Genomic DNA, 286,850 nt, shown 5'->3' with positions numbered 1-286,850 from the left:
TTTTTGGGAAAAAAATTTTTTTAAAAATTTTTTGGGGGTTTGAAAATTTTAAAAAAAAGGTTCCCCCCTTTTTAAAAAAAAAAAAAAAAAAAAAATGAGTTGAACCGGAATCCTATTGTAAGGCTGTACGTAGCAGAGTGCTAGAAAAATAATGGCAGAAAATCGAGGGAGATTTTACAAATCGAGAACGGGGACCTCATTTTCGAGAAAATTGGACACGAAAATTGCTATAGTATACTTGGAGCTATATTGCTATAGTATACTCAGAGATGGAAAGTTAGAAAAAGAGAACACGAAGTGGAAAGGTTTCGAACGGCAAAATATTGGAAATCTTCACTTCCTGTGCTCCATGTCCGTAGACGGTTCTACAAATAAAAATTACTTCAATCCCCGACAGAGTAGGTTATTCTGCATGAGAAAATATCAGAAAATCCGATTTCAAACTCTAACGAATACACGCACGTGTCTGACTAGTTTTTGAGTTAAACACTTCGTCGCGAATCCAATTTTACAAGTATAATAAAGTCTCCGAGGGAATTTTCATCTCGTTTTTCGAACCACAGAATCTCCTCCCCTCTCTCTCTTTCTCAGCTCAGTTCATATGACAATTTTTGAAGACATATAAACGATATAAACATCTATGTTCCAACAGTCCGTTTTTCCTCACTTTCTAAAATTTCTCGCGAGAAATTCGACCTTCGAGAGACTCTTACGTACCAACGAGTACGACGGAGAAAAGGTATTGATCCGGCGCGAGTTGGGTCGCCTCGCCCAATTTCTGATCTATAAATCAGATTACTACACGTCGTGCACGCACCACGAAATTTGGCAACTGCTCGGGGGACCATTCGCTATTAACCGAGGCCGAAATTAACCGCGAACCGACTCGGCGATCTTTCGTGAACTCTCGCGAGACTCGAGGAGACTCTGGAAAAGCTGAATTCGTCATCGTTCTTCTCCCCTCATCGTACAAACATTATTCATGTTCAACGAGAGTTTCAATTCAGATCTCTGAAGAGTAGGAAAAAAAATATACGACCATCTCGTCGTGAGATTCTCAAGTACCGTACGAGCACGCAATTCAAACGCTTCAGTTTATCAGTAACTGTCGAACGAAATTTCTTTTTTAGCATTCTACGAGTAAAATTTCAGAATTTAGAAGCAAGGCCTCGTTTGTACGAGCGAACAACGTTTGTCGAGACGGAATTTTAATTAGCGTCGGACGGAACGAGCCCCGATCGATCGAATCCATTTATATAACTATGAAAACTACGTGGAGCATTGTTGATCTGTTGGAAGTGTGACGTAACGTAGGAAAAGTAAACTTTCCAGGAAATTGTACTCGAGCGATGAACGATTAATGAAACGAACATTTGCCTGTGAAATCTCTTCGATTTTCATCTCGAGTATCAAGAACACTTCAGATCGCGTATGTACATCGCTCGTTGAAATATTGGAAATTGTGAAACAGTTTCCTTGAAACTTCGCGTTCTCGTCGTACAGTTTCAATTTCTTATCCGAGAAAACGGTGCACTTGCGGACCTCAAAAAAATTAATGACCACTTCTCCAAGAACGGTTTATCTTCCAATGAAAGATCCGTATAAATACGGGATTCTACTCCGACAGAGAAAACTATCTCCGGGCAATTTCAGATGCTGCAAAATCTCTTGTAACAACTGTCGTTCGAGAATAATTTGTCGAAGGTTGTGAAGAGAATTGGCCGGATTCCGGAATTTTATAAACTCCGTGGTTCGAGTTAAGTCGACCGAGCTAGTCGCGCGCGACCAACCCGATCGATATCCTTCTGCGAGAGAGCACTTCTAAATCCCTCCTATCCCCCCGGAGTGTCTTCCCCAACAGTCGTCGTTAACGCTCGACTATCGACAGCTAGAATCGTGTCACCACGCCGAGAGTCGTAATTAAATAGTCGTTAAGCTCATCGAATTATTCGTTCCAACGGCCGAGTAAATTACTACCTTTGAAGTCGCGCGATACCCGTGACACTCAAAGAGCCTCGTGGAACACGACGATCCCGGTTGATTGATAACGCCATACAATGGAAGTCTCTGTGTGTCGATCGCGAGAAACCATCGTGCCATTAACAGCGAATAACGAAATGTCATGGAAGCCACGACGTACAGTGGAACTTTTGTCCGACTATGCGCGATTTCATCGTCGATTTGAACGTCGCTGAGAGTGGGGAGAAAAAAGAAGAAAAAAGAAAGGATTCGCGAAGAATTCCACAGGCTCGATCGGCTCTATTCACCGGCGGTGTTTTTCTATCGATAATGCTCGATTCTCGCGTAGGTATTTATCAAATATATAGCGTTGAATAAACCGTGATCGACGGCTGAAAGAGGTCGGGGCTTTCGAGAATTTCATTAGATCGACAGCCCGACCGGAAGGACTCGTGGGACGCGTGCCGTTATTGACGGTTCGGCCTCTAGTGTCGCGCCGAGAGCAATGCGATCGATTTCTCGTGATCGGGCGAGATTCGATTGTACGATTTCGAGGTGGAAGTTTGCACGAGAAGTTTGTACCGGAAGCGACGTCAATTATTTACCACGCTGTGAAAGATTGGCTATAAATCAAGGGCTATTTGCTGCAAATGCTAAATTCGGGCAAACACTTTGCTGAGAGTTGATACTTCATCGGCGGGATGTTTGAAATGAGAGTGCTGCGTGTAAGAAACATGTATGTATTAAATAATTGTAAGAGTCTGTTATTTTAACACTGTAACGATCGAACCCATCAATATGACAATGGTTTCGTTACGGATAAAATTAATATTCCTGTGTGACTGAATAAATCTATTTTAATCGTCATTTAGATTAGAATGATTTATACAGTTGTTTCGGTGTTGATAGATATTTTCGTTTCTTTATTTATACTAATATTTTTGTTAACCAAATGTGACGCCCGTCGTAAAAGTGCTAAAACTCAGAATTATCAATATAAAAAAATCTACATGATTATTAGTACTTCTTGAAGTAAAACCATTTGTTAATGTAACAATTCAACATAGTGATTTGGTCAGCTTCGAAAGAATATGTGCCCCTTGGTGGACAAGTGAATCAAGTTCTTTTTTTTACTATCGCAAAAATTCGACTTCGGTGAAATACTTTGTAATAAATTAAGAACGGAATATAGCTTCATTGTAAGGAAATGAAATATCATAAATTAATGACAAACAACTTTATTTCCTTACGTAATAAAGCTGTCACGTGTCATAATTTAATTTTACTTACGATGCAAAAATTGACTCTTATATTTTATTAACGCAGGATAATATAGATAAGTGAAATTGGCAAATAAAACGATGAAACTATAATTAGTATTTGTATCATTGTTTCTACAGTAAATTCATTTTTTTCAATTTGGAACTTACAATTATGAAGGAGCTCAAATACATGTACATCAACCTGACGGAATCCTTCGAAACAAAAACAAGTCAAGTATTCTTCAAATCCCATATCTGAACTTACAACTCTCTGCATGGTGTGTACATTGATAACAAAGCATTTTATCAAGCTCGTTAAACTAATAACGAATGCGAGTTGTGAGTATCCACTCACGCGAACCTCTTAAAACAGTTTCTTCAAATATCTCTAGCGATCTAACAACTCGTATTACTATCCAAACATCATTCGCACGCATGATGAACTTAATTAGAATTCCATCGTGATGAAGTGTCAACCAAGTGTGGTATTCAATCTCGACGATGTTCCATACATCTGATCACGCTCGAACAAATTTAAAGTAAGAAATTATTAAAGAAAATAAATATACTGATACGTTCATTTTTCAAAGCAACTCGATATCACGTAATTAGACTGTCGATAGGATATTTATTGATAATTGATTTATCCTTTTCTTCGTAATTAAAAAAAAAAAAAAAAAAAGAGGAAAAAACATGCGAGTTAATGAATAGAATGATTTAACGTTAGTATGTAAATTTTTTTTTCAAACATTTTCATCATACGACTAAACAAATTAAATTTTATATCTCTTGTAAGAGTTATGTACATTTCTTTTTAACTCTTGGAACAGGCTGACGTATTTTTCACAGTGAACTTTGTCCCTGTACGCTCACTGCACTGTCATCATCTATGAATATTCTGATTTGATTACTCCGTGGCGCAAAAATAAACTGAATAATGTGACAGGGGGGAAAAAAGCTTTCAAGTTTTTTCCGACAGACTCATCGCAAAGCGTTCGTTACTGTGTAATTTTAACACTGTGAAATTTTAAATAATTAGGAATGCTTGTGTAGGAGCTGACAAAAGCCATCTCTAGCTTCCAACGAAGCTAATCATTTGAATGATTATTTCTGACGTTACATGTATCGTTTTATTTGAAGTCACGCTTCGTAAATAAATTGCCGATAGGTGACAATACATACAAAAAAGGGTTAAAATTCGAATATCTAGTCCCAAGGTATAATGCGTCAAAAAAAAAGAAGGCAGGTGAAGACTGCCCTACATACAACGCTTCGTCCATTTTTAGCAAATATCCTGACCTAGCCAGCCAATGTGCGCAACGCAATTACATATACGTTGCGATTGTAATTTTCGAACGATCGAGAGTTTCGTCAGGTTTCTCCGTCGGGAATCTCTCAGCGAATCGATCATACCGCGCCTTGTTAATTTCAACAAAGATTCGCACACGTAACGCGAGATTGTGCAACGAGATAGGTGTTCAAGGACAGCGAAACGAATTCATCGATCACGCGGTGCGTCATTAGGGCACGCGCGCGTTTCCGGCTCGCGAGATCGACAGCGGGGTAGAGATCGATTCGTCGATACAAGGGCGTGGCCAAAACGCTGGATACGTTCATTAACGTCGTTAACCGCGAATTCGGTTCGCGTTATTATCGCGTCCGGCCCTTACGCGTGTTGCAGAAGAACCGATCGATAACTGGGCGCGAACTAAACCGAGGAGTTCGTTAAGTTTGACGATAGAAAAAATTTGGAAAAATTTGACGAACCTCTCGGCCCGTTCTTTTCGCTCGTTGGAAATTAAAATAAACGAGATACTCACGAACCTTCGCGATGTCGTGGAAAAGCGTCGTTGGATCGTTCGAAAGGATACTCACCTGTAACAGAAGAAAAAAAATCGGTTACTAATCTGTTTCTAACAAGCGAGGAGGATAATAATGAACTTTTTTTATAATACAAAAGATTCCATTTTATCTATAAATTGCGTTTAAGCATACAATTTTCATAAACAAATATTCAAAATTTTTTGACATTTACTTGGAAAAACATATGAGAAATAGGGTTTTTTTTTTTAAATTATTTAAACCTTAATAATAATAATTATTATTATTTAAACCCTAAAAATGCTAATTTCATCAATTTACACGATACCTTCAATAATTTCTGAGATATTTGACAAATATATTTCGTACCCCCAACTTTGAGGGTAGTTTTCACCCCTTCAACATCGACGATTGCCGATAAAAAAAAATTCGAGTCAAACATTTTTCAGAAAACTATTTGATTCATGCCAAATTTCATCAAAATCGGTGATTCACACTTCGGTATGTTCCCTAATAAATGTATGTACAAGAGTTAGATTGAAGAACTCGAACGAGCAATGAGATGTTCAAGCATTGTAAACGAGATCTGATTAACTGTCATTACGCCGAGTTGTAGTTCAACGCGTTGTTCGTTCTTATTTTTAAGTAAAAAAGAAAAAAATTAAAAGTAAATTATCACGTGCTCAATGGTACAGAATTAGCGATATTAAGATGAATATTTTAAATGACTGCATCTTTAAGAAAATATTGTTTTATAGAAAGCGAATATATTACACACAGCGTGGGATGTGAAACTGAATGTGTCAATTTAAAATTATCAATCCATTTGACCCTCGTATGGCAATCAACGTATTAAATAACCCTCGATAATCAGTGGCAACGTTTCATAGATAAAAAAGAAATATTTTATCAAAGGCAGGTATTAAAAAACGCAACAGTGAAAATCACGAACCAAACGCCGCAAATCATAAATCGTGCTTGATAAAGGAAACGTCAATCACCGTTCGATATCGAACAAACGGAATCTGAATAACTCGATTACCCCAGATTTTAAAATCACCGTTCGACCGTTCGTTTTTAAACGTTTCTCAACGGCGAACACCACGCGGTCGCGAGAAATACTTTTAATCGATCGTGTTCCGACTCATTGGCGCTTTTATCAGATTTCATACGAGAAATAACTCTAGCCTGGCGATCTTCTAATTATTTCGAGAGGAAATTCGACAGGTAATCTGGGTCAGCCGGCAATTTTGCTTTATCGCGTTCGCGCGGAAAACAGCGGGCAGGAGGAGGGCCGACTCGCACGAAATATCGTGCATCACGTCTCGCTCGACTTAGCCGCGAAGACGTTCTATAATCAATTATGCATCGAACGCGCATCGACGCGAGGCACGATATCGATCTCGAGCCTCGACAAAGGTGACAAGGATTATTCGTTGTCACGAATGATGTATATACGTTATGTGCATCGAGCTATGGGTTTCTTCACCGTGGAAATTAACCGTTGAAAAGTGCCATCGAAGGTCGAGCGTTTTCGTGTTCTTCCTCCGTATTACCCGCCCACGGCGATGATATTGTCGTGTCGTATAATTAATTCAATTAACTAACTGTGTAATGGACTTGTTCACTGTAACTTTCGAATGTACGTGGCACCAATACAACGCGGTCGCGAGATATGCGAGTATCGAATCAACGCGGTTGAGCCTATTTTTCGAAGGACAAAAAAACTCGCTCGATCTCCTTTTCTCTCGTGATAAATTAATTTCTACGTAATATGAGAAGAAATGAAGCAGTTGTTAATCTACAATTAATTATACGAAATATTTAAATGTATTTTGATCCACGATGAAGAGCGTAATTGAACCGAGAACGATGAAAAATCGCCGATAATTTAGATTGTTACAACTTTGTGAAGGAAAATTATACGTAACAACCCACTTGGTCTCGTTTTGAAGCGCAAGGTATTTGCTTTCAGCCTTGAGTTCGTTTTTTCCAAAAATGATTTTACATCATATAGAGAACGGAAAATCAATCTCGAAAATTGTCAAAATTTAAATCTCTAAAAACAGGGGAATAAATTTTTTTCTTCATCATCTCGAAGACTGAAATCTCTTGTATCTACTGTACGATTTCTTTTTCATCATTTCATTGAACACTGGAACATTAGAGATGTTACGATTTTTCGAGAAATTTTTGTATTCAACGTTCAATCAAAATGGTGAAAAACAATTATGCAATGAGTCTTAGAGAACCGTGGCAAAGCCTTCAATTTTCAAAATGATGATGGATCCGGTCGTGAAAAAAAGCATCCTCACTTTCCCACTCGTTACACGATGTAAAAAAAAAAATCATCTTTGAAAAAAGAACGAATAGCGCTATAAAAGTAAAAGTTCTGCTATACGATGACTAAGATATTCTTTTTTACAAACTTGTAGCAATTTAAATTATCGACCATATTTCATCGTTTATTAGATCTTCACCTTTGGCCTACACACTAGTAATGTGCCGTGACAAAAAGAATTCACTCGGAAATAATCTTCACAATCCGAAGTTTAAGTTGCTTCAACAAATCACGGTTCGATCCTGGGAACGTGTCTTAACATTGTAATTTACAACCTGTAAAGTGCTATGTCACTTCCACCTAATATATTATACGTACAGATGAAATTTATCTCGCGATAGATAAGTACAAAAAAAAAAAAAAAAGAAAAAAAAAAAAGAAAGAATGACCCATTTCCGTCGTACAAGTCAAAAGACTCTTTTCATCGGCTGAAATAATCGACGATCCCCCTCCTCCCCGAGGTATCGATCGACAGAGGCTCTCTTGCACGATAATTTATCAACAAGTGAACAAACTCTGATTCCTACCTATTTCAAGCGCTACAAGTTACTTCGCAATCTCCTTCATTTCACGCCGCGATGGAGGGCGAAATTTCACAATTTACTTGGAACGACGTTTGTTTAACAACGTTTGTTGTCTATCGTCGAACTTGCCGAGAAACAGTACAAGAGAACTTGTTAACAATTGTTACACGGTGGCTTGGTAATTTGTAAAACTCGTAATAAGTGTGCAATGACCTCGCCAGTGGCGTTTCAATTGCGCAAGAGAGTCGCGACAAGTGTCAAAGTACACGTGGCTGCTGCCCCGTTGGAAAAAATCTTTTGACAAATCGAAACAGAGCCGAATTGTTTATATGTAACACATTATACACCGATTTATACGCACTTTCGAAAGTATTTATTTATTACACACGCAGTGCGTGCAGATTGGATTTATTATTATATATAAAGAGGTGAAGATTATAGCGAGAGAGAGAGAGAGAGAGAGAGAGAGAGAGAAGAAATAAGAGCTGTTTCTAGGGTGGTCGTTAACACCGATCGAATTCTTCCGGGAAGAAACAAAACAGGGCTAACGACGTACGCCTATTAACGTTGACACTTTTAGTCTCCCAGAAACGTATACTATACTTTATATTACAGGGAGCGCGACGGTGATGCCCAAAGCCCCATTCCTGATCCATCCACTACTTACAGTAATTATTACCAACGGGATATTGAAAAACCAATTTGAAACGAGAGATGCTACTTACACATATTTCACAAGTCAGTCCTAAGCTCTATATTTAAAAAGAAGAAAAAAAGAAAAATGGAAAAAAAAAAAGAGTAGCCGTAAATATGATCAGTATATTAATAACAGAATAATATTTTGGCCTGTGCTAGAGTACGTAAGAATTTCTATTCAGTTAACGATTATTGTACATACATATACAAGTATATAAAGTTACAAGATATTTACATGATTATTTTATTGATACAAAATTTTTGTAGCGGTAAATGTCAATTGTACAGTCACTAAAAAAAAAAAAAAAAAAAAAGAGAGAGAGAGAAAAGAAAAAAAAAAACAAGAAGAAGGAATATTAACAAATTGCATCGCAGCGTAATTTGTCATTGTAATTTGACGACGATCCATTGAGAATCCACTTTTTGAAAGAAAAGAAGAAGAAAAAAAAGAGAAAAAAAAAAAATAAGAAAAGAAATGGCTGCTCCTTGTAAGAGATAGTGTGATTCGTTGTAAATATACATACGTAAAAAGTGAAACAGATCAAGAAACGACGTTTAAACTAACTGCGTTAGCGTTAATCAAGTAATTACAGAAGAATTGCCCGAAACGATTGTTGCGTACAGTCAGTCTAATATAAGTAGCATATCAAACATTGGAGAAATGTCCGACGGACAGTTAACGCGACCGAATCTTTCGTCGAAGCGTGAAAAGAAGTTCTAGTTTCGTTGGGAACGTGGTTAAATCTGACGGAGATGAGATTCGGCCTCGAGGGGTTAAAGGAACATATTGCCGAGGATTATATTGTCCCTCGCTGAAATAATCGCGAAATATTGATGTGCCGTGTGTGTCGTGTATTTATATTGCCGCAGAACACTGGATGCGCGGGGATATGTCTCGCGTGGAGCTGATCATTCTCCCGTGTGTGAAGTAGCATAATAGAGAATCGGATATTTTATTATGAAGAAAAATGTATAAATCTCTATGTGTGTAATCTTGTGATGCTTTGTATGGTATTGTACATATTAGCGTAAGAGAATTGTGTGCTCTGTGTGATCGGACGTATTCCAAAAAAAAAAAAAAAAAAAAAAAACAACAAAGATGTTCGGTGTAACCGAAAACTATTGTTCGTTTGTCGTTTCGCATGTACATGCATGCTGCGCGAGTTGCACGTTGAACGTGAGAATTCGAGAAACGATGTTAACGCGAGAACCTCGAGCGGCCCGAACATCGCGGTAGACTTTCGGGGTATAATCGGATGAAATCGTACACGATTGTCATAATTGAGCCTTTTTTATCTAATTGACGAACAAACGATTGAAGAAATTCATCGGGGATTGTTTCTTTGTTTCTTTCCGCCAATGTCTCGCGACGGACGCGGCCGAATTCGAAAAAAATCCGAGAGATCGTCCGCCTCCCCAGGCGTCGTGTGTCCAACGAAATCCAACGCTCTGTTAAAAGGAAACAACACTTGGAACACGTTCTTCGGCGAATCGGAGTCGCGCACAACGTTCTTTACTGTCGATCGAGTGATTTCAAATCAATACAAATAACGACGAAACAGTCGGAATAAATTCGAGCATCGGTCGAACTAATTTAAGGTACCTCTTTGCGACACACCTTCCTCTCCCTTCTTAGCTTAAGTAGAGATTAGCGATTTGTAAATTTCCTTCGGACCGACGTGGTCGGTCGAAGGGATCGTTTAACTGTCGGAGCGAGACTGTTCCACGCGGTTCGAGAGGGTGATTTTCGAAGGGACGGAGTCGGTCGATCAACCCGCTCGAACTTGGACGGTTGAGAAGAAGAAGAAGAGGAACAGGAGGAATAAAAAAAAAAAAGAGAGAGAGAAAAAGAAGAAGGAAAATACTGGAAAGAACAAAAAAGGAGAAGAAAAAGAAGAAGAAGTCATTCACGGTGGTTCGCATTTCCCCCTCTTTCTTGTAGATATACACACGAACACAACACACGTTAGCAGAATTTCTTGTATAATCGGTCCTTTCCCCTCCTTCTCCTTCTCCTCCTCTCCCCTCTCCTCCCCGCCGGGCCCCCTCCCAACCCCCTCCCCCCTATAAATATGAACATAATACAGTCTCCACGTATACATAGATACCTTACATAAAGACTCTATTAACACGAAATTATACATATATAAATATACGGAGAGAAGAAGCATTATTAATATTATTAACATTATTATTAATATTATTATTTGCGCCTGTACATACATTCACGCGAAAATATATTAACAGATTATTATGACATTACAACAAAGCAGCAAACTGCGAGTCTTCAATTCACCGTTGATCCCCTCGTATCGATCATAACACCCAGTGTTACTACCCATCCACGAGAGAAACCACTCGGCGATCCATCCGTCAAAATTCGGTTCTAGTTTGTCAAAATTTCCCCCGACATCAGCCCCGGGAATTAACGAATTAACCCCGCTAAAATCACACGTGCCCTACGCCGGAGCAATTAACATTACGCGCGCGCGTTTATCACTCGCTCGTTGGTCAATTCCCTCTACCGCCAATTGTATCTGCTATTAATATCGTTATTTCCGCCCGGGCGCGAAGCTAATTCGTGACTAGCCTTTGATCAACACTACCGGCGCTCGATAGTTGCACGAACCGCTGTGTGTAGTTGCCAGCCAACGCGGCGAAACAATTAAAATAAACTCGGTGGCGAGAAAGAGCGGGGCAATTGAGGCGGCGTGCGTCCTTCCCACAATTCGAAACGGCTCGCAAGGCCTTCGTCCTCCACCTCCACCCCTCCTCACACCCGCGGCAGTGTAGTTAACCAGCGAAATTTCGCATAGTCACTCGACTTCCTGTTAACCGAGAGAAGAGCCGAAGAAGTCGACTTCGATGGAAGAGGAGGTCGCGTCCCGAAACGCGCGCGACCAGCTCTTTCTTCGTCTCGTCGAAGGTCAGATGGATGGCGAAGTCGATGAGGTTCGCGAAAAAGGGGCAGGGAGGAGGGGGGAGAGAGAGAGAGAGAGAGAGAGAGAAAGTCGCGGAGAAGAGCGGGAAGAGCAGGAAGAGCGGATAGAAAGAGAACGGGGGCGATCAGGCGTAGGAAGGTTATCGACACGGACCGCAGTTGGCGAAAGGGATCGAGAGAGAGAGAGAGAGAGAGAGAGAGAGGGAGATAGAGAGAGAATATACGACGGTGGAGCAAAGCGGAAGGGAGAAAGATGAGGGGTGAACGCGTTGGGGTAAGAGACAGAGAGGAAGAGAGTAGTTGCGCGATAACGTGGCGTGGGCGGGTGTCGCTGACAAAATGGACCAATCGGCTGGCTGGGTTGCCTTGTAACCGATCCCGCGGGTTAACCAGGAACCAGGAACATCGACCAAGACTCTCCAAAAAGCCGATATGCCCAGAGCGCACGCCTAACCGTTCTCGTCGTCGACTCCACCCTGCCTGCTGATGCTTCCACATGCGACCACTTCCTCTTTCCCTCTCTCCCTATACATATATATATATACATATATATATATACATATATATATATATATATATATATCTTTCTCTCACCCTTCCACTCTTTCCACTCTCGATGTATCTACTTTATACGTCGCCTTTCCTCTCACGATCATATCGTGCATTCTATCTTTGTCTCTCTCTCTTTCACTCCGTGTTTCGCATTCAGTTCGTTCGTTCGCTCGGTATACACATACGCACACGAAGTCGTGGCTCTCTCTGTGTTCTCTCTCTTTCTCTCTCTCTCACACCGGTTGGCGAAAGTTCCCGGACAGCTGGGTGGATTCCTCGATGGAAGATGGAGTCGTTAGAGGCTCTCCGCGGGAATGGAGAGATATTCTCCCGCGCGGTTGGCGCGTTTCGTCGGCGAGTTGTTAAATTGCTTCGATGAAGTTGCCGTAATTGAAACTGGTCATTGAGCGAAATGCGTTTAGAGAGCCGCGCTACGAGAGAGAGCTAATCGCCGCGTAACGCCTGATCACCGATGCACGATAATCGATGGAACGGCCGATGTCGATACAACGCTCGTAAATGGTTACAGATTGAATTAAAATATCGAGGAACGGCGATATGCGATATACTGTATATCCGCGGTTTAATTTGTTTTCGAGTTTACATCGCGGACGCTGTTGCGTCGATTCGATCAAAGATGAATTACACGCGCGTGCACGTAGGTATAGATGTCGATGCGGATGAAAATGGAGCACGTGCACTCTTGGCCAAAGATACGGGGAAACGTTTACGAACGCACCGAGAAATCGAATTAAAACGTCGAGTGTACCCGTTCGTCGAGATAATTCCCTCCTTTGACGTCTCCGTATAAATTTCGTTGCATTAATTCGATCGATGATGAGTTGCACGTATCATGTCCGCAAATGGAGAACCTATATTCTCTAAATCGAATCAAGATATCGAAAAACGATACGTTTCCATTCGCGGGATTTAATTCGCTTTCGGCATTTATACAAATTGCCCATTATCTAGCATTCGTACAAATTGCCCATATCATGACCAAAAAAAAAAAGAAAAAAAGAAAAAGGAAATAAGAATGGAAAATAACGACACCTATAACGTACGCCACGTATGAATGCTCGATCAAATCGAATAAAAATGTCGAAGCGCAATATGCAATTTGTAAAGTAATTTAAATAGATATTCATACGAACGTTTGACGGATTGATTCGGCCGGAGATAAATTACCCGTATCATGACGGAGAGAGATAGAATTCATATGCCAACAAACAGCTCGCGACGAACGTTCACTTCTCGAACGGTGGAAACGTAGCTGAGCGTTAAATGATGACGAGTTATTAATTTCTGGTTTCGGCTTGTTCTTTTAAAAACATCCGTCCTGGCCTTCTTGATAACCATCGTCTGCAATTCAACGAGCGGAAGGCGGGCAAACCGTTGTGCAACAAACACGCGCAGCCTGAACAATACCTCGTTTCAACGTCGCCACCACGTATCGGATATAACGCGAAAGAAAGAATTCCGTGGCGGGGAAATGAAAGGATGAATGTCGCGATTATCGATACGCATCGGTTCGTTTCGTGTGCCGTTTTCAAGGTACGTGGCCAATATGCCGTGAAAAGGGCCGTTCTCGTCCCGTCCCGGTTCGGTCTCGCAGTCGATCTTTGTCGCACGCTCGATGCCACGGTCGTCTTGCCAGTCGTGTTTTGACAGTTGCTGCTCTGACACCTCTGGCACATTCATTAGAAAGTGGTTCTCAATCCCAGGTAATCGCGGACGACTCGATTTTCGATATATATGTGTATATATATTTGATCGTTGCCATTTAACCGTTTCGGCTTCTTCAATCTCATTTGGAACACTCTGGAAAACACTGGCGGAGGACATTGCACAGTGCGGAAATTATCGATTTGATAGAGTTAGTAGTTATTTGCGAAAATTTATATTTTTGGAAGATCAACGTGATTCGGAAATTAATCCTCCAAATGTTATATCGAGCATTTTGAATGTTTTTATATTTTTATGTTTCATTGTGTATTTTTATTTTTCACGTGTATTTTTCACCTTTAAATTCACAGGTACAATCGAATCGCTAGTAAATATATACGGTAAGTATATACAGGCAAAAACATTTCAACCCTACGTGCACGTGATGAAAAATTAAAAGTCCAATTCGAGGTTTTCTGGACTAGAGTACTAACAAAACGTTAAGTTTACTAACACCTAAAGATCCTCTTTATCGAAAAGTCCGTGCCTCGGTCCGTGCCTTCCTTCATCAGTTATTCAGTTAGACAAAAGCCAGAAAGAATAATCTATTAAGAACGAAAGGCGTTCTAGTTGAGAGACTCTGATAGACATCCAGCTGTCCGGATTTAGATGTTAGGATAATACGCGGTGCGATCGGGGCCTTACAACAAAATAATGTAGTCCACTTTGAATGGGGGAGATCCGGAATGAGCGCGGGCGAGAGGGGAAAACGGACAGATCGAGCGTCGACGGGAGGAGGAAGAAAGAGATAGACGAGGCGGTTGGCGATCGAAGAATGAGGGACGAGGCAAGATCGGTGAAGAGAGAGTATCGACAGAGAGTAACTATTTCTCTAGTGGTTATTTGTAGACAGATTCGACATCGTGACAATGCCGCGAAAATCATAATGGGGGACCACTGGGTCCCCGCTATGGGAGGCCTTAGCGAGATTACGATGCCCACCAGGTATTTGTTGTAGGTCTTAGGCAGACGCTGGGGTGCCAGCGAAGAGGTGTGAAAGTGATGGTAAATCTTCGCAGGATCTTTTTAAAATCGCTGCTCGCCATTGTTGCGGTAAGAAGTTTTTCAGGCTTTACGGATCTTTCTCTCACTCTCCCCGGTCCCTGGTCACCCTTCTCCTTTCCCCTGCTGGCTCGCTCGTGCACACGTTCTATATTTTCGATCTGTTCTTCCGGCCGCCTGTCAGCGAGATCACGGGCTCTTGGCTGCTTAAGGGTGCGACTAGAACTCGAATGGGAGAGACTGGAGAAAAAGCCAAGAGAAATCGGCACTCAGCTGGAGAAATTGCAAAGAGGAATAAACGGCGCAACAGTGACGCGGAACAATCCACTGTGCGACAAATCGCATTTTATCATTTCTCCTAAATGTTCGTCCGCAAGATGTAAAAAACAGTCTTTTCACGTGTTGTAGTAAAACGTACGTTAAACGCTCGTATGCTAATTGATCAGGGATAAATATCACAGATACAAAACGTAGGTGGATATGTGCATATATTAATTTTATTTAATTTTGTCAATTTTGTTATTTAAATTTTGTTAAATTTTTTTTTAATTAAATTTTGTTAATTTTGCATTAACTTTGGGATACGTTACAGAAGTAAAATTCATCACGCATAATGATGATGTGCACATGATTCTACAAAATGAACGTACCTTCTGTTTCCTTAACCACTTGCGCTGGCAACTGATTGCGGACCATAACGAGTGGCCAAATCGTATACAATAATTGGTCGCTTTCTTTTTGAACTGGTCGGTATGATATCACTGGATAGAAATGATTGAGAAGTAACAAATTTATTATTTGCTTTACCTGGGTTATACTTAAATATACTTAAATATATTTAAATATATATTATTAAATATTAAATATATAATATACTTAAATATACTTAAAACTGAGAAAATATTGCAATTTTGGGACAAAACGTTAAACAAAACACCCGTAAGAGGAACGACACCTAACTGGAGGTATGATTCCATTATGCAGAGCTTTGTTCCCACCCTAGAATGTCTATAATCGAAAAGTTTTTTTCTTTTCCGATATTTTTACACAAGTCTTCTCAGCCATCTGATCTGACGATGGACGAGTATATTACCCATGGACGCTTGAAGCGTCTCGCATGACCTGCTGCAACCAGTAATAAAATGCCCCATTGCGAATTACGAATTCGAAAATCGACGTGTCGGCTTTCATCTGAGGGAGGGGGAGGGGGGAGGGGGGAGGCTCGTATCCGAGTTCACACGGGGTTAATGAGAGGTTAGATATAACTTGCCATTTTGGACTATAATGCGACACCGGCGTCCGTTTAATTTAAGTATATCCCGTGCATAGGATTTCAATGGGGGTGTGTCACGCGTCACCCCTGGTCTCTTTCGGCCAGGCCTCTCGTCAACTTCATGGGAAAAACAAAATATTTAGCTAACTGGAATAACTGGGTGAAAACATTTTCGTTTCTCGATGTATCATTCTCGCCGAGAGAAACATCGTTGATACACACCTATCGAGTGGAAAGACGATGAATTTTAATCGACAAGTTTTTCGGTACGATAAACGATTCGACAAGTCCAAACGATACTTCAAAATATTATATTACGTGTATTTTTGTGTCAATATCAATGTCGAGTGATTCCTTCATAGACTCGTAGATACGATTGTGTACCAACATCTACCGAATAAACTCTGAGTTACGATTGAGTTATAACGTTCAGTCCTTTTAGAAATGAAATGGTTAATTTTTACATAGTCTACGAGACTTCCCTAATCACTGAACTGGTAACCGAAAGTACAGAAATGTGCACTTCATTTTGCTAAATACGACTTAGGTACATATGTATGTCTATACAATACAGATACATTCGAGGCAAGAAGAAAGCTCTTAGTACATCTGCGTCTGAGCTGTCACGTATCTGGACTCACTCAGTATATATGGATATGTCAGGCGTCACTGCCCTTGCGAGATACTAAGCTGCTTACCACTATGGGGTTTATGCTGTATTATGTTCGATGGAGTATCTCCTAACTCTGTAGAACTATACTTATATGGGAATCCGTGTCTAGCTTACTCTACCTTATCTCGCCCTCAACTGCGCGCATATACTCAATATATCAAGTGAACAAAATGCAATTCTGCAACTTTCGAACGATAAAAACGATAATTCTCTCCAACGTGAAAAGTAATTCTACAAAATGCCTCCAATTGTAGGAAGCAAGAAAGTTTCGCCGTCTGAAAAATTCACGAACGATGATACATTAATTAGACTTTCATTGTAGCTGCAATTTGCGCACAAAACAACCCCTCTCGTCGGTTTTCTCCTTTTTCTCGCCACGATCTCCCTCTTCCCCTCCCCCTCTCCCCTCTTTAGCAACAGGACCGACAACATTTCGAGGAAGTTTCTGACGAGGGTATTACGCAAAACTGTATCGGCTTTTCCGTGTTTTGATTTCCCTCGAAAAGCAATGGAACGAGAATGGAGGGTAAGAGGAGGGCAGATACTTAGCCGAGGACTAACAGCAGGCTACGGATTAAAGGGGGTGAAATGTTATTATTGCAAGGGGTACGTCTGCGGCCGTGAGTACTAAGTAGCCCGGTTAAGTATGTTGTTTAAGCCAACATTGTAAGTAACCATCCCCCGGAGAAATTGCCGTGACGGCATCGCACCCAAGTTGAAACTCCTCGCCCGCGTGAAATACTTTAGCAGTCGAAGTGCCTTGTCCAGATGGCTCTTCCAACACCCCTCACGCCCCTTTCCGTTTTTAAGGAAGCGTCGCGGAGAACCGAGACACTCGCGTCATGATACATGATGGCAAGAAGGGCAACATGCACCCAAGTATCGGAAAACTCCCGACACGTCGGGTTTTTCAAAACCGATGCACGCCGCGAAACCGACTTACGTCAACGTCCGTGACACAATTTTTATTTCCAGCTCTCGTAAAACTGGGCGAACCAGGTTGCGCCAAGTTGTCGTGTAACGTCAGAAATTATCGCACCGTTATAATCGTATGAATTATAAATTAAATTATAAAGATAGATGGAATCTTTTTACTCGTCAAACTATTATTTCACCACTGCAAATTGTAAGATCCATCAGTCAAATCCTTCCTACGTTTCCACGAAACTCTATTTCACGGGAATTATTATTTGCAATATTAACATTTATAATGGTTCCGAAGCTTGGTAATGGTTCTTCAACAAGTTCCCTTCCTCTCTCTCTCTCTTCCTAGATCTCTCCAGGAACGCATACGAGTTTATATCGACTAATATTCATCCAATTTCAAGATACATACGTGCATCAGAGACTTTTCTTCCTCCTTTCGTTCGACAGAATGCTCATCCTTCTCAACGATACCGAACAGATGCTGGACGATGAGTTTCTCCATTGACTCTCCAGGGGCGGGGGGAATAATCTTACACTTTCAATTACGGAAACGCGCAAACATCGGCGCGAAACGTTCACTTGGTTCCACGCGAGCAAGAAGAAAGTCGTTTCGTCGCCGTGTCGCAGCAGTTAAACCGCGTTGAACGAATAATCCTACTGGCAAATTGCAGCTTCTAAGGCGAGAAGATTTTGCGCCGGCAGGAAAATGACAAATGCACTTCTCTCGGACCGAGATTAAAATACGCTATTGCCGCTATTAGAAAAGGGTAGCGAGAGTTTTGAACCTTTGCTTCAAGATAGAACGGTAACAGACGTATAATTTCCTGGAAGCTTTGAATTGAACGACTCTCTCTCCGCTCCGCGAGGCCGAGCGAGACCAGTGTAACCAGCTTTCAAAGCTTTGAGAATGAGGAAGCTCATTAACGAGAGCTTTCTGTTCCTTCGTCCTCCCTCTACCAACCCCTCTCTCTCTCTCTCTCTCTCTCTCTCTCTTTCTCTGGGTCGTGGGTTACTTCGATGTATTCCTTCCATCTCAGCATCTCCGATATCCTTAACGGAGCTGCTGAGACCAGTTTGCGTTTCCTTGCCCGCCGAACCGAGCCGAATTCCTTATTTACATAAATACGAGAGCTTTAATGGCCGTGAATTGCGGTAAATTTACCTAACTCGGTGCAAACCTCGACGTGAAATAAGTGTTCGACGCTTTCGCAATCGGACAAGATTCGTGGAACAGTTTTTGAATCGTGTTTAATTGCTTCAAACTGATTGCTTTGCTGACTGAAGGTGACTCTTACTTAAATTTTGGATTTAGTCGAAATGTTTCTAGGGAAATTCAATTCTACGCATCAAGGAACAGTTGCTTCGATCGTTTTGTCAAATTCGCTCGAATTGTTTAAGACACCTACTTTGACGACTCGTGTTTGTAAACTTTGATACAATCATCGATACTGTGACGATAGGTAGGATGTCAATCGGCATCGGTTGAAGTGTTAATGCTCGTTTAAAACGAAACGAAAGAAAAGAAATCATACGGTTTGAACGATGGAACAGAAAAAAAATATATATATATATACAACCGGGCTTAACTCTCTTCGATTAACCTGCAACCCCGTTCATTTAATAAGCTCGATCAAACATATCTGTCACGTTAATGGTGCACGCATCGGGTACCATCGATTTCTTCGAATTCCGCGTCGATCTCGCGGCAATAAAAGCAATCAAGGCTCACAAAGGCTCGAACAGAACCGGCACGTACCATGATTACTGTCGCTTTTAATGACACTTTCTTCGGTGATTTGTAATAGTAGTATACGGGCGCGTCGAACGTAATTATTCCTCCTCGTTACGATCGAATGAATTCAATTAAACGGTGAGCGTTTCTCTTTCCCTCTCTCTTTCTCTCTGTGCACGTATTTCTGCTATCACTGCTCGCGCAACGTTCGTTAACGACACGTATGTATGTACGTTTCCACGAAACAATTACCGCGCAACGTCATTAATTTCATTCGAAGTGAAAATATCCTGCTTCCTTGCTCGCCCGGGAGATTGAATCGGAATTTTGTTCTTTCTTTTTTCTTTTTCTTTTCCACCCTCGTCTCGGTTCGTGGCGAAGAGCGAAAGATAAAGAGACGTCGGGCGAGACGTTGCTTTAGAAAACCGTTCGATCCCCAATCCAAACGAAATCGCAGGAAAGAAACGTGACGAGCGAAGGATTCCTAATTCGACGTACGTGACTTGTGCTTCTGCGTCGACAGCTTTTTAACCCTTTGCTCCTCGCCACCCTCTCCTTCCCCTCCCAACCCTCCCTCCCTCCCCCACCCCCCAACCCTCCCTTTTCCATCGCGCGCGATGTTGGAAAAAGTTTAAGTATCCACGGGGTTGACTTAAATACAGACAGCGAGATGTGGTTAATGCAACCGCGAAATAAAGGGCGTGGTTTTAACGCGCAGCCGAGGATTGGCTGTTGAACTTGGCTACCCGGTCGATACTGGCCGACTATATCTGCTCGACCTGTATACTTGATACTTATCCGGCAAGCGTGTATGTACATCTGATCTCTCACCGTTGCCGGAGAGGTGTTGGTATCCCCAGGCAAGGATCGACACGGCAAGACTCGGCGGTAGAAGGTAGAAGGTAGACCGGCAAACTGCGAATCCTCGTTTCGTCGACTCTCTGTCTCCTGCGACTGTTTCGAAACAAACAGGCACTTATTCCTGCTGAATTGTTGTTGGCCATTTTCAGCGAAGACGTTTCTCAGTGGGAGGAGGACTCGATGGGGGAGACTTTGCTGAACCGAAACGATGAAATTTTTCAGTGCGAATGTGCATTTAGATGACGGTAGCGTCGATCGTAAAGTCGGGGACTCACTCTGACAATCTGACGCTGATATATGGTTCTTTTAATTTTTAGAAAATTCAAACTCGCTCGAGAAGACGACGATAATTGTAAAATTTCCAAAAACTTGAGTTCCCAATATCGGCCACTTTTCGATTTGTACTGTTGGAGGTGTGTTTGTACTCTTCTTTGAGAGCAACGCAACAGAGGAAATGGCAAATTTGACGAGACAAATTTGAAACGGATTGAATAACGGAGTAAAATAATATATGCTCTTAATGTCTTCGCTTCTCCCTGTCTTTCGATTAATGGAGTTGATCGTAAGTAAAGTCGCTACTCCGCGATCGTAATTAATTTCTATTGGTATAAGCAACTGGACGTCCCGTGAAAGTGATCGAGTATTCTTTTATTACACGGCTATTATTGTATCGCACGGTCGTTTATTAATCTTGCTCGCGAGCGTTCGCTGTGTTAACGACGATTAGTCCTCGAACTATTATATCCCTCGGTGCGAGCAAGCGCGTTCCATCGCGTCGACACAGAGAGAAAGAAAGACGTTTCGTATCATCGGATGAAGCAATCTCGGTTCGCGTTATACTAATATAGAGCATGAAAAAAGAAAAAAAAGTGATCTACGGAAGGCTGAATGAGCCTGAGCCGTGTGATCAATCTTGATTTCTTAATGCGACATTAATAGGCGGTGATTAAAATCTTCTTAATGATACCGCGTCTCTCGTCATACGGATCGCAGATTAAATCACGCGATTACCGTCAATTTTCAACAGCGAACAAGAATTCGTCTTTCAATAAGGCTGTTGGACCGGCGGATTATTTCGTCAAAGGGAAAGCGCACGATGGCACGATCAAAATTGGTCGGTGATAATTGAACAATATTTTTCTACACGCGCGGACTTTTCGAATAGAATTCGAAATTCACGTTTTTTAATCGTGTTCCTTCTTTTTCATAACATTCGCGATTACTTTCGAACGTTTCCTTCGTAATTGAAAAGAAATTACAATAGTTGGAAAACTAAGGAATCTTTAAGATGCGTACGATATATAAATTACAACTTTTCAAGTTCCTTTTTCATTCCAATTTTTACTCCAGTCAGAATCAAAATTAAAATACCCTCTCACTGTTGAATTGACCAAAGAATTGGATGAATGTTTATTATTCTATATACCAGAAATAATATCACGATATCCACACTGTACAAATCATAATTTTTCAAGGTTTCGTTTTTTACTCCGTTCGCATTGAAGCGTGCAGACTCATTGTCAGTTTTTGCTTCAGTATCCTTAATTAAATTGAAAATATCGACTCGCTGTCGAGTAATTAATTCGTGTTTGTCTTCGATCAATCTACCGGCATTAAAAAAAAAAAAAAAAAAGAAGAAGAAGTCATCTCGGTGACGTTCAACGATTCTGTCCCTACGGCAAGTTGACAAACGACCGACCGGAAAACTTATATCGCCGCACAAAAGCGAGTAGGTTAGTATAATAACGCGATATCCATAATAAACGCGACCGGTATCCTCTCATTGAGGGCAACAATGCCTCTGATAGATGAGTTAATCGGTAAGTTCCTCCCCGGTGGGGGCGAGGGGCCCAACTCGGCGTTTCATGTTTCATTGTGAGGCATCGTTGGTCGAGGACGTCGACGACGTCGCCGTCGACGATGTTTCTACAGCGTGGAACAGCGTGGAAAACACGCAGCACGTCCACAGAGAATGTATGTACGTTAGACGAGAAAAACAGCAAACCCGACGTGATTCTAATCAGTGACAGATAGTAATTTTCAATCCTGATTTATGAATTGCAGAGAACGTCAGCCGGACGATTTAAAAGAAATGAAGGAAAAAAAAATAAATAACAATTCCTATTTAGACAAATAATTTCGATTCTTTGCCTTGATCGATAAAACCAATTATATACATTATATTTTGTAAATTGAGCGACCTAAGAGAGGAAAATTCCAAGCTCTCGGAGTACAATATTAAAGAAATTTGAAATTAAGTGAAAAATAAAGCAGAGCAGTTTCGAGACTCCAAAGATAAAAAAAAAAAAAAAAAAAACAGTTGGTAATTTCGACTTTTCGTCCTGGTACGTCGAATACTCTGGGCAAAACCAGGGGGTTGTCGTAAATATTTCCAGAGTAAAATATACACTCTTCATTTTGTGAACTGTACGTTGCATTGTACGAGCACGAGGAAGCCTGCAGAACATTGCCTCGAAGGATTCAGGACTCCTATTATCCGGATCAGTATTTGCCAGCGGTTGCCAAAGCAACATCCGATCGAATATTTCTTCCCAGTCGGTTCCCAACGACCAAAGGGAGGAACGGTTGGGAACTACTGATCGCCAGAGAGAGTAATTCATCAGAGAGGATGCTGGGACTGGCGGTCCTCCGCCTCCCTCTTCTTCTTCGAGGTTTTCTATCGTTTCTCGCTTTCCGTCCTTGTTTCACCCGTCCGAGTATCCCCTGTTGTATTCTAACTTCGACGAACGGCCAACGAGGTCAAGCCGCAGTCTGCGGTTAATTTGTCGCCTCTTTCGTTCTTCTCCTGGCGTTAAATCGTCGTTGGTCACCTCGTTTCTAAAAACGTTTATAAAAACGAAATCGTCGCCGAAAACGGACGGAAGATCTCGCCGATTGATAACGAGAGAACTTGAAACCACTATCTCGTGCAAACACCGACGAAATTCAAGTGAAATTCGAAGATGTTCGGGTGCTTGGTCTTGTGAAAAATGATCGATTCGTGTCTATCAACGAGAATTGTCAAACGTTCGCTCTCATCGACGTAACAGCACGCATAGCAGCACGACTGGTCTGCAGCCTAACCGACAAGAGGGGAGGCAGACTATATTAAGGATTGATTGACAAACAGGCTGACCTACATTCGCGAACGAACCAGCGAGAACCAGCGTACGCGTTCGCAAGAGCAAGTCCTTAAAAGACACATTTCGTGCGGATAATTATATGGCAACCGTTGCAGGGGAAGCAGAAGCGGGGCACGTGTCTGGCTAATTTCTGGATTCCAGGCTCGCAAGGAGGAGAGGAACTGTTCACGGGAAATGGCTGCCTCCTTGTTTTTGTCAAATTACTTTGTCGCGTGAACACGGGAGACAGGCATGGAGGCTTGTTGAAACGATGATTAAACGACGAACGATGTTCGCGCGATTGCTTTCCACCTATGATACCGCGCGCCAACTAAAGCAGTACACCGGCTTTTAAAATCGTCCAACGAGCAAATGGTTCCTCTAATGGATTCTGAGAACCGCCAGGCGGCGGTTGCTTTTCCTCCTTCTTCTTTTTTCCCCTCGCTTTTCTCCTCTTTTTTTTTTCCTTCTTCTCGCTAGGTCGAACCAATGCGAATAAATCACAACTTCGATGATCCTGTCAGCTACCCAATTTCCCTGCGTACGTGCAAGCCCGTACACTTGAGAAATAAAGTTTCCCGATAAGTCGGCGTAAGCAGTGCCGTAATCAATTATAACGAACCGGTGAAACGAATCCGAACGAGTCGAGCGAAAGGATCCACGATTGCGGAAGTTGCGCAGGCAGCAGGTCCTTCTCAGCTCGGAGGCCTCGCCGTCCCTTTCCATTCGCGGAGCCAGAGCAAATTGCCTCATTCCGCAGGAAGAAATGAAACGGAACGTTTTGTCCTGGCAGGCGTCTCTAGTCGATATTAACTCGAGCCACGGACGATCTGGCGCGTCCTGATGATTTCATCAGGCCCGTCTCCGCTGGATCATCATACTTTGTAACCGCGCGGCAAAAAGCAACTGCTCGGGCCAGGACACGCCAGGAAATATATGCCCGTAATACGGCGTGGATTCAACGCGTCCGTGCGCGCAACGGGTGACGTATGATGATAGTGTAGCCCAGGAGAATCAAGATGGCCGTAATAATATCATTATCCCAGTGGTCTCCATCGGTCGTTCGGGGCCTCGAGTAAGACATTTACCGTAACGACCGGCCATTCGTTATCGAGTCCCCGGCTCGCCTAACCTCTGCAGGAACCGCGACACCGACAGAGAATTCTCCGACCGAGAGAAGGTCGTGGATACCATCTACCCTGTTGATGCCTCTCTCGATCTCTTTCGATGGTCGCTCGGTCGAACATTTGCTCGAGCTTCCTTTGATTCAGACACTGTGAATCAGTCGAGTAAACGATCGACCAACTGCCGGGCTATGTACATACACGCGTGTAGACTGTTTAGTCTACAAGTTTCACAACTACTTTTAGTCTTTAACAAGCCCAATTTACCGATTACCAAGGGAACCTGCAGGTTTCAACGGCGATGCCTGTAAACTGAAACTTTTATTCGATCATCGTCTCGCGGTGATGCTGCAAGACGTCTTCCGCTCTCGGGATGAAACTATTAAAACCGTAGAGAAACACGGTCTGTGCCACGAACCGATAACTCGAATTGATCGCTTCGACTCGAGTAATCAGTCAAGCAAGGCTGCGTCAACAGGCTTAACCGACCGCTACACAGGCCTGGCTATACTTCATCCGTTTCCACACATGCTCCAGCGTCAGTTTTTCTGAAGACCCATAAAGCTTCTATCACCATCATCATTATCGCCATTACTGTGCATCCGCTAACAGTCGGCTGGATTCGAGAGCCACGCGTTGGCACGCAAGTAGTCGGGAGAGGAGTTGTTCCTTCTTTTCTCTTTTTCTTCTTCTTCTTCTTCTTCTTCTACTCCCTTCTTCCTCTCAGAGTCGTAAAGAGAAACGCGGATTACCTACGTCGATAGCGTTCGAAGCGTCATAAACGAGCGACATTTGTTTAGCGAATTTCACGCTGCAGGCTGCATTCATCTCTGGCAGGCTTGGCCACACGATCATCTCGTCAGGTCGTTTCATTGTCGGCTTAGAGGTTAGGTTTAATATGGCCGAACCGGCGGTGTACGGCTTCATTAAGGCTTTCCACGGTACACCGTTGGTGGCGCTAGTGATGTATATTAGCGATATCTCATAAGCGGGAACGGGAATTAAAAAAGAAAAAGAAAAAAAGAAAAAGCAAGGGATACGAATAAGAGGAAGAAGGGCAAAAAGGCTGGTAATGACGTCAGCGTCAGGGCAGCTGCCTCGGTTATTAATTAAGAATACGGACAGACGAACGGACCAAGTGATCGTACCAGCCTGAAATTTGCCCAGGGGATCCCCGGGAAATTAATCGTGCACGATGGATTCTGAACTTAGGAGACCGGCCGGCAGGAGACACGGATACCTCTAGGCTACGACTACGCGTGCTAGCAACATCGAACTTAATTACTGTCGAATGCACGGGCTGAAACCCACGGAAGCTCACACGGAGAAGAAACGGACGAAGAAACAGGAAAACGCAGTTTCACAGCTGCTAATTAATACGAAATGGCGGAGATTCCATTCAAAGAATCGTCATTGATAAACTCGACGCGGCGGTAGGATTTCAAGATTCGAACGGTCGAGAATTTTACGTTTTCGACGTAAGCTTCGCAATTGGGAAATTCATAATTTCGAGTTGCTGTTCGAGTTTAATTTCTCTCAGGCGGGTGAAAATTTTAACGAGCCGCGCGAGACCGCGTGCTCGAAGCGAGCGCGCGTTGAAAAAAAAAAAAAAAAAAAAAAGAAGAAGAAGAAAAAGAACGATTCAAAGTTTATTCCGGCAATGCTAGATAATTAACGACACCGCAATATCATTGGACGCGACGGCTGGGGAAACCGCGGGGGAAACAAGGGAAATCAACGAGTCACAATGAACGTAATCATGGGAACGTTGAAGTTTATTTCTGCCGGATAATTCATAGGATAAATTAGAATTCTAGCCTGATGAAGCGGCAAAGAGCGGGCGGTCGGTGTGCTGGCAGACGCGCCACGGCATCCTTTTAGCGGCAATCCCGCCTCCGGTGGCGGCGGTGGCTAGAAGTTGAGCGTGGCTCAAACTGGAAAGCACCGTTGCTTCTCCAAGAATTATAATAACGAATGCTTAAATCAGCTTAGCCGCACTAACTTCGCTTTTGCGACTACCTCCCATGTAAATATGGAAGTAGCTCTCTACAAAGTGGAAGAGTGGGAGCCCCGTCGGCCGATTGGGTAGACTCGGGTAAGCTGGTAGGGAGTAGTAGTACCACGGCGTCGCCGGTGAATGAGGCGGCGAGCAAAAGAGGTGGTGAAGGTGGAGGGCGGCAGAAATGCGACGCGTGGAAGTCAGAGGGATTCATGAATCCCAGATGCGCTGGATTAGACCGTCTTTGCCGTATTTCTGTTTTCGAGCAAGACGGCAACCGGGCGGCTGCCAGATTATTGCGAAAGTACCGCCGTCGGCGAGGCTGCAGCCGTGCTTGGATTAGGAATTAAATAGCCATTAAGTACCCCCTAACGGACCCTACACACTGGTTGCAGCGTGTACGCGAGTTTTCTCTCAGCGGAACCGAGTCCGATTGTACAAGTGCACCTGGCAAAATTGATCGTCAAGGGTTGATCTCGACGCGATCGATTATCGTAACATATTTGTTTCATTTAATTCGAGAGTAGGATGATAGGGGATGCTGTCTGGACGGAGGAACGAAATGTTTGTAGAACGCCGTTCGGAAGATCGAAACGCTGATCGATCCCGCGAGTTGAAAAATAGAAGATGCGTTGTTCTTTAAATTCACTTTGGCATTTGCATCCTCCCTCGTGGAGATTTCTGAGAAATTCACAAAAAAGAAGAATAAAAAAAAATGGAATCTCCTGGCTATCCAGGAGCTCGTGTTTTTATTCCCAGTGGACGCATTCGCCACAGCCATAGGCTAATTCGTTTTGAACCGTGAACGCTGGAAATTTTGGGACCATTCCGTTTCTCTGTTTTCATCTTCAGCGAGTAACACATTTCACGCGTACACATTCGTATACATTCGTCGGCGGTTCGTTTCTTTTTCTTTGTGCTTTTTCTTCTTTTCTTTTAACAAAAGGAGAATAATATGTCTGGCGATAGTGAGTGCTGCGATGAATTTTTTAATACGATAGAAGCAAAATCTTGGCCTATCGATATTTCGCTGTACAGTTATCGGATTCCGTTTGAGCACCTCTGATACGACGGGTTCAGCTATAGAGAGCTCTAAACCGAATCCAATCCTGATTGACGTGAGGGAAAAGAAAAGGGGAAACTATCGCGAGGATTATCTTTGGCGCCACTAACACCACCTACGGACGCCCACCAGATCTAGACAAAGTCTTCTCATATTATATTCTAACAAGGAATGGTGAGACGGTGGTCCGTGGAACCTCCTCGGTCATCATCATCATCCATCGAGTAAAACAAAAGGTCAGCTGTCAAAATGGATCTATAGAGGTATCGCTGGATCTCTTTCTCTCTCTCTCTCTCTCTCTCTCTCTCTCTCTCTCTCTCTCTCTCTCTCATTGTATGGATACACTGATCCGCATTAAAATAGTTCGTCCAGAACGATGTTGCGCCTACGCTTATCGAAGTACGACACGTATAATCTGTAAAGAGCCCCTAATAATGGATCGGTTCATCGTATGGCTGCGTTAGTTAACTACGAACGATCTGATCTATCGTTATCTCGCAAAACCACACCAGCCTCTTCCACTTCAATTTTTACAGCTTGTCTCCACCAAAATCTAGTCAGATTCGCTGATTTGATACACGAAAAAGATTATCCAAGACGCAATACGAATCGAATTCTTCTACGTGGGAAAGTGTATTTGTTCGAAGAGGTCTGTGTTCGACTTTGTCGCAGACAAGGACGCAATGATGGAGAGGATCAAAGTGGAAGAACCACAGAAGAAGGAAATGCACATAAGAGACGCGCAGGTTACGTTGAAGTGGATTGTTTGTTGGCAAACACGGCCGACTCTTCGCTGAAGATCTCCTACGTGTGTTGGTCAAAATGTGGTTGATACGTGCACGGAGAACGCGTACGATACGATAACCAATGACGATGACTGCGACCGAGACGAAGCAGGGCCTAGGAGATGATGACGACGACGATGATGATGATGATGATGATGATGATGATGATGATGATGGCGACGGCGACGAAGGTAGTGGCTCGTGAAGTAAAAGAAAAAAAAAAGGAAAGAAAAGGAGGCACCACGCCAGGGATGAAATTACCAAGTCGCAAGTCACTCCTGTAACACGTTAACCCGAGACTCCGTCCAGGCTCTGGTATTATAAGTAAGACGTCCTGGGAGAAGGTGGGCTCCAGATATCCGATCGCTGGAATGTACGTAAGCTGGTGCTGTTTCTTCTGCTCATTTCCAGTTCTCGTGTTACCTGAGTTACCTGCTGCCCGTGGTATCTTGCATTATCAAGAACAAGACGCGATTGATCGATGCAAAACGCATTAACTCCACGAGCCTTTCGAAGTCTCTTCGTTTCTTCCTTTCTTTCTCTTTTCTTTTTCTTTTTCTTTCTTTTTTTGTTTTTTGTTTTTTTTTTTTTTTTGCTTTTATNTTTTTTTTTTTTTTTTTTTTTGCTTTTATAATGGGAAGCACCCTCGTCAGACAGGATTATAATTAAAGCTAAATATACGCCTATATTTCGTCGCGTTTTATCTAGAGATTTATAGAATACATCAACCGCATGTTGAGCTACACGGTAGGCTGTGAAACACGTGACTAAATAAATGTCGCCATAAACGGAACAACTACGGCGATGTACCGGATTTGCAAACATCGTTAAATCGTTCGCGGCGAACGGTCGACTGATGATCGGAAAAGCCCGGGGCTTTTTTTTCCACGCCGACCAATATTTGAGCTGAATCGTCGATTAAACACCTCTCTTAAATAGTTCCGGACGGAAATCCCGCAATACCTGCATTCATAAACGTCACAAGCAGGCCGTGACCGCACTTGCTGGATCGTCGCTGGAGTTGTTCTTTCGCGGTGTCGAAAGACAAATAGGGGACCATAGGGTGTACAGGGACTGAAAAGAGAGCGAGAGACTCGAAAGAGACGAAAGATGACACAATGGTAACAGAAGGCCACAGAGAGATCGAGAGAGAGAGACAGAGAGAGAGAGAGAAAGAGAAGAGGACAGGACTGGGAGAGGCACGGTTAGTTAGGGCTCGTGTTTGCCGAGCGAGTTACCCTAACCCAACTCAGGCGGTTGGCGGAATTAAACGTTCGACGGAGGCTCGTTAACGTCATGAATATGTACCCTCCTACTCTGGCACTCGCTACTCCAACGTGGTCCACTCTCACCACGCTCTGACTACGCTTCATTCCAACAGCAGACCCTGGCCAGCGCTGTTTGCTGGTTAATATTCATCGGTTACTGCCATACACCCAGTCAGATCCTGGGATGATTTTCGATGGGCTCTGATTACAATCGATTTGATCGCTAGTCGGCCAAGATCCTAACATGAACCAGAGGAATAATCGTACGAGATTGGGGAAAACGCCAGGGACGTCTTCTATTCTTCTTCCAAGGGGTGATTGAGAGACACTGTCTCTACCGCCACGTCGAGGCCGCCCCCATCCACCCCCAAAAGAGGGACTTTCAATACACGTTTACGTATACGACGACGAAAGCGGCACACGATTGTTTTCGACAAAAGGAACAAGCCAATTCCTCCGTGAATGAAAAGTAAATGGGGTTAACCAAGCTCGATGGTTGAGCGGCCTATTATTTCGAGGGTGGATACACACAATGAAGAACACGAATCTTTCGCGCATCTTCGCGGAAGGAAACGTAAAGAGGAGCTTTGTATGGATAACTCGTATGGCTCGTAGATTTGATATTCGGGTAGAGAGGCGAGTGGCGTGGGCAAGGATTCGAAGGAAGGAACGGAAAGGGAGAAAGAAATCCCGTGCGATGGGGAATGCCGAAGCGGCCGAGAAACAAATTTATAACCACTTAAACACAGCTGTGTAATTTTGTATGCTTTTCATTCCTGCTAATTAACCGAGAGTTGAACGAATGAAACGCGGGACAGGATTCTTAAGCCCGCGGTTGCCCGCGCGTATCCAACGTGACAAGTTGCGCCTTGTGCTTTTAAGCAGGAAGACGTCTCTTGAAAAGCGTGACGAGTCAACAATGAACAACTTATAAGTCGATCCGTTCGCAATGTCGCTTAAGCACACGAGTAACAAGTTATCGATTCATGGCGTATCGAGTAAACCTGATATATGCATCTATCGTATTATTTGTGTTCGAAAAGAAAAAAGATCATTGTTTCCGGAACAATGATCTTGAACGAAACGCCCGTCTCATTTCCCATTATAAAAAAAAAAAAAAAAGAAAAAAACAGGAAAAGAAATAATAAGAAGGGAAACAGTGTCACAGTGACAAAGACATAAATTGAATTCTACGTAGATTGAGAATAACGCAGGGAGGAAGAAAAAAAGATATACCGGTTGAAAACTGAATCTCGACATTAACCATAACACAAGCGTTTCCCTTCCACAATTAATTTATCATCGAGTCGACACGTTAGCAGTGCATTCAGGTTGGCAATAGGCTTGCGTTAGTGTGTCGGGCTGCTGCGAGTTATGCGTTGGTCATTTATATAAATAAGAAGCAGAAACGATACCTGACTACCATCCACAGGGTGACTCTACACTTTGCATTATTCCCGAACGGCCACGTTCGGCCAAGAATCAGACACCGGGGGAGGGGGATTACGAATACAGAAGAGAAACGCGAACCCGAGTATTCAGAACACGTTCACGAGCGGTATCGTTAGCGTATTTTTCTTCGAGCAACGAGCATCCTCGTATATACGGTTTTAATGAACGGCTACTGTCCCGTGCAGTCATAATTGATGAAAGAAATTTCCACCGCTGAAACGTCTTCATTCCTAATCCTCGCCCTTACCTCCTTCCACGATACGAATATGAAAAACAGCATTTCATCGTACTTTTCTAACGTCTGATCGAGGGGAACTTGGGTAACTAATAAAATTGCTAATAATTGAATTTTGCGATTCTCTCACAAACGATTGAAAGCTAATTTTTTTCTTTCTTTTTTTTTAAATTTTGATGGCATTGAAACCTGAAAGCGTGAAACTCGAAGAATTTAAACGCCCCATTATCCTCCAGTGTTGCGAAATTGAATTTTCTACAGTTTCGTCGAACCGAATAGAGAGTTCTAGACTGCTAACTAGATGGACAAGAATTGGGAACTTGGCATTTCTCTTTTCTTTTTTCGAAAATTTGTTTTGGAGAAACGTGAGACTTTTTTTTCAGGAAGATCGCCAGAATGGCTGAAAGGCCGTCCGTTGTGCTCACGAAACATATGCGACGAAGAGAAACCGGGGGGGAAAGAAGACGGTAACAGGTCGTCATAACATTAGTCCAAGGCCTGACAAAAGATCCTTAAGCAAATAAACATTCTAACGAACCAGTTACTTAACCACTGTGCTGACCATCGTCCATCGTACAGCAACGGAGGGGAAAGGAAGCAAAGAAAAACAGCGGAGCAAACTGGTCCAGGAACCTGATGCAGGACCGTCTCATTACCGGATGCTGTCGCAAGCTGCGGAAACACTGGATCCATTCGGTGGACGAACCAGTCTCAAGGACGCCAAAATTCTACCATCACCGATCACAATTAACGGCCCCTGATGACCCGAAAACGTTTAACCCAGGGTCCGGTTCAAAAGGACTTTCAGCTTTCTTTTTTCAGTCGCGAATGGAATGAAATATTCATGTTGTTATTACAGCTTCCTCGTACGGGTATATCGAAGTAGAATAGGCTGTTGATCCTATCTGTCGGCTCTACTCTCCTTAAAACGCGTAAATACGTTCATAAGTGGCCATTATATACCGGCTGAGATACAAGAATAACAGATAAATACGTCGGATTAATGGGAAATATATAAAAGGGAAAGTGGCAACATTCGGTGCCGAAATGTTTTTCAAACAACGAAACGCGAAGCGCGAAAGTGCGTGTGCTACGGGAGCGCAATTCGGCGTCGCATTCACGGTTTGCTCGCGTGAAAGCCCTTTGTATCTAAGGGCTAGTTCGACTCTCAATTAACCCATCAGCTACCGAATGGCTCCCGCGTTTAAGTTACCACGAAATCTCCACCGTGGAAAAGAAAAAAAAAAGAAGAGAACGGATACGAGAAGTCGAGGCGAAGTAGTGAAGCGTCGAGGTGGAGGAAATGAAGAGAAGAAAAAGAGAAAGGTGAAATAAGAGAACGAGGAATAGAATGGTAGAGAGAGAGAGAGAGAGAGAGAGAGAGAGAGAGAAAGGGAGAGAGAAAAGAGAAACGATTGAAAGTCTAGTCCGAAACCGCTTAATTAATTCAGATTTATCCGAGGCATGACGGGCCAAAATTTTATTCAATTCTCCCTTTTATGCCAGCTTCCTTTTTCTCTCTGTCCTCTGCGGGGAGAGACAGGAACCTCCGCCAGTTGTGCGAAGCACGTAGCCAACGTGACAACTCCGTGATTATTATTCCCGCAATTAAGAAGCAGAGCCAGAAAAAGGAAAGAAAATACCAGCTCGCGCGCGCGACAACTAATGCCCGTAAACTAAAATGTTGGCCGTGTCACGTCCATCGTCTTACTTTTCCACACCTTTTTTCTTCTCTTTTCTTTTCATCCTCCTTTTCTCTCTACCTCTCTTCCTCCGTTACCGGTAAAAAGAACACGTTTGTTTTATTATCCGGCGTAACCATCATCCTGGAACCAAATCACTGATACACAAAGCGCAGCCGGTTGCGCGGTGAATTTCTCACGATCGCTGGACGTTCACTCGCTGGTGGTGGAAAAATGAAAATACATACAATGGCGTAGAAATGACGGCTCGTGAAATATGTGAGAAGGCAACAAAAATCTTTCGTCGAAGGAAAAAACAGTAGAGTTTCTTACGATCGAGTGTTACCACACCGAACGCAACGCATTCGGGAGGTCCCAGTGCGTTTCACGCGCGACACGCACGAACGATCTTTAAATCCAGCTTTTTTTCGTCGGGCCATCCCGACGTCTCTCTCTCTCTCAATATCTACGTGTGTAATGTATTTAAAATGCTCGTTCAACGTACACACACGCTTTTAGTTTTATTTCCCATTCGCCCGACTGGTTAGAAACGACTGCCAACAGTTTCGTAGATTTACGATTACGAGTTACTCGCGTAGTCATCGACAAGCATCGGTTTCTGACTTGCAGACGCTGGCTGGTGTATATATATATATATATATATATATATATATATATATATATATATATATATATATACGTGGCATCCTCCTCGAATAAAAGTTGAATTACTACCGTTTGACGTGCGAGAGAAGTCGTCTCTCGTGTCAGGTGGCTGGCGTTCTCGTTCCCGTCCGTCCGTTTCTACGAGTCACACCTTGCAGGAAACACTTCAGGCTTAATTGCTCCTTCAGGACCCTCCCCCGGCGGCTCGTGAAACGCAGAATCAGCATCGAAGCTAAGGATATATCCAAACGAGTTCTTGGCATTCCACCTGCACGGAATATGTGTTTCCAGCGAGATAAAACGAACTTCTCAGCATCGTGCGCGCGTTATCACGAGAGATATAAACGGTATGAAACGTGGAAAACAGGAAGGCAAGTTTTTCTGAGAATCTTCTCAAAGATTGTGAAAATATTTTATGATGAACGACGAGTAATTAAAAACTGACAGAGTAGAGAGAGACCTGAAAATTAATAAAAACCGAGAAGTTCCGAATCAATCAGTCTGGACCTCTCTTTCTGTTTCAATAAATACAATTCGGAACTTCCTCCTCCTCGTTGTTGGAAGCCTCCCGTTCCTTTTTAAACTTCCACCTTGATCTTTCCAAAAACACGTTTATAACTCGATGGTAAATAAAAAAAAAAACTGCTCACGATTCATCGTACCAACTCTGTATCCTCCGCTGCTCGAGTTCAACGATAGAGGCGCGCAACATCAGCGAGCATTTACATTATCCACGAAAGAGATCGTAGGTAGCTTCGACGTAGCTAGATCCAGCGAGGCTGACGCACGTGACAAGTCCAGAGAATTAATCCGCGCCCTTCAGGAAGATTACGGATTTCGGGGAAAGTAAGGATTTCCGTGGGGTGGAAGGGCGGTTGCAACGCAGAAACGGCAATCTTCTGAAGTGTTTGCTCTGTGTGTCCAACAACGCTCACCCTCCCATACCCTTGACTCCCTCGCACTTCAACTTTCTCTCACTATCTCTCTCCGTCTCTTTCTCCCTTCTCAGCTTCAATCCTGAAGTTTCCTCAAGTTCTATCATGCGTCACTCTCGCTCGTAGAAGGACACGCGTCGCCCGTCTTCGTTCGTCCTAAACGCTGACGAAAGCTCACGCGTTCGAATCTCACTCGACACGGGCCGTCGTTCATCCTCCCTCCTCCCTCTGCTACTCCTTCCCGTCGAATCGTCGATAGGTGGATTCGTTGGGTGAATTTCGCGAAAATCGCCGAGGGCTAGTGGCCCCGACGAGGCGGCGATGTTTACCGCCTACACGTCGAGTATTGTTGAATCACGGCCAGCCCCGTGAGGAAAGGGGAACAAATAAAGGGTTATTGTATTTACACCGAGGCTCCGAGCGATGGCTCTGACACGTGTGTACCTGATGGCAAACGTTTCCTTCTTATTCACACCGTGGATTCTTTACGATCCTCGAATTTGGTATTTGCGGCGTGATCGAAGGTTCCAATCGTCGATTTCTCAATGATTAGTTCTGATGACCAGTTACGATTGATATTCTCGAGTTGCAAAATTGTATCTTTAATTGCGATGTTAATTCGCTACGGCTGAGTTGTCTCCACTTTCTTCACAAGCGATCTCTAAATATTAATATCTATGTATCCCTTTTCCAAGCCTTTCTCACAAAAGAATGTAAAAAGAAAACGAAAATTGAACTGCATCAGACTGCAAAAGTCATACGTGATTTGATATTTCGAGGATCACCAGACCCTGTCGAATTCTTCTAAACGAAGCCCCATCCCCGTTGTAACAACAACGTCGATAAGGATCTTCAATCAGTACACAATCGCCAAGAACATGGCGAGTGAATCTTCGGCTTGCTATCGTCTGACAGGATAAACGGGAGCGAGGCTCCGCGTATTAGCATTTCACACGGCGTAATGGCGAGGACGACTGGGCGACGTTGTTCCTCACGGGTCGGAGAGGGTTGGTACGTTGGAAGCAGAGCGAGGTAACTGGTGGTGGACAGCCAGAGGTGGTGGGTTACACAGTACCAGGAACGAGCCATCATGCCTTGTGATTACCGGTAACCCTCCCCCTCCTCCACCCCCTCCCCTCCCCCCGGTACGGAGAAGGGTGCTGGGTGCAGAGAACATAGCCTCTCATTAGGACTCGCGTGGCGCGATGCGAAATAAGGGTGTATCGCCAGTCGGGAAAATTGTAAGTGTCGCGAGATCAAAGCCGGCTCTAGTAACGCGATATCGCCCCCGCATGATAGGGCACGACTTACCCCCTCCGCCCCCCTCTCCACCTGCCACCCTCCTTTTATCCTGACACCCAACGTAGACGACCGTGTCAAACGACCAGCTCTTTCGCGAAACCGAGAGAGCACGAACACTTCCTCCGCTTGTAAGCCATTGGCTGGGACACGTAAGGAAATATTCTACTCGTAGAAGGTGTCAACTGCAGCGCACGACGAACGCGTACCAGCCCCATTAAGGGTTGGGAGAGCGTTGCTCCGCTCAAAGAGAAGCTCGCGGTTTGGATGAAATGGTTGTAAGGAATCTTTTCTCGAGTTTTTTTGATCCTCGAGAAGCGGGAAAAGTCGAATTTCTTAACATCTTGCGCTCGAATGACGTGCCACGCGCGCGTCAAGAATCTTTTTGTCCCAAGTTGCAACATTTTCTTTCAGTTTTAAGCATATTTAAGTGTAACCCAGGCGAAACATATGATAAGTTTATTACCTCTTAATAATTTCTGTCCAGTGATATCGTACCGATACGACTTCAAAAGAAAGAGAAAGCGACGAATTATTGTGTACGGTTCGGTCACTCGTTACGGTCCGCGAACCAGTGAACCTCTTTTCCCCATTTGGAAGAAATATTTTCATTTCACGGAGCGCACTGTCGGGAAGTTAGACAACACAAGAAATGTTCTTTCTTTTTTCTTCTCTCTTTTTTTTTTTTTTATCTCGAACGATATCGTTCGCCAACTCGATAACTGGAATTTAATCAAAGATTCCTAAAAGCAAGGTATCAGGGTGGAGTCGTCGGTGTTCTGCAACTACCCATTAAAGTTCGTCGAACTTCGGCCACTCGGTTGGACACCGTCCTTTGAACACCGTGGTCAAAGAAACTACGGTGGAACGGTATCAAGACAAAAATCGATACCGCATTCCCCGTTGGCTATCTACGGGAAGCGCCGTGCAACCTGGCAACGTAAATTAAACTGCTACGGAGCAATCAGGAGGATTAAACGCGAACGGTCGAGGACTCACTTCTCTCTTTCGATCTGTCTCCGATCCTGCGCGCCAGATCAGATCAGATTTTATAAAATTCTCATCCGGTGGGATACGCGCGGTTACGCGGACATCCAATCGCGAGGCAATTACCACGTCGAACTCGTAAACTTCGAGACGAGGCTGAGACAGAAGAGCGATAGGTTCGACTACAGAGACCGGACTAATATCGCCAAAAGGCTATTTATAATTCGCTAGACAGGCTAGCATTTCACGATCGTACGTCACGTTAAACGCGTACGCGCGAGCACGGATTTTCCCCCCCGAAAAGGAGGACAACCGCTATCGGAATGAGAATCGATATGGGAACGTTCCGCGACGTCCTCGTTGGTTAGCCACCCGTATGCGTGTCGCGGCACCGTCGAGAAACCCCGTGCCAGGTAGCCGTTTTGCTTCCTACGGGAGCACAAATCACACGGTTCCGAGCCGGTGGGCCTCTTGTCCGCAATTATAACGCGCGTACAAGTTGTAATAACCGTGCACGAAGCACCGCTTGTAATATATCCAAGCCACCCTGCGAGAGAGGCGACTACACAACCGAAACACACAAACGAACGAACGAGTTGGAGTCGTCGACGAGAGAGTGGGACCTGTTCCTCCGAGGTTCGACCAACCCCGTTTTAGAGGCGACTCCGGCGCGCATAGCACCTATATCATCGAAAGACTGCGGAACTCGAAGGGGGGGAGGTTGAAACCGGCCCAAGGACCGATAGGATCGGGCTGCCGTGCGCCCCGCGACGTTATTTACGATCGATAATTAGCGGTATCTATCGCTGGCGGCGCCAACTTCACGCTGCACTCCGCCCAACCTGAGCCAATGATATAGGTACAATACGCGAGGCGAGAAAAAGAGAGCGCGAGGAGAGAACACCTCTTCTTCTGTGTGTGTCTCTACGTTGCTGCCGCTGGTTTCGCTGTCGTTGCTGTTGGCCGGTTCGAGTTACGATCGACGCCCAAGGACCGCTTCGAGCTCGTGCTCGATCGACCCCAGGGACCGGCATGGAAATTACTCGCGGGATTAATTACTTCTCTCTGCGTCAGCGAATGTAAAAATTCGCGTTCCAACAGGTAAGCGGGGAATGTTTCTTTTTTTATTTTTTTTTTTTTTTTTTTAGATCGGCAGCTGTTATGGCCGATAGGTGAATTTAGTTTCTCTATTTTAATGGTATCTATACCATCTCCTCTGTACACGATCGTAAAGATAGGACTGAATGAATTTTTGTCACTAGACTAGAGGCCGACCCAAGATCTCGGAGTCTCATCTACGAATCAGATCGTAAAATAACATTCCGTGACGAAGATAGCGAATACGACGCAGGTCGTGATCAAAATTACTGTCGTTCCGACCAGAACGAGCAAAACAACCATTCTCATGATGAAATTTTACGGATTTTTAGAAATTCTAATTACACTTTGATAAAATATGCGCATCTCGGCTTGTTCCTCCCCTTGCATTACACACTGCTCGCTCCGATTTTTTCGATACGAGTTTCATAGTATAATTATCGGTTCTTTTGATATTAAACTCCTTCAGCGTGACGAGCCGAACCTTCGCGTTCACATCGTCGTTTCCAGGCGGGCGTTCATGAATTTTTCAGCGACTTTTCAGCGATTTCTCGGGTGAGGTTTTTTTTTTCAGGTATCTCACGATGCAATTTGCCAAGGAACGATCATATTTGTGATAAAATAACAACGAGTTACAGAGAAAAGAGATTCGCGAGAAGAGATGATGTTAGAGATATCGGCCGGGTTAACGGAATTCACTTAGGTGAAATTCAATTAAGAATTGATAATGAGGTGTAAGGTGGATGCATGTGTACAAAAGGTATAGCGTAAGGCTGCCTCGATAAGATTGCCGAACATCTACCAAGCATGGCATTACAACGCGAATTTGAATAATTAACAATATTGCAATGTGTCGAGTCACTTGGCGTAACAGATGGTGATTAGCAAACCGTTGGCATTCGCCCTGTGAGCAGCGCTCGGGCTTGCGCTCGCGCGCGCCAACACCCGCGCGACTACGCCACACGTGTACGAAAACAATCAACACCCGAGCCACCGGCGGGGCCTTCCATTTTTCAGAACACGTTCGTTAATTTGACACCTCTCGCCACACACACAGTTTCCGCGGTCTAAAACGTAGGAAGAGAACGCTCGAGAAAAATTAATTAAGTTAATGGACGCTTGTTGGACTGGTAGGGTGGGGAGGGGAGGGAGGACCTGACAAATTGGTGAAGAAAATGGCCGGAAGGACGTTCGACCGTAAGTGGAAAACGAAAAATAACAAATAACTCTCTATAACGGACGGGCCGCTTGAAAATAATTGCAGAAATTATATTCGAATTAATAACTGCGACGTGACTCGCGGGACGCTTGTTAATTGTTCAGTCGTCGTCGTTCCCGAGAGCAACGAAAAGTCGAAATTAACCGACAATCGGGGAAGATCCATACAAGACACACTGAAGCAGGATTCAGCGGGATTCGATGGAATTTTGGCAAAATGAGGAGACTCGTCGATGACGAATGCGAGGAGCGTTGCCTCTTGAGGGAGGGGGAGGGGGGAGGGGGAGGGGGAGGGACCGGTGACAGACGACAGTGCGGTGTAAACACATTTACGCGGTCAGAAACGGAACGAAGTCAAGAGCGCTCGACGGAAACGGAAGTGCCTGTCATAGCTGGATACATAAACACGCCACGCTATTATATATTCACGCAACGGGTGCCGCGAATAATCTCTTAGTCGCCTTGAATTTCCTACCGGGATGCCTGAACAAATATCGCTTCCTACCTCCGGCAAAGCCGATGTAACCGTGGCGAGGTAAACACACCGGCACGCACACCGTACTACAGATTTTCCTCCCCCGTCTCGAAACCCCGCCGTTTCACCATTGTCTTTAAAACCTAACCCACGCGGGGAGACACAGCGCGGAGCTTCAACGAAAATTATCGTACTGTTGAAACGACGAAATCAATGATATGACGGTTTTCCAAAATTTCGACTTATGCTGTTGTCAGTAACGTTTCGGTTAGCCTGCGGACACGCAGTACGCGGGCACGCACATTATTCAGGGCCGTATCTGTGCCATGTGGTCAGCAGGGCTCTTGGCAATATTTATGCCGGCGTAACTGTCCGCCTACCGGCAAAGGGGTTCCTAAACGCATCAATTTCACGCCGCGGCGCGAAAAGGGCGTGAATATTTGAAACGGATATCCATCTTCGGTTACTTTGTTATTTGGCCGGTGCGATCGCGGAAAGGACCTTCATTTCCTATTATTATTTTTTCCGTCGGGCCTTTCGTGACCCATCGGTATCAGTTTTACCGAGTTTCGGCGTTTTTAATTCCCACCCCTTTGACGCTCGTATCGTAGCCACGTATCGAACGAAACCTAACGTTCACAAGTACATTACTCGAAGAATCTCGATAATTATTTTCTAAATCATTTACTCCGAGTTTCATTATCTTGTCGAAGGATTGATTCTATTCGCTCTGTTTTTCATACACAACTAGGATACCTATTCGTATACCCGCACGCGATTAAAAACCGTGGAAACGCATTGGACGCGAGATCGACGCAGTCTCGCATTCGTAATGAACTCGTACGTACGGCATGGCTGCTCAGGGACACGAATTCGCCTTATGGACGATTTGTTTTCTATTCATGGACAATTTGACGAGGCTGCTGCCGCTGCACCAGCTTTGTTCGCAATTCGGTATAATGTCGCATGTATTTGGATCACGTTCCACGATATGTCAATATAAAGGAGTTACTCGTGGGGTCTCTGCATACCAATTCAGGGGCGGAGCAGCTTGTTATCCTAAATACACGAAATCCTTTGGAGACGCTAGGTCCGCCTTTTGCCGCCCCCCCCCCCCACACCTTCCCCCTTTCCTTAGCTCGCCACCCCTCTACAATTCGAACCCTCCATCCTTTCCTTACGTTCTGGATAATGCTAGACAAATTGACGATTCAATCGAATACTAAAGGATACACTGCGCCAATGCCACCGTCGCCCAAAGGATCAATTTAAGCGTATTACGGAAATTTGACGATCCAGAATATCGTGCGTTACAGCAACGAACGAAAGGGCGAGCTTGAAACTTCAAAGGGATGCCTCGACGTCATTAAGAGTTTCAAGAAACGATGACAATCAAAGGTATGAAGTAAATCGTACGGTAAGAGTCGTAAAGAGTATCAAATTCAACTCGTAAATTATACTCTTTTAAACGATAGCGCGAGTTTCGAACGATCATTCACGACGTCGTTCAATCCCCCAATTGTACGAGATTGACTCATTCGAGTCAACCAAACCGAGGAAGGTAACCCGTGGCTTCTAATTCTGATCAAACTCACCCTCACTCGAGCAAATCGAACTAAACGAAGAACAGAGTAAAGCCGCCAACCTTGCGTTCACGTAATATCATCGACTACCCCTTTTCGAGCAGGCATCCGCCAGGTGAAAGAAAAGGGATTCCGTCGCCGCGGTTCTCGGTCTTCCATCTTTCGAGCGAGCCTCGCGGTACGGAAGCTGAGACGATGAGGGGGTGAAGAGCGGCCTGCGCGACCTATCTAATTTTTAACGCCGATCGTTTCACCTCGGAATATCGACGACTCGAGAGGACAAGGAGGGCTCGACAGTGGATATAAAACAAGCGAGTTGAGAAAAGTAAATCGGGGAGAGCCAGTGAAAAGAGAGATTCCTTTCTTTCCCTTTTTTTTTTCATTTTCCCACCCCCTGTCGTTTTCCCTCTTGCCAACTGCGCGGCGAAGTCGGAGCAAGAGAGGGTTGGAGAGGAGGGAGTGAAGAGGGGTGGAAAGGAGTGAGGGGGTCGGTCGAGGACAGAGATTGGAAGACAGGAAAAAGGAACTCGCGCTTTATTCGACGCCTTTTTTTACATCGATTCCGGCAGCATCTCGTCTCCTTCAGATTCTTGCTCGAGTCGTCACCGAGGGCTCGTCTATAAAATATTTGCTTTGGTAATGAGGCCATGGTTGAGCAACGGACGGGGGAGAGGGTGGGGGGGAGGGTGTTGTACTCCCGTGCACCCCTGTCAGAAAGGACTCGAACGGCAAATAGAAGAGCGCGAAGGGAGGTTTGAGCTCTAGTATCCACCTCCGAATACTCCGCGAATCTCGCCGACAGATCTAACCGATAGTCTTTGCCAAGAAACTTCTTCACGGCTCTTTTCACAAACAAGGCGTATACACCTTCAACACTGACCTTTATCGAATGAGTATTATAATACGAGCCTTTTTATACAAAGAATTCTATGGAACGATCTCTTATTGAATGAAAACTTTGTCTTCTTGGATTTCGTCTTTCGAAAAGGAAAATGTGACCATGGTCGAGCAATTAATCAAACGCGTAGCGTATATAAATGCCGGATTCGATTTAGTTAAGAAAAAAAAAAAAAAAATTTGCAGATATTAACGATTAACATGAAACTTACTGCCTCGCGCATTCCCTGAAGCATACGTTGCCTTTCGATCTCCTCACCACCGTGTACTTAACCACCGGATTATTTTCCCTCGGCGTATCTACACGATCCAATTAAACATTTACATCGACGCGAACCGCAACTTTCATCCCTCTATTTGCATATGGTGGGCCGAAATCAATTACTCCGCGTCTTCGACAACGAATCGAAAGACCTGTAGAACGTCGCACGGCCACAACGTGTTTCGAGTGAAATAACAATCGAGGCAGGGTCCAGAGATCGTGGCAACGCGTTAACGCACAATACCGTAACGAGCTAATCACGATATCAAATTCTTTGCCTGTCAGCGCGGCATTTCGATGCTAAGATATCCGGGCGTAGAGACAGCGGGGGGCATGCTCCGTAGAAAAACGTTGGATGACCGATTATGATGAAGCGATTCTCCCAGTATGGACCAAGAAGACAACGAAAAGAGAAGGATAGAAGCAATCCCGATATACCTCGGAGCGAGCCTCCTTCATAATTGAAACACGCAATCTCGTACTTACGATAATGCATTTTGCCCGCTCTGAGGGCCGGTGCGCTCGCGTTAGCGGTTCGTTTCGTCATTTTTCTAATTAACACGTCTCACGTTTCTCGCTCGAGTTTTTGTCGTGGCACCACGCGTGGACTACGGGGCACCGACTGACTCTCCCGGTGGGAGAGGGGCGGGGGAGGGGAACGAGCACGGGATAATTGAAGCTCTCTTGAATAGGTGCCATTAATGCAGAATGAAACCAATTTCGGACTATCAACATTATCGAACGATCAGCGACAACCGTGGAAATCCACGGAACGATTCCTCGAAGGTTCTAATTATCCCGAGACGTGCACACGCGAACGAACACGGTCGCGTTGCAACGCCTCGCGAATGCGAAACGCGATCGTTATGTACGATTCTTTGGATTTCCATTATAAAAGCGTCACGATGCGAGCTTCGCGATATCGAGAAACGGTTTTAGAAAGAGAATAGGTCGGATCCAAGGCAGGGGGGGTTGGTGAACCAATCCAAGTGGCCAGGTACGTGCAACCAGACCACGGTGCCCCGACTACGTGTCAGATCAATCATACACCGTGCATTCAGGCATCCCGCTGCGATACAGGACAACTAGTCCCGCAATTCGTTCCTCGTTCCTCTGGCTGCTGGCCTGAAAGAGCCGTGAGCCCGGAACCCTCCCTCCTTCGGTACCTGGGGCCCCCAACTGGTATCCACGGTTCGATATGTTACAATAAAACCACTATCCTAGCGCCGACACGTGATGACTCTATCGGACGGAGCGAAGGCAGACCTGGCCTTTTCTGAGAATCACGCGTCTCTCGTTCGCGTCTCTCGGAACAGGATGCACCAGTCATCGTCGAGACGTCGTCGACACGTTACATGCCCCCTACTATGGCCCCTCCATCGATCGGCTGTTCCATCATGGAAATGGTACTAGCAATCGCTCGCAAGTTGCAACGAAAGCAAGAGAAAGAGGTAAAAAGAGGGAGAGAAAAAAGGAAGGGACGAAACACTTCCCCTCCAACTGCGTTACGAGTCCTACGGCACTGGCTGCGGCGGTACCCTCCGGGAAGATCGAGCTGGCGCGAAATGGATCTGGCATTTCGAACGAATTGGACCCCGCTCTTCTTTGAATTTATCGATAGCATCGGGATGATCCCTGCGCCCTCGTGTTTGCTTGCTCGCCTCCACAATGTTAGACGTTATAATTTGAACGAATCGCCGGTTGAGTTTCTCTTCCGTAAAAAAGCATCGCCCGATTGGATCGGATCTAATCGATCGAGGATTGCGCACCACGATATGTATTTCGTGTGTAAGAATTATTTTTATATTCTTCTTCGACGGCAACACGATTCGAGCAAAACGATTCTTTCAAAAAGCTGTATTTCACGAAGGAGAAATTTTACAATTCGATCTCGTATTAAATGAGATTTTGTGATTAAGGCTTTGAGATTAAATATATATCTTTCTACACTCTCTGGAATGTTTGATTAAACGCCAATTAACTATAGTGAGATTAAAGATTCGCAGAATCAATTCAGGAGAAACAAACTCTTTAGAAAAAAAAAAAAAATGAAAACTGTTTGATACACCAAGGTGCCAAACGGATTAGACGCGGAGTATCGAGCAAACAAGAGAACGAAATAAGCAAAATGGCAGAAAGCCGGCGTTATATCGGCACCTAATTCAACGAGCTCGAAACGAAATGCAGTCATCGCGAGAACTTTTTTCCCCTGCGGAAAGTTTCCACGGGTGGAACTCCGTGCTTAAGTGGGCTCCGCGTTCGATCGCATGCAAATTAGATTTGGCGAATTGCACTCGCAAGTGCCGCCCGATTCCGTGGTAGCTTATATTCGAGGGCCGCGGGAAACGGCACTTTCACGTAACTCCGCGGATCCGTGACAGATGAGAGTAAATAAATTTTTTACGTATCAATCGTATTACACTGTTCCATTGTGTAACGTTATTACAAGCTCGTAGTACACTCCTATTAGATACTTATCGCCGCGAACCTCCTACGATTCAGTCGACTGCTATCGACTGGTTCGCTCGGCCGTTTTACACTCCGGCCATTTTTCCCCTCCCCGTTGCCGGTGTTGCACGTGGCCGAGATTACAGGGTTCGCCACCCTTGCCAGATCGACTTTCGTCTGAAGATTATTCAAATTTAGCATGATTCGTATTCAGCCTCGAAGATTTTCGCCTTTTCCCTCCTCGGCACACGTTGCTAAATTACCCAAGAGTTTTTGTTTCGACGTTCGGAACGTTACGTGACTGTCGTGCTTCAGATCTTTCTCTCGTAATTGCTCGCGAAATGATCATTGAATACGTAATTCGATAACATGGATGCTCGACCAGGGTCTCCGATATTTTTTTTTTTTTTCTTTTTCGTTTTTTCTATTTCCACGCATTCTGATGCAACGACGTTACACAATCGGCACACGAGGTCCCATATTACGCGATTATCAACTGGAAACAATGCAAAGATGTTCCATTTTACGATCCGATCACGCCTCCGCCGGAATCTCAGTCGGTTTTACATAACGTCCAGTTATAACGTGCAAAAGAAACATCGGTCGATGCGATGTCCTTTAAACACGTCCATTAAATTGTCCACCGCAAAAACCGCAGGAATAACCGACGATTTCATCAGCCGACGTCGCCGGTCTCGTAACAGCCGCGTTAAACGAAGTACCGTCGTCGTTGTGTTTGCAGAAATCGTTTTCCAAGAACCATGGAAAATCGTCGCTCGTGTATCCCGTGCACACGAACTGATCGAACGAACGTTCCCTCACAAGGGAACACTCGATTTCTCCGGCGAGAATCCTTAATTCCCACCAGCCAGTACCCATTTACTTTGCGGTCGGCATATGCAATTGCATCGGCCATGCAAGTGAGTCTCTGATGCGTCCTGCGGTCAAACATCATCACCGTAGCTCACGCGCCCTGACGCAGGATGCACCTACCCTGCGGGACCTTCTAATATTCGAAATTGCTCGTCCTGGCATGTTTATTTGACGTCGGGGCTGCCGTACTCGACCCGTACTTCCAATTTACCGGCTGACATTTTTCAACTTCCTCCGCCACATCGCCACGTTCCTCTCTCTCTCTCTCTCTCTCTCTCTCTCTTTCTCTTTCTTCCTTTTTTCAATTTTTGTTAGCCGTCCCTGTTTCACCCCTTTTTCTTCCGCAGCTGCGACTCTCTCGTCATTTTTCGTTCGTCCCTTCAGCCGCCGTTAGACTTCACCCGCGGACGACGATTTTTCGTTGGTCAAAGGAACAACTCGAGAAAATCACGGGGGTTAACGGTTTCACACAGGCAAAGAGGTGAGACTGAAGGAACGGTTAGGCTGCTGGGTAAAGGCACGGTAGCGCATCCCGTTCGCGAGGAAACTCACGTGTGCGTGAAGCTTGAAACGTTTAATTCGCCGATTTGTAACGGGAATAACGTGGCGTTTTAACGAGGATGCTTGTTTCTTTCGCGAACTCGAGTATCTAATTTAATTTTGCGTCGGAACGAGTGAGATTAATAGCTGGAACAAGACTCCAAGTTTATATAATTTCAACCAAAAAAAAAAAAAAAAAAAATGATCAAATTAATTTTAAGAATCGTTGTCTATAAATCTTTGATACTTAAATGATCGTCTCTAACTGTGCATTATCTTCGATTTTAAAATATTCCATGTACTGCGAGAAATTTCATGTGGATAATATGTAAAATGCCAGCTCACGAATAGAATTATCTAATAAAATTATGACGAAGAATGGAAGAGAGGGACAAAAGACCGTGAACTTGTAAATTCGCATTGCGCAGCCTGCAACAGCGCGAATCCAGTTTAAACGTCCGCCGGCGGTAAATCGGATAATAAACAGAGGTGCATGGTGCGATGTATCGACGAACATATAATTAACACGAGCCAACGTTCTACACAATCATTCGTATTATCCTGTTGATTATCGTCTTCGGTTTGCATCAACTCTGGTCGAACGGGAACCGCCAAATCGCTCGATACTAGGCCCGATCCGAAGGAAAATTCTAACCCGATAATTCCTGCGACTGATCTTTCCATTAATCGAGTATAAATATCAGAAAAGACTCGCTTCGTGTGAAATATTTTACGTACATTTTATCTATCTATCGTATTGATAAAATTTTCATGTTCTTTACGACACACGAAATTTTTGCTGATGAAAAAATTGCTAATCTATTCAGAACGAGTGACATATTATTACGTTAAAAGTGCTCCATTTTCGTTGACGACGCGTATTAATATGCCAGAGTTCTAAAGATACATTCACCTAACATGGATGGAACGACACGAGATAAACGTTAACGTATTCACGTTGCTATGAATGTGCAATTCAACTCATTCGTATGGAACAAGCGATGTATTGAGCATTTTTTATAGATGACGTACTAAAACGTACTATCTTCACAGAGATGATGCAGGTACTTTGCACCTACGCGTAACTTCAATTTCTTAAATTCTCACGCATTTGAACGAAAAATAGAAATTTTGTTGAGACTGCGAGAAAAAGAAACATAAACACAAAAGAGAGCAGTAATGAAATGTAAGACGCGGGCTTAACATGAAACGAGCACGTTTCCCAGTTTCGCGTTGTAACGAGGATCGAGTCGATTAAACGGAACACAAGCCGAACGACAGCTTGCATAATACATTTTTAATTCCGACGGACGCATTGTTGAGCCACGCTCGATATCGCTGACGGATCTGTGACGAGATATCGTATAGGCACATCTCGGTCATTAAGCCTCGCGCTTTTTACAAGACGAGCAACGATCCCTATCAGTACAAATGAGCGTCATTTGTACCCCGGACCGGCAATAGGATACAAAATTATGGACACGTCTCTACAAGTGTCGTTCTTTTCTATTATTTCCTTTTCCTCTGCCAACGTTATGTTTCATACTCTCGCGTCTTTCTCTGCTTTCCTTTCTCTCTATTCCCTTTTTTGCTTCTCCCAGCCCTCCCTCCCCTCCCCCCTCTCTCGCTCTCTCTCTCTCGTTCGAACGTGTATTCACGCCTTGTATCAACACCTCGTGAGTCCACACGCACAAGAGACAATAAGCGAATGCGCTCGGCCGTACAGAATGGGACATTGTCCACGAAAATAGAAAATATTAATTTCGATTCGGCAACGCGACACGCTTTCTTTCAACGCGGCACAATGCAACGCAATATACCGCGGCAAGCACCGGACAATTAAAACTCCGTTGTGAAAAATATTGGCACTCTTGGCGAGCGAACTGTATCGATTAACGACGAAAACGCGTTTCGTTTCGAAGCCGCGGCTACGCCGAGCATTATCGACGGAATATCAATATTAAATGAAGTTTCTGAAAAATACGATTAAACACCCGTTTTTGAAAAAACGCAAGCATATTTCCCTGCATACCGGTATATATCACTGCTGGTCTAACTTTTTGAAATCGTCAAAAGTGTTACACAAATATATCGTACAAGTTCGAATCGTTTAAAAGTTTGTTTAATTAATTTAAAATGCAACTTAGAGGTTGTGTCACGCAAGATCATCTTTGTCTGACCTTTCTTCTTTGTTTTTTGCATATCGATGAAAAATTCGAACACCCTATATATAAGTACCTGCTCCAATGTACTTTCCATGCACGCGTAATTACATCGACGATATCGATGTAATTACACGTCGAATATAATTTCGAAGTGGAATCAACGTGCAGTACGTTTGATTCCAATATGGCCGATTCGCGGGCATTAATTTCTGAACGCGCGGTTCTGAGGACTACGGAAGCTGTCCGTCACGATCGGTCGTTTCGATACGTTCCGAGAATCCATTTCGTTGAGGTTAAAATATCCCTACGCGAGGCACCGAGGTAGTAGTCCCCGAAATGCGCTTATATTAGCCACGGCTCGGCAATTTGCGCTTATTAATTCGAATTATCGCTGCCAAGTGGGTGTCCGCCACAGGATATTAAAACCTCTGACCTTTGACAGGATGAATCGTGCCGAAGTTCACTCGGCTCCGCTTTCTGACATGGCGTATTTCTTTTAGCAGGGTGGACAACATGCATGCGAGAATTCACTTACCCGTTAAGGACTGGGCTCTCACGATCAACAGGCAGCAGATCGAAGCCCCGACGTCGATAAATTACGATGCTGTAAACTCCACCGAATATTCTCTACACCCGGGCCACGGGTGAAATTAGATGCCATTAAACGATCCGTACGAGAACACTAAAAGCGATTAACGTCATTCAACGAGCCCCTGTGCGCCGTTGTTCCTCTCTGCTTTTTAAAAATATGCCCGTCAACGCGGCCAACGCGATCGCGACGTTCGACGAAAATTGCATTTTCCGCGGAACTTTCAACCACTTCAGTACTCTAAACGTACTCGAGTTTACTCGCGCGATACTTCAACGCGATACAGGCCGGCGGAAAAGCGACCGTTTTCGCTAATTCGCAGTAATTTTAATCGTTGTAAAACAAGAGCACGTCGCCCCGTACCGCCGTTTTGTAATAACTGAAGGATACATAGATGGCGGGGTGGCGGTTAATTTTTTGACATTATCGCGGGAAACGGTTTCCATGAATCGACGCGTACCATTGATACAACAATTAATAACAATACATACTTTTATAAAGATTCAATTAGTACCTTGTAATATTAATAATCGTATGTTCTGCGTATAATTAATATCTACTGTGAAATACAATTAAATTAAAGGTAAAGTATCCTACTCTTACATAACCTCTAACGCGAAATTTATTCTCATCAATCTATCTTATGACAAATTTATATCTTCAGCGAGATCTATGATTGAATGCAAAATAATGTTAATTAATATAATGTTACAAGTGAGTTTCTATTGAACGCGATCAGACGTGTAGCTAGTGCCACCTGGCCAGCGGAGGCGGAAACTTCAGGCAGAAATCGCGTTACCGACATTGCGGGTTCGGCCGGAAACTCATAAAGGTGCACATCCAACGAGCCACGATGATAATAATAATAATGATGACAACAGCGACAGATGTAGGACGCGTTTGAATCCCCGCCCAGGAACGCCCTCGAGGAGACTATTGGCCCGATAACCCTAGCCCGGGAAAAGGCTGCCATGGCCGGCAGTACCCGGCGAACGATCCAATCAGAATTCGTGTCGGCCAAAACAAAAGGCACGCACAGTCCTCGAGAGGGTTGCAAGTTTGAACAAATGAATACCGTGAAACCCCCCGGGGGTGTCGTGACGGTAAGGAGGACCGAGAGGGTAGACGATGGATTCCCGAGTTTTTGATGTATTAAACCGTGGGCTCTACGTGACACCGAATGCTAAGTAGACCTTTGGAATAACCACACGCCGTATTCGAATCGCAAAGAGTGGCCCTCCGCCACTCCAGCTCTTTATTATTACGACCGGCACCGTTATTATTATTATCGTCATCGTCATCATCGACGCGCCCCTCGTTCGTTCCGCAGCCTAGAAACCCGTGCCGAGTTATTATCGTCACGCTCGATAAATTAAACAGCCAACTCGAGTGTAACCCACAGCGTCTATGATCGCCATCACCGATAAGATTTCGATCGACTCTTAAATGTCCCCGGCCTTATCTAGATACCATTTTCAACCATTCCTCAAACCGCGTCGCACCCCATTGTGGATGCATTTGACCCGCTAAATCGTTGGCACCGTTTCAGTCAGTATATTGTATGTTATTGATTTAATTCGACAGACGAAATTATTCAAATTTTAAACAATCAAACAGAGAAGTAAATTGGTTTAAAATAATTGCATAACATATTGTATAACAGATATAGTTTCCCTATTACATGGATACTGTAGGACATTGAAATGTATTCCGTTTTTGCTGCAACTAAAAATCATTATTGTTTGTTTACAGACTCGTGTTCGATTAATGATCACTAGTTTTTTCCTGAAGCCTATAATTTACCTTCCAATTAACTGCTAACGTTGGTCAATTAGAGAGGAAAGGAACCAGAACCATCGGTACCATGGTTACGCACTTAACGCTTTTCGATTTTCCTCTTCGAATATTCCAAAAGTGATCCGTCACGTCCTGTGCTTGAACCTTATCTTCTGCCTACCGTTTCTAGTTCTACCAGCCATTTATGTGGAACATCATAGAGAAAAATATACGTTGTTCACGATTTGTTCTGAACAATGAAATGAACAGACACGTGAGAAATCAGTGAATCCCATCTAACGTAATCTTTATGATTTAGAGCGTACTTAAAAACCAATTTTAGAAACTGTTAAGTTTTAGAAATGTTACGTAATAAATGTTAAGATTTTTCTCCTCTGTGAAAACACAAAACATTTTCGTGATTAATTCAGGTAATTGATGTTATCTAATCTTTTTAAAAAATCGAATTACAGACTCACCTAAACGATGGATAATAATAATACCTGTAACGAGATTGGAAAGGTAATTTCTTCGGTGAGAGTGAAAAAAAAAAATTGTCAATGTTCTCGTTATTTGCCAACGTTGTTGCATTACCCAACGTCCAGCAAACGTGACGAAATAAACGTGCTGGTAAGGACGCAGAGTGTGGAAATCAATTTGATAGACGAGTGTACGCGTGCCGAATTACCTCTACGTGATGTCGGACCGTTTCACCATTTTCGCCATTATATTAACGACGAGACGAACACGCCAGTCTCGACTTCCCAGTCCCGCAATGGTTACACGCGTATCGTAATGTTACCGTGACGAACAATGGTAACATCGCGATCCAGGGCACGTTTCCACCCCGTGGCGAGGCAAATCGTGGAGGCGGCGGTGGCAGTAGCGGCGCCGGTACACTGTACCTCGTTAATTGAAGTCCGGCGGAAGACGACCATTTTCCAAATTTCATACTTTAGGTGCTCGTCTTTCTGCGACGCACGATGATGTCGCGGTAAAAAATGAAATTTTTTTCCCGATTGAATAATTGCCAACGCGAGATTGAAGAATTTTTTCACGAAAATGCTTTCATTTCTCCAATCGACAATTTATTTGAATTACGCCCCGGCGGAGACGCGCGTCGATTTAATCGATAAGTTTAAAAAAGAAAAAAAAATGGAAAAGAGAAAAATGATCGATCGTTCTTTGTAACAATATCCAAGATCAAGAGTCGTTCGACTCGACGGTCGTCTCTCCCCGTTGGTAAATATTGACGCTGATTTCCTTGTGTTTTACACAAACGCGAAACGATCCCAAGGGTGACTTCATTAAAAGTATGGTGGCAACCTGCTAGAGTAGAAATATCGATTAATCTTTTTTTCGCGCTCGATATAATCCTTGACGGAACAAGGCACTAATCCGGGCTCCTGTCATCCGTCCTGTGGTCCTGCTGCTCTATCCGACGGATGAGACGGATTACAGCTCGTACCAAATTAACCTTTGTCTCCTCTTCGCCCCGCTTCACCGCCCCGGCAGAGCTGATATGTCGAGTTTACACGAAAACTCACTCAACCGGTCGTGATAACGCGAAACTAAAACTATCCTTGGTGACACAACAGGTGTCCATAGGGCCCGCGATATGGATCGACAAATCTTCCGGTTTACACGGTACGCTCCGTCGAATCCATTTGCCCGCGATCAGTCCTGTCGTTTCAGCACTTCGAGCCGTGAAAGCGAATCCATGATGATCTTGGACAATTCGAGGAAGACACCACGCTTTCGTCGTAGTCCGTTCTTTTCTCTGATCCGATAGTTAGACGACACGTGGATATAGAAAGATAACAGCGAAAATGATTCTTTCGAAACGTTCGAAACCACCGCGGTTTTAAACCAGGCTCTTACCAGCCAATATACTTAAAATTCCTTGGGATTCTTTCGAAACGTCAGAAACTAAAAGCAACGACGGTTACTACTCGAGCACAAGTAAAAATATTTCAAGAGAGATCTTGGCTTCGATAAAGTCCACACACCGACGACCACGAGGACCTGAAATCCTGAATAGAAAAATGTCCGTCCGTAGTTCATCCTGTACATACAAAATGGCGTTTCTACCCTCGAGGGGTGGTAACGCGTGTATATTCCAACCCTCGGTTCCAGCCCCTTCAGATCCATGGGGTAACAAGCACGTAACGTTATGTAACCGTATACATGCCTAAGATCCTGGAGGGTTGGCAGAAAATCGGGCTTTGTCGCCTGGCCATGTGTCCCTAATGCGACTCCCGTGGGGGGTCATTTCTATTCTATTTCCCTTTCATAGGGTGTGTCGACCGTTCTCTAACCCATCCCGCACCGCCCTTATCGCGTATGGTAAATGCATCACGGAGACCCCACAAGGGTGCTCTCTGCAGATTGACGTAAAATCAATGAACGAAGTCAATGGGTCTCTCGTTCGATTATCCAAAGAGCAAAGGAGGGAGAATGGAGGAGTATTATATGGGGTTGCAACACCTCGTATACCCTGGATAATACGCCTGTTAATTACTTCGTATCACGGATCGAAAGCACCGATAAACGGTATGAAGAACTTTCCCCGATGAATCTCCTCGGTTATCGTAAGAAACTTAGATGTTTCCTTTCGAAATGAGCTCCGAAACTGCAAGAACGACATAGAAATTGGAATTGCTGGACACATCGAGAAACTTGAGGAATTTTATTTCAATCAATACATCTACGTACTCTCTTCACTTTTCATCAAAAGTTCTTTATAGATCGTTTATTAATTCTATCAATTTTCAATCTTTCGGCTAGAAAATTTGTGATTCTACCATAGATTTGCAATCCTACCCGTTGCCCGTTCAAAACAAGTGAAACTAAAACGATCGTTGAGCGAAACAAATTCTTACGTTAGAAAGTCGATCTCGTTGACGAAAGTTGCTAAATGCGAATAAACATATGTTTCGTTCTAATTAAGTGACATTAATTTAAAAAATTACGACAGAGTTACAGAACGTGGCTGCAGAGGCTTTCATTATGGACGTTTCGAACGAATGAAAAAAGAATTTGTGTAGCGGACGGAAATCGACAGGCGAAAGTAAGTCCTACCGTTCAATTAAACGTTCAAATAAGAACAGCCCGTTGTTGAAAAACTTTGCCGGTAGCTGATAATAAACAACGCTCTGCTTCCAGATAAATTCCATTTAAGTGAAATGGACGTAAAAAATAATTACTTAATGGTTGTATTAGAACTGAATTCTTTCTCTTCCAATTCGAATGAACGAGACAAGGAGTGTAATTAAAGTTAGTTAAAGTGGAAATCATTGCGCGAATGTCCATTTGAAATTGTGACTTGTCAGCGGCAAGAAAGGAACTGATCTGAAAGGCTAATCCAGAATCGCGTGTGTGTGAAAGGAACGCTCCGTAAACTAATTTCTACGTGAGTTTATTTATAACTACGGCGTGTGTAATCGACACTCGGCTACCGTGAGACGAATAGAAGTAGTTTCGAAGTGTAGCCGTCCCGATCCGAAAAGTGGAAGAGTCATCGTTGCTAACGAGACGACGACGACGGCCAGCCGAGGTCATTATTGACGTTCTTCCTTCGAGAATGCCTTCGTTCTTAGCGACAGATATTATCGCCATTGTTGAAAGCCCACGATGCAGATCGCCAACGTTATAATACAGCGCGATCATTACCGTTAAATTGCTCGGTCGCGAAAACCTTTTTTTTAAATCGTCGACGCGCGTTACTTGCTATCGCGCGCCGTGAAATAATGAAACTCTGAAAAAATATTGATACTCAGATTCGGAATTTTTATATTTGTTTGCAAAGTTTGAAGAAAATTCCATCCGTGTTCCCCAGTCGATGATGTATCGGGGCGAACGTCCTAAATCGCGCCGAGGACGAGAGTGTCACGATCGTCCCTCTCGGCAATTTATATTTAGATAAAAAATCTATCAAAGTCTTACGAGATCAGGAAAATGCACATTCCGCGACATTTCCTCAATCTCCCGAGAACCGATGGCATCGTTCGATCGGCTAGATCGTGGCAAGGATCCGCCAGAGGATGTTCCGCCGGTCGGCGAGTTTTCCGCGGAAATGAAATAAAAATGAGGACGAAATGCTCTCTTCCGAACAGGTAATTCCCGGTATTTCACTCTCTTTCCCTTCAGCCTTCCTATACAAGCCCCGCCGCGGTCGGCCCCATCGCCTCATCCCTCTATTCCTCCACCGTAGGCAACAACAACGGGTGTCCCCCCATCGACCTACCAGCCATGCCACCCCCTCGATGCTTTTCGCGCTTGCTCGCCCGTCGCTGTCGGATTGCTTTTTGTTTCGTGCTTTGTGCCTCGTCCTTTGTTTCCGCGAGTCGCCGCGAGGAAATGACAAACAAATGAGCGCCGCACTCTATAACGTCTACGCTCGTCGCCATGGTGATGGAACGCGGCCGATCGGCATTTTTTAACTCGAGAGACTCCGTCGTGAAACGCTTCGAACACCATCGGCCAAGATCGAAAAATTCACCTCCTCGAGGAAAAGCGGTCGCTGTTGGAATTTCGAGAGGAATTCTTGCTGTTGCGCGAGTTCACCCGGAAACTGTGAAACTGTTTCATATCTGTTCTTTTGTAAATTTTTTAATTTCGTTACAGAAGCACACGGTTAATGTTCAATTACACTTCGAGATGATCGTTCTGTCGAATTTATTATAAGTCTTGACGAGTCATCCACTTTTGGTCAAGGAGGCGTAAATATTTGAATTGGAATGTTCTCTCCTTCATTTGGAGAACAGCTTCTTGGGAGTGCACATGAATTGAAAATCTGTCCACGTACATACATGTGTACGTAAATATACTCAGGAAACGAAAGGCAAAATTGTCAAACTTGGACGAAGCTTCTTTTTCATTAAAAAAAAATCATCGTGATTAATGTAAAAGTTTCATCTTTCTTGCCTTTACGTTACGACTTCGTATCGAAAACGAAATGGTGAGTAGCCCAAAGCTCCCTGAGCAACGATAATACTTTTACGGTGCAACCGTAAAGGGAACTGCTTCAACGACGAGGGTGGCTCCGTGCATGCCATTCAAAGTCGATGAGTAGGTGAGCCATGAATTTTTCTCTCGGTGGTCTCTGTAACTATCGATTGTGTTTCAAAGTCGACTGTGTCTCCATTATGTTCGCAACCAAGAGAGAAAGAAAACGAGAGAAAGTCGGAGAGCCGGATGTTCGAGGAGAAGCAGAAACTGAATGGAAGAGAAAGGAGAGAGAGAGAGAGAGAGAGAGAGAGAGAGAGAGAGAAAGGAAGAACCCTAAAGTACGGAACGTCCAATTGACTCCGCCATATTGAGTTTGGTTCTATGGGCTCTCGAGTATACAGGGCTCTTGGAATCGAGACACGTTATACGATGGTTCGCCCGTAGAAGGAGCTTCTAGGGTAACTTCGTTATGGGGTTTCTACGTGACCAAAATCCGGCTGGATATGGAACTAGCGTACACGATACACGCTAGAAAAATGTATATTGCCGGAAATATCCAATAATGTACTTCTTAACTTTGCTTCTATTTAAAAGTGAAAAAGGGAAAGAATGAAAAAGGCACGCGCCTGTTATTTTGCAAATGATGGATTGCAAACATTGATGCATTAACAAGAACACAAAGTATGTAGGTAAATACCTATGTACGTTCCATTATAATATAATCTTAATTATAATCATAAAAATATGAATTTATATAAACCGTAGTCCAGTAATAAAATATGCGGATAATGTAGTAGCAATTTTGATAAAATTTTCTCTAAAAAAAAAAAAAAAAAGAGGAAAAAAAACGAGTCGATGAACGCATTTTGCGAGTAAATTTTTTCAAGAACCGCGAAATTTGATCAAGATTACCGTACCTATACCACAACTAGGTATCGCCACGAATTTACCACCGGAAACTTAGGAGAATCCCAAGGGGACCATTGTGACACCCTGTTCGCGATATGTATCAAATTATCCTTATAATAGAAAATGGCGGCAACGTTACACCTACCAGGTGTTGTGCTAGGCGCCAAAGAACGGTCCATGCCATAAGAACACAATGAATTATAATGCGCTCCATGCCGCGCACAATAATGTCCCCACAATACCGTTTCTGGCTACAAAAGGTGTTGCTTTAATGGGAGTCTGGTTACATCGAAACCTTTTAACCAACGTCGTCGCTTTTCCCGCGCGTGTAAACAGTCGCAGCGACGACTGATCCAATCTTCTCTTTCCCAGAAAGTAGATACATTCTTCCCAGTTCGATGAAGAATACGATACCCGATGTCACAGAACGAGATGACGGTTTTCGATATTTCCGTATCGTTTTTTTTTTTTTTTTTTTCTTTTTTTATCAGTCTCGAGTTTTCGAGACATACACCGGCTACTTAAAGTGGAGTAGAATTACACAAGAAAAAATCCAGAACTGGTCGTTTGTGTGATTGTCAATGCACGGAGAAAATTCGAAAAGCAGGCTAGAAGTTGCGCGTTAGTTTGGGCGATACGTTAGTTTCCGTCGGATGAGCGCTGCTGCTGCTGCTATTAACCACGCGCGTGAAACATTAACGACCGCCTCGGTCTCTCTTCACGAATTTAATTACAAAAATTCGTTTCGTCTCTCCGATCAATTAACTTAACGTACCCCGAACCTGTGTGTGCGTGCCTAGTCTACCGTATTACTACCGATAGTGGCGTGCAGTTCATTCGCGCGAGAAAAGAAAGGAACAAATCGGTCCAAGAAAGGTAAAAAGAAAAAAAGAAAAAATGGTGACCGTTGTAGTAATGTTGGTTTGTATGAACTTGCACTTTAAGGAAGCACATTGAAGCACAAATCAAAATGCAGTCGCTACCGGAAGAGTACTCGAGCTGTTGAAGAGCCCTTCGCTATTACTGTGGAGGACTTCGCAGTGCTTGACGAATCACTCACTAATTGCGTTCGTGACATGGCCCAGAACTAACAAATGGTTTCTTCGCTTGGAAAGTGTCGATTATTTTTTCTTTTTTTTTTTCAATCTCTTTCTCTATCTCCTCTCGCTCGTATACCTACACATCCGTGCGTTTCACACGAACGTTACGAGACTTTATGAGAAAGAAAGCGTGTTAGTTGTGCGAAATTTGTTAGACAGATAGTCGATGCTTTGGAATTTGAGTTTGTACGTTAAAAATTACGTTACTTTCCGAATGAAACGTCCGCTAGACTGGATTACTGTTATTCTCTCTATTGTCCTAATGGGGGATAATCATAAGATTCTCCTTGAGAGTCTCATTACGAATCAAGGACCCCTTAATGGCTCCTATGAAACTCATTGGCTATTTAACGGCGAGGACGCGCCGATAAACGCTGAAAGATTGACGAGCTCGAGTGCGAATTTTCTCGTCAATCATTCTCCTTCTCCTTCACGACATTTTCCAACTCGCAAACTCGCAAATTACGCGAGAAGATTATAATTATAAATCCTAGAAGCTGCGTTTTAATTTACCGAATGTTCCATTTTACAAATAAAAATAAAACATAGAAGAATGTTTGGTAAGAAAGGTGAAAAGCAAACAGCATTTGAGGTAATACAGTAGCAAAAATAAAATTGGAAATTTTAAAGTTAGACGAGGCTGAGACACATCAGTCACACTATGCTCACAACTGTATCGTATTTTCATTATCATCAAATTGGACACGTAGTACAGCCACGAATTTTAACAATGGTAGCCTCACCATACTTGCCTACGTACGCCCGACACCCTTTATACGTTCCCCTTGCGGAAACGCGACGTCTCCATGGTTACAACATTGAAACCCCGCTAGGGGATGACAAAATGGAGAGGCGCAATACTCGGCTTGACAAAAGCGAAGTAGAATCCAAGAACTTCTTCGGCTACGTACTTGTATTTGAAAAGTCGAAATCTATACAGAGACAGATACGAAAACTGACAAAGTCTCACGCTAATGCATCCGCGTGATGATTAAAATTCTTTTTAAATATCTATCACATTCGAGAAAGGGGAATATCCTTTATTACAGTTAAAAATCGTCAGATTTCTTTACGAAAGCATTCGATGCATTAAGTCGTAAATAATAATTTAACAACTGAAACTGTTTGTATACCGAAATTTTAGGTAGTTTAAATGTATTTTAGTTGGCTCGATTCACTTACAATTAGCTAAACACAAACTGCTTGTCTTCATAGGCTCCGGTAAACGGGATTTTATTATATAAATATTGCCAATTTATAAAATAGATGGTTCGGCCAAAAATATAGGTAGGTACTCCAACAATTGATAAACAATATGTTATTATATAATTTCTTAAACTATACGAATAAACGTATCTAATATCTATTTCGCTACCGTAACCATTTTCTTTCTAACAGGACTACGATCACATCGTGTGTTTTGCATTAACATCGTTCAATGGTGCCCGCATTAACGCTATCTGTCATCGGAATACCATTCAACCCATGAATACTGACGACAGAACATCGGGTTTGACAAGGTTCAACTTGAAAGAAGAACCTCTGGAGATCGTATCTTTGCCTTTTCCTGAAATAATAGACTATTTTTTTCGTAGTCCAAGCTTGACAGACTTTCAACGATTCCAATACGATAATCGGATTTCGCACGACACGAAGCGAAAAGAGAAACGGCAATTGCAAATAAAGCAAACGAATAATTATTGATTGTATAATTATTAGGCATGATTATTGAACAAAATGTGAAGAAATTTTCAATCTGAGGTCAATACAGGACATTTACGTAGCGCAACAATTTGACATGGTTGTGCTTAGTTTAGACAAAGTTGAAGTTAAATGATGGAGAACTGAAGTAAAGTAAAGTAAAAGGAACTAAAGGTTAGTGGCTGGTCTGTAAACAATAGAGGATCATCGAGCAAAATGGCGACCCAATACACAAGCGTCTAATCCCGGATGAGACGACGGATGTGACGGTGGTAGCGAAGGATGACGGAGACGAAGGTGGAAGCGGGAGGAGACGCAGACGCATCTCTCGGATTACGTCTTAACAAGCTCCACGACGTTCATTTGTCTTATCCGCTCTCGCTAATGCGACAGCAGCTGTTGAAATGATTAATTCACCACGAGGATGTTCCTACGCCTTGTTCAGACCCGTACACGCGGTCGCATTCGCGCTACCACTGCTACACTCCGACTTTCCATTATGGTTCCCGTCTCGATTAATCAACTCCCTTATCGTTACTATAAATACCGTCAAATATTCAATTAAACATCGTTCACAATGACAGTCGTTTGACACGAACATACATATCACACGCACCTATTACATTTAGAATGCAGATAGAGATTATTTATCTGTTATATTACGCGTTATGTAAACAAAACCTTTTCAATCATATGTATTTGAATGTATTTTGATTTAAATAATTGATTATGAAAACGTACATATTTATTAGACTTATCTGTCGCGTTTAAAAGATGAAAATATGATATTATTGGAGCATACAATAATAATTCTAACAAAAATAATTTCCGAGGCTCGATCGATAAATCCATTCTCAATGTATACAACATTTTCTTATTTTTCAAGGTACGTTAGAATATTTAAAGATTTTCGTTCCTTTTACCTTTCAAGTGAATCTGAACGTATTACACGTATTATTACAAGTTGATAATTAAATATATACCTACGTAATTGAATAAAGAAGAACAGAGCAAACGAAAGAATGAATGGCACAAAAAAAAAAATAATGAAAACTTGAATTGTCTTCAGTTTCAAAATGACGAAGAAAGTCAGCAAGTACCTTAAGTACTTACCTACAAATACAAGGAAACCTTATTACAACTGTTTATACTTTGTCAAAACAACATTCGATCGCCAAGATCTGATTGGATTAACTTTCACTTTCCATAATTTATCTGTCGCGAAAGGAAAATGGGGGATCGGTTATTGTTACCGATCGATGACTAATCCGCTCCGCAATCGTTAGTATTCGCTACATAAGGGCGCTAACTGACTCGATTATGGTGCGGGACCGTGGAGAACAAAGGACCACCAGCGTGACAATTGAACTTCATCGTGCTGATATAAAGTTACAGATGCGAAGGGAGAAAATGAGAGGCGAATATTAAGTCGGCGTACAAAATGGCCGTCGCGAAGTGTGAAAAAAAATAGGGATGCGTTAGCTCCTCTCGCTTCTGTAGTAGGTACCACATGCTGATTCACAGAATACGATGCGCGTAGGGGGCGAAGAGCGTGGCGCGCATGCGCCAGCTACGCGATCGAAAGCTCCGCCCGAAGACTGCCTTTGTTTAATCCACGGTACCTACGCCCACGACATGTGGCCAACAAACTATGAATTTGTTTCTCGGCGGGGTCCTAATCTTGGATTGCAATACGCCACAGATTATAAAAACTATGACGTAAGTAAGAATTCAACGACGCAAATATACACCAATGAATTCAAAGTGTATTTTTTATCGCATGTACCGTAATTTAGGTTATGTAATGACGTTTTCAATGTCGTGCAAGGTTATTTTTAACGATGAAGGCTATGTACAGTAACGTAAATTTGCAGTAGACAAAAATGGGAAATTGTTGCAAATTATTAAGTTATACACAAATGAAACATGAGAGTTCGAGAGGTTCAAGTGTAAATTTAGGTATTCTATTATTTCATTTTCAATAAGTATAAAAAAGTATAGAAATTGTAATTAATGTTATAAATTGAAGATATGTAAATATTCTAAAAAAATCATTTTGTAGGTGGTAGCGTGGCCGAGCGGTCTAAGGCGCTGGTTTAAGGCACCAGTCTCTTCGGGGGCGTGGGTTCGAATCCCACCGCTGCCAATTTTTTTATATATTAAAAATTTTTATTTTTAAATTACTAATTAAAAATGAATATTATAAAATTAACATTGCTGAAATAAAAGAAATTAAACAATAATCAAAATAACTAATTCACATATTTCTTAAGCAGGTACATTAAAAACAATTTTAACATTAATAATCAAATTATTAAAATAATTGCATGTTTATATGTAAATAATATAAATCTAATGTAAAAGCATACGAATAAAATAATAGAGATAATAATAAAATCCTGCATTACCATCAACATGAAATTATCTAGTATTGATAAGGAAATAATCTGTAATAGCATTGACATACCGGTAAAATAGGTAATAGAAAAAATATTGATTCAATGATTGAATATAATCATTTAAATCATTTTTGTTTTCTAAATTAATTAGATACTAATTTCTTACACAGCAAGGCATATTCATATACCTCGTTTGTATTTCTTATAAAGATAAATTCTATTAATTACGTATTATGAAAAAGAATGGAATTAATTGAACAAAAACTATTTAAAATCAGGCGTGCATGAAATAATCATCTTAAAAAAGAATTTTGATAAACAAGAATATATTCAATGTTACGTGATAATTTCGTACAGTTGTATGTGCAATGTGTGACAAAGATGCGAACTCACAGTTCTTCGTAAACGTCACGCAAGTGTTTTTCAAGAAATAAAATTTCTAGAAACTCTTTAGTAAAATTCATTTTGACGTTCAACACGAATCCGATAAGAAGGTCCATACTTGTACTTCTCATGATGACCTCTACTCTGATCTACATAAAGATGAAAACTTTCGTCACTAATACATTGTCATCAACTTTGCTAAAAGCGGAGAGTTTTATATATGATTAACGTCGTGAATAATATCGATTTATATCTTTAGATTAAACTTTAAGAATTGTTTGATTAATTTCTTGATCACGATCGTCGATACACTATTTCAAAACGTACATTTGTACGGGTATAAATATGTACATATATATAAAGATTTGAAAATTATAAATTTATTCCAGTGTATAATTAGCATAAAATTATCACGAAGTCGCGAACATTGTTTTTGTAATAATCATGATTACAAATGATAAAATTGTACATGTATCAGTTTTGGAGATAGTTAAATTACATCTTCTTTCTTTTGTGTATGGCTTGTGCTTAATAGTGAAAAGATTTCCTAAATGGGTCTGGAATCCCAAGAAGTTTTTCATGATGCAACAACGAGATAAACCTCCACTTTGTCTCGTAGACAATAATTTAGGAACTCATTCTTATGTAAAAATCAAGGTAAGAGCATAATCTATTATAGTTCAATATCGCACATAACGTGAAAAACATTTCATTTGAAAGCATCCAAAAAATATATAATGGTGAACTCTAGCAACCTACTAGTTTGATGCACACGTTCGATTTCGATCGATAGATACGATTATAATATATTTTTAAGAGATGTCGAAAACACCTGTGTTAATTTCGTTCTTAAATATGGCGTACATTCAATTTATCTCGTGTCAATCTTTTCATTATCGTTATACCTTTTTTTTTTATTTTTTGTTATTAATTTTTCATTATTCACATTAATGACAATTTGAAATTTCTTCCCATCGAGCAAAATACATTTCTAATTTAATAGTATTAGAAAATAATAAAAATGTAGAAAACTATAAAAATCAAAATTTATTTCAAGATTTAAAAAATTTTTATTTTCTTTATAGGGTGTAAAGTTCCACTATGTAGAAGCTGGAAATAAAAATGATCCACTTATATTACTCTTACATGGATTTCCTGATTGTTGGTTGTCTTGGAGAGAACAAATACCATGTCTTGCTCAACATTATAGGTTTAAAATTCATTGTCCTTAATATTTGGTAAAATTGTAAGATTACTTTTTTTCATAACAATCTTATTCTTATTCATCCAGAGTAATAGCAATAGATTTGAAGGGGTTTGGAGACAGTGATAAGCCAGCAGCTAAAAGTTATTATAAAATACAAATTTTGATTGAAGAATTGAAACAATTTATTTTAACTTTCGGAGTAAAACAATGCAGCATAATTGGTCACGATTTAGGAGGACTTTTAGGATGGTATATGGTGGCACTATATGGGGATATGATTCATAAATTTATTGCAATTTCGTGTCCACACCCTAATTTTTATTGGAATAGGACACCTGGAGATTCCATTTTTGATTTAAAGTAGAACTATTACAACATATGTTTTCTAAAATATTTTATTTCTAACATAAATATATTCACGTATATTACTGTTTAGATGGATACATTTCAGTAGATTACCATTTCTACCTGAGATTGATGCTCTTAAAGAAGATTTATCAATCATAAATGATGCATTTCAACATCTTCAACTAAATAATACAAACAGTGAGAAAGATTATGTAGAGGCTTATAAGTATACATTTAGTAGGAAAGGTAAATAACTACAAAAGATTTTCAAGAATGTCTGTTATGTATATACAAAAAATGACAAAATGGTCAATTACAGAGGATTGGACAGGTGCAATCAATTACTATCGAAATCTTCCATTTATAAGACTTAATACAGATACTTGTGATCAAATTTCTACTAAAACTTTACTTATAATTGGAAATATGGATCCAATTGTAACAATAGAGAGTATTGTACAAAGTTCTGAATATATTAAAAACTTTAATGTGAAAATGATCTTAGGAGCACAACATTTTCCACACCAACAAAAACCAGACGTAGTAAACGAAGCAATCAAGCTTTTTATGGGTAAGTCTTTCATTTTACAAACTTTTATAAATATCACATATATTATAAAATGAATAAATTATTTTAGGTACAACAACTCATGTAGAAAAACCATCATCTAAGAATATTATGTCTTCGTGGCTTGGATCTCTTAGTAATACTGTCAAGTATGGTAACCATATGTTTGATGCTGTTCATAAAAAGACTAGTGGAGTAGTTAATGTTCTACCTAACAAAGTATTTTACTTAGGTCAAACTACAAGCTAAATTATATTTATATCTCTATTAAAGTGTAAAACCCACCAAAATCTCAACTTTTGTATTTTTATTTAAACTTTGGTCTGAGTATAACAGAAAATATTTTTCATTGCAGAATAACAAAAGATCAGAACATAGAAAAACTTAAATAATATATTTTAGACTATAAAATACTCAACAAATTAATCTTTTTACCTTAATAATTATATATACAAAGGCTGATTTGTTTTAACATGTTTTGTTTAATATTATTTACATTTTATAAATGAGGTAGTTTTAGGGAAAAAATCACATATTTTGTTCTTGTAATAATATAAATATATAAGTTTTAAGTATAGCATGAAAAGATCTGTAAAGTAACTGTATATAAAATATATTAAGACATTTACATTAGATCAAATATATTCATGATATACTACATAATTACTGTAAATAATGGTTAAAATTATTTTTTACAAAATATTGTATATATTATATATCTGTTGAAATAATTTGGTAGAATGTAAAGAATGAATTAAATTGCCAATTATAAAAATATTATATATTTATTATAATTGAAAATATATATACAATTACAACTTTTAATGTAATTTTTTTATATTAAATATATTAAATTTATTCTTTTAAAAAGCAGAGTCTGCTTCATTGTTTTACTATGTTTTTCTTTTATTAATAACTTCAATTATTTTGTTGCATCTTTTCTGATTTGTTTCCTGTGATAATAATCGGAATTTATAAAATTATTTAAAAGTAGTAATCCAAATTAAAATCATGGTACTTTATACCTACTTCCCGAAATTTTCACTATCTTCAATAGTTTCTGGTAATTCACAGTTCATTGTTTCTGGCAGTAGAAAACATAATAAAGCACCAAATAATGGTCCAAATCCAAATATTAATGGTGGTAACCAAGGTTTAATTTTTCCCTAAATATATATATAATTCAATACATTATGATTATTTATTTAATTAAATAAAAAACGAAAAATTACCATTGTTGCAATATATGGTGCAATTATACTTCCAACCCTTGCACAGACACTTCCTAAACCAACACCAACATTTCTGATTACAGTTGGAAATACTTCACTGCTGTACAAGTATATTGTTGGGAAACTAAGTGACATTCCTACAAGACCTAATGTAGCTAAAAATACTGTGAAATTTGAATTTGATATCACAGTTAGTAATAGTAAACTTGCAGCAGATAAAAGATTCCCACTTATTAAAATTTTTAAACGTGATACACGTGATATTAAAAGCAAAACTACCATAGTTCCAGGTAGTTCAGCAGCAGCTAAAAATAATAGATCAAATTTTAGACATGTATTCTTGTTAAATGAAAATAGGTATTACATAAACTTACCAGATACAGCAACATTCACAAAAATGTTACCATCAATATAGCCCATATATTGTGCTAATCCAAAGAAACAACTGCCACACACAAACCAATTAAAGCATATACAAATAGTTTTTAATCTTAGATTTGGAGTTCTGAACAAGTGTGTAATATTATATTTTTCTTTATTTTGTTTATGACGAAGTCCCACATTACTTTCATATGTTTCAATTGCTGTTTTAACATTTTCTATTGGTATTTTATTTCTACCTGCTGCTTTGATTAAAATTTGCTCTGCTTTTGTCAATTTGCCAACAGCAAGTAACCATCTTGGTGATTCAGGTATAATCCTATAATATATAAATATATGTCTAGAGTCTATTCTAACTTAATGGCAAAGAAATATTTGATATTAATAAAGTTTCTAAATCAAGAATAGTAGTATTCAATAATTAACATTACATACCAATAATATGATAATAAGAAAAGTGATGGTATGGAAACCGCCATTTGAAAACCATCCCATGTGTGCGTTAAATATGAAATTAAAGGATTCATTAAATGACCTAATAAAAATGGCACATGAAAGAGAACTGACATAATTGAACGCCATTCTATTCCTACAATCTCCATAACTATAATTTAACACATAAATTAAATTATACACTTCTATAAATCTATAAATATTATGTTATTTATATAATGTATTAATTACTTACGTAAAACAAAACTAACAAGCATAGTACCACCTGTAGCTATAGCAGAAATAAATTTAAATATTACAAATAGTTCAAACCATGGGACAAATGCACATATAAATCCAGTTAATGATTGTAATCCTAAAGCAATCATTAGAGGCTTTTTCCTACCAATTCTGAAAAAAAGAAAATTTATTTTTAGTAATTATTTTTTTTATTTATACGTATATATTTATTCTTTTTATTGCGTTGTAATAACATTTATCATACCGATCGGCCATTATACTGAACACTAAATTACCAATAAGAACGCCAAACATTATACAAGACTGTACAAAATTTGCTAATTGTTCTCTATCACAGACCAAGTCCCACTAAAAATAATTATATGTAGTATTATGGGAATTCATATATTTGAAATAGGATAATAAATTAGAAATTTAATTTACTTGAGTTATGATACTCTCTTTAAATATGCGCTTATCATATTTAAAACTTGTACACTTCTTCATGGTACCATTCCCTACATCTACATAACATTTTAATATTGTAGATTCATTAGTCGTTGAAATTGGTGCGGCACATGAAAAATTAGTTGGAGGTGCAAGAAATATAATGGAAAGTTGATGCCAAGCAACTGGAAATTTTACAAGAGACAATGCCACAGCAATAACAATATGCCATGGGCCCATCACACCCATAGCATTTTGTATCACATCTAATGGTGCATGTTCTGAAACAAAATATTCTCAATTATTTAAATATAATAATTTTATCTTATATCATCATATCAACATATCTACATATCTTAATAATTAAAATTAAAATGATAATGATTAAATTAAGTTGAAATAGAAATTGAAATTAAAATTAAAATGATAATGATTAAATTAAGTTCAAATGGAAATTGAAATTAAAATTAAAATGATAATGACTAAATTAAATTGAAATAGAAGAAATATCATATATATATAATTTGAATTATAATTGCCGCCAATAATCTCTTTATTATCGATAGATGGAAAATATTAATATTTTTGTATTTAAAATTTATTTTTAATTTAAATCTCTTCATTAATTTTTATTTCAATTAATATTATACAAATATTTATTAAAAAATATTTATACAATAACATTGGAAATATTACATGTAACTTATCAACATTGTCAAATATTCTTTTGATTAAATGATTGTAACATACAACTCTTTAATTGTAACCACAGGCATAGGCAAGGTACATGAATAAATTTTGTATCTTATGAGAGTTTCCATGCTCTGAAATACCGATATAATAGTAAAATAGTTTTTTAGCGGACTTTATGCTTAAACAACGGTAAATTGAGGAACTACAATAAGTAAAACAGTTGAAGTTGATCAAGTGGTGAATGCGCCAGAAATATGATTTTTGAAATCCATTACAGCGTTGAAATTTTTTTATAAACCAGCTTTACCTATAATAATAACAAAACTTTGTTATTTATTTAATATAAATCATTATTTTGTCATTTGAAAATTTAATGAAGAATACAAATATATCCTTATATATCTCGCAAAATTGATTAAATTTACAAACGAAAGACCACTAATTGTTAATTACTTTACAATTTCACAGAACTTTATTAGAGCAAGATAAAACTTTCCATTCGATAACTGCCTGACGTAAAAATATTGTGCGTGAATGTGAAAATATGTATATGATATCATTTAAGAAAATTATTTAACTTCATGATTTCGAAGCGGACGATTTGCAAAAAATAATTTACAATTCCTTTATTCCAAAGAATATTTGTAGAAACATTTTTTCGATAAACCAATCTTTTATAAATTCAAATTTGCGAATAAAGATAATTCATTGAAACTGTAAATTTATACATTTGGAAGAAAAAGACGTCATATCTAATTATGTTATTTTATGTTAAAATATCATATTTATCAATCAATTTTTCAATTTATCAATTTTTTAATAATCAAATATATAATAAATTTTTCATTCCAATTTCCATCGTTGTTTTAAATCGTTATATTCCTTCATTGACAAAATACTGCCATGTTCACTTCAATAAATAATTCTCGAAACAGAAGTGGCAACTTCCATATTTTTTTATTTTATTTCTCAACAGTATTACGGTGCAAAACTTGACTAAATTTGTATGATAGGATGTGACACGAAAATGATAAAAAGATCCTAAAACCCCGAAATTGTAGAACAAAGAAATTGTATGTAGGCTATTCATATATGTACCTCATCTGTGGTGTAACAGTAGTATTTATACGACTCAAATTACTGCAACATAATCTTGAAATCAGAGGAAGGTTCATATGAATTATTATAGGCGAGTGACATATGTTTGTCGAAGTATAATGTTTATTATGTACAGATATTATTTGTGTATAGTTATATGAAGTTATAATTTTTATAAATTATGAAAAAAATACGTGTATAAACATTTAAATTTCTAATGCGCGAACTACGTATGCATCTGAAATAAAATTCAGAGACGTTCGGAAAATGAGTATAAATAGATAGAAGGAAAATAACAGCAAGTTTGATAAACATATTTTTAAATATTTGGAATTCACAAATACTTTTTTTACAATTGCATTGATTCTGATATATTTCGAACTATTATCTAAATTAATTAGATAAATCTTTGCAAAAAAATAATTTATATCATTGAAAAATAAAATTCAGTAATAAATATAATTACATAAATATTCATCAATATTTTTTTCATTTTTATACATTTCGAACAATTTGGAAATATAGAAATCACAGACGAGGTCTATGATCGTAGAAACATAACAAATAAACACTAGATATTGTAGAAATATACATTTCGTTGTGTATATTTCGTATGAAAAATACATAAGTATCAACATTAGGTCATTAGTAATTCATGGATAGATCATAGATCATGTCATGTAACTCCATACATAATGTATTTTACATTATAAATGAAGTAATAAATTTTGGTCTAAAACGCAGTTAAAAATTAAAAATTTAGAAATAATATTGTAAAATTAAAACTTACGTGCTATACTATTTCATGACAAATTTATTTTTTATGCAACAAAGAAAGTTTATCTTTTTAGTTTTTAAATTATATTTCTTAAAATGAAAATTAATTACTATAATTAATTTAGATCAATAAATTGACAAGTTTTATGGATAAAATTTTAATTTAACTAAATTTAATGCATACTTTTTTTCGTGATTCCAAAATACATAGTTTTTTTTATTATAAATGATTACTTATAACTAAACACATATAGGTTTTTATTATAAATTATTACTTACAACTACAAAAGTTAAAAAGAATATGCCCTTTTTAGAAGTAAAATAGAAATAAATTTTTATATTTTATATTATGTATAAAATCTATCAAAAATATGTTTCTCTTACAACGATCTTTTAACGTTTTAAGTTTAACAGATATAACAAATTTCAATTATTTTTTCGTATGTGTGTCTCGGTAACGCCGCAGTATCGTATCACAAAATTGGAAGTATATTTAGATTCAGTCGTGTTTGAAAGACTAGCATGAATAAATGTAGAACCTTGCCAAATATATCAACTTACCTTTCATTGCCCCCTCGAGCATTGTATTTGAAAATTTTTGTCGAATTGTTTCAGTTTATACACTTACTACTGCACGATGCTACGCGTATCTAAGTTTTAAAAGCCTCAACTCTTATTGAAAGGCTGGAACAAACTGAAAGAAGTTTCAATACTATTCTTTATCTGTTTTAGTGATCTAGATCGCAAGCAATGGTACCGACGGCAAGTAAGATAAAAATATCAGATTAACAGATATCTACTTTATCAATATCGTTGATTGTGTATCTCGTGCATATCTTTTAAATCATTGACATGCTTAAATACTGTAATTAATTGTAATGATTGTGACTTAACATCAAACAACAAATATGAATTAATATGAACATGCTTTAAAATAGAATATTGTGACATTTATTTTGTCTAACATAGTAAAAAAATAGTAATAATTCTGATACAAATTATTATAAATATTAATTGTATAAAGCTATAAAGCTATATTTTTTTACATTTGAAATAAATTTATTTTTCAAATGCAAATGAATTAAGTATTTTACTCGAGAATCGTTTTGGTTCGTTATTTTTCTCACTCTCCGGACTTAATTTTCTTTTTTTTGATTCCGAAGTCTCCGGAGTTTTATTATTTTGTGAACCTATATTCTTCTCTTTATATCTTGCCAAGGCAGTTTTTGTTAAATCAGCAGCACTTAACTCAGGAAACTCTTCTTGTAAGCTCTTTTTATTTTTAGCGTACCAACTAATAAACGTTTCTCTTTTTGGACCATCTTTTGCTTCTTTCGTCTTTGACTTTAAAGGTATGGTTGTTGTTACTTTTGGAGGTTTCTCTGGAGTTACTTCTAATCCAGCTAAACCTGTTTTATATTAAAAATAAAAAGTTCAAGTGAATAATATAATTAAAATAAAACAATTCCTTTTTTTTATAACAATAATAATACCCTTCGTCGCTGGAGAATTAACGTTTTTTAGAAAGGGATTACTTCTTTTTAGTGATAATGCTTCACTCATAGATAATGGTTTAATTTCTATATCTGGCTTTTTTGTAATAGATAATGAAAGTGTGGATTCTTCAATATCATTATTCAATTCTTCATCGTCGCTTTTATTTTCGTCGTCTTTACTTTCGATTTCTTTCTCTTTTTCTTCTTCTTTCATGTCAGCAATCGATTCTAATTTATTAGATAAAGCAATTCGATTTATTCTTCGTGCATATTTAATTGCCAACTCTATAACTTTTTCTGAAGCAATTTGTTCACATAATTCTACCGCTCGATACTCCAAATTATTTCGGCAAGCGAGCTAATTAAATAAAACAAATAAATATGTAGAAAGATATACTAATCTTTAAATATAATAAATAACAAATATTAAATTTACCGCAATAAGAGACAATACTGCTTCATTTTCTTCCGATGGATCGGTTCCCAACTTCCATAATTTTAGTTCTTTTTCCGTTTTTTCACTTTCAAGTTCACAAAGCGGTAGAGATAATGATACTTCTGAAATTACTGGTCGTGGAGTAGTTGGAGGATAATGGCTTCCTTTGCACAAAACACAACGAGCGATACTTTGTTGTTCACTTATCCCAATTATGAAATAATGGTCTGCTTTACCCTTAGACTGTTTTAAATTTATTAATACAATGAACTGAATGTAACATACAGAAATATATTTATTCACCTGTTCATTCATATCACTGGCCACTCTCCACAAAGACGATTTTTTATTATATACTCTAATAACATCATCAGCATCCATTATTACAGGAGATCCAAAATCAGTAATTCCTAACCACATTAGTTCTGATGATGGTGACAAAGGAAGACGCAGTGTTCGACTAATTAAATTTAATCCTCGAATTTGAATGAACAATAAATTCATACACTGATCTCCTGATGTTCCTATTCAAATATTTCGAGTTCATCAAACATTTGTTAGAAAATAAAAAATAAAAATGATACAGTAAAAAGAAACAAAGTAAAAAAAATACCTATTCCATTGTGATACGCAAGTACTAAATTATTATTCAGTCCATTCATTGCTACTACAGGACCCGGCAAAGCTATGATTTCACGCTGCGTGCCTCCTACAGTAAATATTCTTAAATGTCTTCTAGAGCTTGCAAGTGCTACAAAATTATTACCAGCTGCAATACAGTGTCCTTCTTCATCTTCAGGAAGATCTAAAGACCATTCCTTATTTCCAGAACCCCAACCTATTTTCAATTTAATTATGATTACTTAAATAAATTAAATAAAAAAGTAATAATTACTAAAAAGTAAAAATATTAACCTTGTAATGCTATTACAACAAGTTTACTTCGTGTGTCACTACTTGATGGACAATTCAATGCAAATGCCTCTGTTGACAAAGCAGCTATTGTATGTCTTAAATAATTATTGATATGCATACTACGATGAACTGTCGCATCATGAAATTCTACTTCAATACTAGATTCATCTCCATCTTCAGAAGTAAAACATCTTACCATACCTATATCATTCCATACCTATATATGAAAATTAACATTTTAATATATATGTATGTATTTGTATATATTTAACAATAACACAGTAAAAAAATTTTACCATAAATCGAGATAATAAATGTAGTGGCGATGAACTAGGTTGAAATGGTGGCTGTAAATGGACTTCAGGTACAAAAGTATTTACATCATGTAATTTTTCAGACTCTACATCAGAATGACTTTTTTGATCATCCTCACATTCTATTGATGCTTTGATTTTGTTTAGAGATATAACAGTCTCACCATCATCATCATCATCTTCTTCTGGAATATCAAGATTACTATTTTTGACATCTTCATTTGTTTCTAAAGTTAATTCATTAGTTGTTACACTATCAGGCACTATCTAAACACAAAAAATCTAATAAAGATTACCCTTCGAAGAACAAAATAATAACAAAAATGTATGTTTTACATATACTTACAACATCAACACATCCTAATTGACCTAAAGTATCACAGAATGCAATTTCATCTGATTTATCAATGTTCCAAGATAATGCTGTGATTTTAGTATTCTGTTGATGTTCAATATAGCCAATTAATTCTGCATTTTGTACATTCCAAACAATTATTTCTCCTTGTACCGAACTAGCAGCTAATAATGTGCCACATTCAGAAAACTTACATATATTAATTTCCTAAAATGGAGATAATATTATAGAATACATGTTATATTAAATAAAATATTGAAATAAAAAAACGCACAGTTTTTATATTAATACATTTTAAACGAAATGATTCCTTCCAAGAAGATCTTTCAACAATAATTACATCCTTTACATTGGGATATGCAAGATATCTTCCATCTTTAGGATGAAATGAAGGCACACCATATGTTTTAGCTGTAAAAAATGAGTTACATCTGGACACAACATTTGTCCAAATGTTTACAACCCGCTTTTCTTTAATATTCCATACTCGTATTGAACCATCTGCGCTTGACGATGCCTGCAAAAATTAAATATTGTAAGTATAAAACTAGAAAATATATTAAGAACTTGATAATGAAACTTGGTGTTTTACCACAAACTCTTCTTTTGGATCCAAAGACAAACCTAATATAGGAGCCTCATGACCTATTAATTCTATGTTATTCGATGTACTAATATCAGTAACTTGAATTCTCATATCACTACAATATAATACATATTAAGTAAACTAATATATCAACTATAATAATATAAATTATTACATTATGTTTTATATACCATCCTCCTGATACTATAATATTACTGTCTTTTGTTGTTGCTAATGCTGAAACAGGTGCTGAAAATCTAGTAACTATTCCTTCTTTTTCAAGATCCGGATAATTAAGAATTTGGACTGTATTATTATCATTGCCAACAAATATTTTTCCATTCTGAAATCATTAAAAGATTATAAAACTATATTTTAAAAACTAATAAGTATTAGAAAAGAATTAAAAATTATATTATAATTAACATTTTCATTTAATATATGTGTATACCTTTGATACAACTGATATAGCTTGTTCTGAGACACAGCTTGCACTCGGATCATCATCCATTAGATTCAACCAATATCGAACATCTCCATCAGATCCACAAGTGATAAGTCCTTTGCTAAAAATATGAATGTTATTTTCTTAATTATATATTTCTTCATAATGTTTTGAATACTTTAAACTTTTTCCTATTTTTCTATATTTTTAAAAAATTCTAAACAAAAGAATTAATTTAAGAATGTAAAGAAATTGCCTTTGAAATAAAAAAATATTTCTATTAAAAATATTAATAAAGAATATTAATTTGTATTTATAACTTTGCTTACTTTTCACCAATAAAATAACAAACATCCGTATGTCCCTCTGGATGCGCATAACGCATGGGTTTTTTTATTAATGGCATTTTCTAATAAACTGACCCACAACTTTACATATAATCGGATAATACATCAAGTAGCTAAAATTTTTCATTAAAAACTCGTGGTTCTTTACACCTGTATTTTGGCGCGCATTCTCTAGCCGTACGTATATTCGATTCGGAATTTAGCAGATTTTCTTGTGTATTATCAAAAAACTTACTCAAATTTTTATTTTTTATTTAGTTTAAAGGTATAATTAAAAAAATTAACTCTGAATATTTTAAATTTAAAAGATCTATATACAATACAAAGCAAAAAAATATTTACAAGTTAATTCAGTTCAATTAGTTAATTCAAGTTTTACAAGTTAATTCAGTCAATTAGTTAATTCAAGTTTAATATAAAAACAATAAAATGAAGCAAAATGGAAAGGAGTCAGAATGGACTGGTTTATGAATCTAGGGAATTTTTCAATGTTAATGCAGCAACCTGATGTTAAAATATTTTTTCTGTAGCTAAATTCCGTACATTTGGTAGCAGACGCAGCCTTTTCTAGGGTGGCCTATGTGCAACGAGGAGTTTGTAAATTTCGTCATTATAAGATATAAATTTCTCTATTAAGATGACCATGATTTCGAAAGCTGCAGTGGGTATTGCTGTTGGCATAGCTGGAATATTTGTTGGATATTGCTTTTATTTTGATCAGAAACGTCGTAGCGATCCAGATTTCAAAAAGAAATTGCGTGAACGTAAGTTAAGCTATAGTATCCTAAATAGCTGATTTTTCTAAACCATGTGATGCATGTTTCATTGATGCTATTTAGGATTGTATAAAAAAGGACTTAGAATATATGTCAGACGTTCTAATGACAACAATGATTCATAAAAGATAATTAATTACTTTTAGAAAATTATATTTTTTGTTTCATTAAACTTCATTCAATTCACTGCTAATGTTCTGAAGTCTAGTTGATTTAGAATTTAGAAATAATATATCAATATATAACTTATTTGATATTATATTAAATATATGAACCTTGTTAATATTATTTCATATTTATAGGTAGAAAAGCAAAGAAACAAGCTCAGAGTGCTACTTCAAAAATCCAAGATTTAAAAGATCATGAAGTTGTACAAAGATTTTTCTTACAAGAGGTAATATTATATTTTCTAGCAAATATAAGTATTTTAATTTTTCGTTTATCACATTATATTTAATATGTCTTAAAGGTCCAACTAGGAGAAGAAATGCTTACATGTGGTGATATAGAAGGAGGAATTGAACATTTAGGAAATGCGGTTGCAGTTTGTGGACAGCCTGCACAATTGTTACAAGTTCTTCAAAAGACACTGCCACCACAAATTTTTCATCTTTTATTACAGCGATTACAACCTATTAGTCAGGTATGTAATTAAATGTAATTTTTAATAGGGGTAATGAAAGGGGAAAATTTGGTTTTTCACTTATTGTTACAGAAACTATCAAGTCAAATTGCAATGGCTGAGGAAGATGTTGAGTAAAATATTATGCAAATTTCGTTGAATATTTCAAAAAATAAAATCGAACTATTAGTAGAAAGTGTATGTTTTTTTCGATGATATAGACATCTGTGTGACTTTAATCTGGTCAAACTTTTTAATTATATGTCTTGTTCTCCTTAACTAGACTTCCATATTCCTTAATTGTATATTGTTAATTAAAACTGTGTTACTTATATGCATTTAAATTATAAATGGAAGAAATTTTTGTATTAATTTCTAAATATAATTTCTATTTAAAAATTTTATCAACTATTTTTAAAGTTATGACTGCTACAATAATGAGTTATAGTGTGCAGACTATGTATATGTTAATTAAAATGGCAGCAGATGCATAAATGGCACAAACTATAGAAAGGTGTCTAGTCACACAAGATTTTCTTTATATATCTCTTTATACAATATAACTATAATAAATTGTTGTTAAATGTTTCACAATTTTAAGAATGAGCAGAATTATAAAAGTAATTAAGGAGCAAATTGATCTTATTTTAAAAACTAATATAATTAGTCTTGTAGATATTTCAAAATAATTTTATGTATTGGTTGTTGTAGCATGTTAAAATATTGCTCCCTTAAAAAGGAATTCATGTGAAATGTGATCTTAAATAACATGTTATTTCCTAGAAGCATTTATATGCTTCTTAATAACTAAAAATACTATGACTATATATATGAATATATTTTATAGAATTTGCATAAACTTAGGCAAATATATATTCTACCTTGTGAATATGAAATTAATATTCATATAATAGATGTATCATTATAAGCATATGTATATGACATTATTTTCAACGGTACTCACTAGCATACTACTCACTTTATAATTATTTTTTGTATAAAGAATGTTCTATTCTTATAAACTAAAGGCAATAAAAAAAAAATCTGTTTATATCTTAGTATCAAGTAAAAACTGTTTTTCTTAAAAAAAAAACTATTATATGGAGATAAATAAATGTTATTAATAAAAAAAGAAGAAATATACACAGTAATACCTTTCCACTAAAAAATTCAAATATATTTTAATGCAATTTCTATTTAATTATTTCAAAAAAGGAGATGTAATGTCATAATTGAAAATTGGAAATATTTTTTATAAAAAAGTTTTCTTTTAATAAAACAAAATACAGTATACAATATTTTATATCCTTTAATGTCCCTCAATATATAACATAGTAACTACAATGTACAATATTTTACAAATATTATTTCTATTTATTTCATTGACTCATTAACCATGAAGCTATCTGATCAGTTACCATTGCTATATAGATAGCTTTCAATCAAAGTATGTACAAATAATTCCCTTCACATCAGAGGAAATAAATGAACATGTACCTTGAATAAAAGTCAAAGGAAGCAAAAAAATATCAAAAAAGATAAGTCTCCATAATAAGACTAAAAAACGAGAGATCATAATGAATAAGTATGATCATCAATTTGAAACGAATCGTCTTATCCGAACACTATTTAATAACGAATTAATTTATTATTATTGATTACCAAATTAAAATATAAACTATAATTTTTTAATATCTTTCATGATATACTGTTTCATAAATATATTCATCACAATATTTATATTAATATAATTAGTTTTCTTGATAATGATTTTTTGTTTTAAAAAAATAGAATTATTTATATATATATATAAAAAGTTCAACTTCATTTAAACATAGTAATAATAAAAATTGTCATAAATAGTACAACATTCTGCATAACTTCAAAATTATAATATGGCAGTGTATAGCTTTTACTTAAACTGTATTCAATATTACAATCAATTCTGCCCAATTCATTCTACATTTATAAAAAAATAAACATAATATAATCTGAGCAATTAAATATAGTTAATAAACGCTATATTATAGAATTTTAAGCCAGATCTTATATTTTTAAAATCACTGAAACATCAGAATTAAAATTTGTAAATTATATATATTCTTCCAATATATCTATTGTGTTCTTAAGATTCTTTTTCATCATCAAGAAAAACTAATTTTTATATTGTTTATTAACGCTATTTTGAATTTAAAATTGTATTTCTTGCTTCTGCCATTACATCTAGAGCATTTTTTTCTATAAGAACTTTTCCAAGATCTTTACCAAGCTGTTCAGCACCCAAAAGACTTAAATTGCTTACTTTGCCAGGTGCAACACTGCAGTATAATTGTGGTTCTCGATATGGACACTTTCTGTCATATAATAAATGAAAATTATATAAATAATAATATATTTATTAATTTTATTTATAAATTTGATATATTCACTTACTTTGGAGGTTCTCCATCATCATCAGGCATATAAAGTTTACTTTCAGAAGTACCTTTGACAAGTTTCTGCCCATCTAAAGACCATACAGCTCCAGTAACAGTAAGAATTTTATTTTTTAAAGTTGAAGAAACAGCAACTGGTGCTGAGCAGCCACCACCTAATGTCTTTAGAAAAGAACGTTCACAAACACATCTTAAAGTTGTTTCTATATCATATAATGGCTCTAAAAGAGACAATATTTTCCAATCTGTTTCTCGACATTCAACTCCTAATGCACCTTGTCCAACAGCATATAATGCTTCTTCTGGTTCCAACAGCTGTCAATATTAAAATACAATATACAATAAAAATACAGAAATATATGTAAGAATTTTGTAAATATTTTAATAATTTTAAGAATTTTGTATAATAAAAATCACCTGACTTATTCTATTCTCCCAATTCAATCTTTTTAAACCAGCAGCTGCCAAAATAATTGCTGCAAAAGGTCCATTTTCGTCATCTAATTTCCTTAATCTAGTATTTAAATTTCCGCGAATATTTTCCACTTTTAAATGTGGCATATTTCTAGCCAATTGAGCTGATCTACGTAATGAACTAGTACCAATCACACTACCTTCTGGCAGAGTAGACAATGTTTTATCTTTGTATTTTTTAGACATAACAACTGCATCACGTGGATCTTCACGTCTACAAAAATATTTTAATTAACGAAAGCTTTATTTCATTTAATGTAACTCAATGTATAAAATACATTTACAATTATGAAAAGGATCAGATATCATAATAACATTTTCTTCTATTAAATATAAATAAAAGAAATATTAAAATTAAATAAAAGTGTCTGATATAAAAAATTTAGTCAAAATGTTTTTATAAGGATTATGTCTATTTCATATATGCAGTATGTTTCTTTAAACAAATGGTAATTTCATATACTATATGGTAATGGTATGGAATAATATGGTAATTTTATTGCTAATTTAAATTTCAGATATACAACATTTTGGAATAGCAGAACACTAGTAGAATATCATAATAGTCTGCAATATTATTAACCTTGTTTTATACTTACTTTAATATTGCACCTAGCGCCATTCCTTCTGGTAATGATGTTGGTAAATCTTTTAATGAATGTACTACAAAGTCAACACGACCACTTTCAAGTGCAAGTTCTAATTCCTCTGTAAATAAAGATTTTTCTCCAATTTTGGGTAAAGATTTATCTAAGATTTTATCTCCTTTAGTTGCCATCGTAACTACAAAATCATCATTCAAAAGTTTATTAAAAAATCTTAATGGAAACAAATTATTTGTATATAAAGATATAATCAAACAATTATATAGATATCTCTTACATAAGTTTGAATATTATGTCTACTACATCTATACATTACATGAGACATTACATTTTGAGATATATGTATGTATACATGTGTGTAATGATTATTAATAATGACAATATAAAAAGATTTAAAAAAATCTAATGTGGCAATGTAGAAAGATATGTGTATATTTATATGTATTAGAATAAACAAATGTATGAACATATTTTAATAAAAAAAATGTTAATATTTGAAATAAAAATTTGTAAATATAATTTCACTTACCTATTTGAAATTCTGTTGTTGGATGATATTCCTTTAAACATTCTATTACATATTTTGTTTGTTTCAAAGCCAACTGAAATAATTATGACATTCAATTTCATTTTTTATAAAATTATATTTTTATTATAATATTACATTATATTAGTAAAAGATGTAGTATAAAATAAATATCAAATACATACTAATATATAAGGCGTAAAAAATACTATGTTAAAAACTGCTGACTAATGTAGAGTCAAAAGGAATAATCACAATATCTTACAAATCATGTATTATGACATTCATATCACGCATGATATGTAATTGTTAAAGTTGAAAAGTATTATTTTACGATAGAATTATAAGAAAAATATTCTTGTATTTTTAAATATAAACACAAACCGCATTTATTTAATTATCATTGTTATTATTATTTTCGAACACTAAAATAAAATTTTTGACGTATTAATTAATGCTATACTTTGTATAGCAAATTCATACTTTCCCTTTTCTTAAAATATACAGATAAGATATACATGTTTATACATTTACCTCGCTTTTCCGAGATCCAACTCGAATTATATCACGTATATCTGTGCTTGTCATTGTGATAATTTAAATACTACACTTTCCATATGTTAATTACAATATAATATTATCAACAATAATTATTATATAACAAGCTTATTTGGAATGTTGCAAATACACATACATTTATGCCCAAGGGTCATAAAGAATTGAATTAGGTCAAAGACACGAATAACTTTCACTCTACTTGCAAGTAATCTTTAACAAGAACATATAGCAATTTCAATTGTTTAAAAGAAAAAATTGCATATTTCGGAATTCTCGTGTCTATTATACAAAAGTTTGAAGATTATTTCACAGTTACTGACACTGCAGCAGAACGTGAATATAATTAAAAATATATATATGGAAGAAACTACATCCTCGTGAATGTCATTCTTCTACTATATGAAGCAACACTGGACAAAATGATTTCACTGGAAGTGGAATCGCACTCACACTGTAGTTACGAGTGTTACGTACGCATGCTATCTATGCAATCGTGAATTGAATTGAATGATATAAGGCATTGACTAAAGGTAGGATAGATGTAATATAATACAGAACTTTATGTCTCACGTTCTAAAATACCGACCTCGAAAGCAATTAGAGAATATTGAAACCTTCATCTATGCTGAAACCTCAGATTTAAAACTACAAAGTATAATAAACTTCATGTTTTCATACGATTAATCATATATTGAAAGCATTAGAACTGATGCTTTCAATTATGTCTATGCTCAAATTCGAGTTAAATTTTGAATGTAGTTCTAGAATTTATAAATCTTTATCGAAGATTGAATAGATTATAGAAAGAAAATTGAAGGTCTAATTTGAAAAACATAATTATAGAGGATCATAAATCAAAACTTTTAATTGATATTTTTTGTAAACGAAAATTCGATCAATTAAAATATTAGTTAAAATATTGTAGCAGTGAGAAAATAGAACTAATTATTATTTTTATCACACTTTTAGTTACAAAAAATATATACACAGATGAGGTATATGTATCTATTCTTGTTGCATACTAGCTCTCCTTGTCTATGGACAAGTGGAATTCTGCCATCTATTGAACAGAATAAAATTTAAATTTACCAAATTGATAGAAATAGCGCGATATTTAAGCGAAAGAAACTTTTCATAAAATTGTATATTTCTTTTTATAAGATTGTATGTTGTACAAATTGTTTACAATAAAAATTACGTTTTTTAATAAATAGCATGTTTTATTTTGTGAATTTTAATTCGCAGTGTTTGAAAAATTTTAGTTTACATTAAAAAACATAAACATATACATATATGTAATTAAAAATATATAGATAAAATTCGAATTAATAATTAGTAACATTTGTCTACATAGCTTTAATAAATATAAAACAAATTTCTCTTTATATACAATATCAATACTATATTGTAGATACATAAGATACCTTTTTTGTAAAAATAGATTTCATAGAAAACAGCTTTATTTTTTTATTATATATATTTCCGCGATAGAAAGATAGTTTTTGTTATCATATTTCATAGTATTCTAATTTTTTAGACATTGACTAGCTTATATAGTGACATAAAAATAACAAAAAAAAACAATTTATCATTAATATTTTTCTAATTTTATACAAATAAAATGGTAAAAACATCTTATGTATTCAATAGAAAAAATATAACAATTACATTATACACACATTATATTTAAATTGCACAAATGTAAATGATAATTAATTAATATTAATAAAATAAAGTGTGTATTTTATGTTAAAATATTTCTGTTTATGTTAATAATTTAATTCGTGCAGTAATCCTTAATCAAAATTAAGACTAGTAATATTATAATATATAGTATATTATTTAATACACAAGCAACATCATTTAAATGCTAATTGAATACTATATTGTCAATTTGCATTTTACTAAATGCATGTGCAAATTTTAAAAAATAAATTATATAGAATTTTACAATGACATTTTATATCTGAATGATAAAAAAGCATTAAATCTTATTTACCAGCAATATTTATTTATTGCAGTAAACATCCACTTGCATTCTTCGGATCTTTGGTAGTTTGATGAATTGAATCTTCTTTAACAGGAGGTAAATTTTGCTCTTTTTCTAGTTTGGCTGGGTTTAATCCAGATAATGTTCTATATACATTCAAGTTCCATAGAGGATGATGTGATTGCATTTGAAAATCAATAGGACTTACTAAACCAAAAGTAGCTTTCGTATCCAATGTTGGAACCTCTCCTGGTATCAGATGATGATAACTTCAAAAATATAAGTATTAAAATTAAATCTTATTCAAAAATGGCATATTTTAATTTGATGTAACACTTACATTAAACCATTTTCACGGTTACATTTATCAAGAGTAAGTTTTACTATAGGTGCTAATCGTTTAAATACGGCATGCTGATCTGGTTTTACTCTAGGTGCTGGTCCATTTATTTTTCCATATTCCTGGCATAACATCTTCGCTTTCTTTAAACATGCTTCACTTTCCTGCAAGGCTTTAATTGCCTCTCCGCATTTATCCATAGCTAATAAATTCTCACCACAATAATTGTAAGCCTAAAAAGTTTAATTTTAAGTTTAAAAGAAATTTTAATCTTTTCATATTAATTTTTTTTCTCAATAATTTGTTTACATATGATTGATAAAATGCTGCTTTAAGCTCCAGATATTTAATCCACTGTGCTGAGATCTCTGGTTTGAATGGGCGTAATGTATTAGCAGCATCCAGAAATAATTTACTTGTTTCATTAGCTAATGCTGATATTAAACTGGCATTATGTTTTAATTCCACCGCTCTAGCTACTGTTACTGCAATATGATGGAAATAAAACTTTAAATATATTTATGAATATTTAAATAATAATTTAAATAATATTCATTGTATAACCTTCTTGTGCTTCTGCTGTACATTGATTCACATATGCATTTATTATTCTTGGATCCAAATCACTTCCTAATGGCGGAGGATTTGCTAATTGTGGTAAAAATTCTGTTTGTACAAAAGTAAATATACCCGCAGCCCGTCTCAACATAGTATGTACATCCTTTGCTTCATTCATAGTTATACTAAATTATAATGCATAATGTTTCTAATAATATTGTTTACTTCACATTTATGATTATTATATGTAATTATTTACACTTACTCATCCTTAGCAGCAATCATTGCAGCATGTTTCATAAACCAAAGTCCTACATTCATGCTTATATTAGCTGCTTCATAAACAGAATCAGCGCTGGAACTATAACAAATATTTTACATAATACAGTGAAACTATGCTTCAGATTAAATAGATATAAAAGAATATATTACTAGGTATTTGATCCCAATAATGTATGTGTCCATTTATATACAATAACATTTCTAAGTTTGCTAGGATTAGGTCTGCCAACATGTTCAGATTGCTCTGCAGCAGAACTTATTTCCCATATAAATCCATATAATAAGCTTAAATAGCTATGAAAAGCTGGTTCTATGGTATCGCTTGAATTATTTGGATTTTTTATTAATTCCAAGAGACGACTTCTTGATAATTTTAGATCGCTGTAACGAACCAATTGTTATGTTAATATTACAAATAATATTAATAAATTTATATTTTGATATTTGAAATGAATTCTTTATAATACAATGATATTTAAAACATTTATCGACCATATTTATACATTTTCACTTACAATAATTGAATACATTTGGTTTACTTTCTCTAAAGATATAGCTAACCTGCATAGTTTTCTTGTAGCATCAGTAGGATCAGTTATTTTTAATTCGAATTTTTGATTTGTCGTAGCTTTTAACACGTTACGATGAAACCAATGCGCCATTCTGCTAACAATTTGAATTAAAGTATTCTCTTTGATAATATTCGAGTATTTAAGGCCAATTTACTCGATTTGACAGATAAAGGAAATCGAAGTGCAGCAGACAGCACAACACAACTACATAAACGTTGTACTCAATGAAAGATATTTCACTTTTTGCGCAAATCTTCGTACACTTCCGCTCTGTGTGTCAGCGTGTAATTAAGAATTGCCCGTCATATTTATTATTTTCTAAAAAGGTAACACTCGAAAAACAATGTAATACATAACAATAGATAATATTATAGGTACATAATAATATGTGCTCTGTGTCATTATTTGTATGATAATTTCATCTTAACAATATTCACACATTTGTTGTTTAACCTATATAATTTTAGTGAAATGTATATATACGAAATAAATTTCAAATTTTTATTTATTGGAATAGTTTTTCTTATTTTTAAGTTAATTATATTTTAACTTTATTGGAAAAATTTTCTACTTTTTTTTTTATTTTATAAAAATATTTTCAAAAATGAAAGATGTCCTTGAGATCTGATAACATTTTATCTACAGGTTGATAAAGTTGAAAGATATAAAAAAATATAACTGTAGAATTTTTTTTTATATAACTTTATCAACATTATTAAATCACGTGACATCTAAGTAAATCTATTACTATTTTTTTTTTTGTTTAGATGGGTGAGCACACAGGTTTAACAAACTGTGAGGCACGAGAACTTTGTAAAAAGCCTGATTCAGCTACAAATGGTTATATAATGCAACAAACAATGTATCGTATTAAAGATCCAAGAAAGTCACTACCTTTTTATACCGAAGTACTTGGTATGCAGTTATTACAGAAACTTGACTTTCCTGAAATGAAATTCTCTTTGTATTTTTTGGGATATGAAGATCCAAAAGATATACCTACTGATAAGAGAGAAAGTATTGAATGGACATTTAGTCGTAAAGCTACTTTAGAACTTACTCAGTATGTTGAAAAAATACATATAGCTTAATTAACATGTTAATTTAAATTTATTAGAATTAATTTTGCCTGTTTACTTGTAGCAACTGGGGTACAGAAACTGATCCTGATCCTAAATATCATAATGGGAATACTGAACCCAGAGGATTTGGTAATATACTATTTAATTATTATATAAATAGAATATAAAGCAAAAATTTATTGTATACATATTGTAGGTCATATTGGAATTACAGTACCTGATGTAGAAAAAGCATGTGAAAGATTTGAGAGATTAAATGTGGAATTTGTAAAAAAACCTAATGATGGTAAGATGAAAGGAATTGCTTTTATCAAAGATCCTGATGGTTATTGGATTGAAATTTTAAATCCAGTAAATATTGCAAATCTAGTACCAAATCAATAAAGTATTTTACATGAAATAATTTTTTTGACTATTCACAAATGTATAAATTTCATCGAACAAAACAATCGGATGTAAAACCAAATCATTTTTATGTATATGTATACGTATATATAATTGTATATATACATGTACATGTTAAAATTGTAATTATTCATATTTATGTATATTTTATAGCACTTGTAAATTATTATATTATATTGTGTTATATGTATAATTTATGTATAATGTAATATCTAATTATTAATTAAATAAAATCAAAATATTTATTTTTAAACAATCAATTTTTTGTAGAATCAATTCGTATAAATTTTTTTCTGCTTTATTATAACTATAAATGTAATTTCATTTTATTTTATTATTGCGTGAAATTTAATGAATGGAAAGATATAGATAGAAAACTACTATTGGTTTATCTATAGCAACGTGTCACATATGCACATACACATAAAGACATTATTTGAGTAGCGAGTGGAGTATCTTCTACTACAGAGTTCCTAGGTATTTTAACTGTATACAACAGAGAAATGTCATATTACCGTATATGACTTTTAATTTTGATTAAATCATGTCTGTATAGCTACTTATATTTGACTTAAGTATTATTTGCAATAGTATTCTGCAACAACCTTTTCTCGTTTATATCATTAATATTTTGTTTGTCTCATAATTTTCAATGATCATCTATTATATCGAGGTTAGGTTTCAAACCGCAACATGATATATTATACATCTAGTATATATTATTAAAAATTATATGATAAAGAAATGAAAATGACATTTTTCCAATTGTGTCTTCGAAACGAAAAGAATATATGATTCAAATATATTATATAATAAGTATCATTCAAATTTTTTTTAGTATGGTAGAAGATAAAAAATATGAAATTGACAGCCGAATTGTGTGTGATGGACATCAAGGTACATTAAAGTATGTTGGCCCTGTTGGTGACACTAAAGGTTTGTGGCTCGGTATAGATTGGGATGATCCAACACGTGGAAAACACAATGGTACATATGAAGGAATAAAATATTTTAAAGCTAGGTAAAACTATATAGAAATGTAAAGTTATACCATAGCTTAATTGTATATGAATAATTATATATTTATTTCATAATAGACATCCAACATCAGGTTCGTTTATACGACCAGGTAAAGCAAAATTTGGAATTTCTTGTCCTGAAGCTATTAAAATTCGGTATGGTCTTATCAATGATGAATTAGCTGGCATTGACAGAGACACATTGACAAGCTTACAAAAAGAAATTAATGCACCCTTTTTGGAAGTTGTTGGTTTTTCCAAAGTAAACAAAAAACAAAGCAAATTTGATCAATTAAAAATAGTGTGGTTGAGAGAACAGTGTGTCAGTACTGCTGGTAATCCTAATGAATTAAAAGAATTATGTCCAAATTTGGAAGAACTAGATATATCTAAAAATTTAATAAATAGTTGGCAAATTATAGCAGACATCTGTTGTCAACTGCATTGTCTTGTTCGGCTTAATGTGAGGTAAATTACCAAAATTTTAATTAAATTTGTTAATAATAAGTAATTATTATTATTGTTGTCTGTTATTTCTATTACTTATTTAGTGAAAATTATTTACCAACTGAAGAAAATATGGAAGTATTAAAAGTTTCATTTTTTATGGTTAAATATTTAACCATAGCAAAAATGAATTATAATTGGTTTGATATTCAACGGTGTATGTGTATGTTTCCATCTCTACAAGAACTTTCAGTTTCTTTTAACATTATTAACATCATACAAAAACCATTAAAAGATGACAATTTAACGAAAATATGTAAATTAACTCTTGAAGGAAATTTGATATCTAATTGGGATGATATTCTTAAATTAGGGTCACTTCCATGGCAAGTTATAACAGATTTAATTTATATATACACAATTAACTATAATTTGTAATGATGTGTATTAGTAAAATATTTATATTTATATATTTGTTTGCAGCTTAGAATACCTTAATTTAAATTCAAATAAAGTAGACAAAATAAGGTTCCCAACCATTGAACCAACAGCAAAAACTACAGCCTTTTCTAATTTACGGCAATTACATATATCTCAAAATAACATATCAGAGGTAAATATTTATATGGCATAGATAAATTCTAAAGTAAAATAATTCTGCAATATAATTTATAGTGGCAATCTGTATCAGAACTAGAAAAGCTTAATAATTTAGAAGATTTGAAATTTAGAGAAAATCCTATTTTAAAAAATGAAAATATAGAGACTGCACGACAATTAGTTATAGCAAGAATCTCAAAATTGAAATCATTAAATGGCACTGAAATTTTATACAATGAAAGACGGGGTGCTGAGTATGATTATTTGAAATTATTTTTACCAAAATGGTTAGAAACAGAAAATGAGACCGAAAAGAGAAATCGATTCATAATTGAACATCCTCGATATCCAGCATTGATTGCAAGTTAGTAATGATGTACATTTACAAAATATGATATATTAAAAATTTTTAATAATTAATCATAATATATTGCGAAAAATTTTTAGAATATGGAATTTCTGATATTCCCTCATCCAAAACGAAAGTGGAAATGGTTTCCAATGTCATAACAGTAGAATTTGTATGTCCGGATCATCCGAATCAACCTAGAGGAATCAAGAGAAAACTTTTAAAAGATATGGAAGTTCAAAAAGTTATTGGACTTGCACAACGACTTTTTAGAACAGGAGGAAAAATACCAAAACTTTCATTTATACAACAAAATGTAATTATAATATTTTATAATATATCAGAGTGTGCTGTAAAATAACAAGTTTGCTTAAACATATTTATATAATAATGAACTTACTGGATTTTGATTGATTCTTTATACCACTTTTATGTAATTTTTTAGCTTTCTAAAGACGAAATACCTCTTGATAAACCACTTCAAGAACTCAGCTATTACTCAATACAAGATGGAGACCAAGTTATTGTAAGGTGGTGATATTAAATGAATTTCATAGATATAATTGTATTTTGTACACTGTTAAAATTTCATCACCATACTTTGTTATTAAACTTTTTTAATTGCATAAGTATATTTTTTGTGCCCCATTTATGATTTGCTGCACTTTGTTAATTTTTATTCTTAATTATGGTCAAGTTTTTAAATATTTCATTAGTTTATAAAAATTGTATATTACTGAAAAAAATACTTTTCATTGCAAAAATCAATACATTTTTTAATACAAATACTATACAAATTATAATATATTTTTATTTTATTTGTTAAAAATGGCACAAAATTTACTATAAATGTAATATTAAATATTTAATTTTGTTGCGCCTTTTGTTCAATTTTACTATATTCTTCTTTTTCAAGCTGTTCTCGTGTCAATAAGGATAATCCCAATTGATTTTCTCTCGTAAATGGCTGAGCCATTTGTCGTAACCAACGTTTACTTATCTAAAAGTTAGAATCGTAATTAATAATTCTTATTTTGAAAGTTTTAAATCTAAAATTTTACCTGCACAGCTTCTTCAGTTGACAAATTACATAAACTATCAGTCAAATGTTCTTGTATCCATTTTGGTAATTTACTTCGTTTATCTATTCTCGAAAATCTCTAAAAGAAACGTTTTGTTAAAGATATGATTACTAAAAATTGGAATTACTTTTTATCACTTTTATTACCTTGTCTGCAAATACCATTATACCATAATCAGTTTTTCCTCTAATTGCTCTTCCAACGCATTGTGCTGCGTGTCTCATTGCATCGAAAGTTAAAAAATCATTTTCTCTAATCTATAAAAAAAAACAATGGATATATTACTAATGATACTAATATAAATATTTATAAATTTACAATTTCGTTTAATGACCTACTTGAAATTGATCACGAAGATATTCTAATCGTGCTTTTAAAATACGTGATTGTGTATACACGTAAGGAATTCCAAACATTAAAACAGCTCTTCCTAAATGGTGATCAAAATCAACTCCTTCTGATACTTTACCACGTGCTACAGAAAGGAGAACAGCACCTCTTCCATTTTCACATGCCCGTATATAATTTATAAGAGCTAAACTCGTTTCAGCAGAATCCTGAGTTTCAATAAATAATAATTTGTGCCTTTGAAGTTGATCTACTACACCTTGGTCATACCTAGAAAAATAAAATATAAATATATGTTAATGCCACTTGATTTCAAGTAACGTTGTCTATGTATGTATAATTTGCTAACAGACAAAGGACAGCTCAGGACTTCTTGTTGATATAAAAAAATTATCATATATTTATCGCAGATTCGTCCTTTTTTTTATACTGACAAAAAGTCCAAATATTCACCGCGTTTCCCCAAGGTCATTATGTCGGGAGCGTTTACTATTGTCACCTTGGTCGCTGAATAGAAAGTCTGTTTGTTTTATAAGGTAAATTTCAACATCGACCTCCCAATCGAGGAATGACTTTCACGGATTATATCAGGGCAATAAAATACGTCCATAGTTTAAATATAATTTAAATAACTAATGCATATAAAATAGACTCGCGGATAGTGAGAAGCGAAGAAGTTAATCATAATTAGTGAGAACGAAGCATACATCATAGTGAATGTAAGTAAGCATAAGTTGTAATCGATATACAACTAAGTCTTTGTGAGAGGCCAATGTCATCATGTCGTTATAGAAGCCAATAGGCTGGTTCTATAAATTAAACTCAGTAATTTAAGTAAAAGTTCATTTCATTTCCCACAACAGTGGGTGGTCTTTGAAAAGAACAGACATATTCAAAAATGCACGAATGACAACAGTCGTGATTGACTTTAATATATATGATGTTATAAGTACAAGATAATTAATACAAACCATGCAGCAACAACAGATTCCATGTATAAGTAAGAGGTAAAAAAACAGACTAAACCATCAGGAACAGTAGCTGCAAATTCAACTAATAGTTGACCATAATTTCTTATAACAGCAACATCTTCTCTTGTTTCATACTTTGATGAAATCGCAACTTGATCGTTACCTTTTGCTACAATCTGATATTATTTTACAATTAAAATTTTAGTACAACTGATATTCTAAACAATATTATACTCACCATGGGTAAAAGACAAGGTCTAGCTAATGTCATAGTAAAAGATGACATTATGACTGGATGAAAATTTAATATTTTCGGATACATGTCTAATGGAGACAATGTTCCTGATGTAATTACTACTGACTGAAATCTATCAAATATAGGTTTCATTGCAATAGACGAATCTAGACAAACGAAGTGAAGAATAGGATTTAGAACATTTGGTGTTTTGTCATCAAATGGCTCCACAATAATTGTAAATCCTTTCGTATATGTAGATACTAATGTAGCAAGATGTGTCACTAATATAATTGGTGAAAAATCAGTTAAATCGGTTATCTCCATAGTACGTAAGAGAGAAGCCAGTCGTTCGGCACAAAACCTTAATGGTTTACGTTCTATTGAAACTTTTGTTTGAACATCTCTCAGGAATGCAGCAGGTGATTCTTGAACTACATGTTGCACACGTAAACGCGTTTTTAAATATTCTACAAATCGTTTCAAAAAACTGACAAAATGTTCTGCGTTCCTAATATTACCAGGAACCACCTCTATAACAAATATTTACATAATTACAGAATTCATTATTATTTTTATTATTTATTATTATTTTAGACATATTTAGAATTAATAATTTACCTTGTAGAATTTCGTCTGGTAAAACAGGATTAGCTAATATTATATCAGTTTCTCTTGCAACATGTGCATCTTTTAATCCTTCTACTAATCTCTCATATTCTTCTTTTAATTTATTTACATCATCCTCTCTCATCCTAAATTAATATATCTACAGTAGCTATTCACATTATTTAATGTAATATTTAGAATATAACTAGAATATAACTTACTCGGCCACTGTTTTTTCAAGAAGTTGTATATTGGCTGAACTTTTTTCTAAACTTCTTCTATTAATCTTTACACTCATTGAATCAATGCATACGTTATCTAAAATTAATTGAGTAATTAAATTCTATTATTTAAATCTTATGTCATACAATTGCATTGTACCTATATTGTGAGCTTCATCAAATACTACCACAGAACTTTTACTTAATTCTTTTGACACAGTTTCTGCAATTTTGGGATCTAATAAATAATGATAACTGTATACTATAATCTGGGCATGTAAAATCTAGAAACATGATAAAAAGGATTAGTACTTATTTTACACTATTTTAATATATAAATTACTTGTTTTCTAAAATGCTTACTGTAAACCTTGCAAGAAAATAAGGACACCAATTGCGGTCTCTTCCATATTCTTTCAAATCATCAATAGAATATATGCCTGGTGGCATAAGTTGTTCTTTACCTTCCATGTCAAATCCTTCATAAAAATTACAAATTGGTGTTGATTCATCATAATTATGTCTCTCACGAATGTATGATGCTGTCAGAGAATGGCAACGTCCATCAACAATTTTGCCTTCACGTTCTTTGCTTACCTAATTTAAATCTATTATTGGTCAACTAATACATGTGCACATTTATTTATTTAATTTATCAAATCAAATTTAAAGTTGATTACCTCTGGGTGAATACACATATTTTTCCGTGAACTAAGAACTAAGCCAACAATTTTAGGCTTACTTTCCGTTTCTTTTTCATAATAGTCTATAAGCTTTTTTAATTCTTCTATGACTTTCTCTATTTCTGGTACAGTTCGAGAACAATAAATTAACTTTGTCACATCTAATGGATTTTCCAACATATATGCTACAATTAATGATAACAGAGTTATGGTTTTGCCAGTGCCTGAGGGCATTTCCAATAAACAGTGCCCCTAAAAATTATAAATAAAATTTAAACATTAATCAATAATGATATGAATAATCACAAAAGTATACGAAATAATTACTTTAGCATCCAGGCCTCGTTTAAGCTCAAGCATATAAGCATATTGTTCTGGATAAATGTAATCATAAGGAAAATATACAAGTAGACCATCAACAGTGATTCTGTAAATGTAAATACATAGTTAAACTTTACATTTTAAGTAACAAAGAATGAAAATGAAAATTGATGTTTACTTCATAATTGTATATATCTATTACATAAATAGGATACACGATAATAACATTTATTTGTTAATATAAAAACCATGAGGTTTCAAACAAAGTATATGTAAGGTTATACACATAATGACATTTTAACTGATTATAGAACACAAATACGCAAATAGAAGTTTACATGCTTCACAATTATGAATCTTGTGTTCATAAAACAATTTTTTTTTTTTAAATGTAACAAGAAGTTATTAGCTTTAAAAACATAAATATAATAGATGCATAGTTTATTTCAATACGTTATATATTTAATTTATACATATTTTTTATTTATACATATAATACATAAAAAAAATTAAAAGGAAAATTTATATAAATTTTTTATATACTAAAAAATAATTAATATTTGAAATAATGATAATCAACTCGTATAAAACAATATTTTGGTAAAAAATTATTTGATAATAAATTGTTTACAAATTTATACAGTAAATTTTTGAGGTATTAATCGATCTTAATGTATCGATAATGTAAATATATTAAAACCGATATATCGAGTTAAACCGGAAGATGTTTGGGATTGAATGTCATTTCCGCGAGGGCGTGCAGAGTTGTTGTGCCGCACGTGCGGACGTTGTGTACAAGTCTTCATTTCTGATATAAATTCAGAATAAAAAGTCGGATATTTAAGTTCTAAAATGGGAAAACCAGGTAATTAATAATCTTTTTCATGTTGCTTTTATATTCTTTATTGTATTTATATCGATATTTTGTGAAATGAAAATTTCTAGTGTCATAACACGATGTTTGTAATTTAGTATGTAAATAATTACTTATTTTATACTCGTGCACTATAAGGTTATTTAATTTATAAATTATATATATAAATTTAGGCGAACGTGATCAATCATTTTTTATGTGAATACGTAGGGCATCAGTCAAATAAATTATAATTTTAATATTTGTACGATAGTACATTGCATTAACCTATACACTTATACGTATCCAAGAAATTTATAAAATTAATTTTGTTATAGGATTTTCACCAGGTGGTGGTGGATTTAGAGGAGGTAGAGGAGGTGGACGTGGTGGAGGAAGAGGAGGATTTGGAAGTGGTCGAGGAGGTGGTAGAGGAGGTGGTGGTGGAAGAGGTGGAGGTATGCAAGGACGTGTAGGTAAAGGAGGAAGAGGAGGAGGACGCGGTGGAGGTGGTTTTAAAGGTGGCAAAACTGTAGTCATAGAACCACATCGTCATGAAGGTGTTTTTATAGCTAGAGGAAAAGAAGATGCATTAGTTACTTTAAATTCAGTGTCAGGTTCAGAAGTATATGGTGAAAAGAGGATAACTGTACAGGTAATATAAGCAAATTAACATAATTTGTCTTTTAATTTTTGAAAAATAAAATGATTAATTATGTGAATATTGCAGGGCGAGGATGGTGAGAAGATTGAATATAGGGTTTGGAATCCATTTAGATCAAAATTAGCTGCAGCCATACTTGGAGGAATAGATCAAATTCATATGCCTCGTGGAAGCAAAGTTTTATATTTAGGTGCTGCATCTGGAACTACAGTGTCACATGTATCAGATATTGTTGGTCCAGTGAGTTTATATCTTTTTTTTTTTTAATATGTATAAATGCATACATTAGAGCCACTTTAGTGTGTTATTGCTAATTTGGTGTCGGAATTATGCTATATAAATTACATTCCCGTTTTTCTAACTAAGTAGGATACATTATGTCTTACTTTAAAAAAACGTGTGTACAAAATTAATAATTTATTATTGTAATTAATCAACAAGTAATAATTAAATCTACAAGTTATTTTTAACATATGATTATAAATTTGTTTTAGGAAGGACTAGTATATGCTGTAGAATTTTCTCATAGATCTGGCAGAGATCTTCTAAATGTTGCACAAAAACGAATAAATATTGTACCTATAATTGAAGATGCAAGACATCCTCTCAAGTATAGGATGCTTGTTGGAATAGTAGATACAATATTTGCTGATGTGGCACAACCTGATCAAGCCAGGATACTAGCTCTGAATGCCCAACTTTACTTAAGGAATGGAGGTCACTTTGTTATTTCTATTAAGGCAAGTATATATATATATATATATATATATATATATATATATATATATATATATATATATATATGTGTGTGTAAAATAATTAATATTTAAAAAAATATTCAAATATTTCTCATAAATTACATGTGCATTTAAGTTTATATAGTGATTATCTTTGATTTAGGCGAGTTGTATAGATTCCACAGCTCAACCTGAAGCAGTATTTGCCTCGGAAGTGAAAAAATTAATTGCTGACAAATTTAAACCACAAGAACAAATCACACTAGAACCATATGAAAGAGATCATGCTGTTGTAGTTGGAATTTATAAACCGCCTCCTAAAAATGCCTCGTCTCCTAAAAATATCTAAGATTCCGTTACATATTTTTAAAATTTATATTTATATTTATATCATAAGACTTATACTTTGATAGAAATAAAAAAATTTTAAAAAAATATTTAGTGTATTTAATTGCATTTAATCTATTTTTATTTTAAGTGTTATACATTATTAAAACATATACTTTGTATGTGTTCTAGTATTGCAGAAACAAATGAAAATTATAATAACATTCTGTACATCTTTATTCAGATAAATTTTTCAAGATTAAATTTTAAAATTTATGTAAAAATTAATTAAGTTAATTTATATTATTATCATACGATTCATTATGTTACACATAAACTAAAAAAATGTTTCGCCCATCGTTGAATATATCCAAAAACAGTAAGATGCATAGACCTTTGATACTGTCATAAATGATTATAACCATAAGTAACGATAGAAAATTATTTTTAGGAAATAATGCTGTCGATGAGAATCGTAAACCATCAAATAGAGTGCTTAAATTTAAGAAATCGTTAATTACAACAAGCCGTAAATTTAATTGTTCTGTGAAAAATCTAGATCGTTTAGTAGGAGGGGCAGATGCTTTCGAAGAAAGGGAAGAGATACCGAAACCAGCGGAAAAAACTGTGGAACAAACTGAAGCAGTAGAAATAGCATCTGTGAAAAAAGAAGATGGAAAATCTATTCTTACAGTTGGACCATGCTGTATTTGCATGTCGCAAGTGTCAGAATTAACCGGGTATAAATATTATTTTCCTTCATTCAATTTTTTAAAAAGACAAATTTTTTTTTGAAAAAGCAATTTTAGTAACTAAAATAATTAAAGTATTTAAAGCATTATTTTGTAACTGCAGAGATAAGAAGGTGGATGAAATGATTGATTATGTGCATCATAATTTACAAGAAGTCGGTAAAGCATTGGCCAGCTTAGGCGAGAATTTTGAGCATGATTCAAAGGTTGAGCCCTGTACGCAAGTAGAATCATCATGAAATTGGGAAAACGAGGGTACAATAAATAAAATCGCTTTATAGAATTGAATGTACAAATAAATAAAAATGAATGAATGAGACTGTCGTTTAAAACTCCCAATTTCGTAAAACAAATAAATTCGTAATTTTTTTATAAAGAAAATGTAGTTCTACTTAAAATATAAGTAGATATAAGTACATATAAGGTAATACATGCGAATTGAATTTATTTTTATAAAAGTTGATGTTCGCTGACATATTTGGTCGAATACAACAATGGATTGGGTTGGTTCAAAACAAGTTGGACATTTGTAAGAACGAGATCGATGCATTACGTAAAGAACTGATAGCACAAGCTTGTGAAATCAACAATCTAAGGAAATTGCTGGCAGAATGCCGGCAAGAACGAGAGGTGAGTTTACCAATAAAAATTTTTTTTTTATTATTATTTTTATATTGTAATATTATTATAGAAATTAGATGTAGCCACTCAGATAGTTGAAACTAGAATAACTGAGGCTTCGGTAGAACCAGAAACTCGACCTGTTATTGAGGAAGCAAGAAAAGAAGAAGTTGTTATGAAACATATAAAAAAGCCAAAAGAACCTGAAGAAAAAGAAAAAAAAAACGAAGGCTCTGAAAGAGTAATAAAAGAAGATACTGAAAGAGTAATAAAAAAAGATACTGAAAGAGTGATAAAAGAAGATACTGAAAGAGTAATGAAAAAAGATAGAGTGATGAAAGAAGATACTGAAAGAGTAATAAAAAAAGATACTGAAAGAGTGATAAAAGAAGACACTGAAAGAATAACAAAAGAGCCCAAAGAGATTGAAATTTGTACAGATGCAGCTATTCAATCAATTTTGAAAGATAAAGATTCACTGAGACGAGAAATCGAAGTAAATAAAAAGATTCGTTACTTTTGTCTTCGAATTTAGATGAAACACACTATTATATTAGAATGTTTTGATATAACTTCTGTTTGATTAAACAGCTTGAAGGTGAGATAGCAAGACTTCGTAAGGAAAATGAACGTATAATAAAAGAACGTGCCGAATATGAGAATGCGATACAACGAGCATTACTACGAGGTGTTTCTTCTTTGAATGTCGAAGCATTGAGAGTTTTGCGTTGTCCGCCAATTCCATGTTGTACTCCCTGTGCACCTTGTCCTGCTTCTGCTACGTATGATTTTAAATTTCGTATCTTATAGTTAAATCAGTATTCAAAACTGAAGGATACAAAGAAAGAAATTAATTTTAATGATGTTAATGAAGGGAAAAAGAAACATTTATTATTGATAGTCTGTATACTATGCGTTTATGATCCTTTCATTTCGAAACAAAAAAAGAAAGAGCATTTATCGATCTATGTCTAAACAAGGTCAATCTTGACTCATTAAAGTTTCACTTTCAGGGAACCGATTGTGCCTTGTAAAAAGGACGGTGCATCGGCTGGTCTCGCTAAAGGTTGCGTCACTCAACGTACTGGCAATAGTGGAAGAAATACTGTTCACGAACAAAGTTATTATACTGTAAAACGACCTTGTGCCAGTCCTTGCTGTTCTGCTGGAAAAAGTCGGAAACCCGCGTCGAACAGTAGTATGCTTTTTCTTCTTCATCAGAGAGACACGGAAAATATTTGTATCTCAAATAACATGTTAATGTCTCAAGTTTGTGGCTCACCGGTTATGAAAAAGATTGAAATACCACCGTGTCCCAGATTTATATAAGATTCATTTCTTCATTATTGAGATATAAATATTAAAGTTAACTATTTCATTGCAATAGTATTAGCCGTGAAGATATGACGTGATAATACGAATAAAAGCTTCATGAAGTGAATTTGATGTCGTTGTATAAAATACGACGCATTTAAAAATCATAAATATTCTTCATATAAAAATAGAAATATACCTCTTCACTATAGAAATTCCGAACTTTTTAATTAAAACACGATCAAACGAATCGTTTAAATTTAAAATTGTAGTGTCTTTCATATTATGATGTGAAAGTAATAAAGAAACGTGGCATTGAAAGTATAAATATAACTTTATATAACATCATCAGAAAAATATTATAAATATTAAATATCCATTCTCATAAATAACATTAAAATATTTCTTTCATTATATAATGTAAAATAGAATTGGAGGACATATCAAAGATACCGTGAAATTCTGTTGGACCTTATACCTTAAACATCATTGATACATAGTATTTTACACATTTCATAGAAGTTTCAACGAATGCGTAATGAAATTATAATATTCACAAACAGTATTTGGAAAAATAAAAACAATCTGTTTCACCAATCATTGAATCTGATCTATTGAGATACCGATTTTTGAAATTTCTCTTTAAACGATACGACAACGGACGATGTCATGGCTAAAATAAAGTAATAACAATTATAAAATATGTAATGCTCTACTCATTTTAAGTACTAACCGTTATTATATTCGAATATAATTTCCCATGATTTAGATATGAACTTTGATTATCTAAAGCAATTAATTTGATTAGCTGAAACTATATGTATAAAACAATGACATAAATATACATTTGTGTCGAAACATTTCGGTATTATGCATTAATCCTTTGCGGACGATCGACGCATATGTGTTTAACGTCATAAATGTAGCATTTATGCGTTCGGTGAAAACAATCAATAGAGCCGAAACACACATATTATGCGTTTTGCGAAACAACAGAGTCGAAATTAAACACATATTAAACAAATATGGTCTGTGTTTATAATATTGATTGTTTAAGAAAAGCAATAAGATGGCAAAATAAATATTTTTTTCATTAGATATTAAATTTATCATTATATAACGCGTACGTTATTTATTAACAAATTAAAGATAAAAAAAGAAAAATCTAGCAAATTTCACCTTCCATTGGAAAAAGAAGTGCTACAAAAACGCCCACAAATTAAATTGGACAGCTGTTATTTACAGTTGTATTATTAAATGTAATTTGGTATTAATAATTTATCTAATAAAAAGTATTAGTAAATATATTTTATAATTCTTTCATAGATATGTCTAAAATTTGGCATCTGGGAACGTTATGAGCGATATCGTGTGCAATTAAACTATAATTTCAGACGACTGTCACTGCAGCGACTCGATTCTGCAGAACGTTCGGCTTCAAACCGTTTCGCCCGCAAAGAATTAATATACAATTTATTAAACAAATTTGATAATCTTTTCTATTGATTCTTTTACATTCGTTTTTCGACGCACATTGTATGGCTGAAAAATTGTGCGTCGAAATTGCTTCCGTTTTCCATAAAAAGAGACTGCACACGTAAGTATCAGTTGTACAGGAAAAGTTTCTAGTAGTAACAAAAAGTAACAAGAAGAAATCATGATGACAGAATCTAAAGAGAGTGTGGAACTTCTCAAAACGTTTCGAGTTGTAAGACGTATGGCTGTTAACGTTTTACAAGCTGGAAACGATAACGGAATCGAAGGAGTTTGTCGTTTGTTTGCCGTAAGCATTTCGCTTTCAAAATATAATAGAGCTTATCAGTATTTCTCGATTGGCATGACGGCGGGCACTTTTCAGTCAGAATGTGTTAGTATAGAATCTAAAATATGTATGTATTGTCACGAGTCACGAGGCCATTGGTTGAAAGTGTCCTGGCAATCGTTGATAGTTCATGCCGATCGAGAAACCCATCTGAGTTTCTTAAGTTCATTTTTATAAACGTAGTTGTCTCTGAATATTATTTGTCCATTTCCTGAATACATCAATAACATTACGATATTTGTAATGTATAACAATAACCAAAACGAATAATTACAGCTTACCACGCTGGTCCAGCAGCGTGGTAATGTTATTAATATATTTTTGAAAGCGTCGATTTTCCCTAACGAAGATAAACGTTGTCATTTTGCGAAACGATCCGTAAGTTCTCTCTCTCTTTTTTTTTTTGATAGTAGAAGCGTTGCAGCAGTTTGTAGAACTCACGCAAAGTTTCGTAAGTTATGTAACTACCATATTGTCTCTGTGTCACTCGATCAGCAGTTTAAGGGCGTCTTGTTCAAAGACGTCTTAGACAACATTATCCAGCCTTGTCGTTCTTTTGCGATAGTCGACAGGACTATTCTGATTGTACAACGATATTCTTAAAATCAAGTATTATATTTCTTTTTTTATGATATCGGCATGTACGAAATGATATATCCTTAAAAAAAAAAAAAGAAAGTAAAAGAAATGTTACAAAGAAACACGCCGTCGAGTTAATAATTTTTTTTCTGTTTTTTGGACGCCTTCTGTAGTGAGGTAGCAATATGACAAAAACGTTTAAACAAGAATCATATCTGGGCCATTTTAAATTGGTTCCTTGTGGCCAATAACGCTTCGACGATCCGACGAAAGAGATTTACTTGTTGTGGACTAAATTGAGGAATTCCTCACGAGTCTTTGGATCATCTCGGAACACACCAAGCATCGTTGACGTAACCGTTTTACTATTTATTTTTTGCACTCCTCTCATCACCATGCACATGTGTCTGTAACATAAGGATACATAATAATGTTTTTATTATTCTGCAAGTATTGCTATGCTGTTGAATAATTAATCAAGCCTCACCATTAGAATCGAGAGCAATTAATTCACTGCGTTAAATAGAGCTTAGGATCTAGCTACGAGATTAGATAACAAGTATACTGTTATCTAATGACCAAGAAATAAAGATTATTATAATTTTAATACATTGTAACGCGTATATTAAACAATGTGCATACAATCAAACAAAAATTACGTATTCGCTGTTTTAAAAGAGATCCTAGTACTAAAGACGATAGTTAATCTCTTGAACAATCCCCTATTTTTATAAGCTCTCAATGTATCATTTAATCATCTTACACATAATTTTTTAATTACAAAATGAAATCCTATTTTTCCCTTTACCGAACCTGTTCTTTTTTTTTTTTTTTTTTTTCATCACGTGAAACTTGGATAATTTATTTGCAGTTAATGACTATATATATACACGTAAATATGTGTGACACAGATTACGATATTTGAATTGTTGAACACAACTTAATATCGAAGACTACTAATGGACTTGTTATTTAGTAGATTACACGATCGTAATTGTTAAATATGTTTACACATAAACGAATTAGATATCTTTATACATACGTTCTGAAGATTGAAGCGTTTTCTATCGAGTGATAGCACCTTGTTAGAACAAGGTCAGATTCTTACGTACGATTAATCCTTGCGAAAACTATTGCTCAAGATCCAAGTGCATTGGAACGAAACCGACGGAAATGCGAGACTATATGATGGAATGATATATCTTCCCGATCTATCTTGTACATTTTCTTTGTATCGTTAAATTATAAGGGTTATTGTAAGAATACTGGATGAATTTTCTTTTTGTTAAAATATACGTACACTCCTTCGACGACCACAGCCACTCCCGCTGGTTGTACCGCTTTCGTCACCGCTATTGCAATTTGTTTGGTAAGACGTTCTTGAACCTGAAGACGTCGACTGAAAATCTCTACGATTCTGTAAGGTGTCAGATAAGAAAACGAGAGTGAGTATATATTTGGAGTATTAGAAAAATGTGAAACACGCCGTGAGAAACGCAAAGAATGAACGTTCCCGCCGCGACCGTGACTCGGATGTCTGAAAATCGTATCCGTTTGAAGGATAATGTTAAGTTCATAACATTTAAAACTGACAAGCGGACGTCAATTGAGTCTAGCAATGGGTGAAAGTGGCCAGCGTGCCAACGATCGGCCCTCGTCGTTCTTTTCTTTCCGCTTTAACATGCTTTCAATCAAGGCCGTAACTACTACTGTTGACTATTACCACCAATGCAATTTGTTATCTCGAAATTGTGAAACAATTCATATCATGCTATTGCTTCACGATCAGGGCTAATCGATTTTTTTATTTCAGCGAGTTGTTCTCTTTTCACAAAAGCTACGTAAATATCTAACAAAACACTCTATGCTCGATAACAAATTTAAATTTTTATTACTCTTATCTATTACTCGATTGATCCATAAAAACATACAGCTGATGTACGAGAGAAATAATCAACGTTCAATAATTTTTATATCAATCGGATCACGTCGTAACCACTTAGCTTCGTGGGAGACAGGTTTTAATCGCGTGGAAAATAAAACTGCGCGAGTCAAGATATGGTTATTAGCAGAAATAAAACGGGTGATGATGACAGTTCAATCAGAGCGATTTAATTTGTCGCCGATGCAAATAATCTACCGTCAATTAATCGCCATTTCCACGGGACGAGATATTACCTGCCTTGATCTGAACGAACAATTCAGCCAGTTTGTTTTACGGGATTTATAGCACCGACCTGACTCATGTCAATTGAATTTTTCGATAAACGTTGCCTTCTAATTAAGAAAATTCCTCGTTACCTAGCTAACTTGCTCAGGCCGAGGACCTTCTTGCAGGGGAGATAGCCGATCGAGACTTTTCCGTAGAACGGTACCAAGTGATGCTCGCACATGGAGAACATTTCGATATTCTTCACTACAACCATCTCGTCGTGATCTTCGTCGAATATCGCGTCGTTTATAACATCTGAAAAATAGAAAGGAATTCATTATGCACACGTTCGTGAATATTGCATGAAAATTGTAAGAGAAAAATCTGATTGGTCTCTTGCAACACTCGAGTTAAATAATTGATTCTAATGTTGTTAATGACTGAATATTAATGGAAATTATAACATGATATAATCACAGGCTCAAAGATTTAAGTTTAATGTATATAAATTTTTAATTATTAAGCCAGAGCAATCATCATTTTGAAAATTTTGAAGAGTAGTTTCGAAATCTGACTTATCGCATCCTTTCATGTATATAAATAAGGAAGCAAGAATCACAGATATATTGTGCTGGAAAAAATGTTGCGCAGATATTTCCAGAGGCAGTTCTCGTTTATCGAGATCGCACGATCGTTGCACAATTTCAGCGACTTCGTGTCCGAGAAAAAAACAACCAACCTTGTACAAAGATGGGAAAATGTTGCTCGTTTAAATTGTTCTACGAGAGCACATCTTGCACGTGGGTTAAGGTCCTCACGATCCTAGCTGTGATTTACTCGATATTGACCTACTTACTACATCGTCCACGCTGATGGTGGTGTGTAGGTATGAATCGGTGGTTGCTAGGTGTCAGTGGGTAGGTAATGGAGGGTGCTCTCCACGGTTTCCACGGCAACCTTAACAAGAAACACCTTCACAATGACCGGCAATGATGAAACGAATTCGCGTCCCGGTTAACCAAGTGTATTTTTCAATGTGTAACAAGATGCCCCTGCCGAGATGTGAATAAATGATCCTTCGACATCACGAAACCTTTTCAGCGCGACGAAAAAATGGTAAAAATAAATTCTAAACGCTTCGACGCGTGGAAATTTATTTCAACGTATGCTTTTACGCGCACACCTACATACATACATCTCGACGATAGACTAGACTCGAGCAATTTCCTCTCTTCTATATGTATTACCTTTGAAGCAGACGCTGAAAGCGTACAGTTTAATTTTTCGACTCGGCGATCTAACACGATCGGCCTTCGATCCGGATTAATTCTATTCGACTGAAAGTAAGAATATGAAGAACAGAAACTCATTAATCTAACAATCGTTATATATCCTTTATTGGTAATCTTTATCCACGGAAATAGTAGGATCGAATAGTGGAAGGGAAGAAAAAGAGAAAGTGCAATCGCGAACATATGGCACGGAAAGCTAGACAACGGGCTATATCGATTTTGACATTACATCCATAGAACAATGAGCTGTCTGTAATAGTTTTGCACAGTATATTAATCTGTAATATGAACTACAACGATAGTTAACGAATGCTCAACTCAATGTTAATCCTATAATAGGATTTTAATGGCCATAAGCTCGACCCGATTTCTGCCACCGATTCTAGAGTTTCTTTAATGTTTCTGTAATGATCTCTCAAGTCTTCATTAAAGAAAAGACGGGGGACTGATGATTTCATTCGAAAACAAATATTACATCTAGATGCATTTCCAGCAGGTATTCGGGGCAGGAAGCTTATCGGTAAGAATGAAAGGCAAAGAGAACTTGTCAGAGGAGAACAATTGCGTAGGGGTAGTGTGGGAGAGTGAGTAGAAAAGAAAGAGAGAGAGAGAGAAAGAGAGAAAGAGAGAGAGTATGGGTCGAGCTTTCGTATGAAAGTGCTCCGGACTCGTTTCAGATTCACTGGGGCGAATAGAACTGCCGTTAACCGGGCTTATTTCGAGGGTAGTTCCACTCTAGCTGGATGGAGGATTAAGTCGAAGTGAATTAAAGTCTCACCGCCACCTGTAGCTACTGTTCCACCTACATCAAAGTCGTACAAGATCCGGCTTTTTATCCAGATCCATTTAATACAAGCAAGGCACGTAAACTGCCACGTGTATTTAATCAGTTAGATGAATTCGATAGATCCTTTGTGATTGAGAAATTGTTTGTTAATAATTAAAATTGGAACATAAATTTTTATAAAATCATTATAAATCGAGCCTGATATTACCTTCGAGGAAATAAACTTCAGAGGTTTAATCAGAGAGATAAATTAAAACATAGCGATAATTCTATTTTATTTAGCTGTCCGTGGAATCACAATTAACAGTAAAACTTCCACTCGGTGGGATATGACAAATGGAAGGAAAAGGTAAAATCCTTTTCGAGTTGCTGTGCGTCCCCGAGCCCCATTTATATCATGAGCTTTACCGCTCTCTTTTTTTTTTTCGAATCGTACTTAAGTCTTTTTCTCTTCTCCCCTGTGACAGATCTCAAGTAACTTGAAGGATGAAAGAAAGAAATGGACGGCACTTTCCTCGAGTGGGCATACTCATCTGTTTTATCTGTTCTATCGACCTTGTCCCTCCAGAGATTCATAATTAATTGCCCTATGTATTATTTTTTGATTAAATAGAGGATTGAATCTTTTTCGATTAACTCTTAACTTTTAATTTCGATCGTGCGATGTGTTTTTTATTCTTAGGTATTTAAGTATAAAGCCTTTAGCCCAATTTATTCCTTTTTATACATTTGTTATAAATAAAAATATAAGACGACTTACCATCGATGGACTGATCGTAACCCTTTGTGAAAAACAGCATGGCTTTCGCAGCACGTTCCGGAGTTTTTAAAAGACCCGGTCGATCGGGATCCTCGCCAAGTGAGCTCAATAGCAGTCTGTAACTTCGTGACATTTCCGGAAGTAGAGCTTCGCGTGTAGGTGGCTTGTGGTCTAGCTCCAAATCGTGATGAAACATGCATTTTTCATGCCCTGGAAAAAAAGGTGAACAAAGATTTTAGAGTATCCTTAGGTCACGGTTTCAAATTCACCGAGCTTTATTAACATTTCAAAATTTAAATTTATCCCACAGTGTTTACATCTAATATCACGAATGTATATAATTCATCATTTTTAGCTAGATCTCGTTACTGACTCTTGATCTCTCGATTCGAACCGAAGCAAAGTACGTGTCGTTGCTATCACTGGCAATAACCCAGAGATAATTATACGACAACATTCATAATTCGCAAAAAGTCAATGATATCTTTCTGTTTCGCGAGAAACTTACGAGTATCTGCTATTTGTAATATCTACCGCGATAAATGTTGTCAGCAAACACCTATCTGCAAATCTTTGACTAATAAAGATTTTCATGACGTGTCTTTCATCTCTCGATTATCCTCCGAACTATGTATGTATGTACGTACAAATGTATGTACAAAAGGATTTTTAGAGACTTCGATAGTGTCGCAAAAAAAAAAGAAAAAAAAACTGTAAAAGGAATTAACGACGTAAGAACGATACGTAACGTCAACTTCAATTACCGAGCTTATTATGAATTTTTTTTCCCTTCCCTCAGGAAGCAAAAAAAGAAAAACAAAAAAAAAAAAACGATTGCGTATTCACGAACGTTAAGCGTTCCCATTCGCAATTAGCATAACGCTGTAATTAACGGTAGCAGATACGGATCAATCGATGGATCGATCGTTTCGACGGAGGTCTCGTGCTGCCATTCGAACGATGTATGCGTATAATATTCCAATCTCGTGATGCATTTCACGATGAAGTTCGCCAGTGACGGCCGCCTCCGTCCTGCACGCGTTTGCCGAACTTGTTGCATAACGATTAACGACGGCGTTACATCGACGAGAAGACGAGATTTCTATCGATAGAAATAATTTATCACTTGTATAACGCTCCATTTGCGAGCAATCTAGAGCGTATTAAAGCGAAACAACTTCCCAGGACTTCTCTCGATGCAGATTTATTCGTGGAAGCATGGAAGGCAGGATTTAACATTGGAACTGGCGTATTCACGGCGAGAAACTAAGTTAAACCATCCTTTTGCTATAATGAACGGTATCGTGTGATTCAGCCGAGTAACGACGTTGCGCCGATATACCGAATCAATCGTTTTCCACAGTTAATATTTTGCATGCATATTGCACGCATTGTTGAAAACTAGCTAGCCAAGTTCGATTTGATATAATTACGTCCGTTATCTCGAATTATATAAATTTTCATTTATTAAAGATCAACATCGACTGTTCGATCAAAATATAATTATGTACATGTTAATGTCTCTGGTTTCTGTTTATGTTCACAAATCTAGTATTTAGTGATTTTAGCGGCAAAATTTCTCACAACTTTAAGACTTTCGTTTAAAGACAGGAATGTAAACAAGTTTTGATAAGGAGATTGTTGCGAAACATAATACATGCACATTGCCTAAGGCATACAACAACTCGGTTATCACGCGAATATTAATAATCATTTCAAGATTTGCATTCGTATAAAAGTCGCATGCGAGAAAAATGCAATGTCGCGTTTATCGATTCACGTTTATCTATCGCAATCGAAAATACTACGTGGTAAGTATGTGTGTCAAAGAAGTTGAGAACTGGATGATACGATCAATTGAAAATTCATGGAATTTTTTCATCTGTTTTCACCCGAAAATGAATTTCCATCAGAAAATTGATAGTCACGTTTCCAGGAATCGTACGTATGTATATTCGTAACATTACAGTTACGTTTCATCATAACTGTACCTTAACAGTACCCAGGATTTTTATCATCTTAAGATCAGTAGATTATGATTGACCCGAAAACGAAAACTATAGCTGGAACTCTCAAAATTTCTTTCACGTGCCGTCGGTTTCATCAATGATATCAACATGATCTCCGGAATAAAATTAAAAGTCAGTCACGTAGCCAGATTCGGGTTAAAAAACAATGAAAAAGTAATGGATAAAAACAGTAGACGTAACAACGAATGTCTCATCGTGATCCTTGGTACGTGACGTTTTTTTTCCTTTTTCTTTGTCTTTTTTTTTTTTTTACAGAAACTACAACAGACTGCGATTTCATAGAATTTGTTACGTTTGTCCAATCGATTAGGCATGGAATTAATGGGGAAAAATACTGCAACCTTAAGGAAATTGAAATAATTCTTCTTCAGACGACTGGAGTGCACAAAGGAGTTAATGACGATCGTTATTAAGGAAAAATTTAATGGATGAAGAGAATTTAAAGAGAACGCTGTTTCACACAATAATAATGTAATCGCGTATTACTTACTTGGTCAACCATAAATCATATAATTTTCAAGGAACATCGATATTACCACACTTAAATCCACAATAATATAAAATTATTTCATTCCATCCATTATGCAAAATGTAATGCAAATGAACATGAATTGCCTTTCAGCTTCACTATTTAATAATAATATTCGATATTGTATCGTATTATTATTACGTCTATTTAGCTCGAAAAAAATGAATTACTTGGTGATCAGGTAGAAATAAATGATACTCGTTTCTGGCATTCCACCAGCTCGTTATCTATTATTAATCTAGGAATCTACCTCGTGATTTGTGATGCGAACGTGGTAAAATGCCTAATCGGAGAATTGTTAATCATTTGTGGAAACAAATACCTGGCGTGGTGGAGGTACGCGGAGTTCTGGGTGTCCCCGGCACATCTAAATTGCACTCCTCGACGCTCTCCGACCAGGAAACAGTCCTCAGTGGTCCAGGCTTTTTTATCATCTTGCGATCCTCCTCGTTGTCGTCCAGGTCCTGGATTTTCGCGCATTGATTGGAAATCCCGTTCATGACTGTTCCTCTCGACTACAGCAGCAATCGCAACACGGCCTCTTCTCTAAATTCGAGGATCGATGAAGAACACAGACGTTCTATCAGAATTGATTCAAAGTGTTTCGTAAAACGAATACGGCACACGGCAAATGGAAAATAAAGAGAGAAACGAAGTGACTGGCGGTAAACGTGCAGAGTTTAAAACAATAATTGTATTACAGTGTTATTTACCAATACGTATGTACAACCGAACAATAGCGGTTTATATTCGTCGAATCGTGATTAAAAAAAAGGAATCTGTAGCATTTTTAATTTTCAAACATTAATAGTTGATATTGTATGCTTCGTCAACTGGCCGCCGTAATAGTTCTTGAAACTAGTTTCGTGGTATTATATGCGTACAAAATTAATAAAATAAACGTGTTAGGTATATATTACAATATATTACAATATATTAAGATATATTAATGTATATAGATAATAAGATATGTTAATATATTACAATATATTAAGATATATTATATAGCTTGATAATTAATAAAGTACGAACAAGCAACATGATACATGACTAGTTAGCGAAGCATTACTGTTTATGAGATATCCTATTATACTAGTAATTCAAGTGTGACGATGAATTAGTATTACAGCTTTCTATGACAGGAAAAATTTAGCCGGCGAGAAAGTACTGATCGATCGTGTCGTTTGACAAGAGGATCCTTTTTTTTTTTTTTACGAATTATAGAGTCACGTTGATGGTCATTGCCAATTTGCCCCTGATGCTTCTACCTTCTAGACAGTTTGACTCTGAATTTCGAAACAGTTTGAAACTTTCCAATGCTGTAAAGATTCGTATCATATCGTGATACATTTCATACTCGAAATTTTATAAATCTCGATGACTTTTCGAATCTTGTGTCTTTAAAATTTCAACGAAAGGTTGAAAAACTTGACACTTTACGACAGAAAATGTCTCGCGTCTTATATATAAAAACGTAAGATGAAGCATAACATAAGAGAAAATAGTTGAACACGTATAAGGTTCGAAGTGTTTTGAAGCACGTTGCTAATTTTTTTACTACGTGAATTCACGAACAATATCGCGTGTATTTATGTACTATGTGTACGTACATATAGCGTTCGGCAAATCTCAGTGAATCAGATTCGAGCGTCAAACGGATGAAACTTACTCGCAGTCAGATTGAATCTGTTGATTAACCCTTCGAGAAGTTTCGTCGAGCACCGGTACAATAGATGTGAAACGTCGTTAAAATTGTTCAACGTTTCTGTTTCTTTCACTTATCCTTCCTTTGCTTTTTGGAAACTTTAACGTTTCGTTGTTCGTGAAAGATCGAACGATCGCGATTGGATTTTATTCCTCGAAGAGAGAATACGAACGAAAACGGAGGATCAAACGAAAGAACGAAGACAGGTACTGATTCGAGATACGGGAGAAGAGAGAAGTAACAAAATAAAAAGGAGAGCGGTCAACGAGTCTGAAAGGAAAGAGAAACGACCGTGATGTCGCTCAGTCGAATGACGCAGTGTGACTGAACCGACAGAACCCGTGGAGAGTGCGAATGTTCCCTGTGGTTCTTCCCTCTCTATCACTCTTCCCCTGTCTTTGTTCCGCACCGTATCTTTGCCTCTTTCTCTCTCTCTCTCTCTCTTTCCCCCGACGATCGCTTTTCTTTTTTTCTTTTTTTTTTTTTCTTCTTTTATCTAGCTAAACTGTTAAGCCGTGTTAAGACACTACTCAATCCCCAAAAAGCAAGATTGCGCAACTGACGGGCAAAATCTCGCGTCCGCGTTCAGTATATACCATGCGAGTGCACGGTGAGAGTGACATGGAAGCGAGAATACCTCCCTCCAAGCGAACGAGATCCTCCCGGTGCAGCGTTTGAGAGGGAAATACCCAACTTTGCATGGACCATGCACCGCGAGATGCACAGTCTCAAGTGACAAGTAGCGCCTCGACTGGCGGAAAGCATCGAGATATCAGCAACTTGCGAGATCGACATGATACACTCATGAGTTTATGATTTTAGCCTGCAAAAGAGATATAGGAAGATTTATCATTTCTAAATTCAATTAAGATCTTTAATAAAATATACTTAACGGAATTGATATGGCAATAAATGAAACGACTAAAGACGTAATTTAAATTTATACCTCTCAACTCTGTCAAAGGAGATAATTCAATTTAAAAACATTCTTCGCCTCGGATCACTTTCTGGGCCATCAATGTGAATTTGATATTTCTTCCTTCTTTTGGTCTTTAACAATTGCAGATTATTAATTTTTTTAATCATTACTATTCGACACAGTAATGAATGTCAATTCAGAAATAACTTCTGCAATCCAAGATTTAAAATGCTTTTATAAAGCGTACGTAATCCTGGGTGCGGCTACATTAATGGACTTCTTAACTCCAGAATAACCAGCTTCTATAATGGAAATAAAAGCAGATACGTATATTTCAATTTTAATAAAAATCAACGTTAATTTGCATCTTCTTAATCAATGCAAATACTTTAATTTACGATTGTATTATCGTATACATTATCTATGTATCATCATATGTATTATCGATATATTACCTTAGTCATCTAATATCCGCGTGTTTTAATATTTTATTATATCTAATACTTAAAAAAAATGTTTTATTATAAAATTATAATAAAAACATCATAATGGCATATATTTTCTCTTTTACGTATAATTTGTATTGTTGTAGTTTACGTTTAATTTGTATAATTTGTTAGAAGATTTAAAGTGAAAGAAAGTTGACTCATATAATTGAACTTTTTCAGGTAACTTTGCATCCCGTGCAAAACAAATGTATATACTACATGACACAGAGATTGATTACAGGGAAAATGAACCGGCAGGAAAGCACAGAAAGTCCATCCTTTATGGGTTTTTAGAATGCAAGTCAGAATCTACGTCATCGTAATTTCCAGGAGACCGGTTCCCGGAGTTTACCTTTTTCCTTCATTCTTCTTAAGATCGTGCAAACATGTTTAATACGTGCAGACCTTTTCTAATACACGTTCGATGCATACGTTAAACACCGATTTCATGATACTATGTACTCAATTTTGATTTTTTTGTACATTTCATGCTTTTTACTAGGCATTTTAAAAAAGTTAAGATCGAAAGAAATCTGTACACCTGTATTTTTAGCTATCGAGATTTTCCTAAAACGCTGTAGACTGTAATATAATTGTTAGGAAAACAGGTGTAGTATAGATACCATAGATATAGTATACGATCATGTATTTTCGGATGCTGCGCGACGACCTTGAAAGTAGCCTCATAACACGATCTCGATGTATTATAAGTAATTGTTGTTAATGGTAATTACTAGCGACAGTGATAAAAGCGATGATAGTGGCATGCAACTGGGTATTCCCTGTTTCAGTAATTAAGTTTCAACGCCGATGAGGTTATCATGATATTCCTGCTAGACTATTAGACTGCGAGAGGACTTGAAGTTGGAATCAATGAAGTTACTGTCCATTTATTACAGTTTCTAATAATATATTAAAATCCTTTATTCAACTAACAAATTATTTATTATCTTTTCATTTATTGCTTCTTGCTCATCATCCATGTTATATATCGAATGTATAATATTCTATAGAACTTTCGAAATGGAGAAATATGATGAAAATAAATTATAATTAATAAGCTAGCCAATCAAAAACATTTTGCAATGCTAAATGAATAGAAGCGTAAATCATTGTTTCATCTAAACGATCTACGCGAAACAATAGTGCAATTAGTCCATGTTATTTTTTTCTATGATAACGTATCTACCGAGGTGTACAAAAGCGCATAAAGCTACGTCTCATAGTTGAACTACTGAAACTCGTCGGAATTCAACTGACCTTCACTACTTGCAATCAATACAAAGCTGCTGTTGGTACATCGCGAAGTATTTGATATTTTGCTAAACACGAACCAATGAACCCATAAAATTTCATTTTTCAACAAGGATCTAGTTGAAATCCACGAAGAAGGGAAATACATATTCTCGACTATCCATTGTGCGGATTTTATTAACGTTGGTCTAACGACTTAACGAGTATGGAGTTTTTTGCGCCAATTTAGCCGTTGCGTTGGAGGAAGGAAAAGCGATTGTAAAGAAATCAGAGTATATCGGCGAAGAATTCGAGGACGTTCTCACGTAATAACAGAATCAATGCCAAAGGAATGTATAATGATAGGCGGATGAGGAATGGATCTACCCCGAATCATTTGAAGCGTATAGTTATGAAAGCGAGAGTTCGCCAGCAAAAGTATTGTCACCGTGTCTCAATTTACTTCCGTGTGCAGCACGAATGCATAATTAAATCGTCCCTCTTCCAATAATTATTCGAATTATTTAAAAGTTAATCTCAAATCCATAAAATTTTATACATGATAGTTCGATAAAGTAAGATTTCACAGATGATAATTCTTAAATAGACGATAAATAGTTAGGATCTATACTTTATGGTATCATGAACTAGAAATTCTATATCCAAGGTCTCTGCACTAGACTTTTACTTTTTTAAAGTGTACAGATACTTGATATGATTTTCTAATATCGTTATTTAATATGATTGGCAAATATAAATCTGTTGTGATACGATATCGAGCTGCACACTGAAAAGAAATGTAACGAATATGAGAAGATATTATTCCTCGTGAATGTTATATTATATTATTATCCGTTCTAGTCTAATAAATGAAGAAATCATGATGAAATTAAAAAGTTGTGAAAAAATTCCAACTAACATATCTGATTGCTATTAGTTATAGTTTATTATTAAAGTATTAGAGTAAATAAAAAAAGGAGTAAAAAAAAATTAATAAATGCACCGTGTGGATCACCCCTAGGAAAGGTGCCGGAACTAATTTATATTATTGTCCTTATCGCACGCTTTTGCCCTCTTTGTCTACCGCGCGCATAAATCTGTCCTTGTCGCACGCTGTTGCTCTTCTTGTCTATCGCACAGATGTCTGTCCTTGTCGCACGCTAGTGCCCTCCTTGTCTAATGACGCTAGACAAGGAAAGCAACAGTGTGCGACAAGGACATCCTTCGATCTATTGGAAAAAAAATCAACTTTTTACACATACGTTTTTTTAAGACAAAATATACATAGAAAGAAAGCAGGGACCTTAGTTTTGAGGAAGCATATAAAAAAGTTCGGAAATTATTCCTTTTAATTAGGTTTTTCTCGTAATTAGTGCGAACTGTCACAAAATGACATGGTGGCGGTAACTCAATGGCACTAATTATTTATAAAAATACTTATTTCTGCATTTTACGGGTCAAATGAGGTATGAAAAGAAAGCTAAGGGTCTAATTAGAATAATACAATCACAAAAGTTAACAATTCATTTTGCTAAATTAGGTTTTTTCGCAAATGAAAATTTCTTTGTTTTACGGGGTAAGAAATACTAGCGCCGCGTTGTGGCAGACTGGTGGAGCTAAACGCTCTTTAACAATATAAGGGGAATAATTAATTTTAATTTTTCACGCGTAACCGATCCACTAGGTTTTTGTTTGTTCTGCGTGACACTCTCAACCAATAGGTATTCTTAAATTTAAGAATGGATTGGAAATGATCAACCAGATCCACGTTCTTTTTGGGGAACTTCTTATTTCTGCACGACATGTGTTGATGCAAGTATAAGTTTGATTTGAATCTTGAAATTATTGAGTTATTACAGTTGAATTCGGTAAAAATATATTTAATTTTATACAAAATATAAATTTAAAAAATAATAATATATCAAATTTTACAATTAAATAATAATATATCAAATTTTACAATTAAATAATAATATATCAAAATAATAATATATCAAATTTTACAATTTGTTTTGCTTTGGAGATTATGAGAGAAATGATTGTAATTATAGAAGATGAGAAACTAATTTTTTTTATAGAAAGAATGATTTATGGTGGTTTACTTGATTACTATTTTATGTCGAAACAAATTCAAATATGTTGCGTTTGAGGTATTAAAGATCAATAACCTTTGTAATAATAAAAATATAAAAATTACGAATTTGACATCAAACTTATTACTTTTGCAATCCGTTTTATTTCTAGGATGATCTTCGATGTTTTCCTTCATGAAAATTGTGCAAATTCTTTGAATTTTTGTTTTATCTATATATAGATAAGTGAATAATGAAGTTTTGAGAAATAAGGAAAACCGCAATAGTTAAGACTACAGTGTAAATCATTTACTAACGTCACTCGAATATCGAATTTATATATCTCTAATGAGAACGAAACCTCTGTTAAACTGATCTCTCTTTCACTTTTCGTCAATTTAGTATTAGAGTAGAAAACAGGCGCGCATTTCACTTCAAAACTAACAATAGAGAAAGATATTTTCATTTATATTTATAGTATTAATGATTAATAGAAATTAATGATTAATATTTTTATCATTTTATATAGAATAAGTAATAAATAATAAAGTAATAGATCGATAATGTTATTAGAATTATAGAAATCGCTTCAGTATAATGAAAAAACAATTGTGATTATTAAATAGAAATATTATTTTCTATATCAATACTAATTTCATTAATAAGAATTAACATTTGTAAACCACGAAATAAAGATAAAAAATTAATTTAATTTTTTAACATTAAGTTATATAAATCAATATGTATTAATAAATTAAAACAATAATTAAAATATTATGTAATGCTTAATGAATATTTAATGAATAAGTAACACTGAAGTTATATAAACTAATTGCATTAAAGTGTTGATTCTATTTAAAAGATGATTAATTTAAAGTGGAATTTTGCTATTGGTATGGCTCGGAACTAATTATTTAAACAAAATTAATTTTTATTCTGTAATAAAATAGGATTGATTTAAATGCAATTATTTAATTGCACTGAAAAGCAGTTTTATTGAAAGACAATATAAATAATTAACATGTATTAAAATATATGAAGCAATATAAAATAGCATCAACATTATCTTGTTTACCAATTATAAATATAGAGAGCAATATAATGTGCGTTAATTGGGTATACATATAATTTCAATAGTTTTAATAAATATATTTTCTTTGTATTAGTTAACAATACGATTGTAGAAAATATAAATGGATTACTGCTACTAATCATATACTATTGTTGTTATTAAAAAAAGAAATACATATTTAATTTTTATAAATATTTAAAAATTTCAAAATTAACATTTTCTATCCCAAAAAAATATTAATGTACCAAAACACATTTAAACGAAATTCAAGGTTGTTATTTACTATTGAAAATTACTTTAAAAAATATTTCAGGATACAGAATTCATGGGAGTACATATTGCTGTTACATATGTTGTATAATAAATGAGAACATTAATTTCTATAGTTAATCACTAAACTCAATAACTTTATCAAATCAAATTTTTGTTGTGTAAAACTTGCAGCACGGTCACATGATATAAATATTTCAATTGAATACTTCCCATATATCGTACTTGTATATATACTTTCTTTTACTGTTTTATTACATATGTATATTTTAGTTAAATACTACTCATACTTTTGCGAGCTATATTTCGGGCAAATGTAAAAAATTTAAATATAAAGAAATAATAATGTTTTACATGAATTCTTGTGATATTAAATTTTCTATCTTTCTTTCAATTATATGTATGTATTATATGTATGTATGTATATATATAATTACGTCTTTTTATGGCTCACTAAATGAAACACCTTAAACTGAAACACAAAAAACGATACTTTTTCGGAAACTTTTATCTGCAAATAAAAAAACTCTTATTTTTATACTTCCACCATAAAATAGCAAAGTTGTATTTGTAACCATATGAAAGATTTTATTTTTCAAGGGAAGAAACAACCTCGAATTTAATATCCTTCTTAATCAATTCTTCAATCAATGATGTTTTACTAAATGCAGCACCAGGAGTTAAAACACCACCGCTAAAATAATGTAATAATAATTGTAAAATTATGTAAAAAAGATTCTACTTTCAAATAAAAGATGTATAACGTACGTGACAGGAATTTTATCAGATTCCTTGAGAATTGTTACACCAGAAAGGAGTAACATAGTGCATGTAGCTTTATATGCAGGATCAATTCCACTAACTTTAGTAATCATTACTTTGTTTGGTAAATCTTTATGTTTATCAGTAGGTTCAGCTAATTTTTCAGTCCATCCTTCTGCTTTAAATGTCATAGAGAAATGAACGTTATCCAGTGTCTCTGGCTTAGGTCCCTCATGACTTACATATCCACCAGAAAAAAATGTAGGATACTAAAAAAGTTTTGTGAAACTTAGATTGTTTTTAAAATATTGAACTGATACGAAAGATATATTTTATAATAAAAAAAATAGAAAATACCTTTAATAATAAATTACGACCAAATTCATATTTGGACAATATTCCAAACATTAAACCAAAAATAATAGTTGTCAATACGGAGAAAAATGACCTGTAATTTAAAAAGAAAAATATTTATTTGGTATAAAATTTCTACTGTAATTTTTCTAGATTAAATATAAATCTTACTTGAGTGTAAAATAAGTTTGCACTTGAGCTGGTCGTTGTTTACATTTATCATATAAAAATCGCTGGGTACGAAGAATTACCGAGCGATCAGCTCCTGGAAATACCATAGACCATCCTTCCGATACAGAAGATTTGTGAATAGCACCTCTAAAATAATTATATAAGATTAGAAATTTTTTAATTATAAGATTAGAAAATATAAATGATATAAAAATGTATGCATTTCAATTATGTACAATTATATTATATTTATATTATTGTCAACCTTGGTTTAAGTTTTGGCCATAATGGAGGTAATCTCTCAGGATACAGTTTGGAGCGCAACTCCCGTAATTCATGGGAATGTGCCATACCATACACTGCAGATTCATATGTTCCATAATGAATGAGAGCACCACTAACTTTCGTAGTTACCCACATATTTAAATAAGTTTCAATGGAATTGACTTCACCATTAAATTTTTGTTGTGCAAAAATTGTACCAAGATCACATGGTATGCTATCAAATCCACATGCACTTATGATATAGATACCAGCGTCTTCTGCTGCCTTATTATATTTCAATTGAATACTTTCTATGTACTGTAATTTGAAAATAAAAAAAAATTATATAAAAATATTTAATACAAGTAAGAAGTAGAATCATTATAATACTTTATAATTTTGAAATAGTTTAAGAAATTACCTGTGGTTCACCACTGACATCAACTTGATGAGTATGGGTAGCAATGCATGCTTTAATTACTGGTTCTCCATAAAATCTATATGGGCCACAACAATTAATTAGCACATTAGCTTGAGCTGTCATTTTTTTTAGGGACTCTTCATCTTTTAAATCAGCAATCAATATGGGTACATCTTCTAAAAATATAAGTTACATTATTACAATATAATCATTATTATAAAAATACTTAATTATTCAAGCTTTAATTTTACCAATGTCAGAAACAAATTCTTTAACAACTGCTTCCAAAGCTTGTTTCCTGCGTCCAGATACTCCAAATGTTATTTGTTTTTCTTTAGCTAATTGTGCTGCTATTTTTACAGCATATTTTCCAGTATATCCAGTAGCTCCAAATATAATAAAGTCCAATCGTGCCTCTGTCATGATAAGATCTGAAAATAATATATATAAATAATTATATTTTTTTTGTTAAAATTGTAATTAACTTTTAAGTATACACATATAAAACTTTTCTTTATATAAAAGTTTTCCAAATAAATGCATTATGATGAAATTACAAATTTTTATGCAATTTTCTATTTCTAAGAATGTAATTACAAACATGGACTTTTAATTACAATGTAATTGCATACATGGACTTTGGCAGGAAATTGTTTTATATACCAAATGTCATAAAAATACTTCAGATATTTTATGTATTTTATTACATTACGTGCATTCTATGATCGGTAGTCTAATAATTAAATACAAATATAAATGAATAATTAAATATATATAATACATATAAATAATTAAAATATATTTTCTTAAGTATGCGTAGCATAATATTAAATAAAAAGGAGACACGCCCTTTAGATTATATACTATTTTGAATATTGTCGCATTTTGATGTCGACGGAATTTATGGTGCCGGCAATTTGACATTAATTACAATTCTTTAAAATTTATTGTTTTTATGAAATTATACAATTTTTACATTTTGTTCACGAAATACGTACCATGTATGATTCCAACGTGTATTTTTATGAATTATAAGCTTCTTTTCAGCTAGCTTTAGCGATGACTTCTCAATGGCGTGCCTTCTATCCGTGTGTGCTGTTAAAATTACGCCTTAGCTCATACTGTCCATAGTCCATGTCCGTAGTCCATATCCATAGTTCATGTCCATATTATGTTAATTGATAGAAGACGTTAAATGATTTGCGTTTTTTATATTTAGAATACAAGCTTTTAAGCATAAAAAGTCATTTCTAATACTAAAAATAAAATATTATTTTGTAAATATATGGATTTTATATCGATGTTTTGTAGATAAAATTTTTTATGTATATTATATAAATTGATATATCGAACAGTCAGTCATTTTTTATTAAAAGCGACTTGTACTGTACAAATCTTCAGTCCATGAAACAGTTTCGTTATAATAATTATATTATGATTAAACTGTTCCGTCGACTGATAATTTACATCATACAAAAAGATATTTTTATGGTACAAATTATAGGATTGTTGATAATTGTATTGTAACCTTTCCCCCCCTATCCCCCCCCCATTGACCACTATTATTCTATACTCTAATTTTTACACCTAAAAATGTAAATATTTTAGACATACAAAATACATTTGTAAAGGAAAATGAAAAAAAAAAAAATAATGGTATAAATTATTTCTAATGAAAGATGACTGACTTGTTTCTGAGCCCCCATTTTTGTCTATCATTTATTTTTTATTCAAGGTGCAAGGTTTATCCTTCTATTTCATGCTAATTCTTACTCTGTAAATTGGAATCTTTTGTGTCCAAGCAAATTTGAAAGATATGGGTTTTTCCCAAATGAATTGGCAATAATAATCTATACAAACGAGTTATTGTTTAAATTTGTTTTTCTAATCCTAGTTTAGAAGGTTTGAAAATACTAAAATGAACTTTTCAGATTTTTTTAAAAACCTTTAACAGTGAAAAATGAAGTCGAACACGAAAGTTTCTCATTTACAGTTTGTTGTGACTGTAAAAACGTTTACAGAGTAAGAGATAATAAATATACTTTATTATTAATTAATATAATTTGGAAAATACTTGTAATTACAAGATATTGTAAATAAAATGAATAATAAAATGTTAACAATCATTATTATATTTGCATTATTTAAATACATATTTAAAGGGATCTCTCTCATTTATACTAATAAATTTGTTAAAAAATAATTCTAGCAAATAGTTAAATGAATTAATTTTCAAAATTCGTACTGGTATGGTACTTATGAATTATGTATGTTACAAGAGTACTTCCAATTATATTTTAGAAAGTAATGAAATGTGTTATTGTAATTGCCCTATTTCAATTATACAATATTAAATTATTCTATTACATCATTTATTTTCCTTAATTTATATTTACAACATATCTTTTATTACTCGCGGTCTGTATTCAGCTAGTAATAAATTATAAATAGCTCACTGTTTAGAATATCACCTTGCAATTAAAAACCTGAACTAGCAAATTTCTATTGTGATTTAGTTTCAATGTACTTTGTCTTATGTATGCATACGTAAGGACACGGAGCATCGTTAACGTGTGTACAATTCCACTTTGATCTGGCTAGATATCATCACATGTATATACTATTATTTACAAAAATGCACCCTAAAATTATAAACCTTTAGTGTTAAGAAATTCATCTTACATGAATAAAATAATTTACAAAGTTATTTTTTTTTTACTTTATAGCTTAATAAAGGCATGTTATTCATGTAATTTCAATGATAGAAAAAAGAAAATTACGCTATTTAAAAAAATATATAGCGTTTATGTGATTTTAGGTTGAAAAAAATTAATGCGTACATACAAAAAACTTATGATTTTCATTTTTATGAATATAAAATTCGCAAATATTTATATTCTTACGGAAATAGAACGCAATTACTATCTCTCGTAGTATTTTAATGGAAAAAGTGATGAAATATAAAGATTTCGCAATTAGTATTTCACATTTTCTTACCACAATTTAAGATTTAATCGAGAAATATATTAATACCCTTTTCATTAATCCCTAATCATTAAATTAAAAATTCATTTTCTTTCTTTTTAATTACAATGTTATAGTTATATTCAATCACTCTTGACTGAAGCAAAGTCGAGGGAGCTAGTCTCTGGTTTATTTTTTCTACACGAAAGCAGAATACTATTTCATTAACTTCGGAGTTAAATATACATCGAATATAACTATTATCTTATGCTTAACTATTATCTTATTTACAATATTTCACATTGTTATTGATAGGATACAAAACTATGGTACTTTAAAAGAATGAACGCAAAAATAGACAATTCTTATCTACCTTTTCAATTGTGAAAGTATAAAGTCTATAAAAGAGGAGAAAGTTAATATATTTTTTTTCTCTTTTGAGAATGTAATCATCTGTTGATAAATATCATATTTGCAGTTTTGTTCCTAATTTTACAATAAATACATGCGCATTATGTCAGTGTAGCTTATATACACTGCATATCACAAAAAAGTGTTATTCTACATATTTCTTTTGATGTAAAATGTTTTTGAATTTTCAGTCAATAGAAAATTTATATAATGTTGACTAATTTGTACAATTTTACAAGTATCATTGTATGAAATAAAATATCAGTACTATTGGGGGCTCCAACCACTCAGCGATACGCTATGCTATTGTACGTGATATTTAGAATACGTCCTTCTATTTAACCCGGGATTACCCACGTGGGGTAGACCCCCAGGTGGGTAATCCCGGGTTAAGTTTGTATTAAGTTTGTCAGAGAAATACAATCAGATTCGAATTTCTATCGCAAAATTTCTTTTTAGCTCCCAATAGTACTTTAATATCTATTGCAGTGCAATAAAATATCAATTAATGAAAGGTTAATTATTAAACTATAACTCAATCATGAAAATTTGGAAACATGTTCAAACATAGTATGGTTTAAAATGACGAATAACTGTATATAAGCTGAACATCCATTGAACATACATGATCAGTATTGAAAATGCAAAATATGTTACATGCGATTTAGGAAGGCATACATTTTAAATTACGAATTTTAACGTTATATATAATAATATGTACTACAACACATTAACTTGATTTTAGTTCATTATCAAATCTTATCATAATTGCACTGTAATAAAACGGATTCAAATACATAAACAAATAATTTCTTTCATGTAACATTAGTGAATAGAAACTTAAGAATTCAGCATCATTATGTTTTCAAGAAACTTGACGTATATAAAATTATTCTTGCACAACCTCTCTTTAAAAGTCTTAAAAGACCATTTAATCACGGTAATCCTTTGCATATTAAGTAAACATTAGAATAAATTTTATACATAGATTACAAGTCACGAAATTATGTAAGGAATTTGCGTATAGCCACATTTAAAGGAGCATTGAAAATGATCAGTCAGGTAAAACAATATAAGGCTCCATTATAACCGTTCAACGACACATTCGAGAACGGTAACAAGGAAGGAGCACTAGGAGTTAGCATTTGGCGGAGGTGGTCTTCTATCATAATCTCGTCTATAATCCTTAGTTGGTCGCCAATCGTTAGGATAATTATCTCCTGGATAACCTCGACTTCTAAAATGGCTTGGAGGAATATCAGATGGATAACCACCACCACCTCCACCTCCATATCCTCCTGGACCATATCCATAACTGGGTGGTCCTGATGAATATCTATAATAATCACTGAAAATAAATTTTACAATTTAAAATAATTATGGTTTTTATGATTATAATTTTATTATTTATAACTTACCTTCGTTTATCATTCATATGCATACTGCGATCACGATCGCGATCTCTGTCACGATGATATGCACTAGACATTCGGCCATAAGGATCGAAACGATCACGTTTGTGATCTCCAAACCTATATATTAATAATTTATATTAAATACTGTATTATAAAAAAAAAAATTCTATTGTTTTGATTGTACCTTCCATCTCGCATATCTCTTCCATCACGGGATAACCAATGGTCGTCTTCTCTACTTCCACTGTAATGTCCACTTATACTATAACCGCCACTATCTCTCCTAATTCGTTCATCTTTACTTCCACTCATTCTGTCCATACCTCTATCACTATGAGTTCTATCTCTATCTCTATCACGTTCTCTCTCTCTTTTCATGTCTTTATGTTTTGATTCCTTTTCTTTGTGTCGCGGAGTATCCACACTATTAGTGGTACTTGAAGTGGAATTTGGAGTCGATGTAATGGGTGTGATAGTGGTAGCACCAATAGTAACAGCAGAAGTATTGCTGATACTGTTTACAGCAGATATAATTGAAAGATGTTTCTTATTCGGTGTACTGCTGCTATTTGAATTTTCTTCTATATCTTCAATCTTTCGTTTTTGTAATCTACTATCTTTAATATTTTCTACTTGTTTATCGATATGTTTTTCGTGCTTCTATAAAATAAATTACATTAATAATGCTTCTTACACTGTAATAAATAAAGAAAAAATTGATCATTATACCTTTATATTATTTGATTCTTCTTTCTTTTCTGGGCTCGACGTTGCACTTGTATTACTTTCACCGCCTTTTTTTGTCGCATGTTTATACAATTTATAAAGTTTCTTGGCATCAAATTCCGTAAATTTCGATACGAAGTACCATAAATTACTTCTCCATTCTTTTATTTGTTCAGGATCTCTATATTCTTCTAAACAAGTGTTAATTTGATTTCCAATTTGTACAAGACATTGCCTCGTGTGAGCGACTTGTTCCGTTTCGCTTAAAGATTGATCTGGTCTATCCAAAGCTTTAAGCGCCTTCTTCACTGGTCTCATTTTTTCTTTACACTGTACAATATACAATATACAATTACATACAATTGCATACAATATACAACATTTAAATAGATACAACATTAATATAATTAATAGTAACCTCGTTAAATATAGAAGGATCTAAATCACCAAGAACATCAAGAGCTCTTGGTTCGTTGTTAGCAGTGAAATGCATCGGACCTGCTGCTTGTTTTGTTTTCTTAACTTTTTTTTCTTTTTTTTCTTTTTTAGTTTTCTTCTCTTTTTTCTTCTCTTCAACTATCTCTTCAATTTCTTCTTTAATTTCTTTTTTTATAACAACTTCTTCTTCTTTTTTCATCGATGGCTATAATTAAAATAATATAACATGAAAATGTTTACACATAGAGTATTTCTTAATGTTAAATGTAAACAAATAATACAAATACTCATATAAATTTACCTTTTCAATTTTGGATTTAGATTTATTGCTCTCTTCAGCTGAACTATCATTTTCTTCTATAATTTCTTTTGTAATTGCAGTTTTTGTCTCTTTTGGTTTCCTCGGTTTCCTTGCCTTAATCTAAAATCAAGATTTAGATGTATTAAAATATAAATATGAAGTGAATAATCTATAAATTATAAATCTCAAAAATATGAAATAAATAATTTCAAATTATAAATGTATATCGAATAAAGATGAAAACTAAGAAAATTTAGAAATTACCTTAAATTGATATTCGGATTGTGGGATAAGGATATAATCCTGTCGGAATAGAATAAAAGGATAAAAGAGGAGTTTTCATAGGAATACTATAAAACTAATGTCTTCTTACCACTCCTAATTTCGAATCGATTTGTTTCTTGAGCACTTTTAGTAGATATTCGGCTCGGGTGTTTATTTTTTTAAATTGAAGCTTACTACCATTTGGAAGAAGTTTATCGCCCAATTTTAAATTATTATCCATTTTTATGACTTCCCACGAACCCATGCCGTGTTGATATATACCTCTTAAAAGTCTAGAATCATCTTCAGAACTCCAATCACAATCGAAATTTGCCGGTTTCAATCTGTAACAGTAATTAAAATAAACCAAATATGTATTTATGCATCTAAATATATTTTTAAATCTAAAAATGTGATGAAATGAATATTTACTTGATGTCAATATGCCAATTAGACCGCTGTTCGAAATCAGAAGGTAAAGCCTGTTCTAAAGGTTCTAATTCCTTTACTGCAGCTGAGAATGATTTTGCATTGACCATAACACCGCCAATTTTAAATGTAGGACCTCTACCTCTTTTACGACCAGGACCTTTACCTTCCTCTTCACCTTTATTTTCTTTTGCGGTACTTTCAAATTCAGATAAACAAGCTTCGCATCTAGATTTTAATTGATCTCCTAAGAAACGTAATTCTGACATTGGCTTTTCTTGTAATTCTGCGTCCGCCGCAATATCATCTAATCGTTTCAACGGTGCAGGGAATTTCTTATAACTTTTAACAAATCTCCGTATCTGTGTAATAGAGGATTCGAATTTATTTGAATACACATAAATTATTATAAAGCATAAACTTAACCACATACCTCTGCATCAGTAAAACTTTTAATATTTTCTCGTGGTGTAACTCTTGGTCTACCTCTTTTTTTAGGACGTTCATCGTCACTACCTTCAGCCTCACTTCCAGAATCCTCACCTTCATCACTATCATCGGCAGATAACTTCTTTCTCTTTCGTCCTCTTGCTTAATAATGAAATAAACATTCAATGACATATCATATATTATAACAAATAAATTATTATATTATTTTAATACGTAACATACCTTCACCACTTTGATTAATTTGTTGCAACGTTTTCCGACTTCTTGGAGGTAAATATAAATCTTCCATTTCTTTTGATTTTTCTTCTTCTTCCACTTTTTTCCTAAAATTTTCTGGAATAATTTCAGCCTAAAATCAATCCGAATAAAAATATCTTAGTTTTTTATATACATATAGAAATATTATAAAATATATTTAGTACTAAAAATATTTACCCAATCTTTACTTTCATCATCATTATCATTGGGTTGATTAACTGGTTCGGATTCTTCTTCAAATGCAGCAAAACTAGCAACTTTGAATGCAGATAACAATTCATCTCCTACTGTTGAAGGTCCTTCATCCCTCGTTTCCGCCCTCCTCAAAATTTCGTCAATGTCGCACTAATCATAAAAAAATAATAAATATTTATTTATTTAATCTATATATGATTTTAAATTAGGATAGTTTAAATTCTTCTAAATAATTACAGTAGGTTCTTCATCTCCATCTTCTTCATCTTTAAATAAATCTTCAGCTCCAAACTTTAAAATAGCATTTAAATCTTCTTTGTTAAATGGATTATTATTGGTCCCTGCATTTTTTTTATCTAATACTGTTCGACCAGTTGTATCCATCCGTTGAATTACAAGATGATCCAGAACCATTTTTTGCTTTGCTCTTTCTACTATCTCTTCTTCTACAGAATTTTTTGTCACTAAGCGATAAATATTTACCTACATAAAATAGAAGATGCTTATTAATGTTTAATATTTAAATAATTAAATAATACTTAAATATTTCAAATAACTATAATATTGATAAGAAATATTAAAATGATTATTAATATTAAAATATCTGAAATAACTATAATGTTGGTAAGAAATATTAAAATACCTGATTTTTTTGACCAATACGATGTGCTCTAGCTTGTGCTTGTAAATCATTTTGCGGATTCCAATCTGAATCAAAAATAATAACGGTATCAGCAGTAGCAAGATTAATACCAAGACCACCTGCTCTTGTTGATAATAAAAAGCAAAAATCTTGTGATCCTTCTGCATTAAAATGATCTAGAGCTTGTTTTCGTAGTTCTCCTTTTATACTTCCATCTAATCTTTGGAATGGAAAATGTTTCTTTTGCAGATATTCCCCAAGAATATCTAACATCCTGACCATTTGACTAAATATTAATACTCTATGACCAGTTTCTCGTAATCTCACCAATAATTTATCAAGAAGAACTAATTTGCCAGAACCTCTAATCAATTGTTGTAAGTAATCTTCATTATTGTCCTTCCTTTCACTTTCAGTAGGTTTTGTAAGAAAAGCATGATTACAACATTTCTTCAATTCAATGACGATATTTAGAAACGTCATGGTAGAACCTTTAACACCTTTCCGCAATGCATTATAATTTTTAGTTAATATCCATTTGTAATATTGTTTTTGTAAAGATGTCATTTCCACTCGTAGTATTTGCTCAACTTTAGCAGGTAGAGATTTTTCTACATCTTTTTTAACACGTCGTAAAATAAATGGTTCTAATTGTTTATGTAATTTGGAATATCCTTTCTGAGCAGCATTGTCATGCTCTTTTTCAAATTCTTCCCATGAACTGAATCTATATATATGAAAAAAAATATTATAGAATTTTATTACAAGTAACGAAAAAATCTGCAATAATAATAAACATTTTATAAAAAACAACTAACTTGGTAGGCATTATGAAATGTAGTAAGGCCCATAGTTCTTTCAAACTGTTCTGTAATGGAGTACCAGTTATTAAGAGACGATGATTTGTATGAAATTCAGCAAGGGCTTTATATAAGAGAGAATCATCGTTTTTTAATCGATGTGCTTCGTCTACTAACAATACGGCCCAATTTAAGGCACCCAGAAATGCTTTATCCTTAAGTACTATCTCATATGTCGTGAGTATTGCATTAAATTTTAATCTTTTTGAACTATAACACCATTCATACTCTCTAATCTAAAATAAATAATATAAATATATTTAATTCGTAAATTTTTGTAAATACTTAAAAAAAAAACTCGAATAAATAATACATACAACATTACGAGATGTTACATCACCCAAATATGTAACAAAATTCATATCTGGTGCCCATTGTGACATTTCTCTTTGCCAGGAAGTCATTGTCGAAAGAGGGACTACTAATAAAAATGGCCCATAAAGCTGGTGTGTATGGAATAAATAATAAAGGAAGCATATTGTTTGTATGGTTTTACCAAGACCCATTTCGTCTGCTAAAATAACACTGAAAACAAATAAAATTCAACATGATATAAAACGTATATTAAGAAATTCGTTAATATATTATAAAATTTCAGTATAGCGAAAAAAAATAATCCACCTATTTTCTTTGCACCAAGAATGGATCATCCAATTCAATCCATCCATTTGATAGTCTCTGAGAGTTAAATCTCGCCCTTTTCCCATATAGTCTGGTTGTCCTTTTAATTGATGGAATTTAGGTCGAGATTTAAGAACTTTACAATGTTTACTTGGTGTTCTCTTTGACTCTTCTCTTTCACGAAATTCTTTAATTTTCTCTGGCCACTTTTTAATAATTAATACTCCATCTTCCCATGTAGCTTCAGCATAAGGTAAACTTTCCCATTTACAATAATAATCCGGATGATCTGAATCAGGCTTATTATATTCAGCAATAATTCTTTCAACATTATTGTAACTTTTTAGAAGATCTTGTTGAAGTTCCAATTGACATTCAAAATAATCTATGTCTTCGGGACCGGCATAATCCCTCCATTGTTTAATTTCCCGCTCCCGTTTAACAAAATTATCTAATTTTTTTAATCCTTTTACTTTTTGTGCTTTTAATGATTCTTCTGATTCCCACGTGTTGTGTATATGAGACCAGCCTTTCCATTTTATTAAATACTGCAGTTCAGTTTCTTCATTGGATAAGTCTTCTGGATTTGGATCACCATTTTCTTCTACAGCATAAATTGTTGTAACATTTCCTACGACTGAAAGAAGATACGCTATAAAAAACTATCTATAAAAATAATAGGATATAATAAAAAAAACTTGTAATTATTTCAAAAACCAACCTCCTTTTTTACCAATTCTTTGTCCTAAAATTCGTTCAATAGTTTCTGCATTATCTGGTTCTGTATTTGCAGTGCTACCTTCTTCAACCTCTACAAGATCTTCACTGTCAGTTCTTTCTTCACTTTCTTCTTTATAACTAATAGCAGTTCCAGTTCTTCTTGTAACTTGCCTAACATTTAAATTAATATTAATTTATTGATATTGATGTTCCATTTATATAATTTTATTTATAAATTAAAACTTTATTTATAAAAAGAAATAAAATACCGTCTGTTATCATCACTATCAAAAGAAGAATTTTCGGATGATTCCGAAATTCGTTTCTTTCGTGCCCTTGACTTTTCTTTGGCTTTTTGTGCAGCGCGTCTGTTTAACGATTTACTAGGTGGGGGTCTTCTACTTTCAACATCATCAGATTCTGAATCTGAACTATCCGAATTCCATGAATTATGTGAACTGTAAAGAAAGCATATGCATTTATAAATATAAAAAGTAATATTATAATAATAAACTAATATATATGTGTGTATATGAACTATTTTTATATGTATGATACAAATTTATTATTTTAATGATATATTTAAAATGTACATATAAAATTTGTCTTTGGGTTTTAATAATAATATAGATCAAATGATACAGATTACATGCTCAATAAAAATTTTCTTTAATAAATTATTAATATGAATAATTAATACTGATACATGGCAATTTACTGAAATGTAATTTATTAAAACTATAGCATAATAATAAAGAAAAAAATATTTTCTTTTGTAATAATTTTTACTTACTTTTACTAAAAAAAAAATAAAGTTTCTAATCATATTATTTTATAGTGTAGTAATTACATTATTGGTAACATTTTATACATGCAGGTAATCTAACACAAATTCAAAAATTCTATATTTATTACATGATTTTCTTTTTGTGTAAATGTTTTAATGAATTACATAAATGCATATGAGTAGGTGCATAATACAAATTAAAATTATCATAAATATTAAAATTATTTAATACAATGCAATAGTTTATTCAACCAAACAAAACTGAAAATAAACCAAACAAACAGTGCTATAATGTAAAAATTTGCTTGAAGCATTAAGCTTAATAAACACAAATATAAACGTCAAAAATAAAAAATACAAAAGCACATTGATATACAATATATACAATGTAGAAAAGTGCATACATAACTAACATAAAAGCTTTGAAGAATTATTATTGCTGCTGAAATTTCAAAATACAAACCTACTAAACAATAGCTACTTGTAAATTATATAGTAATTAAAACTTGTAATATTTTTACTATTATTATTACTTTTATTATTATTATTATTATTCTATATTATCATCATTGAAATATATTTAACATTTAAAAAATAAAAAAGTTTCATTCTTTTTTATATTTACTCAAATAGATACGTCATAAATTTATAAATTATTATTTTTAAAATGTAAGTCCTAAATTATCATTACTAACAGCAAAAATGCATTTATTTATTGTCAAGATTTATTCAATTCATAAGAAATAATTGAAAGGATTACAGAATTTATAATTTCAATTTCTGATAATTACTTAAGTTTCTTCATATTACTTACCCCCTTTTCTTAAATTTCTTGCGACTATCGCTATCGCTTTCACGTTGGGTAGCAAGCCTTTCTGGCTCTTTCCTAGAACGGCCAGATCTTCTGATTCCATAAATGTCAGGATTCTCATCCCACTCGCGACTAGACTCATTTTTAAGCTTAACTTTTGTTTCTGTGCTGTGATTTGAACTTTGTGCAGGTGCATCCCACTTGTCTGATTTATCAGAATCAGAACCTGATCCAGACCCGGAACCACTTGAGGAGCTAGAGTCACTGCATTTGCAGTCAGGTAATGTTATATTTTACTACCATAAATTACATTATTGCAATTTAAAATATATTTGATAAAATACAGAAATATTAAATTTTTCTGATACAAAATATTGATTGTTAACTTAAAATGACAATTGTCATTTTTATTGGACTCTCAATTATTGAAATATAATTTTATAACTTTTTGGGCTAAAAAATATAAATAAGTACAAAAGCATTATTTAATAGAGTAAATATTAATTTATTCATATATATTAATTAATTGCAATATGTATCAATTACAAATCTTTTAATATTTTAAAATAACTTCAAAAATCCTAATATTAAATTTTCATTTTACTATTTTTGTTTTTAAGTATTGATATATCAACATATTTCTGAAAATATTTCTTTCCTTTATGTTTCTGTACAATCTACATTAACATACACTATGCATAATGTATTAGGATAAATTATCATAAAAAGTAAAATGAATAGAAGCAGTAGGATACTAGCTCACCTAGTGTTTAGATTGTTTTAATATACAAAAAAACAGGTACTATTGCATGAGTAACAGAAACTTGAAAATTGTGCTTATATAAAATTCAAGGGATACATTAAATTAGCATGATTATCAAAGCAATGTTAATGCTATATAAAGCTATAGCAATACACATAATTAAATGATTAATGTAAAATAATCCCTTATGTGTCAGAAAGTCAAATACATTATATAAAGAAATATCATTAATGATGAAACTTTGATTATTATTATTATTATTATCTTACTATATATTATCTATATTGGTAACAATTGGGTAACACAGCATGTTTGAATATAAAATTGTTAAAAAAATAAAGATATTAATATTATTATTAACTTATCATGTCTTGGACTTTCTGAAAGAAAGGGATTAGATAATAATAGTTTCAATACCCACCTTTCTGAGCCAGAACCAGATCCTGTATTACTTCCAGAAGAAGAGCTATCACTTTTACTTTCATTTTCAGAATCAGATCCAGATTCTTTACCGGACTCGGATTCTAATGTTTTCTGTAATTTAATCAGACAAGTCTAGCATTGTTCTATTTTAAAAAATACATAAGTCACAGTGTGTTGTTTGGAATAGTTTTTATTCATCACTATTAATAAAAAATATATTTCTTAATTACATTATTTATGTTTTTTTAATTGGGCAGTTCTTTAAATCTATTCTAACTATTTTTAAAATATTAGTACAATGTACTTTCCATAATTTTACATATTTAATATTTAGAACATAGCTTGCACATAAATTAACAGTGCCATCTATCAAGAAGATATCTCCTCCATTTTATAATTCTTGACCACCATTTTGTAGTTAAGAATTTCTTGATTTCCAGGCTTTTAGAGACTTCAATAAAGTAGTAAAACTTCAGTACATTTGATTTTATATCCTTGAACTACATTCAATTATATCAAGGAAATATATATTTAAGTATATATATTTATTTTAAGAAGGAAAATAGTTACATACACATATTGAAAATTCTCTTTTTTCAGAATAATATTCTTTGTAAAAATCGGAAATTGATTAAAATTCTTTGAATAGATAAATTAGTCTTTTAATATTGTCTGTGTGTTGCATGTAACTATCCTAACTGCCACAAAAGTACTGTAGATTTTCTTATATATAAAATAGTTTCCTGCAAATAACCACTATAAGGTATAATGGGTATTTCAGAATAACATAATTCACCATTTTAAGTACTATTCATATTTATTAAACAATTCAGCAAGTACATTATGTACAACACATGACTGAACTTAAAGATTTACATTTGTTTCTTAAATAGCATAAGAATTAAGGAGAATACTTATTCACAATAATTCTGGAGTAGTTATCAGTAATTTTAATATCAGAATCCATATACTTAAATACTTGTAGGAAACTCACAAAAAAAGATAAATATTTCCAAATTTATATTGCTGATAACATATAACTTAAGTATAAATATAACTTAAGTATGAAGCACAATACTGTTTGAAAATAAATTATAAATTGAAAATAAATCACACTTTACACAAACAATTTATATATGAAATTATAACAGTACCATGTACTTCATATAACATAAACAGAATCTTTAGATGAAGAATTATTTCTTCAATTGTTTTGTTTCTTCAACAAATCTTAAATCTCTACTTTTTTTCATAACAGTAGAAAGTATTTTAAACTTTAATAAGTATTACTGATATATAACAGTATGAAAATTAAACACAGTTATCCTAAATCTTATACAATACTTTCTTTATTAATGATGATATAAATATCAATGACTAACTCTTATATGTAATAAAGATATGTTTTGGTACATAACATGTACAATAATATCTTTACAATTTGAGGAATAATAAATTTTCACATGATGATATGAAGTTCCATATTTTGTTTTCTAATATGTAAATAACATAAAGGGATATCAACTTATTTATGATATTTACATAATCAATTCTTATTCTTAAAAGTCTCAATATCAAGTTCTGTTTCATATATCTTGGTAAAAATGTACTATTCGTTGTAATGTATTAAATATTATGTAACAACAAAAAATATATCTAATAGGGAACAAATGAAAAAACTCCATTTATACGAATCATTGTACTTGTTAATTTTATACCTTATTTGTGTAAAATTCTAGTAAAAATGACATTCAAAGTTACAAGTGCATCTTGGTATTATTATGTAAATGTAAAATAAATGTATGATGTAATTCAGTTTATACAAATTCAAGTTTTATAAAAAACATATGATAAATGAAGATTCATAATATATAAAAAATTCTTGAAATAGAGAGAAATCTTTCTGGTTTCTTTTCAAGGAAAAACCCAGAATATATGAAATATTTTCCACATGAAAAGCATATAATTGCTACAACTTTTGCAGGTGATTGTGCTACACAGTCTCAACTATAATGCAGAGAATGTGTATCAATCTTTGAGCTTAATTTACAAAAATGGGTCTATTTAAAATTTTTGAATAAGCATAGGCCCAAGATAAAGGAGATTGCAAGGAATCATTTTTTATGAAAAATAGTGTGGAACAATGATATTTTAAGTGATAAATGTCAAAATGAATGGATGTAAACAAACTTATAGGTTATTAAGAGGCTGAAAACTATGTAAAATTGCAGAAAATTGTGATTTACTGAAGACAAGTCCCTGAGCTCATAAGGTCAGTAAGACCCCGCCCTATACGTAGAAACCTTTTAAACAAAATTCCAATGACTTTTTTTATTTTTACGAGGATTTTTCTCCTTGTAGTTTAATGAAACGCATATGACAACGCGATTTTTTCCTATTCCAAACAACACTGTGGCTATATCACGCAAATTATTCTTTAAAACAACATTGATGCTCGTATCAGCAACGGAAACAAACAATTATTGCTAAAAAAAAGTTGAAGAAAAGCTGTAACTTAAACAATTTTCGAACTCGACCACTCACCTGCATCGTTCCGTCTGCGCGTCGTACCGATATCTCAATATTACACGTACCACACACAAAATCACGTTAATTTAATAATTAAACTGCTGTGTATATACGTATCCACAATATTAAACGACTATTGATGTGTAAAGTCGCTACATCATACAAAATTATCGAATTCTCACGTACTATATGGTCACAGGCCCGAGCTTGGCCGCCATTTTATGAACTCAACTTGTTCTTCCTCTCCCCGACTGTCGTCCCGTCACTAACCCATAGTGCAATGCGCGCGCGCTCTCCCCCACTCTTTCTTTCATCTACACCCTTTAGTAAAATGAACGCCCTACAAATGTAACAAAAATTACATCTTTTACCAATTTAATATCAAATTCTGGAAAACCTGTTTCCTGATAAAAGAAATATTTATATTCTACAATTTTACTCCCAATAACTTTTCAAAACAAATATCATTTAATGAATTACATTAAAACGTAGTCGCAAAACGGAAATCGTTGTATGACAGCCATTTTGATTACTCACGGAAATTTTACCCAGAATGCCTGGCGAGTTTTTCGATTGCTGTGTATATACGCAATTGCGGTGATCGAGTACTCTATGCTATGAAATCCGTATATACGTTCAATTCGATATTATATTTTTTTCTCATTTTACAGAAATTATACGTTAAAATGTATTAAAATGTAGGAAAAAATATAATTATTTCAGTTGTAATAGCTAAATTTGACTTGATCAACACCAAAATTTGTGACAGATACCTCAGAAAAATTCGACTAATATGGAGATATGCATACGAATCATAAATATACAATATTATTTGTGAGCTCAGAGACTTAATCTTAAAACAGACATAATTATAAAATTATATATAATAAGATGAATATTACACGAATGTCAATGGTGTCAACATGCAAAGTGAATAAGCGGTTTTATAAAGCAACGTAATACGTAAAAGCTGTCGTTTTACATCAGATTGGGTAGAGATAGAAGGCAAATTTGATTGAATTGAAACAGTAAAAATATTAGGTACAATAGGAAAAAAATTATTTCTAATAAAACAAGTAGTTTTACCCGGTCCAATGAAAACCAGCTTGTGCTTTCGCAGGCGGTGAAACTAACGTATCATGACGAGAATGAAAGACGAAAAATATTACCCAAGCAACCGTGGCACATCATACCGGAAAAGGAAGAAAGGCTAACGGGTTCGATATACGATTATTTGCGATTTGTGGTCGAATCGCCATATCACTTGATTTCACATATCGATATCTCGTTTGATGAAAGGCGCGCAAAACAATTCTATAAATTATTATAAATCAACAATATACTAAAAATTAATAAAAATATATATATAATAAATATTTAAATTTGAAATATTAATACTTGTTTGACTTGGTTTTTAAAATTGTAAAAATAAAATTAAAACTATGACACGAACTAAAAGAAACTTTGTTTAGTGTACTTTATTTAAGAAATCCATAAAAGAGAGAATTAAATATATTTTCTTTATTTACATTACAACTTTAAGGTTGTTTACAGTTTTAAATATACATATAACTTACACACAATTTGAAGATAAAAAGTATTTACGTACCGCAAATGCAGCAAATTATATTTATATACACATATATGCATTCTACATGTGTTACTTAGCACATATAAATGTTAATACCAATAAACTCATATTAGAAGTAATTTTTAATTATTCAATATAATATATTGGGATAAAATATATTATCACATTTTACTAGATAATTGTTTGTTTAATTAACAATGTGTATCATTCACATTTCTTATAGTAATGCGAAATTATACGACAATTCAGTCTTAAAGTAATTTAAAGCATAACGATAGTATAATATTATCTATAAGAAAAAATCAACAAAGGTAAAAATTTTGTGTTCATTGTCGAATGACAATATTTTATTGTAACATATTTATAGTATTGAAGAATATATATACTTGCATAAATGAGACATGAAAATCAACACATGTAATTTACAAACACGCGTTATTCAGGATTGACCGCCGAGGTTTCTTTTGTATCGTCCACAGGAACTCCTCCGTCTATTAATTCCTTAGATTTTGAATCCGGTATCCAAAGACCACTGTCAACACATCGTTTCATGTGATAAAAAGCTTCTTTTTGTGGCATCTCTGCTAACGTTTTTTGCAATAAAGCATGATCCTGGCTTTCAAAGCATTTTTGTAAAGGCTAAAAATAATATTAGAATAATTATATGTGATATCAAAACAATAAGTAGAAATACTTATAGTAAATTTATTTCTACCTCTGGTAGACTTTCAAATACTTCAACAGGATCAAGGCCACCTGGACCTCGACGTGCTTTTTTCTCCTCTTCTTCAGCTTCTTTAAGAGCATCTGCTACTTTTTCAGCAGCTCTCTTACGTATTCTTTCTTTAAATGCTTTTAATTCATCTTCGAAAGAATTTCTATGTTCTAATTCAGCATTCTGAATACGACTGAAAAAGGAACCTACACATGCTCTTGGATCAACATCTAATTGTTTTGATAATTCCAAAATACATTGCATGCATATACATTGATGAGCAACATGTTCCATTAAATCATGTTTCTGAAATTATTGATACATTAATAAAATAGACTGGACCAATTACAAATTGTATATCTATTATAAATATTATAAATATTTAAATACCTATATACTTACTTCTTCTATTTCTAGATTAATACACCAAATAACCAAGTAATTTGCTGTATTTTCACACACTAAATGAGGATTATCTTGTAAAAATTTCTTACTATCTTCATACCTTCCCAGCATACCAAATTCTTTCAACTTCTTTTCATTTTCTTTTACAAATTCTTTCATTTTCTTTTCTTTTTCTTCATCTGACAAACCATTGTCATCTCCCTTGCATGGTAGTCTCTTATTAATCACTGTTTTTGTAAATCCATCCTGACCAATAGTATCAACATTCCAAGGTGTTAACTTCTCTTTTTTTTTCATCTCCTCTTCTGCTTCTTTAATCTTCATCTCTTGTTTTTCAAGATCTTGCAAAATATTTTTTAACTCAGTTAAATCTGCTCCTTTTTGTTCACTTTCTAACTTTTTAATTTTTTCTTCTGTTTCTTTCAACTTTTGTCGAGTTCTGTAAATAATATAAATTTTTTAATTAATAATGGTAAAATATTATTATGATCAAGTAATTTACATAACTTCATGTTTAAAAATTAACGTACTCTGTTTTTTTTCTTTCATGTTCCTCTTGCTCACGTCTCCTTTCTTCCATTCTTTCCAGTCTTGCTTGATGACGCCATCTAAATAATGATGGTGTATCAATATTCGGATGAGTATCATCTTCATCGTCTGAAATCTAATAAATATAAATTTTAGCATCATACATACATATTATTTACATGCATAATATATTTCATAAATTATTATAGATATATCAATTCCCAAATGTTTGATAGAAACAGAAGAAAAGAACTAAATATTATGCATGAAAAAATTAGAATATTTGATTTAGTACAACAAAGTTTATGCTGTAAACCTTTTTTTCGAATTTGTGAACTAAAAAGAAGAAATATCTGGATGAAAAAATTTTGATTATAATCATAACAAGTGCTTCTAAATTTTGTAACTATTTTTTAAAATATATGAATAAAGGATAGAAATTTCTACTATTACTCTCTGGAATATTCTATAAGCATACTGGACCAAAACCAAGGTTCTTACCTCAATATCTTTCCATTTGCTGTAATCCACCATCGCTGAGCCGGCCAAATGTATCTTTTATTCAACACTATATTCTTATGGAACTTAATATTTTGTAAATATGACTTGTATATAAAGTGTGTTTCCTTTATTTTCTTATTTTTATAAAAGCGTAAATACGACGCCTTTACTTGTCGAAGTTTAATTGTCAACTACACTGGTGTGAACATAGAACCTATATTCCCACGAGATAGTCGTTCGATATATATCGTGTCAGTGATTCTCAACTATTCGGATTATAAATTATATAAAATATGAATCAAGATAACGAATATAATTAACTTGTAATAATAATCTTAACAATATCAAGCCTTGATAATGATAAATTAATAATAATAAAAAACATTTTTACATGCCTATATTATATATGGAAACTATAATTTGTTAAAATAGTACATTGTAGGTTAATTAAAACATCTGTCAGTAAATATTTTATAAATGTTTTCTGCAATTTTTTCAAATTTTTTTTAAAAATATAATTTCTTATAATATACAAATGATACATACATACGTACATATATATATATATATATATATATATATACATAAGCACGTGTAGTCCATTTATGCTGAATTAGTGTTGTATACAAATTCAATGAAAATATAACATTTTATTTTTATTCACTGTATTTTATGTTGTAAAAATAATGATTGGTATGCGAATGAACGCATTTAACGATACAGGACTTGGTGAACCAGAACAAGATGCAAATACTGCACTTATAGAGTTAGATAAAGGTACGTTTATAGTTATCAACTTAACCTTGCATCAATCTTTTTCATCAATTTTTCTTTCTTACATATTATACAATAAAAAATATTTTTTAGGTTTGCGATCAACGAAGATTGGTGAACAATGTGAAGCCATAGTACGATTTCCTCGATTATTCGAGAAATATCCCTTTCCTATATTGATAAATTCTTCTCTGTTGAAATTAGCAGAAGTTTTTCGTACTGGCAGCAACTTTTTACGTGTTTGGGTGCTTAGAGTGTGCCAACAAAGTGAAAAGCATTTAGATAAAATTTTAAACGTTGACGAATTTGTGAGACGTATTTATAGCGTTATACATTCTAATGATCCTGTTGCTAGAGCTTTGACTTTGCGAACGTTAGGCAGTGTAGCTGGTATTATACCAGAAAGACAACAGGTAAAGTCTTTTATATCTTAATTTGTATCTTATGACACATATAAATTTTAAAATTGAAATATTAATCTTAATTTGCAAGGTTCATCATAGTATAAGAAGATCATTAGACTCTCATGATTCAGTTGAAGTTGGAGCTGCAATATATGCTGCCCAAATGTTTGCTGCACAATCAAAATTGTTTGCTGTTTCCATGTGTAGCAAAATATCTGACATGATTAGAGGCCAAGCAACACCAGCATCAATGAAATTACAGCTCATTCCAATTTTACAATATATGCATCATGATACTTTTACAGCTTCGATGGTATGTAAATATTAACTTCAAGTTTTTTAATAATATTTAAATACTTTTATAATTGTAAATTTGTTAAAGGTAAATGAATTGTGTATGGAACTTCTTGCTAGTTATCCAGCAGTTGAATTTGTTAGAGTTACATTAAGTGCTTTAAGCACATTAGCCTCTGCAACATTAATTGATGTTCCACAACAAGTTGCACTTTTGTTACGTTATTTGCAAGATGATCCAAGATTAACCATCAAACGACATGCTTTACACTTATTGCATTCATTAGCAAGGAGAGGAGCACATTTATGGCCACAGGGAGCACTTAATAATTTAATAGGTAATTATCATAAATACATAATCTTATATGATAAATAAAAGGAGGTGTTTCATAAGTTTCATATTTTAGAAAGTACAACAACACTTTTACAAGATGGTGCTGGAAATAAAGATCTTCTTATACGAACGTTAGACGTAATTGAGGTTATTATCTATAATTGTATCAAAATATAACATAACAGTCTTATAATATAAACTGCAGTGAAAAAATCTTTTGGATATTAAGAATAATAAAAAATTTTTTTTTATTAATTTAATACAGGTACTTAGTCAGAGTGCAGTAACATGTGATGCAAATAGGGAAGAAGGAAATCCTCTACTATCATTGTGTGTAAATGCTTGTTACTCTCCTGATCCTTTCATTGCTGTGAAGGCAATTACTATTTTAGCAAGAGTTGCATGTTATTGGTACATAACTAATAATTTTTAATTTGATTAATTAGTTTTAGAATGAAGAATTGATTTATAGTATAGCTGCAGTCTAATCTTTTATTTACAGCTATGAAGAAAATTTACCAGCCTATGGTATACAGGATGTTGTATCTTGTCTTGAATCTTTAATTGTAGTATTGGCGTTGGATGACAAGTATTTACATCAGTTAAAAGTTTGTTTACGATCAACAGTAAAATTATGTCGAGCGCAACCTAGTCATTGTCCGATATTTGTCGATGCTATCGGTAGTACACTTTTTAATACTTACGCAGAAAGTACTCAAAGTGAGAAACAAGCACTTGCTTTATGTGAAGCATTGGGTGCCATTGGAAGTTTAGGAGAAAATACATTACTCCCACTTTTACCAGATATATTAACAAAGCTTAAACAAACTGTACATGTACATACGAAGGTAAAGTTAAACAAAATATATGCGTGTTTTATAAGACATTAATAAATTTAAACAAATTCTTTTAAAGGTAATGTTATGTACGTTACTATTTCAAATGGTAACTGGAGGATATGAATGGAATTCAGAATGTTTGGAAGCAATAGAAGATGTTATTAAAAATGTAGATGGGTGGGCGAAATATCGGATTGCGCGTAGTGCCGCAAGATATGGCCACCATTTGATAGCAACTCAAATATTTAGGAGTTTAAAGGAAACAGTTGCATCTGAACAATTACATTTTTGGTTATCTGGTTTAGAATTGGTTACAAAAGCTGAAAGTTTTCTTGTGTTAGTCTTTATTTGTTTTCAATAACTCATTTTATAAAAATATATCGCTGTTCCTCAAATCATTACAGGGAAAAAACAGAAGAAATAGAGAGCAAAGCAAGAGTTCATACCGTGGAGAAGTTAAATGGAGCTATTGCTCGTTATGCGAGTGCGTGCGCTTCATTAAAAGCTGCTAGTACACCATTACGAAGTTTACAATTTGCTAGCGAGTACTCGAAATTACGGTGTGAATTTCTTCAAGCTATTGTACAGCTTTTACATTCGTGCAGGTACTTTAAATAAACATCACAAAATTATTGTTACTCCTTATTTTTAGAAACCATATAAATATAAATATGTGTTAGATCTCTTTGTACAGCTCCACCACCTGCTATTACATGTACAGTAGTTCTAACTACAAAAGATGATCTGCAACGATATGGACGTGTCACTAATCAGGTATTTTATCTTACTTTACATTTTCAGTCTCATTTTGAATATATTATTTACAATGATGTCTATTTAAAAGTTGAGAAAATCAGCTCAAGAACTCAAAAACTGCGCAGAGAATTACCAGAAACTTTATCAATCAGCTTTTGATGCTGACCCTGGATCATTAACAAACATACGAGCGTATCCTTTATAATACGTATTCAACTTCTGATTTATATCTTCAGTGTGGTTTTTCTTGACTTACCGTATACAGATTACAAGAAATCTGTCGTTTGTTAGCAAATAGCGTCGAGCGTGTTTGCGGTGGTACAGGAATTCAAACGTATCATCAGAGCGAAATTAATTTTAATTTTGGCGATACTGTAGAAATGCGTCAGTTGGCTCGTTGTTGTACCGAGTTACGTCGTTTAGCGCCAACGTATATAGGCGAAAATAAAGCAGCAGCGCTCAGTCATTCGAGAATAAACTGCTTAGTCTCGCAAGTGATGTTATTAGCTGGAACAAAAATGAGATTACCCATACCCCGGTATTATTTCCAAGCTTTGCAAGCAACTAGTGTCAAGTTATCTGTTTCACCACAACCTCGTGTTCTCGGTGAACCGGTGTCTGTTCCTCAAGGAAGTCAATTAGCGATTAAAGTCGAAGGGGTATTACGACATGGTCGGCGCGCTTCTCTGTATCGTTCTGTCGCTGCTGTTTGTATTTCTATTTCTACTACGCCTCCATCAAAGATTAATTCAGATCAGAAGGTACAAATTAATATTTGTTATAGTAAATATACTATACTTTTATACTAAATTCATGCTTATTTGTAGGATTCTAACGCGAATGAATTACAACAGACCGTCATGCCACATCGCGATTTCTTCGCTTGTGAATTCCTACTTTCATTAGGGAGTCCAGGTACGGCTCCAACAGCATGTGCAAGTAATACTACTAATGTCAACAATAACATGAATAGTAGTGGTGGACAGTATCAAGTCACAGCAAGTGCGAGTATACTTGACAAAGATGGCAACGTGTGGAAGTGTGGTCCACGTTCCACGCTTCAAGTCAGGGTACACGAAGAACCAGCTAAAAGAAAGTTACCATAACAATGTGTTCATATACCTTTTATTACAAGACATTGTACGTGCCCGAACTGTAGAATAAAAAGTTGTTTTACTTCAACCAAAATTACAACAGTGTTTTATATTTAATTATTCCCTTTATAAATTTTTATAAAATTTTAATTTATTTTTGTAACGCAGATGGTGTTGAATTAACCGAAAAATAATTTGTGGAAAAAATAATTGTGCTAAATAATAAATTATACTTCTGTAAAAGGTACGATTTGATGGGGAGTGTAAAGGACAGAGAAGTAGCGATAGTCGACGTACGAGCGGACGCGCCGTGAGAAAGCCCATAAAAGGGAGATTGCGAGGGTGTTCGGCGCACAGTCGTGCACCGTCTGTCCGTTAGTACGGTACGCGCCACATCTTGACATTCGTGCATCATTTCGAGAAGAGCAACAGTTATGCCCTCAGATCATTGTGTCATTGGCTGACAAGGTCCAATATTAAATTTCGTCACGCGTTTACGCGCGGTGAGTAAAATCATTTTCCTTTTCTTTAGTTTTAAATCGTACTTTGTTTTCTTCTAATTTTAAGAGAAAGAAGTTTCATGGTTACATTTAGCGGGTAGTATAGAATTTTTTATTCAAAATACAAAATTACGAATTGTCGTAGAAGATAACGTTTATTTTTAGGAAATCATTATTACTTACATTATTACATTAGGAAATCATTATTAGGAAATCATTATTACTTCATTATACAACGGTCAATATTAAAAAACGCTTTTTAAATTTCATTTTTACAATAGAATTATCATTCTAATAAATCCGATGCGTATGAGAAGAAGCGTAATTTAAAGTTTAAATATAGCTCGATAATTTATATCGAATTTAAATCAGTATGCGCCGTTAAATAGCAGCGTGAACTTTAAAACTTAAAACGGAAGAGGAATTAAATCTTGATTCCTTACAATAATTTACATTTTCCTATTAATTTCCCGATAATTTTCTAAAACACTACGATGGTATATTCGATTTAAAGCAGACGCCGTGAACATTTTACTTTCGTCAGTTGAAATTAATATGCCACGGGTAGTAAGGGGGTAATTAATATTTCTAGAAAAGACGCACTAACTCTTACATTTACGGCAATTAACTAACGTAAGCGTTGCTTTTAAGCGTAACGTGAAATTGCGCTCTTTTCTTGTATCAAAAGAGCTGCGTGGTTTATTCGAAGCCAACTCACTTTTATACCTTTCTGGAAAATTTCAAAACTCATGACATACGCGTACCATCATGCAGAATACCATTAATTAAAGAACGTTGAAATGATAAAAAGACAGATCTTTAATTTCCAAGTATTTGCGTCGTTGAATAATCACAAATGTCTCAGGTGTAAAGATATATTTTGTTAAATATAGAACGCGTATTTATTATCGTCGAGTGAAGTTCTAGAATTGGCTTGAAAAATTTATTTACGATCATACGTAGCCAATCTTCTAATTATCTCGAATTATCATCGTGTCGGCCAATCGTCGTGAAAACGAACGACTCTCTTCTGCATCATAGTTTTCGCGTTTCATTCTCTCCTCGCTGAAGGTGAAGTGAGATCTTTTTTTTTTTCCAACTCTCTTTTGCACATGTCCCGTGTGAATGCTATTACACGCTTTGCCACAGGGATGAAGAGTCGCCAAGCATAATGTACAATGACTATACCCGGCGAGCACTACGGTACTAAGCATTGCGGTTTAAGCTGCACGCCGATGCATGTGCCGTGATTCGAACTACGCTCGCAAGCGCCGAGTAGTTGTGCTAAATGGTTCGCAAACTAATGTTCAAAATTTGGGCAATGTCGCGATGATAGTGGAAGTGCGAGGTCGAGGAGTGGTAGGGGGATGGAATGAGAATAGGGAAATAGAAGGGATGGCGGCGCGCGGGTAGAGAGACAGCGGAGAGAAAAAGAAAGGCAGTAAGTGATGTCTACGAAGTCTTCCTTAGTTAAAAGTTTTCAAGATTGAATTAAATAAAACTGCTACGATGTTTCCGTTATCCGGTTCCCCCCCCCCCCCTCCCTGCTCTCCATCAAGCAGCGTTGCAGTGAAACGACTTTCGAAATAATTAGTACAGGAAATTCGAGAACCAGTGAAATTTAGGAATTGACATTGACGGGGGGGCTGACAATCGCGTCCTGTCCCGTTTCATCTCCGACTCATCCGCCTTTTTTTTTTCCTTTTTTTTTTCTTCTCGAAATTTTTCCACTTAATTACAAAACCCTCGATAGAGAGATGAGAAAAATTGGATACCTCCATGGAAACGGATAAATCCCTACCACCTCGAACACCGTTATATACCCTGTTGAACGCCTATTGGATTTTATATAGTTGTAACAGGAAATGGAAACAAGGTTCAGTTTATTTTTCTATGCATAGCAAATCTCATTTCCTTCGTACGTATGTACTATATGCGAAACAGATATCTTATTCCTATCCGTGCAATCAAAATAGAAGATTCCTAGATATTTCTCAGTCCAGATGCGCAATGCCGTGAATGCAATCCCTTTCTTTTACGTTATTGGTACGTACGGATAATTCGTAAACAGATTTCCATTGTGGGTACTATAAACGAATCATATGGATTTTTCTTTTTAATTTTTAGTACCTTGAAGAATGAAAGTGGATGAAACGCAACGCGGAACACAAAGTTGACGTTTTAATGCAAACTTCAGCTTACAACAATTACCATTAACGTAGTCCTGATCCGCGTTTATGCACATTTTTTCCTTAACCTACCTCCTAGCTGGTAATAGCTTTTGTATCTAAACCAGTGTTCTTACACGCTCTGTAAATTAAGTTCATTTTATCAACATTATGCTATATATACGCGTTCGTTGTGTTTTCGAACAAAAGAAAATATCCAGAAGAGATATATTAGAAACTAGACGTAGTCCGGAGGATTGAATAAGAATGTGACTGCCGGGGATATTGAATTTGCACGGGGGTGAACAGATATTAAACGGGCAGGAAATTTCTGACCATTAGAGAGAGAAAAAAAAAAAGAAAAAAGAAAAAAGAGAGAGAAAAAAATCAAATAACAGCGGAAAACAGAAAGAACGTAAAACGCATGACGTAAAAAGCTTTGAAAGTTGTTGTAAAAAAGATAAATCGCTTTTTTTCTCCCGTTCGGCGTTTCGAAATTGGCTATTCTGCATCCACGGTTATTCTCCAATTAAAAGGTGCTTTAATTTCATCGAGCTTCACTACGATGTTTGTTCCGATTCGATCACGTTCATTGGCGCAAACACAAAATTTTTCAAAGATTTGGAATCGCTTGTTCGATGAAAAATATTTGACAAGTGAAAATTGGCAAGCGACGAAAAAAAAAAAGGAAAAAAGAGAAGGAGAGGATTGAAGGGGAAAAGAAAAGAATTAAAAAAGAAAACAAAAAAAAAGAGGAAGAAGAGCAAAAAAAAAAAAAAAAAGAGATGATCCACGATTAATCAACGACGTTTTCCCTGGCGCACCGTGAAAATCGAACCGCCTTATTGCAGTCCACTTCTAATTTCAACAGCGGCGCGCTTGTTTCTCGCACCCTTTCATCGTGGCACACGTTGCATCGTGACGAGGGATGTTATATAGGGGAAGTGACGAAAGTGAACGACAGGAATAATGGACAGGTTTGGCTAGAGTGGCTTTCCGTTCGGTAGAAGCATTTGTTCCACCGACAGTAACTCGTGCCCGTAATAAACATGCCGTGCCAGCAGATTGACTGATGATACTGTTCTCCGTTAGATGTTATTGGTGTGTGCCCCTATTACCTTTCACCATCAGCTGCTATTCAATATATCGGCGGATGTCGGTAATTATTACAGTCGCACCTCTTCTTTCGTTTCTCACCCTGACTCGACTTGTAAAGATTTATCTTCTAGGATTTGTATACTCGCGCGTAGTTGCGAGCGTTACTCGTCGAGTGAAGTTGGAAGATAAAAAAAAAAAAAAAGAAGGAAGAAAAAAAAGGAGAGAAAGAGAGAGAGAGAGAGAGAGAAGTCAACGGATGCGAGGTTCAGCGAGGCAGCTGGTTCCATGGCTAAAGTGACGATAGTTGGTCGGAAGTTGAGACGCGAGAGCAACTAGTCGAATTCAATTTCGCCCCACGAAAGGGGGAGAAAATAGCGAAATTTCGTATTACAGAGTCGTATCGCGTCTGATTGAGTGAGAACGACAAGCAGGTATAATTAGGTTCTAACCAACGGGAAATAAAATTTTTCTCAGATCGAACATGTCCTCGCGCGAGAAGGAGAAAAAGGAGGAGAAACGAGGAGAATGAAAGTACAGAAAATTGGGACGCTAAGAGAGAAAAGGAAAAAGGAGAAGCGTGGGAGAGCGGGAGGGGGGGGGGGAGAGAGAGAAAAAAGAAATCTCCGTGCGTTTCTATTTTCTATTTATCCGGTGATAGAAGCCTGTGGCCAGCTATACTGATTTATATTGTATTCGTGGTTGTTCGAAATTTTTTATTTAGCCGCGGAGAGAGAACGGTTGAATGGGTTCGGCGTGGCTTCGTCGCTAAGCGAGCAAAGAGACCCTTTCTCTCTCTCTGTCTCTCTCTCTTTCTCTCTCTCTTCACGGTATTCAAGGAAGAACAGAGAGAGAAGAGAAAAGCACTCGAATCTCGGAGAAAGCGCAGTGCGGGAATTCCCTCGGGCGCGATCGTCATTATCATAATTTTTTCTCAATGTCGCCTAACGAAGGTGACACTGAATGCGTAGAAGGCGTGCGTCGCGCATCGAGGCAAACAACAGGCCAAGCGAAACAGGTGGGGATTCGCCGAGCGTACTGAAGGGGGTAAAAGGGGCACCTGGTGTATCTCTCTGTGCACGGCTCAGCCGCGGGGTGCAACTTAATGAGCTTCCTGTGTTGGTTCCGCTTGTAGCGCATAACTCGCGTCTCTTACTCTTTCGTTCTCCTCTTTCGCGTTTTCCACCGTTACCACCCATCCTTTACCACTTGGCTGCTCGGATCTGCTCGGCTGTCTGATCCTTTCAAAATCCGAGCGCTAAGCTATCGTTTAGAACGCAGGCGTTTATGATTGAGAGCAATTCGTGCGTAACGTCTGTGTCACGTTAAAACGCGATCATGCTTCCTCTCCCTCCCCCCGCTCCTTTCTTTCGAAAATAGAGATTTCTGGGAATTCGCCAGTTCGTCTTTCCATTGGAAAATCTCTGTCAAAGCATCTCTTACTCTCGTTCGCTTTCGTTACCTGGCAATTATCGGCAGATTCTGCCCAGTATGACTCGCCTGGCCGTTTCAACACTGCATTACGCTCGTGTGGAGACGCTTTGCCAATAATTTGCCCGGCACTTGACATATTATTGTGTTAGAATCCATAATGGCCTAATTCCGTGTTACCGTCGGTTGATGTTCACTAAAATCAATTAACCGTATTGTGCGTATGAAAATTCGACCGATCGATCGCGACTTTACGCGTACTTTGGCACCGTACCGGCACGTTTCCCAAGCTGTCAAAGTTGCGACGAAAATGCCCGAAAATCATCGTTCCTCCCACTGTAGATTTCTCTTTGACCGCGATCTGTTGCGAATCCATCGAGTCTCATTACCACAGGGGACCGGTAGAGCGTGCACAGGCAGAAGCATACTTGATATGCCCGAATGTTAGATAAATCCCAAGGTTCCACTCTACGGCAAGCGGGGAAACAAGGATTTCGTGGTCTTGCAAAGTGCCACGATGCACCGTGTGCCAGGTTTGTCGCTTCTAACCCTCTTTACGTATGTACCTTTTTTCCCCTGCTAATTTACTCTAAACCCTGTTTCGCCACCCTTCACGAGGGTGACCCCGATTCTTCGACTTTTATCTCTGATCGCTGCGAATCTCTAGCGAATTAACGTGTGGAAAATTAAGGACAGTCGTAAATAACAAGAAATACACCTCGTGGTACTTTATCTTTTGTTTTTTTACTTTTTTTTTTTCTTTTCTTTTTCTTTCTTTACATTTTGAATCGAGATTAGTTTGGAATTCAATTGGAATCCTACCGCGTGTGTCAATGATTTTACTGATTAAATTTGACATGTTTCAATAATCCATTCAATAATTCAATGATCTGTTAATTTAAATCGGGGTACTAATATAACGTTGCTAAATTATTCGTTATAAACGAATTTAGACATTATTCCATCGTTCGGTACGGCATACACGTATTTTACAGTAACAAATATCCGACGATGCGACACAGTCAGTGTTAACCGCAAGAATTCTATTACCGGTACACACAATTTTCGTCAAGCTATTTCTGCGTCTCGAACTCGAACGCTTTTGCATAATATACGACATAATGCAAGCGCTGGTTAAATTATTGGTTAACAAATATATGCACGCATATTATTTCCATGCGTTTAATACGTTACACAAATTGATTAAATCAGTTTGAATGAGTAATATCTAACGTTGAATAATTAATTTAACTACAACTGCAAATAGTATTGGATGTACTTTCAATTATTTACACTCGGATGTTTACCGATATCCGATCGGCCGTATACTTTGAACCCATTTTTCTATGGGAAATATGATACGGATTACATCGTGATATAATTTTCCCAAACCTGCATACAGAGTACATTTTGTGACACGGGTAAACATTTTCTTCGGTAAGCGATCCTTTAATACAATGACCGCAAGCTTCTCCCCACGGTGGTGGTAACTTGGCTCCGCGGAGAGTTCGAAGGATCTTCGAACTCTCGGAGAATTTGCAGCGCTATGCATGCATGCACGGTAACCCAACCAGTGTCATAATTGAATCTATGAGAGACACAGCGCGAGTGAGATTAGAAGCTCCGCTAGATAGATGGTTCCGGTAGATCTTGACCGTTTCGATTCGCGTGCTTATACGTCGCGCTCATTGTTCGACGTTTCTCCGCGCGCCAGTTTGGCAACTGTTCCTCGATAAACATCCGAGGGGGGAGGTGGGGGCAGGGTGTGTGTGTGTGTGTGTGTGGATCAGTCAAAGACCGTTATACGTGGAAATGTGTCAGTCAGCGTGGAAAGCGAGGAGAACGCACCCGACTGACACGGAACGCGTCCCTGCGTATTGACATTTTCATCTCGAGTGATTAATGAACGCGTCAGACCTAACATTCGGCGCCGTGACAAAATACGAAGCGAGGCCTCGACTTTCCCAAGTAAAACATAATCCGGAACAAAACGTTGCGCGACAAGAACCAAAGTTACCGCCAGTCTGGACTGGGTGCAGTTCCTGCTCCGCGCAATAGCAAACAGTTTGAATATCTCGGTGGAAAATAAAACGTACGGGTTCGTCGACCGAGAAACGAGTCGTTCTCGGCGACATTACGATTCTCTCATTAGAAATACACGAGCGAGTGCAACTCTCTCTGCTCTAGCTTACTCTTTCTCTCTTTCTCTCTTTCTCTGGCGAGATTAAAGCATCAATTTTTAAACTCCAGTCATGCAATATTTTCCATATTAGCCGACGCATCCGAGCTATGGAGCCAATGTCACGATACTCGGGGAATTCCTGGCCGAAATTCCACGGGCAAACCACCGGGAAGGAGAGAAACGGGCAGCGGGGTCGCATAGCAGCCACCAGACAGAGCGGGCGGCATACGCTACTTTAAATCCCTCCACCCTCCTTCGTAATTCCATCAATCTTATTTGACTTACTTTTATATCGACCTTGATCGGCGGGCTCGCGCCTCGTGCATCAACGAGACACTTCCGCATCGTTGCCCGTGATCGCGTGCCTCATTTCCCCCGATTCAATTTACGGTGTGACGGAAGTGCATAAGTGAATTTTCGTCCCCCGTCCAGCCCCGTCCAGGAGTTGCCGTAGTAATATTTTCCGCGCAACGTTCGCGCCGATATCCGTGACAGTGGCATGGTAAATGCAGCCGGGTGGAATCGTTCACGAGAGAAAGATAGAGCGAGCCTCGCGGATACACACACGGGATCTCGAACTATGGCCTGTCGGTGTTCTAGAAAGCCGTACCGGAGCCGAAGTCAAGGTGCAGCCAACTTTACAGACAGTTTAAACCACAATCCTTAAGTTCCGTCGTTCTCGTCGGAGGAGACGAGGAGAGAGAGAGACAGAGAATAGGATGGGAGATGGTAAACCAGTGGTAGCAGCGGCGGCGGCGGCGGCAGCAGCAGCAGCAGTAGCAGCACGGAAAACAGCACGCGAAGGAGCCGGAGTTCCCGTGCAAACCTAACTGCGGCTATTACTCCGGTGGCAGTCTCTGCTCATCGATAGTCAATTTGCCATTTCGTGGTACGTTACGTGTGCTTCTGCCGCGTTTCGTCGAACGATCCACGCGGCGGTACGTTGGATACCATGGGAGACTCAGGTTCGAAGTCGTTCGATCGATAACCTCCGATATATATGTACACGGGGGGTATTACTACGTAAGACCTATTCGAAAATCCGATTTTCACACGCGGCGAAATCATTTTTCATTTCATTCTTTCTCGCGCGATATCAGCGTGAAAGGGGGAGAAGAAAATGATTAAGGAAAGATGCCACCGCGGAAAGGAGAACGAGAAGGTTGGCAATTGAATGGTTTTCTGGAAAACGAATGCCGCTGTTCGCCTAGTCACAATTCCGCGGTATCTCATCAAAAATGAAATATTACCAGCCTGGCTATTAGCCGGTGCAGCGGCGGCGATGGCGGTGGCGGCGGTGGCCGCGTACGCGTATGGTAACGAGGATGAAGATAAAATTGCTTTTGAGTATCCGTTCGGATCAACGGGTTCCCAGGCAAATTTAATAAAGCGAGAATTTTCTCTGTGCGAAAGTTAGGAAGGTCTGGCTCTGTGCGTTCCCTTTTTTTTTTTTTTTTTTTTTTCACGCTACCTGGTAGTGCTAATTATTACTTCTCGCGTGTACACGACGATGCACGACGACGTTACGCGTGTGCGAAATTTTAACGATTCACATCATCGCACCCTGTTTCGTTAACAAAGGAAGTTGTATGGCTCTCTCTCTCTCTCTCTCTCTCTCTCTCTCGGCCTCTATCGGGGACACGATTACGTTTGCCCAGAAATCCAACGAGAGTTCGAGGTATCGAAGTTGGCTGACGAAGGGTGCCTCTCCCGGTGTTACCCTCCTCCGTGTCAGGTAAAAAAGAATGTTATTTCTGGACCGTAGCGCGTGTTACGTAGCGGTGATTCGTGCTGGCACAGATTAAAGGGTATATCGAATTCGAGAGGAGAATTCGCTCCGAATTCTATCTCATTCCCGTACGTGCGACGCTGCTTTCCTTCGAACGAAATCTCTCCTATGTCATCGAATCGAACTTTCCTTCTTCTCATTGACCATGCCGCGCTTAACGGCTTATAGAAAACTCTTCCACGGTTATCCTTGCCCGCCTTGGCCCGCCGGGGAAGAGGACTTCAAACGTTTCTCTCAAGTGACAACGAACTTTTATCGCGGATGAATTCGCGCTAATCGACAATAAAGCCCCGGAGAAAAGAAAAAAAATAAAAGTATGACCCAAGTATCCGGCATCGTTTCGAACAAACTCGATCGGTTGTTTAAAAAGCTCGGTAAAACGATTTATAGAAGTTTCAATGGGAAATTGGAATTCTATATTTTGCGGCGATATCGATCTGGTTACTGATCCAGTTTCCAGCCAGTCGAATTCGACGGATGATTACCAGGGGAGAGGAGATACGCGAAGACAAAAGCCGCTGTTTCCGACCGCCGCGCCGCGGAAGATTAAATAGCAGGATCCCTACGTATACCCTTTACCGCGAGCAATAACGTTCGCAAGTAACGCTAAACCAACGTACATATACGTATCGGGGCTCGGTCGAAACTCCGAAAAGTTGTTTGCTTCTCCTCCTTCCGCAGTAACGGTCCGACTCTCATCGATAGTCAATCGCCATTTCCCTCTACCTTTTCGCTACGTTAACGAGCACTGAGCGCCAAAAAGAGAAACGCACAGAGAAAGAGAGAGAGAGAGAAAGCCTGGGAAGAGCGCGCGGAAAATGGCGGGATAAAAGGAACGAGAAAGAAGCGAGAAGACGAGCCTAGAAGATGGTAGAAGGAACACAGGGTTCGAGGAATGGAGGGGGAGAGGGGAACTACACAGTTGCACTTTCCCAGATCACTGGGATAGAGGGGCGAATGAATATGCTAGCTAGCGAACTTTTGTTGCTCGTATTACGGGCACCAGGGCTTTTTAAGGAATAAAAATTTCCCTCAATTAAGAATTATAGGTCGTCCGAAAGAAGAAGGCGAATCGTTAAGATCTTTTGTACACTTCGTTATGATAAGAAAGGGGGAAGGGGGAGGGGGAGGGGTTTGGAAGGGAGACGAAGGGAGGAGCAATCGATTTTCATCTTTATCAGGAAGATCGAGTTGTTGTATCGGGCGTACAACAACCGGGCTCTCTCCCTGGCTCTATGCAAATTTCATAATCATCGGAACACTTGACTGTACACGTGCTTGCTTGGCTTCGAACAACAGCTTCCGTATCGATTAAACGTTGCAGGTTAAAATCGATCGAAATGCCTACTTAAGTCGCATTAACCAAATGCTTGATTCACAGGATAGTCTGAGTGTGGTATTTAGCGGTGAAGCTACAGCAAGTGTACCGTGTAAACTGGCCTAATGGAGGCATGCTGCTGTTGCTGCTGCTTCTGCCCAGTGTGCAAAAGTGTGCAGGAATTATCCATCGAGAGTTGCTCGAATCGCCATCAGTTGAATCGAATTACGAGTTTGCAACACTTTGTCACGGGGTTTTGCAGATACTCCTGGCGACGCAGCTTCCTCTCCCCCCTTCTCTCTCGCCGCGGCCTCTTCTGCTCGGCTTTTCGACCTTTGCTAATTCGGCTAAGGCACTTGTTCTCCCAAGTAAAAGGCGACCGCAAAAATCGATCCCCCGCGAGCTCCCGTAAAAGGAGAGAGAGACACTGTTTTGTTTTTCTTCTTACCTCCCCGGTTCTCCACCGCGGAGGAAAGATTCGTGGCACTTAGTTAGGACGGGGGTTGCTTGTTCTTGCCGGCAAAAACAAGAAACTCGACGACGGGCAAATCCGGTGAGAAGATTAGCTGAATGCAAAGGAACCCGGCGCTCGACGAACCTAAGGAGCTTCGACGGAATTCGAGGGAATTCGATGAGAGTGCTCGAGAAGTGTGTACGGTTTTTAAGTGTGTACGGTAGAACGATACCTGAGAGAACTAGAGAAAAAGCCGGAGGATAAGAGAAAGAGGAGATAACGGGAGTGAGGAGGAGGAAGAGGGACAGGGGGAGAGAGAGAGAGGAGCAGGGAGAGACGTGGAGTAGAACGTGAAGACAGAAGCCCGAGCCTCTGGAAGAAAGTGGAAACTCGTAAGTAATAGCTCCGACAGCAAACCTGGTAAAATGAACGGATAGACGATGCCATGGAACGACTCTTATTTCCTTTCGCGCTTCAGAAGTCAGTATAGCGAGGGAAAGAAAGGGAAAGAAAAAAAAAGAAGAAAAAGAGAAAAAAGGGAAAAGGAACGGGGAAAGAGGAGAACGGCGAAAAGCCAAGCGAAAGAGAAAGAGGAAAGGGTATTAGACAGAGAGGCGAAGGGGGAGAGGGGGTGAAACAAAAGAAAAGACGAGTCGCGGTCGCTGCTGTGTGTGGAAGAACCGAAGTTACGTTTCTTTCTCTCTCTCCTCCTTACTTTCTTTTCGCCTACACATCTCGGTACTCTCTCACCGAGGCGTTCTTCTTGTACCGCCGTGAGTGTCGGTTAAGCTCTAACGTTTAAGACCTTCCAAACAGACTTCGAAGCTTTCTGGACGAATTTTACGTTTAGGGGAACCCTCGTATTCGTTCCTCGCCGTGTGTGAGATATTTTTTCGCGTATCCCGGAGACGTTGTCCGGCTTAAATGCCAGTCGAAATTAATGGAAATGGTCAGAAAACTTCTCTAGGGATTTTCCTCTGTCCTAATTATCGTACCGGGAGATGTACTAGAATGAACTTTGAAACGAATGTTACTGTTCGTTCTGAAGATATTTCGAGTAAAAGGAAGAACGTACACGTCTTTGTCTGCGTACACTTGACATGTCAAATTGTTTTGCGTTTGTATCTTTGTTCGGAGACTACATTAGAATATCGATATACCGTTGGTAATTATGCATGGAGAGATTCACTGTGATATTCAGAAGAGCGAGACGAGAGACATACAGAGAGAGAGAGAGAGAGAGAGAGAGAGAGGAACTTTATATGGAGAATCAAAGACGCTTTTGGTTAACCAAACCACGTCCAGTTTCCTTCGAGTCACAAGTGACCAACAGAACGGCTCATTGGACCCCTCAGAGAGACACTCGTTGCCTGTTATTCTCTGCCGTAATATAGCATGCAATTCTCGTGCGCGCATTTATAATACTCTGTGCATACACTTTGGATAGATGTGCAAATGTATGCTCCGCGCGGAAATTGGTGTTTCGATGTTTAATTTGCTATGGTATGGTACAGCTAATGATGGATATTCAAAAGATCGCGTGACACTGTTTCGCGTTTAATTATATTCAGGTAAATAGCCGTGTGTTGAAAACATCTGAATTCTATGTTCTTGATTGCGACACAGATCCCGAGACGCTCGGGAATCCTCTGTTAAACAATCGGCACAATTATCGAGCCTACGATTGCAATAAAATTCCCGATGTTACACGCGTGTATCCCGACTCGGAACGAAAGCAACGAATAGAAAGATTCGTGAAAACTAATTTAAAGAACAAAAAAAAAAAAAAAGAAAAAAGAAAAAAAAAGGCAGGGAGAAAGAAGCGATTATCGCGCTCGTGAATAATATTTACACGAGCATAGGGAGTTTGAAGTTTAGCCAGGCTGCCGTTACGATTACGTTTCTATTTGCCAGCCGGCCAGCAGCTGCAATTTCCACCTCGATTAATTGCTCAGTTTTACGTTGCAACTGAAAATTCTCTTCGCCCCTTCCCTTTCTTCTTCCCATTCGGGGGGGCCGCGAAACGATTGTTAATTGCGCTTAGGTACCTCGCGTAACCATCCTTCCTCGCCAACGATCCGCCGTCTGAGAATCACCACGCGAGAATGTAATCGCTAAAAGCTTTTTTTCCCTTGTCTCGGTCACGACGTTGTCTCCTCCTCATGTAAATATTGTAAAAACAACGAAAAAGAGGTAACAAAAAGCGGCCGCTGGTTGATGGCCGCCACTCGACTGCCTCGCATATCCGCCTAAAAAGCAGCAGTCCAGTGAAACGCGATGCACTTTCGCAGGACTGTTTAACGGGAATATGTATGCATGTCGGCCGTCGTGGTTCACAGCGTCGGCGCTGCCGTAATTTTCGTCCGTACGGGTTACGCGTACGGGGAAAAGCGCGGGCGAATTTTTAAAGGTTTAACTTCGTACCGGGCTCGCGCACTTTCATTTGCTTCTCTCTCTCCGCGGTCTCTCCCCGTCAAATGTACACGTACGCCGCTGATATATTCGACCTCCCCCTCCCCCCTCCTCCTCTCTCTGTCCTATCATCATACGCGCACGAAAGAAATTCTTTTTAATATTTCAGACGATATTAGCATCGTTTTGCTCGGCGCGTCGAATTTTTCGGTGATCGATATCCTTGCTATCCACTGCTATTCACTCTGAATGCCCCGGGATGACACCGAGCGCTGAAGTTAATAACAAAATATCATCAGCGGGCACTATCACTGGTTGAATGACGCGATCTATGATGAATAACGAGACACGAAACGCGCGAAAGCACCGCGTATAGTATATCACTATACAAGGGACCAGAAATTGTGTCAATGAAACTCCATCTACAAACGATCAATTATACGTTCGTTCCGCGTCTATACGAACGTTTCAACTCTCATTCACTTACATAGCCTGTAAAGATCCTGACCATGGTCGTCGAAGCTCTAAAAAGTATTAAACGTATGTAACGTCGGGCGTTCCCGCGGTTTTTCTCCTTCCCCCCTAAACTCATTCGTGTCGTTGTCCCTCGAAACCGTCGGTCAGGGGTAGGAAAAGGGTTATTTAAGTTAAATACCGCAGCCGCGGCGTAATTTTCAACGACGCAAAGAGAACGTGGCCCGAAGTCATAAAGGGCAGGCTTCGGCACGAGCGAAATTTTCATTTGACCGGCCTGTACGTGCAAACGTCGACCTCGCGCGCGCTCTGGTTGGTCGCGCGAGTGTGCGTATTTCGCGCGGGTCTCGCCTCGCCTCGCCTCGCCTCGCCTCGCCTCGCTTCGCAGTGGGGTCGCAGAGGATACTCGGCGAAGGGTAGCGGCTGAAAAGGGAAGAGCAGAGGCAGCAGGCACCCACTATTCGAGTATTATTGCGATGCTGGCTGCAGGAGGGTGAGGATGGGATATATCAACGGTTGGCGTTTATGTGGCGACCAACTGTCGAGTTAATATTCACGCGACTCAACTTGACCCCGCGCCGCCACCCTGTCGAACCCGCGCCCCCGTGAACGGCTATGCGAAATTCTTCACCTCGCCTTCCCGGCCCAAGCGTTTACGCGTCTTCTCCTCCCCGGCTCTTTTCCGACCGATTGGCGTATATTGCTGCAGTGTACGGTTGCCACTGCATTTCTCCACCAGGAGGCCGGAGAAGTTATGGTAATCGGCGTCAGACTATGGCCAAGCCAGAGAATTTGATAGATACTCGCAACAGACTATCGCGTTTATTAAACGGATTCGCTGGTACACTCGAGTCGAACCATTGTTAACGATGCATACACGAATTGAAATTAAATTAGCTCAACTTAAATCAAATTCAAATCTTGTCGTAGCCATGTGCGAGCGAATGACGCGTAATTGAGGGTCAAAAGCTGTTCTCACTGTTTCATTTCTTGACCAAAAACTTCTGTAACTATATGGGATTAAATGCTGATGAAGGTAAGTTAACGTCCAGTTAGGTTAATTTTAGTCGTTGCCGATGTAAATTATATTAACCGAATTTATTCGTCTTCCTTAATTAATCGAGTTAATTGGAACTTTTGCGAGATAAGTATATTAATTTTGAATGATTCTTTTCCACCTGAAGAGAGAACAAATAATTTTTGTTGCAGCGTTACGTATGGCGTATGGCCTTACTCTATGGTATGGCATCGCGGGACATTGTTCTTTGCTTCTTCCTCGCTGCCTTTCTGTATTCGAGTTTCGGTAAGAATCAAACAAGATATTCTCTCTCTCTCCCCCCACCCCCTCCCCGTCTTTAGAACCCGGAGTAGCAGGGCTCTTCTCCCAATCGCAGCGGCGAAAAGAGGCGTAGAAGAGCAAGTTTGAATTGGTCTTACGGAATACGGGGCGCAAAAGTTACAAGTTTTTTAATCCGTACAAAATGATACGAACGAATCTCTTGTATCCGTAATAGCATCGTGCCGTACCCACTTTTCCTTCCTGCCGCGTTTCTTTGCTCCACTTTTCGGTAGGAATCAAATAAAATGCCCCTAAAAGCACTATCGGAAGTCTCCAGAGCTTCCGTAAAAGCATTCCCTGTTCGCAAGGTGAACGTAGGATAGAAATTACAAGAGCAGGCGAAGCCGCGGCTAAACATTCCCCGGTATTTCCGAAATTGTTCGTCTAATGTCTAATTTTTAAGTTTTCATCGTTCGGTAACGCGTGACAGAGACAAATTTCATTTCTTCCTCGCGCGATCCACCGCAAGGGGACGTTTATTATTTAATAAGATGTTAAACGTTGGGACACGCTCTGATACAGTTGAACTAAACACGTCACGTTATGCGACACTGTGACTTTTTTTTTAATTTTTCTCTCTTTTTGTGTTTTTTTTTTTTTTTTGCTTTTTTCAATCTCTCGTTGACGTCCACGTGACGCGCGACACACGCGTACATTCCGCTGACAAAATGCTCGTTGAACGAAGAAGACAAACTAAATCTGAATGGCCTAGTGGAAAAAGAATTATTGGCCCGTGCACTCGCTATTAATCTACAGAGCCGATATGCACGACGAGCTAGATTAAGCTGGTCGCGTTAAGAGAGATGTAGAAAGATTAAAGAAATCAATATCGAGCCCGGTAAAATATATGGAGGATGGCGAATCTGTAGAATTGACAAGTGCCATCGGAGCTTATGGTGCGCGATGCACTTTGTTGCACGGAGCACGTTGTTGATCCACGCCGTGAAGGGCGTGAATCTTGAAATTAATTAGACGCAACATTTGCCGGATCATTAATCCCACGATCGTTAATTATATCCGGTATAATTCCCCCCTGGCCTAGGTCAAGCGATGCCAAAGTCCGAGGTCCAGCCAGAATTTCTAGCGCTTCTGGAGAACCATACGGTCAGTCAAGGTCGTGACGTCTCCTTCACCTGCGTCGTTAATCATCTTCAATCTTACAAGGTAATTGCATTCACGTGCCGTGGCGTAATTAGTAAGTCGATTAGGGGCAAACGCTTCGAAATCGTAAGTAATGGCCTGAAATCCGTATTTCCGTAAATAGTGATTCGAGAAATAGCGATCGCGAGTTGCATAATCAAGAAATGTAATATCGACGAAAGCGTACGCCGCGTATGTGTATGTCTATTTTACGCGTGTACGTGAATGAAGTATACGTGAGTGATGAAACACGATTGGAATACACAAGTACGGTGTCGATTATGACAAAGCACGTAAGTTTGCACTTTCGTCGGGTCCACACCCAGACTTTTGCTGTCCAGAGCCCCTTGCGGGACAGAGCCCCGCCGAGTAATTCACTTTCGAGAAGAAGTCCAAGTTTGATTGCGCGCTCGAATCGACAATCGCTTCTATCGCGAGATGAAACGCTCTTGGCGCGTGTTCAGAGGATTCCGCCCAGCTGGATTCGAGGGATGGAAAAGGACGCGAAGGAGAGTAGCGGAAAAGAAAAATAAGAAGTAGACGAAGAAGAAGAAGAAGAAGAAGAAGCAGAAGAAGAAAAAGTAGAAGAAAAAGAAGTAGAAAAGGTGGAAGCATAGGGAATCCGAATGTTACAGCGAGCGGGGAAGTGCCCGGGGAAAAGAAAGGAAGCTCGAAAGAAGAGACATAAATCAGAGTCGCTAATATACCGTACAACATGAATGGGTCTGATTTCTACCAGTCCAACACACGGCATCGTATCCTTTCCTTATCCCCTGCCTTTCTCAACATTTGCGTCCAGTTCGAAAGTACGACAAACTCCAATATGAGATTTTTGGCGAAAATATCGCGGCGCAGCAACAATTTGCCGTATATCGAGTATCGAGCACGGGAAGAAAAATCGGGAAGGCTGCAACAAAAACAGACCTTGTTGAACTTTTTCCAACTTTTTAGATAAATTCTAGTAGTCAAACGCGCGATATGGTGAAACCGATACCATCGAAAACGATCTGCGCTCTGATTTATTGCAGAATGAAAATTGACGGGTTTCGCAAAAACAACTTTTTTTTTTCTTCCCAACTGTTTTTCATCAAGCAGACTATTTTTTTGTGCCTCCTGTTTATAACGTTGTTATTTCAATATCGCGGACTCATGAACCGACATCTATGAAGCAAAAAACAAACACACGATATCTCTTCCCCCCCTGTTTTTTTTTTTTTTTTTCTGAAGAATGACAAAATTTCAAAAGGGTCGTTTTTATTACAAACCCTTCGATTTTATACGGTTCCACGTTGTAATGTTTCGCGTTGTCGCGTCGTTGTCGAGCGTGAAGCGTAGAGGTGAAGATGTTTGGTCGAAAATTTTGGCGAGGAAGCGGTATGTATGGTACATGGAGAGTAATTACACTAAACACAGTCATTGCATCGACATACCGGCAGACTATTCAAATGCGAGTTCACATTCGACGTATTCAATGTCAATCTATACGCGTGAGATATAACAGATGCGCGGGGCTGATTCGATCGCTGATTGTTTGCGGTTGCGTAAAAAAAAAAAGAAAAAAAAGGGAAAAAATTATTTTTTTTTCTCCCGCCAACAGGTAGAACTATTCTGCCAGCCAGAACGGCGAACGGTCCATCAACGTTATTTATGCACACCTTAAATTCCATTGCCGTTGGATCAAAACGCCGCTTTTGTTCCACCGATTTAAAAGCCCTTTCACCCGTTCAATAGAACCGTCGTTTGAAATACGACAGATCGAGCACGCAGGAAGTATGTTCGTACAAACGGGACCAAACGGGGAAGTACGATCACCGATTGGAATTTGAATCCTGGAATCCAATAACAGTGTTCATCCACTCGCGCCAGGATCCTCAAGTAAATAATTACGTTTCGGGGAGGGGCGTTAAACGTACAAATGAATTTTCAGACTTACATAACGATCGGAGATTACGATTGATGCTCGTTTAGCCGGGTAAAAATCGATCCTCTGACATCACGTTTACCATTTCATTTCTTTCTTTCTTTTTTACATTCCTCCTTTCTCTCTCTCTCTCTCTCTCTCTCTCTCTTTTACTCATCGCTGAACAATCGCGAAAGATATTCTTTTAATTTTGACATTGTTCGTTTCCGAGGAAGCAACAAACGGAGAATAAGAGTTGAATTACGCCTGTAATACAACTCTTTTTTTTTTTTTTTCCTTTCTTCCCTCTCCGGTTTCTTTCTTATTGCGGTATAATATTTACGTTCCGAGTCTTAACGGGCGCATTTATGTTGGAATTCATGAATGTGCAAGGCAACAGGAAATCGGAGAGAACATTTTATGTTCGCGCAGGGAGAAACTTGTTCTCGTGCATCGCTTGAAATATATAATTCGCACATGTATAAATAATATTCTTTTATCTTAACGTAACAGCTTGCGAAAGATAAATTCTTCTGCGTATTTTTTTCCATTTTCATTTCCGAGTTTTCCACTCTTTCTTCCTTTTTTTTCCCCCTTTTTTCTTTTTTTTTGGTCACGTGTACTCCATAATGCGAACAACGCCACACAAAATAGGATACTACGTTAAACACGTTCCATCTACTCGTATTTCGTATTTCCTGTCTTCGAGCCTTTGAAGCGTTCGTCCAACGGGTGGAACGTTTCTTTTGAAATTTATTATTCATACCTCGTAAACGAGTGCAAGGTACGCCGAAAGGGCCAAAGGAAAACGAGAACACAATAATAAAGAGAATATCTTGAAACGAAGAATAGAAGTTGGCCGTACCAACCAAGGGATAAGTTTAACTGGCTAATCAAGAAAGTAACCAACGTAATACCCAGCAACGTTCAATAGACAGTAAACCGGCAGCATCTACAACTCTGGCGATCAGTCTTGGTACATTGGAGGGTGGAACGCATTATTCTTATTGCACCCACCGCCTTCGTGAGCCTCGGGGAATGTATCACGAGCGAAAATGTACATACGTATATATATGTATACACATGTACGCGTTATACACTCTGACTAGGCGGAACAAGAAACATCATTCATAACAAAACTAATTCTAAAACGATGGTATTATAAGGGAGTATGAACGGTGTAAGTAATGCGGGCGGTGAGTCGCCGTTTATAATCGGCTGCTGAAACTGCGAGAATGTTCATGCCCCGTGATTGTATTATGCAGGTCGCCTGGATGAAGTCCGATTCGAAAGCTATCCTGGCCATTCATACGCACATGGTCGCTCCAAACCCACGGTTGTCTGTCACTCACAATGGACATAACACGTGGAAACTGCACGTGACCAACGTCCAACCGAACGACTCTGGCACGTACATGTGTCAAGTTAATACGGATCCTATGAGAAGTCAGGTTAGTATGTACGTCTTCGTGTCTGATTATTAAACCAGCATGTACGCCCGGCTCCATACCTTGCCTGTCTCCGCGTACAGATATACACGTACAAATTACACGAGTGTTTCGTCGATTGTCTCTGGTCTTGCTTCTTTGTCTCTTTTTAAATTTGTTCCAACATTATTGTATAACGGAATACGAACGAGGGCAGACGAATTAATAGATTCGATAACGTTTGCTGCATTACCGTCGATTGTAACCAACCGCGGCTGTCGAAAATACTACTATCGAAAAGAACGACCGTCGATAAAATCGGCGGAATTGAATGCAAAATTTCGCCGCGAAAAGGGCGGAACGAAAGCGCGCGAAATAAAACGAAAGAGAGAGAGAGAGAGAGAGAGAGAGGGAGAGGATAAAATATAATACGATACAGAGTTTCGTTGCTTTCGGTTGTTATCGTCGCGACTGGTCGCGATCGATGTGTATTGTGTATATATATATTTTTTTTCCCGATGATAAACCTAGATTAAAGGCAAGTCTCAACGGTGAAGCAATCCGTGTTTGTTGAGGTTGTTGAATCCGCGGGTTAAGCTTGATTTAAATGTTTCGAGGCGGAAACTGGGAACAGTAGAGTGGGGCGGTATAGGTCAGACTAGACTTCTCCGCCGGCAGACAAATGGTGGTATATGATAGTTCGTAACGATCTTTGTGCAGACTGGTCATATGAAGGTACTGATACCGCCCGATATCACGGATTTGGACGACTCGGCTGACCTTCTAACGCCAAAAGAGAACAGTGATCTGCGATTACGATGTCGGGCGACGGGAACACCGGAACCCGTGATAACTTGGCGACGAGAAGACGGACGAAATATTACTCTCAGGACGGAGCACGGCGTTCAACGAGGTAACATTTTCCAGCATTATAATTTCCGACAGTTGGCACTACGCTGATTTGAATTACTAATTTGATCGACTAATTAAATCGGTGGCTCGAGCGAGCTGTAGAACCAACATTATTCATCATTTTTATGTTTAACGACATATAGATGCTATTGCTTGGAAATTTGGAATTATTTATTTAATAAGGAAGAAAGCTTCGATCTTTTAATGAAAAATACAAAATGGAGAACGGATGGCTCACTGTTCTTTAAGAAGATCCTTGTACGACTTTCATTTCTTCAATTCTAATTAAGGAAAGGTCTTTAGGTCGTATTTCGAGTACGTCAAAGCAACAAGATGTGAAACAAAGAAACAATAAATCATTAGCATTTACAAAAACGGGATAATACAACAGTGTAATCTGGAACAAGGAACTGCTACAGGCAAGATATAGCAAACTACGGATATTTTTACATATAGCAGCCCATAGCGAATTACATAATTATTTGTAAATACTGTAAAGAGATTCCAAACTTTTTGTACCGATAATCGTTTTGTAACATTAATATGTAACCTTATTATTAACCATTTAAAAAGCATCTGATTTGCATGAATTAAATCCCGTTGCCGGTGATCATAAAAAAGAGAGATGCATAAATGAATAAATACATAAGTGGCTCAAGTATTTCAATGCTGTTCCATTCCACGCAACGAGATATTCATTGAACGTATCAACGTAAAAGCGCGATCCCGTCTGGTCCATCGCGTTCTGTAGAAAATCAACCAGCCGATTAGCCTTTCTAACAGTGAGTGATGGATGTTGACTTTACATATATTTCCTCTTCGCCGACCCCATCGATTCGCATACCCGATTGCAATATTCGCTGTGTACACTGCGCCACGAAAGTGTCTACCACTCAGAATCTATATCATTCGCCGGCGATTCGACGATCTTCCCCAAAACGTCATAGGGGAGTATTCTCGTTGTTTCGGCTCCCTTAATGAGCTCGACTCGGACCCTCGTACATCATATCCCATGGAAACCGCAATAAAAATGTTATATACCGGATATTGGAACGAAATACGAATTAAACGTTTCGTAAACTGATGAAATATATAGAAAAAGAGATGATTATAAGATGAAATATTTCTATATACATACATAGAAAAACGAGATTATTAAATTATCGCGATAGATAGGAGCTAACTTTTTAACGAGGATGATTTAGCGGAATAGAAATATTCATAGGCGAACGCGAATAATTAATGTTTCGATTCATTATAAATGGATCGTTGTATGCAAATGTTGTATCGTCGTGTGTTTAAAAAGGATTTTCAACATACAGAGGTATAGATACATGACGTGAAATATTCACGGTACTCTTTAAAATACGTAGTGAATAAAATCTCTGTTCATATATTGACGAAAATTTCGCGAATTTGCGCGAACGTTCGCAATCTAAATTATAAAAGAACCTAAAAATCCTAGCTCGAACCAATGTATATAATTTCTAGAAGAGCGCACTTTATTCGTATCCGGCGTAAAGCTGGAGGTTATATTTAAAATACAATATCCTTGCTGAACACTTTTCCAGACTTAAGAATCTTCCCCCGAGGATATAGAATAGAAATATCAGTACGATTCCTAGAGGAGACTTTACAATCTTCGGTCATAGGGTAAAATTACCGGTCTAAACGGCGGCAGTAAAGTAGAATAGGAATATCGATATAACTATCCATATAACTAGAGAGCCTGACCCGACATTTCATATGACCCGTTGATAATGCTTCACGCAGTAAAGTCGTACGAAGGGGAGCAACTTCATCTGACGGGCATTCTGCGGCAGGAGATGGGCTCTTACCTTTGCATCGCCTCGAACGGCGTGCCGCCAACGGTCAGCAAACGATATTACGTGAACGTACGATGTAAGTGAAGTGGCGGGCCCGTTAAATTGGCGGGCACACCGACGAAGAAACTTCCAATGATTAATTATAGTTTTCTCCCGACGCAGTTAAACCGCTGATTAAAGTCTCGAGCCAATTAGTAGTGGCACCTGCTAACAGTGACGTCGTTCTTCACTGCTACGTCGAGTCCTGGCCGAAAGCTCTGAATACATGGTATAGGGACGATGGTGAGCATTATAATGTCGAATCTTACGTCATCATTTCTCAATGTCAGCGTTCTCGGTGTGACCGTGAGATCGCTCGTAATTTTGTAACACAAACTCTATCGCGAGATCTTACATCGATTGATTTTTATGTTACTATATATTTGTACACACAGAGAGCGGTTCCATTCGAATGAGTTATTTTGAGATTATCTTCGCGTAATTAAATCTGACTATTTATCGCATATCGGATCCTTTCAGACGATTAATCATCAAGAAGAACTTTATCCATTTCTGTACAATAAGGAACTAACAAGTCATTTATATTTGAATTCTGCAAAAGTAGAAGATTAACGTTTCTCCCCTTTCTACCTTCATTCGCTAATTTATCTCTATCAAATAATAATGTAGAATAAATCTTGCAAAGATAAATTGATACGACGGAAATATACTGTTGTCATTTCGCGTCTGAATGATGATATATTACAGATCAGTAATATAAAAACCGGCCGGAGAATATAGACCAATCTTATGGTTGACGGTTGTTGCAGGTGTGAAATTATTGTCCGATGAGAAACATGATCTAACGGAGATTCCGTTGAACGATTATGCGTATCAGTTGAACTTGACCGTCAAGAGACTAACTATGGACGATTTCGGTAGTTACACCTGTTCCGCGGAAAATTTACTGGGCAAAGACGAAAGAACGATAAGACTGCAAGGTAATCTTTTGTGACTTTTATATTATATATAAATTTGAAATGTTTCTCAAATTGTTTTCAAAACTTCCACTTCTATATTTGAAACATTCATACTTCTAGTATTAAAGTATAATGTTATTTATTTATAAAAAAGAAGAAATATATATATATATATATATATCTTTCAAACTTTTACTTCTACATTTAAAATAAAACATTGATATTTCCAGTATTAAAGTATAAAGTATTAAAGTATAATGTTATTTATTTATAAAAAAGGAAAAAAAATATACACACACACACACACATATAGTCAAAATCTGTACTGTATTCACGCTTGGAAAACTTTACCGCGGCTTTCTCTGACACGTGGAAAGCAATTATATTCGTTGATATATGTTTCTCATATATAAACCGATATCGGTTCGCCTCTGTGTGCTAGAGTAAAGGGAAAGGAACCAGAGTAAAGGGAAAGAAACTTAATCTTTAAAAGATAATAACCGTATATTCTCTGTAATATTCTTCTTATTTATATTATTGAAATGTGATTGAAAGTTAAATTATTATTTTCCTGTTGGAAAAGATCGATGCAAACGATTCATTATTTCTTGGTTTTTCGCTAAACTTTTATGTTTCCTATTTCATTTTACACTTCATTTCCTTCGTGTAAACAGTTAAAGAGTTACATCTGACGAAAACCACTTCAATACCTATTCGCCACAACATGGAGTTTTTGGACAAATACGGATCGAGGAAGCAAATGGATAGAAAGGGGAAGCACCATGGATTCGGGCGAGAAGCTGGTTCATTGTCGAAAAATGGAAATATGGGTCATACAACGCCGATGTTAAGGAGAAACAGTTCGAACGTGTTGACGGATGTCACGGTGAAAAAATCGAAAGTTTCATCATATCCGGCACCTGCACCTGCGCCAGCGCATTTTACGCCGACCCAACTGAGCGTTCAGAATAGCGTCACATCGCTGCGACAACACTCGCGATTAAACTGCGTAGGATTAATGTTCGCTTTCCTAGTGATAGTGATCTGTAGCTCGTAAACAATCGGCTGTTTTTCGAAATGTACGAAAAAGTACAAATCACCTTTCATGGGGATTCAACATTAGGGATTAAATGAGAACAGGGAAGGGTAATGAAAAGAAAAGGACGAAAGAAATGGCGGAGAGACGAGGAGAGAAAGAGAGAGAGAGAGAAAAAAATCCTTGAAAAAGATATCCATTTTATCCCAACTAGCGTTCGTTACGTTTTACGTTTTGAAAGTCATATTTTAGATTCACCGACAATGTTCCTTTATATCCTTCTTTTTTTTTATCTCCAGCCCGAGAGAAATGGACAGCGACGCTTCTATCGTGTAGTAAAGTGCACGCACAATCTTCGGGACTATAGGTGTTATTATTCACGCGAGTGTGATCATATCAAATTAATGTACGTTGTTCAGTGGTGAAAAAAAAAAAAAAAATAACGAACGGTTTTTTATGACAATAACTGTAGCTGTATACGATAAATCGGTAATGAAAAAAAAATCATCGATCACTGATCAAATGGTCGCGGACCGTTGTCGTTGTCAGATACACGTGTAGAAAATATATCTTCACCAAACCGATGATTATTCGATCTCTAAGTCACGCTGGCGAACGGCAGATGTGACGTATAGTTATTTTCGAACGCGGACAGTAATGTTAATTGTTTATATATATTTTGTGCGTGCGCATGTTGGAGGGACCGTTGTTCCTCGCTTTTCGCAAATTTTATTTCGAAAAATCGATTGCTCATGCATGAATGTGATCGAACGAACGGAACGTGGTCCATTTTCGCACATCGGTTCATGAACGTTCACATTAGTAACAAATGAATGTATTGTTTATCGATGTTAACGTCTGAGTTGTGTATCTGTGTATGTATGTACGACAATAAACGTTGTTTTTACCAATTGTTTCTTTAATTATCCTTTTTGTAAAATATTATTAATCTTTCTGCATTTATGAATATGATATTCATTATCAGACATGATATTCGCATGTATTATTCATTGTCAGATGTTTCCTTTAATTAAAATAAAAATCATTCGTATCGATATACATCCTGCAATTATATAAATTTATTGCTCCTCGGCTGTTTCATGGTAGTTCGAATGATTTTATATTCATAAAGAAAATTGATCCGAAAACCATCTTTTGCATGTTGCGTTTTCTAAAAAAAATAAAACACTGTTGTTTCAAATATATTAGCGAATCAAGCGTAACTTAATATCATTAGATAACGTGAAAAATATACAATATTTCCAACAAACAAATTTTTCAACTTTTCTTTTGCGTGAATATTGAAAAATGGAGAGTACGAGATTTCTCGTCTGTAGCATCGAATCAACGACGTTACGTCTCTAGATATCTCATTCACGGATGTAAACGAATCGAGCACAAATTTATTCAAGTAACTTTAAAAGGAAAATATAGAAGTACGGTAACATGCTCCTTCTCTTTTTTTTTTTTTACATGGAATATAAAACGACTTTTTCAATCGGTGACAGAGTCCGATTCTCTTATCAAAAGAGGAAAACGTAATAAGAAGGATACGCCACCCACGCGATTCAGTTGCGCATCGCCCGAGGTATCAGAAACACACAGTTAATTAAACGCTCGTGTTCAACGTCGGTTTCTGTCTCGCGCGAATCATGAAGCATCTGCTAAATACACTTTTCATCTTTAATCTATTGGTAAACGTCATGGCGGACCCGATCAATTGTCAAACCATTATCGAGACACGAGATAACAGTGTCACGTTCTTCTGCACGGAGGTAACGAGTTTAATGGTATTGGAGAAGGCGAATATCAACAGTACGTACATCGAGATTTCGGATTCGAGAATAACTGATGTACCAGGGTAAGAGAAGAAATCGTGCTACTACTCCGAACTACAAAATATACGTTTAAATTGAAATTCAGTTTGTTCGGCAAACTCATGGTTTGCTGATGCAATTCCCGAAGGAGGGGGCAAGCATTTAGTGAAATATGAGAGTAATAAATAAATGACTAATGACGATGAAAATTAATTACAATTAAAGTACTTTGCTACCTAAATGTGTGGTTTGTTCTCGTAGATATAGTTTCGCAAGATTTGCCGCCAGCCTCATAACTTTGGATCTACACGGATCAAGCATACGGACAGTATCTTCTTCGGCGTTCGTAGGCCTCGGAAAACTGCAGAATTTATTGCTGTGGGGCAATAAATTGAAAGTCGTGCAGCATGAATGGTTTATCAACACGTACAACTTGAGAACTTTAGATGTGTCGTTCAACGATATCGAGGTAATAGAAGACAGTGTATTCGAGCTGCTTCCCAATTTGGAGAACTTCTATTTCGATTATAATAAAATAAAATTCATCAACTACAATATGTTCGCGTATCTGCGAAACCTTAAAAATGTGAAGTTCGAGAAGAATCCGTTGAACTGGGGGTAAGTATATCTGAAACTTCACCGTTTCCGGTTTCCAGTTGAAATTAGTTGCGGAAAAACACGAGACGCAACCCTTTCTCTTCTAACGTCATTATCAAGTATTCTCTTAAAAGCTCTATTACATGCATGTACGGCTACATTTTCGAGATAATTAAGATATAATTGACTGCTGATGTAATATTATACGACCTATTCTTAGTATGAGAAAGTAGGCCAATTATTACATAATTAATTCTAACGGGACGAAAGCGGCATTTAGTTTTTTAAATTCTTATCCGTGTTTGTTAACAGTAGAAATTTACGATCTTCTGCTATTTTGAAGAATGCGCATATAAATCTAAATATTTTTTTTTTTTTAAATGAAGCATGTTATATTTCAGCGTGTAAGACAATTAATTCGTTTTATAATTTATAGATACCGTGCGTATTTAACATGGCAATTGGAGAATCAGCAGGTGAGACATGGTGAAGATTGGGAGGAATGGGGATGGATGAACGTCGTTATCAAAGAGTGCTCGCAAAGTGGCTACGGGGAAATACCGAAAGATACGGTTCTCGATTGCATCGTTGAAAATTTACTGAACTACACATACGAAGTGTTTTCCACGAATATGATACAACAGAACGTCAATTGTACCGCGAAAGCTCGACAGCTAGTACACTGTATGAAACCTAAAAATGTCACCAGGAATATGGATAACGAGACTGCGAGAAGAATACTTGAAGATTACACGGCGATACTGCCGACGATGTCTAGATCAAATGCAAAATTCTGTACATCGTCATTAAGCATTTCTTAAGTTTACGTATTAAATTAATTAAATATCAAAATATATCTGTTGCTTGTAAATGTATGTTTAAGTTACATATGTCAATCGGAAGTTAGGTATGAAACAAAAATTTGTTTGACTATTTGAATATCTAAATTACGATGTATCTAATTCTTCGTATATTTTAACCTCAATGAAATTATTTGAATATATGTAAATTAATCGCTGTTTGTATTTCAAGACTTTTCGTTACTAAAATCATAGTTGAATGTATCACAGTTGTGCAGTCTAACGTCCCTTAAATATGGTGGCAATGTGTAAATATATTTGTGAATGACAAAATGTTCATTCTTTATAATATTAAAAAATATTTCATTAGCATGCAGATGTCATCCGATTGTAACAATATACAGATTAGAAGGACCACGTTTGGAATTTCCTATTTCATATTCAGAAACGGTTGGATATTTAAAGCAAATGGTATCTAAACTTTTGGATGAAAGGAACCTAAATTGGAAACCGGAGAAAATGAGATTGTGGCTTCGAGGATTTTATATGGAAGATAATCGTATAATTTCTGATTATAAATTAAATTCTAGAGATCGAATAATGCTGCTTCTTGATGATCCTTGTTAATATAAATTTTTGAACAAGGTGAATGCTTCATAGTTTCTTCCCTTTTTTGCGTAATATGTAACGATCTCATTAAACGTTAATGAAACGTTTAATTTTAAAAGTCTGTAAGACTTTCTCTGCAGAAACTTCGAGATTAAGTTTTTTTGTTCCTTAATTGCAAGTTTTTGAAAACTTCATATGACAAGTTTGGAGTGCTTGATTCTTTTTAAGATAAATTAAAATAACTTCGATCTTGAATTGAATTAATATATATTTGAGAAAAAGAATTATAAACAGGCAATTAAATATGCTTGTTTATTTTTATGTTTATATAGTTACACTTTAGCGTATTGATAACAAAACAACTAAACATAAAAGATTATTATCATTGCTTATGTACAACTTTGAAACTAAAAAAGAATGGTGGCATTAAATCTGGAAATCAAATCAATTAGTAAATAACTCTATGATTTTCACAGATTAGATTGACATATTTGATTATTTTTTAAATGAATAGTATATAGTTTCACTAATATGTGTATTAAAATTAACTTAATATGTATTTAAAACATATGTTTAACGTAGAGAACCTGCGATTGCCAGATTTTCTAAACTCGATCTTCCTTTGTTAAAAGTCTACTTTTAAAAAATATGCTTATTCTTCGATTTTCATTTGTAATAGATAATATTACAATTAAAACTTTTATTTCACTATTTCATTGTTCAAAAATAAGCGCGGCGTTCCATGATATTTCAATCATTAAAAATGTGTTTTACCATCATAATTGAATAAAATTGTAAATATATTCCAATCACGCTTTTTCATATCAATATATTTCAAAAATTCAGTTAAAATTTTCATTTCGGTTGTAAAAATTTTCCGCTAAAATCTTAATTTTGTATCAGAAACGCAAAAATTTAGTTTATAATATTTTCTTGATGTTTCTGTCATCATGCTTTCGGATCTCTACGTTATAAATAATATCAATGATCTTTGCATGTTCAATTATAAAAATCATTTTAAAGAAGTAAAAGAACGTTGTTTAATTATAATTTTTTCCCCTATTCCAGCTGACTGGTGACCCAACCACAGGATTAATGCCTAGCTTTTGTTCCATGGAATAGTGCTCGTTTTCCCGTTCTACTGTTTGAAAACAGAAATATCATAAACAAAGAAATATCCGTAAATCATAGCTACATTTACTACCAGCTTCATTTTACTAACTTTTTAGTTTTTAAAAAATTTATTGAGTTAAAATTCGTTAAATTATTAAAGCAATGCCTGCGTTACATGTTTCTAAGTCTAATTAGGAAACAAAGAAATAAAGAAATAAATCTTCATGTATTTAAAGCCTCGAGAAAAGTAGACACCAAAATTATTCGAATCGTGAAATCGAGATGAGTGACATTCGTGAGAACGTATTAAATTACATTCGTTCGTCTCCACGTAAATTCGAACGTGAAACGTACCTGGTTTCGTTTGTCATTCTTAGAAAATATTTTCATTTTATACTTACCGAAATTCTGGTATGTAGTAGCTATGAATTGATACATCTTTGAGCATGCACCGATAATAGCGTTTTGCTTCGTTGGCACTGATTCTCCGTGATACTCGAAGAGGACATTGCCTTGTTTAACAATAGATATCTAAGAAAATGAAAGAAAAGAAAACACACAGTATAAAATTAGAAATTAGACAAAAGTATGTATCTAGAGAGAATAAAAATAAATATATCAATGAATATAATCGTATATACTTACTTTACACATAAATGTAGATCCGTTTTCTGCGCGTAAACAGTTGAAGGAGCAAGTAGCATTAAACTTTTCTTTAATGAAGTTCTGCAATCCAGTCATATGTATTGAAGTTATATCGGATATATTATTGGCGTTCATGTCCACGACATTTTTACCGTTGAACTTTTTCATTGGTGTGTATTTAATGTGACTTTGCTCAAGTTTATATGGATTCGACTTTGCTACAGCTTCATTGATACATCGTTGTCTTTCTAAGACTTTTGTGGCTCCGATTGGTTTTGCCCAACGTATTTCCCAACCTTCAATATCAGCGATACCGTTGCGTCCTGTTGCATAGTTCTTGTTTTAATAAAGCGTGTATAAAGATTAAAAGCAAAATAAAAAATTACATAAAATAATACGCGTACTTGTCATAATGTCCATCACAGTCTGCGCTGTCTGGCGACTTTCATAATGTATAAACGCGAAATGATTAATTTTCTTTAATTTTAAAATAGGAATTTTCGTATGTTTCTGAAAGATGTCCCGAATTTTTTGTTGTGGCATGTCCAAAGATAAATTTCGTACGAATAAAGCGGTAACCTATAAACAACAGAAAATGCTATAAATATCCGTTATTTTATCATTGGTATGAAAAATTTTTTTTACAATATAGGATTCTATATGACAATATGGTATACAACAAAATAATTTTCATATAGTTTGAAGCAGCTTACATTCTCCATAACTTCTTCGTCGATAGGATCACCAGGTTCAGGATCAGCCCAGTCAACCGCGATTTCGTGGTCCCATAACATGACTCTTCCAGGTATCAACTTTCGTCTTGCCATCGCGGCTGCTCTGTGATCTTTAAATTCGACAAATATGAAACCTCTATTCAATGTTTTATCATGTGCACTTGGATACAGGTAGATATCAGTAATGCCGTCGAGTATCTTGTTCAACTCTTGCATAAACTCTTCCTTGCTTTTGTTCTTGGGTACACCGCCGAAAAATAATCGACAATTATCAACTGATTTTACGACGCCAATTGGATGTCCAGGTCTGATTTCATAACCGTCAAGTTTTGCGCATGCGTTCCTTGCTATCTTTGAATTTTCGAACAAGGCAAATGCATATCCGCGAGTCGATCCAGAAAAGTCGAGCATCAATCGCAGTTCAATCAGACGACCGACCATTTCCAGCATCGGCATTAATTCGTCCTCGTAACAATCCCGTGGAAGACGACCGAGAAAAACTTCAGCCCCCTTCACGCGTTGTTTCTCACCACGAATAATTTCCGGAGCAGTCAAACGGCGTTGCCCATTTTCTTGTACCAATTCGTATTTCGTTCTTTGCAACATTTCCAACAACTTGATCGTCAACTGGCACTCTCCTACATTATTCTCGTGTAACTTTTTTATTGCGTTCATTGTAAATTAGAAAGAAGAAATCTCAATCTCGCAATCACACAACGGGAAAACAACCTGACTAAGCAGACTGTCCAGAACTAACTGATCTTTCTGTACTTTTTTCCTTATACTTATCCCCTTCTATCTCCTCCCTATCCCCACAGCCAAACGTTTGTAGAAATATGAGAAACCTTACTCTTCAAATAGACCAATCAGTGGTCGAGTATCACTGTCAATATAGCTATATGTTTTCAGGTAGAGCAAGAAAACAAATACGTCGGATCTATGGTTGACTCGAGTGCAAAATTTAGACAGTGCATGTGTACCTAAAAAAACAAGATAATAAGTAGATATTAACAAGTAAAAGTAAATTAAATTATATTAACAAGTAAATAGGTACTTAAAAGTTAATAGGTACTTAAAAAGTATAAAAATTAATACAAGGAAGTCACTGATTGTAATGACGGTAATTATGTATTTCTATATGAACGAACTCTTGTGTATACTAGTCTCTCTTTGCATGTAGAAACACTATGAAAAATTATAACATTTGCTGTTCTAAATTCATATCACATAAGTTGCGTAAAATTAGCGTAATTATGCAACAAGGATTATCAATTGGCACTTTCGGTTAGTTAACCTCTATCCATTCTATTTACGCCTATTCCGTGAATTTAAAAAATTGTTATTTCATAATTACTAATGAGTGGCTTTAATTTTTCGTCTAATTAAAATTGAATGTTTTTCAATGAAATTTATTTAATTTGTTACTTGACAAACTATATAATAAACATTTTAACCACAAAATCTTTCTCGTAATGCGAGATCTTTGTTATTGATATCGTATTTCAAAGATTATTATTTGGAAGATCAGATACATTAAACACATAAAAAGACAAAGAATTACGTAATATTTACAACTCAATCTAAACTTTACAAAGTTTCTTTTGAATTTCTAGACTAAACTGTAGATGTCTATATTATAATATATCTATATTATAATATATATACTTCCATTGTGATGTACATGCTTAACAATGACATTCAGAAGTATCTGAATTTATAGTATATATGACAAAATGTATCGATTTTTAATGTATTTTATATTTGTGCTTTAAAGTATAAATATGTATTTCATTTCATACATAAAATTTTATAGGAAAATTACTGAATCGGTAATGTTGGGGATGACATCACAGACAAGGGAGATACATTGGAGATGCATAATGGGAAAGATATTATGCACAGACGAAGTACATATATAAATAGACTTAACATTACAGATCAGGTATATGAATAAACAAAACATCCAGTATATTTTTTTGTGCCACAATAAAGAGGTCCTAGGATTTCCTTACCATTTTCGAATCATATTCTGTCATACTGATTTAGGTACCTATTAAAGTGGAGACTTCATTTTTTGAAATAAAATCAAGTTAATTGTTCTACAACTTTTTTTACGAAATTATAATAGTTTAAAATATTAATAATTTTTCATTTAGCATAGTATTTTCGTTCTTTCATTTAGCATAGTATTTTCGTTCTTTCTTAAGAATTTCTCATGAAAGTTTTATGTATTTGATTTAGCCCAGAGTTTTTTATTTTTATTTTTTATTCAAAGTTAACATTTTGCGCGCATATTGGGTTTAAATTAATTAAAGATACAGCGCCAACGGCGAAATACGGAATACACTTCCTACGATTCTCGAACGTAATCGATATTTCGCACGATCGATTTTAAAGCAGGAATAATGGCGGAAGGAAGCACGCCTCGTCTGTAAAGAAGAAAGTGTTATTCAGAAAAGTCAGTCAGAAAGAAATATCATTTATAAGTTCTCAGGTAAAAATTTAAATCAATAGTTGTTAGATTTGTGTTTTGAATTTTTAAGATAAAGTGTGCATTTTTGGCTTCAACTCAAAGCAAGATTTAACCAAATAATTATTACATATAATTTTCAATAATTAAAGAAATAATAGCATATAAACATTTAAAGAGAACATACTATACTAAAAGTTATATATAATTTTATACCGAAATTTTAATTCTAACTAGTGGAAACATTGTAACCTTGTAATTGACTAACTCATTGTTATATATATACATGCATTTTATTACATGCTTTTACATTTACATTTACACATCTATCATAACTTTTTCTATTTATTTGTTAATTCTTTAACTTCATATTGTGTAATTTTCAACAATTCTAATACCAAATTCAACAATAATTTATTAAGAATGTACGTATTTAATAGTTAAAATAATAATTTTACTGCGTAATATAATAAAATTTTCCATTTCTCAAGTAAGATGCAGAAGGTCTTGAAGCTCGAAATTCAAAACAACAACACGAGCACAATGTTTATGTTCGTCTTAATAATCGTGCCTGTTCAAGATCACCCCATCCCTCACTACTTTCTCAATTGCAGGACGAGACGTGTCGCGAAGAGTCATTCGGCTGTCGAATTTCGTGACAACACGTTGCGTCGCATTAGGTTCGTAACTTTTTCTAACCTATTGTTGGCGTCTCTTCGATAGCGTCGCTTCTTTAACACTCTTTTACTTCCATTTATACCCTTATTAATAATATCATTTAATGAATACGCGCGTGTTTAACGATTCAATAAGCATTGCGATAACGAAATCGTGTAATGCTTTGAAACTTTTCGTGCCAATTTTTCTTCAGTCGTCGATTTTACTCGTAGTTACCAGTAGCTTGTCTCATACGTTTCTTTTGTATAATTTGAAGTTGATTGTCGTTTCATTCTTACACATTTGCCTTCCTTTGATATGTTTGTTCTAATTTTTGGTTTCTTTTGCAGATCATTTTTGATTCCGAGAGATAAGATAGAACACATAGACGCCACGATTATTAATGGACAATTTGATATACTTTCACGGAAATTTGGTAACATTTTATTTATTTTGGGTAACATTTGATACATAATTTATATATATTTGAGATATAATTTGGAATATATAATTTCGTAATTATTTGAAATGCGAAGATGAAAATAAAGAAGATTAAATCAATTAATGTTTTATTTCAAATAGCGTAGCTTAATATTATACTTCATGGATATATGTATATTCTTGTATTAGGTTATTAAATTCAAAGTTTACTATACTCTACTATACTATACTTGCTTTTTTCAAAACGATTGATGCGCAATTGAATGATTCAAAGCAAGATTTCACACACGTTTTTCGCAATATGATTTCTTAAGTATATTTAGCTGTGAAATTTTGATTTCTGCAAACATTTTCGAATATTTCTAACACGTGATATATTATTAATGTGCATACTTCCTACTCTAATAACGAACATTCAGAATACAATTTCTGCAAATATTTGTCTTTCATTTACAGTATTGAGAAATATTTTAATACGTATTGAATATCTTTAATACAAGTTTTTAACTTTATTCAAGTTTTTTTATAATCATATTCTAGAAAAATAGCAGTATTTTCTAAATGAACATATCTTTCGCCCTTCTCCTACTAATCAGCTTTATTTTCAGAAGATTTTTGTGACCGCGCGCAATGCGGTCGGTAGAGTCAGTGTTTGTTGCGCAATATTTTAATACTTTTCTGAGCAAAATGACTCTCATTAATTTAGATTTTTAATCAATTTAAATTATAGTTCGCGAAGTTAGAATCAGTGAGTTCGCCGATTGTTTACTTAAACATGCGCGTCGACAGTCTCTTATTTTTCTTTTTTTGTACTTTTTCTTGTTCAGCATTCGTTTTCGGTATTAGAGTCAGTGCTCAAGAGGATAAAGCCTTTCCTGGAGATCAAGATCGTAAGTAATTTTATATATTCTATATCAATTTATTCAATTTTTAAAATCTAACAACAAAGTATAATATTTGATGTTTGTTACAGACGCTTCACATTTTTTTGCATTTTTGGGGGAAAATCCAAAGGTGGCTCTAAAGCCAAGAATGTAAGAATCCTTTATTATCTCCAACTTAAGATTTTTTTTTTTGCTTTTAAATATAAATTCTAATGTTTTGTTACAGATTTTCTACAGCCTCCACTTCCCCTAATTCTCCAAGGATCTTATGTTTAAAAATGTAAGTACTATAGCATGTTGAATATAAAATTATAATTATAAAATAAAAACATTTCAAATTATTAATCTCAATTTTTATCATTATTAAAATTTAAATTTTCACAAATAACACTAAGTCTTTAGAAATAAAATGTTTTATGTTTTTTAAGAAATTTTTCACGGCGTTTACTTCCACCACGGAATTCTCAATGGTATCTACTTGATGAGGATCGTGATATCTTTTCCTGCTTCAGTGCAGCATCGGTGATAACGTTCTTCACATCTATCTCGTAAGTCGCATGCATTTATGTTCCTCCGGTCACTCAATCATGTCGTAGGACGAAAGGTCCAAATCGGCATGAGTGATTGGTTGTATACGTAGAATTTTTGATGAGCATAATGACCGCGGGTATTTTTTATACCTGTGAGTAGTAACATTTTTTTCAGGTTTTGTATGTATTAGATCAGGATAGGGCTTCTTGCACATCGCGATTTTATCAATTAAAATATATACATTTGTAGTAATTACTTATCAAAATATCTTCAATAAAAATGTTTGCAAAAATAAAATATTCATATAAATGTTCATAGACAAATTATAAATATTTATAAATAATTATTATTAAAACGATTTTCATAGTAGAGAAGACGGATACCCTCCGACTTCGTTGTTATGAAAGATACAGTTGTTGATATTGGTGATATATTTTCTTATGATAATTAATAATTAATACTTGTTATAATAATTAATAATTTTCAATTTCATCTTCCCTTTTATAATAGTATTAAATGATTTAATTAATTGAGTTTCATAATTATCAACTTTACTAGAATATGAAATATAATAGATTAGAATTTTTTCCGCAGAAAAATGTGTGAAATTTTATGTGCAAGAAGATACTTCGCGACAGGCAGATTTTTGAATCAAAGCAACAAGTTTGGACACTGCTTTCGTATTTTCGAAAATGTGCTTTGATAAAAAGGTCGCCTGAGATTATTTCTATCAATATTTAATTTGAAGTCGATTGTTTGATTTTGATTGTCTGAAGTTGTTAGATTATTCATAGTATCCTTTTTAACAAATTTAATTCCTGTTCATTGTCTTTATTCTCTTGCAATTTCAATAATTTCTGAAAGAGTAGAGTCATTATAGTTTGGAATAAAATAATGCAATAGTCCGTTAGATACAAATTACATAAACTAATCATCTTTTTTAGTTCAGGATTTTCAGGTTTAACCTCTTCCGTGTTCATTGTCAGGATCTCACTCACGTGCCCAGGTGCTACTTGGGTGGGTGAAAGATATTGGGCATGACGACCATAGTTTGTAATTTTATAAAAAATTTCTCAGCGACTGACAGTGTGTTAGCGTATCGTGCACGACGTATTTTCCGCATGTGTGTGTGTGTGGTTAGGATGTGGAATTGCGTCGTTTTTATTGCTCTATTCGTTAGAGGTTGAAATATTTATGCACTAATTTGAAATATGAATTTATTACAATAATACCTATTAAATACAGTATAATTATATTATTAATAATACTATGAATATACAATAGTGATTTCAAATCAACTTGCACATATAGTTTCTGTAGAAATTATGTATCTTTCCTCACATATAGCTGTAAATATAAATGTGTTTTAATCACGTTTTACGCAATGGTCGTTAGCCATTGTCAGTCGATTTCAGGAAAATGGTACGTAAATTAGAGTGTGAAAGTTGAATGTTAAACTCGGGTGTCGGAGGCGTCCCGGGACGTCCTCTCTAGTTTAGGTCTGCGTCCGAGTGGTATGTGTGAGAACCGAGGAGTGAATGTGTTGGTGTGCCTGTTTTGCCATTTTTTAAATATAGGGCGACTGGTTAGGATAGGTAGCATACTTTCTGGCGTGAATGTGTTTAATTATAAGTAGGTAGGGCCGGGCAGGTTGGCCACAGTCTCTGGTCGCGTGCCCCCTTTTCGCGTGTCCAACCTGTTTTAGGAAACCTAATTTGAAAAATCGACAGTGAAATTGGTACAAATGGAGCATGCCACTTGTTTCTGGTTTCACTCTTCGGTTTTTCGAATTTAGTATCGCGATCGCGGTCGCGGATAGGTCGCGAGTAGGTTCCGAAACGAACGTTTGTGTAGGTATTGCTCGAGCACGCACATGCGAAAGGACAACGATCATTATGATCGATGGTCGTCCGTGTGTATTGAGGTCAGCTTCCGCGGCTTATTTTTTTATTTCACCTTTATAAGTTATTTTTTGGTTTGCGATTAGAAAGACTCGAGCTAGATGTAAGTTTCAGCGGGTATTGCGCTCGAAGAAAGAAGAGGCTAGAAGCCGAAGAGGCCTGGCAAACTGCCACGAAGAGGGTCACAACAAATGGTTTCTCATCCTCTGGATTGTTCAAATGATTCCAAAGCATGGGAAGTCATTCTCGTTACTACTGTGTCATTATGCTCTTTTAGTATTTGTAGTTGTATTTTTTTTTGTCTTCTTCTTTATCATCGTTCATCATCGTTTTGGGCAAATCGCGGTTTTTCTTGCTAATGTTGCGAGAAATGGATTACGGGTTGAATTAGAGTTGTAAAATAGTTTCATGCCTGTTTATTAGCGTTGCGAGAAATTGATTACGGTTTAAGTTAGAGTTGCGAAAAAAAAAATGATAATCGTGTTGTCTTAGAGTTGCGAACTATGATACCGCGAGTATCCTTTGCAATTTTGATTGTGAATTTTTATAATTCGTATTATACACACATAGTAAAATTTATCTTGTTTTCTATTGTTTCGATTAAATTAATGAAGTCATTATTTTTAATTAATTTTAGAGTGTTAGAGTATTAGCTTTTTGTTCGTACAATTTTGTATTGTTCGTAATAATTTTCATTGAATTTAGTTTTAGAGTTAGTGCTGCGACATTGTTTCATCGCGATTTCCAATAACTTTTACTCTTAGTGTTACGGTAATGAACGATCGCGTTTCTTGAAATAGCGTTGCTTTTACAAAATGCCCAAATTCTTCCACTGGATTCATGGAAGGCTGTTCCTGCTTCTGGATCATCTGATGCAGCTACAAGAGCTGTAAAGAGATGATCATTCATCAGCAACCTCCAGCAAGGTTACACTGGACGCGTCGCAATTAGTGTTGCGTATTTTTAAACATGAGTGCATAGATTAATAGCGTTGCGTACTTATTTTCGGGAGTTTTAAACATGACGAAACACTCTTCGCGTTTGATTTTGAAAATTTTCTAGTTCACAATTAGTGGTAGTAAATTAATGTTACAAAACAAGATACGGTACAGTGGCCCTTCTGGTTATTGTATTATTAAGTAGGAAAGGCTTGTTTTTAGTAGCCCTTCTGGCTATTGTATTGTAGTCTTTTTTCTCACTGGCCCTTTTGTCTACTATAGCGCGATTTCTGTTTCAGTAGCCATTCTGGCTATTGTTTCAGATTTTCTTTGTCAGTAGTCCTTCTGGTTACTATGTTAGATTTTCTTATTCAATGCCCTTTACTGCTCCGTTTGTTACTGAAAATACTGCTAAAAAATGTATATTTTTTTATTAGCTGTAATTTTGTTATGAATTTTAGAATGTAGAATTTTATTATAAATATACATATATAATATATATACATATATGAAAATATACGTAATTAGTAATTAATAATAAATACGAGTAATAGAAACAATGAGAAAACGTGAGAAAAACACGTTTTTGTTTTATCAAGATTATATGTTTCCTTTTTTCAATATCTCAAGATATTGATTTATAAGATTATTTGATTTCTTTCATCATACGTGAATGTATATAACAGATTATTTTTATTTCAACTTCACAATAAAATATTTCTCATTAATCATCAAGTAGCACGAAGCTCAAGACAATATCAAGACAAATGAATTTATCATGTTTTGCTCATCTATCGCATTGGTTTTTCTTTAATCTCTTCTTGCTGTTTGCTTTGTCGAACGACCACAGATAAGTAAACAGAAGAACGTTTTGTAAATATACAGGGGAAAGAGGAATTTGTATAAGACGAATTAATTTTAAATTAATTTTACGTTTAAAAGGAGGATGAGTAGGATGTGTTTGAATAGGTTGTGTTTTTTCTTAAAAATAGGAAGTACTGGATTTAGAGAAAAATTTTCCTCAATAAAAAGATAAAAAGATCCTCAGTAAAATATAATGAAGTAAACTTCATTTTTAACTAAATGATTTTATTGGTCAAAATAATTTTCATTATATTCAACAAACTTCTATAATAGCTTGAATAAAATAATTAGACAACTGTCCAAATCGTAGAGAACAAAAGAAATGTTACATGTCAGATATAATCTACAACTGATATAAGTCTTAAGTAGTGGCTAAAATATAATAGGGACATAAAAACAGATTATCAAGATCGGTATTATTAAATTTATTTAGACAATTCGAAGTTATGCATAAGCGTTGAGGAAATATCCGTATAACGTGTTTTGAAATTATACAACGAATTTATTATCAAATGAATAAATGCAACGAACGTTATACAAAAGTAATAGGTGTCATATACAGAACGTCAATGTAAGCGTGACTGAAATTTCTACAATTGAACGTTTATATAATGTGCACCGTTTATATAATGGAACCGATTGTATTTTACACTTATACTTTGTTAATCTATTAATCGTAACGGGTGTTATAAATCAATGCAACGACATGTGTCTGTGCTAAAGCTACCAAGCTTTTGGAAAACGATACATCACTTCTTGCACTCTTCACCAGGCATTCATGTCCATTTAAAACATTGTACATTGAAGTCAGATTTATTCGAATTGAAAGCACATATAGGAAATAAGAGGCAATTTCTAGTTTTATCTATTTTCGAAACATGCCGGTCGGGTATATATGCTTTCAACCCGCGTGTTTTCGTCGATCAACTACATTGATTCTTAATAACGTTATTTCTTTGCTATTACACATTAGGTATCTACTTACATGTCCTTCTTTCGCGATCGAAGGATGGCTTATCAGTGCCAATTTCTGTACACGATCGATAGTTAAAATAAAGTTGCGTACATGGCACTAAACAACATCGTAGAGTACGAATCTAATAATCTTAAGCATACAAAAATAAATTATAATAATGATCATGTATCTCTGAACTTATACATGTACAATGAATACTATATTATATGTACGTATATATATAATATATATATATAGATATATAAATATATTTTAAAGTACAATATCCCTTACTCTTGATTTAGAGTACAATTAAAATGCTCTTCTTCTCTTAATAATACACACTAGAATATCTAGGAGAATTATCTAATGTGTGCCGAATAATCTGAAACTATTCTTTTATGCACAAAGAATGCCCACAATTAAATTTTCGACAAGTGATCCGTGCTTGTTGTACTTGCACAGAAACGACTGTACAAATCTTTCTTCTCCGAACCATGAAATTCCGCACGAACAACAAGCAGGAGTACAAAGAAAAGAATTTAAGATAACGTGCTATCGTGAATATTATTTTCCTATAGAGAACACATTGATCGTTTAGCGCGTGCTTAAAACATAAGCATAGTTAATACATTATTTTTAAAAATATATTACACCAGCAATGTACAGTTCTCCTAGACATTCTTGCTTCACTAAACCCACCATTGCATTTGCTGGTGTACACGCTTTGGCTGCAGCAAATTACCTGTACATACGAAATTAAAATTTATACTATTAGTTTAAATATACTTTTTAATGTACAAGAGTCTATATCGGAAAGTATATGTATAAAAGAATATATTTTTAGTTTAAATATACTTTTCAATATACAAGACTCTATATCGGAAACTATATGTATAAAAGAATATTTTTAGTTTAAATATACTTCACAATATACAAGAATCAAACTGAGATTATTTGTAGGGAAGAGTAGTAGATATATTTTCTCGTGTTTTTTTTTTTTTTTTTTTTTTTTTTTTTTCATTAAGAAATATAACAAATGTTTTTATATATTCCTTTCGATTTTGTTATTTTATTCGTGAGATATACATTTTCCCGTCAGACAATAGTCACATCTCACTATGTAGATATGTTATTTATATACGTACCTATATAGTTTAAGGAGTTTAGTAAATTACAGACTTGTAAAGGCACAGAACGAAACGACTAGGAATAACGTTGCAATGTCTAACACGGGTTGAGACGCCGATCCTTTAACTGACAACATATTAAATATTCATTAGAATCATTTTCATTTGCAAACGGATATTATTATTCAATGTGTAGGTGTTTGCGTGGGATATTTACCATTATCAACTTGCTCATCCGTGTATTCTGCAAAGCAATCGGGAAAAGGAAACTTTAGTAAAACAACAATTTCATTATACATCGAACGATTGCAAAAGTCATCTTTCCGTCTTCTTACCTCCTACAAATTCGTGTGGATCCGACGGTAGGGACCATCCAAAATCATTTCTAGCCATAAGGACTGCTTCGTACGATCCAGGTTCATCTACTGGGACCATATATTCGACAGTGAACTGATATCCCCTGCCATTCGTTACCGTAGGCTTCGCAACTGTCCAATTTTCGTCTCCTTTGCGACGATATTGTAGCTGCATTGTACGTTTTAATTATCATTAATTATTATATAAATAGGTATTATATAAATGCAAAAGCAGCAGGGGAAAATAACATTTAATTACCTTGTATTCGGTAATCGGCGAATGGCTTTCCAATTGCCATTTCAATATCAATCCCGAGGCGGTCTTTGTCATCTCACCACCGGAAATTGTCGCTTGAGTAGGAATACCTGTGAAACAAATTTTCATTTCAACGTTGTTTCAAGTGTTCTCGGACTTTCGAATCTTTTCACCTTCAGTTACTGAAATTTACCGAGCCCCTTCGAACACTCAGATTCTCGAATACTTTGAAATTTCCAAACTTGCGAGACTTGCGGTTATGTGTCCTCGATTTTACGGATTATTTTACTTTCGAATTGTCACGCCTAAGTGAAAAGGGAAGAAAGTCGTACCGGTGAGAGAAATAATTTTCTCCGTTCGTCCCAGTCTATTCTCCGCCACGCACATGTAATTTCCCAAGTGTTCCTTTTTGGTATGTAGGATCTCGAGGATGTGCCGCGTTCTGTTCACTTTGATCTCTATGCTGCCCTTTTTCGGTAATACTTCTTCCTGATCCTTGAACCACGTCACTTTAGCACGCGGATGAGCGTGCACGTTACATGTTAACCGTGATTCAACTCCGAGCCCGGTATGCACCCATTTTCCCTTGCCGTCTATTTCGGGACCATCTATGAAAACAAATATACATTTTCTTTCTTTCTTTTTTTTTTAATGTACGATTTATTCGAAAGTAAAATTCATTCAAATATAGAATAGTAGGCTATCGCGGCGACGAAATTGAGCGTCGTGAATTCTTACAATTGACAATGACGGTAATAGCTTCCACAGGTGGATTTTCCATTCCGTTCTCGGCCAAACACTGATAACGGCCACCGTCGTGTTTGTTAATGTTCGTGATAGTTATGTAGTTGCCAGAGATGATCACGTTGCTGTGGACTCTCTCGTTCTGTGTAAAATAAAAAATAGAGAAAGGTGTGAAATGCTTTTGCATCCGAGTAAACATCGCCAATAGTTTTCCGTGTGACGAAAATCGTAATTTCCCGCGACCGTTGCTTTCCCTTGATCAAACATTCCAATACTATTTTTCTATCTATGTTTAACTTATTAAGTACCGAGCAATGAAGCAACACTTACAATGAAGCAAATAAATGTTGCGTAAAAGGAAAGATTTGAAATGAAAACGAATGGATTCTTCTGCTTTCACATAAACGGGCAAAAATCTTATTTTCTTACCTCGTGATACCATTTTATCTCGGGTGTCGATTGTATCCTTGTTTCACAGCCGAGTGTAACGTTTTCACCAGCGTTGACTTCCACCTTTTTCGCGGGGATGACACGTATCAGTGATGGTGGTTTGTATTGCTCGGTTGGCGGCAATGCTGGCGAAGCCGGAGATGGCTCCGAAACTACCATCAGTTTGTGTTTGATCGTAATAGGCGGGTTGTACAAGATACTACACTCGTAATCGTCCGAAGTATCATTGACCGTTGCATTGTATATTACTAATGTGTTGTTCGGTAATCGAACAATCCTCTGATTGTCCGGTTTCATTGCATTCGAGTCATAGTAGATGTATTCGTCGTCCTTCTTCCACGTGACCGTGAATCTGTCTGAAATATTCGAATTTGGTCAGGTGTTGCAGATACATGATACACGTATTTTAGATTTGTATCTTGCGTTCGAGGAACGTTATGCGTAAAATTAATTACAAACCTGCATTTTTCAATAGACAGTGCAGATATACTGTGGTCCCGTTGCTTACGCGTATATTGTCAGACTTGGATATGATTTGTGGTACAACATCATCAGGTGGATCCTCGTCGTCGACCGTATCATCGTTGTAGTCGGATTCGTCTTCGATGTAATCGGCTCCTTCAGAATTCTTAGATGGTTTGCACCAAGCTGTAACCAAAAGAAACATCACTGTTTTAAAGCGCAAAATTTTATTTTATTTTATTTTATCTCTCTAAATTTTATTTAACCATTTTAATATTCCTTAAAGTCATGCTTTGCTTTCGATATGCTATTCGTGCCACTCGTGCGCTTTATTGCCACGAGAGTCAAGAAGTACGAATGCAAAAATCGTGATCTCATGCTCACGGTTGGTCGTGGACGTACTAGGACCTCTTTTGACATTTACGATTCACCGAGCGAAATCCATTCACTTAACCTATTCGGTGATGTTGCACATAGCGTGTGCAACTTTTTCTTGTTGGCACGTAGCATATAACGTTATACAAACATTGAATTTAGAGTCATATTATATTGACGACGTTAATAAAGATAACGATATCGATGCGCGTGCAACTTTTTCCAAGTTACTTCTTACTCGGAAAGGTTAATCACGCGAAATATCGCAATAATATTGTACATACGTGTAACTCGTTCAGAATTACGCTTCGCTGAAACGATTAATCATCGGGAATCTTGGTATCAACCTCGTGTTCAATACACGAAAAAGAACGGATCCATTGTTACAGAACGCATGGCTGACAGCTGTTGCCTAGTTCTTTCTCAAAGGAAACACCTAAGATTTATATCCAGGAGAGGCCTCGAGCAACGATCGAAAAGAAGGACACGCCGGTTGAAATTAGATTTCTAGTGCACGACACGAGCTTAATTTCAGAGTAGCGTATGTAAGCACACCGTTTTCTAATAATACACGGCCCCATGTGCTCGCCTGTCTTTTCCAACAATGCTCGTTCCTACTTCTTCGCGTGTGACTTACGTGGCCATCGTTACGGCCATCGTTAGGCTACGGTTTAACCCACGGATAAAGAACTCCGGGGGTGAAACGATAGAAGGAACGAAATAAAGAGGTCCACACCCTCTGTGGCTGCGTGTCTACGCTCACTTTACCCTCTTTTCAACCATGCTCGTTTTATTTTCATCAATTTCGTACGCTCGTACGCCACACCCTTCGTCGATGAGAACAATTGGAATTGTAATAACAATACGGAGATACGCTGTGAAATTTTACACACCGATGAAAATAAAATAGTTTCGGTAAATTTTTCGGTAATTGAGCTATGTGCCTTTGATCTCGTTATTGGACTGTTGGGCAGATACAAGTAAAAGCGTTGACAACTGACCTACTTCCGGTCTCCAATTAAGGGGCTCGCGTGAACTCGCGTTGTCGATACGCTCGAGATCTCGCGGTATCCTTTATTACAACCTTCGTGAATTTATGCCTGATTCGTGGACAGCTGGCGCTAGTCTAGATTTGAAAAGCTTTCGAATCCAGGGCATCGTGAATGCCCCTCCTCGCCCCCCCCCCCCTCCCCTTTGATAAGAGTCTCGAAAGAATTTTTGAGATCTTTGTGTGATCTGGAACTTGATTACTTTCGCACGACCAATGGCATTGCGACGCAACACTGATGAAAGATGTTCGTGACCGAGACGAAAATTGGAAATTCTCGTTTGAAATAAAATTGAACATTACGTGTAATTTTATTGCAAGCACGCTCGAACAAATGTAAAGCAAAGTATTTGCGCGGGTGTTTTTATTGAATGGAATGCACTATTTGGAATAATAATCGCGATTAAATCAAGAGCGACCTCTATAAATCTAGGTTAATGGCTGACCAGTCAGTTCTCTTTCTACTTAGCCCGCAACCCCTCGCTACTTGCGCCACTCATCCCTTGGTAACGGCCTAGAGAAGACGCTACGGTGTCCCATTACGCAATTCATTCTCACCATGAATTAATTATTGTTAGCCTAACCTTTTCATTTCCTCAACCTTCGATGATCAAACGAAATGAATACGTCTCTCCCGTCAAAGTATTAGTGCTCATTTTTGTAATAATTACTCGATATTATTTTGCCATATGTTAATTTCTAATGTTACTCAATCCTTATAATTCTACTATGCTAGGAAACTTCCAAATATTGTATTAATAAATATTTCGATATTTGGAAGCACAGAGATTTCTACGTGATATTCACTTTTTTTTCTGTAATTGAATCTTTTATCGATTATCCAGACGATGAAATCTTTTGGCAGGAACAAATGGGAATTTTGTACCGCCTCAACGTGTTGCGATTAAATGTCGCTAGAAGCCCGATAAACCGACGACTTTAAATCTTTTCGTCCACGAAATTTACGACTGACCTTCGCGATTATATTGAAGTCTAAATCTTCTCCCTCGAATTTCAACAGAATGACAGGGACAATGGAAAGGACATCTCGGCGACGATCTGGACATCCGGTGTTCAAGGTGAATGAGACTGCAATACGCAATGCATCATAAACCAAGCATTCGATGGAACGCAAGGCAAGATGAAACGTAGTAGCTCGATGTATAAGTTCATCGCGGAGGTCTTGCAAAATCAAAGCTTCCCCCTCGTTTCTTCTTCTTCTTCTTCTTCTTCTTCGTTATGTATCCTCCTTTGTTCTCTGTCTTTCTATTGAAATTCGAACGATGACACGGAACGAACACGAAAGAATAACGGACGTGCTTGAAAACCGCAAAACCGTTTTGCATTAGGCGCACGCGTAACAAACGATGATATCATGCCAGTGACTTGTCCAAAAAAAGGACCTGGCTCATGCCTGCGATTCATCCTAATATTACACGTCATTCCATGTACGTTCCCGCGTTTACCTTTCCGTGACCACGTTTTCTTACGTGTCTGCCCCCGTGTCGGCCGTCACCCCTACAAATCAAAAGGATAGAAACTGTAAATCGACCGGGTGAGATCGGCTAGAACCGCATCGAGTGGTCGATGGGGCCTGTGAAATGTCAGGGTGTCGCTGCAGGCTGCAATTACGTTCATAACAGACGGCAGACACCAGGCGGGAAGGAAATTTATGCAACCTGCAATCGTAATATCCTGTTTTTTTTTTTATCCTTTTACGTGATCGAAGGATTTCATTTAATCGTTCGTTCTTGATGCAATTAGCACGAGAGAACATAGTGTTTCAAATGTTCAGAATAATTGGCCGGTGAATTGAATATCAAACTAATTGAATCCGGAAGCGCCACATTTCGTACTTTATTGCGATTTTAAAATTTTTAAACGATGAATTTTAATGTGTATGAAGTTTTGAATGTTAAAGAGGATATTTAGTTTAGTTATTATTATTTGGTAAAATTAGACACCTCTTGGCGTGTAGAATTGTCGAGAATAGCAACTGTTTGAGAGATACTTTTGATTAGCACAAGAATAGAGCACATGAATTTTCATTACTCTCCGAAAGTAATTAAGACCGAACTCCTAATACTTTTGTATTTAACGTCTTTAACCATATATTAAAGGTTAAATGACGCATAGATCATCAGACCAATGATAACAAAGTTGAGATACGTGTATATTTTATTGAATATGCCTGGTAACAATTAGAATTTTGTTTCATCACACGGAACGTACATGTTCGATCATAATATATACGTATAACTTTTACACATATGACAAGACTGGTCAGCCGGTTTTTCCCGCGGTTATTCATTGAATCTAAATTTATGCGAACGAAAAAAGTTTTTCATAGAAACAAAATATTGGCAGAGAGAAGACCAACCACGCATCTACATTTCGCATATTTCTCGATGAACATGCACCACCGATTTAGATCGACGTCATGTTCTTCGTATACATGTATGGATATACATTTTCGTAGAAGCAAAAATATTCTCGATTAAACAGTTGCCATCTGTACAAACGTAATGGAGTCGTTTTTGCAACTGTACTCCACCGTTTTTTTCCCTTAAGGGGGTATTCTAGTGTGAAATTTTAAAAAAATCGATTATTTTTTTGAAAATTTCTAAGGGATATAGTTTCAAAAATACATCTCTGGAACTTTACATGTGAACTCTTAAAATTAACGGGTGGGAAGGACGCGACGACCAGTGTCTTACCGCAATCCTAAACTTTAAAGGCATTTTTCTGGAAACTATGTTTTTCAGAACGGTGTCCGTGATATCTCAACATCTACTTGATCAATTGAATCGAAATTTTAAGTACGCATTTAGTACACGTGTGACTACAGCCCGAACTAGAATCAACCAAAAATTTTTATTTTTTATATTTTTTTTAGGCCTGCGAAGTATGACAGAAACACGCAAAAATCGATAATCGAACTTCAAAGTATCGCCAATTTTTTAATTACCGACATTTTTCTTTTTCTCTAGTTCCGGCTATAGGCAAATCCATGCTAATTAAGAAACTATCACGTATTTTAGACAAGCAGAATGGCCGGAATCATGGACACCGTGAGACGATTTTTTAAAAAATTGACTATGTTTGAGAGAGTATGCAGTACCATTAATTTTAGATTTTTCTGTTCCAAAAAATTTTAAAACGTCGTTGAAATACGTGCAAATAATCCTTGTCAATTTGACTGCAAAAGGTATAATAGTTTCTTTGAAAAAAATTTCCAAAGAAAGTTAAAAAACACGCACTTCACACTAGAATACCCCCTTAAAGTAACACGTCGCTCATAGCGTATAACAGCAACAGTAGAGGGAACAAGAGAATGAAAACGTTTTGATGAACGAGAAACGGTAATGCAATTACAATTGTTCTCCGTTTTGTACATCGACAATTACAAGGTGCAAGGAATGCCAGTTGCATTGATAAGTTTCGATCGGCCGTTTCTCATCGGTATACTCCTCACCTGGGAAAGAAAGGTCATCTACGATCTATTCGTTTGAAGAAGCTATTTCTTAATCGTACATTTCCTTTTGTAAGGAAACTGAACGTGGAGTATAAAATGTTAACTCCTTACCGTATGAGTACAAATATTAAAATATTCCACTATAAATTGTAGATGTTTGGAACACAGTGAAAACTTAAGTAAAACACAGATGTTTGAAACACGGTAAAAAGTTATGATAGTCGAATCATTTTAGCTTTAAAGAATAATCAGAAAATAGAGCTATGATCGAAAGAAATTAGGTCTAATAAGTATATCATTCGTGTAACATTTGGGTTTGATTGTGGAATTGAAAAACTCTTGATTCACCATAGAATCTCGTTAAGAAATACGAAAATATGGCATAACCATCTCAAATTCTCCCCTTATCGATCGCGTCTTTCTCCCCCATGGCACTTTTGTCTGTTTGCCTCGGTGAACCCTCCCTACGGGCAGTATCTCCGTCTCGTGCGGTAGAAAAGTCACCATAGCTTTTTCTGTCGACGTTTGTAACAAAGCAAACACGATCGTGTTGCTCGATCGCTACAGTACATCGTGATTTCTGAATCATCCGATCGCGTTCCTTGAAAACTTTCCACTCGTTCCACTTGATTCGCAACAACATCTACCTTACGCATCTAACAATTAAAATTAACAATTAAATTCACAAGTCTAATTACCATGAAATGAGAAAATCAAAGAGATCCACAATTTTCTTGTTTACCGTGCACAGCAACCGTGCCGCATCGTCATTAGTCAAGGGGAAGCAGAAATTCTCAAGCGATCGAAAATGCCGGCCAGATATGCATTAACATTCAGAATTTATTGTTCAGAGGCTGAAGTTGACAGTGGTTCGATGGATCACGAATGTTGAATGGGCTGACGTCACCTTTCACATTCCCTCACGCCTTAATGGTTATTATTGCTAAGAGGCACGCACTCTTATTCGAAGAGGGAGCCTCTCGTTTCACGTATGCCACATTGAACACGTGTGCGCCTGTAAACATCGGTCCTCGTGTTCGTGGGTGCGTGTAAAATACCACGAAAGGAGGTGGAAGTTGTGCTCTTGTCCACAGTATGTGTGTGTATGTATGCATGTATGTATGTGTGTGTTTGTATGTGTGTGTACACGAAGAATATACATGTGTCGTGGAATGTGCAGCACGACGTGTTCCGTGCGCTGGTGTTGGAATATGGATAATAAAACAGGGAGTGCCATTGGCCGAATTGTGACCTCGCGTTAGCACCCAACACGCTGCGCCGTATAATACGAACCGTCGAAAAAGTCTTCTGCAAGCAAAGGAATCAACGATATCGTTCGTTTATCGTGAAAGTGAAACGAACACGTAAATTTTCAGGCCGATGTTTTCGAGGTGAAGAGTTACATCGAACGCCTCCTCCTTCTTCTTCTTCTTCTTCTTCTTCTTCTTCTTTTTCTTCTTCTTCTTCTTCTTCGTGCATCACCATGTACAGCGAATGCGAAAATCTTCTCCTACGAGTTAACTACGGAGGATCTGCACGAAACACCACACCACAGCGCGGCGCGGTGTAATAATTCGAAAGCGGTTCGACAAGTTTGCGGTTGCGATCGATTAACGTTGGCAAGCAGCGAGAACAACGCTTTTCAATGGTTTCAATGAATTCTTAATTAATTACCTTGAATTGAGTCGCAAGATGTTTCTTTCGTTGTTCTTTTCTTTTTAATTCTTCAAATGCTTTTAAAATTTTAAACTCCACCGTGAGAAGAGAGTTTTCTATTCTACTCTTCGTACATTTAATTCATTATTCTGCCTTGATCTATATATAAGTCGGTCTGATGTCTAACATCTAACATCTGACGAAACACGACTTTGATAATTACCTTCGAACATCTATTTTCCCAATTGCGTGCCACCGACGATGTCGTAACAGGAGGCAAGGACACCTCCTTGACAATCCCTAAGTCTAACAATAGCTTGGTAAGTTTCTAAAGGGAGAGGTTCTAATTCACTAACGATCCAGTTCTCACGGCGTGTAGCGTTTCAACTATTACAACCTCATTTTTCTCTCTCTTCTTCACTTTTCTCCGGACTAATGAGTTGCGTCACGGTTTTCTCTCGAAACGAAATCGAGAAGAGATGTGTCGCCGTTTCTTCTAGAAGAGCCAACTTACGTGTGTATGTATTGCGCAATAGCTGCGTCGAGGAAGCCGCGCCGTGCACGCGCGAAGAAACGGAGAAACGCGATTCGAAATAATCCGTAGATTGCAGCCGGTTCTCACCACGCGAAAATAACCGCGGTGCGGCGGCTGCAAGGGATATAACGCGGCAAAATAGCAAAAGAGAGGGCGAGAGACGATCGTGCGGTTGGCCAACTGCCAAACGGGAAGATAACATAGGATCGCAGATGCTCCCTCTTTCTTCCGAAGATCCGAGATCTAAGAACACGAGCTAAACGGCTGTGACCGGATAGAGGAAAGCGCGAACGGACCAAAGCGGAATGGAACCACGAAGAGGATACCGCAGCTACGCCCGGATTTTTTTAACCAAGTCCCAAAGCCGCCTGATTTAGACGCAGCTCCGTTGATGGAGGAACGAGGAGCGTCTCTCTCTCTCACACACATACTCTCTCCAGGAACCTCCCTGTTGGACGTTTACTGTTAGCCTCTTCTGCTCTCACTTTGCTGCCTCGCAGCTCCGTACTATACGGGAAGGGAAGATTTCTGGGGATCGCGCATAGTCTAGGAAATAATTTACACGCAGCGTCTAAAGATAAATTCTGTGGGAATCCTTAATGGAGAGGCCGCGAATACCTTCCTTTTTGTGGGAGATTAATTGTACGTGGAAAGTGAGAGACAGGCGACAGTCCGCGAGAAAGGATTGCGCGAAGAGAATTTAAGTTTTAATGAACATTTCTTTCTTTCTTGGACTGTGGTTACAGTAGGTAGTACTTTTACTCCTGGAAGCAGATGAGTAATCGTTTGAATAACTTGACAAAAGTGGTTAAGGAGATCTTAAAAAAATATGCGATTACCACAATAGGTAATCTCGTCGTTTGCAGGCTCGTGTTAAGATAAACGGTGACTAATATCCTTGAAAATCCGAGTAATATCCTTGAATTTTTTCCCCTCATTATACACACTAATAAATTTAGTTACCTGTCATAATTTTTCCTGTAATTTTACAATTATAATATATCTGCGAGGGAATTCAAAACAAAAAAACCTTTATTCACTCGGATTTCACTTCACGGCCATCCACATATTTTACATTTACACTGTACTATGCTATATAAGTTAAGAGCAGCTTACGTAATTGTCCGTGTAATACAATAGTAGCTCTGAGTCACTAGAAGGCTCCGAATATATTAAAAAATAAATGTAGTTGAGGAAACATTCGAAAAGTCATTCAATACGTTTCTTTTTTTGTTTTGGAGAAACAAGAGTCACGTGTCTGTAGAAATTGCTAAAAGAAGCAATGGCAGAACGTTGAAAGAAGGAACATTCGCGCAAAAACTGTCACTCGAGCGTATTAGACACGAACAATTTCTTAATAGATTAAAATGGTCGCGCTTCTTAAGACCTTCGGCGTGTTCGCAAGCAGGATGTGGTAATTGTTTGCTGGCCGCGTACTCATCTTGCGTTAGTAGGCGAATGTCAACAGTTTATCACTCTTTATGTAAACGGTGACTACCTTGCTCGAACTGCACGATGAATGTGGGAGAATTTCAATCGAAATTTACATTGAGAAACGTCCAGTTGAAGAATGTTTATAATGTCGAGTGTTGCTCGAGCATGTACAATTGCCATCCTTATACAATTCGAACATATTGAAGGTCGAATGGTACTAATGATAACATGCAACGCATTTAGACGATCTCGTCATTTTCTCGATTTTTTGAAATTTCACCGTGTAGAAAAAAATTATTAGTATTTTACTAACAATCAGTATTTATTTAGAGTATTTTAGTGTAAACTTTTCCAAAGCCTTACGAGTTTCTCTGTTAGATTAGTTAATTTTATCCAGTGAAATTAAAGATTTTATCGTTTAAATCGTTTCCCGAATAAGATAGAATTTTAGATTTTACAATTTGAATCTAGGATTTCGAGAATAGAGTAAAAATAAAAGGAAAAAGAAGAGTGTAAATCCTACGCGATATACGATACTAAACATTACAAGCAATGGAACGATAGATCTATTTCGATCTTTAGAGCTGTCCGAACGCAAGCGCTAAAATTACGAGATGCGCCTAACGAAATTAAGAAACACGCGTATATACTCGAGACTCGAGTCATCCGTCGTTTCAACTTTTCAATTATTCTTCGCATCGTAAGAATCAAACAAGTATCGGTGCACACGGCTCCGCGAGAGACATCCCTCCAATCTTTTCCCCCGAAGAGTTGCGAGATTTGGTAACGCGATACGTGCAAACACGAGAGGGAAACCAATCAAGGGTTTTCAACGGCGATATTTGCCCTCGCGGAACACAACGAACATGAGCCACGGAATCGAGCTGTGTAATCTGGTCACGTAGACATTTAACCCTACGCACGTTTCCCCGTTGCAGGATCTAATACTTTCCCTTGTTTGGAAACGACGTTTCTGGGAACCGCGTCTTCGCCTCGAGAGAAACCTACGCGTGCATCTTTAAAAAGAAAAAAAAAAAAAAAAGAGAGAGAGAGAAAGGAAGAGGGGGAGAAAGAAGGAAAGAATATATCTCTCTTGCAGCGAAGCAAGTCGGAGCAAAGGGGCGAACCTATAAAAAAAAATCGCCGTATGCGTTTGATTTATCCGACAATTACACGAGGACGAAGCCGCGGGGTCCATTGTGCGTTTCCCATTCTCGATCGTCGTGTCGTGGATCATCCGGCAGCGTATTGTGCACCGGAGGATCCTTCCTCACCGTGGACACGGTTCAACAGTCGTTCAACTGAATGAGTCACAGTTCCATCCTAGAGAGGATGATCGCTTTATGCAAAGTAGAGGCAGAGTCGGGTGTCGCCGATGGACAAGAGAAAGTTTAAGAGTAACGTAGTCGTGAATATGATTAATTGATCATCGGATATAGGGCTGTTCTCTTTTGTGGATATTTCTGTAAATGCACGGTGTCACGGAAAGATGAAGTATCAAGTGGTGTTTTGGAAGGTAGGAAGGTACATTGTTGACATGGCTGACGTGCCCCTAATAATGGCATTATCTTCTTCATTACCGTTGATGCAGCGCGCAACGAGAGATGAATGTCAGGTTATTGTGAGGTGTGTAGCTTCAGTTGCTTTCTGTCCGTGGTGTAGGTGGAACAAGGATTACACCTACTTTGAAATCCAACTTTCAATAGCTCGCATTACGCCAAATTCTTCCTCCACGCGACGTTGCAAATCTTCTTTACTTGATTGCTAGGTTTACCAGAGTCTAAAATAATTAGTTTTTCACTGCAGATTTACAGCAACGTGTTTTTTATAGTATATTGGGCAGTTTATAATAAAATTGTCTTGAAATCATTTTTTCGGAAGCATGAAAATCGTGTCTGAGTTAATGCAATTCACAATTATGTTTGTGACGTGTAAATATGAAGATATTACGACGTGATAATGGTACAGTGATTCGTCAATCGTATTATGGACAAACAAGGACGGATGGATTTCTTTACTCTAGAAATTAGTGCCAGTAACCAATAATAGTCGTCGGTGTGCTTTCCCCTACGCAATATTGACAAGTCGTCGGTAGGCTCATTTGCACCACCTCACGGAATCTCGACCACGTGCCACAACGCTGTATTATGATGTCATCGTGAAATTGTCGCTTCTCCGCTTCTTAGCTATTCTCGTTTAAAAGTGTAACGAACGCGTAATTACACTCGCAATTAGAAGAACAGGCGTAGGACAATCTACCATTTCATTCTCGAGTTTATCCTTCATTCATAATTCGCGTTGCTTTTTCATAGAATCAGTGGCAACTCGTTCCACTGTCAATTAAAGATACAACGTTATCAGGAATGTTTTTCATCTGAAGCACTTTGTTCTAATTCTAATTCGGAATAAAGAGTTATCTTGAAGCGAACGATCTAAGTTAAGAAAATAGGTTACTCGATGATGTAGAGACGTTGGTAATTATCGACAAATTGTCCATGATTTTTTAGTATCTATTAACATGTCGATAATATCGTCAATGTATCGGGACAACAAAAAATACGACGATCGAATGAATTTATCAACCGTATTCGAACTTATATACAGCAAAGAGCAAAATTGAGTCGATAACAAAAATTTTTAAGAAAAATATATACTGTAAAAATAAATACTGTTAAATAAAGTACGGAAACATGAAAATAAATTTGACTGTCTGATTCTTTATAGTTTTAAGAAACTGACGCTACTTTTTAAACTTTTAAGATAAGCTTTCTTTCCGGTTGAAAAAATTAAAACACATAGAAATCAGTTTTGCGCCAGAATTTTTTCATAATCAGATTTACAAGCTTTATCATACATTAATATTTTTTCCACAAGAGCCATTTGCTTTGATAATAGCTCTAATACGTCATAATAGCTTCAGTTTCCTACAACTATAAAGAATTAGATAGTCAAGATTGTTTTCATGTTTTAACTTTTGTTATTGACTCAATTTTGCTCCTTATTGTATGTATACGATATAAATAATATACCTAAAGTATAATACAAGATGTAAGAATTCAAAGATATATTAACTTTATTAACGCTTCTACTCGCTTGCGCTTCTGATAAGTTCAGAAACGAATATTGGGAGCATGTATCGCTTTCCGAGAAAGCAGGAAGTGCCGTGACCCAGTGGTACCACCAGTATAGCAGAGCAGCGCGTACGCTTGTAATACGCTTCGAGACGCTGACTTTTCACTTATCGTGACAGAAACGAGATGTAAATCGTAGAAAAAAAGAAAAAAAAAAAAAGGAAAAACAGAGACCACGGCTCAATAAGCCTACAGTTAGTCACGGTTGACCCACTTGCGAGTGTCTTCGGTAAATCATGGGCAAGACAACACACGCCGCATGGAACACGGTGGATTTCCGTGAATCCTCAATGAAGCCGACGAGTCGTGACTGGTTTAGATAAGCAGTCGCGGTTCCTCGACATAGCGAATCGACGTGTGTCGCTCCATCGCCACTTAGGCGTGTCGATGATCGTGGACCATGTTAATTTACCGGTTACCTGTTCTCAACGTGGTTCTACAATTTCATCAAAATCTTGGATGAAATTATTGATTATTTAGGAAACGATTAAACAACGAGGAAATTGTATCTTTGGATCATTCCAACCGGTCTTAGGGTATTTCTTTTCATCGCACCGATTCTCTCAACTGCTGAGACTTTGAGGATTTGAAGTCGCTTTGAGCTCGATATCGAGTAGTTTTATTAACCACTTGTGCTGGCAAGTTGATTGCGGACCGTAACGAGCGACCAAACTGTATACAATAATTCGTCGCTTTCTGTTTGAACTCGTCGGTATGATATCACCGGATAGAAGTTATTGAGAAGTAATAAAATTTATCATTTCTTTTGCCTGTGTATTTTGGTTACACTTAAATATATTTAAAACTAAAATATTGCAATTTTGGCAGAAGAAATTCTCAGCCATTCCAGCGCAAGAGGTTAAAATTCAAAATTGAGAGCTACGTAAAAAATGATTGATCATGACGCGCCTAACATTTCAATGAGGATGATTAATTGATAAAAAAAAAAAAAAAAGAAGAAAAAGATTAAAGGATGAAACTTTAACAGCAGTGACTATTAAGAACACAGATAAAAATCACACGCGATCACCAGATGGAATAAAATTCTAAAAATTCAAGATTCCAACGTTGAAGTGAATCGTTTTGTACTCGGTATATAAAGGAACGGAATGGTTTGAAGGTTAAGGCGAGCGTCTACCGTTTCCGTAAATCCCGATGGGGTTTCTTATCGAAAGCCGCGTGACAGATTCTTTTTTTAATTCAGGTAGCCGGTCTGTTACACGAACACTTCTCCACAAAGACTCAATCGACCAGTTTGTCGAGTTTCGTATATGGAGAGGCAAGCCTTATTGGAGAGAAGTCCGGGCTCCCCCCGAAGGAAGGATAAAGAGATGTGTTCTGATACCGATCGAGTCCCGAGTGATCGCAAAGGAGTTCCATTGACCTTTTCTTGAAAAGTCGGTGGCAAACCGACAACTTGCGGAACAACTTGAGAGTTGAACTTGAAGCCTACGAGAAACGCTCGAGAGTCGTCTATTGTGAATAACCCGCGAATCTTATTCGACTATTCGCGACGCCAAAACTGTTCGACTCCGTTCCGAGTGTAATTGACTAGTCAGTCGAGTTACGTACATGGTAGAAACGCGTGCACAGGCTTCAGACCGCGCAAACGAACAGGCCACGAAGAAGAAATGCCAGGCGTCTTTATCGATTTATGATCGTGCGCCGACATTGACCTTTACACCATCGTCGTTGCGATGAATTCTCTCGTGACTTTCCGGACTAGTTGAATCGAGATCGTTTTATTGATCCGCGCGTTGTTCGTTTCCGCGTGTCGTCTTTTCATCCTTTACACGTCGACGTATTTCGTTCTTCAGCTTTTATCATCTTTAGTTTAGAGTCTAGGCAACATGTTGTCGTGCCGATTTATGTTTTTACACGTTTACATTTTCTAATGTTTCTTTTTTTATCACTCGTATTGTAATATCTATACCTCTCGAAGGACTCTGAAACAACAATGAGGCGATAGTTCCACGGCTATAGATAATGAATACAAATTTCCACGCTAGCCTTCGCGATAAAAAAAAGTATTGGCACGATGATATTCGATTGATAACACGTTTCAGGCACATGTGCTTTGTAAGCAACTTTGTAATTACAACTGATAACGCCCGTGGCGTATCTTTTCAAGGACAGAGGGCTGATAAAATAACAAAAATGTAAAAAAAAAATAAAAATAAAAATAATGGTACGAAATTCTCAGTGAATTTTAGCGAATGAACCTCTGAGCCAAGTCCTCAACGTGTCGTCCGCTCTTACTCAAAAGCGTCGTTGTAGCATCATTTTTTTCTACGTACAATGATAATTTTTATAATAATATCCATTCGTTGTTAACGACGAGTTTCCTCGAATCAATTCTGTTCGTGTTTGAATGAAAAATTGCACGTGCATCTGCACCGAAAATGGCACGCACAATGGCACGCAACGTGTTAACCACTTTCCATTCTTCGTTCTCTGCTCTCCGCGAAAGGAAAGAAGGCGCCAGGTTCGACGCGGAGGCCGGTTCGTTTCCTCCTTCTCTCTTTAAATCTTAATCTCAGCGTGGCTTGTTCACTTGGTTTTTCGTCCACCCTCTCTGGTACCGAGAGCTCCTCGACAGCGTCCTTTGTTCCCCCGGGACACTCCCGGTTCACCGCTATAAATCACTCGCGGTGTACTCCGGCGCATACATTATCCGGCAACAGCCGAATGCGCTTCCGCTTATGCAACCAGTTGCGCGTACGCGATTCGGACCCCATTGTGTCGTCGTTCGCATTTACATCTTGAGAATTCGCCCTGCGCTCGTTGGCTCATTCACCGACATTGAGCAACAAAAACCGCAAGCATTCACGGATCGAGCTTTCCTAATACGCTTGTGATTTGCGTAACGATGTCCTTGAAGTATGGAACGAACGTTCGAATGACGAGCGTGTTCGTTTAACGTTCCTTCTCGAGGCTCGAGACTCGTTATTATCGGAGTTACTTGAATTTTTTTAACGAGAAAATATTTGCGCGTATTCTCATTCGAACAATATATTCGGATTCTACGTTCGGATAAATAAGCAAAGATTAACAATTAGACAAATTAACCGAAATTAAATTATTTAATTAATTAATATGTCAGCATCACGATCAATAGAATAGCGTGCAAATGATATTGTATAGTAGAAAGTTTTTTGTTATTACTAGGTGCGTAATACGTTCTTTGAAACGAACTACGTGTTCCGAAGCACACGATAGTGGATAATAAACCTGTCTGACTAATAATAAATGTTTTTCGATCGGAACGGAGGCATAATCTATGACATTTTCATAATCTATGAAAATTTATTATTATTTATGGAATTTCATTTCACTAATGTATAACGCGTACATTTACAATAACGTAGAGAACGTGACGATGTGGAAAATAGTACGTGAGTAACTAAGCAATTTCCCTCGGCGGATTTCCACAGAAAATTGATAGAGAACGATATCGAGTTTTAAAACAATTTTGCTTCAGCCCCGTGCGTTTCAAAAAGAATTCTACAAATATTTATTTCAGATGAGGCTCGATAAGCTTATCGAGACAAGTAATGGAACGAAGCGTCGAATGAAGACCACAAGCTATAAATGAAAGAACGACTCTGTTCCATTGTGTCGTATACACGAGAGAAATCTCGCGCCGAGTTGCTCGCGCTTCCATTTAAATAATTCGTTCAACGAGCTCCTTTAATTCATCCGTTTGAAGAGCTCCAGTGGTCTTTCTTGTACAACCAGCAGCTCGACTCGGTAGTTAGTCTTTGCGAGTTTCACTCTGTGAAGCTAAAAGTCTCCCGCCGGGCGAGAAGCGTTTTGTAAATAATTTTTAACCGTTTAGTCGAGAATTCGGGAAACCGTCGCTGTTCGCGAACAGACCCACCGAAATTTCACTAACGTGAAACGGCGCCGATGCTCGCGCTGGCCTCTTACGTACCTTTACGAAAACTTGGTTGGATAAGGTTTGCCATTAAAAGCGGGCAAATATTTGTCAGCCGCTCTTAAGTGTTCCTCATCATCGTATCTCGTAACATGCCGGGGTACCCGTTTTCAGGTAGAGGAGAACGGGTAAATAAGAAATGATCTCAGAATCTTAAGGAGCCAGTCACCAAGTTAAACAGACATTCTCGATGGCTCTTTCCATTTCTGCTTATTCATCATTGAATCGGTGCTTGGCTGCCACGGCTCGCGGGTGAAATCGAGAAACTTTCGGGATATAACCGAAAGATGTCTGCTGAAGAGAGAATTTGCCTTTCCATACCCTGGAGGGTTTCAACTCTCGCGAAAGACGAGAAGATACCACCATCGGAACTTCCGATTTGATTGCGATTGCAGTTACCGGTGCGACACGTTATTATCTCGCAGCGACCTTGGTTATTGGAAAAAGTGCAACGCGAATGAAAATTTTGCAACATCGATATTGTGCGAATCGGCAGCTCTATATTCTCGATAGCAGACTCGCATGCATGTACTGCATCATTAGAAACATAATCGCCAAATCGCACGGCGTCAGCATTGCAAAATCGCGAGGATCGTCGAATCGCTGCTTCTTCAACGGGTCCAAAATCGTCGAATCACCATCATTCTACAAAATGCCGTAATCTCTGTTCAAACTTTATTTAAACAACTTTGTTAGAACATTTTCATTCGCGCCGAGAAAAAAAACTGAATTTTAATTCAATAATAATTTAAATAATAAATAATAAATAAATATAATTAAATTATAATTGTACAATTATATTATAATATAATATTAAATAATAAATAAATATAATTAAATTATAATTGTACAATTATATTATAATATAATATTAAATAATAATTAAATTATAATTGTACAATTATATTATAATATAATATTAAATAATAAATATAATTAAATTACAATTACACAATTATATTATAATATAATATTAAATAATAAATAAATATAATTAAATTACAATTACACAATTATAATATAATAATAAATAAATATAATTAAATTATAATTATACAATTATACCATAATATAATATTAAATAACAAATAATTAATAAATCATAATTTAAGCCAGTTCGTGATATTCTTTTTCTCTCTCGATTAGTTCGAGCTGAAGCTTCTTCTACTCCTTTTGTTTTGCCAAGAGAAGGGTTGTTGTTTCTGTTTCAGCACTCGAGTCTCGTTCGTCGATGTCAACATTTTCTTCGTTCTGGCAAATGTGACGAGGCACCGCGTCAGCTTTGTGGTCACCGTTTATAATGGTGACGTAATTATTTCGATCCCACGCACCGCATCTCATAAAGCTGCGCGAAACGTGCATGCCATGTCGGTATATACAGAGGACGAGCCGTGTATATATATATATATATATATATATATATATATGTATAATAGTATATATATATATGTATAATAGTATATATATATATATATATATATCGGTTGGCAAGCATTGGTACGGTATCCATAAACCACAGGGGGAAAGTTATGCGCTCTCGGAATAGAGGGTCGCGTCATCCTGACATCCGATACGGCAAAAACGACATCCGCAATACAACGTTCTGTTACTCCGATTTGGACTCGGATTAATTGGCGCGGTATTAGCCGCTGATAAGCCGCCTGCTCATGTCAGCAATAAAAGCTAGTCACACAAAAATCAGACCTCTCTTCGTATCGGGCGATAGTTGTTTTACATTGCCGAGAGTTAGAGAGAACGATAAAGATTCCATTTTGATGATACGTCTGGTGCGTCTGGAAATGTACATATTCATCGAACATCGTCGTCACACGTTATCGCGAGGTGTTATCCATTATGCAAAAGTTTCAAATAGAGCTAGAAGTTCGTTTGTTCGTTTGTCGAAAGCACCGGATCGAAGTTAATTGTTATTCGCTGCAGTCGTTGTGACGCCATGTGCGAGATACAGCAGAACTTGGTTTGTAAGAAACTGTTGACGGGCGAAATAGTTCGTACAATTGGAATCCGCACGATAGGATTTCGGCTCGTGTGATGGATGTTCACAGTTCACAATTAGTAAATTATATCTAACCGGCAAAAGTTCGTTTAATTGTACGTTTAACTAGAATTTCGTTCAAACAAATAGAATTCGAGTGAAGCTTCATTCGATCTAAAAAAAAAAAAAAAAAATAGAACTGGAACTGCAATTAAAATCTGAATTAAATTCCATTGCAAAACACACCATCTTTCTTTGTCAATGTGGCTCGATATTCCATGCAGGAGATAAAGTTACTCGTAAAAAAAAAGAATAAAAAAAAATGTCACTTCGACGATGAATAGCCAGCGCCATTGCACGGTAGAGAGGCTCGCGAGTCGTTTATGAAACGCGATAACCACGTTATCGATATACAAACTGTGACACGGAACAACGTGGCTTTTCAAACGCTTGTTATAAATATTCATCGGCGTGCTCGTTCTTTGATTCGCGTTCTCTCGTTGTTCTTTGATTCCCAACGATAATTACACTTGGCGACGTCCATCGTTTTAATCGGCACAGAGGCGCTAAGAATTTATGACAAAACTACTTAGGCATATGCCTAGTGAGTCACCAATTAAACCTGTCAACGCTCGTAGAAGCTGTTCCGAAGCACGAGCTTTCGAGTGGCTTACCCAGAACTTTCGTGATGAGTTCTCTCTCCTTCTTTTCCCCGCTTGTGCACACCCCCGTGTGGACATCTCCGTCGGCCACGTGCTGATGAAACTTTCCCCATTCTGCCGGCACGCGGTGGAAAATGGAGGAGCAAAAGAGAGCGTGGCGGCACACAAATTGACACGTCCTCCGCTGCCGGCGATGTGTCCTTCCTTTCGTCTAATACTCGCGGTACGAAATGGCGCGCACCGTGCAAAACACGTTTACCGAAGAGTAAAAGGACTCGCATAATAACGCCAGCTATATCTGGTGTACCGGGGAGGGCTTGCACGTTATTTTCGATGGTGGTAAGTGCGCCCGGCCCGTTGTTCCGCAGGCCATCGACCCGAAAACCGAGCAACTAATGAACGGGTCTCCTTTATTCTCTTAATAACGCCGAACTTCGCGCCGATTGTTGCACAACTTTCTTCTCTCTCTCTCTCCTCCTCCTCCTCTCTGGCTGTTTCCATGAACGAGACTCATTGTCGTCGGCAAATCCGAACGAACTTCTTCGAATAAATAGGAACGGTAGCAAGCATTGTGGCCGAATCGATCTAATTAACCTGGAAAATTTAGCGAGGGTTTTTTTCTTTTCTTCCCTTTGTAAAACCGTGCAATGTAAATGCAAGTATATTATCAAAATATACACGGAGCGTCTGTTTCTCCCTCGAGGTGGGTTTATTTTCTTAAAACTGAAGCTGCGGAAATTGCATGCAGAAGGAGATGGTAAATGTATAGTACCGCGAGCTCGATGGTTTTTAATTAGATCTCAAAAATTCAATCGGTGCATCTTTTTTTCTTTTCCCTTTTCCTTTTAATAAAATGTTGGTCAATTGTTTTAAGTCTTGACGACTGAAATTTCAATTAGAATCGGCTTCGTTAAAAGAAAATTGAAAATCTCTCGGTAACAAGTTTGCGGAATGGGACGTGACAGGACTTTGGAACTAAGATTAAAAGTTGTGTGCTTTATAATGTTCGCATCGAGGCGAGGGACTGTGAAACAAACTCGTCACTTTTCGTCTCACTGTCTCCGTGTTCCAACTCGTCGCTTAAGAAGCAAGTCGCCTGAAGCCACGCAAACGTGCATGAATTTTCTGTAAAATTGCTGCAGTATAATATCGTGCAGTGATTAAATTTAACGCGATTGTTATTAGCCTGTCAATCTTCAGATTCACCAGAGATTTATTTAACCCTCTGCATATTAACATCTCGTAGAGAAGGAACAGGCTATGTAGAGAATAGAAAGAAGGAAGCGCGAGAACAAAGAAAACTGAAGTGAAAGGAAACGAAAAGAATGAGGAAGAGAAGAAACACGTGTGTGGAAACGCGAAACAATACAGGCAACGCAAGTGGAATGCAACATAGAATTAATAACCTGCCAACCGAGGATTTATTATTCGTCCAAGGTCTAATTAAATTGCTGTATTTGTTTGTTTATGTAGTTATTTCCATCCTGCACGAATTTTCCATAAATACATAAACGTTCGACGATCGAAATCAAACGCTTCGATATATACGATCGGTCCCAAATTAATTTATGCTGCCAACAACGAGGTTGACGCGACAAATCAGCGAACAGAATGAAAATTAAACGGCAATTAGTGAGTCACTGTGCGCTCGCGCTCACGTATGAAGGCAACGTTAAAAGCCAATATATAACAGACTGATCCCGATTAATTTGACGAAACCTAACTCGTCCACGGGCAACAAAGGGCACAATAGAAGCACACGGTGGCCTTAATTGATCGACATAGGAGCGCACATGGGGAAAACCGTTAAACGAGGCCGCGCACACCGGCACGAAACGATCCCGGCGCAACAATCGGATATGGGACGATTCGAACAAGAGGGCCCTTTCATCGTCGATTTCCTTGTTTTCACGTGGCGGCTGTGTTCCACCCACGAGGCTGGCGTACACCGAAAAACTCGCGGTGCGTGACGCCCCGCGTACGGTTTTTTATTTCTATCTCTCTTCACGCACGCAAACACACACGCACGCACGCACATATATATGTGCAACGTGTATCGTCGACGAGAAGGATCGCCGCGTTTTTAACACCCGCCACGCGAGTACGCTCGTGGAAATAGTCCCTATTATTAGAAGCGGCAGAGAATTCACAACAAAGGAAGTCGGAGCCACCCCGTCCGATGTTCGATGTTATTTCGTTTGGGGAAAATTTCCTGTGAAACAAACCGGGGAACTCGGCGAGCATCGTCGCCGTATCTATAAACGAGTTCCCTTCGTCGTAACGAGAAGCTGCAACTCGCTTAGCTGTGACAGAAGAACAAGGGGAGGGACGAATTGACGATACAGGAGAAGCAAGCGATAGCAATCGAATCGTTAAAACTTCTTGCATGGTTAATCAATGCGGCAGAGTGACGATGACTCTGCAATTAATTCTCGTGAATCACTCGGCATTCGAGGGAGTCTGATCGGAATATGAGATGGGACGGGTAATTGATCATCGAGGCTGTTAATTAGTTGGTCGCGCGATTCGATATTACTTTCGAGATTCCTCGACGAGGAAACTTCTCTTCCTTCCCTCCGTCTGTCGTTTCGCGTTTATCTTACTGGTGTTTTCTCGTTTTTTTCGCAGTGCTGCTCGTGTGTGTGTTTTTCTTTCGTGCGCTTTCGCACACTGGGAGAGGCCACGATCGGAATTCGCGATTGACAATCCTCCCGTGTACGGGGGAGGGGTGATCGTTAATTAGCTTGCTGAAATCAGCGACGATATCCGCTTAATTGAGGGTCGTTCTCTCCCCTCGGCGACGCTCGAGAACAAGAAGAAGAAGAAGAAGAAGAAGAAGTTCTCTTCGCAAAAGTAGCCTCGCTATTGCGTGCGCGTCTATGTAAATTATGCGCGCACTTAGACCTCTGGCGATAATGCAAATGGAAGCATGGTTGCCTTGCCAATGCCGGAATTCAGTAGCGGTAATAGTTCCACGTATTATCGGCGAATGCATCCTCGAGGCTAAATCCGTGCCCATCCCTGAATCCGAGCAGACCTGTGCTGTATATTTCTTGGCCACGGCATTACCGTATCCCGATAGGCGAACGCGATTACGTTAACCAATTTCCGCTCGAATTCTTATTTCGTTGCATGGGAACTTCGTTTCTAACCTCTTGCGCTAGTAACTGATTGCGGACCATAACGAGTGACCAAAGCCGTGTACAATAACTCGTCGTCTTTTTGAATTCATCGGTACATCACTGGATAAAAATTACCAAGAAGTAATAAATTTATTATTTGTTTCGCGTGGTTTGTACTTCAATATACATAAAATTGAGAAAGTATTGCGATTTTGGGCCAAATATGGACCATAACGAGTGACCAAAACTCGTCTTCTTTTTGAACTCATCTGTACATCATTGGATAGAAATTACCAGGAAGTAATAAATTTATTATTTGTTTCGCCTGGTTTGTATTTAAATATACTTGAAACTGAGAAAATATTACGATTTTGGGTCATTTCGGCGCCTCCGTTTTTCGGCTACCATAATTACTACACCTGTGTAGTCCATCACATTTAACGCAATCTGTGAATCACACTGATCTTTAACGATACGTACATTTCCCATCGCGCTATTGTTACAACATTCCTTTCACCGACGAATTGACCCTCCGATAAACGGAGGCGCTACCGTGTATCGTATTTAACCTCAACGTTCATCAACGTTCAACACCCGGCACGTAACGATACTTGTGAAACCAGCCGCGGAATCTCCATTATCCTGAGCTCCTAGTGTTCGAACGGACACGCAAAGACTCGTCAAAGCTCGCATAACGGGAAATCCACGGAGGCCCGCACTGCCGACAAAAGTTTCGTGCGACAATACGGACGGACGAGCCGTGAAATTTTAAGCACGCGTACACACCTAACATTCGGAATTCGACGGGCAGAAGAACGATTCAAGCGAGAAAGGAACAGCGGCATAGAAATGTAGATGGCGCGGGCAGGTGTACGGAAAAGAGAGTTAGAGCCCGCACCTCCTTCGTGGATACCACCCTCGTCCAGCTGTGGCCTGATTCGTCATCGCTGCGTGTTTCAGAATGTAAAACAGGCAGACGCTGTTAATGTGTAAATTATTGTATCGGCGACGTGACTGACACGCGGGCTTCAATTTTCATCTGAAAACTCGCTTTGAACGGGCAGGAAGTAACGCGTTATCTGTCGTTCACCTCTGATAAATTTTATCAACAAATCTCGTTGTATCGGGGATCGATCAACCTAGTGATCTTTCACACTGGCTGTTTTTTTTCTTCTTCTTCTTTCTTCTTGGTGTGGTTATTCTTTTTTTTCGATTTTTTTCTTTATTCGTCTTTTCGCTTTTTTCTTTTTTTTTTTAATTATTATTATTATTAAGGGTGGTTATCGAAGGAACTACGTAGATGGTAACGGGTTCCACGAAGCGACAGTTAATTTCCGTATTTCGTGGCGAAGGATTAAATTGAATTACGGGAATACGGGTTGGGCGTGATTGCTGCCCGGGAGATTGAAATTCAACGCGAACTGTCCGTGATTATCACGGTCCGAGTTAATAAGAATTCGTACACCAAAGATTAATTACAATACAAATTAATTTGGGAAACTGTATTGACTTAGTTGAAGAAGAATTTTTTTTTTTTTTTTTTTTTTTGAGAACTTGTACTCTTGTCAACCAAGTTACAACTTCACTTTTCATCGAACGAAATCACACATTAAAGGAAATGTGAGATTTCGTTGTCGTAACAAATATGAAAAATATTTTACGAAACGGCGATACTCATTTATATGTTTGTCGCAAAAGTCGTCTTTGAAATCACCTTTAGATTAAAGAAAGACAAGTTAAGCGTGCACGATCCACGCTTTAACGCTTTGACGAGATTAATCAAAGGGAAAGGATCGTTTTCTGCACGCGTGTAAACGCTCGTGATAATAGTCGGCTCGGACTGTGACGCCAGTGTTGCGTGTTTACGATTCAACTTCGACGCGATTGAGTGTACGGCAACGAAAGCGGCTTTAATTCACCGCTGACATAATTTTCCCTGACCCAGAAACAGCTAAAATATTCAATGTGCCGGCGCGACCCTCTTCGTGCCTCTATGTCACCATTTTCCAACCGTTCCTTTCTGAGGCATGCCTGAAATATTTAATTGCAGTTGACGGATCAAATCTCTTCTAAGCATATGGTTAATCCCTTGCAGCGATAAAGTCCTACATGAAATATAGATATCCGATGATTCAAAAGAAAGGAATCAGCGAGGCAAAAGGACCGTGCCGGATAAAAGCAAACCGATAAATCACGAACGATGTGTCACAGAACAGATCAAAGGAATCCCCGATGATATTGCGAACGTCTCTCGTCTATTCGACCCAGTCACACGGATAATTCTCGTAACCGCGACGGTTACGACGGGGAATTATCCCTGTTGAACGTGGTGAACGTCGGTCTTCGAGCTTGGTATCGTCAGAGCTTGTGCCAAAGTTACACGCGAATCTTGAAGCGTTTCCTAGTGTCACGTGGTGAACGAGCAAGAGCACGTGCGTACACGCGCTGTACGTGCACGCGTACGAGGAGGGGACACGACTGCTCTGTATTCGTCCGGTGATCCATCGTCTACGCCTAAAAATTCATCTATGCCAGAAGAGAAAGGCGAAGGAAGACGACGAAGACGAAGAAGAAGAAGAAGAAGAAGCAACACGACGACGGAATGCCGCGGCCAGTTCAACGCCCTGGGTGTCTTCGTCTTCCCGTGATCGCAATGCACCGCATCCTCGTGCTGTTGCAGCACACCGTGCGCGCCGTCGTCTTGAAAATAATGGACGCACTGTCGCCAAACTCCAGCTACGTGGAAACGAACAAGTAGGCGGACAACGATGTCAAGTGCGAGCGCTCGTTGATGATTTATGGAACTGTAACGCGTCGCTAACATCACCCTGATCGAGCCCATTGTCGTTTCACGGATGAATTTTGACGCTTGGACACTTGCGCGACTCGATGCCAATTTTCGATTAACACTGGAATTACCGACGACCAAAGCATAAAATTTTCCAACAGTGACGTTAAAGTAAATGAAACAGGAAATCTTTATAGTGCAGCAATAGCACACAAGCTTTTATTTATGTATTTTATGAAGGGTCATTCAAGTCTCCGAAAATATACTGGTTTCGTATCTGTAAAATATATAACGAAAATATTCAAATGGTCATTTTGACCATTTTAGTAGTTCTAGTGTTAATCTCTCGTTTGGGGAAATCGGACGATCTGGAATTTCAACCCTCTGAATGTGTTTTCACTCGGTAAAATTTTTAATTTTATAGATAGTTTTCATATTTCATTTGAGGGATTGTTGTTATATATAGCTATGAATTTTTCTACTATAGATATAAATTTTGCTATTATATAGATAGAGAAATTTTGCTCACTGAAAAAAGTTCAAGTTGAATCGAATCTTCTTACCTAAATCTAAATTTTGAGAAATCTAGAATTATTAAGAAATCTAGAATTCTAAGAATTCTAATTCTTGAATGAAAAGGAAACCATAGGTAGAAGCAAGAACCAACGAACTCGTATTGCACGAACAATTCCATTACACGAAATTATCTTCCCGGGGCTCGAATAAACGAAGTTCAACAATATAACAGAAACTCACGTAGAGGTCTCTCTCTCTCTCTCTTAAGAAACGACAAAGGGAAAATTCAATTTCCGTTTTCCTCGAGCAACGACGCATTTCTACTCTTCTTCTTCTTCTATTTTTTCTTTTTCGTCCAAGTTGAAACGACTCGAATGTGACTCGAAACGGCAATCTCGATTCGGTATGGCGCCTTCGTTACAATTTCGTGACGAAGTTTAATGAATAGAGAGCGTTGTCCGCGACACAATTCGATAGTCCCCCGTTAGGGGAGCGCGTACATCATAATAATTATTCATGGTCGTCGGCGCCGTCCGATACCGATTCGCACTCACGTACGTAAAACCAGTGAAATATAACGGAGCCGTGACGCTCCGAAGAGATCGGGAATACTGATGTCAAAATTTGAATAATTGTCGGCAACAGATTCGTCGGTGTGCCGCGTGCACGTTGCCCCTTACATAACGATAGCTCGACGAGCACCCAAGAAATTATGGACTGCCGATTTTAATACCGGCGCCGAAATTGGTGGATTTTGCGTTTCAATCTCTCGCGTTTGCACCTCGGGAAATTCGACAAGCGACCATGTTTTTTAGAGAATCGTCGCAATGACACTTGCGGGGGAGGGTCACAACCCTGATTCTTGTTCGATCTTTCAATACCTGGACACTTGTCAATCCTGATAACGATGGATTCTTACTCTAGGAGTAGCGATAGATTTCAAGGTTCGTAGACTCTGGTTTCATCAGCTCTGATATGAACAATCAATCACTGTGGTGATAATCCATAAGTTGTAACATTATATCATACTGTCGACAAAATCTTCGATCTTCGATCTTAAATCTTTCGGTTCCCCTTTAATAACGTCAATCAATTTCAGCCAGAAACGTTAGATCTCTTAACCACTTGCGCTGGCAACTGATTGCGGACCATAACGAGTGACCAAACCGTATACGATAATTCGTCGCTTTCTTCCCCTTCTGAACTCGTCGGTACGATATCACCGGATAGAAATTATTGAAAAGTAATAAATTTATTATTTGTTTTGCCTGGGTTACAGTTCAATATACTTAAAACTGAGGAAACATTGCAATTTTGGACCAAATATTCTCGAATTAGCCAGCGCAAGAGGTTAAAAGCGGGGAAACCAGACATCTCCCAGACAAAGAGAGTGCTCTTTTGTACCGGCGAATGAGTTGTCTTCCGATTTTATCACGTTTACCATCTCTCCGCAGTCGGGTCTCGCAACGTCGAGAAAAATTTAATACCGGGGCTCAAAAACCACAAAAGAGGGAGAGACGGTGGGAAGGATGATGAATTATTGAATGCCGCTGCGAAAGTGTAAACTCGAGAGGGCGTCGGCTGTCCGATGACACAATATGGCCAGGTGCTTTAAAAATCCCGAGCCAAAGAAACGAGCGTGCATTCTTTCGAGCAGGTGTCCCGGCAGGTTAAACGTACCTGAACCTTTCTCTGTGCTCGCCGAGAGAGCGGCCCGTTAAGTGCACTCCCTGGACTAATTAATTGCTGTTCACCGATCACAACACTTTCGATGCTCCTGGGTGTTCCACGATACTAGACGACGCGACGAATCTGTCTGTCAAAACGACCTGAATCTTGTTTGTAACTTTCGATTAAAAGCCAGTGTCACTTACACGTGGACGTTACTTGTTAGCGATGGGAACGATTGTTTCATTATAACCTGCAAATTTCCATTTGTTCGAGAATGAAATTAATTTAGTATATATTAAAAGCAAACGCGTTGTTTTAAAATTGCAATATTTTTACTTGTCATTCTTTTTTTTTTCGGCCAGTTCACATCGTTGAATTCTGTGTTTAGATTATAAAAGGAATAGTTAGGACAGAGTTATAAACAGTAGTAGTTATAATCTATATAATATATAATGTAACGTAATAGTTAGATAGGTATTCACAGTTTCGATCTAATCATGAAAGATTTTATAATTTTATGATTTGCATAGTAAAGTATCGATTTCCGTAAAGTATGTATTAATGTAAATTAGGAAGATAAAATAAAACATAGATACGTAATGTCTCGAAAGATTAAGAATATTTCACGATAAGCTCGTGACCATTTTAAAAATAAATATCAAATGACGTTTTAATAGGCGACAGCATGCAAGCTTAAAATTTAGAGTGCCTATTTCCGAGAAATTAAACTATAATCCCTTATGAAATTATCGCTTAATAGCCGATAGGTATTCACGAAAGTATTTTCGAGGAAGAACATTGAAAGAACGGAATTTCATGCTGCCGCTTTATTAATGAATTTCATGAAACGTCGCGGACGAAGAACTCGTGCAATTTTCAAGTAATTTTCGCTTTGTCACGAACGTGTAAACGTATGAAGAATTTGCATAACGTTAAGATATCTAGAGCACAGTTTCAGCGCATAGTTCACTAGTCAGGTGAATGATCGCCAACAAATGTCCACGTACATTTATATACATACGTGACATGATTAATTACGAGAACAGTAAAATATCACACGTTTTGGTTATTAATTAATCAACGAGACTTAATTAACATTCACAGTTTGATACCGAACGAGAGGCATATAACAAATTGTAAGTTCATCTTTACATATATATGTCTTTTGATGTGGGTATTGCGACATGTTATTCTCTTCGAACACTTCTAAGAAACAAACTAATGATTTTAATATTGATCATAAAATTATCTACGATACTTCGACTTTTACGGAGTTGAACGCTCAAAGGATCAATTATTCACGCTTTCATGATGAATGAATCGTGTTCACTCGTAGAGTTTTCTTTAATGAATTAAAGGATTGTTGACGTTTTGAATTTGTCATTCTTGGGGGAAAAGGAGCAACGATGTGGAACAAACTAAAATATATACGCGTGAACGATAATGAACTGGCAAGAATGCGGGTAATTAAAGTCCAAGTACGAGACAACGGCGTTCGAGCTTGCTCCAAATGACAATGTACTTTTACTGTTGTCGCGACCTCGTTTCGCATCGATACACGGCGCAACGACCCACTGTTTAGCGAAAAGATCCAACGAAATACTATACCCTTGATCGAATTCCAATCGCGTGCTATCGCATATGGAATTTATGGTAAGATAAGATAGGTTATTTCACTCGATCGGATATTTACGATAAGCCAAGCAACTTGCATTGTAATTCGTCAAAGATTTAGTTACGAACGATTTTCAAATGTTCTTTAATTTAATATTAATATTAATATTAATATTAACATTTAATCTGAAATTTAATATTAATATTAATATCTATTATTCATTTTATTGCTTTTTGAGTAAGCGATATTTTAGAATCTAACAATCAAAACTATCTTTTTCAATGAATGATATTTTCTCTGGTTCTGAAATTCAATTACTCTCTGCAACAGAGATTGTGGAGATAGTTTTCTATCTAATATTAATATCTATTATTTATTTTATTATTTTTTTAGGCAAGCGATATTTTAGAATCTAACAATCAAAACTATCTTTTTCAATGAACGATATTTTTGTGTTCTGAAATTTAGTTTAACTCTCCGCGAAAGAGCTCAAGGTTGTATTTCAAGATGTCGACTCAAACAACCCTAACTAATCCCGCAGAGAAAGGTTCCATTGCCGCGAGACACAGGAAACGGCTCATGGGCCGAGTAAACCGGTAAAATCGTTTCTCTGTGTGCCGACATTCATCCCTCCGAAAGATAATTAGTCTCCTTCCCTTCTTCCTATCCGGCCTCGTCGTCAACGCTGATAATAAATCCCACGGCATGTGAGTAAACGAACGACTCGATTGTCAACGGGCGTAGGCCATGTAGCGTTTTGCTTGAGCCTGTTCGAACGATTACGGACCGAAAACACCCATAGATTTCATCACAGGCAGCGCGCTGTGAAAAGTCCACAAACAACCCTGGGCCTCCGCCAGGTTTTAGAGAGAGGGTTCGTCGCCGTTGTCGTCGTCGCGAAAGTCTCACGGGTGACTCGCATTCTATTCCGAGACGTCAAGCACGTTAAAAAGTGCTGGTTTACAAAACTTTTTCCAGCGGCCATCAACCGGTCCTGGCCATAAAGATAAAGCGAAGGTGGCGAGATTATTACTCAAAGGTCGAGAAAAAATGCGTCCGATAAATCGGATACACACAAGGACCCCAAGGAAGAGGAATCTCGAACGTTTTTCTGACTAATATCCTTGTCGATAGGATGCTCCGTTTTTTCTTGCATTCCTGGCTCTTGCACGCTTTTGTCCTGAGAGATGAACAAAAGGAAGAGAAAAAATTCGTAAGGACGACAGTCGGGAGCGAGAGGCGTACGATAAGGAGATAGAATCCTACACTACGGTGAGAGTATTTGGATCGCTTCGAATACCAGAGGAGATACTGAAGAAATGACGGTGAATATAAAGAGCGGTTTGGTAAATTGGAAAGGGGCACTTAGGAAGGTTCGAGGCGTTTCACTTGCAGTCACGTATTCGATAAGATCTGCCGTCGCATTCCGTCCATCTATTGTTACGTCGCGTCATTTGTTAAACGCTACAACGCAGACAGAGAGGAAGGAACCAGCGAGTAACAAGTATGTATCAACACGGAGGACGGCGCGAAAAAAAGGAATTCTGAGAGTCCGTTTACGATCTCTGCGTCGTTATCTGTATAGGCACATATTTCGTCCGGAGCAACTATGTACGTATGTCTCGATGAATGAAAGTATTTTATTGGGTGATAAAATAAATAGTTATAATAAATAGTAATAATAGTAATAGTAAATAGTTAAATAGTAATAATAAATAGTTTGATTGCACGTATATACGTATGTACGTATGTCTCGATGAGTGAAAGTATTTTATTGGGTGATAAAGTAAATAGTTATAATAAATAGTAATAATAGTAATAGTAAATAGTTAAATAGTAATAATAGTAATAATAAATAGTTAAATAGTAATAATAAATAGTAATAATAGTAATAATAAATAGTTTGATTGCACGTATGTACGTATGTCTCGATGAGTGAAAGTATTTTATTGGGTGATAAAATAAATAGTTTGAAACGAACGAAACTAAATAAATGTATAAAAACGTAAATGCATAACAACGTTTAAAATGAGAAATTTACAGTAACGTGCTTAGCAGATGATCGTACGAAAGGATTTATACTATCTATTCAAGCGTGGAACGATAGCGTTTGGAACGTTTATTCTTAGTGTTTGGAGATAGTATTAGCTTAGGCGCCACGGTATAATTGTGTTATACTTGCGTCTTTTTCTCGTCTCGCAAAAACATTTTAATATCACGAGAAGAAAAGATTTTCGTGTAAAATTGAAACAAGAAGTCGTATATTAAATTCACGTTGTATTTTTTCATCGTTTCGTCATCCAAAGAACACGTTGCTTGTCTTTAAAAGCGTTCTCAATGTTTTATTTTTCTTTGGTTCAAAATTGACTTGCATATTAACTTCAATGATTATTAAAATTATTTAACATCAAAATCAGAGTACCACAATTCATTATTATCTAATTGTATATACGAAGATAGAAATCTTTTTCTATTTTTTTTACTCTCGTGTGATAATTTTCTTTATTTCATTCTTATTAACATTCGTACTATATAGTACGATTCTCAGGAAAATCTAAATTTTGAACTGCAGAGATTTCCTCGTTAACAGAAATAACGTGATTTATTCAAAAAAGTGGGGGATACGTCAATCATTCCGTGGATAGTTTATGTGAAATTAAAGATGTAGATTCATCTTTTGACAACGAAAAGAAGACGCTTTCTGAACTTCTCACTTCCTCTTAAATGTTTAAAATAAACGATAAAAGTGTAAATGTTCCTAAAAATAGCGTATACGTTTCGTCTCGGCGCAGTATCTGGAATTAATAAGCTCCCTCCAGTTCATTTCAACCGAATAAACCGGGCATTTAACACGTTACAATCCATTAAAAGCGAGTATGGAAATTAAGCCAGTATAGGTATCTATCCGTGAAACGAATTGGATAAAGATCGGGCAAAGGTTATGAAACAGACAACGAAAAGGAAATTTATCGTCTTTCTCTATTTGTCTAGCATTACTCTGCGTTATTGAACGCGATCCTAATGATACGTTCGCCGGAAAGGAGATCTAGTCGGATACTAACGCTTTCGTTTCAAACTGGCTTACAAGCGTCACGTAGTTGAGCAGAAACGAACCAGACCGAGCAGTTAGCTGAAGAAAATAACGTATAATACCGCGATAACCATTGAAATCATTCCTCGCAGTCTTGTTTTAAACGCCTCGATGGTTAACTTATTTGCACCTTAATATACACGCCTTGTAATCGATCGATCGAACAACCGGTGTGTACAGCTCGAGGTATCATTGACACCGATAGAGCCGGCACACAGTGGGAAAAACTCGATTTCCATGGAATTCAGAAGGTTTACTGCGTTATGTTGTTTAAAACTTCGTGTGAGAGTTGAACTTAACAGAGTTAATGATAGAGAAACATTTTTTCTGACCTGTGGACTCAACGTGGATGACGCAGTGACGAAATGAAAATCCTATTGCTTTACCCACGACAAAGTTATTTAGTAATTTACTTTTTTTTATCCATTAACTTTTTGTTTTATTCATCTCAAGAACCAAGCAACAAAAGTTGGGTAAACGTAATAATCGTTCAAAAATACATAAATAAAATAAGGAACAAAAGTAACAAAATCGTTAAAAAATACGCAAATAAAATAAATTACGTATTGTACCGTAGTTAGGCCTTGATGGCAGAAGAAGCTAACTATTACTTTTTGTCGTCACGCAATATGAATTTAGTGAAAAATTCCGGTTTAACACGTTTAATCTGCCTGTTTGCCGCGTTACGTTGCTTCCGTTCACCAGCGCGCATTGTTACGTTGCGTAACGGCGTTATTTGACTTGCAATTAGGAAATCCAGCACACCTTTCAATCGCACCCTCGTTTCTCCCCTGTTGAACGATCAACGGAGGGTAAAATAATGTATCGATTGTTCGTGCAAATCGGTCGAGTAGGCATCCACGCACGGCAACCAAGAACTCGAAGCTCGCCTGCGTGTAATCATAGTAATTTCCTGGTGTCGACTGCTTAGCCCTGTCGTTCCCTGACTTTTTAACGACATGCCGATCGTGGAATCTTTGGATCGCTGCACACGCAACCGGCGCGCATGCAACCGAACGCAGACGTTGCAGCCACTGCCAGTCGAAGAAGAAAGAAAAAGGTGGAGATATCAGTTGAAACGAAAGGATACACGGAAGAAAGGCTCGTGGATAGAGAGAAGTTGCTAAATGATGTTTTTACAATAATATCCGAAGATTTCTCAAAGAGTTGTTGATTAAGCGACTGATTTAATTTTATGTGACGAATAGTGAATGGAAACCACTCTGTAATTGCGAGAAGCATGCAGGTGCTTTTAAAAAAATTAATATTGGCTTTCGTCTACGTAACTATAACGTAATAATAATAATAATAATTTTATTATTAAATAATTTATATATGTGTATATATTTATATATTATTAAATAATTTATATATATATGTATATATTTATATATTATTAAATAATTGATATATATTATTATTTTTAAATAATTTATATATATATATACTACGTATACCTATATATACTATTACTACATTCTAATTTATATATATATATATATATAATTTCATCGCGTTAGCGTAATTGGAATTGTTAAGGTTCTGTATTTCAACAGGAGACTTGAGGAGAGACTGAAAGTCTGCAATATCCAATTAATCAAACGAATGTCGATCGATCAGTATAAATATGATGAAATGAAATGTTGCAAGCGATATAAAAGATATGACATATTTACACTTGAATGTAAAATTTCACTTCGATAGCAGTTTTCATATTGATTAATATTTACTCTTTCGAATACGCCGCCTGACAGGACGTCGTTCTTTAATAACTACGTCTTATTTATGTTATAGACGTGTTATTAATTAAACATCAGGAGTGTAAGTACTTTCCATTTACGCGAAGAAAATTATTGCCGATTACTTCAACGCAGTTAACGATTCCAATATGGAAAAATTACTTAACGTTAGAGTAATGAAACTTGTGAGTCATTTGATTATTTCTATTTCTTGTTAAGTGGATAATGATAATTCTCAAGTAACGATGACAATCTGCAACATTTCATCAAAACGCACGTACAGAAAATCCTTACTCTCGAATTTAATTCAATTTATTTTGCAATTATTGCCTCGAGAGATCTACATTTATGAATTATGAATTACATTTATGTGTGTTTATGTGCTTGCCACTGCGCATAATAAAGCACTGGTTGTCTCGATCCGTTCGATAGACCATTGATCTCGAAGGCCTAACTAACAGTAGTTAGTTTTAACTGGAGGCGAAAGTTCAACGAAAGCTAGCGTGACCGCACGAACATTCGCTGGTTAGGGTGTCGCCTAATTACCAAACTGTGTCGGGTCGGATATTTGAAATTTTACCGGATTGCGTACAAGCATACTCGTCTGTGAATCACGCGAGCCAGAAATACCGTGGAAAGTTTGGCTTACTATTGGACGATTCTTTGAAATGTGGGTCAACTTGGGGCCTCTCTCTCTCTCTCTCTCTCTCTCTCTCTCTCTCTCTCTCTCTCTCTCTCTCTCTCTCTCTCTCTCTCACACACACACACACACACACACGCACGCACACACACACGCTGTGTTTCAATATAAATTTTCTCTGTACAAATAATTAAACGTTTACTCGTTTACTTTTGATCATCGAGATATACATAAACGAATGAGTCATCTTACTTTGCAGAAATACTAATATAATCATTTTGCAAATTCACTACGATTGATTTATTTAATGAATCATTTATTTCGTAATGCCGATGTATTTATTATTAATATTTGCTACAGTTGTTACATATCTCACTATCAGTTCATATTTGTAAATATTTTCACCTATAATTTATAATTTATCAATTATCAATTAGAATTAAAATTCATTTATCAGTAATTAAAATTAATTGTTAATTATAATTATGTAAGAATGACTAAATTATAAGTAATGATAAATTAATAATTTTAATTGCAAATGTAATTTTACAAAATTTTTTAATATTTTTTATGAAATATAAAGTATAAAATATTTTGAAACCAACAAACAGAAAATAATTATTTTCTATTCTAAAATCTATACGAAAAGTTTGTCTGAATCTTAAACCTACACTCTATATTGATACATTCGTAGCCGCTGACGTGAATTCACGTCGTTTCGAATTCAGTTTCTGGCTGCCGTTGACGTGAATTAATGTCACTTCGTAAGCTTTTCTTTGTCGGCGCTGAGTTATCGTATTAAACAGATTTTGAGCACATTGTTTGCTTGGAAAAGAATTTGCCAGACAAAAGGAGAGAAAAGAAATTCAGATCTTTATTTTAAATGAATACAGCAGCGAATGTGTTAAGTGTCTATCAATTATAAATATACAGAAGTGGACGAAAGTATTTGCATGCGTGATGAAACATTGTCTATACTTTAAACTATTTCAACTTCATTGAGAAAAATATATGTATAACAACTCCAGTTTTAAAATATAAAGCCTCCGCTTTGACATTAGCTTTTTTTTCAAAAATGTTTTTACTTTACGTGTAGCAATTTGTTCTTGAAAATTGTACAAATTCAAATGCCTCTGAAGATGTTAAAAAATTCTCTAGTCCCTCAAGATTTGCCGCACCATTTTCTTTTTTTTCTTTTTATTTTTATTATTCGAACTTCGAACATTAGGGTTGAACGAAGAAAATGTTAGAATTTCTTGAATTTTGAAAAGCAACAAATTGATTCTTATTTCTTCATGAACAGTTTAACGAGTGAGATAATTTTAATCGGTGACATCTATAATAATATTTTAATTTTAGCAGTATTTTTCTATAATGAACTCATTGTTATTAACGTCACTCGTCAATTGACAGAGTCATATGATCGATCGACAATCAATTGGTATGGTCTTTGGTGTAACCGCGTGCAACATGAGACGCGCGAAAGACAAGCATGAATCAATTACTTAGAATTTAGCTCGAAAAACGAATTATGAACTCACTAAACTAAGGCAGAAGTAGGTGTTCCACGAATCGGAAAGGATTATACTGAATACTCGTAATTCTAAGAACAATTTATCGTCAAATCGCACGTCGATAAACACGAGCACACCTACACATATACACACGTTCGAATGACTAACTTATTGTTAGTTCATGCTTCTTTAAATATCCTACAAATCAGTGTTTCTGATGTAAACACATCGTACCGCTATTGAAAAGTTCTCTCGGGATTTTATTTTCTGTTGAACACATTTCTTGGGATATTTTTAGATTTTTAGACAATTATTTTAGACGTCTTATTAGTAGAATTATAGAACTTTGTTTTGCTAATTTTTTATTCTTAAGTTGAAATCAGACGAATCTTCTAAAACAGAAAAGACAAGCGATATTATAGTAGTGTTGAAAGTTTTAAAGAGTATTGAATTATGAAAAGTAACGATTATTTTCAACAAGAATTCATTTTGTCGATCTGACGTCGTCAAATAAATCTATAATAGATTATCCGTCTTCGATGAATCTTTAATTCCGTTTTATCCAAGTGAAAAATTGAAATTCGTAGAAATTAGGTTCGGAGAAATCATTTATAAAATTATAATTATAATATTCATCTTTTTCTTTTCCTTCTGTTTCGTTTCTAAAAATATTCTCTGCTATTGCGTTGTATAAGACGTTATAAGACCCTGTTTTTAAACCTCTCTAACATTATTTTAATTATTACGAAGCACACGAGATTAAAATTTTTTCCATTCACTTTTTCAACCTTGTGTAAATCATTTTAAATGAAACCATAATTAACTAGAACAATTTATACTCTGAAGTCACATCTTCCCCAGGTTTATCATTTTCTGATTTAATTTTTTTTTATCGCTGTATTTTTCATTGAGACACAATCTTGTGAAATTTATAAAAGGCAAAGCATTTATAATATTGCCATAAATTAGTGTTTGGCCCTTAATCTGTCAAATTCATAACGCGATTTCACATTTATCGTCAAAGGCATGTTTTCAAATAAAATTTCTCTGTACATATATTCTAATAAATTCTACAGAAGTCATAGTTATGACTTCATAACATTTTTTTTTCACATATTTTTTCACAAACAAAATTTATCTGTAAATATATTTGAATAAATTACAGAGGAATAAATCGTATATCAAATACATATTTTGTACACATTTAAATTTGGAAAAGTATAACTCTGAAAGCATTCCGCCAATTTGAATAAAAAAACAAACCTGAAAATTGTATATAAGCAATATTTAGAAATATGTAATAGACACGCACGAATTTTAGTAAAAAAAAACAGGAATTGACCAAATAACATTATATTATCAGGTCTGAATATTTACAAAAGAAAATTCATTCAAGAAACAATTAAAAACAATTAGATCTTTCCAACTAGAAGCAACTGAATGTGATTGAGTAATTAATTTGACAGATTATGGACCAAAAAACACTAATTTATAGCAATATTATAAATGCTTTGCCTTTTATAAATTTCATAAGATTATTATTGTCTAAATGAAAAATACAACGATAAAAAAAAATATTAAGCAAATCCTCCCTGAAATCTTCCTTTCATAGCCTCAATGTTAAGAAAACAGAGTTTTTACAAATTGATGGAAAGAAATTTCAAATGAAATGTTAAACACGTGATTGCAAATTGTTCGCTGGGTAAAACAACAATTTATGGATTTTTTTCAAACAGAATTGCTAGTCTGACATCATGAACGGTCATAAAATTTTAGCATAATCATGGCTGCGTGCTCTTTCCCCGATAATGTGAATCGAAAATGGTATCTCTCTGTTTTACGAGGACGATATTTACCCAGGCTATTCTTATAAGGAACTTCGTTTACCCTGTTATCGTTCCTCAAGTCAATGGAAGTATTTTTCTTTTTCTCTTTGTACGTTCTTACACAAAAGGAACACATCCTCCCTTCTTAGAGAAAAAATTACGTGTGATCTTCGGCATTATGTTGTGTATTTCTAGAAATAATAATGATACATTTATAATTATAATAATTGAAATGTAATTAATACATTTATATTTCAATTATATAATTATATAATATAATATTTTGTTATATATTGAATATTAATATATGATACTCAAAATTATATTTATTGTCATTCTCGTTCATACTCTGTGTTATTTCACATTTTACTTCCGATTTTTACGTTTACACGTATTTTGTCTTTTCACGCCACTTCCAATTGATAAAGTTTGCGCAGGAACCAGTGGAAAACTTTGCATTTCCTTACAGTGGATCTCCAATTGTCTGAACTCGTCGAAAGACAAACAGTTTGTACAACTGCAGTTCAAAGAACACGAGTTCAGTGAATCTTTCCACTAGCTATGACTTTTCCATCAAGTAACAGAAGTTTACATACACCCTCGCTCGTATTAAGGTAAGTAGTAAATTTGTTTCAAAAGTGCTGAGACTGCAGAGTCTCGTAAAAGAATTAATAATAGTATTGTACCAAAAATTGTATAAATTTCATTATCTGCAGCAAACGTTGGATATTAAAAGTAAAAACTGTCTTAAGATATTTGTCTCTGTTTATGAAAGTGTATTAAAAGCTCTTCTATTTCCGACATTAATGAAATGAGTGATAATTTAAGTACTAAATATGTACACTAATAAATGTAATAAATATATTACAATATATTATTATAATATAAATATATTTAAATATATTACAATTTATTATTAATCGATAATTTAAATTTATAGTCTGCTATTTAGTACTAAATAAAGTGTATAACATATGTAATAAATAGTAAAATATGTTATTTGACACTTGATCTTGCTGATTTATAGAGAAACTTCTAACATTAATACAAGTAGTGATGTTTAAATACCAAATATAATAATATATATAACTATCAATAATTTTATATAATTTTACATAATTATGTATATAATTCTTTTTAATTCATTTCTTTTTAAATAATCTTATTATGTTATATAAGAATATTATTATTAAAAGAATTGTATTTTTACAAATAAATTCCAGTTTCAGAAATTCTTCTAATTTATTTCAATTTTTTTAATGTTTCTCTCAAGTAGTGACGTTTAAATATAATAATATAATAGATAATAATTATAATAATTCTATATTTAAATTTATAATCTGTTAATTATATAATATATTATTATATATTATATTTATTATATAATAAATACAATATATTGTATATACAGTATACAAAATAAAACTGAAAATGCTCTAACTAAAAATCAACCTAACGCAAATACACGCAACACAAATTTTTGCGCTCGCCTGTGACCTACTAATTAAATCATCATCATCTCAAACAATAGCAAAACTGAACTTTTCGTTGCAATGAAATGAAGTTCAAGATAATAGAGTTCCATTATACATATAATAGAATTCTACTCGTATTTCTAAACTATAAAACGAATATATTCCCGGCATCATTCGTGTTATCTGTCACAGTTAATGGCTTCCGTTGTAGCAAAATTCGATTTGTCCGAAGAAACTTGAATCAACGACAAACTCAGTCTCCCTCCACGCGGCTAACTTTGTTTTAAGTTGGCAATTAATTTCAATTTGTCCCATGACGACGTCTCATCGCGAGCGTTGCGAATGAGCTGTTTTAAGAAAAACACACAGCCTCGGAGCAAACAGTCGACGACGCGGGTCTAATAAATACTTAAACGCGGATGAATTGAATCAGCCAACGTATGTACAAACAATCAATCGCTAAAGAATTCATCGCTGAGACAGGTGTGCGAAATGCTGAAACGATTTGTTCATCTGGCCAAATCGATTTACTCCACGAGTGTAAGAGAAACAGCGTTGCGCTCTCAACTTTCTCAAAATTCTAGAATTCGACGCTAGAAAGTCGTCAAAATGAGCGATTTATAATTTTTGTTTCGAAATTTTTCGAAGCAGAGTATTTTTAGAGATTTAAGTGACTTGAATATATATGTACAAATGGAAGTTTGTGCGATTTTATTGCGTTTCTTTATTTTTTATTTTTTTTATTTTGTTTTCTACTCTGATGGAAATTTTATGCTTTGATCGTCGGCAGTACTAGCATTAAACTGGAATAAAAATCGTAGAATTTATTATTACAAGCGTAGCTTTTATTTTTTACGCACAAAACGCATGTAACTTTGGAATAATTACATTAGTTTCCGAAATAAATTATTTGTTATTCCAATTAAGAGGAATTTTGTCATTCAGTAATATTAGGCTTAATTATTAAAGAAACTTGTTTTAAATATGTACATTATTATTTGCTTCCTAGGATTTCTAATCGCTTTATATTCAAGTTGATTGCTTGATAACATACTATATATCAAAAAAAGATTTCCTTTCAGTCGTGCCACAAGCAAAAGAAAACTTTGACTGGCTGGTAAAACTTGAATATATCCATTCTAAAAAAAAAAAAGAGAAAGAAAAAGAAAAAGAAAAGAAAGAGAGAAAGAAACAAGCTCGTGATTGTAACTCGTGATTCATCTCGTGACGCGTCTCGTGACTCCGAGGTTCGTTAAAATCGGATTAATTCCATTTATAGATCCCCGCGCTGTTCATAAAGTCGCGGTTATTTAACTCTTACACGCGCCTAGTTACATGTACACACGTTCATTTGCATTTCTACTGTAACTTTGAAAACTTTTGTAAGATTATTGTTGAAGAGTTATGATAATAAGAATGAATCTTTTTTCAAGGAACAAATACCCTGGTATATTTAATCTCTGCCCAATACGTTGGTTTATCTTTGTTACTTGAATTAGAAATACTTGAATCTCAACCTCTGCAAGTTGAAGTTTTATTTTTACAAGTGACAGTTCGAAATTTCACTGCCTCTATAACTCAAAATAATAAATATATATATATATATATATTATAATTTATTTTATTGTATTTATTTATTATATTTTATTATTTATATAATTATATATTTTATTATTTATATAATTTATTTTATACTTAACCTCAATTTTATAAATTTATATGATATTATTGTATCGACGAAACTTCTACGAAAAATTACGAACTGGTTATTTCGACCGCAGTTCACCAGCGTCGATAGTAAGCACAGTATAATAATACGATAACATACCTTGTTACATACATGTGTGTCTTCTCAAAGTTACTTAGTACAATCTATTACTCTTTATCAAGTTCTCGAGCTTCTCTTCATCGTCGAGCTGATTCTCATAGTCCATACTTACACAGGATGCACTTGCGTGACATTTCAAACGAGCACGCACACGAGGGTGAGATAAATATATTCACGCGAGGTCCAAGCGACCTGGACTTACATTTTCAACACAAAAGACAGTTGACGCAAATCGATTCTTATCCCCATCGACCGCCCTTTCTTCTGTACGCCAGTCATATGGAAATGTCTAGGATCTTGGGGGATCTAGGGTCTAAGTACTCTTAGGCCTTCTTTTTGTTCTCTTTGTGAATTATACAGCGAGTGTTGAAAGATTAGGGCCCTCTGCACGCTGAAGGAGCAAAGGGCTTCGCTGCTCTTCACCTCGGCGACAAATTGAAGTAAATTTTGAACAAACCGAAGCTTTCCTCTACTTTCTGTGAATTAATATTTATTGTTAGTGAATGTCAAATGTTTCGCGAATTTAACGAGCAGGTGCTCCCCCGTTATTTATGTAATAAATAATAAAATGTTCCAAGTGTAATTGGAAAATGTAAACTGGAAATATACGTAAGTAAATAAATAAGTAAAATAAAATAAAAATTGGCAGTCACAAATAGACCATAGTACTCGAGAGTTATAAAATTACGATTTTTCTTTTATCAACGTCTCCTTAGCGAAACTACCACTGACTGAGATTGAAATGGTTCCACAACCATTGATCTTCGATTCTTTCTTTGTAACGATTGAAAAGAAAGATAACAATTTTATGGGAAATTGTAAAGAAGAAGTGTCGTTTGAAAATAGAAAATTGATTGAGTCACCGTCGCCTAGGAAAAGTCACTGGTATAAAGTGTCTAAGAGTGAATAGAAAATATAATCAAAGGTAAAAAAAATTTTCAGCAAACCCGAGGAAAAAAATTAATTTTCCCGAGGAAATACTGGAGAATTGTTATAAAGGGGGAGAAACTAGACTGCAATGGAAACTTTTAATGAGCTTTCGAAAGAAATTGGTTTCCCTATGAATGAACGTAATTGCGTGATAAATAAGAAAAGGAAAAAGAGTCGAGTATCACTTGAATACTTGCGAGAAAACAATCGTTGATTCTTACTAAATTGCCTCTCATTAGTAAAGCTATACCGTTGAACGTGACAAGAACAGGGATTACGTCCCTGAGAAAAAAAAAAAAAAAGAAAAGCATGCGCGTCAGTAGAGTAAATTAGAGCTGGAGATTAAATTTCGAAGAAGCCCCGGTTAAGCGAGGTAATATTATATTTTTTTCCAAAAGAGAAGAAATATCGTAAATCACCGTTGAAATTGTATTTTGTACGCGTCCCTCAAACAGAGAAAACGATCAACATTGCGGTTTATAATCACGCGACAATGTTAACAAATAAATTAATTAGACTGTAATATAAATTTTTTCTAATCGGTATGAAACTTCGTCATTTAGTAAGTTAAATAATAAGTTCGCTAGCGCTCTTTTACACAATTGTAAATATCAAATGTGATTCTGTATGAAATCAAGTAATAGTAAAGGAAATATCAATATAATAAATATATTACTTTAGTCTACATTTTCATTCTAACTTCTTCGTTTCATAACGTCTAGTTTTTTTATATTATATTTTATACTATACATATTAAAAATACGAATGTTTTTTACTTCCTTTAGGTTGCCCAATGATATTCCAGATGAAAGTGTCCTAAACTTCGAGGAAAATAAAGATTATTCCATTAAATTTAATCTTGATCGGTCAGTTTTTACTTTTTACAAACGTGAATATAACATAATACATAATATTTGCATGTTACAGTAATGTAAAAATTGAATAAAAATCATTTGAATCATTTGAGATCATCCCATTCTGCAATTTGAAGTTTTTACTTTGTTCGAGATGGAAGGCTCCTGAACAGATCGATTATTATAACAGAGAACGACAAGAAATTCGTTATTTCCAAGCCAGCAATTTAAAGTGTACGTATCCGATACAGAAAAGTTCGCTGCCTCTCATCGAGGTACATACATACTTGGAGTTTATATTTCTGATGTTTAAATCCATTTAACTTTTATGACGCGCCGTAACTTTCTATTTCCTCCCACGGGGAACGCATAAACGTACAGAGATGTACTCGACCGATAGCATGAACTTCCTCCAACAGAGGCGTTGCATTTTCCTCAAATCGTGCTCTACAACTTTACGATCCTCTTCTTCTTCATCACTGAGGCACGATTGCGTAGTACACGGTCGTAGTGGAAACAACAAGCGTCGCTGAAACAAAAGCAAATTTGATTTGTAGCTTAAAACGAAGAAATATCTTCATTCTTTTATTATTATTGTTATTTGAGTTTCATTTATTTATTTTACGCTTAAATGTAATTCTTAGTTCAAATATCCTAACCTGACCTAAAAAGAAGGAATCGAATCCTTCGAGTTCAGATATCTCGTAAACAAGATAGTTTTCATTGTTATCCGTCTTATTTATTTTATATTTCACGTCTGAATACCAGACTTGCAATTAGTATGTCGGACACAAAAGAGGATCCAGTGTTTCTCGTTGAGATATATCCTCTTAATAACTCAATTTTCGTGTCTATCAATATTATTTACTCATTGTTTCTTTATCTTATGTAAAAATTAAAAAACTATGTAAAAATTTATTTATAAAAAAAAACGAGTTATTAAATGTTTTGACATTATAGACAGTCTTGCAGCAACTTTGCTACATATACACATAAGAAACCTTTTGTCAAGCAGTATCGTTGGGCCGTTTACGAGAAAAATTGTAACAATTTAAGATCAAATTATTACTTTATTTTGGAATTTTTAGTTTTACTTAATTTCATTGCCAATTTTTGTTACAATGTAAAATAGAAATATCTTAATAACCCAACATAAATTGTTATAAATTATTAATTGATCCAACTAGATTGTTGTAATTATTTTTAACAAGTAGACTACGGATTTTTATGCATAATACAAATTACTACACACTAATTATTACAATCTATGATCAGATTGCGAATTTTGATGGATTTTTAGGAAAATTTGAGGATAAAAAACACATATACATAAATAGAAAATAATAGAAAATATTATTATAATATAATATAACATATTACTCATTATATATAATAAATAATATTGTGTAATGTCATATTATACATGAAAATATATAAAATACAAACACAGTGTTTCGCTTTTAATTATTCAATTTAATTTAAATGAATTTGCATAAAAATCAAACAAAAATCACCCAAGCTCGAAGCTTAAATATTTAAAAATCGTTTCCCTCGAAAATAACTATGGTCCTCGTTACACAGTGCAATTATCATCGAATTAAATTACGTGTCATCGGAAAATGAAACGAATAATTACTCGTCGTCGAGCAGACGAAACGCAGTCGCATAATTAACCAATTAGCCTGGCGCGTGGTTATTGCCGTGGATTAGATGGATCTCGTTCGTTGTGAAACTTTGAAATCGAATCTTCTCGCGTGTCGCGCGCAAACGAAAACTGAAAATCACGAGGTTCGTTAAAGCGTGGAACGAGGCAAGAATTCACTCCGCGATAACGGGTGCGATTTCATCGTAGATCGGGCGTTAATTAATATCGTCGTGAATAATTCAACGACTTGATTACGCGCAACTTCCCTCCACGTGAGAAAAGATTTTCGATGTAAATTAATCGACGGAAGGGAGCATCGTTTCCGTTTCTAAAGAAACAACTCTGGACTGGCCAACTTTCTAGAGTCACTGACACACGCGCGTCAGTAAATAAGCCTCGAATTGTCCATCGAATTTTAATTATTAACAACGTTAATGCACGTAACAGGATTACAACGATGATAGAGATTGAAACCGAAGCTGAATATTAAGCCCGATAACGATCCGTACAGTGATATCCCTGCGTGTAAGCCGTTCAATCTATCGGCGAATGCCGATTGTAATTAAGCTCTGTATTTTATTCGCGTCGTCAATTTAGGAGCAGAAATAACACAACGTATTGACAAACGGCGATCAAAATAAATGTACTACGATTGTTGCGTATGAAACGTCCAATTTCACGAGCGTGCAAAATTAATTTGGAATTTCGTTCTGGGAATCACGTTTCCAAGCAACGAATGAAATGCACGTACGTACGCGCTTGTTTTTTCTATTGAATTATCATTTTAGTTTGCCACGGCTTGTTTTCGATGTAAATGCCTGCAATTTCTGGGATAATAAATTGTGAAGTGATTAATAAGGAACCTGGACAAGATATCTTTGTACACGTAATTGATTGTTTTTCGAGAGACACAAAAAATTCCATCATATTGCCGCAGAGTGTGGAATCAATTAATAGAGACTTTTATCGTTAATATTTACTATTAATTATAGCGACGTATACTGGCGTTAGTGTATATATATATAAATTAATAAGTTAGTATTATTATTAATAAGTTATTATTAAATTTATTATTATAAGTTAGTATTATTTATATACTGGCGTTAGTGTGTATATATATATATATATATATATATATATATATATATAAAATGCCAGTATATAAATAATTCTAACTTATTAATAATAATACTAACTTATTTTTTTACATATATATATAAATTAATAAATTAGTATTTATTACTAATAAGTTAGTATTATTTATATATTGGCATTAGTGTATATTAATTTATTTTAAGTGCAGCAACAGATCACGAGCTTTGCAGTTATTCACACTGATATTTGAATATAAATAAATATTTAAATATATAAGTATTCTGCAAATATTCTGCTAAATGTTTAAATATTCTGTAGAACGAAATCGTAGAAAAAAAACAATTGAAAAATTTTGTTCGTAACTGACTCTACAATGGATTTGAAGATCGAAGCCTCTCTTTTACAATGGTCCCCCGAAAACTTGATCTACGATTTTTCTTCGCTGTTTCATTGAACTTTGAATTAGGCTCGAACGACGAAAATTCAAGAAATCGTAACATCTCTTCGTCGTATCATATTTGTTATATTTTCATTTCCTTTGAATTCATTCTTCTTCGACAAACTGGTTTATTGATACCACAAGCATGAAAAATCTAAGACACCTTATCATCTATCATTTCACCGTCCTAAAGGATCTTCTAATATATGTATAAGGTTCTCAACGTAAGGACGATAACTATGTTCAAACTTACCTCATGAAATAACTTTGGAAATACGATATTCGATGTAGATAATAATTTTAACTTATATGTAACTTTAGTTGACAACTATAGGTGTAGTAAATAATTTAAATTAATCATATTATATATACTACTATCCCTAGCCGAAAACTTTCGATCAAACGCAATTAATCTGAATATATTTAAAGACGTTGAAATTTTTCAGAAACTGTGTAAATGTTTTTCGAAATATACGAGAACAACTGAAATCAGTTTTTAAGTACTTTCGAGTACCTACGTTTGACAAGAAAAAAGCATTTCTTGCCAGGGTTAGATAAATTATTAAAGAAAAGAGTGTCCAAAAGATAAACGAAAGAAAAATATAGGAACAATGTTTGTTTAGGTGACAATTGTAGAAAGAAAAAATAAGAATATTTTCAAGAGATTTTAAGTGATATCTAAAGTTGCAAAATTTTATAAAATCGATAAAGATATAGAAATGAATGATAGATAGATTGATTTCTATTTTAAAATGTTTAGATTATTAAAAATATATATCTGAAATATATTCAAATATAAATAGAAATAGATACTACCTTTGTATAGCTATACCACTTTTTCTGAGTTCTTAAACAACTTTTAAAACACTATATTTGCTAAAAATAGTAAAAATAATTCCATTTTTTGAGAATACTTAAAGTATTGCAAAAGGGAACACTTGAAATACTCAAATTCAAGAGTTCTAAAATTATTAAAAAGTGTATAATCTAGAATATATATATATATATATATGTATTTATCTGAAATACAATATCCGATGAAAGAAGTAAAAGTATAAAAATAACTTCGTTCAACTATTCTATCTTTAAGAGTTCTTAAATTATTTAAAAAAAAATTCCTTTAAAAAAAAATATAGTACCCAACCGAAGAGACAAAAATATAAAAGTAGGCGATAATTTCAGGTTTTTGTGCTACTTCCATTTATTTGTGAGTAAATTAAATTATTAAAGACGAATATTTGAAATACTATGTTCAACAGAAAAGATAAAAATATAAAAATAGGTAATAATTTGATTTAGTTGTACTATTCCTATTTTTAAGAGGGACTTAAATTACTGAAATCTAAAATACGATATTCGATAAAAATATAGAATTAAGTTACAATTTCATTTAGTTATAGCATTTCCAGTTTTTAAAGTTATTAAAAAAAAATAAAGAAATAAGAAAAATGTCTGGTTAGAGGTTTGAAATAATATGTCGGGTAGGCTTTTATATTTTTCATACTTTCCACTGAATATACTTTATATTTTTCATACTTTTATAATCTACTCTACCTCTATTCAATTCTCTGTCACTTCTATATGGTAATAGCGATTAATCAATTCAAATGGCATTTTGCATCGAGTAAAGAAACAAGCGAATTGATTCGATTTGATTGATCAAAACCGTAAGCAATTAATTTACGTGAATTACTTTTGCATGAATCTGGATCAATATCATTGCAGTGAGTATTATTGCGAGCTTGTATGCATATATTGTTAAATATCATGCATAATTGATAAATAGTGAATTAGTTTCCCGATAAATATAATAACGTGCCTGATTGTCTTTAATTAATTACTGGACAATAGGCAATGAAAAATTATCGTGTTTACTGCAAAATCGTATACGTATATATTGACTTACTTATAAACATTCTTTTCATTAATAATTTAGAAATTTTTTAATTTAGAAATTTCATTTTAATTTAGAAATAGGAATAAATGAATACAATTTTTACCTATATACTTTTGCTATTTTACATATCTTTTTGTTTTTTTAATAATTGAAAACAGGAATATTTTCGAAACTGAGTAGAATTAATACCTCAATTTCTATACGTATGTTTCTTTTTATCGAATAAATACTATAAATACTATAAAACTAAAAAATATTAAATACTATATATACTATAAAATATATAAAATATATTTAATATTTATATATATATACTATAATATAATATATATACTATAAAATATATTTAATATCTTCAAAAATATATTTAGTATATATACTATATATACTAAAAATATTAAATACTATATTCTAAATATTTAATTTTATATCGTGATCTTAATTTTATAAACATTTTATAAGACAAACGTGTTAAATTGGCACAAAAGGAAACAGACGAAGGTTAATTAAGGAATAATTAAATATTAATTGAAGTTTTCTTGCAGAAAATGCCGTAAGCGCCAAACATCAAACTTTTCAAAAAAAAAAAAAAAAACGTGACCGTTGATTCAACACGTTGACTGCTATGATGATCACTAATTAACCAAGAATTTCAAATAACATAAATAATTAGATAATAACTATAAAATTCGCTGTACCCTATCATAATATCATAGTATCTCATAAAAATTCAATATTTTATCCCACAGACACAACGTGTAAGTCAACGTGTATCAAATCTGTAAATACTGTACTAACCTTGTTTATTCCCAGATTAATCGATCAGGAAAGCAAAACGATGTATAAAGCAAAAATTAACAAATTATTTTTACTTTCAAGCAGAGCGTAGCGATAACTGAAAATTTGACGTTTGACACTAACAAGTCAACTCCTTAGCCACGGACGCAGCGGTTTCGAAGCTGTGCTTCCAAACAGCTGTGCAATTTTTTAAGACACGATGCGGTGTGAAAATAAATCAAAGGCTCAAACTACGAAGCGCGAATATGAAATATAAAGCTGCACATCGTCGCGAATTGTCAGACTAGAAAATCGATCAATCAGAGCTCCTGATTCGAGCATCGAATGTATTAACGCATTCGAGGACGGTTTACCGAGTGTGTACAAGCATACTGAACCATTCAAGTTCAACGAGGTTGCGGACCGCTCTGACGGTTTGCTCTAAACCTGCGTATATATATATATATCGTTTAAAACCTGTGTGTATATATATATATATATATATATATATATATATATATATATATATATATATATATCGTTCCTCGAGGGAAGCGATCGAGGGAAAGGCACTTGTGCGTAGCGCGCGGGGCTGCGACTTTACAACCGGTATATACGAGGAATAGGGATAGCAGTGACACAGGACCAGGGGAGGTTTTGACGGTATTGATTTCCCAAGCCCCGGGACCTCAACTACCATCTGCAACTCAAACTGCTCGGACTGAGGTACCTTCATAACTACCTCTAGACCGAATCGTCTGTTTAAAGTCGCGCACAAAGCAGACTGACAACATACCGTATGATCTCTCCGACTACGAGATCGGCGGATCGTCTTTCCTTTTTTTTCTTTTTTCGGTGAAAAAAAATATTCACTTGTCCCATTCTGTTCGCGCGGTGACATCTACGATTTTATCGCAGCCGCGCGCCAAGGTGGGACGAGGCAATAAGGAAGAGCATCTGACAAAAGTTTCGAAGAGACACGCGACGATATACGCGCGAAAGGAAATTGGAAAATTGCACGACGGAAGTTGTTGAGGTTGGACGGAGTGCATGCTGCAGCGGAAGAAAAAGTGGCTATAAAAAGACACGATTGTTTTACGTTGGCAGCAGAACGCTCGTTAACCGAACTCTCTGTTATCCGAATATTCTGTGACGGCGGATAATAAAGACATTTTTTTTGTGATAGACAATGTTAGTGTATTGTATTATATTATAAGTTTGTAGTATATATATTAGTATATAGTACTATAGTACTATATACTAACATATAATAGTATAACATATAGTATATAGTAGTATAATATTAGTATAGTAGTATACTATACTATATAGTATGATATAGTAGTATGATATTAGTATATAGTAGTATACTATATACAAATATATAGTAGTATAATATATAGTATATATATATGCTACAAACTTAATATATAGTATAGTATATAGTATTATATAGTATAATATATATATATATACTACAAACTTAATATATAGTATAGTATATAGTATTATATAGTATAATATATATATATACTACAAACTTAACATAAGTATTATATTATATATGGTATATTAGTATATATATAGTATTATATTATGTATAGTATATTGTATATATATATATAGAATTATATTAGTATATTGTATTATATTATAAGTTCTAAAGATCATAAATTGTAAAAAGAAAGATGTTTCGTCAGATCCATTGCAAGATGAAAAATGATGTATCATTATATCATTCCGTGTACGTGTAACAAACTTAAATTATGTGTACATTAACATTTTAAAATTTCATTTATCACGGTAATAAGAAATGACTATATATGGTACGATTATAATACTGGCAATATAAAAGATGTTTTCAGAGTGAGATAAAAATATACAAAGAAGTACACACATGTACATACATATTCAAAGGGAACCACATAACCTTCGTTGCTTTCGAAGATATGAAGAAACTTTGTCGACAGAAATTGTTTAATACAGAAGTGGCCATAAGTAATAATTTTCTTATAGCTGAAGGAATTTCGGAGAATTTCAAAGTCACTCTCACTTTTCTAAACGCAACCCTACACCCTTTTATACATCAGTCGACGTAGCTTTTATCCTCTGTAAAAAAAAAAACGTATTGACATGTCGAAAATTTAATGATTTAAGAAATCCTTTAATCGTGAAGGTGATTTAACGATCTGAAGATATAAAGAACATAACGATTTGGGAAATTATTTCATTCGTGAAAGACAAGAATACACACGAGGACACCGATTTACAAAATTAACGTTGAACTATCTCCCAAATTAATGGTTTTCCGACTTACATAGGCCAATATCCTTTTTGCAGAGAATGTCGAGCTGCAAAGAGTATATCGTTCCACTTGAAAAACTGGAGGAAACCTTGAAATAATCTTGAACCCTTCCACCTACAGAAAAGATATTAATAACTTAAATTAATACTCACGTTACAACTATTTCCATGTTAAATAATTTTTGTTAACAAAGTTTTCTCACATCTTCAAAAACAACGGAGATACTTGGATGATCAAATATATGTAATACATAATCTTCGAATGTACTGTTGGGATAAACGCAAGGGAATTCATCCCTTGAATCTTCCAATATTGTTCAATATTCGGGTCAAGAAGCCGTAGACATTTTCCGACTGTTTCACGTGAATATCAATTCCCGAATAATTCGATGATTCTCTTATACTTTCCCGTGTCTTTCCCTTTTCGCGTTTAAAATCGTCCAAAGGAACATTCTAAGCTAGGAAGGAAGGAAGAGTAAACGTCGTGCATACAACATGTTACGAATTCATGATATTACGAAGCAAATTTTCGTGTAGGATATTTTTAGTATACGTACGAGTATCAGGAGTGATACTTTTATTTGTATGCAAATGTCAGAAGATTGTTTTGTGTAATATATTATATGGATGTTCGTTGCAAATATTCTTACGTATTGTAATATTCATTTATAAATACTAAGGTAACAAATTGTTGTGTGGACTATTGTAAGAAAATTGTTAAAATCTTCAGAAATTATTATCTCGTTTTAAGTGTTAACATTAAATGTATATTTAATATTGCAATAATTAAATTGCAGATGTTCGTGCAAAAATTGTGAAAATGATCAGAAAACTTAACGTTATACCATTCGTTTTCACTTTGAATATAAAAATATATGTAGTAGTACAAAATAAATATTTCAAACAGATATTAGTATATAATAAATGTTAAAGATATTCATTCATTGAATATTAAAATTTATTGACATGATGGATTAGGTAATTCTCTCTAAGTATTTTTATATCTCTATACTTACTACATGTTTCTAGATTTAAACTTGACAATATAATTATGGTAATTTAATATTTAATAATTTAATGTTGATGAAATATTATACGCGTTGAGTATACATAAAAACTGTAATATATTATATTCCGAAATATGGTCGAATATTTTTGTGTTCAGTTGCAATCAAATACTTAATCAAAGTTTTCACAAAATGTTGATCAAAGGCTGTGATCCCACAGTGAATCCTTTAATATCTTTAATATCTAATATCTATGGACGTAAAAGGAACGTTGCAAAATGTTAAAATTACGCCAGTATGATAAAATGAAAAAGAGAAAAAGTTAATCAAATAGATGATGAAATATAACCCAAACCTTAATAATAATAAATAATAATAACAGAAAGAATAATAATAGAAAGAACATAATCATAATAATAATAATAATAAAAGGAACATAACACAATAATGAAACAGAAATTCTTTTCTCTTTTCAAGGAAAAATATTCTTTGCTTTCATTTTTAAATTCTGTCTGAATATAGACATCATTGAGGTCTCTCTTTGAGGCGCTCTCTTTAAAATCTTATCACGTACTGTATGACTCTGTTTCTAAAAAACCGGAAAGCTGTTTCTCCAAAAGTTGAAGCCAGCCACGCGCAAGTTGTTCTTAATTAATACCGCAACCCCAATCAACAACAAGACTCACTAATAAACTTACATACCACGGTACCGTAAATGATAAACAAGGTAATTTACGAAGTAAATTAACAGCTTCGAAGGAGAGAAGTCTGTAATCAGATTTCCTGTATTATTCCTGTTATTAAATTCCTCTGAAGTAAATCTTGATTTCCTCTCATTGTTACGCGCAGTATATTCGATTTAACCGTGCACGTGTTATTATTTTTTCTTGAACTACCGGCGAAATATTTCGTACGAAATTTTCGATTTAACGGAAAAGACGTTAATAGAATATTTAAATTTCTCGAAATTTCTGGACACATATGGTAATAAAATAAAATTCAGTGAAATGAATAAGTATAACATCTGATAATAATAAAAAAGGTTTTCTAAATATTTGAAATAATTTGTATTATAATTTCTATAAGTATAAATAACTTTTCGCATATTATAAATAACGTATCATATTTTTATTGTAGCTTTTTAATGAAACATTTGCTTCGAAATATTTTAGTCTTATTTTCAACTATAGAACACCTTAGATTAAAAAGACTAAGCAATCAAGACGTTACGGGTGTTACGGACAATCTTTACTTTGATCAAAAAATTTTTATTTTAGAACGAGATTTATTTTCTTGCGTTTATTTCAAAACGAAATTTATTACCCCAAAGCCAATATTTGGGCAAGTTTATATTTTTTAAAAAATTAAAGGACTAATTTCTTTTGAGAGAAGGTGAAAAATATTTTTTCATTCTATTTAAGAAAATCTTTAATTCGTAAATTTCATTTTAGTGAAAAATAAATAACTCGCCAGTTAATAATAATTCTTATAAATCCGGAATACTAAAAGAAATAGTCATCGAGAAGTGTAATGAAGCTACTTCGATGAAATTCGAGACATTTTTAAGAAAATTTTTAAACTGAATGTTCTCAAAAACCTCTCCAAGTTCTAAATGACAGAGTGTCGCAAACATAAACGGTCGAACAGCGAGAGCAAAGAGAAAAAAGAAAATGTTACTTAAAATTCAGTGAACTCCGTTACAGATTTGTAAACAAATATCATACACATTGACATTTTCCATTAAGCTACGTTTACACTGGGCAACTACCGTTGAAACGATTAGATCGTTCAATCGAAAATAGACGAACGAGCTGCTTTTGGTCGAACGATCAGAAGTCATTTTGGTACGACATTGCGTTTATACAGGCGGCTGTGAACAACTTAACGTTGTCAACTGTCTGACCAAAAGTTGCCTAATGTAAACGGAACTTCACGGAACACAGAAGTTCACTGTATCATTGCGTCGACGTACGTAGTTAACGCTGGAACTTATCGACGATTAAAACATAAAATTTCATTAAAATTCAGAGATGTTGGACAACATTAAAAACACGAGTGAACTTTATAACACGATACAGTACGATACAGAACTTTTAACTGTTTAACAATACAGTGTTTTACATCGACAAAATGTCCAACAAAAATTATAAATGGACGAAGTGATCATTTTGACCAGTTTTCTATCATTGTAGTCTATCATGTGTGATATTTTTTTATGTCATTGATAATCATAATACGATTGCCTAATATTTTTAATTCCTTACTTCAAAGTGTTGCCCTTACGCTCGGATACAAGCTTGTCATCGATAAACAATCGAATTAATAACACAATATGCGAGATTCTACGTTAAAAGAAAATTATATTTTTAATTCTTTACGTGAAGTTACTTTTACTGAATAATAAATAATAAATAATTTAATATAAATATAGTATAATGTGACACAATTTATATGTTAATATTAACATTATTAGCAACATAATGGTGGTTTGAAATCATGGGGATGCTGCAACATTTGAAATACGCATGCACACTGTAAACACAGTGGATTTTTATTATTTTTTTATACAAAATAAGAGAATTTCTATAGGATTGTTAATAACAAAACTGAATGTTACAAGTATAAATAAATTAATAAATATATTTATATTTAAGAGGAAGTTAACAAATATATATATTTATATTTATAGAGAGTATTATATTACATGATATTTCATCGAATAATATAACACGTCGACAATTCATCGAATAATATAACACGACAGAGAGTCAAGAAATCTCAACACTTCGTCATTTAATTCTAATGTTATTTAATATTCAATTATAATTATATATTACATTTAATTATAAAATTTAAGTTCAACAAAACGGCGAAAGAAATCATCGTCGTGCAGCAAGTTCTTAGAGATCGTCGTAAAGGGGAGATTTCGATCTTCAGAATCACGGTAGACTCACGTTAGCCACGGAAAAAACGAAATATTAATATCTTCAGAGACATTTGACTTTTCGACAACTTCGAGGAACAAAAATACCCTTGCTACGCTACCTCGTAGAAACATCTTTGACCAATCAACGTAGGACTTCACACTTCAAAATGGGGCCAACTGTGTTGTCGTACTTTTCTTTCTACGAAGTTACAACAATTTCACGTATAGACTCGGACTTTCGTCCATATACATACGTATAAATATATATATATACCCATGGCGTTAAAGGAGGCTCCTACCTTTCTACTTTATTTCCGTACGTAATCAATAGGCGTTCGATCGGCTCGGTACATTTCCGAAGTGAGGAGCGCCTCACCTCCTTTATCGAGGCTATCGGCGCGAAAACCAGCGTGGAAAGGATACATACATACGTATAGAGCAAGCGAGTGTACACGGGGGCAAAGAGGGAAATTGGCAGAAGTGTGGCAGACCACTACATCTTCCTCAAGAATCGCGCGTGCCGCGTATAAATAACCAGCCGCTTATTTATCGTGCCTCTGTCAGGAAAGAAACGCGAAAGAAGAAGGGACGGGGGATGCAAAAAGGCTCCGTTTTTACACGGATCATAAAATGGGTATGCTACGATACCCTGCTCAAAGAAACACTGTACTTGCACGTACAGCTTTTTTCTTTTTTTTTTTTTTTTTTTTTTTTTACGGGGTGTAATTTTCATTGGAAAATAGTCTGCAATGATTTTATTAGAACGCGACGAGGTGCGTTTCATTGAAAATTAATAAACGTGTAGAGCAATGGATGTCTATTTATTTGAACTTCGGTGTATGTAACTGAAGTTCGCATAAATGGAAACTGATCGAGTTCTTTCAGCACTTGCTAGTTTTGATTCTGTGAATAATTAATAGCGAATAATTTCATTTTGTATTATTACTACGAATATAATTCGGGAATTATTTTAATATTTTGTTTGTTGCAACAAGTTTTTGAAATAGTATCTACTTTAGAGATAGTATTATATTTATCACAGCGTAGAAATGTTGAGAATATTTAAGCTTCGTCTTAAAATATTTTATTTAGTTCGAATGTCATGCATTTCATATCTTTTAATGATTGATATTTAAAATTCCTCTAAATTTCTGCCAGCTCTGCTTACGTTTAAGAATGAAAAAAGTTTCGTTATATTTGTGTGACAACTATCAGCAAATTGATATTAAACGTTAAATAATTAAAAAATGTTTTCTTCAGTTTGATTATTAAAAAGGAAATAATTACAATTAACTAATATTAAATTAAATAGTTATTGATAGACTACAGATGTTTATGCAACTTTTGACAAAATGGAAATGAAAATGGAAATTGCTTCATCTACTAAGTAATATAATCTATACTCTGCAGAAATAAATCTAACAATCATTTCGCTTTATTATCTAATTTTCACATTTTTTTCACCTCATTTTCTAATTTCCGACAAAGACACAATAATTTTCCAATAATTTAACAATAAATTTAATCAACAGCAATATTATTGCAAAGAAATCCCTACGTCTATTTAAATCTGCGAAAAAGCATATTCATATGTGTGCAAGGACACGCGGAAACATACATGTACCTGCCTATTCAAATGTAGTAAAAGTAGTAGATCATATTTAACATCGAATAACAAACAATGTTAACACTCCAATGATATAAAATCATAAAAAGAAACATTATTTCCAGATCCATGTTCATTACAAAGCTTTCACTTTTCTCGTATACATACGTATGATACTATATTGTACGTTCCTGCAGTTTCATCCCCGTTTTATTCCAAACGTTCTGCGTTTTCGAGAGGGACAGTCTGCCTCGTTGGAAACTTCGCGTTTCGATATTGGTAAGTTTCGAAGTTCGTTTGAAAGAAAAAGTGGATGGTATTCGCAGCGAGATACAGTATACAGGATAACCGGACGTTCCTTGAAGAAATTGACCAAGTTTATTGGAGTAGGCGCGAGTGGTGATGTTTCTCGAAAACAGCTGTTTTACGCGCGAAATGTAACGCGTTCGTGTGAAATAAATTTTAAAGACATTGAGATCGTTTCTGACTCTGTCTTCTCTCTCTCTCTCTCTCTCTCTCTCTCTCTCTCTCTCTCTCTCTCTGCTCAGTCTACCTTCTATTAATAATGTTTTCTATAATCGATGTAAAAGATATTTACTCTGGCAAAAGGTGGCGAGCAAGCTTTATAAATAGCTATTCACTTATTTATCGAGCACTTCTAATAAAGCCAAGAATATTAGTGATGTATTTGCGTGGTGTATGTCCCCGGACAATTATACTGAACTATTAAATTCAAAAGAATCATGATAATTATTTACAGCAGATGGAGGCTAATAATTACATTATAAATAGAACATTATTTTTATGACTAAGGATATTGTCTTTAAATATATAATTTGAATTTCTATAATTAGTATTTACATATTATATATCCATACCACATATATATATATATATATATATGTCCTAATAATACAAATATAACATATATACAATACATTATACATATATGTATGATTATTTATCATAATTATACTATTGGGTCCCAAGTTTTTACAATTACTTAATTAAAATATTATATTGCAATCAGAATATTATTACAATTATATAATTTAAGTGTTATACATATTTTACAATTGTACATAAATTACAAGTAATTATAATAACCTATATATAATATATATATAATATATATAATATATTATAATTCTTTATATATAATATATATAACTATATATAATATATATAATATATTATAATTCTTATTATGTATATTATATAATATATATATATATATATAATATATATAATATATTATAATTCTTTATTGTAATTATATTACCTAGTTTATAATCTTCAGACAGTATACAACTATCAAAATTATTATACTTAAAATATCGTTGTGCTATTATTGATAAATAATTATCATACAAATCAATCATTATTGCATATATAAATTACATATAAATGTTCATGAATATATTGTACGCTACATAAATTATTCATTTAGTAAAGATATTTACCAATCGAATGATATTTAATATACTTTCTCGAATTTAATAGACATGGTATGAGCTTCCACAATTATTTCGTTCGAAATATTACCATACGATTGACATTCTTCGTAACTTTATCAGAAACTCTTAGTGTATGTCTCTAAATCATTTCAATATTTCGTACTCGACGTTCCTCCAAGAGCACATGCATATGATAAACGAAATAAAAAAACAAGAAAGAAAAGAAAGGAGGGAACGATGGGTCCGCGAAATGAATGTGAAAGTTCGAGTTTCTATTTACTTCGTACCAAGTTTCGCGGAGGAACACACGTTTATTAATAATACAACGCATTTTCCTTGAGAAACGCAGGCATCGTTTATAAATAACCGGCTTATTTGTCGTTGCGTCCAAGGAAAAAGACAGGATCGTTATCGTGGTGTGTTTAAAAAAAAAAAAAAAGAAAAAGGAAAAAAAGAACGGCACACAAGGGGGAGAACAAAAGCCGCTTTTTGCAAAACGTCAGAAGCTACGGGCGATTTAACATCGCTGTGACAACCGAACAAAACCCACGAACCGAATCATGTTTTTTTTTTTTCGATATTTTTTCCGTCAAACGACAGAGGCGAATCAATCGCGAATCAACCACAAAAAAAAAAAGAATAACTATAACACGGGAATCTCGTGTTTGAAAGTTGAATTTCAGAACATAGATATAAGTAACTCATTGCCTCAGAAGCCAATCAGTTACTTTCTCTGTTAACACAGCGACTGATGATACAAAATAAAAGGAACTGAAATGACATTGAAAATGAAAATTTTGAGATTGTTAAAGAATAAAAAGTACGAGGCATTTCTTGTCAAAATTTTAAGTTTAGTTACGATTCTATTGCGATGAATAGACAGCGGAGTTTTGCGCGTAAAATTTTGAAGTATGAAGTTGCACACGATGCGCGTGATGTGAAGAAATATATAAAATAACACGTGAAAACTATGTAAATAACGTAAAAATTTTGAGGAATATTCGACACGCGAGACAACTTTCTGCCGAGTTTGTATTTTCTTTTCGTTGCGCTCTTAAAAATATGAACTTCCATAAAATAAATATCCGCAGTCTGATAATGTAAAAATTGTCCCATCGACATCGAGCGATTTTAATAACAAAATGACATTTTCATGGCACAAATCTACTTTCCTGTCAAATTCATCAACGAATTCCAGAAAGTCATTCCGAAGATTTATAAATAATTGGAACGCACGTTTTGCGAAATTCATTATTTATCGCGATCAGAGCGTAATCATTACTCTTCATTTGCGTGAGGACTTCATTAAAACCCACGTCATCAAGCGCAGAAACGTTGAAAATGTTATATTAAGCGACGAGTGCTCTCCTCTTGTGCTTGGAGATTAACATTTGACAAAGCACGTGGAGGTTTAATAGACACCGGCCAGCTCAATTTTCGTTAATAACACTCTTTCATGTTTCATTTTCAAAGTAACATATTACGTTTCATTTTTAATTTGAAGAAACATAACCTTTGTATAATACGTGCTAATTATAACGAAAGTGGATTGTTCCTTAGCACTATGATTTTCTTGTTTTACCCACAAGAATTTCTATCGTATTACACTTTGTCAAAAGAATGAGCAAAACATTTCTAGTGTAAGAACTTTTTTATATAAATGTAACAATTATTATATTCACAATGCGAAAAGATTGATTGCAGTCAAAATAAAGTTTTTCTTTTATTGGGAATTAATCTCTGGGTAAAACATATTTTTAATTCAAATGAAAAATTTTCGACTGACTACGACTGCTACTGTCCTTGAAGAATTACTCCATTTGAAACTTTATCATTCCTCGTACGACGTTATACTATAAATATATCGTATCATACAACACCGTACCTACGTTCGTTACAATCATTAGCAATTACAAAAAGTTCTGCAACGTTAGCTAAATTTAAGTCGAGCGAAAATCGTCACGAGACGAAGGGGAAATCCTGCATAAGTTTCGCCTGAGGTTTCGTTCATCTGGCGATCGTTCGTCTCTCTCAGTAATTTCCCCGGGTCAGAATGGCGTTAAAAGCGGTCTCCTCGTCATTATTGATCAACGCGATTCAAATATTTATAAAATCACAAGGAGGGGGAGGGACTGGCGATCGACCTTTCGTAAACGAGATCGTCATCGTCGGCGTCTCGTAATAAATTCTAACATCTGAAATAAACGTACCTCGCGCGTGCACGTGACATAACGTGACGTGGCCCCATGAAAATCCTCGTCCGTGGGGATTCAGCCTTTATCAGTGTTTGGACATCTCTCTCTTTCTCTCAAAACGATTATAATACGATTGCACGACGACGAGAGACAGACGATAATAACACGCGCGAAACGCAGAGACATCGCGAAAGTTGAAGCTTCTGAAGAAGCGGACGGAACGAAGGAAGAAAGGGGAAATTAAAAGAGGGTGAATCCGAGTGAATCTGTGTCCCGGCTGAGATTACGGGACTCGAGCGTTGTTCAACTACTCGAATCGCTCCCCTCACGCTTTTAACCCTCTTAACGGCGAGGATACATCGATACGTTCGGCACTACGACATTAGTTGCTAGAGATACTAAAGAAAGGAAAGAGAAGTGAAAGAACAATTTAACTCTCGCGACCGTCCGTAGTGTCAATTTCCATCCTCGTGAAATTTTTCCGTCATAAAATGTCACGTTGCGCAGCCATGCAACCATTTCTCTCGCGAAACGTCGTATTACACAGGCATATAACAAGTCATTTCCCTACAAAATGTACTGCACATGATTTTCGATATTTTTTCTTCGATATATATACAATAATAATAATAATAATATATATAATATGTATACAATAACAATATATATACATATATATGTATACACAATACGATACATATACCTTATATATATATAAAATATACTATATTAAATAAATAATAAATTTATACAATCACATTTATGTCTAAATAGAAATCAATATTAATTTTACATATATGTAAATTTTTTTTATATATATATAAAATATACTATATTAAATAAATAATAAATTTATTATTTATTTCAATTATTATGTATATGTAGAATATTTTGATACGTATTAAAGGACGGTTGTCCTAATGTCAGATACTGTAAATATTTCTTTGTAAAATTAATAATACTTTTTTTCTCAGAGATATTATCAGTATCTCAGAAACATTATACATATACCTATACGTCATTCTACATCAAATTATGCTATTATGTTGTTCATAAAGTTTAAAAAATTTAAGAAATAGCCACTTTTATGATTTTGAACAAACACTATTAATATAATTTTTGAACAAATAAATAGTGATGAATTTATTCTTCCCTTGTCCCTTTAAATTTCGTAATTTAAATTCTTATAATTTTTCTCTCAAACCTTATCAAACTGCATTACAATTTCAATTAGTTAATTTAATTTAAATCAATCAATTAATTAATTAATTAAATAAATATTGCTACTTAATCTAATTGATTGAGATTCTCTTTCTCCTTTAAATTTAAATATTTGAAATTTGTAGGAATTTAATATAGGTATACAAATTTTCGCGATTATTTATACGTTATGCATACATAGATATTTCGTTCTGATAAACATTAGACTAGAAATTAATACCAACCAAAACTAACATAAGATTAAATTTCAAATCATAATGTTCAATGAAAATTAACTTTCACAATTATGAAGAATTTCAATCGTTTAATCCCGACTAAAGGAAATTCAATCATTTTATTAAAATTTCATCTGTTCAATTTTAGATCAAGATTTTTTTACGTAGGTATCCTCCACCCACGCATAATTGATAACCTCGTACAGGAGAATCGCGTACTTTTTCAGAAAGTTTTTAGTAATTCTAAATATATACCGGTTATTTCATATTTTCTGACGTAGTTCGTCTACATTATTGCTTATTGAAGCAATAAATCCTCAAAAAAGGGTAAAAATATCGGGAGATTTAAACTAGGAGATCAAAGAGGCTTCGACTGAAACGGTGTGCCTAGTTACAATATTGAAGATATTAATTTTTCAACCAATATTTATTTATATTGCATACCCTTTTATCCAATTTAGTTTATTCAACATTTCTGAATGAAACTGAAGTATAATATTTCGATAAAATCGAGGAACGTTTTCGATTTGTGAATATTTACAGTTAATCAATAATAATAAATTAATAATAATTAAATACTCAATTAATAATAGCACTTTAATAAATAATTATATTAACAAATACTATATCGCGAGATATTGTCCCATTGTTAAAATAAAAAGTTACATTTATACTTAATTCAATTCAATGAAAAAAATCAAATTGTCTTTAATCATGGACGAATGATTTATTATGAAATCTTAATTTCCTCTAAATTCAACAATAGTTACAGATTTTGTAATAATTATAATGAACACAGTAAAAACAATAAGGTATTTTACAATATTTAAAGCTCCATTTAGTGCTATGTTAGAAAAAGAATAGATAACAATAAATTACTAAAGAGAGACATGTCGGTGTAAACGGTTAATTGGCATTTTGAGCGTAGAGAAAACAGAGGAGAGGAGTTAAGAATCGAGATTGAATAGGTGATTGGATAGTAAATTGAAGTTTGTGTAAGGAGAATGTGAATGTTTAAGAGCAGACTAGATGAGAAGAGCAGACGTGGGTGAAGGGGCTGTTTGAGAAACTTAGAAAAGCTGGCTGTAACAATAAATTGATAGCTGGCCAATTTATTAGAACGACTGTTTCAGTTTGTAAGTTTTTTTCAGAAATTTCGGAGTTTGGATTGTTCGATGATTGTTCGAGAGACGGGGAGAAACTAGATACACACTCTCAGCTTAACCGCGTAGCCGGGCAAAAATCGTTCCTTACTTCTCGAGACTTTTCGGATAACTGCGATGCGCTTGAAAAGTTTTAGAGGTCTTTTGATCATCTTGAGAGATCCAAGGGAATGGCGGTTTTATTTTTATTGTTGTCGCTTTTCTAAATTACGGAGAGCGGGGAATAATTATACACAAAGAAAATCCATGCTCGAACAAGAGGTAACATTTAGCATGAATAAACAAGAAATTATTACTTTACTTAAGAATCTTGCGTTCGCGAGAAAGAATATTAAAAAACGCCACGGAAATTCAAATTTCAATTATTTTCCTGTCAATTAAATTTAAACTGATTTGTAACATTTCACCGAATAATCGAAAAATTGTCATTCGATAGAAAAAAACTTTATATTTATAGAATTAATCGTAGAAAATGTCACGAAAATTCAAGTTTTTGTAATTTCTCTTAATCCAGGCAATTTCACTTAAATGTAATGTAATGCAATTTGTAATATTAATTTAATTAAACGACAGAAGCATCTATTTCTCGTAATACGTAAATTAACACTTCTTTTTTTTTTTATAGAGAACTGCACGGATCAATGGGTCAAAAAATACATCATTCTATTTAAAAAAGAAAAGCTGAAGGTGACCCACGCGACTCGATAAGAAAGCAAGAAAAATGGCAAGAAAACGATTGCGTTAAATTTTACAGAATTACAATGTTATTGAAATATCTCCTAAACTAACACAAATATGTATAGCGAACGATGCTTTTCTTATTAACAGAATGTCAAGCTTGAAAAACGGACATATCGCTCCGCTTGGAAAAAAAAAGTGGAGATGACTTCTCGTAAAAATATCTTACACAAAAATTATTGCCACATTATGGCTGAATAATTCAAAAATAAAATCTTTTCACACGTCTAAAAACAAGGGAGATAGTCAAGGTGGAAGTTATTGTTATACTGTATTAAAAATATTTTAATATATATGTGTGTGTGTGTGTGTGGGTGTGTGTGTGTTAAACACACGTACGATAGGGATCTCTGTACACGTGTATTCGCGTGATTCCCTCCGCTCTAAACCGCTTTCTATATTTATGTCGTCGTCGATCGACGATCTCTCTTGTTTCTAGCAGAGACGAGACCTGAACAACTTGGCGAACTAGGTCTCGGGTGCTAGGACTAGGGCAAGACACATTTTGCGGTCCTTGTACCGAGCTGTTGGACCGAATTTAGTTTCCTGTACGGATAAATATATTTGCCGCTCAGCTAAATAGCATCAGCAGCTGGAATGGAGAGAGGGCGAGCGTCTCTCTGACTTTGATTAACACTAGACAACCACCAAAGTGGTCGAAATGGCCAATTTATAATTTCCTATGGGCACTTTATACATTTCTAACAGTATATTTTTAGATGCTCGAGTGATTTTTTTTTAATTAAATACATTGATGGAAGCGTTCCGTATTCTTTACTGTATTATTACCTTTTTTTTGTACCTTGCACTTTAATTTCTTTAATATTATACTTTCTATGTGGTTCTAGTGATAATTCGAATTACAAACGCGTGAATTCGAGGTATTTTTTTTTTTTTTTTTTTAATATTTCCAAGAGGTAACGAAACTTTGCTCTAAAAACTGGAATACATAACGTTATGTAGATGAGTATTAGAGTTTGAGATGAAAGTTGCTATATATCAATTAATTGTTGACTTGGTATCACTAAGTATTGGGAGAATTATAATAATTCAGATTTATATTACTGTATATTATGTATACTATACTAATATATAGTAACTTATATTATAAATTGGTAAAATTAAAAATCCTAAAATTATAAAGTAAAATTAAATGCCCTAAATTTTACTAACTTATAGTATAAATTACCACACATATATTAGCACTACATTACTAGTTGTTTGTCATTCAAGAGTATAAAATATACAGTTTGGAATTTTTTCATTTCAAATCAAATATTGTGTTGGGAATTATGTGTACACTATGCTCAGAATAAAATCACTGCCATGTTTTGATCAAGGTCAACTACCACCTCTAAACGTAAGTTTTATTTTATTAAATGATTATTGAAATAAACTGACAATTTTCCTAATCTCCGCCTAAATACACGCTATTTAATATAAAAAAAGTGATTGTTCTATTGTCTAATGAATGAAGTCGTGCATTTTCTCTTAGTCTCTTATTAACGAAGACGTGCATTTTCATTTACTCGACTTGCCAGAAAGTCTTTAACGCGGTGAAAACACGTTTTAATTAATTATTTACGTACAAATATTATTTACAAATATTCGTCGCGAGTAGGTAACGTTTACACGTTCGAAATTACCAAGGATCACTCTGTCATTACTGATCAAATATGCCCTTTAATTTATCGTTTTAATGAATACGACGTCGAGACGCGATCCTGCGTTAAAAACGGAAATTAACACCAAAGCTCCCGTAATAATAATAATTTTGCTACGTGATTGATAGTTGTATAATATATTTTAACAGTAAATCACAAATAAATGGATGGAAATTGTTGTTAGTTCTTGACTATCGTTTCAAATAAATATTGTTACATTATTTAATTATTTTAAAATGAAATAAATATTATTGTTATAATATAAAAATTTAATTATTTTAAAATAAATAAATGTTGTTACATTACTTAATTATCATAAAATAAATATTTAATTATTTAATTATTATGAAAATAAATAAAACGTAAAATAATAGGTAGATATAATAACTCACAGGTAAATTGATAAATTTAAATGTACAACAAATTAACTAATATTGTACTTCTCTATCAGAAATGTCTTTACATTTTTAATGTTGTCGGTACACAGACCCGAGTACGCACGTAAATCGAAAGTTAGATCTAAAGTATACAATTTTTAATGATTAATCGTCTCTATGTAGGATTTCTTTCAGGTATTGTAATTTATCAGAAAGCTTGCCGTAGCTTTGAAAAAACCCAGATGAATTCTCCCTCCTTGACGATTAATTGCAGTGCAACAATGAGAATAAAATGAAGAACCGTTCTCTCTCTATTAAAGAAAAACTAATTTTTAATTCTAAGAATGAACTTTCTAATTATAGTCACTTCCTATTTATCGCGTAAATAGAAAAGTAACCAGAAAATTCGATCCTGCACTTGTACATTTAACAAAAAAAATAAAAAAAGAATAAAAAAAAAAAAACAAAGAAAAAGGTAAAACAATTTCACAAAAATACTTGATAATCACGTTTGACAAAGCATTTCAGACTGTCACAGTCATGCGAACGCGAAAGTTACGAAGTTAATCAACACCGGGGTGAGCGAGCACGAAAAATAAAGAGAGGAAAAAAGGGGGAAAAACGAGAGAAAGAAAAAGATTATTCGCCGAATTCGTGATGAGAATAGTTTCATTTCTCACCGATGGCTGTCGAAAAGTTTGGCCAAACTTTTTCAATGAATTTCAAACGAACGTGTTAATCTACGTCGATCTAAATCGGTTTTCAGACGTCGGCCATTGAAAAATGACGAGCAAAAACATAACAATACCGCACGCCGATCGTATCGCGACTGTGTATCGTATGTTCGATTCACACAGAGAGACAGTTGAATCCATCAGAATACTTATCGAGACGTGACAGGCCATGCGAAACGCGCGCCACGTGAATACGTTTGCGGTCTGCCGGATATTCGCGGCTATCGATGATATCCGGCGGCATCCTTGGCCTGATAAACCTGTTTATCCGAATAACCGCCGCTTTATATTTCGGTTCGACGAAATTCCGCGTAACAAAGAACCCATGCTTTCAGTTTTTACACGCATTATTGTCGTTGTTAGTCTTACAAATTAAAATCCGCGACACTCTTGAAAATTCAAATCCTCGTTTCAGACTCAAATTCAAATCCTTTGATTCTTAAGCGGTACAGTGGGACTTTCACGCAAATTCATACATTTTTTTGTGAAGGTAATTCTATCAATTAATATATAATCTCTGTTTCATGGACGACAGTTCGTAAATTATTTTCCAAAATGATATAAAAATATTATTAAATAATGTTAAAACATTGCAATATATTAAAATTCGAAATTGTTGCTTTGTCGTATTTAAATTCTTTGTTTCTTCGCGTATTGGAAATAAATTTCAATTTGCAGGGAATTCGAATTGTAAAAATAAAATGTACGTGCATACATGTATAGTTAAGCTCTCCATAATATTCCAACTAGTAGAGAGATAAAAATGTTCAGTTAATGGAATTTTCGAATAATACGGAATATGTTTCCGATATTATTAAATTGCAAATATTCAAATGGAGATTTAAACTGTCGGCTTATTTTGTCACACGGCTACTGAATTACTTAAACCATTTAAACGATTGTGTGAATATTTAGAAATGTACGAAAATATATGAAATATTTAAAGTAAAGTTACAATATACACACATACATATATATATATATATATATATATATATATATATATATATATATTTAATAAGTAAAACAAATTTCAATTTAAGCTCAACGTCTTTAATTACGCCCACAAAGATAAATTTACATAAATTTTCATTTGCTGTTTCAATCTGTGTCTACGATATCTTTATTATCCAAAAGTAAATTGCAGATTTTTATTTCAATAGAATATTTATTATAATATTTAAAAGATGATAGAAACTGTTGTTCCATTTCTTTACATTTCTATGTTCTTTATGTTCATGAAAATATTTAAAAATTCTGCAATCATATTCATAATCGGAACGTTGATTTATCACGGAATTAAAAGTAATCTCTTACACGTTTCATCAGCATTGTTTTTTTCAATCAAATCTTGTATCCTTTATTTCCATACGTTTCTTTTATTACGTATCTATGTACGTATTTCGTAGTATGTATGTACATTTTAGTAAATTCTTTCTGAATAATATGAAAAACACATCAAAGACATACCAACGCACACTAAAGTAGATAAAGAACAAACCTACATGGAGGATTCACTAAATTTGACTGAATTTTGAACGACTCGGGGTGACCCTCCCGTTAAAGAACGAGATTAGATCGTTAATTTTCTTTTTCCACGAAATCGTAACAGATGTTCGCCGCTATATAAATGAAAATCAGTTCCGACTCCGAAGGAAGGAAAAGACGAGGGAAAAGAAGAGCAACTGTGCGCGCGCTCTCCCCTTTGATTTCGTTCGCCAGGCGAATTTTCCCTTCTCCCCCGTTTTTTTTTTTTTTTTCGTCGGTCGCTACGCTCATTCCCAGGGAGAGCAAAATGGGAAATATCGCGTTTTCTTGCTGCTCGGCTGGCGCAAGGTGAAAATAAATAAAGCAACGCTGCAAAGGGACGGCGAATGGGAAAAGGGAAGGAATGAATGAAAGGGGCCGGCAACACAGAAAAATTGAAAAAGCACCAGACGCTCTTTGGACTCCCTCGCGAACCGAGAGCAACAGGATGGCGCTCCGTATATTTGGAGTACGAGCCACGAATAGCTCTCGCGATATCGGCTACGATAGACGAAATCTTACATCGAATGGCTGTCGTACGTTCCATGAGTACGTTCGAATGAGTAATTAGTAGATGCGAGTCGGGTCGAGTCGGGAACACGAAATTTCTTCGGGATCGGGACGGATACCCGAAAATTTCGAGACTCTCGAAAGGGTTGGGATTTGAGAGAGGATTGGGAACAAGCTTAAATAATTAAAGGGCCACGCCTTCAACTGTATCGAAAGGTCGCAGATCTAAAACCATCATTCGAGTAATTCCTTCTGTTATATATCTTTTGGTTTAACCTTTCGCGTGTCATTTTGTACATGCGACAAATTTTATATCGATACAGTTTCTTTTCTAGTATACACATACAGTGAGCAACGAGAATAAATTCGAACGGCATGATAGAAAATAATTGATTATACAAAAATTGTATAATAAATTTATTGAAACAAATTGTTTGTTATACTATTGTATATACGTTTGCTAAATATATATGCAAAGTGAGAGAAGAATTAAACAATAAGTAAACAAATTACATAACATTTTTCACGGATAAGTAGTACATATAGGGCATAACAAAAATATTCGAACGATGAATTATGAACACTATACATTGTAAACACAAGACTGTCGCGTTTTTCTCTAACTTTGCATACATACAATAGTAAAAAAACCATTTGTTTTAATAAATTGTAATTTATTATACAATTTTTGTATAATCAATTATTTTTTATCATGCAAGTATTCGAATACTTTCGTTGCTCACTGTATGTTTCGAATGCATATGCTTCAAACGGCGTAATAAACCAGTAGTATTTGCATACCTAGTTTTAAATTCATGGTGATCAATGTGTGCGTTCCGCCTTTTTATCATCTTTTTCTCGAAAATGTTCCCAAACAGAGCTTCGCTTTACCTTCTTCCTTTACACGATGTCTTCTGCACTACTTCCTGCTACCACAACTTTACTCTCACTGTCACTCGACATTTTTTTTGAAGATTTCTAATCTTTATAAAATTCAGACAGATTTGGAAATATACGTCTGAGCTTCCCGAATGTCTCAGCGATACTGCTCAACAGCGTACATAATGTCAAGTGCTAAGCACGCAGTCACACTTTCGTATACATCGGGTCACACGATTCTTAGAATCCGTGTTTCCAATAACTTCACCGGCAGAAGAAATTGAACTGTGTATTTACATATTTTGCAGGCTGCTATACAGCATTGTAGAATAGTTCGAGAAACGGTAGCCGAGTTCTCGAAATTTTCGAGAATCTTGACTTTTTCGGGAAACCCGATTCCTTCGGGATATTTTCGGGTTCTCGCACATCCCTAGTAATTGGCGATTTTCGCGTTATTCAACCTCTTCAGGGACGAATTTTTTATTTCAGCTATAACAAAGAAATTTAATTTAATTTCATTTTATTTTTCACTTGCGTTACGACAATTGAGATTTATCTTCTGGCTAGCAAATTCAGTGAAGATTGCACATTTATGTTTGTAACGATTTCGCGCGAACGGAAGTAGCTTTATATTAACTGTCCACGTTTATTAACGTTTCTGAGCAACCAACCGTGAAACTGTTAAACAAATTCATTTTAGAGATAATAAGCGAAGAGTCATAATTGAAGAAACTTCAAAAAAGTTTTATCGCGAATCATTTGCTACTGTTACACATTTAATCCCATCGATTAGTGAATGGATGAGATATCTCGCGTCGCATGAGATGCTGTCCATAGAGACATCTTGTCCATAACAGCGAAGAGATTAAAATTTTATCAACAAACGTCGTTTATAAACGAATTTTCTCTTCGTTCAAATCATTGGAAGGGATGTTATCGAGTTCTTCTACAGCCAAAAGATATGCGAATTATTTTATCCATAGCACACCGTAAACGACGTTGTTTGATGAGATATCTCGTTCATAACATCTCGTGAACGATTTTGCTACGCGAGATATCTTGTCCATAACACTTCATGAAGGACATTGTACGACGAGATATCTCGTCTGCAGCATCTCATAAACGAAATTGCGACACGAGGCATCTCGTCCATGACAACGAAGGGGTTAAAGTCCTCCTATAGATGTTCTAACATGCTGCGATGCATGTATCGACTTCTATAGGGTTCCGTGATGATGTTGCAACGTCTGCAATTCAGCATCGGAATGGACGAATTGAAACATGATTTATATATATATAAATCAATCTGTAATCTTGGGAAAGAATTTGGCGAAAATGTAATCTGAGTTACGAGTTCTTTTTAAATAACGAAAAAGAAAAGCAGAGACATGTAATATTGGATCGATTGGGACGACAACATAATAGATGTTGTTGATTGCACGTAAAAGAATAAAATGATTTCAACGATTTTTTGATCGAAGAGAATGATTGAGTTGTACAGACATTTTTCCTCGTTATACGAACAATGAGTGGAATACAATGCAATGGAAAAATATTTGACGTTGAGAAGCAATTTTGCGGCCCACTTTTAAATCTCCACCGATTCAAAGGATGATTGACAAATTTTTTTGACATCATCTACAAATATCGTAGATGTCTGTACGTCTTAAGTAAATCTCGCATAAAGTTTAAAATGCTTAATGTAAAAAAGAAAATTGTATTCGTAGAAAATTCTATTCGTAGAATTTATTACAAATTTCTTTCTTTTGTGACAAATAATGTTAGTAATGCTTTCTTGCCGTTCTTAGTATTATTAATACAATTTTTATGTGATTACATAGAATGGTTACGTTCAATATAAGAAATTCATGGAATATTCGTGCAATTTCTTACAAATCATCTTTCCCTTATATCACGAAAAATACTTTCATATCATTGTTAGCATTATTAATGTAATTCTTGCGCTATTGCCCTGTGTAAAATCTAATAAATCTACGTAGCAGGAAATGAAAATTCATATCTATTTCTCTTGCCTTTTTAGCGAAATATTCTTGGAATATATTTATTTATTTATTTATTTATTTAAAATACATTATTACTATTATTATAGTATCGCCTACAGTATTGTTTGCTTTCTTCAAATGAAAAGGAATTTGATCTGAAACAAAATTTTTCCTATTCCTTGCACACTGATTTCACTGATACAAGTTTTGTACTTTAGTCGTCGGTAGTATTTAGTGTTAAATTCTTCGTAATGTGTTGACATAACTTGCAACAGTTGACACGTACTATAATTTTCTTACGATCATCTGTCAGTATTTATCACAGACACACACTTAACAGTGGTGAGATACTTAAAAAAAAGAAGAAAAGAAAAAGAACAGAGAACGATTTTCATCAACAAAACCGGCGAAGTCTGGCGGAAAGTTCCACCTTTGCCAAGAACAGAAAGAGAGAGAGAGAGAGAGAGAGAGAGAGAGAGAGAGAGAGAGAGAAAGAGAGAGAGAGAGAGACGTTCGCTGACATTTTCGAAAAATGGCGGCGATGAAAGGCCGGCAGAGCGGCGAGGAGTCTTTCTAATTTTCATCAAGGCAAGCTTTCACAACGGGTGAGGAGAGCGCGCAGGTAAAAAAAGGATCGCCGAGGCGATCGCGAGTGTAATAATGAGGCAAACATTAAGCGCAAGAACGCCCCGAGTTGCGCCAAAGGTCCCCCCTTAACACACTTAATAAATACGTTTATCGCTTCAGTGGCTTCCGTCTATCGGCTGAGCGGGTCCAGTGACGTCACTGACGCTACTCTCTCCCAACATGTCGCGATAAAACAAAACCCGGTGGCAGCCGGGGTCGCGGCAAAATAATTGGCCACGGCCAGATCGGGCAGGCACGTTGCCACTTTGCCACTCGGCCGACAATGTATTCCCAATTCTATTTACGCTCGGCTTCGCGGCTATTTTTAAACGAAAAAAAAAAAAAACCGAACAAAGTCGGCGAGTAAATCGACGGCGAAACCGCCTGCCGATGGGCTTCACCGACGAGTCGAGCCGAGTGCCAAGTCTACCGGATCTGAATGGAGAATCCACTACACACTGACCGTTCTATGCGCGGCAGCACTTCTCGTTTACAAGAACTCCGTTTGTTTGAGACGCGATTCAAGTCAATACTCGATTACATGAACTTCGCTGGTTAAACCTGAACTTCGATTAAATCTACATTCGGTGTATTTTAAAATATACTGTTTGTTCCCTGACATTCTTTTGTTCTTTTATACTACCAATCTGCGTAATTTTGTATTATTTTATATTATTGTACGGATAGAAACGTTCTATATATCTATATTTAGTGTATTTCAAAATACTGTTTCTTCCCTGACATTCTTTTGTTCTTTTATACCACCAATCTGTGTAATTTTGTATTATTTTATATTATTGTACGGATAGAAACGTTCTATATATCTATATTCGGTGTATTTTAAAATATTGTTTCTTCCCTGACATTCTTTTGTTCTTTTATACTATCAATCTGTGTAATTTTGTATTATTTTATATTATTGTACGGATAGAAACGTTCTATGTATCTATATTCGGTGTATTTTAAAATATTGTTTCTTCCCTGACATTCTTTTGTTCTTTTATACTACCAATCTGTGTAATTTTGTATTATTTTATATTATTGTACGGATAGAAACGTTCTATGTACTTATATTCGGTGTATTTTAAAATACTGTTTCTTCCCTGACATTCTTCTGTTCTTTTATACTACCAATCTGTGTAATTTTGTATTATTTTATATTATTGTACGGATAGAAACGTTCTATATATTTATATTTGGTGTATTTTAAAATACTGTTTCTTCCCTGACATTCTTTTGTTCCTTTATACTACCAATCTGTGTAATTTTGTGTTATTTTATATTATTGTACGGATAGAAACGTTATATATATATAATTTTATATTAGTCTACGGATAGGAATTTTATATCTTATCGAAACGTCTGATGTTATTCATGTACGAAGCGCTCAAAAACTGATCGGTGTAAGTCGCTTTTCAATAATCTAACGTTTTGTTGTTAAAATTGAGAGTTTGCCTATTAGAATACAATTGTTATGACAGTGTGACTATATTGTTCCACGGATTGAAGGTTTTAATGGGAAAAGTATGTTTGTATGGCGCAAGTTACGTTTAATGGAAGATAACTTACACTGATTAGCTTCTGAGCGCTTTGTTTAATTTATTGGTAAATATTATCCTTTGTCCTCGCTTAAGAATGCATTCATCTTTAAACATATACCTTTTGATACATTTAGTCAATATATTATTCTCCTTGAAGCTCTAACAAGTAAACCGATAATTTTATTATTGATTATAAGATTATCTGTACGGTACTCTGATGCAGACTAGATACTTAAAGGGTTAATATTAAAATTCTTGCATAGATTCTTCTTCTGCAAGGAACCTAAACCACATTATTGTAATTGCTCTCTTAGAACAAGTTGTAAAGATTATTGCAGATAAAGAAAGCATTGTATAATTTTTTTTTTAAGTAAATGTATATATCTGTATCGATCATATTATATTATGAATTGTAATACATAGATATATAATATAATATATTGTATTGTATAATATATTATACGTTACATAATAAATAAATAATGTAAACTAAAGTAAATAATGTTAATGAATAACATTTTAAATGGTATATTTCTAATTTCTTGTTTTGTTTATACGCTTTAAAACTCTCTCTTATCTAAGAAATTATTTTTAAAGAATTTGTAAACTAAGAGAATCTATAAATAAGTATATATGTACATATTATTATAGTACTATGTAACAACATAAGAAACATATCCAAAGATTCATTTTTATGTTACGTGTCGAATACTTTCTAAAAATATGTTTGTTATCATTACGGAATCACGATCGTAGATGACACAAGACTTTTGCATAGTACATTTACATATATATAGAAAATCAAGCCAATGACCGATTATAGAGCTCATATTCTCAGTTTTGTAAATAAATTTTCGTTCAACATCCTCTTTTCTGATTTTCCTATATACATACATACATGTGCATATATATACCCATATATATAGTACATAATATACGATTTATTGATCTCACACAGTATATTCACAGGCATAACTATAAATAGAAAAAAAAAAGAAAAAACGTTATATGCACATAGATTGTTTGAAGCTTTATTAACAAGTTATTTAATAAAAAAAAAGAAAAATACAAAATAGGAAAAGAATAACACTTTTAGTCTTTAAGGTTGCCTGATCTCTGCTAAGAAAAACTTTCATCTGTAAAAAGACTTTGAAGTATGATATTTCAAAGAATTTTTATCGTGAACGAAGATTAATAGACAAAGTGAATTAATGAACTAACATAAACAAATTAATGATTCATTGATCGAAACGAAGCAAAATCAATCAATGAACTATCAGCTACGCTGTTAGTCTCGTGATGACAGAAATGATGTACATACATATTGAATTAGAGTATTTAATATTTGAACATGATAATATCGATTATCAACTTATTTTCGTCTTCTATCATAATAATCGCAAAGCCTGCGCTGTTTTCCCTTCGTATTTTATATTTCTATTGCAACTTTTTAATAAAACTTAATAAATACATATAAAAATTCTTCTAATTACGTGTTAAAAATAATTTTCATAGAGTATATTTAGAAAAAACTGGAATTTCGTATGTACATACGTTTACAAATATTATATATTTTAGGAAACATGATTTTCAGTGCAGGTTTGATAATAAAATTAAATTGATATTACTTTAAATAAATACAATTAAATTATATAATAATCAAATATAATTACCGTCAAGTGTACAAAAATTAAATTTATATTTTTTAGAGCAAATGAAAATGTATTAAAGAAGGAAATGTGATTATAAAGGGATTATTTCGTATTAGAATTGAAGCGTTCATTCTTGTTCAGTACTTGAACGAAGAAGAGAGATACATAATATCTATTTATACTTGTAAATGTGACAAGCCAGATTCAGAACGAAAAATTCTAGGAAAATCGATAGTTAAAAAATAACCGCATGTAAATAGACACTGTGTCGCTTTATCCAAATCTTTTTTTTTTCAAGTATTATATATTTTTTATGTAAAATACTAAATAATAACGTTTAAACTTGCATCTGCATGAAAACGTCTTTATCGTCCACGTAAATTTCTTTTTTTAAATCCTGTCATAAAATAATCTAGACACGAGAAATATTATTGAATGAAATATTTTATTACAATTTATAAAATTTGAAGAAACACTTTTCAAAAGTATTTTAACATCTCGAATTTAGAAAAATTATCTTTCAAATTAAAAGAAAAAAGTTAAATTTTTATTGATGAAGATTTAAATACATTTCAGACATTTCATTTAACATTTTTGCAAAGTCAAAATGTTAAAATGAGAAAAGTACTTTTTTAAATTTTGTAAAATATATTATAGTTAATAATTCTGATATGTTCTACACATACTATTATGTGTTATTGTATATTATAATGTTACATCCAATGTTATTGCATCACCATATTTTTCGTTTATTTCATAAATTATAAGAACATTATTAAATCCATTAAAAGTACAACAAAAGTTAATAATAAAACGATAAAATAAGGCACTAGGATACAGCTAAGTATAATTTTATAGTAAATTACTCGCACAAGATTAAATTTCCTCACCTACGCACTCTTGATAATATGCTTTCTTCTATTAGAAAGTATAAATAACTTTTCTTAAATGCATGTATATTAAAACGTTTTATATTAAAATTCCAAGTAAGATGAGAAATTTAACAGAAATTATTAAAGATTAATTATTTGCACATGCGTTTAATTTCTCTTCTTTTGAAATATTTGATTCATAATATTTGTCTAATTATAATAATAAATTCAATGATATAATTTTAAACCCAATGGCTCGATAAAGAAAAAAATTGTGTGACAATGATTTTTTAAGATTATTTAAAATATTTTCGTCATTTTAAAACAGAAGATATTGTCTGAATTTTGATACCTTCTCCAAAATGATTTCACATTAAGCAATATTTTAATCAAATTCAACAAATAATTAAATTCGTAATAAATTTAAATGAAACTTTCGCTAATTTCACCATACGTGAGTAAAATCTATTCCCATATTTCGCTAACTAATTAAATTATGAATTAATTAATAAATTGATGTTATTTTTAAATGTATAAAAAACACGTGTGTTGATGTATCAGTGGAATCAGTGAAATCATGATGTATTTTTAGCGCGAACTCTTACTATTACCGGCAAAAATGAAGAAATGTATACCATACTACGCTTCTCGAATGCACTAAAATGTTTTCTTAACAGATGTTAATATGCCTCTTATTCCCTGTAAAAAGCATTTTAACCATGTTTTCTTAATCGTCAAGTCACAGTAAAATCTATATACATATAATATCTACTGACGTACTAACACTTCATAAAGAGAGAAAACGTGCTTCGTATTTAGTGCCGCTGTTATATCTGAGTAACTGGCACCTCGAGATGTCACGAGTATGTTTTAGATCGTGACATTTTAGAACGAGCCAAACTGACGACCAATCATTAATCATCACTCATATTTTTAAAATCTAAAACTTAGCTCGCGTTACAATATCACGACGTTATATAATATACATTTAATTTTCCACGTAGTGACATTTTAGAACGAGAAAAATTCATTCATATTTGTAGAATCTAGAAAATCTCACGTTACAGTGCTACCATTTTAGAACAAATAAAATTCACAAATAATCACTCGTATTTTTAATATTGAAAGATCATCTCATTCTATGATATCACAACTTTTTTTCTCCAGTATTGTAACATTACGTTATGAATTTACAATGATATCTTGTAACGAATAAAATTGACAATTAATCATTAATCGCCATTTGTATTTTTAATATCAATTAAATATCTAAATATCTGTCAATTCATCTAACAATATTTCGAATATTATTTCTAATTTTTCTACATCATAACATTTTCAAACAAGAAAAATTTACGACTAATCAGTCATATTTTTAATATCTAAAAATCAGTTTATGCAACAATATCGCAACTTCTGCTCCCCAACGTTACGACACTATATAATACACTACTATCAATTTTCTACACAGTGACATTTTAAAACAAGCAAACTTGACAATCAATCATTCATCATCGCTCATATTTTTAATATTTAAACTAATAACGTCTCCTGCAATATTATGACATCAAATAGTACTTTGAAGTTTTTGCGTGACGATATTTCAAAACGAGCAGAATCGACAATTAGTCGTTGAACTATGAATTTTTCTGCAAATTTACATTGTGTGTAACGAACAAAGCAAAACCTGCGTAGGAATTATACCGAGTGCTATACTTTGAATATTTTTGTACATTATTTTTCATGTTAATAATAATTTATCAATATTGTTTATGCAGTTCAATCAGCACAACATTCAAATGCGAGTAAAATAAAAAATCTACCATACTTAGAATATTTTATATATTTTTGTATATTACGTGCAATACTTTGTATTCTTTTATCTTCCAATTTTCCACAAGCGTAGAAACATTTGCAATTTCAACAATATTGACAATAATTTTTTAGTATTGTTTATAGAAAAATAATAATATCTGGAAATCATCTCACATCACAGTAGTATTCAAATATAAAGACGAAAGGAGACTGAAATAAAAAATTGCTTAGACTACATTTCGATATTTACTCTACACTAGTTGTAATAATTCAAAGTGTTTATATCTGACGACTGAACATAATATAAAAAATTATAATAAATTATATTCATCTGATGTATGTTGCAACATTTCCCAAAATATCAACCAATTCCAAATATCTCTCGATCTCGATTGCTGTCGAACAACGAACGATATTTATGCAAAGGGAGGAATAAAATTTGTGCGAAACGTATTTAACAAAGGAGAGAAAGAATTGAAACAATTTAGCGGGGAACGATCGAGCCCCCTTGAAACGTTAAGCGATAGCCAACCGTAAAACGAAGAAAAAAGAAATCGAGTAGAGAGCTTGCGGGGTCATCGAAGTGCTCGTCACCGCCATTGTACCCACGTATTTCGGAACAATCGGTCGGTATCAACAATTAATAGTTGCAACTCGATTTGCGATCACGTTCCACGAGCTATGGATAGAGTAGTTTCGTAATGAAGACACTATTACAGGCTCCTGGTCGTTCAATTAGAGGTCCACCCGAAATTTTCAACGTTACATTCATTTTTTCTAGTTTACAGAATTTACTAAAACGAAATTTAACTAACAAAAACGACAGTGTAACGACAGTGTATGTTAAAGACACTAAAATATACTTTTTGTTACCACGTCACTTTAGTACTTCAAAAAATAATATTAATATTATACTGATATTATTGTTGTTATTATTATTGCATTGATATTATTGTTATTGTGCATTTATTGCGAAAGCGATAGAATTATCATGGATGAACAGCTGAATAGATGAATATCGAGTTGATGATCATGCTCTGCTAGAGCATCAGTTATAAGAAGTAATCGAGTGAAAGCCTGCTTCATTTGGATTCCCATCAATCTTATCAATCATTTAGATTTCCATTAATCTTATTACTCTTAATACTCGTATTGTATAAAGAAAAATTTGTAAAAAGAAAACGCAGACATGATAGACATAATAAGTACATGTGAAGTTCCAGGAGGTACCATTGAAATGAAAAGGAGACACACACACTGTGTACTCTAACATATAATATAACACCTATAATATATAGATATATTTTTTATAGTATAACATATATATATATATATATATATATATATATATATACATATATGTTATACTATAATATACTATAATATATAGATATATTTACTATACATATACCATAATATACTGTAATATAGATATGTTATACTATAATATACTATATATATATATATATATAGATATATTATAGGTGTTATATATTAGAGTACACAGTGTGTGTGTCTCTTTTTATTTATATATATACATATATATTCAATATATATCCTAATATAATAAAATTTAATTAAATTTATTATATATAATTTTATTATATATATATATATATATATATAATATGTTCTATATATACACAATCTAATACTAAAAACATATAAGGTGTTGGAAATTTGGAACGTCGAAAGACAGTGGTAAATACCAATTTAATGGCCAAGGGTTGCCTTTCGATTCCAATCGTTTTTCTTTCTGGTCTCCTTCTATCATCAGCCTTTCTTTGTTTATTAAAAAAAAAAAAAAAAAGGTGTCCGTCACTCAAGAGAATATCCATCTTCTCTGGAGCAACATGTCTATTTCTGACACGTGGCTCATACATCAAACTCTTATTCTCTACATACTGACCCACATATGTTACAACCAACGTCCCGTATAAAATCCCATACACTGATAAAATGACGAATACAAGCTCTACTCCTATCCGACGGCGTTTTGTCATTTTATCACGAAACGTATCACCTATCGTCGTGTGAATATTTTACAACAAATAACGCATATTCTTTGTATGCGAACGTGGAAGGAAAAGTGCATTATATCACAGTGTGAATCGGCATCGACTGAATATTTTATTATTGCGTTGTTACGTGGCAATTTGACATTGTTGTTGCACTAGTCTGGTAAGGACGTACCGGTGGACGTCGTTATAATGATTTGTGGCGACAAAAGCGTCAATTATAATACTAATATTGGCTTTTCCATCGTCTGTTATAATACGTCTAATGTCTTTCTAATAGAGTACAAATTTCAAGAATTTTTCAGAGGAACTCGATTATAATATTTAAAACTGTTAAGTACTTAAAATTTTGTATTTATAATTCAATCGTTGGAAGGATTCGATTATAATATTTAAAATTTAAAATATTTAATAGACTGTTAATTAATATAGAATTAATAGACTGTTAATTAATATAGAATTAATTAATTAATACTAGTAATGTAGTAGTCTATATACATATATAAAGACAAGGACAGTTAATATACATATAGTATACAGATTAATAAATATTATATATCTGTATAATATGTAATTATATGTATAACTGTATGTACATATATTATATATTTCTATCGAGAGCAGACAGTTCAAACTGTCCTTATCTCTCGCGCATAGATTTTCAAAAATTAAAGTTAAAATATCTTTTAAATTAACCATTTATCGCAATACATAAATTAGTACTGTTTTGCAGAGAATGGCTGAAAAAAATTATATCATATTCCACTTAAAATACTAAAGGTGACCTTCGTATCTCTGGCATGGATTTTTCCATCGCGATGTCCAATTTATGGACGGTTTAATAAATTGCAACTTTTCTTTATGACCGGATATGGCAGACTAGTTGTTCCGCTTCGAAACATTTTCTATTATCCAAAAATTCTATTAACCCAACAGATTTGTCTTCCCTATTCAGATATGAAAAGAAGCTCTATTGTTCTGTAGTGTTCTACAGTTTTGTCACGTACTGCTGTGGATTGTCAAGATGGTAAAATTAATCATTTACTTTTGAGAAATGGCAAAAAATTTTCAATCATTTAACACTAACGGACACGTGAGTTCTAACAGCGACTTTATGATTCTGGAGACGTAATGTTTATATTTCGAATAACGTTAACAGTTAGTTTCATCATTTGATAATTTAGGCTCACACTGATGCTACAACTGCGACAAATCAAATGTTAATGACACCTAATACGTAAAATAGACATCCACGCGTCCAAAACCATAAAGTCGCTGTTAGCACGCACGCGTCTGCAGTGTTAAACGATTAAGAAACTTTTTTGCCATTTTTCGAAAGAACTATTAGATTGTGGCTTATAAAGGTGAAAAAAGAGAAAAATTTTGACCTTTGAAATTTATCAAATCGAAGGTGTGATAGCCACGGACGTGCTTTTCTTTCCACCCTGTACATATGATAACAATTACGTGCTTACTTACCTACGTTCATAATTTATCCTAGTGTGTACAGTCGGTAAAGAGGACCGGGGTGATCGATGGATCGGGTCAAATCAAATTTCTGAAACCCTACTTTGACCTTCGATCGACATCTTACACCTGTATGAATCTCAAGATTAGCTTGGATTTGGACGTTACGCAAGAACGACGATGCGGATCAAGGATGAACGCGTTAAACCGGTTCAATAACGTTCACAGGGTTCGAAAGCGACGACACGTTCTATTTATTCTTAACCAATACTTCCATCAAACCGAATTTATACCGTATTCCGCGACACGATGTGAAAATTCCCTCTTGCGTGTATCCCGCTATTGGAAACAGTAATTTCTTTTTCATAGAGTAGACGGGGCCTATCTTTCGTAACAAAAGCAAGAAAATGATACGTGTTTAATAAAACTTCGAACGCGCAGCTTGGGATCTTGTTTTATCGCGCGGAAATATATGGTTAAAAATGGGGTGAAATAAAATTCGAGGGATGGCATGCAATTATTCGACCCGTTGAAATTTTATTGACAGAGCCGGCAGCTTCGTAAATTTTTACGAATTGTAGAATGATTAATATTGAAAGAGAGATGGATTACAATTGACTTATAAATTGAATCGACAGGAACGTAACTTTTAATAGCAATTTTAACAATCATGATACAATGATTCATTCTGGTACAATAATGTACTGTGATAAGAAAGTTATGATACTTTTTTAAATTTATTGATTAAGAATGAAATGGAATAAAGTTCAGAAAATGATATAGAATTGTTTAATTTGATTCTATTAACAAACCCTGTAATATGAAATAATCAAAATTGAAAAGAAGATGGATTACGATTGATTTATAAATTCAGTGGATAAATTGACGGACAGAAATATAATTTTAATAACAATGTTAACATCGTGCTAATATTATAATTAATACATTATACTTATTTATGACAGGAAAGTTGTATCATGTTTTTGTTTTTCCATTAAAAATAAAACGAAATAAAATAAAATAAAATTCAAGAGATGATATGAAATTGTTCAATTTGTTTAAATTCCATTAAACCTGACAGTATATGTGAAATAATTTAAATTGAAAAAGAGACAAATTGGTTTGCAAATTAAATGGATAAAACGACCAACAGAAATATAATTTTAACAGCAATTTTAAAATCGTTTCGACATTAGAGTAATATAATATAATATATATTATACTGTGCTTATACGACATTAGAATAATGTAATATAATATATATTATACTATGCTTATACGACATTAGAATAATGTAATATAATATATATTATATTATGCTTATTCGACATTAGAGTAATGTAATATAATATATATTATACTATGCTTATTCGACATTAGAGTAATATAATATAATATATATTATACTATGCTTATTCGACATTAGAGTAATATAATATATATTATACTATGTTTATTCGACATTACAGTAATATAATATAATATATATATATTATATTAAATATGCTTATATATATTATATATATTATACTAGGCTTATTCGACATTAGAGTAACATAATATAATATATATTATACTATGCTTATTTACGAGAGAAAAATTATATTATTTGTTCATTTTTTTTTACGATTAATCTTTGTATTATATTTTCCAAAATTGTTTCAATCGAAATATACCCATTAAGCTCAAAGAAATAAATATTTACATAAATACATAATTACATTCTCAAGTGGAAGCAGAAATTAAAAGTTAAATCTCCAAGTAATAACTTAAACTTCTACGTTTCAGATACTAGATCACCTACTATCGATGACAACGGAATATTTTACTCAGACCAACAAAATTAACAATGTAATTTTCCTTTCAAAGAAAATATTTCTCACGTGTACTTGTAAATAATCCAATCTCATTAAAGGCATTGAACCATCGAATGAAGAACGAAGAATTGAACAATCTAATTAATAATAATATTATATAATCTAATTAATAATAATATTATATAAACGATATTGACATTACAAATTGTAATGGTTTCAGTCGTCGAATAAAAATATATAGATGTAAAATATACATGTATAAAAATATATAGTATCTCTTCTATAAGAAAAAAAAAGAAAAAAGGAAATGAAATGTGAGTTCAACAAATGATACATGTACCGTGTATGTAGCTTCAACGTGTCAGTAACCTCGCCCTTGAACAGCTTACGCATTCTAATCGAGCCAAATAAGTGGTTGTGCGTCCAAGCAAAAATTGACATTAGTTCATTACACCATACCTTCGACAAGGTTAATACCCGTTTAAGCGGCTCATTGTCATTGCCCCCTCACTGTCGTCATTTCGATTCGTTACTTCGGCTACGAATGTCTCCTAAGTTCACCGAACGTTCTCGTGATCACAGGCAAATCATTCCTCCAATTATAAACGATTATTCAAAGATGTTTCTATCCCCATAATTTTCTAAACTTCACTTTTGTGCAATAAAATAAATTTGCATACAAAAGATTATTTATACACGTATTATATTGTTATATTATTGCACTTATATTATCATTATTGTTACATAATTATGCATGCTATAACATGTACAATATGGTGTGAATAATTCTCGTATAGACGAATTCATAGGGGTCGCACGAAGATCACCTCCGTTCTTCACGATATATATATATTTTTTGATCGGTCCAGCTCGTTATTAAGCTATTTACGTCAAGAAATCACCAGTTCAGAAGATATTTAAATCGTTAAATCGAAATATAAGAAGTTAAATACCAGTATATATGAAATATATCAGAATTGAATTGGGAAGTAACGTAAATTTATCACGTTAGGCAGTTAACTTTCGAGAGCAAACGCCGTGATATTTGGGAAAATATTTCGACAACAGTATCTTCGAACAAAGGTAAAAGGTAGAACACGAATGAAAGGTAGCCAACACGCTAACACCCAGCCCCGAAACTTCCTTGTTTATACCTGACAAGGCCGGATACAATGCGAAATATCCGCATCTCCGCGTTTCACGTGACGCAAACTTTATTCATTTATTCTGTCCCGTCCAACCGGCTTTGCGATAGAAATGCAAACACGGGGGCGGAGGGAGAGGCGTGCACTTCATTCATCGATCCCGGCTTTTAAATTTACTGAAACCACGTAACAACAACAACCACACACGGCCGGCCGCAGTCGTTCCGTGGCGTTACGCAACGCGCGGTTAAAAATGATGCGACCTACAACACGATCAAGCCCCATCGATCGCGATCGGGTCTCGAGACACACTTCGAATCGATTCGAAATATTTTCTTACAAGCCCGATACTTTCTATCGACTCGACCACGGGCAAGTAAGTTCGCGTAACTGCTATTCTGTCAACCCCTTTCCTTACCGATTCCCTTTCCAAACTTCTCAGGCGCGAGCCGAGAATTAATTATCATAAATGGGTGATGTATCGAAATCGTTGTACTTTCTAATATTGTCAAATTGGAGAATTCAAATTGTCGAATTCGAATTGATGTGTGGCATTGTGTGATCTTTTGTTTTTGGCTTTTTTTTTTCTGTCAAACTGAAACCATAATTTTAGGCAAGAGGGTTAATGATTTCTCGTTCGACACAACAGACGTTTGGGTTCAAGCAAGGATTCATTTCATCATTTTAACAGATATTTTTATTCATTTGTATTTTATTCGATGTTAGTATCATTGATATTGTATTCGTAATTGATATAAAAATGTTAATATAAATGGATAAAAGTATCTATTAAAGTAGTACAATTATTGTGCCGTGAGATTTTTATAATGACAGTTTTAATATAGCGGATTGAAACAATATTCGCATATCATTTTTTCATACATACGTACGTGATATTGACTGACCGAAAATATTGATACAAATAAATAAAAACATTTATTAATATCAAATAATAAAATTGTAATAATAAAGTAATAAAATCATAAAACCGTATATTTACATAATAAAATGTTAATTCAGATATGAGTGATAATTATGATATTATAGCAAAACTGTAATATTTTTACGATACAAGTAATTTTTAATAGAAAATTAGATTAATTTAGGAGCTGTACCACCGCAGGTATTCATCACAAAATGCAATAACGTATTCAAACAATTTTACAATCACAATCGCCAGGAATAAATTATTCGAATTAAAAATTGGAAAAGAGAAATAATTGAAACAGAAAAATTATTAAAATATTTCTTTAAATATTATGAAGTAAGATCAATAAAATCAACGACGAATCAATTACGAGCAATAATTAAGTACAAAATATTAAACATTACGTTTGTACGTAAATAAATAGTAACGATGTGTTTTCTAGTTAAATTACAAACGTTAAATTTTCATTCTTTTTCTTTACATTACATGATTAAGCATTCTATATAAAAGAATACATAATATGTGTATATTAGGGGCAATAAAAGAAAGTACGTAATACTAGTGAAACATTTTAATATGTAAAGATATTAAACACTTTTTGACTGTCAAATCGTCATTTTTCTTTCATAATTTTCCACGCTGCATCGAGTGTTCCACACTATCCTACATTGAGTGTTCTAAAAAAAAGGCACAACGTATGCATGTTAAAAGATACTAAAAGATATATATACTACTTGATATTAATACATCGCTTTATATACATATATATATATATAAAGATATTTCAAAAATAAAGATGCCTGGATAAAGATATTTCAAAATCTTCTAAAGTCTTCTAAAAAGAAGAAGAAAAAAAAAAAAAATACACCACAGGTGTATTTTTGCATCAGAAGGCACTAAAACTACGTCACTACTACCAGAACTTAGACACTGCATCACTTCTTCAGTACTAAACATAAACAAAAACCCCCGTCGTGCAATTTCCATAGATGGTGAATGACATTCTTTACAATCGATCGTCGTCACACGAGAGTAACGTGCTCGCGAACGACACGAGATATCCTATCCGTGAAAGTGTGTCTTCAAGAATCTTCTCTTTAAGAATCGGCGACCTCGAAAAGTCGCGAATCCCAGTACGTATGTATGTATGTATTTTCACGGATCGGAGTCGCCGGTGGTCTACGAACGATTCCGATCGATCGCAGTCGCCCGGATGGATACGAGGAAGTCGACTGGTACTGGGGCCGACCAGGCGTCTTACGAGCGAGGCTTCTGCACGAACGCAGACATCGATCCGACTTTGGCCTTTGGAATGCACCGTGCCGTTACATAATTACGTCGAACGTAATGTTACATCGTTACGCAAGCAAAGACCCGGTGGCCACGGACACGACAGGGACACGTCGCACTGGCAAAGAGGCAACCGGTTCGTCGAGCGGCACGCTCTAAAATTAATTCGATATGTTAACTCGCTCTCGTTGCTCGGCCAGAAGTCACGCCGATTCCTCGCGGACCCGAAAATCCGCGGATTTCCAAACGACCCGACGACGTGGGCATGCTCATTCTCGCGTTATCGTTGTAAAATTCACTTGGTGGATCGATGTTTTCTTTTTTGGTTTGTTTTTATTAAAAAAATGTGATAAATGTAACTGAATATGAAGGGATCGACTTTATCTACATCGTTGTATTTTTCCTCTTCCGTTTTTAACAGGAAGGCTTTGATACGACAGCGACGAATTGAGATTTATTATTAATCGTCTTCTTCGGCCTGCATGTACGTATCTAGATTGACTCGGGTAAGAAATCGAAATTGAATTAACTGTTACTTGAAGAGTACTTAAAATGGTTTGAAAATTTAATATCAAATTGTATGACAAATTCAATGCGCATTCATCTTCAAATGTGTACCTTTTGATACATTTATTTTTCAGCGTGTAGTGTGATATGTTACGCTCTAATAAGTAAACCAATTATATTTTAAGCATGTTCCCGATATTCCATGTATGAACTGAATGCACAGAGGGTTAAAGAAATAGCAAATTTTTGCGAAACACTGTAAAAAATTCTATCTGCTGCGTTAAAGTTCTAGAAAAACGATTTTATTTCTTTGTTTCAGCGTGACGTAAACAATTACAGCATAAATTGATAGGGTGTAAATTAAAGAAGATAAAGTAACGACAGAAATTGCGAAAAATAGCAATTGTTATTAAATATTATATAATCAATATATAATAACTTTATTATATAGTATTATATTATTATTAATTATAACATTCATAGAATTATAATTATTTTATTATTAAAGAATTAATTTTAAAGGATATATAAAAAATTATTCCTTTTTAATTACTAAAAGGAATGGTCTTTCTTAAATCATTAGCTCTCAAAGTATTATATATTTTTTATTTAAAATTTATGGATTAAAAGTTGCTTGACGATTATCGCCCGTCGTTTACGTGTAACAAAGCGTTTAGTTTCGTAACAAAACATTTTTCCCACAAAGGTTGCTGTTGCATAACTGACATCCCGGATGATGGAGGTAATATACTGACAACAAGGTTACTGAATATTTATTTAAGCTTTTATGCAACGATAAAAAGACAGATAACTGTAATTTATTGCGACAAATTCATTTTGTAGAGTAGGTTGAAATGTCAAACTTATACGATTTAATTAATTATTTTCGAACAACAAAGAATGGATTATTGCATTCACTGCGCTTCAAAATTTACAATACCGATTCTTTCTTCTTTCAATATTGATGAAAAATCTAAAAATTTAACTTGCAACTGAAATTTGTATATTGAAATATAAAGTCACAGTTTCCATTCACAGCAATTAAGATTCAACTTACACCTTTTTTTTATATTGAAAAATAAAATTACGGTTTCTCGTGGTCCTAAACTTAACCCACACTTTCGGACAAAATTATAGATTTTCATACCCAAGATTTAACAATGCAATCTCGCAAGTAACCGTTCGCTGTCTACTTGAAATTCGCTAGATCTATCAAAATAGATTCTGGCGGTTTAATGCCAAAGAATGTTGAAATTTTTAGTATGTTTAACACGTACGAGAATGTAGTTTGAAATTTTTTTCTAAGAAATTAGTAAATAATCTCGACGAATAATTCATAACTTCTCCATGTGATAGATCGTAGTTACGTAAAATGATCTACTTCGTCAGTCGACACATCGATCCGGATCACCTTCGTTTGATACGGATTTATATCTGATTGCAGTGCACGACGCACACGGAGTTCCATGGGAAATCGACGGGAAACATGTTCGTCGACGAGCTCAACGTCGACGTACGACCGGTTCGTGATGGTCGATGCAGCAATTAAATGGTCTCCGCGGTCTCGACGAAGGAACTGGCTTAATTGAAGAATTAGTTTAGGTAGGAGTTCGTCTCTCGTTCGTGCTTAAGACGATCGCGAGCGATCGCGTTAACATCTTCCGATTCCGTGGCACAGTTCATCCGAAATAGGTTTAACTTTCATTGGATTAGAGCGGCGAATACGTTCGAATGATTCGAAATGTAAATTTATTTGAATGAAAAATTCTGCTGCAGAATGAATAACGTTGTACGACAGTTATTAGATTTATTAAGAACGAGATATTCCGTTTGTGATAATTTATTAAGAACGATATGTTCGAGTTATTATTGGTTATTATATCGTAGAAAATGAATAAGTTTCTCAACAGTTGCGTAGATATAGAATTATTAGATTTATTCAGAACGATAGATTCGTTTGAGCGATTGTTATATTATAGGAAATAAGTAACAAGTGAGTAACAAATATTGGATCTATTAAAAACGAAGTATTTAATCTTACGATTTCCTTTTCAATCTTCCTAACTAAACGTTAATTACCGTCACTTGTTCTATTGTGTGAAACGTGCACAATGAAATTGCGTACACTGTGTGCACAAATAAAATTTAATTCGAGGAATTTTGACATTTAATTTAAAGAGTTGAAATTGAAAGTTCGAATTTAAAGAATTGAAATTAAAAATTCTGAATTTGAATTACACAGGACTCTACAACTTACATTCAAAGAAATTAATCTTTTATATTTTACGATTATAATTTTTAAGATCGCGACAAATAAATAAAATTGTTTTGATGATATGTATTCCATATAATATATATATATATATAAAGTCATTTACTTATTGAATATCTTTTCATGTTATTTTTATATTTCTCTGTATTATTATCGACAATTGTTACTGTGCACTTGGAACTATTTACAGAAAGTAAAAGTAAATTGTTGCTGCGCACTTTGAACTATTTACAGAATTTTCAAAATTTATTTTCACGAAAATATTGCAAGAGAACCAAGGATGCGCCAATGTCTTCTTCGTTGTATGCGTGTGTCACGGATGCAGCGCGTCTAATTGTTCGCGAGGATGGATATGTAATAGAATTATTAGGCTCGCGCTTTACTCCATTTCCCTGTTAATACATCTATAAGTCCACGTTAAAACCGCATCGACCGACCGGTGCACAGTGAACGTTACGTTTCTGCGATGGATGCACTCCTTTGTGTGCGGACTAAATCGAGTTGGGTTGCTCAATTTCAAGCGAACTTCGATTCACAGCCCGAGCTGAAACTCGGGTAAGCATACATTTAAACAATAATTGCGCCATTCAGAACGCGTGACATCGTTCGATATCGTTATTCAACTTAGGGTAGAACCGGCCGATGAACTGCTCGGGATACGTTCTCCGCTCCCTCAAGAATGGAGGCTTCTCCAGGTACATAATTCGTTGGAAGGGTAATCTTTGACTTTTAATTTAATCTAATCGTTGACTTTCTCGTACTTAAAAAAGATATGTACATAGAAAGATATGTATGTTACTATTGTGAAGAAGCATTTGGACACTTTTAAATAAAATATAATTCGAGTGAATTAAATTCAACCTTAATATATGCAGTTAACGGACATTGATAAAAGGAAGAGCTTGTAATAATAATAAAAGAACGATATTATAATAATTACGTGGTTGAAGATACTTCAGAGTGTACTTTGAAAGTACAGTGCCATAACTGAATGAAATTAAACGTTTGATATTCCATTTCTGAATGAATATATTTGTATTTAAAAAAAAAAAATTGTATTTTTATCATTGGACTAAATATATCAATCCCGTCTTATTGTAATTTGAAACTATAGTTGACGAATATTGACATACTAAAAAAAGAAAACAATAACAATACATAAGTCGAATTTTAAATAATGAAAAATGCACTTCCATTTAGAGCAACTGAAAATATGAAATAAAATTTCTTTCTGCTTCAACCTTCATTTTCATCTACCCATCTCAGAAGAGACAGTGATTTTTTCGTCAGTATTTGTCAGTGAGAAAATTGCGAAAGCAAATATAAAACTTAAGAGAAAAATTGGAAACAGTTTTGCTACTTTTCCAATCCGTTGTTCTTACATCAAATCAGTCTCTCTCTTTCTACGCTCATTATCAATTACGCATACAAAATATTCCTTTAAAATAATTTATTTTGAATTCACATCAAGATGAAAAAAAATGTGTATATTTCGTTCTCCGTAACGCAGTAATCTCCTAGCATTGAGCAAATTTGACCTTCGATATCCGTAACCGCAGCAATGAAATGAAACGACCAAGACGATTATTAGTTACGCAACACGAAATTATCGTACTTCATTCGCGTATTGTTCATCTAATCGTCCCGTTTTGACAACGAAGGAAATCTAATTAATCCGTTTAAGACTCGAGCGAGCTAAAGGCAATTCCAAGGGATAAACAAGTTACCGGGACGCGAAACTCTTATCTTGGCTGCCCAACTGCTCGAATATAAAACGAGGCTGAACTTTGCTTTTGGTATTTATTAACGACGATACTGAGTGTTCGCTGTGAGATGAGATTTAAATCGAAAATAAGAGCTAGGTAAATGGCAGTGCATCTCTGGACAAAGAAAGTTTAGAGTGAACAAATGTCACTGACGTTGGACGTGCTTGCTTGATATAGTATATTATTGAAATAAGTATATTGGAAAAATTGGCTAATTGAGGTGCTTATGATGAAAACAATCTTTGTCAAATTTTTAGATGATTATGAGATCTAAACGTATGTGATTTTATAATTCAATTAGATGTTTTTTTTTTTATCGTATTCATATGTCTATGTATATATGTATATTCGAATATTCATATATAATATCATGGCACAGATTACGGATTTTTATACCTTTTCAAAGGAATTATTATTAAATAGAATTCGTTTTATTCGCTATAAGTAAATTATACTATAAACGTTATTTACTTTTCTGCTTGAAAAAAAAGAAAAAATTGAAAAGACAGAAAAATTGAAAAGAAAATTGAATTTCCCCACGATGAACAGTGTAATTTTTCGTGCGACTTACCTGATTCGATCGACACAATCGGCGATTAAATCGGTAAACACGGGATTCTGGAAAGACAATAGCATTGTTGCGTCGCAAGTTGGTAAGAAGAAGGCAGGTTTAATTAACTATTTAATTAATTTATTTGTATTTATCGTATAATCACTCGTAAGTACCGGGGGATACGTAAACAATCAGCTCAAATTAGTTTAAATACAAATAGCCTAAAACACATCATTTTTTTTTTTTTTTTGTTTACATACTTGATATTATTATAATATTCACAGACAGACTTAGCCACGTTTCGGTTCTCATGATTTTCTTTCTTTCTTTTTTTTTTTTTTTCTCAATAATATTATCTATATATTTATACATATACAATTGACCCGTATTGTCTCGGATCATAGACGTCAAAGAGGCCGAATTGCAGCGAACCTCAGGTAATTCGGCGACTTCGATCCGCACTTAGATTCTTTATTATTTTCTTCTCATTATATTTATATATATATATATATATTTATTTATTTATTTATTCATATTTATATTTATATATTTATATTTATCGATATACAAATATGTATATATACACATATGTATGCATATATGTATATTCATTTATTATATTCATAGGTACATCCTTACGGGCGATCGTAGCTGCGAATCGAAAAGAAACGGCGAAATGTGTCGAGGGAAACGATACGATTGCAGGTGAAGACATTCGTCCCTTGCCGCTTAATTATTGCTTTGAAAACTAGCTTAATATTTATTGTATATTTGCTAAAAGGCTAGTTCAACGATCCTTCGTCGACATGCGTGTAATACAAGGTACTGATCCTCCCAAGGTTCACGTTCGTGGTTGGCACGCATATCCGATAAAACTGACTGACGATCGGGAAAGCTGAAACTCGACTGACTCGAGTTCGATCGAAAGCTTTGTGCCGAGTGTTTGTGACATCGACTTGCCCACCCATCGCCCTCTTTCTCTCATTTTGTTGAGGCAAGTCGGCTTCGTACAAAAGCATTTCGTCATTTCGTGGTTTCTTTTCGGTTCCCCCTTTCTGCGTCTGTTTTCCACCGGCGACACAACAGCAACAGCAACAGCAACGGTGTGTAAAGTAAGCCCATAAAAAGGTACCTTTGCGTTACACGTTGACACTTAAAACGATAGCTTTCACGATAAACGGTTCGAACGATTTCAGGAGTACACTAAAACGGGTACAGCATTCATTCTTTTTTTTTTTTTCTTTTTTTTCTTACTTCTTTTTCTCCTTTTTTTTTTTTGGTTTTTTGGTTTTTCCTTTTCGTTTTTAAATAGTCTTGAAAGATCGCGTGAGATGTCGTTTTCGTGCATTCGAGACATTCTGCCTACTGCGCTCGTTGGACGATCTACTTAACGACGAATGTGACTATCTAACCAACGGTTACGTTAATACAGATCTCCCTCTTCGTTTGAGAGTTACATAACGACGATACATCGCTCGCCCCTTAGTCCAAACACTCCAGAAAAAATATACTTACTGTGTGTCACTTTTGGTTCCATCGAGTCGAGGCTTTCGCCACTTTTTCTCAACTATATACGGGTTACACACGCCTCTGACGCCGCGACCGCCGAAAACGCGATGGAATCGGATGGGACAGTGTGTTTCTTGATCATTTTCGATTGCCACCGACCACTTTCGAATAATTTTGTTACTTGTTACTGCGGACTTCAAAGACTAGAGTTGAAATAATACAACAGGATGAACTAAATAATACGAATTCAGGACCAATTAGATGATACGCTGTGTGGATACATCAAGGTGGATTATTTAACTGTATTGAACTAAATTTACTTGTGAAGTATTCAATTTCAGTAAGAAATCACTTGATCATACTTTCTGCGGTGGTATCTAAAATTTTAAAGACTTGAAGACACGAAGGATCGTATTAGAACATGTAACGTATTTAATGCGATCGACAGCGTTTAGAGTGTTGCTTAAAGAATATCTCGGTGATTATTAATTTTCGTGCTCATGTTAATAGATTTTTTTACTGGTATTAGCACTCGGTACTCTTTCAAGTCGAAATATTACACGTTACAATACGAAAGTCGCCTTCATACTTTCGCCAAGCATACTCGTTTATACATTTTTGTACAAATAGTTTACAAATTAAACTTAGGTAATATTAGCTAAATAATTTATCCCGTGCACTATGCATACGATATACGTGTATTATTTATACATTACACAAACTAAATACAAATATATAAATAACATAGTTTAATATATTATCTAATATATCCTGAATATATTTCATTTCAATACATCACCTTGGTATTTGAGACAATTATCAGTTTACTTTTTATTTCATTCCAAATAAACTCTAGTCTAGTCTCTCTCGATCGTTAACACGCACGTGCGTGAAGATCGTAGATCAAGAAACCCCTCCCCAAGGGGTTCCGTTTGCGTTCCCCTGCTAAGAGAAAACCCTGTGACGTAAGGATAAAAATCGTAAAGGTACGTGTCTGTTGGCAAACCTTCTCTCTCAGTCGGATGCCCTCGAAAGATCGTTTCGCGGGAGTTACTGCTCGAGTCGATTTAACCCTGAGGCCTACGCGTACCTACATCCAAACGTTCGTTCCCCCATCGTCTATGAAAAGGTGTCCATTCCCCGTGGAAAATCCTCCTGCTGATTTCCAAACGGCTAAGCCGTGAGCGCGCATCGCTCGGATCGAGAGATGTTTGAACGAGAGAGACGATTAAACCGAATCAAGCTGAAACTCAAAGTGGAAAAATGTCCGATCCGTGGATGATGGATGGAAGTTAAGCTCGATAACGACTCGAAACGGTACAACAGGCAACCCGGCGACTAATTATTTCGTATTTATATACTGGCAATCCATGGAAAGACAACGAGAGCCACGTCTACACCCAGGTTTAACGCTAGAACTACCAAACTGGTCGAAATGACCAGTTTATAATTTCACAACGTTGCATCTTTCAGAGACTCGAACTGACTTTGTAAAATATGTGATATAACAAAAAGTTTCGTGTTCGTTATCGCGTTAAAAACCGCGTTTCATATTCCTTGCGTTCTAAGTCGGAGATCATAGTGGAGCGGCGAGAATAGCGGCATGGAGAGCGGCATGAAGTGAGACCTCGTGTGAACACTTCCATTAGATTACATTGGTTTGACGCTCGTCTCGCCGCTGTCCTCGATAACCGTACCCTAATTCCTTCGACTCGATTTTTATATACTTTAGTTTCTAGCGTTGACAGCCAGGCCCCGGCCTGCTGCTGGTTCAACGAGCCTCCGACGAGCGCGCTATTAACAAAAAGCACGCTCCAACGGCGTTACGAACAACGATCGGCAACAGCCAACAAATTGGCAGGTCACGCATACTCATTCTATCCAGACGAATGCCTAAAGCGTTCAAATCGTCTTCCTTTTGTCGTTACGTGCGCTGCCTACGCGTGTTCTTGCCCTCTCTTTCTCTCTCGACGATGCGAGTGACGATGATGGAAAAACGATCCGCTGATTCGGCCGAACGTACACCAAAAGAAAATAGCCTCCCGGCTATCCTACGGGTAGGACAAGTCTCGTCGGAGAGAGAGAAAGAGAGAGAGAGAGAGAAACGGCTTTTCGAATTCTGCTGGCGATGAAATTAACGATACCAACCGACGTCCGATCGTGCACGCGTGTCAGATGCGACAGCGCTAAGAGTAAAAAACATAGCGTCCGAAATGAAAAATAGACGTATTTACAGAGATTCTTTTTTTTTCCTTTATCAAAAAAGAGTGTTACATTGGTTGATGCTGATCGCGCCGCGTTGATTGAAGTACCATTTGATTTTGCAAATATATCTATCGCGTGTTTGAATTGTATGTTTTTTTTTCCCCTATTCTTTTTTTTTTCAGGATGAAGTTGAAGCATGGAATTTACAAGTGTACTCGCGAGTGTGCAGGTGTGTTCATTGTGCACTTCAATTATGTGTTTCTTTCAGTGTGAACTCGAAACACGGTGATTACAAATTGGAATATACAAGTATATTCACTGTGTAATTATAATTAATTGTATTTATTAAATATAATTATAAATAATTAAATTGTAATTATATTTATAAATATAATTAATTATAATAAAAATAAATATAATTATACATCCGCTGTATATTTTTCAATTCATATGCACGTTTCTTCAGGATGAGCTTGAAACATAAAATTTACAAGCACATCCACGAATTGGAATAGTGTACACAGTGAACAAGTATATTCATTATATACTTCACTTGTGAGCTTGAAATAATTATTTGAAATATATTATACACGCAATGAGGCATTGAATGGAATTTTTGGAACATTTGAGAAATATATTCTCTCTCGTCTGAAACAGTGATCGCGAGAAATAATATCCATGAAAATGACTATCTCAAATAATTATTCTCGACATTTTTAAACAACTAAATGATTATTTTCAACTTTTTAAACAACCTCTATTAATAATTCTCGCTTGTATGTTTCAAGCTGATGTTTCAATGTGTTCGTACACGTCACTGTCAAACGAAAAATAAATTTGAAATACCGTCTCATTTCAATAAAAGTGTTTCAATGATTATCTCTAATATTTCTCATAAAAGTGAAATGTACGACTGACGATTAATAAACAATACGGAAGCTGAATTTTAACGTGTATACTTTTATGTCTCTGCTGGATTGCAAAATAGAAATATTCACGTAAGATATAATTGGAAAATAATACACTGGTTAAGAATGATTATCAAGACACAAAGAACGTTCCCACTTTCTTCCCACTTCTATTATTTTTGATTAGTGCAAGATTGAATTACGTCAGAGATAATAAAAAGTCATACATAACAGACGAGCGTGGAACACGTATCTAGTAAGTATTAATAAAATAGACTGGATATTTCTTGTTTTAATAATAGTTGACGGTTCTTATTTTTGTTCCATGTTATTCTGCCAATTTTCAAACGAACGAAGATCAAAATAGTGGGGGATTATTATTTCGAATATAATTGAATTTATTGAATTTTAATTTTTCACTGACAGACTAAAAAGTCTGAATCAAAGTTTCTTTCGTTTAATAAAATTACTTTGTAATACTTCCTCCTTTGGCCCTAAGTACCAGAATGATAAATGACCTAACGATAAATTTCTCACAACAATTTGATAGATTTGTAACGATGCATTTTCAGACGAATAATTTTTCATCGAATATTTAAATAAATATTTAATTTTTCTCATACTTCAGTTTTCATACTTCAGTCGTCGGTAATTCCAGCGTTTAAGCGTTGGAAAAAGAATGAATCAAAATTTCACTCGATACTTCATTACTGTAAGAAAGATGATAATAATAATTACATATTTCGTATTTTTTTCTTACGTAATTAGTAAACTGCTGACATTTATACAAATTTTTAATAATTAAAAGAGTGAAATTATTACAGATAACTGTTTCATTATATTTTTACATATTTTTATATATTGTGTATATTCTGTGGATCTTTGCATTTTCAAATTTCCCGTAGATGCACAAAGTATATCTAATAACTTTATTTACTTATACTTATACTACACTATTTTATTTAGTTAAAATTAAGAAAATTTATCTTGACAAATTGTATTTGATGTTATTCTCTAGCATTCAATTTTGAATCACATAAAATATAAAATATGCACAAACTTTTGAAACAAATTAATTACCAATAAATACTCTAGCACATTTCTTAATTAAAATATGAAACTTACATATCAAACATTCACGTACAACATTTATTATTATATTTTATACTAGTATTCCATTTCCATAATCGATATAAAATATTGTTAACCAGAAAATATTGTTCACTTTTTGGAGAACGTTCTATCCGTAAAACAGTTTACGTTTTAATATACTTCTGATCCTTCCGAGTCGCTACAAAATTTACTCGTTTTTTATCGAGAAAGGCATTAATAAAATCAACCAACTGTACATATATAAATATATATTACGTCCCAGCATTATTAAATAATTTGTGATAACCTGAATACCCATATAGATTTCGATAATTTTGTCAAACAACGATCGATCAACACTTCAAACAATCAAATTTCTGAAACTTTGAAAAATTTCTAGTTTGAAAAATTTTTCTACGTTCCGCCGGGGTCAACGTGTTTCAAAATTTTGTCCAAAAATTCTCACAAAATTCAGAATTCTTTATAAGACTCGTGTTCGAAACTAAAATTCGAAAGCAAACTGGAAAATTATTCGTTACGAAGTGTGACAACGTCGCACGAAATGATAATCGATCCAGGAAGGAGGAGATGTTCAACAGACTAAGGGCAATAGAATGTAGAAAGCTCATGCTTATAAGCAAATGTCAAATTTTCCACGCAGAGAGATTTGATAAAAAACATTTGAAAGCGTTCGTCAGTGTTGCATCGGAGCTTTGGCCATCCTAAATAGTAAAGGTACCATTTTTCCAACAAATCACCCAAGACACATTTGTCTCCCACATCTTCCAATCACACTTGTCTCTCGTAATAAGCTGATATTGGGATTGTTCGGAATACTCGTAGCAAAATTTCAGAAAAATTCGATAGCAATAGTAGAATGTTTCTAGACGTTTACATCTTCCTTTTAATACACGAGGCACTTGTTCTTCTCGTTTAAAAACGAAGGTGACACGTTCTTTCTTTGATTTGCATTTTCCGCTCTCTAGTCGTTTAGAATATTTCTGTATGATACTTATGTTCGACTAACATAAACTCACGGTTTCGTTACATTTGAGACAAGTATGAAAACAGACTGTGGATTTTTACGCATAGAAAATAGAAAGTTTAAGCAAAACATTGAACAGGATACGTGTAACGTGAGAAAGATATTGAAATTTTGAAACATATTATGTGTACGAGATAGACAAATTTTGGAAAAATATTGAAATTTTCTTTCTACAGTGTTCATAACCAATTTTTTATCAAGGTTCAATTTTCTCGGTTATACTTTCAAAAATACGAATTTTCATTAAAAAATCTGTAGTCTAGTAACATGTTATTACATTCGAATCTTGTCAAGTATGCATAGAATTTAACTCTTTTTTTATTCGTAAGAAAGTATCGTCTAATTTTCTAGAAAGGCGAATATTTACGCAAACGTTCTATCGAATGTACAATTCATTCTTATTCTCATTTATACGTCTCACATGTACGAAGTATTGCTAACAAAAATTATTTCCAACTATTCTATCAAACTATTCTTCATCTTTGTCTATTTTTTAATTTCAAGAACATCGCACACAGGAGGGAACAACGTTGATTGTCAAAAATGCTACGAATTTCTCGAACAACCCAATACAAATTATTATATGAATTATTTATACGAATTATTTCTATCTCAATTCTGATTTTGTTACGTTAAGTTCTAACAGTGACTTTTGTTACTCTACAAGTCTCCAAGACGAATATAAAATTCGTCGCTACTCGATGAGTTACTTCCTATTAATCAACCATTCACATTTTTACACATTGTCGAAGGACAAGCATATTCCAGGGAGGGAAGGGACATGATCGGAATTATTCGCTTAATTAATCCCTAATTAGCATCACTCGACACTGAGAAACATAGTAACTTAGGTTTTCGTATCATTGAATTTTAACATTTTCGAATTTGACAACATTTCGCAGAACTATCAAAATGACCAATTTATAAATTTTATTGGAAACTTTCTAGATATAAAACACCGTGTCTTCAGAAAGTTAAGTGATTTTTCGTAAAACATGCAAATGAAAGTTTATCATGAAGATTTTCTATTTTCTTCGAGATAAATGCCTGAAATTTGGGTATCTAATTCAACATGAATTACTACAGTCAATTATAACCAGCGCTGAAAAATTTAATCAACAATTAGTGCATAAATCTCTTGGTATTAGTATGGAATTACCTTTTAATTTTAATTATGTACTGGATAACTGATTAACTATTAAAAATACTTTTTTACATTGTACGTAAACAGGCATATTGGAAACGAACATGTTTCTGATGACAAAATTGAATAAACCAGTAAATACAGTCGAAAATGATTAAACAGAACTTTAATTTAAATGATATTTTAATCAAATTCCACTTGAAGACCAACAATTGATATTTGATAATTGATAATCAGCGATTGATCTTGAACGCGACAATTCCGTTCGTAATTCTTCTCCAATCAGTGTATGTTATCAAATCCTATTTCCTTTAATGTTCGAGAGTATAAAAAGATTTTCCATCACTGCGACTTGTATTTGGATTCTACGAAATTTAAACGAACCCGAATGTTTATAATGTCACAATAAATCAGGCTGTTTATTATAACAAAATCCACTTCTTGATGAAAACGAAAAATTCACGTGCATTTAAATGTGACAGTTTTCACTTGTGAGCAATTTATAATTATAAATCTTCAAGCACTCGTGTGCTTTGATCAATTGAAATGTCGAAACAAAACAAAAAAAAAGTGGAGTCCTAGCAATTTCAAAATAAATAAATTACTACCTGATCTAATTAATCAACGACAATTAATTCCACTAATCGATTAAATGAACTGGCCACTGATTCTTAATTTTTCATTGATTTATTAATTAACATTATCAAAATAATTCATTAATTCATTCTTTCAATCGCAAGCATTAGCCAATCAATCCAAGAAACATTTTAATCAAACTCTGCCTGTGACCAAACGATACTGTTCGAGGTTTGAACATCTTTCGACGAGTTGGCACAGCACGCGATGTTACCGCATATTATACAAGCATCGAGGACATCCGCCAGTTCTCGCAAGAAATCGTGAAATATATACCCGCTAGCTTATTATTTTAGTTGAACGCTTATGGTACTGCAGCTAATGCATGGTAAGGAACCACTTCGCGTCTGGAAATAGAAGCTTCCGCGAAGGGGACACGCTAAAAATAATGACAAGTACTAACTTGGTGCACGTGACAGTGAGCACAGAGTCCGCGTCGCGCCTCCGGCTGTCTGCAACGCGAAAGCTGACGACGTACGAAAATTTTCACGTCGATCGTGCACGCGGAGGCTCGTTAGCGAGACGGAGCTTTTAACACGTCGTTGACAGGAGACGTGAATCTTTCGTTGAAGACGGGGAGGCGTTTTTCATTTCCCAAATGAACGAAAGACTGACGGTGAGCTGAACCGTGATTGTACGAGTAATAATCATTAAACTGACGTGTGATTTTCTGTTGAATTCAGTGCATCGATCCGAGGAATAGTTTTGAAGAATATTTTTCGCAGATGCGTTAGATGATGTTGAGTCTGTTTCAGATGAATACATATTATAGGGGACACGTTCCTCTGGCCTTGGTCCAACCAGGCCCAATAAACGTATCAACGTAACGTGAGGAACGCGTATTTGGGCAGTGTCGTTAGGCCCATCAAGTAATTGCGAAAATTGCTTTATGGGACTGACCTTTGTCCAACGACACATTTCAGTCGAAAATGATCCAATCGCGTGATTGGAAAGGGCGCAAAGAGAGTCGGTCTGTCAATAAAAGTATCTCGATTATTATTTCCAATATTTTGCGCCACTGTCGAATGAGATAAATTTTCAAGCATACTCCATTTCAATAGAAGTATCTTAATTATTATTCCCAAAACTTTGTACTACTGTTGAGTAAAATATAATTTTAATAAAACAATTCAGATATAATTTTCAAACACTATCTCATGTCAATGAAAGTATCTCGATTATTATTTCCAATATTTTGCGCCACTGTCGAATGAGATAAATTTTTAAGCATACTTCATTTCGTTAAAAGTATCTTAATTATTATTCCCAAGACTTTGCACTACTGTTGAGTAAAATATAATTTTAATAAAATAATTCAGATATAATTTTCAAACACTACCTCATGTCAATGAAAGTATCTCGATTATTATTTCCAATATTTTGCGCCACTGTTAAATGAGATAAATTTTTAAGCATACTCCATTTCAATAAAAGTATCTTAATTATTATTCCCCTACACTTTGCACTATTGTTGAGTAAAATATAATTTTAATAAAATAAATCAGATATAATTTCAAACACTATCTCATGTCAATGAAAGTGTCTCGATTATTATTTCCAATATTTTGCGCCACTGTTAAATGAGATAAATTTTCAAGCATACTCCATTTCGTTAAAAGTATCTTAATTATTATTCCCAAGACTTTGTACTACTGTTGAGTAAAATATAATTTTAATAAAATAAATCAGATATAATTTTCAAAGACTATCTCATGTCAATGAAAGTATCTCGATTATTATTTCCAATATTTTGCGCCACTGTCGAATGAGATAAATTTTTAAGCATACTCCATTTCAATAAAAGTATCTTAATTATTATTCCCAACACTTTACACTATTGTTGAGTAAAATATAATTTTAATAAAATAAATCAGATATAATTTTCAAACACTATCTCGATTATTAAAAAATAGTTTCTAATATTTTGCACTACTGTCAGATGAGATAAATACTATCTCGTGTCAATAAAAATACCTCGATTATTATTTCCAATATTTTACACTACTGTCGAATGAAATAAATTTTCACTATCTCGTGTCAATGAAAGTATCTCGATTATTATTTCCAATACTTTTTATTTAAAACATATCCAAGATCGATACTGAAACGAATGACTGGAACAAAGAAAATACCGTTTCATCAAGATTACACGCGTTAGCAAAATTCATCCCCTTTGTAACCAAGTGGAAGAATCGATC

General features: G+C 35.3%; 22 protein-coding genes, 1 long non-coding RNA gene and 1 other non-coding gene across 43 annotated transcripts; 13 read left to right on the top strand and 11 right to left on the bottom strand.

Moving 5' to 3' along the window:
* Positions 1–61,082: 61,082 nt before the first annotated feature.
* LOC122527777 (epoxide hydrolase 4-like) lies at positions 61,083–64,692 on the top strand. 3 transcript variants are annotated; one of them, XM_043652271.1, is made up of 8 exons: positions 61,083–61,209; positions 61,287–61,449; positions 62,809–62,930; positions 63,359–63,483; positions 63,565–63,840; positions 63,917–64,074; positions 64,148–64,399; positions 64,467–64,692. In XM_043652271.1, exons 2-8 carry the CDS (start codon positions 61,374–61,376, stop codon positions 64,643–64,645), a joined length of 1,188 nt encoding a protein of 395 aa, XP_043508206.1. In that variant the 5' UTR covers positions 61,083–61,209; positions 61,287–61,373; the 3' UTR covers positions 64,646–64,692. The 3 variants fall into 3 exon arrangements, with proteins under 3 accessions (XP_043508206.1, XP_043508207.1, XP_043508205.1); XM_043652272.1 differs by lacking the exon at positions 61,287–61,449 and having other exon boundaries at positions 61,085–61,209; XM_043652270.1 differs by lacking the exons at positions 61,083–61,209; positions 61,287–61,449 and having other exon boundaries at positions 62,242–62,930.
* Positions 61,555–61,636, top strand: Trnal-aag. Its single transcript has one exon. It is a non-coding gene; the product is annotated as a tRNA-Leu (tRNA).
* A 525-nt stretch (positions 64,693–65,217) lies between the features above and the next one.
* On the bottom strand, positions 65,218–70,596 carry LOC122527764 (organic cation transporter protein-like). The gene is made up of 9 exons (XM_043652246.1): positions 70,258–70,596; positions 67,126–67,409; positions 66,947–67,050; positions 66,698–66,852; positions 66,445–66,613; positions 66,003–66,328; positions 65,629–65,933; positions 65,426–65,562; positions 65,218–65,349 (listed from the first exon to the last, which is right to left on the bottom strand). Exons 1-9 carry the CDS (start codon positions 70,277–70,279, stop codon positions 65,319–65,321), a joined length of 1,533 nt encoding a protein of 510 aa, XP_043508181.1. The 5' UTR covers positions 70,280–70,596; the 3' UTR covers positions 65,218–65,318.
* An 89-nt stretch (positions 70,597–70,685) lies between these two features.
* Positions 70,686–74,888, bottom strand: LOC122527763 (WD repeat and HMG-box DNA-binding protein 1). 2 transcript variants are annotated; one of them, XM_043652244.1, is made up of 13 exons: positions 74,573–74,888; positions 74,250–74,364; positions 73,990–74,141; positions 73,805–73,913; positions 73,487–73,729; positions 73,204–73,419; positions 72,840–73,124; positions 72,544–72,760; positions 72,242–72,466; positions 71,932–72,152; positions 71,629–71,871; positions 71,190–71,550; positions 70,686–71,105 (listed from the first exon to the last, which is right to left on the bottom strand). In XM_043652244.1, the coding sequence occupies exons 1-13, from the start codon at positions 74,647–74,649 to the stop codon at positions 70,756–70,758; spliced, it is 2,814 nt and encodes a 937-aa protein (XP_043508179.1). In that variant the 5' UTR covers positions 74,650–74,888; the 3' UTR covers positions 70,686–70,755. The 2 variants fall into 2 exon arrangements, with proteins under 2 accessions (XP_043508179.1, XP_043508180.1); XM_043652245.1 differs by lacking the exons at positions 74,250–74,364; positions 74,573–74,888 and having other exon boundaries at positions 73,974–73,992.
* Positions 74,889–75,126: 238 nt separating this feature from the next.
* Positions 75,127–76,180, top strand: LOC122527765 (mitochondrial import receptor subunit TOM20 homolog). Its single transcript, XM_043652247.1, has 4 exons — positions 75,127–75,354; positions 75,669–75,760; positions 75,836–76,009; positions 76,082–76,180. The coding sequence occupies exons 1-4, from the start codon at positions 75,228–75,230 to the stop codon at positions 76,124–76,126; spliced, it is 438 nt and encodes a 145-aa protein (XP_043508182.1). The 5' UTR covers positions 75,127–75,227; the 3' UTR covers positions 76,127–76,180.
* Positions 76,181–77,275: 1,095 nt separating this feature from the next.
* LOC122527767 (porphobilinogen deaminase) lies at positions 77,276–81,082 on the bottom strand. 2 transcript variants are annotated; one of them, XM_043652251.1, is made up of 6 exons: positions 80,563–81,079; positions 80,032–80,104; positions 79,497–79,680; positions 78,841–79,111; positions 78,422–78,738; positions 77,276–78,342 (listed from the first exon to the last, which is right to left on the bottom strand). In XM_043652251.1, the coding sequence occupies exons 1-6, from the start codon at positions 80,614–80,616 to the stop codon at positions 78,168–78,170; spliced, it is 1,074 nt and encodes a 357-aa protein (XP_043508186.1). In that variant the 5' UTR covers positions 80,617–81,079; the 3' UTR covers positions 77,276–78,167. The 2 variants fall into 2 exon arrangements, with proteins under 2 accessions (XP_043508186.1, XP_043508187.1); XM_043652252.1 differs by having other exon boundaries at positions 78,222–78,342; positions 78,418–78,738; positions 80,563–81,082.
* A 495-nt stretch (positions 81,083–81,577) lies between these two features.
* Positions 81,578–84,442, bottom strand: LOC122527766 (BRO1 domain-containing protein BROX-like). 2 transcript variants are annotated; one of them, XM_043652250.1, is made up of 8 exons: positions 84,318–84,442; positions 83,907–84,137; positions 83,740–83,835; positions 83,481–83,659; positions 83,226–83,401; positions 82,917–83,149; positions 82,586–82,845; positions 81,578–81,646 (listed from the first exon to the last, which is right to left on the bottom strand). In XM_043652250.1, the coding sequence occupies exons 1-7, from the start codon at positions 84,416–84,418 to the stop codon at positions 82,599–82,601; spliced, it is 1,263 nt and encodes a 420-aa protein (XP_043508185.1). In that variant the 5' UTR covers positions 84,419–84,442; the 3' UTR covers positions 81,578–81,646; positions 82,586–82,598. The 2 variants fall into 2 exon arrangements, with proteins under 2 accessions (XP_043508185.1, XP_043508183.1); XM_043652248.1 differs by lacking the exon at positions 81,578–81,646 and having other exon boundaries at positions 82,576–82,845.
* Positions 84,443–84,511: 69 nt separating this feature from the next.
* Positions 84,512–86,071, top strand: LOC122527768 (lactoylglutathione lyase). 2 transcript variants are annotated; one of them, XM_043652253.1, is made up of 4 exons: positions 84,512–84,654; positions 85,096–85,391; positions 85,472–85,539; positions 85,607–86,071. In XM_043652253.1, the coding sequence occupies exons 1-4, from the start codon at positions 84,553–84,555 to the stop codon at positions 85,792–85,794; spliced, it is 654 nt and encodes a 217-aa protein (XP_043508188.1). In that variant the 5' UTR covers positions 84,512–84,552; the 3' UTR covers positions 85,795–86,071. The 2 variants fall into 2 exon arrangements, with proteins under 2 accessions (XP_043508188.1, XP_043508189.1); XM_043652254.1 differs by having other exon boundaries at positions 84,576–84,702.
* Positions 86,072–86,185: 114 nt separating this feature from the next.
* Positions 86,186–88,856, top strand: LOC122527796 (tubulin-specific chaperone E). Of its 3 annotated transcripts, none has more exons than XM_043652306.1 (8): positions 86,186–86,292; positions 86,654–86,836; positions 86,913–87,302; positions 87,386–87,667; positions 87,765–87,894; positions 87,957–88,245; positions 88,329–88,546; positions 88,676–88,856. In XM_043652306.1, the coding sequence occupies exons 2-8, from the start codon at positions 86,655–86,657 to the stop codon at positions 88,766–88,768; spliced, it is 1,584 nt and encodes a 527-aa protein (XP_043508241.1). In that variant the 5' UTR covers positions 86,186–86,292; position 86,654; the 3' UTR covers positions 88,769–88,856. The 3 variants fall into 3 exon arrangements, with proteins under 3 accessions (XP_043508241.1, XP_043508239.1, XP_043508238.1); XM_043652304.1 differs by having other exon boundaries at positions 86,285–86,361; XM_043652303.1 differs by lacking the exon at positions 86,186–86,292 and adding an exon at positions 86,299–86,488.
* Positions 88,857–88,963: 107 nt separating this feature from the next.
* On the bottom strand, positions 88,964–93,043 carry LOC122527795 (general transcription and DNA repair factor IIH helicase subunit XPD). Its single transcript, XM_043652302.1, has 13 exons — positions 92,879–93,043; positions 92,707–92,806; positions 92,377–92,631; positions 92,060–92,293; positions 91,857–91,980; positions 91,697–91,793; positions 91,488–91,621; positions 90,870–91,399; positions 90,632–90,807; positions 89,651–89,930; positions 89,459–89,569; positions 89,292–89,390; positions 88,964–89,230 (listed from the first exon to the last, which is right to left on the bottom strand). The coding sequence occupies exons 1-13, from the start codon at positions 92,881–92,883 to the stop codon at positions 89,096–89,098; spliced, it is 2,280 nt and encodes a 759-aa protein (XP_043508237.1). The 5' UTR covers positions 92,884–93,043; the 3' UTR covers positions 88,964–89,095.
* A 372-nt stretch (positions 93,044–93,415) lies between these two features.
* Positions 93,416–95,345, top strand: LOC122527797 (rRNA 2'-O-methyltransferase fibrillarin). Its single transcript, XM_043652307.1, has 5 exons — positions 93,416–93,565; positions 93,892–94,208; positions 94,284–94,457; positions 94,712–94,957; positions 95,118–95,345. The coding sequence occupies exons 1-5, from the start codon at positions 93,553–93,555 to the stop codon at positions 95,301–95,303; spliced, it is 936 nt and encodes a 311-aa protein (XP_043508242.1). The 5' UTR covers positions 93,416–93,552; the 3' UTR covers positions 95,304–95,345.
* A 283-nt stretch (positions 95,346–95,628) lies between these two features.
* Positions 95,629–98,275, top strand: LOC122527799 (synaptonemal complex protein ZEP1-like). Its single transcript, XM_043652310.1, has 6 exons — positions 95,629–96,021; positions 96,137–96,239; positions 96,493–96,663; positions 96,725–97,150; positions 97,246–97,436; positions 97,668–98,275. The coding sequence occupies exons 1-6, from the start codon at positions 95,693–95,695 to the stop codon at positions 97,981–97,983; spliced, it is 1,536 nt and encodes a 511-aa protein (XP_043508245.1). The 5' UTR covers positions 95,629–95,692; the 3' UTR covers positions 97,984–98,275.
* Positions 98,276–98,283: 8 nt separating this feature from the next.
* Positions 98,284–110,239, bottom strand: LOC122527798 (GTP cyclohydrolase 1). 2 transcript variants are annotated; one of them, XM_043652309.1, is made up of 6 exons: positions 109,589–110,239; positions 108,242–108,499; positions 105,361–105,570; positions 102,671–102,836; positions 101,670–101,786; positions 98,284–100,776 (listed from the first exon to the last, which is right to left on the bottom strand). In XM_043652309.1, the coding sequence occupies exons 2-6, from the start codon at positions 108,417–108,419 to the stop codon at positions 100,647–100,649; spliced, it is 801 nt and encodes a 266-aa protein (XP_043508244.1). In that variant the 5' UTR covers positions 108,420–108,499; positions 109,589–110,239; the 3' UTR covers positions 98,284–100,646. The 2 variants fall into 2 exon arrangements, with proteins under 2 accessions (XP_043508244.1, XP_043508243.1); XM_043652308.1 differs by having other exon boundaries at positions 108,242–108,465.
* Positions 108,498–109,126, top strand: LOC122527800. Its single transcript, XR_006306411.1, has 3 exons — positions 108,498–108,828; positions 108,887–108,890; positions 108,928–109,126. It is a non-coding gene; the product is annotated as an uncharacterized LOC122527800 (long non-coding RNA).
* A 5,067-nt stretch (positions 110,240–115,306) lies between the features above and the next one.
* Positions 115,307–118,806, bottom strand: LOC122527771 (saccharopine dehydrogenase-like oxidoreductase). Of its 3 annotated transcripts, none has more exons than XM_043652261.1 (8): positions 118,649–118,806; positions 117,902–118,081; positions 117,651–117,826; positions 117,231–117,547; positions 116,966–117,112; positions 116,798–116,888; positions 116,447–116,709; positions 115,307–116,372 (listed from the first exon to the last, which is right to left on the bottom strand). In XM_043652261.1, the coding sequence occupies exons 2-8, from the start codon at positions 118,071–118,073 to the stop codon at positions 116,267–116,269; spliced, it is 1,272 nt and encodes a 423-aa protein (XP_043508196.1). In that variant the 5' UTR covers positions 118,074–118,081; positions 118,649–118,806; the 3' UTR covers positions 115,307–116,266. The 3 variants fall into 3 exon arrangements, with proteins under 3 accessions (XP_043508196.1, XP_043508197.1, XP_043508198.1); XM_043652262.1 differs by having other exon boundaries at positions 115,307–116,376; positions 116,451–116,709; XM_043652263.1 differs by having other exon boundaries at positions 117,651–117,823.
* Positions 118,807–121,421: 2,615 nt separating this feature from the next.
* LOC122527792 (chromodomain-helicase-DNA-binding protein 1) lies at positions 121,422–134,875 on the bottom strand. The gene is made up of 21 exons (XM_043652298.1): positions 133,674–134,875; positions 131,128–131,240; positions 129,947–130,207; positions 128,615–128,803; positions 128,347–128,516; positions 127,626–128,262; positions 127,322–127,529; positions 126,963–127,240; positions 126,145–126,871; positions 125,739–125,984; positions 125,484–125,651; positions 125,271–125,397; positions 125,032–125,189; positions 124,602–124,960; positions 124,279–124,513; positions 123,906–124,025; positions 123,585–123,809; positions 123,170–123,496; positions 122,625–123,100; positions 122,444–122,557; positions 121,422–122,373 (listed from the first exon to the last, which is right to left on the bottom strand). Exons 1-21 carry the CDS (start codon positions 133,677–133,679, stop codon positions 122,157–122,159), a joined length of 5,361 nt encoding a protein of 1,786 aa, XP_043508233.1. The 5' UTR covers positions 133,680–134,875; the 3' UTR covers positions 121,422–122,156.
* A 692-nt stretch (positions 134,876–135,567) lies between these two features.
* On the bottom strand, positions 135,568–137,663 carry LOC122527794 (hsp90 co-chaperone Cdc37). The gene is made up of 5 exons (XM_043652301.1): positions 137,399–137,663; positions 136,900–137,033; positions 136,367–136,808; positions 135,965–136,270; positions 135,568–135,888 (listed from the first exon to the last, which is right to left on the bottom strand). The coding sequence occupies exons 1-5, from the start codon at positions 137,429–137,431 to the stop codon at positions 135,685–135,687; spliced, it is 1,119 nt and encodes a 372-aa protein (XP_043508236.1). The 5' UTR covers positions 137,432–137,663; the 3' UTR covers positions 135,568–135,684.
* Positions 137,664–137,979: 316 nt separating this feature from the next.
* On the top strand, positions 137,980–141,981 carry LOC122527793 (integrator complex subunit 7). 2 transcript variants are annotated; one of them, XM_043652299.1, is made up of 13 exons: positions 137,980–138,175; positions 138,266–138,585; positions 138,665–138,889; positions 138,959–139,208; positions 139,278–139,351; positions 139,470–139,615; positions 139,707–140,052; positions 140,120–140,379; positions 140,448–140,648; positions 140,724–140,817; positions 140,888–140,991; positions 141,065–141,560; positions 141,627–141,981. In XM_043652299.1, the coding sequence occupies exons 1-13, from the start codon at positions 138,085–138,087 to the stop codon at positions 141,903–141,905; spliced, it is 2,886 nt and encodes a 961-aa protein (XP_043508234.1). In that variant the 5' UTR covers positions 137,980–138,084; the 3' UTR covers positions 141,906–141,981. The 2 variants fall into 2 exon arrangements, with proteins under 2 accessions (XP_043508234.1, XP_043508235.1); XM_043652300.1 differs by lacking the exon at positions 137,980–138,175 and having other exon boundaries at positions 138,529–138,585; positions 138,676–138,889.
* Positions 141,982–142,259: 278 nt separating this feature from the next.
* Positions 142,260–167,166, top strand: LOC122527778 (lachesin-like). 3 transcript variants are annotated; one of them, XM_043652273.1, is made up of 9 exons: positions 142,260–142,396; positions 156,926–157,019; positions 158,098–158,219; positions 161,361–161,546; positions 162,243–162,435; positions 164,208–164,336; positions 164,423–164,542; positions 165,070–165,240; positions 165,894–167,166. In XM_043652273.1, exons 2-9 carry the CDS (start codon positions 156,941–156,943, stop codon positions 166,274–166,276), a joined length of 1,383 nt encoding a protein of 460 aa, XP_043508208.1. In that variant the 5' UTR covers positions 142,260–142,396; positions 156,926–156,940; the 3' UTR covers positions 166,277–167,166. The 3 variants fall into 3 exon arrangements, with proteins under 3 accessions (XP_043508208.1, XP_043508209.1, XP_043508210.1); XM_043652274.1 differs by lacking the exon at positions 156,926–157,019; XM_043652275.1 differs by lacking the exon at positions 158,098–158,219.
* A 665-nt stretch (positions 167,167–167,831) lies between these two features.
* On the top strand, positions 167,832–169,682 carry LOC122527780. The gene is made up of 3 exons (XM_043652276.1): positions 167,832–168,116; positions 168,334–168,690; positions 169,106–169,682. Exons 1-3 carry the CDS (start codon positions 167,908–167,910, stop codon positions 169,488–169,490), a joined length of 951 nt encoding a protein of 316 aa, XP_043508211.1. The 5' UTR covers positions 167,832–167,907; the 3' UTR covers positions 169,491–169,682.
* A 1,432-nt stretch (positions 169,683–171,114) lies between these two features.
* Positions 171,115–173,347, bottom strand: LOC122527762 (APOBEC1 complementation factor-like). Of its 2 annotated transcripts, none has more exons than XM_043652242.1 (5): positions 172,550–173,347; positions 172,241–172,415; positions 171,837–172,159; positions 171,593–171,722; positions 171,115–171,219 (listed from the first exon to the last, which is right to left on the bottom strand). In XM_043652242.1, the coding sequence occupies exons 1-5, from the start codon at positions 173,243–173,245 to the stop codon at positions 171,119–171,121; spliced, it is 1,425 nt and encodes a 474-aa protein (XP_043508177.1). In that variant the 5' UTR covers positions 173,246–173,347; the 3' UTR covers positions 171,115–171,118. The 2 variants fall into 2 exon arrangements, with proteins under 2 accessions (XP_043508177.1, XP_043508178.1); XM_043652243.1 differs by having other exon boundaries at positions 171,115–171,216; positions 172,550–173,331.
* Positions 173,348–174,875: 1,528 nt separating this feature from the next.
* LOC122527761 lies at positions 174,876–177,306 on the top strand. Its single transcript, XM_043652240.1, has 5 exons — positions 174,876–175,064; positions 175,532–175,720; positions 176,048–176,133; positions 177,112–177,172; positions 177,249–177,306. The coding sequence occupies exons 2-5, from the start codon at positions 175,536–175,538 to the stop codon at positions 177,304–177,306; spliced, it is 390 nt and encodes a 129-aa protein (XP_043508175.1). The 5' UTR covers positions 174,876–175,064; positions 175,532–175,535.
* Positions 177,307–181,886: 4,580 nt separating this feature from the next.
* Positions 181,887–185,835, bottom strand: LOC122527760 (opioid-binding protein/cell adhesion molecule homolog; the record flags this gene model as incomplete). The annotated part of the gene is made up of 9 exons (XM_043652239.1): positions 181,887–182,956; positions 183,360–183,468; positions 183,559–183,585; positions 183,677–183,866; positions 183,957–184,063; positions 184,286–184,561; positions 184,692–184,839; positions 185,127–185,503; positions 185,607–185,835. Coding segments are annotated over 8 exons (1,437 nt in total), but the record flags the coding sequence as incomplete, so codon positions are not given.
* Positions 185,836–270,785: 84,950 nt separating this feature from the next.
* Positions 270,786–273,672, top strand: LOC122527743. 5 transcript variants are annotated; one of them, XR_006306402.1, is made up of 3 exons: positions 270,786–271,340; positions 271,437–271,499; positions 272,967–273,672. XR_006306402.1 is itself a non-coding variant. In XM_043652191.1 (2 exons), the coding sequence occupies exons 1-2, from the start codon at positions 270,869–270,871 to the stop codon at positions 273,050–273,052; spliced, it is 369 nt and encodes a 122-aa protein (XP_043508126.1). In that variant the 5' UTR covers positions 270,786–270,868; the 3' UTR covers positions 273,053–273,672. The 5 variants fall into 5 exon arrangements, 1 of the variants encoding a protein (XP_043508126.1); XR_006306403.1 differs by lacking the exon at positions 272,967–273,672 and adding an exon at positions 271,842–271,916; XR_006306401.1 differs by having other exon boundaries at positions 270,786–271,499.
* The last annotated feature ends 13,178 nt before the right edge of the window (positions 273,673–286,850 follow it).

The sequence above is a fragment of the Frieseomelitta varia genome, unplaced genomic scaffold (assembly GCF_011392965.1).
Source record: "Frieseomelitta varia isolate USP_RPSP 00005682 unplaced genomic scaffold, Fvar_1.2 scaffold_231, whole genome shotgun sequence".
In the NCBI taxonomy this organism is placed as follows: domain Eukaryota; kingdom Metazoa; phylum Arthropoda; class Insecta; order Hymenoptera; family Apidae; genus Frieseomelitta; species Frieseomelitta varia.
This window is presented reverse-complemented; position numbering and strand designations above follow the sequence as displayed.

Excerpts from the sequence above, each read along its gene's own strand:
- LOC122527762 (XM_043652242.1), bottom strand. The coding sequence starts at position 173,245 with ATGAACGCAATAAAAAAGTTACACGAGAATAATGTAGGAGAGTGCCAG. Across the intron at positions 171,723-171,836 it reads GATCTACATTTATGTGTAAA|ATATCTATTGTTAAACAAGG; the intron begins GTAAGTATATAC and ends TCATTTTCTTAG. Across the intron at positions 171,220-171,592 it reads TACTACATACCAGAATTTCG|TAGAACGGGAAAACGAGCAC; the intron begins GTAAGTATAAAA and ends GTTTTCAAACAG.
- LOC122527768 (XM_043652253.1), top strand. The coding sequence starts at position 84,553 with ATGAAAGATATTTCACTTTTTGCGCAAATCTTCGTACACTTCCGCTCT. Across the intron at positions 84,655-85,095 it reads ATTTATTATTTTCTAAAAAG|ATGGGTGAGCACACAGGTTT; the intron begins GTAACACTCGAA and ends TTTTTTGTTTAG. Across the intron at positions 85,540-85,606 it reads TACTGAACCCAGAGGATTTG|GTCATATTGGAATTACAGTA; the intron begins GTAATATACTAT and ends TACATATTGTAG.
- LOC122527795 (XM_043652302.1), bottom strand. Across the intron at positions 92,294-92,376 it reads ATATGTGTATTCACCCAGAG|GTAAGCAAAGAACGTGAAGG; the intron begins GTAATCAACTTT and ends GATTTAAATTAG. Across the intron at positions 90,808-90,869 it reads GACCTTGTCTTTTACCCATG|ATTGTAGCAAAAGGTAACGA; the intron begins GTGAGTATAATA and ends AAATAATATCAG.
- LOC122527796 (XM_043652306.1), top strand. The coding sequence starts at position 86,655 with ATGGTAGAAGATAAAAAATATGAAATTGACAGCCGAATTGTGTGTGAT. Across the intron at positions 86,837-86,912 it reads ATAAAATATTTTAAAGCTAG|ACATCCAACATCAGGTTCGT; the intron begins GTAAAACTATAT and ends ATTTCATAATAG. Across the intron at positions 88,246-88,328 it reads ATATCCAGCATTGATTGCAA|AATATGGAATTTCTGATATT; the intron begins GTTAGTAATGAT and ends AAAAATTTTTAG.
- LOC122527743 (XM_043652191.1), top strand. The coding sequence starts at position 270,869 with ATGTATGTATTTTCACGGATCGGAGTCGCCGGTGGTCTACGAACGATT. Across the intron at positions 271,152-272,966 it reads CACTGGCAAAGAGGCAACCG|TGCACGACGCACACGGAGTT; the intron begins GTTCGTCGAGCG and ends ATCTGATTGCAG.
- LOC122527794 (XM_043652301.1), bottom strand. The coding sequence starts at position 137,431 with ATGGTGGATTACAGCAAATGGAAAGATATTGAG. Across the intron at positions 136,809-136,899 it reads CATGAAAGAAAAAAAACAGA|AACTCGACAAAAGTTGAAAG; the intron begins GTACGTTAATTT and ends TATTATTTACAG. Across the intron at positions 136,271-136,366 it reads TTAATCTAGAAATAGAAGAA|AAACATGATTTAATGGAACA; the intron begins GTAAGTATATAG and ends CAATAATTTCAG.
- LOC122527777 (XM_043652270.1), top strand. The coding sequence starts at position 62,718 with ATGATTACAAATGATAAAATTGTACATGTATCAGTTTTGGAGATAGTT. Across the intron at positions 63,841-63,916 it reads GATTCCATTTTTGATTTAAA|ATGGATACATTTCAGTAGAT; the intron begins GTAGAACTATTA and ends ATTACTGTTTAG. Across the intron at positions 64,400-64,466 it reads AGCAATCAAGCTTTTTATGG|GTACAACAACTCATGTAGAA; the intron begins GTAAGTCTTTCA and ends AAATTATTTTAG.
- LOC122527793 (XM_043652299.1), top strand. The coding sequence starts at position 138,085 with ATGATTGGTATGCGAATGAACGCATTTAACGATACAGGACTTGGTGAA. Across the intron at positions 138,890-138,958 it reads ATACTTTTACAGCTTCGATG|GTAAATGAATTGTGTATGGA; the intron begins GTATGTAAATAT and ends AATTTGTTAAAG. Across the intron at positions 140,053-140,119 it reads CTGTACATGTACATACGAAG|GTAATGTTATGTACGTTACT; the intron begins GTAAAGTTAAAC and ends ATTCTTTTAAAG.
- LOC122527764 (XM_043652246.1), bottom strand. The coding sequence starts at position 70,279 with ATGCTCGAGGGGGCAATGAAAG. Across the intron at positions 66,614-66,697 it reads GCTTGTTAGTTTTGTTTTAC|TTATGGAGATTGTAGGAATA; the intron begins GTAAGTAATTAA and ends GTTAAATTATAG. Across the intron at positions 66,329-66,444 it reads TTCTTATTATCATATTATTG|GATTATACCTGAATCACCAA; the intron begins GTATGTAATGTT and ends TATATATTATAG.
- LOC122527778 (XM_043652273.1), top strand. The coding sequence starts at position 156,941 with ATGGCCTTACTCTATGGTATGGCATCGCGGGACATTGTTCTTTGCTTC. Across the intron at positions 157,020-158,097 it reads CTTTCTGTATTCGAGTTTCG|GTCAAGCGATGCCAAAGTCC; the intron begins GTAAGAATCAAA and ends CCCCTGGCCTAG. Across the intron at positions 161,547-162,242 it reads CGGATCCTATGAGAAGTCAG|ACTGGTCATATGAAGGTACT; the intron begins GTTAGTATGTAC and ends ATCTTTGTGCAG.
- LOC122527761 (XM_043652240.1), top strand. The coding sequence starts at position 175,536 with ATGCAGAAGGTCTTGAAGCTCGAAATTCAAAACAACAACACGAGCACA. Across the intron at positions 175,721-176,047 it reads AACACGTTGCGTCGCATTAG|ATCATTTTTGATTCCGAGAG; the intron begins GTTCGTAACTTT and ends TTTCTTTTGCAG. Across the intron at positions 177,173-177,248 it reads GTGGCTCTAAAGCCAAGAAT|ATTTTCTACAGCCTCCACTT; the intron begins GTAAGAATCCTT and ends GTTTTGTTACAG.
- LOC122527792 (XM_043652298.1), bottom strand. Across the intron at positions 127,530-127,625 it reads TCTTGGTGCAAAGAAAATAG|TGTTATTTTAGCAGACGAAA; the intron begins GTGGATTATTTT and ends ATTTGTTTTCAG. Across the intron at positions 124,514-124,601 it reads AATTGGCATATTGACATCAA|ATTGAAACCGGCAAATTTCG; the intron begins GTAAATATTCAT and ends TTACTGTTACAG.
- LOC122527765 (XM_043652247.1), top strand. The coding sequence starts at position 75,228 with ATGACCATGATTTCGAAAGCTGCAGTGGGTATTGCTGTTGGCATAGCT. Across the intron at positions 75,761-75,835 it reads AAAGATTTTTCTTACAAGAG|GTCCAACTAGGAGAAGAAAT; the intron begins GTAATATTATAT and ends TATGTCTTAAAG. Across the intron at positions 76,010-76,081 it reads GATTACAACCTATTAGTCAG|AAACTATCAAGTCAAATTGC; the intron begins GTATGTAATTAA and ends TTATTGTTACAG.
- LOC122527797 (XM_043652307.1), top strand. Across the intron at positions 94,209-94,283 it reads AAAAGAGGATAACTGTACAG|GGCGAGGATGGTGAGAAGAT; the intron begins GTAATATAAGCA and ends TGAATATTGCAG. Across the intron at positions 94,958-95,117 it reads ACTTTGTTATTTCTATTAAG|GCGAGTTGTATAGATTCCAC; the intron begins GCAAGTATATAT and ends TCTTTGATTTAG.
- LOC122527763 (XM_043652244.1), bottom strand. The coding sequence starts at position 74,649 with ATGCCATTAATAAAAAAACCCATGCGTTATGCGCATCCAGAGGGACAT. Across the intron at positions 72,761-72,839 it reads ATTTATTATCTCGATTTATG|GTATGGAATGATATAGGTAT; the intron begins GTAAAATTTTTT and ends TTTCATATATAG. Across the intron at positions 72,467-72,543 it reads TGTTGTAATAGCATTACAAG|GTTGGGGTTCTGGAAATAAG; the intron begins GTTAATATTTTT and ends AATTGAAAATAG.
- LOC122527766 (XM_043652250.1), bottom strand. The coding sequence starts at position 84,418 with ATGGCGCATTGGTTTCATCGTAACGTGTTAAAAGCTACGACAAATCAA. Across the intron at positions 83,660-83,739 it reads ATGATTGCTGCTAAGGATGA|TATAACTATGAATGAAGCAA; the intron begins GTAAGTGTAAAT and ends ATTATAATTTAG. Across the intron at positions 83,402-83,480 it reads TACAGCAGAAGCACAAGAAG|TAACAGTAGCTAGAGCGGTG; the intron begins GTTATACAATGA and ends ATCATATTGCAG.
- LOC122527798 (XM_043652309.1), bottom strand. The coding sequence starts at position 108,419 with ATGAACGGGATTTCCAATCAATGCGCGAAAATCCAGGACCTGGACGAC. Across the intron at positions 105,571-108,241 it reads GCGTACCTCCACCACGCCAG|GGCATGAAAAATGCATGTTT; the intron begins GTATTTGTTTCC and ends CTTTTTTTCCAG. Across the intron at positions 100,777-101,669 it reads GCTGTGGTCGTCGAAGGAGT|ACACATGTGCATGGTGATGA; the intron begins GTACGTATATTT and ends CTTATGTTACAG.
- LOC122527767 (XM_043652251.1), bottom strand. The coding sequence starts at position 80,616 with ATGACAAGCACAGATATACGTGATATAATTCGAGTTGGATCTCGGAAA. Across the intron at positions 79,681-80,031 it reads AACAACAGAATTTCAAATAG|TTACGATGGCAACTAAAGGA; the intron begins GTAAGTGAAATT and ends ATGATTTTGTAG. Across the intron at positions 78,343-78,421 it reads GATGATGGAGAACCTCCAAA|AAAGTGTCCATATCGAGAAC; the intron begins GTAAGTGAATAT and ends ATTATATGACAG.
- LOC122527771 (XM_043652261.1), bottom strand. The coding sequence starts at position 118,073 with ATGACAGAGGCACGATTGGACTTTATTATATTTGGAGCTACTGGATAT. Across the intron at positions 117,827-117,901 it reads AGAATTTGTTTCTGACATTG|AAGATGTACCCATATTGATT; the intron begins GTAAAATTAAAG and ends TTATATTTTTAG. Across the intron at positions 117,548-117,650 it reads ATGTCAGTGGTGAACCACAG|TACATAGAAAGTATTCAATT; the intron begins GTAATTTCTTAA and ends TTCAAATTACAG.
- LOC122527780 (XM_043652276.1), top strand. The coding sequence starts at position 167,908 with ATGAAGCATCTGCTAAATACACTTTTCATCTTTAATCTATTGGTAAAC. Across the intron at positions 168,117-168,333 it reads AGAATAACTGATGTACCAGG|ATATAGTTTCGCAAGATTTG; the intron begins GTAAGAGAAGAA and ends TTGTTCTCGTAG. Across the intron at positions 168,691-169,105 it reads AAGAATCCGTTGAACTGGGG|ATACCGTGCGTATTTAACAT; the intron begins GTAAGTATATCT and ends TATAATTTATAG.
- LOC122527799 (XM_043652310.1), top strand. The coding sequence starts at position 95,693 with ATGATTATAACCATAAGTAACGATAGAAAATTATTTTTAGGAAATAAT. Across the intron at positions 96,022-96,136 it reads CAAGTGTCAGAATTAACCGG|AGATAAGAAGGTGGATGAAA; the intron begins GTATAAATATTA and ends TTGTAACTGCAG. Across the intron at positions 97,151-97,245 it reads CACTGAGACGAGAAATCGAA|CTTGAAGGTGAGATAGCAAG; the intron begins GTAAATAAAAAG and ends TTGATTAAACAG.